The sequence below is a fragment of the Balaenoptera musculus genome, chromosome 14, assembly GCF_009873245.2.
Source record: "Balaenoptera musculus isolate JJ_BM4_2016_0621 chromosome 14, mBalMus1.pri.v3, whole genome shotgun sequence".
Lineage (NCBI taxonomy): Eukaryota > Metazoa > Chordata > Mammalia > Artiodactyla > Balaenopteridae > Balaenoptera > Balaenoptera musculus.
The window spans coordinates 15,336,225-15,598,369 of record NC_045798.1 but is presented as its reverse complement, the minus strand read 5'-3'; the positions used below and the strand labels follow the sequence as shown (position 1 = coordinate 15,598,369).

At 51.1% G+C, this 262,145-nt stretch overlaps 9 protein-coding genes across 19 annotated transcripts; 5 read left to right on the top strand and 4 right to left on the bottom strand.

Annotated features, from left to right (window-relative positions):
* Nucleotides 1-13,311: 13,311 nt before the first annotated feature.
* SLC8B1 (solute carrier family 8 member B1) lies at nucleotides 13,312-43,924 on the top strand. Of its 3 annotated transcripts, none has more exons than XM_036823988.1 (17): nucleotides 13,312-13,466; nucleotides 13,860-14,014; nucleotides 14,959-15,196; nucleotides 24,290-24,442; nucleotides 24,532-24,584; nucleotides 24,734-24,791; nucleotides 24,924-25,029; nucleotides 25,111-25,278; nucleotides 26,248-26,346; nucleotides 29,086-29,145; nucleotides 29,372-29,502; nucleotides 31,001-31,142; nucleotides 36,386-36,507; nucleotides 38,037-38,190; nucleotides 38,976-39,056; nucleotides 40,212-40,276; nucleotides 42,802-43,924. In XM_036823988.1, exons 3-17 carry the CDS (start codon nucleotides 15,041-15,043, stop codon nucleotides 42,997-42,999), a joined length of 1,746 nt encoding a protein of 581 aa, XP_036679883.1. In that variant the 5' UTR covers nucleotides 13,312-13,466; nucleotides 13,860-14,014; nucleotides 14,959-15,040; the 3' UTR covers nucleotides 43,000-43,924. The 3 variants fall into 3 exon arrangements, with proteins under 3 accessions (XP_036679883.1, XP_036679881.1, XP_036679882.1); XM_036823986.1 differs by having other exon boundaries at nucleotides 26,248-26,355; XM_036823987.1 differs by lacking the exon at nucleotides 13,860-14,014 and having other exon boundaries at nucleotides 26,248-26,355.
* Nucleotides 43,925-46,719: 2,795 nt separating this feature from the next.
* TPCN1 (two pore segment channel 1) lies at nucleotides 46,720-108,871 on the bottom strand. Of its 2 annotated transcripts, none has more exons than XM_036823083.1 (28): nucleotides 108,692-108,871; nucleotides 105,676-105,912; nucleotides 77,226-77,353; nucleotides 71,569-71,745; nucleotides 71,061-71,174; nucleotides 70,104-70,234; nucleotides 69,163-69,251; nucleotides 67,381-67,415; nucleotides 66,785-66,843; nucleotides 66,439-66,538; nucleotides 64,309-64,425; nucleotides 63,962-64,086; nucleotides 63,016-63,064; nucleotides 62,424-62,487; nucleotides 61,340-61,384; nucleotides 58,899-58,955; nucleotides 58,767-58,820; nucleotides 57,533-57,605; nucleotides 55,170-55,277; nucleotides 54,056-54,127; nucleotides 53,420-53,509; nucleotides 51,919-52,034; nucleotides 51,126-51,172; nucleotides 50,500-50,568; nucleotides 50,216-50,300; nucleotides 48,892-49,031; nucleotides 48,617-48,697; nucleotides 46,720-46,906 (listed from the first exon to the last, which is right to left on the bottom strand). In XM_036823083.1, the coding sequence occupies exons 2-28, from the start codon at nucleotides 105,785-105,787 to the stop codon at nucleotides 46,787-46,789; spliced, it is 2,457 nt and encodes an 818-aa protein (XP_036678978.1). In that variant the 5' UTR covers nucleotides 105,788-105,912; nucleotides 108,692-108,871; the 3' UTR covers nucleotides 46,720-46,786. The 2 variants fall into 2 exon arrangements, with proteins under 2 accessions (XP_036678978.1, XP_036678979.1); XM_036823084.1 differs by having other exon boundaries at nucleotides 46,787-46,906; nucleotides 105,676-105,909; nucleotides 108,692-108,856.
* A 385-nt stretch (nucleotides 108,872-109,256) lies between these two features.
* Nucleotides 109,257-124,425, top strand: LOC118906676 (dynein regulatory complex protein 10-like). The gene is made up of 2 exons (XM_036874221.1): nucleotides 109,257-109,321; nucleotides 123,920-124,425. The coding sequence occupies exon 2, from the start codon at nucleotides 124,013-124,015 to the stop codon at nucleotides 124,415-124,417; it is 405 nt and encodes a 134-aa protein (XP_036730116.1). The 5' UTR covers nucleotides 109,257-109,321; nucleotides 123,920-124,012; the 3' UTR covers nucleotides 124,418-124,425.
* A 19-nt stretch (nucleotides 124,426-124,444) lies between these two features.
* IQCD (IQ motif containing D) lies at nucleotides 124,445-131,957 on the top strand. Its single transcript, XM_036823400.1, has 4 exons — nucleotides 124,445-124,760; nucleotides 127,702-128,240; nucleotides 129,913-129,984; nucleotides 131,331-131,957. Exons 1-4 carry the CDS (start codon nucleotides 124,445-124,447, stop codon nucleotides 131,661-131,663), a joined length of 1,260 nt encoding a protein of 419 aa, XP_036679295.1. The 3' UTR covers nucleotides 131,664-131,957.
* Nucleotides 131,958-133,527: 1,570 nt separating this feature from the next.
* RITA1 (RBPJ interacting and tubulin associated 1) lies at nucleotides 133,528-138,752 on the bottom strand. Of its 5 annotated transcripts, none has more exons than XM_036874966.1 (4): nucleotides 138,226-138,691; nucleotides 137,911-137,989; nucleotides 137,130-137,495; nucleotides 133,528-134,597 (listed from the first exon to the last, which is right to left on the bottom strand). In XM_036874966.1, exons 3-4 carry the CDS (start codon nucleotides 137,438-137,440, stop codon nucleotides 134,090-134,092), a joined length of 819 nt encoding a protein of 272 aa, XP_036730861.1. In that variant the 5' UTR covers nucleotides 137,441-137,495; nucleotides 137,911-137,989; nucleotides 138,226-138,691; the 3' UTR covers nucleotides 133,528-134,089. The 5 variants fall into 5 exon arrangements, 4 of the variants coding, with proteins under 4 accessions (XP_036730861.1, XP_036730862.1, XP_036730860.1 ...); XM_036874967.1 differs by lacking the exon at nucleotides 138,226-138,691 and adding an exon at nucleotides 138,734-138,752 and having other exon boundaries at nucleotides 133,535-134,597; XM_036874965.1 differs by having other exon boundaries at nucleotides 133,535-134,597; nucleotides 137,911-138,052.
* DDX54 (DEAD-box helicase 54) lies at nucleotides 138,742-159,168 on the top strand. The gene is made up of 20 exons (XM_036874963.1): nucleotides 138,742-138,950; nucleotides 141,610-141,739; nucleotides 144,673-144,743; nucleotides 145,345-145,533; nucleotides 145,654-145,703; nucleotides 146,820-146,861; nucleotides 146,987-147,082; nucleotides 147,768-147,889; nucleotides 147,999-148,060; nucleotides 148,139-148,270; nucleotides 149,434-149,644; nucleotides 151,806-151,940; nucleotides 152,755-152,985; nucleotides 153,072-153,145; nucleotides 153,747-153,950; nucleotides 155,079-155,221; nucleotides 155,310-155,423; nucleotides 155,999-156,103; nucleotides 156,392-156,504; nucleotides 158,559-159,168. Exons 1-20 carry the CDS (start codon nucleotides 138,777-138,779, stop codon nucleotides 158,789-158,791), a joined length of 2,631 nt encoding a protein of 876 aa, XP_036730858.1. The 5' UTR covers nucleotides 138,742-138,776; the 3' UTR covers nucleotides 158,792-159,168.
* Nucleotides 159,169-160,095: 927 nt separating this feature from the next.
* On the bottom strand, nucleotides 160,096-169,265 carry CFAP73 (cilia and flagella associated protein 73). The gene is made up of 7 exons (XM_036823621.1): nucleotides 169,210-169,265; nucleotides 167,544-167,652; nucleotides 166,522-166,626; nucleotides 165,992-166,192; nucleotides 165,251-165,472; nucleotides 164,806-164,964; nucleotides 160,096-160,486 (listed from the first exon to the last, which is right to left on the bottom strand). Exons 1-7 carry the CDS (start codon nucleotides 169,263-169,265, stop codon nucleotides 160,409-160,411), a joined length of 930 nt encoding a protein of 309 aa, XP_036679516.1. The 3' UTR covers nucleotides 160,096-160,408.
* RASAL1 (RAS protein activator like 1) lies at nucleotides 167,569-211,124 on the top strand. Of its 4 annotated transcripts, XM_036823616.1 has the most exons (22): nucleotides 167,569-167,673; nucleotides 181,190-181,401; nucleotides 185,539-185,595; nucleotides 188,147-188,260; nucleotides 188,419-188,480; nucleotides 192,828-192,957; nucleotides 195,035-195,116; nucleotides 195,260-195,391; nucleotides 197,177-197,265; nucleotides 197,515-197,632; nucleotides 197,766-197,919; nucleotides 198,298-198,362; nucleotides 198,633-198,745; nucleotides 200,813-201,005; nucleotides 203,912-204,049; nucleotides 204,610-204,754; nucleotides 205,963-206,135; nucleotides 207,272-207,409; nucleotides 207,497-207,632; nucleotides 208,365-208,485; nucleotides 209,454-209,530; nucleotides 209,787-211,124. In XM_036823616.1, exons 2-22 carry the CDS (start codon nucleotides 181,256-181,258, stop codon nucleotides 209,924-209,926), a joined length of 2,523 nt encoding a protein of 840 aa, XP_036679511.1. In that variant the 5' UTR covers nucleotides 167,569-167,673; nucleotides 181,190-181,255; the 3' UTR covers nucleotides 209,927-211,124. The 4 variants fall into 4 exon arrangements, with proteins under 4 accessions (XP_036679511.1, XP_036679512.1, XP_036679513.1 ...); XM_036823617.1 differs by lacking the exon at nucleotides 188,147-188,260; XM_036823618.1 differs by lacking the exons at nucleotides 188,147-188,260; nucleotides 188,419-188,480; nucleotides 192,828-192,957.
* A 146-nt stretch (nucleotides 211,125-211,270) lies between these two features.
* On the bottom strand, nucleotides 211,271-249,397 carry DTX1 (deltex E3 ubiquitin ligase 1). Its single transcript, XM_036823620.1, has 10 exons — nucleotides 249,192-249,397; nucleotides 247,729-248,711; nucleotides 230,346-231,024; nucleotides 215,707-215,768; nucleotides 215,172-215,333; nucleotides 214,807-214,868; nucleotides 214,011-214,169; nucleotides 213,755-213,916; nucleotides 213,575-213,664; nucleotides 211,271-212,878 (listed from the first exon to the last, which is right to left on the bottom strand). The coding sequence occupies exons 2-10, from the start codon at nucleotides 247,985-247,987 to the stop codon at nucleotides 212,654-212,656; spliced, it is 1,860 nt and encodes a 619-aa protein (XP_036679515.1). The 5' UTR covers nucleotides 247,988-248,711; nucleotides 249,192-249,397; the 3' UTR covers nucleotides 211,271-212,653.
* Nucleotides 249,398-262,145: the final 12,748 nt, after the last annotated feature.

The following is a 262,145-nucleotide window of genomic DNA, read 5'->3' as shown; positions in this document are numbered from 1 at the left end:
GAAATGCTGTGGCCTCAGGTGAGAATGAAAGAATGACCAAGTTCCCATCTACTCAGGCTACAACTAATGACCAGACCCCTCTAGACACCTGAACTTGCCCTAGATCCATAGATAGGAAAACTATAAGACACCACCCCACCCTCCCGGGGCTTATGATGTACTTTACCAGGACCGAGAACACATAACCCCGAATCCCCTTATAGAACAATGAAGGGCAATTTACAACCATGTGCTAAGCGATTTTGTATACAGTGGACCGAAGACCAGTTCAGGATAAGTGAGCAACTTAAAGCTCACCCCAGAGGCACCAAGGGACCATTTTCAGTCTTCTCAGCATTCCAGTAGATATTTAAGTTCATTAAGAGCAAAGATAAGGAAAAGTTTCAGCGATCAAGAAACATGTGGTCATGGGTCATCGTTGAAAGTACCTAGGGCACCAACCCATTTTTTTTTTCCAGAAAATTGGCAACTAACAACAATGAATAGGAAATAAACCCAGCCTTTCTTGTACAAACTTTATTTCAGGATAAACAAACGGCCATGACTGATAAGGAAACAAAAATTTTAACAGAAATATTCTACTTAATATGTGTTGAAAGGACAACAACTTAGAAACATCAATTTTGCAGCCTCTGATGAAATAGGTGATTTAAGCAGAGATTGTCAATGGATGAAACCATTAGATGAAGTGCTGATGGGGAACTCTATGATAGATGCAGGAGAGACTGTCACCTCCCAAATCTACAGTTTAATTATAGCATCAGTAGGAGAGGGACAGCCAGACACGGTGTGCCAGCTGGTGTGAGGCCCATGGAGCACACAGCCCTATCCAGTAAGTAGTTTTGCCAAATTAAAAAAAAAAAATGTTGTAAGAGACAAAAGGAATTGAGTTAGCAAACTCTAGGGAAAATGTATAAGCCAGACAGACTTCATAGGAAGAGAACAGCAAAGTCAGGAGAAACGAGGACAAGAAATGTGGAAGGGTGTTGTGCGTTTTTTACAACCACAAAAGGGGCCCATGTTCCACTGCTGGTTACCCTGGCAACGAGGTCACTTCCATCGAAGGAAGTAAGCAATGATTGGAAGCAGGGCTACACATGGAGACTGGTCAATGGCCCAGGAGGAGTTTGGGAAGAGTCTGGGCAGCAGATCACAAATGAGGCCACCAATGGGGAGAATTTGTGGATAAAAGGATTCTCTGGAGACTGCATCCTGGAGGGTATTGGCTGCTGTGACCTGAGGCTTCTCCAGCTGTGTTTGGTCAAATCTGAGTGGGTAAAATGTTATCACTCTTTGGTTCTATTTCTTCTCATCAGTGCACGGGATGAACCTCAGCAAGGAAAAGGTGAAGAAAGTTCTTTTTCTCTCGCTCTCTCTCACGCTTGCTCTCCTGGGGCCACCCTGTGTGAACTGGCCTGGGTCCACTCTGAGTGGGGTGTAGACCTGGAGGGAAGAAGTTGGGGCAGGGAGCAAAATGTGATGATCCCAGTAACTGAACCCAGCTTAACCCAACCCAACCAAGAGGGTTCCATCTGAGCACCAACGGTGCCCATCATGCTCACTGAGGATGAAAATTCTCAAAGAGGTACAGAATCCAAGTTACTTTCCCTTTGTTATAGGGCCAGGCTGGGAACTGCAAAGGAGAACTTCTCATGTTCTGAGGGACAAGGCTCCAGTTGACGGAGCAGGAAGTCATCACCCAGAGAAGGGAGAAGGCTCAGCTGTTGTGCTGGGGGTGCTGGTCAGGAAAAGGGATCCTTCCCCAGGGCTTGACCATGGTGATGCCAGAATAACGGGAGAACAAGATAGCCAGTGGGTGACCCCTATGAGCTCTGACAGCGAGAGGGGAAACTGCCACAAACCACAAGAGACCTGGGAAAGCAAGAAGGGGGTGTGGCAGGTGGAATAATTACCCCCCAAAGATGTCCGCATCCTAATCCCTGGAACCTGTGAGTATGTTACCTTACGTGGCAAAGGGACTTTGAAAATGTGATTAAGGACCTTGAGATGGGGAGATGATCCTGAGTTATTCAGGTGGCTTCAGGTGGGTCCAATCTAATCCCGCGAGCCCTTAAAAGCAGAGAAGCAGTCCCACCTGAAGTCAGAGAGATTCAGCTGAAGGAGAGGCAGGTGAGGGATCTGAGCTGCTGTTGCCGGCTCGGAGGGCCGAGTCAGGGAATGTTCTAGGCTTCTAGGAGCTGACAGCCACAAGGAAACAGGAACCTCCGTCCCGCAGTCACGTGGACCTGGACTCAGCCAACGAGCGGAGTGACCTGTAGGCGGACCCTCCCTAGAGCCTCCAGGTAAGGAACACAGCCCGGCCAGCGCCTTGGTTTCAGCCTTGTGCCGCCCAGAGCAGAGACACCAGCCAGGCGTGCTGGGCCTCTGACCACGGAACTTACGTGGTTTTGAGTCACTAAATGTGTGATCGTTTGTTTCAGCAGCTGCTGCCTCACGGGCAGGTGGCAGTAAGCAGCTCGGGGACTGGGCCCAGAGGGGAGTCGGCCTTGCCGGCTCCGGGACCCGTCACTCCATGCCTGCACAGCCTGTGTCCAGGGAAGGCAGCTCACACGTAAGAGGAAAACTCTTTTCTTCCTCGGTCTTCAGTATTTCTGACACCAGTCCCAGTGCTTCTTTTTTTTTTTTTTGGCTGTGCTGCACGGCTTGTAGGACCCCCAATTCCCCGACCCGGGATCGAAACCCAGGCTCTTGGCAGCAAAAGTGCCCAGTCCCAACCACTGGACCACAGAGAATCCCAATACTTCTGACACCCGATTGGGAGTGGGGGGATTTTCTCACACTGAGCAATTCTCTGACACCAGCTGTGTGTCCCACAACTCGATTCAATCCTGACCCTCTCTACCCGGAGTCTATGTCAGACGCCACGGGTGAGGAGCTCAGTCCCACAGTACGGCCGCCACCTCCACTTTAGGGTCCAGGCCTCCGGTACTTCTAACCAACCAGTTATAAATCGGGGGTTCCCACGACCCCCTCCTCAGGCTCAGGAGTCTTCTAGAATGGCTCCCAGAACCAGAAGAGCAGTTTACTTACTAGATTACCAGTTTATTATAAAAGGCTATAACTGGGGAACAGCTGGTGAGGGCTCTCCTCCTGCCTTGCACGTGGCTGCCTTTTTGGTGTGTCTTCACATGGGGGAGAGAGATGTGGAGGGCAGGGAGAGAGATCTTTACTATCCCTAATTTTCCCCTTATTTCCTCCACCTGCAGTATCAAAGGAAAATGCTGGTTTTCTTCTGTGTGTGTGTGTGTGTGTGTGTGTGTGTGTGTGTATTTTTTTCAGATTATACATTTAATTCAGGCGTATTAGAGAATTTTGAAAAAAATGAAACCCACTTCTAAAAGTCAACCCTGATCCCTACCACCCAGGAAGGATCTCGGTTAACCTTCCATCTGTTTTTCTATGCATCCATACAAATACATGTATATTTACAAAGATGGAATCATCATGCTTATATTATAGAGTGTCTCGCTTTTGCCACTTAGTACGGAATCATGGGTACTTTCTCTTGTCATCCAATGTTCTTTGAAAACACCATAATATTCCATCATATGGATGTCATTGTATCCCATCATATGGATAAGTCATCATGGGGATGTAATTTAGTCATTCTGTTTTGTTGAACATTTTCGAAAAAGATTTTGCCTTTTGAAAAATGGCCACAACACACCTTTCTGTACGTAAACCTGTTTCTTTTTTTTTTAATTGAAGTATAGTTGATGTACAATTTTATATAAGTTATAGGTGTATAATATAGAAAAATGTTGGTATTCTAACAATTCCGTAGCTATTCCTACTTTGAGCGTGTCCGCCCGTGGGCATCGGGCAGCTTCCCACTCATAGTCAGTGTGCCAGGTCCACCACGTGCAACTCATCTTTTCCTCTACTCCTAAACTCTTTGCAGCCGTGCTCTTGCTGCCATCTTGCGGTCTTCGAGAGAATTAAACTAGCCTGTGCAGAAAGCAGGAAAAGCCCTAGAAAAAGGTTAGGGTTGCTTAAAGCCACTGTGGTGCAATCGCAGGAGGTTCATTTTGAGGCATGATCCATGCAATAAAGCATCTTCCAGCAAGCTCTTATTTCCACATACTGTTCGTTAACTGCTCACTGATAGAGAAGGAAAAGCAGGCCAAAGGCTCTGAAACAACTTTTGTCTGTTAATTCGGCTTCCCCCAAGCCTAGGGACACTGGATAGATTCTACTGAAGTAATCTGTGGTATTTCTGAAATCATTCTACGCTGTGTCTATTAGAGAAAGGAGTCTTTCCCATCGACCTCAGATTTGACCATTAGGGATTCAAATCTTTGAGTTCTGCAGGCATTCCCACTTTTAAGAATCCCCTATTAAAATGGTAATCAGGACATCCTAAAAAAAATAAATGGAGTTGTGTTCACGAATTGGGAGATTTAAGATTGTTAAGATAACAATACTACCCAAAGGGATATACAGATTACAGATTCAGTGCAATCCCTATCAAAATCCCAACGGTATTTTTTTTTTTTTTTTTTTTTTTTTTTTTTTACAGAAATGGGAAAACTCATCCTGGAATTCATAAGGGGTTTCAAGGGACCTAGATTTCAAAACTAGTACAAAGTGACTGTAATCAAAACAGAGTAGTATTTGCAGAAGAATAGACATATAGACCAATAGAATAGAATTGAGAGCCCAGAAATAAAGCCTTACATTTACGGTCAATTGATTTTCAACAAGGGTGCCAAGATCGTTCAATGAAGAAAAATGTTCTCTTCAACAAAGGGTGCTGAGAAAACTAGATATCCACATGAAAGAATGAAGTTGGACCCCGTCCTTATACCATACACAAAAATTAACTCAAAGTGGATCAAGGACCTAAATTTTAAGAGCTAAAACTATAAAACTGTTAGAAGAAAGCCTAGAGGAAAATTTGCATGACCTTGGATTTGGCAATGGTTTCTTTTATTTATTTATTTATTTATTTTTGGTTGCATTGGGTCTCCGTTGCTGCGCGCGGGCTTTCTCTAGTTGCGGCGAGTGGGGCTACTCTTCGTTGCAGTGCGTGGGCTTCTCATTGCAGTGGCTTCTCTTGTTGTGGAGCATGGGCTCTAGGCACGCAGGCTTCAGTAGTTGTGGTGCGTGGGCTCAGTAGTTGTGGCTCTAGAGCACAGGTTCAGTAGTTGTGGCACATGGGCTTAGTTGCTCCGAGGTATGTGGGATCTTCCCGGACCAGGGCTCGAACCCGTGTCTCCTGCATTGGCAGGTGGATTCTTAACCACTGCGCCACCAGGGAAGTCCCTGTTGGGGACTTCAATGGTTTCTTAAATATGACCCCAAAAGCACAGGTAACAAAAGAAAAAGATGAATTGGACTTCATTAGATTAAAAACTTTTGTGCCTCAAAGGACAGCATCAAGAGAGTAAAAAGACAACCCACACGATGGGAGAAAATATTTGCAAATAATACATCTAATAAGGATTTAAAATCCAGAATATATAAAGAACTCCTACAACTCAACCACAAAAATACAAAAACCCAATTAAAAGGTGGGCAAGGGACTTGAATAGACATTTCTCTAAAGAAGATATACAAATGGCCAATAAGTACATGAAAAGATGCTCAACATCATTAGTCATTAGAGAAATGCAAATCAAAATCACGAGGAAATACCGCTTCACGTCAATTAGGATGGCTATAATTTTAAAAAGAAAAAAGAATATAACAGTTGGAGAGGATGTGAAGAAATTGGAACTCATGTACATTGCTGGTGGGATCATAATAGGTGTTATGCCTATTTATATGCCTGTAAGTATATCCATTTGTCTACCCATATGTTTCTCTATATATGTCTATATCCCTGTGTCTATTCATATGTCAATGTCTGCATCTACATCTTTAAGCAATGGTAGGTTAGATCGATCACACTCTGGTTGCCCACAGCTGGTTTCTGTCGTTTCTAACTTCGGATAGAGTTAAGGTTAGAATCAAAGAGAAGGGAGGGCATTCCCAGCAGTGGGTATAGCCTCTACAAGGCTGATTCTGGGGCAGGGAGTAAACCGGCTTGGCTGGATCCGATGACAAGCCCCATCTTCAGCTTTCTCCCTGCCCCGAACCTGGCTCAGAGCTCGGCACCTGCAGAGTGTGCGCTTGTGGACTTGCTGTGAACGGAGGATGAGAGTGGGAGGTAGTTCGGAAGAGTAGGTTGAAGGTAGATGGTGGGCAGTGAGCTTTGGGAGCCACGGAGGGCCATGGATGGTTTTTGAGCTGGGGAGTGAAGGGCATGAGAAAGGCAGGGTTTGGGGGAGATGGGCCAAGATGTGGTAAGTGGTCACAGTCATGATGGGGGAGGCAGGCTGGGCTGCTCTGACACGTCCTGGCTGTTGTGGTCTTGGAAAAACATAAAGGAGGCCAGTGAAGGAGGCCAGTGAAGAGAGTTGCTTGAGATAATGAGATGTCCTTGATTTGCCCCAAAGTAACTTTCTAAAGCTTTGAGGGTGCCCTTCCACCACTCCCCATACCCTTGGTGAGCTGGACCAGAGTGGGCACGCTAGTTCCCTTCCCACCTCTGGAAAGGAACACTCCCTTGGCATTAGTAACCATCATTGTCAATCATAACCTGTGAACACTTTCTATTACGGAATCCTCACAGCTACCCAAGAAGTCCCCACTATTTCTACCCGCATTTTACAGGTGGGGAAACTGAGGTACAAGCAGGTGAAGTGATTTGCCCAGGTCACACAACCAGGAAATGTCAAAACGGGGATTTGAACTCAGTTCCGCAGCACTGTGGACGCTGCCCATTGTGGCCACCACCAGAGGGCACACTCCACCAATTCCAAACTATTTTCCCAATTATGATAACATTTCTCGCCGTCCTCAGAAAGGTAGTGCAGAGACAGATTTGGGCCTTTGTCCCCACTCCAACCCTCATTCCCCGGGGATCCTTGGCCAAACTGATGTGCCATTCTGTGCCTCAGTTTATTCATCTCTATAAAGGGGCCAAGAACAGGACCTACCACCTCATAGGGCTGCCAGGAGATTAAATAAGACCCTTGCACAGCACCTGAAACAACACTCAGTTAACGTTACTTTTTAGCATTAATGCCTTCTAAGCACGCTGTGCTTGTCTAAAGCCGCTCCATGGAGAATTCTGGGTGGCACTTCCCATTGGCATTTGGTCCATGTCCTCACTGTGGACTGACCCACTGGAAGCAAGGGCAGTCACATTCCTCATTAGCCAGACTGGAGGGGTAATAGCTTGGAGCATGGAGTTGGGGGTTCAGGCAGACTTGGGTTCAAATCCCAGCTCCATCATTTGCTGGCTGTGTGATCTTGGGGAAGTGACCTCACCTCTCTGAGCCCCAGTAAAAAGGGGATAATAATCGTTTGCATCATTTGGGCTTGTTGAGAGGATTGTGTGCAGTGCCAGGCACTACAGAAGCCAGGAAGACATGGGAGCTTGCATGGATCCCCCGGCAAAGGGGCAGACCTTACATACTCAGGATCCTGGCCTGTGCTCTCCGCTCCCCCCACCCCACGAGGGCCCCTGTCTAGAGGCTACCCTGTTCCAGCCAGTTTTTGAGGTTCCCATCATTCAAGAGAATGGGGCTCCCGGGCAGAGAGTACCCAGGCCCTACTCAGGGATGGCCCAGTCAGCAAGAAGCAGGTCCTTCTGCTGTGACAGCATTGTCCCAGTGCACAGCCTTTGATCCCCTCTAAGGGTCATATGACCCCCTGTGGCTATTGCTGACAAAGCACCCCAGGTGTGCTGCACGTGACCACCGAGCAATTCCATGTTCCGGTAGACTTGACCCCTGATAACGACACCTGACATCCACTTGCTGGGCACATGACTTGCGTTTTCCCCTTAAATCTTTCTCCTTAAATCAACAACCCTAAGACAGCCAGGAAACAATTAACCACATTTTAAATACAGAAAACTGGAGTCCAGGAAGAGAGATAACTTTCCCCAGGAACAAACTCAAGTGAGCAGGGGACATGGATCTCGCTGATCCAAAGACCTAATTCTTATCTGCTGCCTATGGGGGCCCCCAAATGGGAAATGCTGTAATGTTCAGAGTCCTACCAAAACTGACTTAATTTTGCTAATGGCACAATGGCAACGGCCCCATAGAAAACTACTCAAAGAATGTGAGCCGACAGTTCACGGAGAAGAAAATGCAAATAGTTACTAAGCCGATGGAAACTTGTCAGCTTTGCCAACAGGGAAAAATACAAATCAAAGCGATGATGAGAAAGTATTTTTTACCCATTGTGTTGGTAAGAAGTAACCCAATTGTTAAAAAATCAGTGCTGGTCAATCCCACTACGGGGCATATACCCTGAGAAAACCATAATTCAAAAAGAGTCATGTACCACAATGTTCATTGCAGCACTATTTACAATAGTCAGGACATGGAAGCAACCTAAGTGTTCATCGACAGATGAATGGATATAGAAGATGTGGCACATAGATACAATGGAATATTACTCAGCCATAAAAAGAAACGAAATTGAGTTATTTGTAGTGAGGTGGATGGACCTAGAGTCTGTCATACAGAGTGAAGGAAGTCAGAAAGAGAAAAACAAATACCGAATGCTAACACATATGTATGGAATCTAAAAAAGAAAAACGGTTCTGACGAACCTAGGGGCAGGACAGGAATAAAGATGCAGACGTAGAGAATGGACTTGAGGACAACAGCACAGGGAGATCAGCTTGGTGCTTTGTGACCACCTAGAGGGGTGGGATAGGGAGGGTAGAAGGGAGACGCAAGAGGGAGGAGATATGGGGATATACGTATAGCTGACTCACTTTGTTATACAGCAGAAACTAACACAACATTGTAAAGCACTTATACCCCAATAAAGATGTTAAAAAAAAAAAAAAATCAGTGCTGGTGAGAAAGCAGGGAAACGGATACTCCCTGATAGGACATTGCTGGTGGGAATGTGGCTTGCTACAGCTTCTTAAGGAAGGGATCTGCTACAGCTGTTGACACTTAAAATATGCATGCCTGTTGATCTGCCTTCCACTTTCAGGATTCTGTCCTACAGAAATAAAAGCATCTGCACCAAAGGTAAATGTCTTCAAGGATGTGTATGGAGCATTGTTTGCAAGGGGCAAAACCCAGAAACACAGCAAGTACCCACCTACGTGGGAGTGTTTGCAAAGTTATGGCACCTTCCCTCATCCCACAGAATATCAAGCAACTATCATAATGAATGATTTTAGACTTAAATGTACCAGCATGAGAAGATCCCATGAAGCATTATTAATTTTTAAAAATGCAAGTTACAGAACAACATCAACGATGTGAGCCTACTTTTTACAAAAGTGAAATGAAATCCAAGTTAGAATTCTTGTATGTGTGTATTTGCACACACCTGCTCTTAACTTTAGTTATCTGAGTGAGGGCAGGGGCAGGGTGAGCGTGCGGTGGGTCCTTAGAAGCGGGTAGAGGGCAGAGTTAATTTCATTATTTTATTGATTTTCAGACTTTAACAAACTTTTCTTTCTGTCCTTCCAATAAGAAAGGAAAGACACACTTGTGACAAATAAATGATATTATGTATAAAGATGCACACTTGTGACTCCTTTTGCTCCAATCCCACTCCCGGGTTTATAACTGTGAAGGTCAGTGTTATGTGTCAACTTGGCTGGGCTACAGTCCCCAGTTATTCAATAAGCACTAAGCTAGGGACTTCCCTGGTGGCGCAGTGGTTAAGGATCCGCCTGCCAATGCAGGGGACACGGGTTCGAGCCCTGGTCAGGGAAGATCCCACATGCGGAATAACTAAGCCCGTGTGCCACAACTACTGAGCCTGTGCTCTAGAGCCCGCAAGCCACAACAAGAGAAGGCACCGCAAGGGGAAGCCCGTGTAACCGCAATGAAGAGTAGCCCCTGCTCGCCACAACTAGAGAAAGCCCGCGTGCACCAACGAAGACCCAATGCAGCCATAAATAAATAAATAAATAAATAAATTTATTTTAAAAAAAAAAGCACTAAGCTAGGTGTTGCTGTGAAGGGATTTTGTAGATGTGATTAAAGTCCATAATCAGTTGACTTTACGTAAGGGAGACTATTCTAGATCATCTGGGTGGGCCTGATCCAGTTGGTTGAAAGGCCTTATATGCAGAGCTGAGTCTTCCTGGAAGAAGCAGTTCTGCCTGTGGATGGATGGTGCCCCCGAGTTTCCAACCAGCCCATCCTGTGAATTTCAGACTTGCCTAGCCAGCCTCCACAGTCCATAAATCCATTCCTTGCGATAGACCTCTTAACGTGGGTCTCCTACTGGGGTTGTTTCTCTGGTTGAACAGTGACCGACACAATGCCCTAGAAAAATTATTTTACAAGTGCACCAGAAGATGTGTAAAAAGATGCCATCGGTAGCAAAAACCCTGGTAACAACACACATATATCCATCAACAGAAAAATGGATAGATAAACGTCGATGCAGTCATGCTATGAACTGTTCATTACACAGCACGGAAAATGCACAAACTGCCACCACATAGATGACAGGGTTGAAGCTCACGAACAGGATGGTCCAAGAAAGAAGCAAGTCACATAAAAATATATAAAGCACTATTTGATTTATATAAACTTTTTTTTTTTTAATTTTTGTCTGCGTTGGGTCTTCGTTGCTGCGTGGGGGCTTTCCCTAATTGTGGCGAGCAAGGGCTACTCTTCGTTGCAGTGCACGGGCTTCTCATTGCGGTGGCTTCTCTTGCTGTGGCTCGCGGGCTCTAGAGCGCAGGCTTGGTAGTTGTGGCACACGGGCTTAGTTGCTCCCCGGCATGTGGGATCTTCCCAGGCCAGGGACTGAACCCGTGTCCCCTATATTGGCAGGCAGATTCTTAACCACTGCGCCACCAGGGAAGCCCTGATTTATATAAACTTCAAAGACAGGCAAAACAAAAGTCATTGCTTAGGAATACTTATATCGTGGTAAAACTGTATAAATAAGTATATAAAATCTATATAGAGTATATATACTATATAATCTATAGTATATGTAATATATAATATATATCATAGATTATAACATTTTATATATTATACATTATAATGTATTTATTATGTGTATTATATATAAATACTATCTTATAGAGGATACATTATATACATTATATGTGTGAATATATATGTATATAAAACAAAGTCATACACTTATAGTGATGGAGTGATTTACACAGTCAGTAGGTTGATGGTGATTTCAGGGACCCCTAAGGTACTGATAGCTCTGTTTTTTAACCTGAATGGAGGGCATTTGTTTGTTCATTTTATTATTTTTAAGTTGTAAAGAAAAAATGTTGCCTGTCATTCCAGTTCTACAAGGATCAAGTCATCAGCTGCTATAGCTGCCCTCCTCCAGTATACCCTGAGGGGAATTCAGGATGGAGAAAAACAGGAGGAAGTATTCTGTGTTTTGGATATATGGCCTCTAGATGGTCAACATGCATATCTAGGGAAGGATTTCAATGACCCCAGATTCTTGCATCTTCCCATCCATAGAAAAGCACTAAAATCATTAACTTGAGATGTCTGCTTTTCTGTGATGAGCAGTAATCTTTTACCGAGATGTATGCTTGACTATATGTATTTCCCAGCCAAAAAATTTATATATATACTGGCTTCTCCCTGACCTCTTTGGAGCAGTTCCTCTGAGCTATCTGAGATGCTGTCTCTCTGACTATAGTCCTCAGTAAGGTCCCAATAAAACCAAGGCTCAACTGTTGTGCATTTTTTTCAGTTGACACCACCCAGGCCGTGGGCCTTCTGAATAGGGGGGCTGAATGTCAGACAGATCCGGCCTTACCTCTGAGTGATGCAGGGCGCTCAGCCCATGGTGGTGAAGGGGACTCACTTGGGGTCACATAGACCTAGGTGCAAATCTTTGCCACTTCCTGGTGGGTGTCCTGGGGACAGGTCGTTTCATCTCCTTGAACCTCGATTTCCCTTCTCTGTGAAATGGGGATCTCGGTAGCCCTCACCCCACAGGGCTATTAAATGGGACAAGCACGTGGACGCTCACTGTAATCTACACGGCTATATTCTGTAATAATCACTATAATCTGTACGCCAAGATTCCAAAGATATCGTGCTCTGGACCACAGTGTTGGTGGTCACCACAGAGACCACAGGTGTCCTCTCTAGGGTGGGGAACTAGAGTGCTCGGAAGGTAAGGAAGGCGGGGGCTGGCAGGGAGGAGGGTGGAAGGCCACACAGAGGTGGTAGCATTTGAGCTGGGCCTGGCACATGAGTAATAAGCGTTTGTCAGGTAGAAAAAGGAAGGGCTGGCATCCCAGGCAAGGGGCTCAGAAGGAGCAGCGGTGTGGCCGTGTGTAAGTCCCCCGCTTCCGGGGCTAGAGTGGGAGGGGGTGGAGGTGGGGATAAAAGATGAAGTCGGAAAGGTGCGCTAGGACTGGACGCTGAAGGGCCTCGATCGCCCTTCAGAGGGCTCAGAGTTGGGCCTCGGTGCTGAAGGTGATGAGGAAGCAGGACGGACTTTGAGAGAGGGAGGTGGTGGGATTAGATGCGTGCCAACTGTGGAGGTGGGGGCGGGGCTGCTGGAGGAGGAGGAGCGTGACCTCAGCCTCAACATCCCCAGTGCCAGCCTCGGTGCCCTCCCCCACCCCAACAGAAGGAAAGACGGAGACGGCCAGAACTTCCCCCGGAGGCTAGGAAACTGGGGAGGGGGAGCTATATCCGTCAGGGCGAGTAGATCGACTAACTCTCCTGTTTTGACCTATTTGCCATCTTCTTCTTTTTTTCTTTTTCAGCCCCACTGCGCGGCTTGCGGGACCGTAATTCCCCAAGCAGGGATCGAACCCGTGCCCCCTGCAGTGGAAGCGCGGAGTCCTAACCACTGGACCGCCGGGGAATTCCCTGCCATAGTCTTCTTTTAAAAGCCACCCTGCTAGAGGGAAATGCTGAACCCAGTTAGGAGATCTCTCAAACGGAGGGAGCACAGCCAGAGTTTTTGTGTGTTAGGCGGAGCGTTCCCTGCCTGGGAGCTTCTCAAATACTTCTTATCACCACTGATTACCAGAAGCATTTTGACGCCATCTCACCCACCCGTCCCTCGGGAATAGAACCCTCTAGTTTCACCCTACAATGTACCTCTCCGGCCTCCTACTGTTTATACCCACCAGGTTTCACCTCAGCTTCTGCTTTAGCGGCGAAAACAGAACCGACAGACCTCGAGGGAGCCTGTGCCTTTAAGGGAAGAGGCGGGGCGAGCCCTTGGGGCGTGTCCTCTGGGCGGGGTTGTATAAGAGGCGAGGCCGGCGCGGGGCTAGCCGGGGCCGAGCGGTTGGATCAGACTTGGACGCTGCCGCAGGCGGGAACCTCGGGCTCTCGGCGTCAGGAGCAGAAGTTCCGGCGGCTCGGGCCGGCGGGCAGGGACTGGAAAGGCCGCGAAGCCCGGCGGGGTCGAGGTGCGGAGTTTGCAGGTCCGAGGCTCCTCGCAAGGTAAGAGGAACCTCCCCTCCCGCCTGGGCGCCGCGGGAGGACTGGCGCCCGGAGTTCAGCTTCTCAACATCCGCCTGGATTGGGAAACGGAGCACATTGACGTTCCCGCGGTCTGGAACCTAGAAAGTGCAGCCGCAAAAGTGATTGCAGCCCCAATTTCCTGCCCCTGCCCCTTCCTGTCAGGTGTGCAGATCTGAGCTTCTGAACGCCTGACCTCGGACAGGCGCACGTGAAGCGCTCCGTAAATGCTCCCTTGTGAATGAGTGCGAGAAATCGGCGGCCAATAAAGAGGAGACAAGTGCTGATCCTCAAGTTGGGAACACCTGAGGCGCGAGCCCTTATTAAGCCCTTACCGTGTGCTCTGATGCGCCAGCATTTGTGTTCATTTTACAGATGAGGAATCAGAGGCTCAGAGACATGAAGTGACCTCCCCAAGGCCGCACAGCTCGTTAGTGGCTGAGACTGTATTTCAGACCTGGAGTGTCGGGTTCCAAGTCAGTGCCAAGCGCAGTTACAGAGAACAGCAGGAGGGAAGAGCCTGTCAACAGGTGAGGAAAGAGTGCTGAGACAGGCCCTTCTGCCCCCTTTTCTTCCCCCAGAGCCGCCGCCTCCCCCTCCTGCCCCTGCCAGGACATTGAGCAAAGATTTACCAAAAAACGTTGGTAAATCTGGGCTTTGTTGTTTTCTGGGCTTTTCTTTTCTTTTTCTTTTTTTTTTAATTAATTAATTAACTTATTTTGGCTGTGTTGGGTCTTCGTTTCTGTGCGAGGGCTTTCTTTAGTTGCGGCGAGCGGGGGCCACTCTTCATCGCGGTGCGCGGGCCTCTCACTATCGCGGCCTCTCTTGTTGCGGAGCACAGGCTCCAGACGCGCAGGCTCAGTAGTTGCGGCTCACGGGCCTAGTTGCTCCGCGGCATGTGGCTTCCTCCCAGACGAGGGCTCGAACCCGTGTGTCCTGCATTGGCAGGCAGACTCTCAACCACTGCGCCACCCGGGAAGCCCCTGGGCTTTGCTTTTCTTGAAGGCAAAACAAAATATGGTCAACTACAACATGTGGAAGAGCCAAAGAAGAAAATTAGTGTGCCGGGGACTTTTATTTTTCTTTCCAGTTTAATTTCTTTGGAAGAAAAACAAAGCTGCTTTTTCCCTGGTGTTGAGGGAAAAAGTCAGATGCTAAAGTCCAGCCCAGCTCTGCAGCTAACAGGCTGTGTGACTTTGAGCAATTCACTTCCTCCTGGGCCTTGATTTCCCCATCAGAGGAGTTATTAGCCTAGGTTTCCATGGAAACACTACTGGGGGTCCAGGAAGAAGGGCTATCTAATCTGCATGCTAAATGAGTCAGGCCCATCCGGAATGTGGGCTTCTACCTGGGCTTTCCTTTGGTGTGGGGAGGAGGAGGGGCAGTTCTTCAGCTGAAAAAGTTTTCAGGCCCCTCCTGTTGGGTCCTGCAGTCTTCAGTGACACTGTCCCTCTTTCTCACCCCTACCCTACAGGCCACTAGAGGTGCCAGCTGTTTGGAACTGAAACACTACAGAAGGGGAAGCGGAGAGTGAGGGCTAGGCCCCTTGGGGGCTGATGGCCAGAGGACCGCTGGATCTGTACTGGGTGCTGCGCTGGCTCTGTGTGCTGCTGATGGTGGAGACAGTGTCGGGGGCCGGGGGCCCATCTGCAGGGACCCGCATTAGCTCCCAGTTTCCAGCCTCGGGTGTGAACCAGAGCCCCGTGGTAGACGTGAGTATCCAGGCAAGAAACTGGCATCAGGTGTGGGTGTATTCATCCAATCAAGTATTTATTGAGCATCTACTGTGTAGCAGGCACTGAGCTAAACCTTGGGATATGCCACGGCACGTATACTGTAGACCAAAATCCCTGCCCTCATGGAGCCAGCATTCTCTTAGGAGGATGGATAAAGAAGTACACATGTAAATTTCAGGTGGTAAGGTGCTACATGCTCAGCAGTTAATAGGATAAAGTGATATTGGGGGGTGGGGGTGGGGGCTGTGAGGGAGAAGGAGTATTTCCAACTGTTTCAGCTTGGGGGATCACAGGTGGCCTCTGTGAGGAAGGGACCTTTGAGCCAAGCCCTGAATGGAGAAAGGAAGCCACTTATACAGACATCAGAAGGAAGAACATTCCAGGTGGCGAGAAAGGCACGTGCAAAGGCCCTGAAGCAGGGACAAACTTAGTCGGTTTCTGGAGCTGTGAGGAGTCCAGAGTGGCTGGAACAGGGTGAGTGAGGGGGAGAGTGTTAAGGATGGGGATGGAGATGTAGTGGTGGTCAGATTACAAAAGGCCTTATAGGCTGAGGCTAGGAGGTGGGATTTGTTTTATGACAGTGGGGACCCAGTGGAAGGTTTTAAGCAGGGGGATGTCAAGATCTGATTTATTTCTTCAAGGGCTGTCTCTGGCTTCTCTGGGGAGAGTGGATTGAGAGGGTTGAGGGTGACAGTGGGGAGACCAGTGGGAAGGCTCCTGCAGCTCGCCAGGTGATGGTGGTAGTGGGAGATAGGAAAGAAGTGGTGGGATTTGGAGGAAGTATTGGAGGCACAACAATCAGGGTATGCTGATGGCTTAGATGGAGGGGCATGGTGGTGGAAGAAAGAGAGGCGTCAAGGATGGCTCCAGATTTCTGCCCTTAACAGTGGGGGGGTGGAGGAGGATGGTAGTGCCACTGACTTGTATGCACAGAGGGAGAAGCAGTGGGGATGCTTGGTGAGAGCAAGGAGGCTTCCTCCCGAGGCAGGGAGGTTTGGGCCGTTGAGACAGGCCAAACGGAACTTGCATCATTCTGTTCTGATGTGTGTAAGGGGAAGAGAGGTCACAGTGGATCCAGAGTGAAAATCTGAAGGCAGGAGACTGCTCAAGATGACCCCCTGCTGCACGGGGCTGGAGTTCTCTCCTTGTATTCTCTTCGGTGAGAGAACAAACAAGTAACAAACTCCTTCCCACTTGAACTGACAGCTGAGAGTGCTTAGCGCCCACACCAACTTTCTGGGGCTGCAGAGTACCTTCATGCCCATCGTTCGAGGCAGACAGACAGGTAATTATGCCTATTTTACAGATGGGCAAGTGATTTGTGGTTACTGTGGTTATAAAATTGACTGCTGCCTCTTGGGGGCAGGAAAACGGGAGTTAACTGTGGCTTGTGTCAGATAATCTCTGAGTTATTGAGCACTTAGGCCAGCAATGTGCCTAGCTCATCAAGTCCTGTACCCAAACCCCTGAGATGAGTATGATTATCTCTGTGCTATAGGTGAGGACGCTGAGGTTCAGGGAGGGGAAGTTGGCCACGAGGGAAGTAGCAGAGCCAGGATGTGAACTCGTGGCTGCCTCATGCTGAATCCAGACCCTTCCCCTCTGGTTCACTTGCCTCCCAGGACTGACACAGGTGGCTGCCTTCCTGGAAGTCCCGCCAGCCTCTGGCCAGCTACTGTCTGGCCAGCTTGCAGGCTGGGAAAGGCCACCCACTCCTCACCTAGGTCCTTTTGCATACTCATTCGTTCAACAAATATTTATTGAGCACCTATTACGTGCCAGGAGCGGTGCCACATGTGGGGGTAATTCAGGGAGCAGATAAGCTTGGTTCCTGCCCTCATGGAGCTTATACTGTAGTGGGGGACACAGATGAGAAACAAGTCAACAGGTGAATCCACAGGATTTCACTGGGTGATGAGGAGAACAAAACAGGGTGGGATGTGATGGAGTGAGATGGAGCTGGGTAGCCGCTTTGCCTCGGGCTGTCAGGGAAGGCTTCTCCGAGGACAGAGACCTGAAGCTTTGCAAAGATCTGGGGGAACAGCAAGTGCAAAGGCCCTGAGGCAAGAGCAGAATGACGTGTCACAAACAAACTTTGAGAGGCCTCTGCAACAGTGAGCTAGGGGGTGAGGGGTGAGAGAGGAGACAGGAGAGGTAATGGAGGCCAGATCGCCTGGGGCTGTGTGGACCACTGTGCAAAGTTGGCCCGTTCCTAGGGGTAAGACGGGAGCCATGGTAGGATTTAGAACACAGGAGGGACGTGATCTGATTTCAGTTTTTACAAGGATCCCATTGGCTGCTGTGGGAGAATCAACTGTAAGGGTGGAGGCGGAGAGCAGGCTGGCAAAGCGACCCGGTGAGATGGTAGTAGCAGCTTTGGGAAGGGGTCCAAATTAAGATTTTTGGAAGGGAAGTAGAAGACAAGGTTCTGCTGGGCCACCCAATGCCCCATGCCCTAAGCCTGGGCTGGCCCGAGTGTGGCCTCAGAGGGCCAGGGACAGGTTTGGCGTCAGACCACCAGGGCCCAGTGGTTCCAGGGCACTCCTTTCGGGAAAGAGGAGGGTCTGGAAAAAAATCTCCACTTAGGACAGATCTGACCGAGGCTGGACATTTAGGGCTGACCCTTGTGGGGTGGAGGTGCCCAAGCTAACAGGTGCAGGGAGCTCTTTATCTCTAGTCTCAATTTTCCCCTCTGGAAAAAAGAGTAATCAAAGCTCATTATACTGAGCACTGACTGTGTACCAGGCACTGTTCTAAGCACATGGATTAACTCATTTAATCCTTCATTTCAGGAGTCGGCAAACTTCAGCCCACAGGTCAAGTCAGGTCCACTGCTGGGTTTCGTAGTCCAGGAGCTGAGAATGGGTTTTATATCTTCAAATGGTTGAAAAAATTTTTTAAAAGAACACTATTAAGTGACACATGAAAACTGTGTGAAATTTGAACCTCAGTGTCCATAAGTCCAGTCTTATTGGAATACAGTCATGCTGTTTATTATTGCATGTGATACTTTCACATGACAAAGCAGAGTGGAATGGTTTCAACAGAGACCGTCTGGCCTGCAGAGGGGAAAATATTTAGCCTTTTATAGAAAGAGTTTGCCGACCCCTGCCTCATTTTATAAAGGAGGGAACTGGGGCACAGAGAAGTTACGTGAGTTGTCCAAAGTCACGCAGCTGTGAGTAGGGAAGCAGAATTTGAACCCAGGCTGCATGGTTCCAGAGCCCTGTCCTCATAAGCACTGTACCACCCAGCCTTGCTGAGCAGTTGTCACAAGGCCATGGGGCCTTTGGGAAATGGCAGTGTTCATTTTCTGCTCTTGGGTTGGTGTCCTGGTGAGAGTCCTGTGATTTTTCCACCCCTTTGAAAACTTGCCCTATTGGGGTCCAGCTGCAGGGTTGGGAAAATAGGAGGAGGTGTAGCTACAGGACGTAGGAGAGTGGAGTTGTAGCCCCAGGTCACATCTACAGTGCCTCTTTGGGGGGCTGATCAGATGGGGTTAAGAACGTGAGAAGTCTTTGAGAGTACTTTAGTGTCTGCAGTTAACTGACTCTAGATGAGTGTTTGAGTTTCCTGTTGCTGCTGTAACAAATTATTACAAACGTAGTGGCTTAAAACAGCACACATTTGTTATCTGGAGGTCAAAAGCCCAAAATGGGTTTCACTGGACTAAAATCAAGGTGTGGGCAGGACCGTGTTCCTTCTGGAGGCTCCAGGGGAAAGTCCATTGCCTTGCCTTTTCCAGCTTCTAGAAGCTTCTTGCATTCCTTCCTTAGTTTGTGGCCCCTTCCTTCATCTTCAAAGCCACAAGCCTAGCATCTCTCTCAGTCTCTCTCTCTGTCTCTCTCTCTCTGACTCTCTGACCTATGCTTCCATCACATCTCTTTCTGTGACTCCAACACTCCCACCTCCCTCTTAAAAAAACCCTTGTGATTACATTTAAAGGCCCCCAGATAATTCTGGACAATCCCCCCACCTCAAGACCCTCAATTTAATCACCCCTGCCAGAGTCCCTTTTGCCATGTAAGGTCGCATATTCACAGACTCTGAGGATTAGGACCTGGACATCTTTGGGGACCACTATTCAGCCAGGGAGGATGAACCAGGAGCTTGTGACTCCACATGTCCCTCCCAGCCCCCTCGTCCCCCAAGCCATCCCCGTACTGCCCATGCACCTGCACAAGGAGGTGCCATTGGCTGCAAGTAGGGAAAACCTGAGCCTTTTTTTTTTTTTAATCCTACTATAGTTTAATTAATGGTATTGTACCAATGTTAATTTCTTAGTTTTTAAAAATATTATTATTTATTTATTTTTGGCTGCATTGGGTCTTCGTTGCTGCGCGGGCTTTCTCTAGTTGCGGCGAGCGGGGGCTACTCTTCGTTGCAGTGCGCGGGCTTCTCATTGTGGTGGCTTCTCTTGTTGCAGAGCACAGGCTCTAGGCACGCAGGCTTCAGTAGTTATGGCACACGGGCTCAGTAGTTGTGGCTCGCAGGCTCTAGAGCACAGGCTCAGTAGTTGTGGCTCGCGGGCTCTAGAGCTCAGTAGTTGTGGCACACGGGCCTAGTTGCTCTGCAGCATGTGGGATCTTCCCGCACCAAGGCTCAAACCTGTGTCCCCTGCATTGGCAGGCGGATTCTTAACCACTGCACCACCAGGGAAGCCCCCAAGCCTTTCTTGTTGGGCCCCAACTAACAAAATGGAAACGATTTAAAATTGTCCCCTTAATATTGGAGTTGTTTAATTGTTTGACTTCTTAATGGAGCCACCGTGGACTTTGATAGTGTGCGTTCTGATATTCAGTAATAAAGGGAGTGTAGAGAAGCACTTAACAAAACATATGTGGCACCAAGATGCCAGTGGCCAGAGTGGGTTTGATGAACACCGCTCTGTAGGTGAGGAGAAACAAGGCCAGACCCCTTAACGGGGCTGTGAAGGTCACCCAGCCAGATGGTGGCAAAGCTGGGTCTCGACCCAGGGCTGCTTCCTCTCAGCTGACCCTGTCTCCATACCAGTCTTACTGGTATGGATTGAAAACTAACGGCCCACGGGCTCGGCTAGCTGCTGTGGTTTTGGTTTTGGTTTGGATTCAGTTTTTTTTGGGCAGTGTGGGGAGGGGTTTTCTTTCATTTTGTAACTTGGATGCCTTTCAGCAGGGCATGCACCCTCCAGCTCACCACCATTGCCAGCAGCCGCGGTGTGGTTTTAGACATTTATATAATCTGCCTGGCCCCGAAGGCATTGAGTTTGCAACCCTTTCCTGTCCAGCCTGGCCCTTGAAACTTGTTCACAGAGGGGAAAATATTTGACCCTCTCTGGATTCCCTGGGTGTCCTTAGTGATTCAGGGAAGAGGATGAGAAGGGAATGAGATGATCTGAAAAGTCACCCACCCCAGACTCAGAGCAATGCTGCTTTAACTCTGCCACCCCTGGGCAGAGCTGGGTTCAGGTCCTGATGGGCTTTGAGGGAGGGGATGGCCAGCTTGGGGCGCGGGGGCAGGTAGGCTGCAGAGAAATGCAATTCTGGAGGCCAGATTTGGGGGACCCGCCTTGCTGACTCACTCTGCTGTCAGGGAGATGGAGACGAGCTGGGCTGGGAGCATCTCCCTGCATCCTCCCTGGCTGACCCTGAAGACCAGGAGGTGGGGAAGAAGCCAGGAAGAGGAGGCTGCCCTTGCCCAGTTGAGCTGTTTCCCCAAGAGCTTCAGCTAGTAACTTTCAGGCAGAGCTGAGTTTGAAACCAGCTAGCAGTGGTAGGCTGTGTGCCCTGGGGCAAGTCACTTTGCCTCTCTGTACCTCGGTTTTCTCATCTGTGAAGTGGAAACAATTGTACCAACCTCCTAGGTCTGTTTTGAAGACTGAGTTGGGGTCCAGCACAATGTGTGGCAAAACAATTATGAGGCCATACTGTGTGCAAGACTTTGGTGGGAGAGACAGACATTAAAACAAGTCTGTGATCCTACAAATAACTGGGGATTTCAAAACACGAGAAGTGCTTTGTAAAAGAAGACCGAGGGTGATGGGAGCTTATAACTGGAGGATCTGCCCTACGCTGGGGGGTGATCAGGGAAGGCTTCCTGGAAGAAGCGTCTAAGAATTGGAGGATGAAAGAGTGGTGTTCTTTTGAGGGAGGTGTACCAGGCAGAAGGAACAGTGCATGAAATAGGTACGGTGGGTCAGTGTGGCGTCTGTAGAGAGCCAGTAAGCAAGGGATGAGGAGATGACCTGAGGGCTCAGGGACAAGAAATCTCATCTCCAGTTTGGCATTGGTGGGAGTTCAGAGAAGGCTTGTGGAGGGGGTGGAACTATGATTTGACAGAGCTTTTTTAAAAAAAAAAAAAAAATTATAATACAGTATACATAACCTAAGATTCACCATCTTAACCATTTTTAAGTGTACAGTTCAGTGGCATTAAAAACATTTACACTGTGCAACCATCACCACCATCCACCTCCAGAACTTTCTCATCTTGCAAAACTGAAACTCTCCTTATTAAACAACTCCCCATTTCCCCCTCCCCCGAGCCCCTGGCAGCCACCATTCTGCTTTCTGTCTCTATGAGTTTGACTATCCAGTTACCTCACATAAGTAGAATTACATATACAGCATTTGTTTTTTGCAACTGGCTTATTTCACGTAGCATGATGTCTTCAAGTCTCATCCATGTTGTGGCCTGCGTCAGGATTTTCTTCCCTTTTAAGGCTGAATAACATTCCATCGTGTGGATATGCCACGTTTTTCTTATCCATTCATCCACTGATGGACGCTTGGGTTGCTTCTAAACCTTTTGACTACTGTGACTCACGCTGCCACGAATATGGGTGTGCAAATGTCTTTTTGAGACCTGACTTTCAATTCTTTTTGACATATACCCAGAAGAAGATTTGCTGGATCATATGGTAATTCTGGGTTTTTTTCCAGTTTTATTGAGATACAGTTGACCTACAGCACTGTATATAAGTTTAAGGTGTACAGCATAATGATTTGACTTAACATATATTGTGAAATGATGCCATCATCTCATAGAGATAGAAAAGAAAGGTTTTTTTTTTTTTTCCTTGTGATGAGAACTCTTAGGAAATACTTTAACAACTTCATGTATACCATACAGCCAGTGGTTATGTTAAACTATAATTATCACCTTGTACATTACATCCCTGGTACTGGTTATTGTATTTTTAATTTTGGGGGGGAACTGCCATGCTGTTTTCCACAGCAGCTGCACCATTTTTACACCCGCAACAGTTGCACAAGGGTTCCAATTTCTCCCCATCCTCCCTAACACTAGTTATTTTCTGGTTTTGTTCATTTGGTTTGTGTAGTAGCCATCCTAATGGGTGTGAGGTGGTATTGACAAAGCTTTTGAACATAAAGTTTGAGAAGGGGGAGCTTCTAGGCAATGCCTAAGCAAATGCATAACCTCACAAAGGCCTAATATCCATTATATAAAGAGCTTCTATAAATCAATAAGAAGAAGCAAACAATTGAAAAAACTAGCAGTTTAAAGAAGGAATACAAATGGCCATTAACACACGAAAAGAGCACTTCACCGTCCTCTGGGACTTGCAGCTTAACAACAGGGAGATTCCTACTACATTGGCTGGAACCAGACGTATGGCAGCCATCCTAACCCTAACCCGGTAGGGGTGCAAGTGTAAACTCCTTTCCCATTGCTGGTGGGAGTGTGTCTAAGTAGAGCTTTAGGGAGGGTCTTTTGGCAAAATCCATCAAATGTTTAAGATGTTTCTCCCTCTGCAACAGACACTATCAGGGCCCTGCCCATATCCTTTGGACGCTACCATTTTGGTGGGCTTCTGTGGACTTCGAGTTCCCAGCATCTTTTTTCAGAACCACCCATAAGCATGGTAGGCCAGAAGTGCTGGGGACCTAGCACCTCCCTCCCTGGCAGTGCTCACCTGATGACTGATAGGAGTTGGTGTATAAATACCCCAGCTCCCTTGCCCTTGGGATTACCAGCCCATGGTGGGAACGATCTCAACCAGCCTTCACTGGTTGCATTTCCGTCCCTGAGTGAGTCTCTTCTCCCTCTTGGTGCTTGTGTTCTATACACCTCCCAAATATTCTGCTTACTTAGACATCCTTGTCTCTGGGTCGCTTCTGGAGGAACTCAGACTGGGTTACTCTCTGACTCAGCACTTTCACTTCTAGAATTCTCTCTGACAGAATAGTCTCACATGTACTCAGAGTCATGTGCAAGAGAGTTGATTTTGGTAATAATGAAAAAGTAGACACACTCAACTGCCCATCAGTAGGGAAACGTTACCTCTACTGTGTATCATCCATGATGTGAAATCCTAAGACTCTACAGTGGCGGTGGGGGGGGGGGGGGGGCGCGAGGGTGGTAATGGTTAAGGACAGGGATTCTAGAGCCTCAAACTGCCTGGGTTCCAACCCTGTCTCTACCACTGAGTGGGCCCTGGGGTATTGTCTTAGTCTCCTTATCTGTATAATGGGCTGGATAATAGTACCTTCCTCATAAGATCATAGTGCAGATTAATTGAGGTACATTTTAAGCTCTTAGCACTGTACCTGGCATATAGAAATCCCTCAGAACGTTTTGACTTTTATCATCCTCTTCATCATTATGTGCATCAATATATCAATACATGGCACATACGTGAAGTGGTAAAAGTTAAGTTGCAGAAACGAGCTTCAGGATAGACTCATTTCTATGAAATAAACTGTATACTAGGATGTATATACAAATAATCATTAAACTGAGAAATGTCTGTAAGGGTCTGCTTCAAACTGATCATGGTAGGACATCTGGAGAGAGGCAGGATTATGGAGGGCAGGGATGAGAAGGGAGAATTTAGAAATCTTTATGTATTGTTTCTTTTTGTTTCGTTTTAAATACACCTATTCAGGACTTACTTGGGTTAGTTTCAAACACAAGTTTATTTTTAAAAATTAAAGTGTGCGGCTGGCACCTGGAGGCCCTTGGAGGCTTAGAGACCAGGATGAAGGAGGTTATCTTCACTGCTTAGGTGGGGCTGGTCCAGTCAACCACAGGGTGTCGGGCCCTGATGTCCCGCCTCCCTTCCCACAGTGTCGAGAAGTGTGTGGCCTGAATGCCTCTAACCGCTGTGACTTCGTCCGCTCCAACCCTGACTGCCGCAGTGAAGGGGGCTACCTGGACTACCTCAAAGGCGTCTTCTGCCACTTCCCACCCGACCTCCTCCCTCTGGCCGTCACTCTCTACGTGAGGCCCCGCTCCGGGGAGCTGGTGAGAGGGGCTGGTGGCCCCGGCGGGACTTAATGCTCTTTTCCCTCTCCGGCCCCACAACCCAGGCTCTTTGGCTGCTCTACCTGTTTCTGATTCTGGGAGTTACAGCGGCAAAGTTGTGAGTTTGGCCTTGGGCTCATATCCACCTTATGGATAGGAAAATGGAATCCCAGGAGGTTGACATTGGGGTGACCCTGGGCTTGGGGGAAGGATGGGGGCAGGAGCCACTCATTGTGGAAACACTCACTGTTTGCCTTTTCTCCATAGTTTCTGCCCTAACTTGTCAGCCATTTCGACCACACTCAAGCTTTCCCACAATGTGGCAGTATCCTTTGTCCCGGAGGGGTGGAGGGCAGTTAGGGCGGGTGGCTGGGAGACAGGTTGGCAGCTCATGGCCAGGAAAGGCCTGGGCAGGCTGGAGCCCCTGCACTGAGGCCCCTTGACACGCTTCCCCCATGGCGTCACCTTCCTGGCGTTTGGGAACGGGGCACCGGATATCTTCAGCGCCCTGGTGGCCTTCTCAGATCCGCGCACAGCCGGCCTGGCCTTTGGGGCGCTGTTTGGTACGAGAGGCCCCGGCTAGGGTGGGGTGGGGCAGCAGGAGGGGGCGCAGGGTAGACCAAGCTTGGCATCCTCTCCTCCAGGCGCGGGCGTGCTGGTTACCACCGTGGTGGCCGGTGGCATCGCCATCCTGCACCCCTTCACGGTGGCCTCGAGGCCCTTCCTCAGGGACATCATTTTCTACATGGGGGCCGTGTTCCTGATCTTCACCGCACTCTACCGCGGCCGGGTCACGCTGGCATGGGCCCTGGGTGAGCAGCCACAGGACCAGGGCGGGGTCATCCCAGGGCTGATGGGTGGGAGGCGCGGGGGGACGGGAGGGAGTGGTCAGCAGGGCACAGATTCGCCTTTGGTTCCAAATGTTGGAAACCCTACTCAAGATGGCTTGAGTGAAAACAGGGGACTCGTGGTTCAGATAACCAAAGAGGGCAGGGCAGAGTCGGGGTGATGTTCTGAATTTTCACAATTTCAAATTTTAACAAGCAGTACAGCCAGCATGCTGATTGTGGCCGTCAGGGTCCCGGCAGCATATCCATTGCATCCAGATGGTTCAAATGACATGAATGGCAGGACAATTTACAGAGGGTTAAGGAAGCCAACAAGGGGTGCTGAGATGCAGAGACACCAGGGACCAGCAACAGTGGGAGCCCCTGAAGGGGCAGAGAATGGGGGGCCAGGAGCCTGCTGGGGGTTACAGGCCCAGACCTGGGACCACCCAACATGAGTGACAGTTACGGAGGGTCACAGTCCCTGCCAGAGACAGGGCACCACAGCAGGGAGGGAGCCCGGAAGAAGTGCCCCAGACCCTCCCCTACTGCCTTCTGTTTTGCTGTCAGGGCCGCATGGGTGGGCCCAGGGCAGCCAGAGTTCAAGGGATGCAGTCTGCAGGGCTCAGCCTCCCAGGCCACAGAGCAGGACACCGACCCTTCGCACTTGAATTGTGTCCTAGAGGCCACTGTCTATACCAGGCGTTACACCCACCGTTGACTGCCAGATCGGTGGTGGGGAGGCAGGGGGTGGAGTTGGTAGGAAGGGAAGATGGGCCAAGGAGGGCAGGGGAGGGGGCGGGGCTCCAGGAAATGGCCATTTGCCTACTGGTGCTGGGCTGGACTTACACAGATAGCCACCGCCACCAGACGCCAGTGACAGAACTGGCAGCTCTTGTTCTCTGGGCCCTGTGGCCAGGATGCCACTTGGTGACAGCATGCCCTTGTCTGCAGGTTACCTGGGCTTCTACGTGTTCTACGTGGTCACTGTGGTTCTCTGCACCTGGATCTACCAATGGCAGCAGAGGAGATCCTTGGTCTACTCCATGCCAGGTACTCCAGGTGAGGTCTGAATGGAGCCCCCAAGGGAGGACCAGTGGGCCTGGCGCCCTCCTTGCCCTTCACTGCTGCCTTGTGTCTCTTGAGGCCTTTGCCAGTGCCCATCTCCTACTTTTTCTGCTCATTCTACCAGGGTCCCACCTCTGCGCTTTTGCTTGTGCTGGTGAAGCCTCCTCATCACCTGCTTGTCCAAGTTCACTAGTTCTTCATGCTGCTGCCTGTTGCCGGGGCACATCTTCCTAAGAGCTGTCACCGCTCGCGTCCAGGAATGCGCCCCCTACTGTCGGGGTAAAATCCAGATGCTTCCATATACGCAAATACTTGCACACACATATCTGCAAACACACACATCCACAAATACATATACAACATGCACATACACCACATATACATATATAAATACACATGCACAAACACATACACAACCCACACATATATACAAATACGTGCATAGCACACACTCACATATACAATATATATACATACATGCTACATACATGTACACAAGTACATGCACAACACACATACATACTCAAATACATGTACCACACACATGCAAATACATGCGCACACATATCCACAAACACACACATCTACACCACAAATACATATACTATACAAATATACACACACAAATACACATACATACAAATACATATATGGCATACACAACACACATAAATACACATGCACAAATACATATACACATAGTCCACACATGTACACAAGTTCATATATAAACATGCACACACATATACAAAGACAACACACATATACAAACATATACACAGCACATACATACAACACACAAATACAAAATACATACACATATATACAATTTATTGAGTAAATTATCAATAATTGTCAATAATTATTAAATTATCAAATTCATTCTTTTCAGTAAGACTGTAAGGTAGGACCTATTGTATGATCGTCTTTTTGCGTGAGGAAACAGACTCAGGGAAGTCGAATTCTTCCCAGGCCATAGGTACTGGAGAGAGGCAGAGCCAGGACTTGACCCTGGTTCCCCAGACCCCAAAAGCCATCCCCCTACCCACAATGCTAGAGACCACAACTGGGAACCTACAGACCACCTCTTCTGTACAGAAGTGTTGTTTTTTTGTGGTGTGACCAGTGTGTTCTTTTAAAAAATATTAGGCCAAGATTTAAAATGAAAAGATTTTGTTTTAATTTTTTAAATATTTATTTATTTATTTATTTTATTTTGGCTGTGCTGGCTCTTGGATGCGGCATGCGGGCTTCTTAGCTGCGGCATGCGAACTCTTAGTTGCGGCACGCAAACTCTTAGTTGCAGCATGCGAACTCTTAGTTGCGGCATGCGGGATCTAGTTCCCAGACCAGGGATCGAACCTGGGGCCCCTGCATTGGGAGCGTGGAGTCTTAACCACTGGACCACCAGGGAAGTCCCTAAAATGAAAAGACTTGATATAAATTGTGACTTCTCTTGAAACATGAGACCATCTGGTCCTCCATCCCTGCCTGGCACAATGACTAGAGCTGAATGGGGCTTCCCCCTTAGGACAAGGTGTGGGTCCCCAGTTTGCCCCAGTCCCCACCACTCTCTGTCGTCAGCCCCAACACGTGGAGGTGGGTTGGTTGCAGACCTGATTGGAAAACCAGAATTCCGCCACCCAGCCTGTTTCACTTGGTCCCATGACGTGCTTGGTCCCTTTCAGCGTGTGAGCCTGAGAACCTTGCACTTGATCTGCTGCCATTTGTGCTGGGCCTCAGCTTTCTTCTCCAGACTCATTTCATACCCCAAACTCCATGCCCCAGCTGTGCAGGGCTACCTCCGCGTCCCTGAACACGCTATGCTCCATCTGGCTGTCTCTGGGCCTTTGCGTGTGCTGTCCCCTCTCCCTGGTGTGCCCTTCTTCTGAAAGACTTAAGGACTCAGCCTGGAGGGAGCTCTGCAGAGACCCCCAGGTGTCTCTTCTGGGCTTGTACAGCTTCCAGACTCTCCCCAGCACAGCCTTTATCTCTCCATTCTGTTATTAATTTGCTTGTATTTCCGTCTATTGGACTGTGAGCTTCCAGAGGGCCAGAGTCTATCTCATTACCTCTCAAATCCCTGGGGCCCTGACACAGGTGCTGGTGACTCCTCCTACAGGAAGTCTACCATGATTTTTCCTCTTCTCCCCTCTTTTATCAACTGAGCCTTCAGAGTTCAGCACATATTACCCTGTGCTGTCTTTTAAACCCATCATAGGCCTCCAGACTGGAACAGAAGGGGAAAAGAGGCCTGGAGAAGGGCCCAAAGTCACACAGAGGCAGAATCAGGACTAGCACTCCTCACTTGAGAAAGGCCATTTTCCTTTTAGGAAGCCCTTCTTTACAGGGCTCAGTCCTCTAATCATTCCCAAGGACTCCCGAGAAAAGTTTCAACTGGAAAAGAAACATATGATGGGTTCCAAATTCTGAAAGGTACAAAATTGACGTCAGTAGATGTTTCAATGATGTCTTCAAACACCCTTATTAAATTTAGCATTATGGCTGCATCATTAGATTTGAAACTGTTTTGTGAGTTAGACTTCCTCAATCTGTAAGAATTCCTGAGTGTGCAGGGTGATTGCTGAGAAATCCAAAATACAGAGGGCCTGGACACTTGCACCCTGAAAACTGTCCTGTCCCAGAGATGCTCTACCCTAGAACAGTGGTGGGAGGGTCTGGGCGCCCCAGCTGGCTCATGGGAAACTCCCCTCTCTCCTACAGAGATACTCTCAGGTTCCGAGGAGGATCAGGTGTCTTCTAATACCAACAGCTATGACTACGGTGAGTCCAGTGCCCTGTGCCTGGCTGGGATGGAGAGGTGGGGAGATGGGGCCATCCAGGTCCCACCTCGGCTAAGCTCTGGGCCGGGTTTGCCTGCACCCTGGCCAGGCCCTGGGCTTTTCCTTCTTCCCAGTGGTGGGGGGGACTGGTGGGAGGGGGAGGGAAGAGGGTTTCCCGGAGGCTGAGCCAGCCATGGACAGCTGCCCTTCCCACCTTGCACCCCCAGGTGAGGAGTACCGGCCGCTGCTCTTCTACCAGGAGACCACGGCTCAGATCCTGTTGCAGGCCCTCAACCCCCTGGATTACAGGAAGTGGAGGACAAAGTCGGTGTACTGGAGGGTCCTCAAGGTGTTCAAGGTAAGGGGGGACTCTGAGCCAGGCTCCTGGCTTCATGACAGCACAGGACAGTGGCCCCTCAACCTTCTCCAGAGCAATGAGGGGAGGGTCGGGCTCTGCTGAGGACTTGATGGGGAAATAGATGAGCTGGGACTTGATGGGGAAACTGAGTCATGGAGCATAGCTAGGGCTCTGCCCCCCATGGAGGAATGAGAGCATCTTCTCAGGGACAGAGAGAGAGGAGATGGGGACCCCTCCTGACCAGGTGAGGGCAGGGAACTGGGACGGGGAGGGAGTGGGTCATAGTGAGTCCAAATGAGGCCGAGACTGCTCTCCTCTGATCCCCACTGCTTCCCTGAGCTAAATGTCTCCTGAGGTCTCGATGTGGGCAGGGGTATCCGGGCTGGTTTACGTGAGGCACAACTGCAGCTGCCTTCCACCACCCAGACCAAAAAAGTCAGGGGTCTCACCTCACAGCCCTCTAACGTGGATACCTCTTAGGCCTTCTCAGACCCAGGGGGTAGATAATGAACTATATTTATACCCCACAGTGGCTCTAGCTACATCATGACCTTGGGCAAGTCACTTCATCTCTCTGAGCTGCAGTTTTTTCTCCACTGAAAAATGGGGATAATGACAGTACCTTTCTTCTGGAGTGGTTGTATTAGTAAGTTATTGCTGCAGCAGTGCTGTGTAACAAACAACCCCCCAACATCTCATTAACTTATGATGACAATATTTATTCTTGTTCAAGAGCCTATAAGTCATCTAGGGTGCCTCTGGTTGGTGGTTCAGGTCTGCCCCCCCATCTCATTCTGGGGCCAGTGGGAGTGTGCTCTTTTCTTGGCAGAAGAGACCAAGGCAAACTCTCCAAGCACGTTTTATGCCTCTGTTCACATCACATTCACCAACAGCCCATTGGCCAAAGCAAGTGACATGGCCAAGTTCAACATCAGTGGGACAGGGAAATATGTTCTGCAGACTCTAGTCATTTGACAAAGTGTGGGAATGTTTAATTCTGTTACAGGAAGGGACTGAAGAGTTGGGAACCGTATCCAGCCTACTACAGTGATTGTGACAATTTAATGAACTAATATATGTAAAGGGCTGGCTCTGGTGCTTAGCGTATAGTAAGCACTCCGTAAGTGTTGTCAGTGGTTTAGTTACTGGCTAAAAACACAAGGTGTGGGGTTAGTCAGAGCTGCCCCTCTATCCTGGTTTCATATACCCTTCTGTGTGGCTTTGGCAAAGTTTCTTAACCTCTCTGAGCCTCAGTTTCTTTATCTGAAAGGTAGGAAAATTAGACTTCCTATTCACAGCGTTGTCAGGATTAGCAGTTGGGGCGCTGTACTAGCCCTCGGTGTGTGGCAACGTGTTACAGCAGCAGTAGGAGGCTAATCCAGGCACTTGGGGGCCTGCACACAGTGGGTGCTCTATTAGCAACAGCCTTGTTCTTGAGTAACTGAGCTGAGGGTGGGGCAGCCGAGCACAGGCCTCCCTGGCTTCCCACACTTGGCAGCTACCCGTGGAGTTCCTGCTGCTCCTCACCGTCCCCGTCATGGACCCCGACAAGGAGGATGGGAACTGGAAACGGCCCCTCAACTGCCTGCACCTGGTCATCAGCCCCCTGTTCTTGGTCCTGACCCTGCAGTCGGGGGCCTGTGAGTATCCCCTCCCCCAGGCCAGCCCACCTCCCTCTTCCCCATATTCCCGAGTTTTCTTCTCAGCCACACCAGGGGACCCTGGGCCAGAGGGGCAATCCTGGACATACAGCCGGTGTTTAATGTGTGCTTGTGCCATGAAGGACACCAGCCTCCTGCAGTCACTTGGTCCAGGCCCGCTGGCTCCAGATGGAGGCTAGACACCGGTGGCCCTCGGACCAAGTCCAGCCCTCTGGCTCATTCCCTTGCCTTACACAGTTTGCAGATTTCACGTCAAAATCCAGGGCTGGGCTTCTCAAGAAGGTCTGGGCCACATTCCTAAAAGCAAAATTGGCTGGAGCTGAGCAGAGGGGCACCCCCTGCCCCCCCACAATGCGGGTGCCCACTGACTGATTCCTCACAGGCCCCTCCATTGCCTACTGTGGGTGACCTGGGTGGGTTACTTCACTCATTTGTGTGACCTGGCTGGTCCCCACTGGCATTGAGTCTTCCCCCGCCTGCCCCAGGCTTTCCTTTTCTGACCTGCTCTGGCTAAAGCAATGCCCAGTCTTGTCGGGTGTCTTCTAACTCCTGCTACCTAGGTTCTTCCCGTTGTCTGACCTTAGTATCTCATGCTGCGCATTCCTCTCTCTGTCATCTGGGCTCCTGCCCCTCAACCCAGGGGCATCTCCTGGAGTGGAGGTAGGGCTCTGGTAGCAAATGCATAGCTGGCTGTGGCTTTTTTGCTAAAGTGTGTCTGGATGAAAAGGCTGCCAGATTCTCTGTGTTTCGCCTCCATTTTATGGGAGGACACAGGCACTGAGGGAAGGAGCGTCCATCAGGACACAGTGTGGACCCAGAGCGGGGAAGGGCGCCCCTCACCTGCATCAGTAGGAAACTGGCATCATTTCCAATACATTTAAGGTATTTAAATTTGTTACAGTGAGAGAATTGATGAAGGAATCCGTTTCCTGAGATGTGATTCTATGATATGTAGTGTCTTGTCCACCTGCCCCAACACCATCTAGTGGTAGCTGGTCCAGGCTAATGCATTTGTGACCCCGCTTCTGGGCCGAGCACTGGATAGAACCCCCAGACTGTGGGAGTAGCGCAGTTATGCATGATGTACATAGCAGTTTATGGTAAAAATGGGTCATTTTAATACTGACACAGTACTCAATAATCTTGTAAATGTCCCATAAAAAAATGTCAGGGAACAGTTCAAGTAGAATTTCAGCTTTGGGTGCTGATGGCGGAGCTGAAGCTTCTTCCCTGAATCTTAGGGAGATGTGTTGTTCTTCTTTTCTGGTTTACAAGACCTGGGTAATGAAATATACTACAAAGACTCTTCATTTTAGGAGATTATTTTCAATGATGCCGATTACTGGTATAAATACTAGACTTAGAAAGAAGTATAAAATAGATGCTAGCTTTCCAATGATGTTGAAGGGGTGTTCTACAGGTTGTCCTCCAATTCATGTTAGTGTTAATAGGTCTGCTACTAGTACTCAGTACAGACACTGGCTAAGAGGTCGGAATGTTATGCTTCGTTGCTTGGATATGTGGAGTATTGGGATAAATGCTAGGATTAAGATTGAAATGACTAGGGCTGGAACTCCTCCTAATTTGTTGGGGATTGATCGTAAGATTGCCTATGCGAATAGGAAATACCATCTGGTTTAACGTGTGGTGGTGTGTTGAGGGGGTTTGCTGGGGTCTCCTAGTAAGTTGGGTGAAAATAAAACGAATATTAGTAATGCTAGAACTAGTAGTAAGGCAGCTAAGATGTCTCTAATTGTACAGTAGGGGTGAAATGGAATTTTATCTATGTCGGATGAAATTCCTGTGGGATTATTAGGTCCTGTTTCGGGAAGGAATGGTAGGTGGACAGCTGCTAGTGCTGTGATGATAAATGGGAGGATGAAATGGAAGGCGAAGAATCGTGAAAGAGTTGCTTTATCTACGGAGAAGCCGCCTCATTCATTCGACAAGTTTTGTCAAATGTATGGGATCGCTGAAAGAAGGTTGGTAATGACTGCCCTTCCTCAGAATGATCTTTGTCCTCATGGTAATGCATAGCCTATGAATGCAGTGGCTATAACTGTGAGTAGCAGAATAATTCCAATATTTCATGTTTCTAGGAAAGTGTAGGACCCATAATATGGGCCATGTCCTACGTGAATAAGTAGGCAAATAAAGAATATGGACGCTCCATTTGCATGTATATACCGAATGAGTCATCCATAATTTACGTCTCGGCAGATGTGTGTTACTGATGAGAAAGCGGTTACTGTGTCTGATGTATAGTGTATTGCTAGGAACAAGCCTGTCAGGATTTGTAAAATTAAACAAATACCTAGTAGAGAAACAAAATTTTATCATGATGAAATGTTTGATGGGGCTGGTAGATCAATAAGTGTGTTGATAATTTTTATTAATGGGTGTGATTTTCATATGTTGGTCATTAGTGTTCTTGTAGTTGAATAACAACGATGATTTTTCATGTCCTTGGACATGGTTAGATTCCTTGTAAGAATAATGATAACATACATTAATTTTGAGTACTATTTTTGTAATTAGTTTTGTGGGGTTTTCTTCAAAACCTTCACCTATTTATGGAGGACTTGGGTTGATTGTGGGTGGTGGTGTTGGTTTTGGAATTGTGTTGAATTTTGGTGGTTTGTTTTTAGGTTTAATGGTATTTTCGATTTATCTAGGGGGAATACTGGTAGTATTTGGTTATACAATGGCTGTGGCTACTGACCCTGAAGTTTGGGTTTCTTTTTTTTTTTTTTTAACTATTTTTATTTATTTATTTTTTTAAATAAATTTATTTATTTATGGCTGCGTTGGGTCTTGGTGTGCGTGGGCTTTCTCTAGTTGTGGCAAGCGGGGTCTACTTTTCGTTGCAGTGCGCGGGCTTCTCACTGAGGTGGCTTCTCTTGCTGCGGAGCACGGGCTCTAGGCGCGCGGGCTTCAGTAGTTGTGGCACGTGGATTTCAGTAGCTGTGGCTCACGGGCTCTAGAGCGCAGGCTCAGTAGTTGTGACTCACGGACTTACTTGCTCTGAGGCATGTGGGATCTTCCCAGACCAGGGCTTGAGCCCGTGTACCCTGCATTGGCAGGCGGATTCTTAACCACTGCGCCACCAGGGAAGTCCCGAAGTTTGGGTTTCTAATAAGACTGTTTTAGGAATATTTCTCTCAGGACTGATTGTAGAATTTTCAACAGTGCTGTAAGTTTTAAAAGACGAAGAGGTGGAAGTTTATTTAAGTTCAATGGGCTAGGAGATTGGGTTATTTATGACACAGGTGATTCTGGCTTTTTTTAACGAGGAAGCCATAGGAATTTCAGCGTTATATAGTTATGGTACTTGATTGGTAATTGTTACTGGTTGATTACTGCTTATTGGTGTTGTGGTTATTATGGAGTTTGCTCGTGGTAGTTAAATAAAACTATGCTTAGAGTAAGGGTAATGAGGAATGATAGGAAATATAGTTTGATTAGACCTTTTTGGTCTGAAACTAGTGTAGAGAATTTAATTGAATAACGGAAGTGGTGTTTGGTAAAACTCTTTCTAGTCAGATTAAGTCTAGGAGAGAAGATGCTGATTTTTGGCTTGTTGATAGATTTAAGTAGGGTGGTAGGCAGTGTATGATAGTGGGAAAATACCCTACAAGGTTGGAGAATTTGAAGGTGCTTGAGGGGTAATTAAATTTTAAGTTTTGTGTAGTAAGATTAATTTCACGTGCTAAAGTTAAAGCCTAGGACAGTCACTGTGAGGGCAGTTAATTTTAGGTAGAACAGTATGGTTATTAGGGGAACTGAATGTTGCTGGAGATAATAAATCCGGCAAAAATGCTTCCAGTTAATAAGCATTTAATAGAATTAATCAGGAGCGGGTTACTTTCATTGATTAAAGTTAAGGCGGAGAAGTGAGGGTAGAGATAGAGAGCCCTGCCTGGGGGGTGCCGTGTCCACCAGCCAAGTCTCCCAATTTCACTGCCAACCTCCATCCTCCCTCTCTAGGCCACCCCCAGAGCCATCTTTCTAAAGTGCCACTTTTCACATGTTGTGGTCACTCCTCCACTCTAAGACCTCCATGGCTCCCCCATGCCTCTTGGAAAAAGCCTGTGTCCTCCAACTATCATTCAAGGCCTCTGAGACCCTGAGCCAGCCACCTTCTCCAGGCCTTTTTCTGCTATTGATGACACTAACTTGCTCAATTCCTTCCCACCCATCTCTTCCCTCTTCCTGTAGAACCCTTGTGCCCCTCTCTGCTTATGACTCAGCTCACATCCTCAGCACGCCAAGAAGTCCTTCCTGACTACGCCATGCCCCAGCCACCTCCTGAAATTCCTCTAACACAGGACTGGGAAATACAGAGAAAGGACCTCTCACCCAGGCGTCAGGTTCCAAAGCCAGCTCTATAAGTAAAAGTCACATCCGTCAAAATTACCCCCTGAAAATCTCCCACAGTGTATTGTGCACACAATTTTATATATTCAGCCCCCTCGTGTAATCCTTATGCCCACTGCTGTTTGCGAGCCCATGAGCTAGACTAAAGAACAAAAGGAAAGTCTTGTTACATGTGCCTGGGCAGTTTAACCATCCATTGCCTTTGAGACTAGTGGTGAAAGGATGGTATGTGGAGAATTCTAGAGTGTTCTGCCTGCCTGCAGGGTTTCCTCCCTTTGGTGTTTTTATATGAAGCCTCTGGAACCTTCGTAACTTTATAATGGATTGGTTTGTGGAGTAGACTTCTCAAGAGAGCCAGAATCAGTGAGTAAGGTTGTATTTGACTGTACAGTTCATCTCATGGAGCGATGCCCATCCATTGGTAATGCCTGGCTGGAGGGTGCTGTCTTGAAGCTCAGTTGGACCAAAGCATCATGGTTGATTAGTGATGTCTGCCATGGGCACGGGAAAGGATAGTGGTGGTGAGTAGTCTTAGCCATTCCCATCCTAGTTCCACAACAAAAGGCTGGAGAGTCTGTTTTTCATGTGTTTGTCTTTTCTTTCCAATGTGAGTAGCTTGCGGGCAGGGGCTGTGTCTTTAATTTCTCTGTCTCCCTGAAGTGTCTAGGACAGGGCTGGGCACATAGGAGGTATCTACCCTATATCCAAACAATCGAATTTTATCTGTGCATTTTATCCATGGGTCTCCCCTCCACAGCATCTCAGTCATTCTTAGGGGGCTTCCAGGAGGAGGCGCCAAGTTGAAGCCACGGAGAGTACCAGTTCCCTTTCTCGTCCCTCTGCAGATGGCGTCTATGAGATAGGTGGCCTCTTTCCCGTCTGGGCCGTAGTGGTGATCGCAGGCACAGCCTTGGCTGCAGTGACCTTTTTTGCCACATCCAACAGCGAGCCCCCCAGGCTTCACTGGGTAAGAAACCTAGGCTCTCCAAGCCGGGAGAGGGGACACTGAGGTCTCCTGGGCAGATGTTCTGGGACAATTTGGCCGCTAATCACTTTCCACCATGACAGGTCTTTAAAGCCACTTTTAAGGAGTTTTGTGCCTGTTCAGGGTCCACTTCTTTTGGTAACAGCTTTATTTTATTGAGCTGTAATTCACACACCATACAAGTCACCCGTTTGAGGTATACAACTTAATGGTGTTCATTATATTCACAGAGTTGTGCAACCATCACCACAATTTGAGAGCATCTTCATCACCCCAAAAAGAAACCCTGTACCCAGTAGCAGGCGCTCCCCATCCTCCCCACCATCCCCTGGCCACCACGAATCTGCTTTCTGCCTCTCTAGATTTTCCTGTTCTATATATTTCACATACATGGAATCATACAATATGTGGTCTTTTATGACTGCCCTCTTTCCCTTAGCAAAATGTTTTCAAGGTTTATCCATGTTGTAGCATGTGTCAGTACTTCATTCCTTTTCATGGTTGAATACTATTTGATTATACAGATATAGCATATTTTGTTTATCGATTCATCCATTAATGGACCCTGGGTTGTTTTTCTACTTTTTAGATATTATGAATAATGCTGCCATGACCATTGGTTTAAAATTTTTTCTGTAGAAATAATCCTTTCATTTCTCTTGGGTGTATTCCTGGGTCAAATGTGAACTGTATGTTTACCTTTTTAAAGACCTACCAGACTCTTTTCCACCATCCTAACTAGGAAGCACCTGGGTTCCTAACGATCACATTCCAGTGATGGAGTTGTTTGGTCTTTGGGGGTGTTTTTTCCCCATTCTCTCACCTCTGCAGGATGTTAAAAAATTTTTAGGTCGTTTGTCCAGAGACCTTTTCCTCAAAAGTTTACTTAATTTTTTTTTTTTTTTTTTTTTACTAATTATTGCTTTTAACAATTCTAGTTTTTATTTTCAGAAACTCTGAATGGATGTACCAGCCCAAAGGAAGTTGAATTTTCAGCCAATTGGTTATTTAGAGAAATGGTCTTAGGCAGTGTTTCTTACTAGTCTTTGAGGTACTGACACATGTTCCAAGGTGGATGCACCTTGAAAACATGATGCTGAGTGAAAGAGGCCAGTCACGGAGGACCAGGTATTGTGTGAGGCCATTTCTATGACATGTCTAGAATAAGCGAATCCAGAGAGACTGAAAATAGAGGAGTGATTGCCAGGGGCTGCGAGGAAGGTTGGGTGGGCTGGGGAGTGACTGGTCATGGGTATGGAGTTTCTTTTTCTGGTGAAGAGGTGGCATTTGGTCCATAGACTAGAAATCTGATGAAAGCTATGATGAACTCCTTTTTGACAAAATGGTAATATTGATCTAGCGTTTTATTGAGCACTTAATATATGCCAGGCTCTAACTGCTTTGCATCTACTAACTCATTTTATGCTCATGAGAACCTCATGGAGTAGGTGCTGTTATTGTCCCATTTTATAGCTGAGGAACTAAGGCTGTGTCCCTGTTCCCTCCCCCAGCTCTTTGCTTTCCTGGGCTTCCTGACCAGCGCCCTGTGGATCAATGCAGCTGCCACGGAGGTGGTGAACATCTTACGGTCCCTGGGTGTGGTCTTCCGGCTGAGCAACACCGTCCTGGGGCTCACGCTGCTGGCCTGGGGGAACAGCATTGGAGGTGACTTGGGGCCGGGTGGGCTTCTAGAATGAGCACAGCCACCTCACTGCTTTTTGCTCCTCCAGACAGAATTGCATGTGGGCAGGGGCGTCCAGGGCATCTGCCCTCAGCACGTGCTCAGTGCCTGTCATTTTGGAGTGACCATCATTGGGCATCCGGGTGGGATGGCCCAGACTGTACCTGAGCCGGGAGGCTCTGTAGAAGCCCCCAGCCTCTTCCCCACTCTCTGATGCATGGGCACTCAATGGCTCCCCAGACTTCAGGCAGGACATGGAGCTCATTGCAGCCAACCAGGTGGAATGTGTCCATGGGTGTGCGACATGGCTAGGCATTCACTCATACATACAGATATCCTTCTCTAGCTAGAGCTGCCAAGTACGGTTGGTCAGGTTGTGCACTGCCCAAGAGCATCCTGACAAGGGATCAGGGGGCCCAAAGTCTAGCTCTCCTTCCACTCACCTTTTTGGGCCCCTTTTCCTAATTTGCACCGAGGTACTGTGTGTGCTAGCAGCAGATGGGACATGGGTGAAAGATTGGTGGTGGCATGTCACACCCTCAGAGTTGCCCCTGGTGGAAAAGAGGCAGGTAGAAGGAATTAAGGAGGGAATTGTGTCTTACGGGACGATGTGGCCTCCCATAGCACCCAGCCAGCTAGTGCCAGAGCCAGGCAGACCTTCATCAGGGTTTGTTGAGTGAATGACTGTGGGTAGAATGAAGGAGTGAATGAACAAGAAGGGCCAGGGGAAGCCTTGCACAACTCAAGGCCTTCTCGTGTTTCCACACAGATGTCTTCTCAGATTTCACGCTGGCCCGCCAGGGCTACCCGCGGATGGCGTTCTCGGCCTGTTTTGGTGGCATCATCTTCAGTATCCTTTCTGGGGCTGCCCTTCCCTCAGTGCTGGGAGCCAAGGGTGTGCTCCGTGGCCCCCAACCCCACCCCACCCCGGATTGGCTTTCACTGGAACACGTGGGGCAGGTGATGCGGCTGCTTAAGCTCAGCTTTTTCATCTGTAAAAATGGGGATATTGAGAGGACTGATCTCATAGGTTGTTATAAGGATTGAATGAGGTGACAGAAGTGCTTTGCACCTGGCAAACAGCAGTGATGGCAGATATTCGTCTTGTTAGGGCAGAGGTATTATTAGTAGGTGCCCACACACTAAGCTTGTGGAAGACCCCTCCCTCTTGCTTACAGACGTCATGGTCTGTAGATGTCAGGGTTGGCAAACTTTTTCTTAAAGGGCCAGAGAGTACATATTTTAGATTCTGTGGACCATAGGATCTCTTTTGCAACTCTTCAACTCTGCTGTTGTAATGTGAAAACAGCCATGGGCAATACATAAACAAATGGGCGTGACTGGGTCCCAATATAACTTCATTAATAAAAGCAGGCCTTGAGCCAGATTGTCCTGCAGGCTTTAATTTGCCACCCCTTGGTCTATATAGAAAAGGCAGGGTCAGGCCGCCTGGGGCTGTGAAAAAGACAGGGCTTTGAATGTGGACAGTCTTGGGTGCCGGTTTCAGCGCTGCCGCATGCCAGCGGTGTAACCTGTGTGCAGCATGCCTCCTGCTGTCTCTCACTCCCAGGTGCTCACTGTGACCCGCTCCTGGCTTTAGGGCTGTGGCTTCTCCTGACCACAGCCCTAAAGCCAGGTTGGGGTGGGAAGGACGGAGCCCTTGCTGGAGCAGCGTCCCCTGAACAACCCCTAGGGGTGGCCCCGAGACATGCTCCGTCCCCAGTCTCCCCAATGGACCATGGGTGGTCACTTCACCTCGCTTCCCATTTCTCCATCTTACCAGGTACCAAGCGTTTCTGTCACCTCCTGCGATCCTTACAGACTGAGGCAAAATGTGCACTGGAGACTCTCTTAGAGGCGCTAAAACTGGATAAGGTCTCCTCAGATAGGGTGGCTTTTGGGGGGAGGGGGGAACACAGCCAGAGATCAGAAAGAAAGCCAGTGGGCCGTGTGGTTGGGGTTATGGGGCGTTATGTTCTGGCAAACTTCCTGAGCTGGGCTGCAGATGTCCTGGTGGGCGTGGGGCTGGGCTGCCTGCTGCAGATCTCCAGGGGCCACGTGGAGGTGGAGGTGAGTGGCCAGATGCTTCTGCGGGGGCCTCCTCGTAAAGCTCTCTTCTCCTCCTCCCCTCTCCCCCCTCCTCCCCCCCTCTCCCCCCTCCTCCCCCCCTCTCCCCCCTCCTCCCTCGCCCTCCTTCTCCCCCTCCCTTTTTCTCCCCCTCTTCCCGGTCCTCCTCTTCCCCCTCCCTCCTCTGGACCGGAGACCATTCACATCTCAGTAGATGACACTTACTGGGGAGAGGACTTGTCTACATTTGCGACGTGTCTGATTTGTAGAATACCTTAAAAACATTTTGCATATAGGGTTAAAAAAGGTATTCCTTGCAAGGTCACAGAGTAATTAAGATGTAGCTTTGAGGGAAAGGGGCAGGAAGGCCCAGGATTGGGGTCTTGGTCTCATCACTGAAGTCTCTTGCTATGTGACTTTGAATGAATCAGGACTCTGAGGATCTTTGAGCCTCAGTTTCCTCACCTGTGAAATGGGGTTGATGCCTCCCCTACCACCACCACCACAAGCTTCCTGGATAAGCAGACATGAGGTAAGGGCCAGGCTGAACACCTTATCCCACCACTGCCTGGAGGGAACAGGCTGGGGTGAGAGAGAATGTTGGCAACAGCCCAGAAAGGGGGGATCTCCATAGATTTGGAGAAGTTCTGAAATGCACTGAGCAGCAGAGTTTCTTTGGGTTCAAGGGCACCCAGGAATTTCCTGGGAACGTGTGAGACCTCCTGACCCAGGCATTCCAGGGGCTGGGGGCTGGAAACCTGCATTTTAAACATGCTCCCTGGGGACCGATGAAGGTTTGGACACTTGAGAAACAGGTTTCCAACAAAGTTGAAAACTCAAAACACTACTTCAGGGCAGGTAACCAAATCGTGTGGGTGACTCAGGTGGGCCTCCTGTGGCCAGATAATCCAGCTTTTCTAGAGAAGAAATTGAGATTCCTAAGTGAAGTTTTCTCTTTGGAAATGTTGCACAGGGCCAGCAGCACCCTGTGCAAGGCAGAGTCAACCCAGATTCGGGCCCCAGCTTTGCATTCCCAAGGACTTGGATTCAGAGGCCAAACCAGAGAAGGATGGAGACGGGGAGCGGATGTGGCCCAGGGGATGGTTTTAAGGCTAATCGCGTGGAAGCACTTGGAATGTGCAGCTGAATGATGGCGTCGTTAATGGGAACAAAGTCGCCCACCTCTTTCTCCAAGAGGCAGCTAGTTCTTGAACAGACTCTTGCGGCTGACTTGTAATTAACTGGCAGCAGGGCCGGCCTTTCACAGTGGCCACGCCCATAAGCAAATAGCTACTTACCGCTTGAAAAGTTTGCTTTTCTAAGGGGTAAACACCCTGTGTCTGCAAATTTTGTTTATACTCTTCACGGGTTTAATAGGTTCCTTTCATTCTCGATTTTCAGGCGGCTCCTGATACTGAGGCTTTAGGGCTTGGCCCCCTGAGAGCCCTACTTCTTTTCTCTGGCTCCTTGTGGAATGTGTGTGGGGGGGTGGTATGTCTGTCTGTCTGCATTCCACTGCCTTTGTTTGTGCTCCTGCTTTTAATTGCATAAGACATAGGGCATCATGAGAGGTCATCATAGAAGGATGTCCATGGCGTATTGTTGGCTGAAAAACAGGTTGCTCTTAAACACGTACCTATTGTATGGTCCCATTTGTGGTTTCAGAATGGATGGACAGGCCTGTATGTGCACACGTGTACCCACACATCTGTGTGTACATGTATCATTGTATGGAGAGACAGGGTAGGGTATGAGCTTGGACTTCGCAAATCTGAGTACTGCTATCTCTGCCTCAAAAGCAAAGGAATTGATAAATGACTGACCCGGGGACAGGATGCCGAAAGAGTTTGCATAGAATCATGACTCAAACCCCTAGCTCTTTCGATTCCACATACTGTGATCTCTAATTCAACACAAATGTTTTCCCCCCCACGCTTAAAGATCGTGAAATGAAAATACAGGTGCTATAGTTGTTGAAAAAAGTCCCCATATAAGCGGACCCATGCAGTTCAAACCAGTGTTGTTCAAGGGTCGGCTGTACTCAGTTTCCTCACTGTGGATTGGTCCTAACGGTCTCCTTATGTGATGGGGAGATAGAAGACTAAGGTGGGTGTAATATACCTAGCATAGCACCTAGGGTTAAGTCTTCCATATATGTTAGATAGATGCTAACTAAATCTGAAAGGGAGAGAAGTAGGAAGAGGACAATTTCCTTTTATTCTGTGTTGCTGGAGAATTTTTCAACTACTGCATGTAATATATATATGTATACATATATATGCATATTTTTATATATACATACATATCTACATATACATATATATAAAACCTATATGAATTAGTTTCCTAGGGCTGCCATAACAAATTACTGCATACCAGGTGGCTTAAAAACATTGAACTTCAAGGTGCGGGGTGCCGTCCCACTGGGCAGGCCGAAAGTCCCTCCGTGGCCCCTAAGGAGGGGCCCTCAAACCTCAGTTTGACTGTCGGCTGCAGTGACCCAGCCTCTCTCCCCGTGTTCCCTGCAGCTGGAGCCGGATGGACTGTTGGTGTGGGTCTTGGCTGGCACCCTAGGCCTCAGCCTCGTCTGTTCCCTGGTCTCGGTCCCACTGCAATGCTTCCAGCTGAACAGAGTTTACGGCTGCTGCCTGCTCCTCTTGTACTTGACCTTCCTCCTGGTGGCCCTGCTCACTGAATTTGGAGTGATTCACTTGAAAACTGTGTGAGTGAAGCTGTGTCGGGGTCCGCCTGGTGGTCGGGGGTGTCACTGCAGGCGGTGAGACCGAGGATGAAGTGCCTTCGTTAGAACCCGCTCAGGCGAGTGTGGCCGAGGCAGAGACCATGAACGGGGCGTGGGCTCGTGGGGCTGTGCGCTCTGCCGAAGCTCCCCAGTCGCCGCTGTGTGCAGTAAGGACAGCTAAACCTTGTTTCTGGGACTGCGGAGGCTGGGCTTCCCTGTGGACAGAGTTCCAGGCAGCAGGTAGAAGACTTCCTTGCGTTATCTACAGAGCCTCTTGAAAGTTGGGGTCTGGGGCGAAGGGGATGCCTGGGTGCCTTCCAGGCTGGAGACAGTTGTGGAGGCCCAGGCCCCTCCCCATAGTCACCCCCTGTTGCCTTCCCGCTGCTTCTCTCAGGGCTGCCAAACCCGGGTTTAGGGAGTCAGGGTGACTTGGACCTGGCAGGTAGAACAGCTTGTGCGCTGTGGGCCTCGGGCCGACGCGGGCTGAGTTCTAGAGCTGCGCTGTCCAACAGAAATAGAATGTGAGACACGTACCTAATTCTGAATCTTCTAGTCGCCACATTAATAAAACCAAAAGAAAAAGGTGAAATTAATGATAATATGTATCACTCCAAAATAGCAGCCAGTGGCACTGGCCCATTAGTGGCTGCCATATTGGACGGCACAGCTCTAGACTCTGCCTCTAGAACTGTCTGCTGGCTTCAGAGGTTTCCCCAGCTGCAAAACAGGAGTCAGTTTGACTGTGCCCTGTGCCTACCTCAGGGGGAGCCCTGGGCTGGGGTTCCTTTGCCTGCGAGCTTCTGGGAGGGTGATGACCGCTCCCGGGCGCCTTCCTGCTGTCAGCCAGTGACCTGCCTTTTCAATAAGCAGCTCTTCCATTTGCTCAATGCCTTATGCCGGCAGTAAAGGGACTCAGCTGTCTTTTTTTCCAATGAAAAAATTATTAAATATTTCAAGTATACAGAAAATAACATACACCCAGCTGTTACTAGTTCTTCTTAACCTGGGTCAGGTTGACAAGTGGTCGGTTCCAGGGCCGAAGGCTCTTGGGCCTGACGGATCTGGACTTTGTGGCACGTCTAGGGGTGGGGCTGAGGTAGGGTCAGGAACGGGCAGGGGTGGGTCCTCTCCCTGTTCCCCACGATCTCAGAAGCCACCGAATGGTGCCTGGTGGAAGTCACGAGGCAGCAGCCACGTGTACAAAGCAGAGGCTCTTTTATTAATATGGCAGAAATCCGGAGACGCGGTGGGTTTCCTAGGTAACAAATCGCCATTGTACAAAAACCTTACAGCGTCGCTCCCTCTGTCTGTACAAAATGATTGTCACGTGGTGTGGAGTAAGGCTGGGTTGGGGGAGGGAAGCATGGAGGAGGGGCCAGATGGTGTGCCCCCCAAAGCGGGGCAGGGGCACAGGGCCATCACAGACACTGACAGGTGGCGTGACCCGGACCCAGTTGGCGCATCTCACCTTGGTGTTGTTCAGCAGACGTGGGAGGTGAGAGGGCATCTGAGCGGGATGTCCTGGGTCCCCAGAGCTCACAGCCCTGGGCGACACCCGCTCCCTGCTTGACAGCCTGTGTGCAAGCTGGAGGGCCAACTTGAGGAGGCCCCCAGTGACGCCGAGGGGGCAGCTGTCCTGAGCCTCAGTCACGAGGGCGCCCACCAGCGGCTGGAGTCCGGTACACCAGCACTGGTGCCCCTTGGCCTTCATCCCGTCCCTGGCTAAAACCAGGGCCTTTCACAGAATGGGGTTGGGAGGCCTGGACTAGATCCCACTCTTCCTGGTACCAGCCTTCACCCTGGGGGCTGGGGGGGGCTGCACTCAGTTTCCCTGGCGCCCCTCCCAGGTTTCAGCCTCCTGGGGGCAGATGCTGAGGTCGGAGGACTCACGCCCTCCTCTGAAAGCTGCCCCTTGACTCCTGCTTCCAGAATGCCCATTTCAATACACAAAAGCTAAAAGGCACCCAAATGTGCAAACAAAGTTCCTTCTCTGGAGAGGGGAAGGGGTTCTGGCCTGGGGCTTGGTGCCGAGCTGCCTCCAATGGCCCGTGGCCCTCCAGAGATAAAGAGGACAATGTCCATCTCCCGATTCCCTTGGGGAATCTCAGTGGTTCTCAGTGATTCGTTGTTTCCCTAAAGGGCTATGCTTTAAAAACAGAAACGTCCACCACTTCTCCCCTAGTGAGGGGCAGAGCTGTGTGGTGCTGGCCGTGGGACCAGCCTGTCCAAGGCCGCAGTCGAGAAGACTTGGCCGTGGAGACGGGGCACCGCACCCCGGGATCAGGCCCTGCCCGGCTGGGAAGAGGATGTGGCGAGGGGGAGTTTGCCCACCCGCCTCCCTAAGTCACGGTGGCAGTGGAGGCAGCTGGAAAGCGGGGGTTGGGGCAGGATGCCCAGCGCGGGCCGCTTCCCCTGCCCCCCCCCCCCCCGCCCCTTTCATCCCTGCTTCTGCCGCCTCTGCCGCCTGCACTGAGATAGGCTCACAGCGCAGGAGAGCTGAGCCGAGGCTCCCTCTGCTCTGACCCCGCTTCTGCCGCTGCCACCACTGCTCACCGGAGCTGCCAACGCCGACAGCCCACTATGGGTTCAAGCCCCGACTGCATCCTGATCTCAGAGAACTCTCCCAAGGTCCCTGGGGAACTCAGGAAACTGACAGGCCACCTGAACCTACTGCCGGGAGTGGAAACCTTGGGGTGAGCCGCGTCCCCAGCCCTACCTCAGTCAAGTCCACGGAGGGCGACTGCTCAAGGTCAGGGGGGAGCTGGCCAAGGAGACCAGCGGGTTGAGCCGCAGGGCAGCCATGCACAGCCTGAGGTGAGCCTCTGTGCTCTCTGTTCCCGTTTCCAGTGAATGCACACACGTGAAGGATCTGCTGTTGTCTTTAGCAGAATCCTGAATTAACCAAAATGTCTTTTTGCTTGAACAGGACGAGCCCAAGGAAAAGGGATTTAAGGAGAAAGCCCATTGCAGGACCTGGTCTGGGGTGGTAGCCATCGGCCTGGCCTCCTGCCTGTCTTCCTCCTCCTCCTGGGCTGTGATTCCAAAGGCCATTTTAGAAGGATTTTCGGCAACAAGGGTTGAAACGAAAAGAAGGGTAGGTGAGAAGGCTCACGGAGCCGGGATACGGCCTCTCTCGCCTCCTGGCACTGGCTGCGATCTGGCCATACGGAATAACCACAGCCCTGGATCACTCGTTCCAGTAGGCGCTGGGTACTGGTCCCCCAAGGGAACACCCAATTTCATTATCATATCTAGAGACATACCAACCCGAGGATGTGGGTTCTTTCCTTCCTAAGTGGTTTTGTCCCTAAAGCAGAACACGGAAACCCCAGGATGTGGGCTGCAGGGCAGGTTAGTGGGGAAGCTAGCTTGTCAGCCTGGGTGGGATTCTGAAAGCAGCATCAGGAAGATGGTGTGGATCTGGCCTAGGGACGCTGGCCCACGTTGAAGGCAAGCCCTGCCGAGATCGGCAGAATCCATTCAAGTGCTCTTGTGAAGGGGCCTTCTGGAACTTTCCATGTTAAGAAGAGCTCCTAGTGGCCTGATCCCCCAAAAATGAAATTGACTTCTGGGCTTAACAGGGCAAGGTGGGTACAAACCAAACCTCATCTTGTCTGCCTGTCTTTTCTTCTTCCTATATATAAATATGTGCATACTTATGAACGTGTGTATATATATAAAACATATCTGTACACACACGTTATTCTGACACATTGCAGTAAAATAATACTATTGTGTTATTGCATAGAAGAGCTGGCTTTCGCAGGCTGGGCTTAGGTGATGGTCTGGGAGCGCTGGCGGCCGCCCGGAGGCTGCTGGGCGGTGGGGACCACGCAGCCGCTGAGCTGCCGGTGCTGCTCCTCCTGCTTCCGGGCGTGCTCCGCATACCACTCCTAAAGCAGAGAGCAGACAGGGCGCTGAGCAGGCCCCAGCCTCACGGGGTCACCCGGGCCGGGCAGTGCTGTGACCCTCCAGCCTCAGCAGCGGAGCCAGGGCTGCCAGCCCACCGTGCCCCGCCCCCCGCCCCCCACCCAGATCTGCTGGGAATTCTGAATGGGACCCTAGATAGAAAAATGACGATGCAATCTTTCCCTTTTTAACTAGAGATTTGCAAACCTCTTTGTCAAGTGTGCCTGGCCCCGTCACCCCTTTCAATGAGGCCCGGGTAGTAATAATCACCCTTCACTTGTGAACATGATCTGTGTGGTTTACAAAGGGATGTGTGCCCCCCACCCCCTCGCCAACCCCCTGTGTTTTCCCTTTTGAGCTGGGTGTCCTCATTTCACATCCAGGAAACCCGAAGCTCAGAAGCTGTATAAAGTTGTATGAAGCTTGAGTGCGTCTCCCAACTCCCCCGTTGCTTTGCCGCCCTCCAAAATAGCTGTGAGAGCATTTTGAAAAAAACCAAATAGCTCACCCGCCTAAGACTATTATCATTATATCATCCGACATTTTCAGGGACAGACGCATTCAGGTAATTGAGGAATTTTAAATATAAACCCTATGTTTTTAAAGAGTCTGAACCACAGAACTTTCAGAGCTTAAAAAATTACAGAGATGATGGCCTAGTTCTGTGCCCCCTCATTCTGCAGAGGGGGAGACTGAGGCCAGGAGTGGACAGCCAGGCAGCGTGTCTAGTGCCGTCCCCTCCTCTGCTTTGTGAGGCAGCGACTGTCCCCCTTTCATAGATGGGGATGGGCTGCGTGACCTGCCCAAGGTCACGGAGCCTGGAATCAAACCCGGGTTTTATGACACCAGAGCTCATGTTGGTTCCTCATCTCTGTGACTCCGAGTGCAGTGATTGGCCAGGTATTCGCCCAGACCCCTTGTGTTGTTACAGATAAGGTGCGAGTCGCTTCAGGGGACTGCAGCCTCCCGGCCTTTTGGGCTCGGACCCTGGTCATCACTGTCCCAGGGAAACAAGGGTTTCCAGCCTGAAAACAGCATAGTCACAGTGGCTGGCGAGGGAGCTGGGAGCCTGGGCCGATGGGTGGCCCGAAGTCCATGGCTCTGTCTGGGCTGCAGAGCGCCAGCCCACAGGGTGCTTCGCAAGCTCTTTCATTTAGCAGCCAATGTGGGAAGACTGGGAGAGTTTGCAAAAAAAAATCTGACTTTTCCCTTCTCTTAAATTAGAAAACAAAAACAATCAAAAACCCCAAGAGAGCCAGGCGCAGCAGGCCCTTGTTCCTATCGGGCAATGTCTGGCTGGATGTGGGAAGGACCATCCTCTTTGAAGAGGCCGGTCCAGGCCAGCTTGCCAGGGCCCCCCATGCTCCCTGCTCTGCCCGGTACGTCTCCCGCTGTACGCGTTTCCTTTGCTGTTCTGGCTCAGAGGAGGAGGATGAGACGAGGTCAGTGACATATGTGGAAGAGTGACAGGGTGGCTGTTGGGGAATGCTTCAAGGGTTCAAGGCTGAGCCCTGAAGCCTGCCCCCACCTGAGCAGTGGTCCACTGGTAGTGGTCCCAACAGATAATCCCATAGCTCCCCACTAAGCTCCCCACACAACTCAAGACGGGGACCAGAGAGCAGCCTCTGCTCAGCAGCGGCGAGGACCACTCCCGGGCAGGAGGATCTGGGCAGCATGGTCAGGGACGCTCCTACCTGAATCTCCTCTTGGTACATCTTTAGGCTCAGATCGCTTTTGGTCCTCGATCTCCGTCCCAGAAACACCAAGGTATTTTGCTAGAGAAGAACAGAGAGGCTGCAGGGACCGGCCCGAGCCAAGGTCCTGGCGCCCGGCCTCACCCCCTCTTCTGGCTTCTGCGACGGTGCCCCCCAAAAGTGTCACCAAAACTTGAGGGGATGGACAGTGGGGGAGGGTTTGCACTAAGCCACAACCCGCTCCCTCTGTGGGACGAGGCCCTGTCGCTCCCCACCTCGTATCTCTCCATCTGGGAGAGGATCTTGAGCAGCTGGGCGATGTCCGAGGCGGCTCCCCATGCCTCCCGGTAGAGCTTCAGGACAGCAATCAGCTCATCTTTGGAGATTTCCTTCTCAAGGGTGATACCGCCATCAACTGCAGGACGGGAGGGCGGCAGGGGGAAGGAGCCTGGGACTCAGAGCCCCCAGTCTGGCTTGGTTTAGCCATCCCCCCTGCTCCCTATGGGGGCCCTAAGGTTCCCTCTCCCAGCAAAACCCTGGATCAGCACGACCACCCCCCCTCCACCATCTGGAACTCATGTCCCTCCCCATCCCCTCCCTTTGCTGGGCTGTCAGGAGCGCTGGTCAGGCCACCAGCTTACAGGGGACAGAGGGTTTCAGGAGGGAGTCTCCAAGCAAAAAGAAAATGATCAGGTAGTCTGAGAGGACAGAGATTTGGAAACAAGTAGTAACAGGGATGTGGCAGTTCTGATGGAGAATCTGGAAAGAATGAAGGATCGTTAGGCAGAAAGCTATGCACTCGGGGAAAAGGGAGGCAAGGGGTCGCAAGCTGCAGAAGGAAGTAGTATTAGGCTCTGTGGTCAACGGTATTTACACCGTTTAAATCAAGAGCCAGAGGACAAACATGTGGTTTAGAAATGTGGAGACGATAACTAAAAAAGGGGGAACAGCTAAGGATGAACAGTCGGGGAGATGAGAAAGGTGGGACAGAGGGCTGCTGGGGTCACAATCAGCCTGTGATTTTTCTTGATCTCTGAGCTGTACTGTTCTGATTTTTCAAATGAGATCACGTGCATTTTTCTGTCATTAAATATTTGAAAAATCAATGCAAATGAGAGATCAAGAAAGCTAAGCCAGGACTTGGGTGGTGGCACAGTGGTTAAGAATCCGCCTGCCAATGCAGGGGACACGGGTTCGAGCCCTGGTCCGGGAAGATCCCACATGCCACGGAGCAACTAAGCCCGTGTGCCACAACTACTGAGCCTGCACTCTAGAGCCCGCGAGCCACAACTACTGAAGCCTGCGTGCCACAACTACTGAAGCCCACGCGCCTGGAGCCCGTGCTCCGCAACAAGAGGAGCCACAGCAATGAGAAGCCCATGCACCCCAACGAAGAGTAGTAGCCCCCGCTCGCCACAACTACAGAAAGCCCGTGCGCAGCAACGAAGACCCAACACAGCCAAAAATAAATAAATAAAATTGAGGGGAAAAAAAAAAGCTAAGCCAGATCAGTAAGCTGAACTGCCAAAAGACTGGACAGACAGACAGACAGATGAGCAGCAAGCAGCAAAAGCCCCTGCTCCAGCCACTTGCACAGACCTTCCGAGTCCCGGTTCTTGCGGCTGTAGTTCATTCGGAAGACGAAGGCTTCGAGGATGAAGGCGACGATGATAGTCATCACCACCTGGCGGGGCACGGAGAGGAGGAGCAGGGAGAGAGAGGAATGAGGGGGGTGTGAGCTGCTGCGGGGCCCCAGAGCCAACAGAGCCCGGTCAGATGTGTCCCCGGCCCCCTCCTCCCTGAGCTGCCGCCCGATGAGCAGGGGCAGCTGGAGGCTTTGAAGATGGAGGAGGGTGAAGGGCAGTCTGTGTCCCTGGACCTACCATGGTCACGATGTAGAAGGTCATGAAGTAGAGGCGGCTCCAGTGGGAGGTCTGCGAGGTGACGCCTTCCTGGAGACAGAGGGAAGCAGGGAGTGAACGAGCTCCTGGGGGGGGGCCGGGTCGCTGTCTACACAGGCTTCTCCATGGCCCCTGCTCTCTACAGACCCTTCCTGATCGGTTGTGGAAGACGAAGGAGGGGGACCTTGCTCCCCTGGGTCTAAAAATTCCTCTGAGCTCCTAAGGCCTGGACACTCCCCCCCAGGACTGATACGGCCAACCTTTGGAAGAGTTTAAGGAATGGCAAAAACCAACCAACCAACCACCCCTGCCACACTGTTTCTTGATTGAAAAGTCTCCCTCACAGTGGTGGGAGCAGGACAGGGACCCAGAGGCTAAGTGGCCTCTCCTGGCTGCTGGGGGATGTGTGGAAAGCAGGGACAAAGGCCACGTCCAGCAAGTGTGGAGGGGGAGGCTCTTGGGATTCAGGCCATACCATGGCGTCCCCGCAGAACCCTGCCCCTGCGGGGGACGGGGAGAGCAATGCACCCCAGGCTGCGTGAGGGGGACAGGAGCTGGCCTCAGAGAATGGTGGAAAGATGCCCCCAGGAGCTGACGGAGGTCCTTACCATGATGATGTACCAGTTGTTGACAACTGTGAGCTCAAACAAGGTCACTGCCAAAGGGAAGGGAGAAACAGAAAGCATCTTGATCAGACCTGCTTTTGCAAAGTGAGTTTCAAGTGGCCTCTCTCCACCTATCCTGGGTACCACGCACTTGTCTGCCGGGCTGGCCTGTGAGCTCCCGAGAGAGCAGCCAAGGCGCTTCCTGAGCGCCCACCCCACAGGGAGTGCTGCCATCTTGGCCGGTCCCCAAAAGGGTGCATCTTTGGTCTCAGCAGCTCGTGATGGACCAGGGGTGGGGATACTGGGGAAAGAGTCCCCGGACCTTCCTTGGTGTAGATGTGGGATGTCGTGAGGGGATCCCTTCCTCTTGAGAAGCTGTGTCTGGCCTCCCGGCCTCTCCATGGAAGCCAGGAGCAGAGCTGTGTGGGCCTGGCCTGGGTGGTGCAGGGCACCGTGGCTGGCTGGTGTGGCCAGGTCCCACCCTGCAACTGTGGAGCTGTGACAAGGGGGCTGGTTCCCTAGCATCGGGCTGTGCGCACCTCCCAGCCAAGCATGAAGCTCTGCTGCTCCCCCGATGCTGAAAAAGTAACAGGAAACAAGCCCTGGGGTCTGGCCTGCACTGCACCCCCAAGGCTGGGCAAACCACAGGCTCCACTGGGGCCAGAGAGGACTCGAGAAAGTATGGCAAACGGCTCGGGACAGGGAGGCCTCGGGCAACTCTGCTCCGCCCCACCTGGGACCTGCGGTGACCAAGGCAGTACCTAGGGCATGGCCCGCCTGGGCTTTCCGCACTCACCAAAGCTGTTCAGGATGTTGTCAAAATTATTGAGATAGTAGTAGCCTTCCTCCACCACGGTCCTGTTGTCCACGGTGTGATTGAGCCAGCGGTAGGCGTCTGCCACTGTGCTCGTACTGGCGGGGGGAGACGGGGGCGGGGACAGAGGGTTGGGCGGGAAGGTCACAAGATAACTGGTCACCTCAACAAAGTACAGAAAGTTTAAGCAAACCAAGGTCTGACTGAGGACCATCTGTCTTGGCCCAGCCTGGTTCCCTGCCCAGCCCCCAGCTCTCTTGCCTGTCTTCCTGTCTCAAGGGGAGTCCCCAGGGTGCTGGTGGGAACACCCAGACTTGCCCCCCATTCCACCTTCACTTGGCATTTCTCTGCCGCCAGCCAGGCCTTCTCGCTCTCAGCGGCCAGAGCCCGGCGCTCCGGGAGGGGAGACAAAGGCAGTGCCTCCTCGGACACCACCCCCAGCCCCCTGCCCCCACCAGTCTGGGATCTGACCTGGAGGCCGCCCTCGAGAAGGGTCCTCTCCTCACCCGGCTTTCCCCAGCACCTGGCTGGAGTGTTCTGTTCTGTTCTAATTGATTGCCCCTGTTCTGAGAGCTTATTTGCTACTTTCCGGCCAACCTCCTATGGCTGATCTGCTATAATTCATGCTGATGTCTTGACAAGTCTGGTCCTTGGGCCCCCAGGGAGCTTGTTCCGAAGGCAGAGTCCTGAGCCTCGGGCCTGTGTCAGACGCGCAGGGTGGGGTCTGGAGTTTGCACTTTTAATCAGCGGCCCTGAGGATTCTCACGTGCCCTAAGGTTTGTGACCCACTGCTACAGGCTCTGGTTCTCAGCTCAGCCTGACACTCAAAACGGCTACCAGTGTCTCTGGGAACTTTCTTTATCAGCGCTTGAAACCGTAAGGACCAATTTTAAGAGAACACTGGATGGAGAATGAATGGCAGAGCACACGGGTTTCATCGTGGTGGCTTAGGAGGAAAGGGAGAGGGAAGGGAGCGATCAAGGGAGGCTGTGTCCCCCGCTCTCTGTCCCTGCCCCAGAGACCTTCCCGTGTGTGTCCATCTCATCCTAACAGGCCACCCCTAGCTGATGTGTCTGCCCAGGTCCCCAGTCACCCCCGGGGAGAAGCAGGAGGAAGCTGTGGGACTCCGGCCTCGGGCCCCAGGCTGCTCCCGGTTCTGGAGCAGCCGCCAGCGCCCAGCCCGAAGAGTAAGCCGATGGAGACCTGGTTGGAGAGTGGCTCGTAGACCCTGCCTGGGGGACAGGGAAACTTGCTCAGACATCCTCACTTCAGAGAGGACCCTCTGCTTCCAGGCCCCCTCCCTTAGCTGCTGCACTGAACTAATAAGCCCTGGGAGCAAAGCAAAGTGATTCTCAGGGCTTCAAAGGGTGCTGTGGCTTGGGGAGGTGGGCCCCTGAGGGATCAGAGGTCAGCGTTCCAGTCCTGGCTGGGCTCCTCCAGAAACGCAGGCTGCCTGGGGCTGGGGGCCCCGCTGCGTACTCACTTGCAGCAGTTGGGGTAGAGGATTCCACAGAAGAATTCCATGCCCACGATGGCGAAGGAGTAGTAAAAGATGAGCAGGGTGAGGCCCAGGCTAGGGAGGAGGGTCAGAAGAGACAGGGTGATCGAGGGCCGGGCAGGAGAGAGCAGCTCGCCCGGCGGCCCTGGCATCCTCAGACCCCTGAGCTGACTGATGGAGACGCATGCCCCTAGCCAGGTGCACCAGCTGGAAAGTGCCTGCAGGGGAGGGGCCTCGGATTCAGGTCTGGGGTAGAAAACGGCTCGAATCAGGACTCTATTACCAGACGCCCCTCTACCAGCGATTCACCCCTTACCTGTGAAGGTAGACTCACAGGTGACCCTTACCTGTGAACATAGACACAGGTGGTAAGTGAGTTGACAGCTCCCTGCCCTCCCTACTAAATATTTCAGACAGGTCAGTGGAGAAAAGTGGAACCAGGGAGACCTGTGGTGGTCAAGGTCTCGGTCTCCTTGAAGAGATCTGACCCTGTCAGGCCCTCGATTTTCGTCCTTTTCGGGACTCCTCCTCCCCCTCCCCCCGAGACCACCCAGCTGCCCACCCCGAGGGGGCACAAGCCTCGCGACGCCTGGCCCTGGGGGCCAAGAGGCAGGGCAGTACCTGGCCATCCGGGGCAGCAGTTCAAACATGGTGTCCAGCACGTTGCGGTAACGCTTCTTCAGTTTAAACAACCTGAGCGAGGGAAGCGGGCCGGGTCACTTACAGGTGCTGGGCGTGGCCGCAGCCCCTAGGTCCACAGCACCAGGTGGGGCACGGCAGGCCCGGGGTCCCTCCACCACCTGAGCACCTACTTTCCCCAGAGCCGCCAGCCGGGCACTCAGCTCGGGCGACTCGCACCCTGGGCAGGGGCAGCGGTGGTGCCGGGACATCGGGGCTGGACGGGCCCTGCCCTGAAGGGAGGCAGGGCACGACTCACGTGAGCGGGCACGGCGGCCGGCTGCCACTCACGGATGAAGCCTGGAGGCTGGGCACGGGGCGAGGCCTTGCCTGGGACGCTGCGGCAACCCCGGGAGGGGAGAAGGCCGCGCCCGCAGAAGAGCCGGCAGTGCGGCAGCTCCTCCAGGTAAGAAAGGGCCGCCCCATCCCTCACCTCCGCCTCTCCTCCTGGGCAGGACAGGAGGGGGCGATGGACGTGAATAGGACCGCAGCTGGATATTCCAGAGGAAAACCAGGCTTCTGAGGACACACAGACACACACAGATCTCTAACTAGTAAGGGACACCGTCCACAGATCTCTACAAATTTGTGCTGGTTGCCTACGGTGGTCCCTGGGGGAAAGCTGAGAGCAAGTGCGGGTTTTTCTTGACAAGGGACTGTGCCAGAAAATCACGGCTGGCTGTGGCAGGGGCTCGAAAGTCCCTCTGGACCCTCAGAGGCCGTGGCTGCCTGGTTGAGGACTCTGAGCACGTGTGTTTCTGTGGCTGCAGCCGACACCAGCACAGGCCAAGTTCACTGGAGCCCTGAGCCACGTTTCTCTTCCACAGTCAGAGGCAACTGGTCCCAGGATGTGAGGAGGTGGGCCATCTGCACACCTGCCCAGGTGGAGACAAGGCCCCCACCATCCCCCTCCCCCCACCCGCACTAGGTGCTCCTGCAGGGGGCGTGCCACCCCCGACACCAGGCCTGTGAGCCTCTCGTCACTCCCCAGACCAGTCCCAAGGCTCTCCCCACCCTCCCCTGCCCACCACTCCCCACCCCAGCCCTGCCCCGTCACCTCAGCAGCTGGAGGGGACGCAGGACCACTATGAAATAAAAGGGCTCCATGTTGAAGGCCAGAGCCAGCAGTCCCAGGAAGGCGAACGCTGTGACGGAGAAGTCGAACCTGGGAGGGAGGAGGAGAAGCTATGGTCTGTTCGGCCCACCCATAGCCTCCCCCACGACGGCCAGTGGCTCCCCAGCCCTGTGCCCAGCACTCCCTTCCAAGGAGCCCGCATGCCAACCACGGCAAAGGCAGCAACAGGCCCCGCAGTGGCCCGCAGCCGGCCAGCTTCCTACCGCTGTTGGGTTTCTGAGGCTGGTGTGGCTGGGCCCCGGTCACAGCACACACCTCAGGGGTCAGACATGCCTAGGGACGTCCCTGGTGGCTCAGTGGTTAAGAATCTGCCTGCCAGGGGACACGGGCTCGAGCCCTGGTCTGGGAAGATCCCACATGCCGCGGAGCAACTAGGCCCGTGAGCCACAATTACTGAGCCTGCGCGTCTGGAGCCTGTGCTCCGCAACAAGAGAGGCCGCGATAGCGAGAGGCCTGCGCACTGCGATGAAGAGTGGCCCCCGCTTGCCGCAACTAGAGAAAGCCCTCGCACAGAAACAAAGACCCAACACAGCCATAAATAAATAAATAAAAAACTACATTCCTTTAAAAAAAAAAAATCCGCCTGCCAATGCAGGGGACACGGGTTCGAGCCCTGGTCTGGGAAGATCCCACATGCCGCGGAGCAACTAAGCCCGTGTGCCACAACTACTGAGCCTGCGCTCTAGAGCCCGTGAGCCACAACTACTGAGCCCACAAGCCACAACTACTGAGCCTGCGTGCCTAGAGCCGGTGCTCTGCAACAAGAGAAGCCACCGCAGTGAGAAGTCCACGCACGGCAATGAAGACCCAACACAACCAAATAATAAATAGATAGATAGATAGATAAATAAATAAGAATCCACCTGCCAATGCAGGGGACATGGATTCGATCCCTGGTCTGGGAAGATCCCACATGCCGCGGAGCAACTAAGCCCGTGTGCCACAACTACTGAGCCTACGCTCTAGAGCCCGTGAGCCACAACTCCTGAGCCTGCGCTCTAGAGCCCGTGAGCCACAACTACTGAGCCTGCGTGCCTAGAGCCGGTGCTCCGCAACAAGAGAAGCCACCACAATGAGAAGCCCGTGCACCGCAATGAAGAGTAGCCCCAGCTCGCTACAACTAGAGAAAGCCCAAGCACAGCAACAAAGACCCAACACAGCCAAATAATAAATAAATAAATAGATAGATAGATAAATAAATAAATAAGAATCCGCCTGCCAATGCAGGGGACATGGATTCGATTCCTGGTCTGGGAAGATCCCACACGCCACCGAGCAACTAAGCCTGTGCGCCACAACTACTGAGCCTGCACTCTAGAGCCCGCGAGCCACAACTACTGAGCCTGCGCTCTAGAGCCCGTGAACCACAACTGCTGAGCCCACGTGCCACAACTACTGAAGCCCGTGTACCTAGAGCCTGTGCTCCACAAGAAGAGAAGCCACTGCAATCAGAAGCCCTCGTACAGCAATGAGGAGTAGCCCCTGCTCGCCGCAACTAGAGAAAGCCCGTGCACAGCAGCGAAGACCCGATGCAGCCAAAAATTAATTAATTTAAAAAAAAAAAAAAAGAAAGAAATGCCTAGAAACCCCTCCTGAAGGTCCCACACTGGTCTCATGGCAGACACAGGTTACACCAGTGACCCTGGTGAAGGCACTGAGGGGTGGGGCAGGACCACAGGGGAGTCCCACAGGGAAGCAGGACAGAGAGCCCCTCTCTCCTCCCAGATACACATTAAGGCCCTGCAAACTGCATGACCACACGCTATTGCTCTGCCTGACTCTTCTCTACTTATTAACTTGTTTTTACTCTCACGACCCAAGACCTCGTGAGTGCAGCCTGATTTCGTGGGTGAGTTAACTTTCATGGGCAGTGAGCCACCTCTCAGGGTCTCTGGAACAGGGAGAAGGGCCGCCAGCTCGATGCCGACCAAGCATCAGGACCTGTGGCACTTCCCTCTCTGTGGGTGTCGTGGTTTTCGTGGAGGAGAAAAGAGCTTAGTTGTCAGGGAGGGGTGTGGGGTTAAGTGACTCAGAAGGAGCCAGCTGGCCTAAGGACCCCCAAGAGGCCACGTCCAGGAGAGGGACTGGCGGGGGCGGCCTGAGAGAGTAAGATGACGGCCTGACCCTGGGGAGGCCTGGAGCCACAGGCAGAACCGCTCCAGGAGACAGGGGCCTGACCCAGCCTCGGACCTTCCCTATGAAACTGTGCAGTGGGTGTGGACGGAGAAGACCTGTGGCTTTCATTAGAGTCTCTGACGTGGGTAAGAAACATGCTCTCTACTCACAGATTCCATCCGGAGGACAAGTACTCGACGGGGCCGAGGCCGGCTACTTTCAGGAACAGCTCCACCCCGTAAACTGTGAGCGGGAAGAAGCAGTTAGCAGCGGCCCTGCCACAGCCTCTGCCACCCCTGGCCTGGCTCGTTTCCTCCTCGAGACTCTCCCGAGGTCTGGTCACGTGCCCTCCAGACACCCACGTCACACCCGCACCCCTGAGACAGTGTGGGCTCCAGGGCAGTGCCTGGCCCAGATGCTGGCCAACCGGGGCTGCCCGCTAACAAGAAGCACTCGCTCCCACTCCCTGGGAGTGGCCGCAGGCGTTGCCTGTCCATCCAACAGGTATTTCCTGAGCACTTCTCCCGTGCCAGGCATTGCACTGGGTGCTGGGTGCCCAGCCCTGAACAACACAGAGCTTAGAGTCTAGACTCAGGGGAAAGACAGCAAACTGATATGTTAGACAGGGGGAAGTAGACTGGGGGGAGAGTGTTACATTTGAAAGAAATCAGGGGCCAAGCCGGATATGATCTTGGCCTGCTTGAGGGGCAGAAGGAAGGTTGGTGTCATTGGAACATAATGAAAGAAGGAGCTGAAGAGGGAGCTCTGGAGGGGGCATCAGATCACACAAGAGACACAGTTGGGAATAGATTCCAGGTCTTTCTGACCCCAGAGTTTGTGCACTGAATCACTATGCTACTCTGAACTCCACAGAAAAAGCCAAAGGGCACTGATCAAGGCAGTAAAAGTCATGCTTTTTAAGAACAATGAAAACAATTTAGGGCACAGTATTATTAGTTATGTCTAATGTTTAGACATAAAGGGAGAGGGGTGTCAGGCAGAGCAGTGTGGTGAGGGGATGAGTGCACAGAGGAAACACCTGTGCAGAGGCCCAGAGGTAAGAAAGGGCAGGTGCCCTGGGAAGCGGGATGTGTTCAGGGGGGCTGCAGGTGGGGCACGGGTGGTGGTACTGGCAAGAGATGAAACCTGAGAGGGAGGCTGAAGGGGCCCTGTGTGGCCCCATGACTCACACCCAGCACGGGAACTTGGTCTGGAGGGCAGTGGGCAATCACCAAAAAGTTTGAAACAGGGATGGGGTAGAATCAGACTCAATTTCTGCTCCACCCTCATTATGCTCCCCTGCTTTAGAGAAGAGCCATGAGATCTTAACCCAAAAAGAAGTTCCAGCCAGTGTAACCACTGACAACTGACAAGCACTTGAGCAAAGCCATGTCAGAAACTTACTAGTCAGAAAGACGAGGTAACTCCAGGGCACATGCTTGGAGAAGAAGTTCCCACCTGTAAGAAGAGAGGCAGCAGTTCAAGAGGTGAGCCAGGTGTGCCCACAGAATGGGCCAGTCCCCTAGCCAGGCTCACCTTTCAGCATGAAGGTCTCCACAAGGATCCAGACCCCGTTGACTGCCACCACCAAGTCTGCAACAGACAGGCTCATAATAGAGAAAGCACAGGTGGGTGTGGAAATCTACAGGTCACAGCTGCAGCCCCTGGTTAGTTTCTAGGCAGCTCTGAGATACGCAGAGAGCAGGGCTTATAACAGATAACTTCCTGCTTAATGCTTTTACCATGAGCTAAATCAACCAGTAGTTTCTCTTAGAAAATAGCTACAGATTTCTAAAAATCACCCTCTATGTCACTATAAGGATACCAGTTAAGATGTTTCAGTAAAACCTACAGATTATTCCAAGTTGGCGTAAAAGATGGACCATATACAAAGGGTTTGAGTATTGAAAACATCTGTTTTTCCCTAGAGATATCTGGTTTTTAAATGACTGCAGGAACTAGTTAGCAAAATTGCATATGCGTTTGGCCTTTCACCTAGCAATCCTACTTTTAGGGATCCATCCCAATGAGACATTGGCAAAAACACAAATGACGTACACTGAAAGCTATTCACTGAGGAACTATTTGTGATAGCAAAGAAACTAGAAACAACCTAAACGATCAATAGGAGACTGGATAAATAAACTATGATACGTTCATGAAATGGTGTACTCTCAACTATAAAAAGAAATGAAGAACATCTCTGTATATTAATATGGTGTGGTCTCTAGGATGTACTGTTAACTGAAAAAAAAGGAATGTTGAAAAAAGTGTGTAAATTATGCTAGTTTATTTAAGGCAGGGAAATGTGCATATATGCGTCTACTTATAGCTTTTTAAAAACGGAAGGATAAACTATAACAAAAGTTACCCACTGGGGGAGGTGACAGGATGGAAACAATTCTCCCTTGAGTATACTTTGTTTTGTAGATCTGACTTGGAATCATATACATATTTTACATAATTATAAGGCAAAATTCAATGTAAAAAGTGATCTCTAAAAATATTTTTTCAAATGAAATAAAGAAATGCAGATGGTGACATACCCACATGGAGAAAAACTACTCCAGATGAATTTAAAACAGTCATCTGAATCCCTGGAGTGGTGTTTCTAGCAATTATATTGTTAGGGTTGTGTTGGTATTGTTTTTTAGAGACTATTATGTGTGGACTGTGGGATAAAGCAAGTGAGTGACTGTGTCAGTGTTGTTGGGAACTAGGATTTTAAGCCTGGGAATTTAGACGTGAAAGAATGATGAGGGCTTCCCTGGTGGTGCAGTGGTTAAGAATCCACCTGCCAGTGCAGGGGACACAGGTTCGATCCCTGGCCCGGGAAGATCCCACATGCCGCAGAGCAACTAAGGCCGTGCGCCACAACTACTGAGCCTGCGCTCTAGAGCCCGCGTGCCACAACTACTGAAGCCCGCGTGCCTAGAGCCCGTGCTCCGCAACAAGAGAAGCCACGACAATGAGAAGCCCACGCACTGCAATGAAGAGTAGCCCCCGCTCACCACAACTAGAGGAAGCCCGTGCACAACAACAAAGACCCAACACAGCCAAAAATAAAAACAAATAGATAAATAAATTTTTAAAAAAGAATGATGAAGTTAGGTAAAAACCCTATAGTCCACAATTTGAATTAAGAATATCAGGATAAACTCACAAGATAGTTTATCTTTTAAAAAACCAAAATCCTACCTCTGTCCATGGAAAGTCCTGGAAACAATAACCAACTCCAAGCAATGAGCACCTCTAGCATCTCAGATTGTGGTCTCTAAACACCATTTCCCATTAAATGGAACCAGAACTCCGTAGAAAGAGGGAATTCAATCAAGCCTCTAGATTAGTAGAAACGTCTGCATCTGTGCTGTCCAATTGGTCATCATTAGCCACACATGGTTACTGAGTGCTTGAACTGCGGCTATTGTGACAGGAACTGAATTTTTAAGTTTTAGTTGGTCTAAAGTTAAATAGCCATATGTGGCTGGCGGCCGCCACACTGGACAACACAGCTCTAGCTATAACTTCCAAACTACAGTAAATAAGCAACAGAGGAACATGCAAAATCAAGGCTGGAGGACAAACAATCCTGTTTCTTCAGCTAAATATTGCAAGAGGAAGAAAACGGATTGGGGGAGAAACCTACAGACTAAAACAGACTGAAGTGACATATTAACAAACCACAATCTGTGGTTCTGGAATCTGCTTCCAAAAACTCCAGGTCTACAGAAGGGGTGATGAGCTGGACTGAGGGGATTAGACGGACAAGAAAGACAGGCAATGAGATGATGACGGGTGAAGCTGGGTGACAGGTACGTGGATGCTGTTTACAATCCCTCCACTCTTACACATGCTTGGAATTTTCCACAATAAACAGCCAACATCATGACTGCAGGATTTATCCCTTGCATCTCCACCTTCTGGAGCAGTAAGACTCAGGAGGAAAGGGACCTGGAGCTGTGATATTTCACACTTACACATGAAATACTGGAAGGCCTTGGACTTCACAAGGATATTAATTCCTATTTGAAGAGAAGAAATGTTAACAGTGAAATCTTCATGTACAAGTACACGTTCCCCTACCACAGACATCATGCGTGTAAGCAACCGGGGTGTTTATGCCCAGGGGTGAAAAAGGAAGGGCCTGCTCTCAGAGGGACACCCACGCTTGTGCCCGGACCCCTGGGCAAGACTGCACTGGCAACGTTCCCTCTGGGAAGTGCCTGAGCAACCTGGAGCTGGGACAGAGCAGAACAAAGCTTTGTGGCCACTGCTGAAACTTTAAGCTTGCTCCTGGCCTAGAACCGGCACTGTTTATTTATCCACTTGAGTAACTATCATCCCAATGGAATGGAAAACTCGCTGAAGAATATGGAATAATAACAGCTGTGCTCAAAGTCCTAGCTGTGGGAGAAATAACAAAATAGGACATACCATTTTAACTCTTGCTCATATGGCCCAGACCCCTGTGAGCTAACCATACCCCATGTGGAACTTCCAAAACTGGCATTAAATTCAGGGAAAACTATTAGGCAAATAACACGGGGCACTCCAATTTTAAAATTTTCAATTTTATACAATGCAAGCATTATGTAAGGGATCAGATACACTAGCTATATATCCTGACACTGGAGGAAGGTCAAAATCCATCATTAGGTAAAAAGGCAGATTTCAGAACAGAATATATAATGTAATCCCCACTACTGTTTTTAAAAGGCACAGAAAAATAACCAGAAGGAAACACATCAGAAAATGAACCGTGGTTATCTCTGCGTGGGAGCCTTTCATTTTCTTCTAATTATTTGACTTTGTATCAATTTTCTTCAATAAATAAATATTCCACAAATTTTTTTTGGTTTGGTTTTTATGTTACTGATTTCCTTCCTAATCCAACACTATTTCCCTGCTGGGGTAATCACACTGTCTCTTTTACACACATAGACATTTCGCATGCACACACACACACACACACACACCCTCTGGACATGTTCTTTAAATGCTTATCTGTGGTCACCGGAAACCTCCATTCGTCCCCAGCTGCCATATTCAGGTCAACCTTACCTTTGAAGATGAGGAATGCTGTCCTGGGAAGCTCATCAAACCAGTGCTCTCTATTTCTCTTTGCCTGGCCAAGGAACAGGGCCATAGGAGAGAGGGCGTTAGGACCAGTGACCAGAGCCCAGCCCTGGGGGCATGGATGCAGCTTTCCTTTCCTGCTCTCCTGGCTAACTTGGGAAACCATGAAAACACTCACGGATCTAAAGAACAACAAAGCCAGCCAGTGTTTGCTGAACTCTTCAATGTGCCATGCACTGGCATTGTTTTTATAGAATCCTGAAAATAATGCGGTAGGTAGGGACTCTCATGACCCCCCTTCCCAGGTGAGACAAGCCTTGGAAGGGTTCCGTAACTTGCCTGATGTCACACGGTGACTAATGGGGTCTAACTGAGATTCAGTGCTTTTAGCCAGGACACTGCATTGCAGATGGACAGGCATGCAGGGCCAGGGGCCACCTGTTAGCCCTACAATGCACAACGCCCAGCCGAGAGCTGCGATGTCCCAGCAGGGAGACAGCTGGACGGCCGGGTGCCTCCCGGCCTCATCCCCCTCCCATGGAACCGTCTGCCGGGTCACTCCCTGGAGAGCACCCACCTTCCACTTCAAGGCGGCAACTTCGTAGATGTCTTGAAAGTCCTTCAGGCTGTCACAAGCAACAAGGGCAAAAAAAATCAGAGCACGTTCCCACCGAGCTTCGGTCCTCTCACTCGCTTGCCTATGGTCACCTTCCAGGGGTGGAGCGGGGGAGGCGAGGAGGCGACATCTGCGAGTCCCAGCGCATCAGGGCCCAGGGGACCCGTACCTGCAGGCATTTCATCTCCTCCTTCCTCCAGGGACTATGGATACTTAACCCACTCAGTCTACACAGACCACTGCCGCCTTCCGTCCCCCAGAGAGGCAGCCCCAGATTACCACCATTCTCAGACAGACAGGGACTGGGCCGCCTTTAGCAGAGGACTTAAGAGAACAACCGGGGCAGAGAGTTCAGCCCGAACAGAGCTCGCTCACTCCCGTCTCTACAGCAGGCCTGCTTCATCTCAGATCGAAAAGAAGGGTTTTGGTCATCAGTAGTCAGAAGACCAAGACTGCCCACGGAGAGCTCAGCTCTTTGAGGCCGTGCCAGAGCTGTGAGTGAGACAGAGAGAGAAAGAGAGAGAGAGAGAGAGAGAGAAAGAGAGAGAGAGTGTGTGTGTGTGTGTGTGTGTGTGTTTGTGTGTGTTTCACGTTGCTCTGTGGCTTAGCTCACATGCAACCACCTCGCTCATGGCTCGAGGGTGAGCAGCTGGGCCAGTCCATTCCACGAGCCAATACATTCCTTTTTTTGTCTCAAGTTTAAATTGGATTTGGGTTGGACTTTTGTTACTTGTAAAAAGAATCCTGAGGAATAGGGTCTACATGCGGAAGAATCTCTGAAGAAAACTAAAGTCTCTACGAGCCTCTTTGCCTGCCCACTCCCCACCCCCGGGCTTTTGCAGGCCCCAGCTGCCTCTTGTGAACGCCTCGTCCGGCCACACGGCACCCAACTGGCAGCCGCTCTCACCTGAGCAGAGGCGAGCTGCTCTGATTCAGGGCCTTGAACGTGAGATAGCGCTCCCCGGCGCTCATCCGGGGCTTGTAGAAGCGCATCAGGCCTTCAAACTGCCTGTAGGAGATGCCGGCAGGCCCCTGGGGGGAGAGGGAAGACGGCCCCGTGGAACACAGTGGGGGCAGCCACGCCAGATGCCCAGCATCACATGGGATCCCAGGGCCCCTGTTCTCTTGTTCTCCCAAGGGCGGGACTCCTGGTTTCGGAAGCTGCTGGCCCTCCCACGCTTAGGGGATACCGCGGGGCAAGGGTTGGGGGGCAGGGACCAACCTCCCTCCCTGGCTCAGCCCCTGCCCCGCTACCCGTTGGCTGATGAGCAGGCGGTAGGCGTGCTGGATGGCGGTTCGCTTGTGTAGCAGCAAAGACTTGAACTTGTGTTTCTCGATGTCATTGAAGGTGTCAAACACCACGGCCAGAAGCTGTGAGGGAAGAGCAGAGACCTGGCTCCTGTGCCCGGCAGGGCCTCAAGGAACCAGGGAGTTGTTCTCCAGCCTCCAGAGGGCGCTCTTCCGGCCACCCCAGAGAAAGGGGTTGCAAAGAGCCTCTCGCCTGCCCCAGGTGGTGTAGGAAGTTCATCTCCAAGACTCAGCAGAGGAAGGTCATTCATTGCCACTTGTAAATTTCCCCACTAAAGATTCATGAAGACACTGCTATTACATTTTCCCCAGGTTTTTCTTCTCTCCGCCTGTAGCTCGTCCCTGGCTGGGCAGTTTTATAAGGGGAGAGAAGCAGCGAGGGGAACACACTGGGTTTTTTGCCCAATTCAGCTCCGTGCGATGGCCAGGGAGGCTGTGTCCCCGTCCTGTGCCCTCCCAACCTCAGAGCAGGAAGGAACATCGCTGTGCCGATGCTTCCTCCCCTGTCCCCTTGTTCCTTCTCTTGGTGAGTCTGCGTGGCCCCAGAAAACAGGGGTGTGAGGTGGCCTGCACAAAAGGGCACAAGGTTCTGGAACTTTCTAATTCCAAAGTTAGCAGGTGAACAACACAGTCTGCGTTATCAGAACGCGATGGGAGGGCAGGAGCAGAATTTGGAAGAACACTTTTTGGAAACACTTTCTTTTTCTTTCAAAAATATTTTGAGGGGAACTCTCTTGTCCTTTCCATCCCTTCTAACTGGTCCCCCATATTTCCTTTTAGATAAAGGGAGAGTCAGCAACTTTTTCTGTAAAGGGCCAGAGAGCAAATCTTTTAGGCTCTGCAGGCCACATGGTCTCTGTAGAAACCACTCAACCCTGCGGCTGTAGCATGAAAGCAGCCGTGGACTATGTGCAAATGAATGGGCCAATAAAACTTTATTGACAAAAACAGATGGTGGGCTGGGTTTTGGCCCTGACTGCTGACCCATGCCCTATATTTTCACAGCTCTAAATATCTTTTAAAGCAAATCAATTACACATACACTATTTTTTAGATTCTAAACTAACAACAGTATAAAAGAGCTGTAAGATGTTCAAAGAGATATCTAACATACTTATTTTGGGTTTTGAGGAATTAAAAGAAGAAAATATTTTCCTCCTTAAGACGTCACACTTTTAGGAGATTTCACAAATCTACCCCAGAGAAAGTGTTTTCCGTTTCTATACTGGGCCTGACTGTGGTGACTGGTGTGAGAATGCTCTTCAGAAGTATAAAAATAAATGCAAGACTTGAAAAGGCCTCTTCCTGATAATTCTGGCGTTGATGTGGGCTCAGCACCAGCCTGATGGCCCGGTCTGGGAGGCAATCTGCTGATGGCAGGAACACTCCTGGTGGCCGGCCGAGCCTCTGCAAACACCTCCAAAGTTCCCAGTGTGCATGGGGACTTTATGTTCTCCCTAAAGGAATATGTTCTGTGTTCAATTTCCCAATGGTTCATGATAAACGGGGTGGAAATACACAAGACATTCCCGGCATGTGGCTGCAGTAGGATGGAGTGCCTAAGAGCAGGGCTCTGGAATCAGACCAGCTCACCTGGCCACCCCGAGCTGTGCAGGCGCAGGCGAGTTAGCCTATCAGTCTGATCCTCAGTTTCCTCAACTATAAATTGAGAATAATAATAATAGTTCCAGGGTTTGAGTGTTAAATTATTTAACCCTCATCCATAAAACACTTTGCACAGTGCCTGGCTAAGGCTTAGTAAGTACCAGCTTTTATAGTTATTACATGTTTGCTGTGAGAAGGAGAAGACCCCAGGGTAGCTTTGGTTTACACTCTAGCACTGTCACCAGCGGCGGCGGCAGTGCTAACCCCGGGAGGCTAGTTACCGCTGGTGACCAGCTGAACTTAAGTCCCGACAGGGAATTCCTAGCCACACCACACTTGACTACGGTCTGGGACCTCCTTCCCCAGTGTTCTGCCCTCGGAGGCCGAAAGCTGTCCCTGCCTCATCCCCACAGTGCCCAGCAGAGCGTGGGCTAGGGCTGCTCCAGTGGAGCGCGAGGCAAGGTCACTCACCAGGTTCATGATGAAGTACAGCTCGATGGAGAGGTACACGATGAAGAAGACGCAGGACCAGGGGTTCCGGGAGTAGGAGGGCATCATCACATCTGGGAAACTGTGTTTGCAGAGTGTTACCTGCAGGGCCCGTGTCTGCTGGTCTCCGTCTTCTATAAGGACATCTCTTCTCCTGCCTTCCCGGCCCCCTCCCCCCTCCCCTACTCTAGGCTCACCAGGCCACTCCCATCCCTCACGGGGTCCCAAGAACCTGTCTGGGCCAAGATGTGGAATATTCTTGGCTGAAAAGAGGAGAAGACCCCAGGCACTAGAAGAGGGCAGAAGCCAAAGCAGGGCCCAAACTTACTTGGCGGTGGTCAGAAGGACAAACAGACTGACAATGCTGTTCTCCAGGGTGCTGAAGTACTGAGGGGGAGAGGAGGAGAGAAGGGCACGTGGCCGCCAGGCCCAGGGCACACCCCACCGGGAACAGGCTGCCTGCAGAGCCCTGCCCTCCCTCTCCCTGCCCCGCCCACTCCTTCCTCCCAAGGGATCCCTGAAGGATGGCAGAGGAACAAGCAAACATGGAGTCCAAGGCCTCCTCCCTCCTGAGCTCAATGCTTCCGGCGGCAGCAGACAACTGGCTTTGGGACTTGTCTCCCAGGGAACCACATATGCACAATTAGCTGAGCTCTCCTCCACTGCTCCTCTGCCAAAATGTGCCCGTGTTCCAAATCTGATCCTGGAAACACCCCTCTCAAGGACAGGGCAGGGGTTCCCCCTTGGCATTCAAGGAAGGAGACAGCTCAAATCTGGGTGACGGGGCACTTTCAGGTGCCAGAAGCGATGATGAGAAACCAAGCAGGGCATCCCTTCCTAATACAGCTAGGGGGTCAGTCCAGCCACCTTATCTGAGGGGAAAGGTCTCCCATAAAGGAAGAAACAAACATGTTGATTACTTACGGGGTCTGAAGGATTAGGGGAGAACAAGTAGAAACCTAGAAGAAGGTGGTGGGAAACAGATTGAAAAAAGGGTTAGAGCAGAAGAGTCCCAAACCCAGATGTCAGAAGGACTGGACAAATAAATGTGAACCAGTGCAGTAGGCAGAGGAAAAGCATAGGGAGTGGTGGGGACTGTGGCAGAGCACCAGATAACTGCTGCCATTCAGGAGGGTGACCCAAGTACCATCAAATGTATGATTAAAAAAGGCTGTATAGGGACTTCCCTGGTGGCGCAGTGGGTAAGAGTCCATGCTCCCAATGCAGGGGGCCCGGGTTCGATCCCTGCTCAGGGAACTAGATCCCACATGCATGCCGCAACTAAGGAGCCCGCCTGCCGCAACTAAGACCTGGGGCAACCAAATAAATAAAATTTTAAAAAATAATAAATCTATACAGTTAAAAAAAAAAAAAAAAGGCTGTACGTATAGCACGGTGACAAGAGTTAATGATACCGTATTGTATATTTGAAAGTTGCTAGGAGAGTAGATCTTAAAAGTTCTCATCAGAAGGAAAAGAAATTGTAACTCTGTATAGTGATGTATGTTAACTAACCTTATTACGATGATCATTTTGCAGTATATACATAGCAAAGCATTATATTGTATACCTAAGGCTAATACAGTGCTATATGTCAATTATATGTCGATTTTTTTAAAAAACGGAAGTTTAAAAAAGTTAAAATTTTTAAGGCTGAAAATCTGTATTTTCATGTAAAAAAAATCTAGTTTTAAAATGCTGGCTCAACACTTTCAGACCAAACAAAACTCATCCATAGGCTGGACTTGGAACCCAGACTGCCGGTTTGCGATCTTTGGTTTTGAGAACATGACAGCCAAGCACAACTCCAAAGGGACCCTGTTGTTCCCCTGCAGCCAAATTAACACCATTAATTTTTTCCCTCTCAGAATGAGCTATTCCCCTGAGTCCTTGAAATCCTGAGTGGGAAAGAGAGTAACTCTGCCCTCAGGGGAAGTCAGCCCCCTTGGAACACAAAGGAAATTCTATCGAGAGTGGGGTGGAGGTGAGGTAAGTGGGAGTCAGTGGCTCAGGACAGAGCAGTCACGAGAACCCGGGGGTTTCAGCACTGGTGGGGTCTTAGAGCCAGGGCTCTCTAGTTCCACTGTCTTTGCCATCTGAGTACTGGAGAAGGGACCTTGGGCTACGTCACCATGTTCTAAGACCTCCACTGTCTAAACCTTGTGTCTGAATGTGGGTGTCGCATCAATACTTGATCTTATCTGAAGAGGCAAGGCCTCCTCGGAATTAGAAAGGCCATGACCTTGCTTTTACATCTAGTGAAGCTGAAGTGTGCAGACCCTAGGGTCCTAGGCACACGCTGTAGAGAAACCCTCCCGCGTGTGCGCCAGGAAACGCACGAGAATGTTCACTGCAGTGTGATCTGTGATAGTGAAAAGTGCCCACCAACAGAAGACGTGATAAATAAATTTGGGTATATTCATATATCGGATCACGACACTGGGGTGAAAATGAATGACCTACATCTACGTGCAGCAGCATGAATAAAGGCCGGGGGTACCTCTGGGAGCCGAAGGGAATTGAGATCAGGAAAGGGTACAAAGGTGGCTTCCGTTTTTTTTTTCCGATACTGCATTTCCTGAGTTGGGTGTTTATATCATTTTGAAAACCTTCCTGAATTTCTGAAACTGTCAAAGTACCTTTTTTTCTCAACTGTGACTTTGCTTTTAGCGAGCGCCTGCATCCTGGGGCGCAGGTGAAACTCACCAAGGATGGCGAAAATGATCATGAAGAAGAGGAGCAGCGAGAGGATGTCCATGAAGGGCGGCAGGGACTGGAAAATCTGGCGCAGGTTGCTGGGGAGAAAAACGGGGCCAGGAGGGGTGAGGCGCAGCCGGGCCGGGGCCCAGGGGGTGCTGGCTGGGACTCCTCAGTGGGGTACGTGCCTGTCGAGATGGGGGCCTGGTGCTCCCGACCCCCAGAACACTAAATTCCCTCTCGCCCTGGCTTGTGACATCATGCTTAGTGATTTCCTAGGCCTTCCACGCAGTGGGTGACGGGGAAAGAACCGGGGCAGGTGTAGCACTTACTGAGCCCAAGCAGGCAAGTGCCTGCAAGAGACGGAGACGGCAGGAGAAAGCCAGGTGCATGGCCTCGGGTGACAAGGGATGTGGGAAGACATTTCAGGGCCACCCAGTCCTAGGACATTTGTCTCTGGTTTTCAGGACGGGCACCAAGCGTGAATGGCCAGCCTGCTCTCATCCACAGTACCCCAGCCAAGAGGTTTTCCAGATGGATTCTCAAAACTCAGTTTGACCTTAGGCTAACGGTCTGGTTTGAGTTCGGTACCCCCAGTCCCAGGGGAGGTGTCAGGACAGCCTGCTGAGTCACGTGGACTTTGCTGAGTTCCTGCTTTAGGCTGTGTCTGGGCAGGTACTGTGCTCAGAGAGAGGACCAGCCCCAGAGAAGCACAGGTGAGACAGGAGAGAGCCCTGGACCCAGAGTCAGGAGACCTGAACTTCAGCAGGAAGACCACCTTCCTCTCCGTGTGGGTCGAGTAGCAGAGGGAAGCGAGCGTGACTATGTCCTACCCAAGTGCAGGAGGGGCCTCACTGCTACATCACTCACTGGCTCCTGCTCCACTGGCCCAGAGGTCCAGGCCAGGCCATGATAGCGACTGTCTGAGCAGCTCCACCCCCGGGCCTTACCGCCGGACGCCACCGCAGTACCGACAGTCCACCAGGAAGATGCAGCGCAGCGCCCGGGTCACCCGCACGTGGGACGTCTGCCGTACCAACACCACGATGGCCTCAACGAACTGCACCACCAGCACAGAGGTCTGGGGGTGGAGGGCACAGTGCACCGTCAGCTCCTCTGACCCAGCCCCTCCTGTACACCCTGAACAGAGGGCTGGTTGGATACTGCCCAGCCCGGCCCGGAGTCCGGAGAGACCTTTCCCTCGCCCTTTCTCACCTCCCCCAACATCAAGCGGACCCCAGGGAGAAGCCCTCTGGCTGCTGGCATAGATGTGCAGTCCCAGGAGAATGAGCCCCAAGTCGATGCTCCCAGCAGCCCATCAGATGATACCCGCTGAGCAAAACTGCTATGCCGCAGGCCACATCCACCCACCCTCTGCTTCCAGCTCTCCCCGCTTGCACCGTGAGGGCCCCTGAGGTCTGCAGCACACCCTGACCTCCAATTCCTTGGGCACATTCTCCTGGACAAGCGTGTGGGCTTTTTACACTGCCAAACGCCACTCTGACACATCCCGACTTACGCCTCTCTCTGCCGCAGAGAGAGAAAGCATATAATATGGTCCTGATCGGCGTGGGCGTGGAGGCCACACAGAGCTGGCTTTGAATCCCAACTCACCGGGATTTAGATCCCATTCTCTTCCAACTGGCTGCATGTAGACTAGGAAGAGCACTACACCTCCCGCAAATGTCAAAGTGCCAGTGCTTGGCACGCGCTAAACGCCGAACCACATTCGCTACTGTTCGCATCACTGTGACACCTGGAGCAAGGCTGGAAGCACGGCGAGGACAGGGACCCAAGGTTACACTTCTGGGCGCAGGACTAGACCCATGGGGGACTTGGAATTGAACTGAAGATACAGACTTGAAGTTGACAGGGGAGGAAACGCTGTAGGGAGGTGGGCACAGCACCTTGACCATGGTCCGTCTGTGCCGGATGAAGGTGTGAAGGCCCAGCCACCGCAACTTCATGCAGAGTTCAAACACGACCACCATCAGGGCAAACAGCTCCAGGGTCGCGTGGACCTGCAGCCAAAGGGTGTGAAGGAGACGTGGCTTCCCCAGCGCCTGCCCTCCCCCAGCAGCGAGCACACCTGCCCGCCTTTTCCTCTGAGGTTGGAGACAGCGGGCGGGACTGCTAATCAGGTATGCTGCCCACCTGGGGGCCAAAGCGGGGCTGCGGGTTCTGAGGCAATCCGAAGGCGCCCCTCCCTGGAATTTACAAGGGAGCAGAATCCCAGGGAGACCGGGGAGGTGCCTTCAGTCGGGCGGGGACCCCGGGCAAGACTCGTGAGCCTGCTGCCCCCGGGCCCTCCCTGTTTGAAATCCGTGTGGGGTCTGCCCTTCCAGGACGTTCCCTCTCAGTCTTGAGTTACCCTGCCCCCAGAGAGCCGTGGCTCCCAGCCATCCGGACACTCACGTAAATGCCCAGCCGGAGCGCGGGCACGGCCGGGGCCTCGCACAGGGAGAGCAGCAGCAGGAGCAGGGCCGCGGACAGCTCCATCAGGTAGAAGAGGTGGTTATGAGCAAAGAGGTAGGCCGCCAGCGCTTTGGCATTCTTGGGGTGGGTGAAGAACTTGTCATTATTCTCACCTTCCTGAAAGAGCAAGGATCACGTGGGCGAACGCGCCTGCGCCTGCGGACGATAGGGCGGCCAGGATGCGCGGTGGGCGGGGAGGCGGGAGGGCCCTTGGCAGGTGGGAGGAGATTCAGGCCAGAGTCGGGAGATGATGAAGAATCGAAAGTGTGATCTTCGTAGAACCGCACACCAGTCAAGTCTCACCCTGGCCCGCTGATGGGGCTCCAAAGACTTGCTTCTTCCCAAAACTACTCAGAGGAATCAAAGAATAAAAAATCCAAGAGATCGAAGAGAAGCGGACACATCTGGTCCCCTCTGAGGGCAAATTTTCACTCTCAGGTGTGTCTGCGGGATGTTAAGTGCTTGAGGTCGGGGGGTGGGGTCTGGGGTAAACTAAGAACAGCTGAGTCCTGGCTCCCCCCTCCTCCCTGGGTAACACTGAGAATGTTCCTTCACCTTTACAACCATCAACACTCGTACTCACTCCCCGGGTTCCTGCAAGACACTTAGGACAGCATCTGGCGCACAGGAAGCTCCCCGCCAGAGGTTACCTGTTATTATTATTTTAAGTCATAGTAACACTGAGGGGAAAGTGTGAGGGCACCTTTATCACGCTCCTTCTTTACTCAGCTTTCCCCATCCCACTTCTTAATTTACTCCATTTCCACCTAATTTCCTAACCACTTGATGCCTTCACCCCAACAGTAATGAGACAGCGGCTGACCCCCAGCGAGTGCCCTCCAGGCCCGGCACCATGCTCAGCCCCACCCCCCACCCCCCACCCCCACCCCCGCCCCCACCCCCACCGCTGAGCCCTCGACACTCCTCTCACTCCTGATAATTTCCCTTCCAGGCAGGTGCTTCTATTTCTTCTCATTTGACAGCAATGAGGAAATCCAGGCACAAAGAGCTTCAGTAGCACCTGAGCTCATAGAGCCAGACAGCCTGATTCCAGCGACCCTGCTCTATTCTTGGCCTCCTGCTGATGATGTAGAAAGCAAACGACGGAGCGGACCAGGAACGGTCTGCTTGGGAATACAAGCAGATAACCCTCCCGGTTAGGATCGGCCTTCTGGGGCCCCAGGGTTGGTGGGCACGCGGATAAGTTAGGGAGGTCCCGCCTCTTCCGCTTCATCACCTCGGTACCCCATCCAACAGCCGACACAGAGAGAGTACTTATTGGCTCATGCTTTACAAGCATCACCTTGCCTCAGTGCTTCTCAACTTGGGGCAATATTGACCACCTGCCCTCCCCTGACTCCGCCCCGGCCTGGAGACATGTTTAGTTGTCCCACCTGGGGGGTGCTGCTGGCATCTAGAGGGTAAATTCCAGGGATGCACTAAACCTCCTAAAATGCACAGGACAGCCCCTCACAACAAAGAGTTATCCGGTCCCAAATGTCAATGGTGCTGAGTCGGGAGAATCTCTCATTCACTCCCAGCACAAACACTCAAAACAGAGGCTCTTCCCCTTGGCTCCAATCCCTAGAGGAGGAAAGGGGCAGAGCCAGAAGGGATGCCCAGAGCCCTTCTGAAAGCATTCCGGCTGTCCTGGAATGCAGTCCGACCTTCAACTATTCCAACTATTCGACTCTTCTGAGATGAGGCCACACTCAACCATCCTCATAAACCCTTATTCTGGGGAAGGTGAAACTAACACACGCTCGGTGATTCCTGCAGAGGTTGCAAAGCCAGGCCAATGGGAAGAAGTGTCTCTGGGCCCAGAGGTGGCACATGGTGCCGTGGAAACAGCTCTGGCTGGTGGGCTCCTGTACTAGCCCGAGGTGGCTTCAGCTCGCCAAGCCTGTTTCAGAGAATTGGGAAGGCAAGAGATATTGTCAAGTCCTCAGCTGGCATGGTGCCTGGTGCACACAGTAGGCATTTAATAGGTGTTTGGTAGGACGAAGCACTCCTGCAAGAGATCATTCTCCAGGCCCCTGCCCAGCCCGAGGACTGCCCAGTAGCTGGGAGGCGGGGAGCTCTGACCTTGGCTGTGGTTTGCAGGGGGAACTTCAAGTGAGTCACTTCCCTGAAGCCAGCTACATCCCTATGCTCATTATCAAAAAATAAAGACAAACCACAGACTCAACAGGGCAGGGAACAAACATCCTGGCAGTCACATGGAGGGCAAGCTGGACAAGTCCTGTGATCTGTGCCAGGCTGTGGTTTTTCACCAGCACCGCCATGGCCACAGGGGACACACATGGCCTGGGAAGCTTCTGGTTTGGATTTCTTAAAAAATGCAATTCTTGGGTAATTTCTTCCAACAAGTAGCCAGGGATGAAGGTCTGGCTAGAGGAAACCACTAACATGGGGGACTCGGATCTGACCGCTAGGACTTGAAATTGCCACAGAGGAGATGGAGGATGGGGCCTCCCCTAGCAAGGAGGGAGTGAAATACGACCTGAGTCACTGGATTCTGACCCAGACCCGAAGGAGAACACTGGCCTTGTTTCCTAGCTGCTGATCACGAGCTAGGAAATTCATGATTAGGAAAAATAAGAAGGCAGGCCAGTTGTATGTGACTTCCAGGTCTTTGCTTTCTGCTCCCTGGGGCAGAAGTCCACACAGAAAACTAGGACTGTCTTGGAGGCAACAGGAGCGCCGAGCACACAGCTCCTGAGGGTGAGTTAACAGGTAAAATCTGGGAAGAGAGGCAACCGCAGGCACCAGATAGCCTCAAAGCAGCGAGCGGCCAATTACCCAAGCACACCAGCAACCTGCTTCAGGGGCCGTGCTGCAGCTCCCCTGCGAGCACGAAAACGACCACCAGACACCCGCGAAAGCCATCCTCCAGAAACAGCCATGAACTACCGTCCATGGGGATCCGAGTTTTGCTTTTAGTTTTAATTTTACAAAACGATGCATTTTTTGTAAAATAATTGAAATAATACACAGAATTATAAGGTAGTAAAAATTCCATCAGCCAAAAATAATCACCTTTAAAAAACAATAATAATAATAACCTTTAATATTTAGATAAATAACTTTCCAGATGTGAATGGGTATATGTGCATAGATACAGACACATTATATAAAACTGTATATAATTTATATATAAAAATCATCATATGATACCTTCTGTTCTGTAACCTCTTTTCCCACAAAGACATGGCCCATTTTCAAGTGAATACATGGGGTCAGGTACAGAAATGAGGCAACCACGTAGAGAAGAAAGAACATCATTTGGAGGCTGGATGGACACGGTTTAAATCCAACCTTGGTAATTTACTAGCTGGATGGCTTTGGACTCATTGAGCCCCTAGGAGTCTCAGGTGTATGAACTGGGAGATGATTAAACTGCTTGGTAGGGTTGTTACAAAGATCAGCAAGTACCCAGTTAAACTATATATAATTCGTTTGCGTTTTTGTGGGGGGTTTGTTTTTTTTGCCGTACCACGCAGCATGTGGGATCTTAGTTCCCCAACCAGGGGTTGAACCCGTGGCCCCTGCAGTGGAAGCAGGGAGTCTTAACCACTGGACTGCCAGGGAAGCTCCATTTGCATTACTTTTTAAATTCCACATATAAGTGATATCATATAATATTTGTCTTTCTCTGTCTGACTTACTTCACTTAGTATAATATTCTCTAGGTCCATCCATGCTGCTGCAAATGGCAACATTTCATTCTTTTTTATGTCTGAGTAACATTCTACAGTGTATATATACACCACATCTTAAACCAATTGTCTGCTGACGGGTACTTGGGTTGTTTCCATGTCTTGGCTATTGTAAATAATGCTGCTATGAACATCAGGGTGCATGTATCTTTTCAAATTAGGGTTTTTGTCTTTTCTGGATATATACCCAGGAGTGGGACTGCTGGACCATATCGTAGCTCTATTTTTAGTTCTTTTTGGAAACCTCCACGGTATTTTCCATAGTGGCTGCATCAATTTACATTCCCACCAACAGTGTAGGAGGGTTCCCTTTTCTCCACACCTTCTGCAGCATTTATTATTTGTAGACTTTTTGATGATAGCCATTTTTATTACTAATGTTCTCACCTGCTTAAGGAAAGAAGGAATTACCAAGCAGCTATTCTAATTCCATATTCTGACCCATCCCACCCTCTTGTCTAGCACCTATTCAACTTTGGAGAAGGTGACAGTGCACAGGGGGACCCTGCCACATCAACTGGCATGCCCAAGCTTGCTAAAATTTCCCTAAAACATTTCTATTGCCTTAACCTGAATCAAAATACATTTCTTGAGGAGTACAGCCATAAAATGTGAGAAACACACAGATACCCAAACAACTATCAAATAAGTATCTGAATTTCATTAAATCTTTTTTAAAAATAGCAAAGCAAATACTTACAAGGGAGAGCTGCTTCAAAGAAAAAAAGATTAGGGGAAAAATGAACATTCAAATGAATTTAAGAAAAATTCCATTTCCTCACCCAAATCCTTATTCAATGCACAGCTGAAGCTGAAATCTTATAATGGCAAAAATGGCAAGATTAAGGTAAAAATGCCATAGACAGTCAGACTGGAAGTTAATAGGCAATATCGCCTTTGGAGAGTATTTGATACTATATAACAAGGGCATTAAAAAAGGTTGATTCCTTCTACCCACTGATTCCACTTTTGGGGAGTCTTTCCTAATAAAATAATCCTAGATATTAAAGAGAAAAAGAAATAGCCGTAGGCATAGATTGTCCTCGGATTATAATTTATAATAAGGAAATGCATAATAAGGGTAATACATAATAAGGGAAATATAAAAAGAGAAAATATCCAACCTTATCAGGATAGTTAAGTAAATTAGGACGCACTTACCAGATAGAATTATAAAGACTTTAAAATTTGTTTACAAGAGTTATAACATGAGTAAAAAGCTTATGCCACATGCTAGGGGAAAAAAAAGCAGACTGTACAACTGTAGCTACCACAGGACTTTAAAATTATTTTAGAAGACACATGAAACCTATGTATTATTCTTAAATAATGTTGTCAGCAATTGAGTTAGGTGAATTTTTTTTCACATCGCCTTTGTACCAAAACTTATTGTAATCAGCAGGCATGACTTTTATTAAAAAGTATTCTTTTTCTTTAAAAAAACAAAAACAAAAACCAAGCATGAAATAGCAAACATGAGAGCAGCAGCAAGTTAAACAGGAAGGGAATAAAGATCTCTAGATTCCCCACACTAAGTCAGCAGTATTAAGTAGATAAAAGAATTCCCTCCCGAGAACTGGCCTCTCAATGTGCCTCTGAGAAGAGGGAGAGGGGCAGGGGAGGCCAAGTGGACAGATTTGGGGAACCTTGGGGGCAGGCAGAGCCACAAACTGGGGGTCCCGAGAACAAGCCCGTTCACATCACCCTTCCGTGTGGGCGCAATCGGGTTGGCTCTCCCAGCCTGATCTTAGGAGATGAGAAGCTCACACACGTAGCACTAAGCCAGAACTGAGTTGCTGGGCACCCAACAGAACCCCGGCTATCCTACTCCACCAACAGGGGCCAAGAATGGCCAGGTCCTGACCGGAAGATACTCACCTGGAGGTAGATCGCTGCCTCTTGATAATTCATCTCCCAGTTGTGTCCGGTGAGGCTGGAGGGGGAACTCTCGCCCCCTGAGCTCAGACTGGGGGTGCAGGAGTCGTGGACGGCATATTTGCCTCCATCTGCATTGCAAGAGGAGATTCACTTACAACCCAGGCTTAAGAGAATAAAGACACCATTCACCAGGAGAAAAGGATGGCAGTCACCTCGTATGCTCACACACATATCCTATTAACTGTAAGTCAACGCGCCGTCCCGTGTTCTAATGACAGCAAGAATTAGTATGCCTAGTTAAAAATGTTTTTCTTACATGGATGGACACGAAGGGTATTATGCTTAGTGAAATAAGTCAGACAGAGAAAGACAAATACTGTATGATATCACTTATACGTGGAATCTAAAAAATAAGACAAACTATTGAATATAAACAAAAAAAGCACACTCAGAAATAGAGAACAAACTAGTGGTTACTAGTGGGGAGAGGGAGGGGGGAGGGGCAAGATAGGATAGGGATTAAGAGATACAAACTACTATGTATAAAATAAATAAGCTACAGGGGTATATTGTGCAGCAGAGGAATATTTTATAATAACTATAAGTGAAGCATAACCTTTAAAAATTGTGTATCACTATGTTATACACCTGAAACTTATATAATATTGTACATCAACCATACCTCAATTTTAAAAAGTTTTTCCTTCTCTTGTTAAGTGAAAAAAGCAAGTACAAAAGAAGCACATACTGTATGCTATCTTTTGTGTAAGAAAGGGAGAAAACACAGAGATATCTCCTTAACAAAAGAAACAGGAAGAACAAATTAGAACTCGATGAAATTGATTGCCTACAACGGATGTAGGGAACAGTGTAGAAGTCACTCAGAGGGAGTGATCTTTTTGATTACTTTTGACTTTTGGAAGCGTGTTAATATACTACCTTGTCAAAAAAATAAAAACAATTGGATTTTTTCCCTGGTGCAGTGTCCTCTGTGGCTTTTCCCTGCTGACATCCATGCCCTTTTCTTCCAGTAACACAGCCCCACCTGCTTTTGAAGAACATCCTCTCCCTACCTTCTGTCCATAGTCTTTGGCTCTGGCCAACTCCACCCCTGGCTCCCAGGCAGATGATCCAGTGCAATGAGATCCCCTCATCCCCCCAGGACAGGCACTGGTTCAGGCAGCGGTGCTGACCCAAGCCCAGCCAATGAGGGCTGAACTTGGAACTTTTCCTGGACCAGTTAGAAAGGAGGGGCTCTTTCCCTGTTGCTGCTGGCAGCTGCCTCTGCCACGACCTGGGGAAAACCTGCCCGAGTTACATCCCTGGGATCAAGCTGTGCCCCAAATCTACCTCGTAGCGTTTCTGAAGTCTGAGCCCACAAATATCCTTTTACACTTAAGCCTGTTTGAGTTAGGCTCGTCATAACACTCAGGTGTCTCCACTGACATATGCAATGGCACCGAGAAATGACTCTCAGCTTTTTAAATTTATTGGGAAGAAGAGAATCTAGGATGAGAATTTGGTTCCCCTAACCCACATTCTGAATGACCCACCTATAGGAGGATAAAGAATCAAACATTTGGATAATGAGTCATGCACAGTGGCAGGGAGCAGATGTGTAAAGCTCACAACCAAACAGGAAAGGGGAGGAAACTGGCAGGGTTCAAAGGGCTGTTGGGTCACAACCGGTCCTTCTGACTTTGAACTGCTAAGCAAGGGCAGTCAGGTCTGCCCTCTGCAAAGTTCTTCTCTACCGATTTTTAAATACTTTTACTGAGATATATTTGACACACAATAAACTGCACATATTTAAAGTATTCAATTTGATATGTGTTGACATGCGTACACACTAGTGAAACCATTACTAAATACAATCAAGGTAATGTATCTGTCACCCTTTCAAGCCCTCCTCCCCAACCACCCATCCTCAGGCAACCGCTGATCTGCTTTCTGTCACTATCAGACGAACCTGCATCTCTTAGAATTTTAGGTAAACAGCATCACAGTATGTACTCTTTTTTTGTTTGGTTTCTTTCACTCGGCATAATTATTTTTAAATTCATCCATGTTATGTGGTGTATCAGTAGTCCATTCTGTTTTACTGCTGAGTAGTATTCCATTGCATGGATGTACCACAGTTTATCCATTCACATTTAGACTGTGGCCAGGGTTTCGCTATTTCAAATGAAGCTGCTATGAACATTCATGTACAGGGTATGGTACGGACATAGGCTTTCATTTCTTTGGGGTAAATACCTAGGGCTGAAATAGCTAGATCATACATTTAACTTTTTAAAAAACTACCAAACTGTTTTCCAAAATGATTGTACCATTCTACATTCCCACTAGCAGTGAATGAGAGTTCCAGGTCCTCCACATCCTCACCAACAATTGACATGCTCAGTTTTTTTAGTCAACTGTTCTAAAAGGTTGTGATGGTACTGCATTGTTTTAATTCCAATGCTTTTACTTTGTGCTTCCTTAGTGACTAATAATGTTGAGCATGTTTCCATATCTTTATTTGCCATTTGTACAACTTAACTGAAGTGTCTCCAAAACTTTCTTTTACCTTTTTCTCTTTTTTTCCTTTTTTTGGGGAAGGTTTTTATTTTATTTTTTTAAAAATTTAAAAAAATTATTTATTTATTTATTTATTTATTTATTTATGGCTGTGTTGAGTCTTCGTTGCTGCGTGCAGGCTTTCTCTAGTTGTGGCGAGCAGGGGCTACTCTTCGTTGCGGTGCACAGGCTTCTCATTGCGGTGGCTTCTTGTTGTGGAGCACGGGCTCTAGGCACATGGACTTCAGTAGTTTATCTGCTTATTTATTAGGTTATTTTCTTCTTTTTGAATTTTGAGAGTTTACATAAATATACAAATATTTATCTCAGATTAATATGTCTACTCCAGTTTTGATTATTTCTTTGAATTAGTGATTAGTGTAGCTTTTTCCATTCTTTTAATCTCTTTGTGTCTTTTTTTTTTTTTTGGTTGCACCAGGTCTTAGTTGCAGCAGGTGTGCTCCTTAGTTGTGGCATGCAAACTCTTAGTTGCGGCATGCATGTGGGATCTAGTTCCCTGACCAGGGATAGAACCCAGGCCCCCTGCCTTGGGAGAACGGAGACTTATCCACTGCGCCACCAGAGAGTTCCCTCTTTGTGTCTTTATATTTAAACTTTGTTTCCTGTAGGCAGCATAGAGTTTGGTCTTGCTCCTTTCTCCCAATCTGAAAAACTCTGCCTTTTAATTGGAGTATTTACATTATTTACAATTAAGTAATTACTAATATGATTAGGCTTAAATATATCATCTTGCAATTCATCCCATATTTGTCCCACCTGTTCTTTGTTCTCGTTTTCTGCCATCTTTTGGATGACTGTATATTTTTTTATGGTTCCATTTTATCTCCTTGTTGGCTTATTAGCTACAATGCTTTCTTTTGTTATTCAACAAAACCCCAGGTTGCTCTGGGGTTTATGGTATACATTTTAAATTTATCACGTCTACCTTCAAGAGACCACTTCATGTCTAGTATAAGACTCTTACAGGACTTCCCTGGTGGCGCAGTGGTTTAGATTCCGCCTGCCAATGCACGGGACACAGGTTCAATCCCTGGTCCAGGAAGATCCCACATGCCGCGGGGGAACTAAGCCCGTGTGCCTAGAGCCCGTGCTTCGCGACAAGAGAAGCCACTGTGATGAGAAGCCCGCACACCGCAACGAAGAGTAGCCCCCGCTCGCCACAACTAGAGAAAGCCCGCGCACTGCAACCAAGACCCAACGCAGCCAAAAATAAATAAAGCATTAAAAAAAAAAAAAAAAAAAAGACTCTTACAACAGTATAGTTCTTTTTCTCCCCTCCCAACTTTGTGCGTCTGGAAGCGAAGGGACTTCCAGTTCACAAACCTACTCTGGATTGAGCTCCATCGCTAGCATGTGTAACTAGGACAGTCTTTCTGGAAGGGACTGCACCAATGAAGGATATAAGAAAACTAATGAGTTAACACTACTTGCTCTGTGCTAAGTGCTCCATGCTGATTAACTCACGTAATCCTCACCATCCCATGAGGTACACACTAGCATAAATCCTACTGTACAGAGAGGTTAACAACTTGCCCAAGGTCACACAGCTGCAAAGGGCTGAGCCAGGATTTAACCCCAGGCAGCGCCGCTCCAGAGCAGCTGCATTTAACCACTATGCCATACTCCCACCCTCTAAGAAAGAGAAGTCTGGGGTGAAGGACAGCAGAGAATGGTTTTAAACTAGCGGTAGCAAATACTTATGGATGGCTTATTACGTGTCAAAATCTGTTCTGTGGCAGATTTTTTTTCCCAAAGATAGCCACAGCATTATCCTTCATATTACATGCTCTTCTAGAACCTGCCACCTCCCTACAAAGAGGTAGAGACTATGTCTCCTCCTCTTGAAACCAGGTGAGGCTTTGTGACTGTCTTGACCAACAGAGGATAGAGGAAGTAATGCTTATAACTTCCAAAGCTAAGTCGTAAAAATGCTTCCACCTTTTTCTCTCGGGTCTCTTGCTCTGGGAACGTAGCCACCACGCTGGGAGAGAGGCCCACGGAGGAGCATCAAGGCGACCAGTCCACAGCCCAGCTGAGCTGCCAGGCGGCAGCCAGCACCAACTTGCTGGTCAGTTGAATAAGTCATCTCAAAAACAGACCCCCCAGCCCCAGTCACTGTGTGCAACAGAGAAGCTGCCTCTCCCCCAAGCCCTGCCCAAATTGCAGATTCATGAGCAGAATAAATGACGTTTTTGTCTTAAGGTGCTGTGTTTGGAGGTGGTTCGTTATATAGCGATAGATAACTGATACATACCTGAGTACTTTCTACCAATCAAGCTATTTAATTCTCACAGCAATCCTATGAAGAAGGTAATATTATTATTCCCACTTCAGACTTGAGGAGATTAAGGTGCAGAAGGGTTAAGTACCCTCCTGAGGTCACGGAGCCAGCGAGAAGAAGGGCTTGGATACCAAACTAGGCTGGTTAGCTTCTAATTGGTAGGCTGCATGCCTCTCAAGGATTGGAAACCCGAAAAGGAGGACAAGGTAGCGCCGAAAGGATTAAAAATAGAGCAGCGGTTCCATCCCTCAAATGGAGTAACAGGTAGAAGGCAGGACATCTGGCTGCAGTCAGCCCTTGATCATTCTGGTCCTGCTCTACCAATGCCAACATTCCCCAACTCTGATCCCAGTGCCCATTTCTGAAAGAACTAAGCCCTAGGCAGAGACAGGAGAAGGTCAAACCACCTTCCTCCACCCGCTCACATGCACCAGGGAAGCAGGAGCCAAAACGTGACTCCCAAGTAGGAGAAAGATGCCTGCCGGCATCTGGATGGAGCTGGGAGCTTGTGCGCCTGCGCCTGTCCTCCACGACCTTTGCACAGCACGGCAGGAGCCAGCGCCCGGGACACAGCAGTCCTAGGTCGAATTAATAGCGGTGCTGGTGCGGGGTGGGCAGCGACAGGCTGGCACAGATGGCAGCAGACATTAGTGCCATTTTCCCAGCCCGTGCTAGACATAAGCGTCTGCAGGAGCCCCTGCCTTGGAGACCCCCATGTGAGCCTTCCAAGCCCTTCTTCTCATGTAGGGGTCTCAGGAAATTGATCCAGCTTCTGCCTCCTGCCCGGGCCCATCCTGGTGGGGAGAAGGCACGTGGTCCTCCTCAACTTCTCCCCTTTGCCCCCATCACTTACACCACACACCACTGTGATGGTTGGTGGCGGGGGGGGGGGGGGCGCATGGGAACGCTACAGCATCCCACAGTGCAGGCCAATCCTTGCCACTTCCACCTCATTCACACACTCACACCAATGGCTTTTGCCTGGGAGCAGGTGACCCTTGGTATCTTGAAGGGCCCTGGTTTGGGTGACAGTCTTCTCCCCTGATGCACAAACAACAATTCCATCCAGTCTCTGAAATCCACAAGGACCACTGGGACAGGGAGAGAGACCAGCCTTCCGGCTGCCTTGGGAGGACAGTCCTCATGGCCGGAAGTCTTTGACATCACCTTTTTTCCCCCACCCCTCATGGCCTATAAGTCGCCAGGTCTGGGAGGGTCTCCTCTCTCTAATCCATCTCCACTCCCCACGTTCACTGGAGACTCCTGCCTTTCAGCTAAAAGTCAGCAACAGCCTTCAGGCTGGTTCTCGCCGCCTGGGCCTTTCCCGGCCACCTGACCGCCGGGGAGTCTTGCTGCAGGATGAAGTCGGTAAAGCATAAATCTGATCGTATCCCTCAGCTGCTTAACAATCTTTCAATGGCTCGCCCTTGGGAAAGACTCAGACTCAGCGAGGGTCTTCAGGATCTGGCTCCCGCTGCATCGCTCTCCATTTCCTGTTCCTTCCCGAACTCCTAGCAGACAGGTAGATCTTCAGAGGGCAGCTGGTGACTGCCGAGCACTGGGATGCCGGGGCCCTCACGCAACAGCGAGCATCACAGAGACAAAATGCATGCTCTCTAGTCACAGATCACACCTGGTGGCTGGCAGGTGTGAGGAGACATGCTGTGAGGCTACAAAGGGCAGAACAAGGACTTGGGAGGAGATGTCACAGAACAAGGACTTGGGAGGAGATGTCACAGGACGGGCATTTCCGCCAGATCCCAGGAAGGCTTTTCTAACTACAAGAGCTGCCCCCGGGACTTCCCTGGCGGTCGGTCTGGTGGTTAAGACTTCACCTTCCAATGCAGGGGGTGCGGATTCAATCCCTGGTCGGGGAGCTAAGACCCCACATGCCTCGTGGGCAAAAAAAACCAAAAACATAAAACAGAAGCAATATTGTAACAAATGCAATAAAAACTTTAAAAATGGTCCACATCGAAAACAAAATCTTAAAAAAAAAAGAGCTGCCCCCCAAATGCACTGGGCAGAGGGGGCTTTAACTCTGTCATGTCTGATTTATTAACATTAAGTAAGCACTAAGCTCTGGTGGAGCTGGGTACATATGTACTTGTCATTTTATTCCTCATGTGATCTGTAAGTTAGAAATAATTCTTAATAAAAATATTTTAAAACGAACAATGAATGGCATTGTTCTACTCGCTTGTTTGATGGGCATCCCCAGGGGCGGAGTGCAGCTCCTAGGTGCTGGGGGCGCTGGGTGGGGACTGGAGGTACCTGGGTAGTCCCTGCCCTCTGGGGGCACCTGTCTGCCGAGGCAGCACGTACGCCATCAACACAGGGCCTCAAGAGGAGGCTTCAACAGAGGGAGGTTCCCCCAGCAAGTGGCAAGTTGGACCAGCTGCCTTTGCAATTCACAGCATCTATGAATTTACAGATACATAAAGACGGTGAGGGGGACAGGCAAGGGGGTGCAGATGGCTTTAAAAATGACTCCCAACTCATGAACCACCCATGGGGCCGGCCATGCCACAACTGGTGCAGAGCCCAGCCGCTTGGATGCTGCTGGTTACCAGAAGCCTTCCACCAACACTGCCTCGTTGCACCGAGAGGGTGACAGAGTCTTTTTTAGCACACACGTCCCTCCCCAACCCTAATTAACCTCAGCCCCACAAATCTATGTAGCCCAAACCTCAGCTTCTGCTGAAATAACAAGCACACTTACAGGGCACATTCTGTGTGCCAGGCTATTCTCAGCACCATATATTTATTTATGCATTTATATAAATTTATATATTTCTATAAATTTCATACTCACAATCACCCTATGAGGTAGCGACCATTATTGTGCCCATTTTACAGATGAGGCAATGGAAGCCCAGAGAGATCTGTGAACTTGCCCGGGTCTCACACATTTAGAAGGTCAGCAGGTTCTGTGCTGAGAGTTCCCACGCTAAACCACAGAGCAGGGTTCAGCGTGCTCTATGGGCTATGGGGCTTCCCTGCGTGGACTTGAGTACTTTCTGCTGCTCATCTTAGAAACGATGAGTGTCAGGTCTGGGGTCTTAGAAACGATGATGGTCAGGTCTGGAATGGATCACAGAGACCACTTAATTGAATGCCCGTCCCTTAGAGATGGGAAACTGAGGCCAGGGAGGGGAGGTGTGCCTGTGTAACAGGGCTGATCCATCAGAGAGCCAGCTCTAGCACCCGGGCCTCCTGGCTCCCCGTCTAGAGCTTTCCCCACCACAAACAATGGTCACTCATCCCTCACTAGAGTAGTGTGGACAGTGGTGTGACACCCACTGTCTGCCACTGTGCAATTGCTGGTGCACAGCTGTGACACAAATCAAAGACAGTAAGCCACTGGCCTACTCCTACCCACCTGGGCCAAATCTGCACTTGCTGGGAGAAACAGCGGCCCCCAGGTCTCCAGGTAAAAGTTGATGATGCAACTTTCGGGGCATCCCCTGCACAGGGAGTCCGGACAACAAGGCGGTCTGGAGGGCTCTCACACAGCAGCCCTGGTCCAGCCCCCTCCTGTGATCAGGGACCAGCCCTCACACCAGCGGTTGTCAGAGACCACGTAAGAATCAACATGTTCGGGGCTTCCCTGGTGGCGCAGTGGTTGGGAGTCTGCCTGCCAGTGCAGGGGACACGGGTTCGAGCCCTGGTCTGGGAAGATCCCACATGCCGCGGAGCAACTAGGCCCGTGAGCCACAATTGCTGAGCCTGTGCGTCTGGAGCCTGTGCTCCACAACGAGAGGCCGCGATAGTGAGAGGCCCGCGCACCGCGATGAAGAGTGGCCCCCGCTTGCCGCAACTGGAGAAAGCCCTCGCACAGAAACGAAGACCCAACACAGCCATAAATAAATAAATAAATAAATAAAAATTAAAAAAAAAAAAAGCAACAGTCTTTAAAGATTATCTTTATAAAAAAAAAAAAAAAAAGAATCAACATGTTCGACCTCTGACTTCGGCACCGTACTCGCCCAGAGCAGGGTGGGTGTCTCCAGACGAGCTGGAAAGGCAAGGTCAAGGCGTACCGCAAGGGCCCAGCTGGAGGAGACGGGATGAGCTCACGACGGGGCTGTCGGGGAGCTGGCCCTCCGCTGCCTCGTCCAGGAACATGATGGCTGGCCCTCGCCTCTGCATTTCCGTCTTTCCTGGGAGGCAGCTGGCCCGGAAACGGGAGGGAAGAAGGAGGGAAAAAAAGATACACAGCAGCGCAGGAGGGTGGGAGCGGCAGTCTTCTGGCTCCCACAGCAAACCAGCTTCTCCGCTCGCAGGAGAAGGGCCAGAGGAAGCTGAGCAGGAACATTCTTGGCGACCAGGAAGATCCCATTCGGCGCCTCTGGGGCAAGTCCCCCCCACCCCAACCCCCAAAGAGAAACACTGTGTTCTGCACTTCGGGTGCCCTGGGCAGAGAACTCTCCTGTGAAACCAGCCTGCAGCCTTTTCAGGCCCGCCGACCTTCGCCACTAAAGATTTATGCCTCACCAACCCCTTAACTGCCCTCCCTGCCTCCTGGCAGTCAGCCCAGGGAGGGGAACATAGAGGAGAAGGAACAGAAAGAAACTGCTGAACTGACAGGCACTGGAATACAGAACAACAATAACAACAACAGAAGAACGGCCTCCAAGCAGGAGAGAAGTTCCCCACGCAGAGGACAGGATGACCTGTCGCACAGATGGTAACGCTTCCTCCAAGCTGACGTGACAGGGCCCAGACGCTCCCTGCAACACAGCTGGCTGCTTTGCATGCAGCCTCTGAAACGAGCCCTCCGTGCGCTGGAGCACAGCGTGCAGCCGCATCCTGGTGGCACTGGGTAAACAGAAACAGTTTCCATGTGCCGGCTGTAAAGCGGAGCCAGGGAGGAGAGGGAGAGAACGGGCAGGTGACGAGGGCTTCTGTGACCCTCCCTCCCATCCAGCGAGCGCAGGGTCCACTGGGGCTGGGTAAAATCACTGCGGCCTTCCTCTGGGGCCTGGGCAAGAGGTTGCTTTGGATAAAAGGCATATGAGCTCCTCGTGGGAGGTAGTTCTGATCGGAAAGACTGCAAGGCAGTGACTGTTCTTGGGCAGGTTTATACTGAGGACCCCACCCCATTCAACCCTCCCTCCTTTTCATTCTCTTACACATACACAACCTTATGCATTCACACACACACACACATCCCGCACATCCTCTTCAAGACAAAACGCAGCCCTGAACACCCAAGTTCGCTCCCAGCTGTGCCCCTCCCAGCCCTTGGTTCACGGTCTTGATCCCCAGAGCCTCAGTTTCTCCACCCATTAACCGGGACTGGTGCCAACTGTGCACCTGGGCATCTGAGAAACAAATGCGAATACCCACAAAGCACTTGGAGCCCTCCGGACACCGGTGCCCACCAGAATGACAACGAGCAATCACCCAACCGTTTGCCAGTTGTCGCTGAGAGCCCCACTCCATGGGAAAAAGCTTGAAGGGGAGAGGAAAATAAACCAGAGTGACGCTGATGAGTTTTCCAGGCACGGCGTCGCCGCCCTGCTTCTGTGCCGGCTGGCTCTTTAAAGGCCCCCAGATAAAAATCAGGCAAAAGACACTACACCGAAAGAAAGCAGAGCGCACATTTCCTTCTGCTCGAGACTTCTCTGCTGATGACTGATTGCAAGATGGCCTGGGAGGTAGACCCGTGTCATCAACCCACGTTAGGAAACGCTGTAAACCCAGGCAGAACCCCGGGCAGATAGACTAACCTCCACAAAGGCGAGAGCTGGCGTGCAGCCCTCCCAGTTGAATCGCTGGCCTCAAGCCCAAAACCTGTCCTGCCAAAGGCTTAAGCCAGAGGAGGAAAGGAAAGATGAAAGGCTCACCCAGGCCGGTACTGGGTCAAGCACTGTTCTAGAAGGAGGAGCCCTGGTTTGGAAGTAGCCAGGATAACGCCCTGCGCCACCTCCAACTCTGTTTCTGGCCAGCTGACAGGGACGTAAGTGGCCAAATCCAGAGGGATTCCCTGCAGATACACAAGGCCAGCCATGGAAGGGACTTGAACTGGGTAGAAAGTTGAGAGCAGCAGCTATAAACAGAGGAGATGTACGGAAAGTCAGGAGGGGTGAAGATCAGAAACAACAGACTCTTGGGCGGGGCCCGGAAAATAAGCATCTCTTGGTAATTTAGAGTAGCAACTGCTGTCCCAGGGGCCCACCCTCAAACTGGCCACACAGGGAACTCACACCCTGAGGTTGCAAATGTGACCTTGAGAGCAAGTCTCTAGTCTTAATAAATCATGCAGTTATTTGGGGGAGAAAAGGGGAGGGGAAAGTTTTTAAAAGGCTGACCTTCTAGATACAAACAAATATGGTTTCATTTGAGGAGACATTTACTCAGCACCTACTGTATACCAGGCATTGGGTTCGGTGTTGGATTTGAAAAAGTAAAACCATGAACTTTGCCCTCACGGAGTTCACAATCAGGAGGCAAAAGAAGGGATGTGATTCTGGTGCATTAAAGGCACTTGTGGGCTTCCGTGGTGGCGCAGTGGTTGAGAATCTGCCTGCCAATGCAGGGGACACGGGTTCGAGCCCTGGTCTGGGAAGATCCCACATGCCACGGAGCAACTGGGCCCGTGAGCCACAATTACTGAGCCTGCGCGTCTGGAGCCTGTGCTCCACAACAAGAGAGGCCGCGATGGTGAGAGGCCCGCGCACCGCGATGAAGAGTGGTCCCCACTTGCCGCAACTAGAGAAAGCCCTCACACAGAAACGAAGACTCAACACAGTCATAAATAAATAAATAAAAGAACGTGAATTTCTTTAAAAAAAAAAGGCACTTGTTAGTTACAACAGCCTAGAAAAGGATGTGAGGACAACTACCGTCCACAGGGGCTGGAGGAAAGAGGCAGAGAGGGATTCAGGGGCGATATCCGTGCTGGCTTTGAAAGGATGAGGGATGAAAAGGTGTTCAAAAGGGGGATGGGGATGGGGTGAGGGGTACATTCCAGAAACAGGAAGGTCATGCATAAAGCACAGAGAAGCAAATAGCAGGCGATGTCTGGGAAACTGCAGAGGGTTCGGTAATTCTGAAGCCAGAGGTAAGGCTGATGTGTGGGAATGAGAACAAGAATAACAGCTCACACTCAGTGCTTTACGTTTGTTAATTCTTTTAAGTATAAAAAGCCCCATGAACTAGAGACTATTAATATCTCCAGTTTCCAGACAGGGAAACTAAGGCCCAGAGAGGCTAAGTGATTTGCCCAAGGTCACAGAGCAAGAAAGGGGCCAGGCTGGGGTTTGAGCCCAGCAGCCTGACTCTTTTGTGAGGCAGGAGCAATGGGTGGCCTGTAAGCCATGTTAAGGAGACTGGACTTGAGCTGCTGGGTTTTACCAGCAGAGCAGCTGGACCAGGTGTGCCAATCGGAAATACGCAGGCCAGGAGGGCATTCTCGGTTATACCGTCATCCCATCTACATTCTGCACAGGCAAAAGGGCAAGGTCCTTTCCCTGGAGGAGCCATGGTGAGCTCATGTTTACAGAGCAGTTAACTCGCCAGGAGCCGCTGGGGGTCATCTCCACTGTCTCACTGTCCTGACCACCCTGCACGTGAAGAACCACGTCTCGCCACTGCTACACAACCCACCACCACCCTCTGCCAAGGCACAGAGAGAAGAAGGGGTTTGCCAGATGCTGGCAGATAATTTCTTGGTGAGGCTGGAAATGATTTCCATCTTCTTTAGTCTGTGAATTTCAAGGCTTGACTTGGAATTGTAGTTCCTGCTCCCGGGCCCCTGGGTTTTTTATGAAACAAAAGGCTTTTATTCCCACTAATAACTCATCACAAAGTATTTATTGAGCACCTAACCATGTGCAAAAGGGCATCGGATGCTTTGAGAAAACATTTGTAAACACTACATCCATCTCAAAGGCCTACTTTTCACACACACACACACACACACAGAAAAACATGCAAACTCCACTCTGTTTACCCAGTGAAGAGTGCAGCACCTGTGTGAACATCTGTCCTGTATTCACTTGGAAGCACTGGAGATGCTAATTGTGAAACGTACAGGGATGGGGACGGGAGCAGTACAACAGCAAATGGAGACAAAGGCATTTTTCACTGCACACTGGCGCTCCCTGGGCCTCTGCAGGGGGTCAGCGGATAAGTGGTGCTCAGAGGAACAAGTCTGGCTATGAGACTCGTTCTCCAGGTGGGCTACTGATCAGAGGTCTACGCTAGCCCCTACCTGGGAGCGCCTGGGGGACTGACTGGACCCGGCTCCCATGAACACTGGCCGCAGCCCGGCATCTGGATCTCCTGTGAGCTGGTGGCTATACTCAGAAGAGCAGCAACAAGGGGTGAGATGGCCGGGAGGCACAGGTCCCTTGGGGGAGTGACATGTCAGGAGGAAGTCTACAGGAAGGTTCCCTTTCTGTCGAGTGGGGAAGAGAGCGCAAAAGAGGCATTGTGAATAAAGAAAAATACAATGGAAACCAAAAAGCCATCCTAAAGGGTGGGCAGGAGGTGGGGCTACTTCAGTTGAATTGTCTCTGCAATGCACCTGGATGGTCAAGGAAATTAACATATGGTTCCCCCATTTGCCACCACGGCATCCCTAAGAAAATCCAAAACCCAACTAACATTCCTTAAGAGGAAGAATTTAATAAAAGGAAGGGCAAGCTCAAGTCCTCAACTCAGAGAGTCCTTAGATTATCTACTCAGAGGCTCAAGGAAGGGAGTCATTGCTACTTTGTTGAAAATGAAACCCTGATACTTTACTATTAGTTAGAGTTTCCACTTACTGAGGTGGTACCGGGAGATGTTATATGGAATTTCCCGTTTAATCTTTATGTCAACCCTGAATGGAGATGTTCTTCTCCCCGTTTTACAGATGAAGAAAGTGAAACTCAGGGAGAAACCGAAGCTTAGCTCCTCCTTCAAGTTTGCACAGCTGCTGAGAGATGACACTGGAAATTCGACCCCATCCTTTGCTATAGACCAAGAGACTCTGAAGAAATGTCAGAACACACTACATCATCAGCATGTATGATCACTCGCCCGACACACGCACATTTCTAACAACCTGAGGATTCTCCCAAGCTATCCCCGTCTCCAGACTTGGGAGCCCCTGCCCACCCTGGGACAGTGTCTGAGCTCCAAAAGGAAACAGCACAAAACATGCAGCAAAAGCAAACAGGTCAACTGGCCTGAAGGCTGAGCAGGCTCTGCAGCTGAGAAAGTCTGAGCCCCGTCGAGGTGACCAGACAGGCTCCAGGGTGCACAGTAAAAACTGCCATTCACAACAAAAAGGCAGGCCAGCCAAGTGCGAACAGCCGAGCCGGCAAGAAGAGGGGACCCTGGGGTGCCACAGAGAAAAGGCGTCACGCTTGTCGACGACCACCCACAAGTGAAAGCCAACGCATCCGGCAGCCTGGAGTGGCTCCAAGCCTTTAGCCAGCGCCAAGCACAGTCACTCTGCCCGAGCTGATTTCCAGCAAGAGCTCAAAGAATAAGAAAAAACAAATAAATAAAATCCCAGTCTAACAAAAAGAGAGATTAACAAGAGGGAGAGGTGGCCTACGAGTGGCGGGGTGGTGGAGGGGCGAGCTCAGATGTGAGGGAAGGTGGGACCACACCACCCCGGGCTGACACGGCAATTATGAGACGTGTGGACCCCGGAGAACTCCAAAAGCAGAGACCAAAGACATCCCCAAAGTAGGCTGCTCCTAGGGGAAGCAGGGGCCAGGGCCCGCCCGGACTATTTCTGACCTGATCACACGTGAATGAGTCTCCTGGTCACCCCAGATGGTTCCAGGGGCTGGTTAAGCTGTGACAAAGAGTCACTTGGGACCCTGGGTGTTTTGGGAACCTAGTGACTCACTCCCAGATATGTTACTTCATGGGAGTCTGTTATTAAGTGCCCTGGGTGTGTGCAGAAAAGATGTGGTCTGTGACTCTGCAAAAACTTGTGCTCCCAGAAAGAGGCACATCAGGACCCGAAACAATAGCACCTGCTCAGGCACAAAGCAAACCCTGATTCAGCACATGAGACATTAATCAAATCTGTCACGTGCAGGTGCTAGGGAGCAAGCAGGCCTCCACGCAGTGTGTTCAGAGGATGCGAAGGTGTAGAAGTGCAGCCGCTACCCTAACCGGTTAGGGACGGTTAGGGAAGCCTCCATGGAAACAGAGGACAAGATCTTCAGCTGAAGAAATATGAAGTGGGGATAGATCAGAAACAAGAGACGGCAGCCCACGGGAAGGTTTGGTAGTGAAAGTGGTTCAAATGAAAAAAATGTGAGATTATGTGACTGTTAAATAAAGGAGATGATAGGGGACTTCCCTGGCAGTCCAGCGGTTAAGGCTCCGTGCTCCCAATGCAGGGGGCACGGGTTCGATCCCTGGTCGGGGAACTAAGATCTCGTATGCCGCGTGGCACAGCCAAAAAATAAATAAATAAATGAGATGGTATGAACAGCCCTACGTTTAAGACTTTTGCTTATTGGTTCTGATTTCTGGGAGGCGTAGTGAAAGAATGAAGGCCCATCAGCCAGGGGTATAACTGAGGTGGAATTTCTCATGGCCTGGAAAGTGCTGGGGCCACTGCCACGTGGATGGGGGCCAGGCTGGGAGGGTGGATCAGAGGCCTTGGCATTCAAGGTCTTCATTTTCATTTGATCCAAGAACTTGGCCTAACCCTCACCAAGTGAACGGGTCTGAGTTTATGGTTTCCTTATCTATACTCTGAAGTTAATGAAAGTTTCAAAGCCACTAGAGTTTGCATGGAGAAATGTTCCCTCTGGGCGAGGCCTGAAAACAGAGGTGGCAGGTCTGCGATCCGAGAGCAAGAGGGACCCACAAAGCTGCCTTCCACAGGGGTGTGCTGGGCACACAGCAGCCCACCAACACTGACGATGAACGAGGCCCACTGCTCCACTGTCTGCCTATGCAGGTCACTTCCCTCCCTACCCCTCGACTTGCACATCTGAAAAATGGGGATAAATACTGTTACTTCACAAGGGCTCGTAGGAGCAACCGCTTATGTTAACATTACTGTACACAGTGTTTCCAACTGCAATCAGTTGTAATAGTGCTTACTGCCTCCAATGAGAGAGTAGCAAGAATGGCTCTGGGGAAGACTTCTACTTTAAGGTAACATAAAGGATGCTCTGATTTGTAGCTCCTGGATTAATTGTTGGGCCAGGGTGCAGGGGTGGAGCCCACAGAGCACTCATGGGAGATATTTGCTAGTGTTGTTCCAAATGCAGGCTGAAGTCACCAAACGTTCACCTAGGAGACTCCCTAAACATAACTGAGTCTTCCAGGGAAAAACAAAGCCCCTAAATCATGCCTTTAAAAAAAAAAAAAGATGCTGCTACCGTATCATGCGCTTGCTTGTGCTATAGCTAACATACACAGGGAAAGAGACCTAAAAAAAAAAATATTTTTAGTTTGTCATCCAAACACCCCAGTTGTAATCCAAGATGACAATTCCTCAGTCCACGGAGGGTGGTTATGAGAACAGAATTCAACCCTCCTTTTCTCCACTGAATGGAAATACCAGCCATCCGGGAATTATCATGAAAGAGGATAGAGAGAGTTAGATCTATGCTTCCTGGCTGAGCAGATTGAGAACTTCCTGATCAACTCTCCAGCAGGATGGATTGTTTAGAGGGCTGTGTCAGTGCACTGCAACAAAGCAGAAACTTATCTGCTGGATACACTTAGAAGCCGTGCCTTTTTAAATCGGGAGAATAGGTCCTTTCTGATCCTAAGAGCTTGGCAGCAGAGCATATTCACTCCAATCTCTGCTTTTCTTTCACTAATTACTTTCTCCTTGCCAGATACAGCTCCTGACGTTACTAATCTGAGACACACCCTCCTACACATATATCCCAAGCCAGGCGAACTCACGAAAGGACTCACGGGTTCCATATTGTCCAGATGTTTCCTGAGTGCCTAGGGTGAGGCAAGAACTGCACTGAGCTTCAAGAGACGGAAAGAAAGAGAGAAAGATGCCCAGTCTGGGACTTCCCTGGTGGTGCAGTGGTTAAGAATCCATCTGCCAATGGAGCGGACACCAGTTCGATCCCTGGTCCGGGAAGATCCCACATGCTGCGGAGCAACTAAGCCCGTGCACCACAACTACTGAGCTTGCGCTCTAGAGCGCGTGCTCCCAACAAGAGAAGCCACCACAATGAGAAGCCCACTCACTGCAACTAGAGAAAGCCCATGTGCATCAACAAGGACCCAACACAGCCAAAAATAAATAAAAAATAAAATTAATTAATTTTTTTAAAAAAGAGGCCCAGTCTGACTCCTGCCACTATAGGACATGCTGGGAGTTTCCTCTCCACCCACCTCCCAATCTCCAGAGCAAAATGCCATCCTTATTCAGGACTGACCCACCCCAGGGTCTCTAAGGCAGGTCTCTAAGGTCTATCACGGTGGAGAGAGATGGCCTCCGGAGTTGGAAAGAATTCAGCTGGAAGAAACGTTCTCATCACGTCACTTTCTGGTTATTCCACCAACTCTAAACTGCTGTCTGGGGAATTCCCTGGTGGTCCAGTAGTTAGGACTCGGCGCTTTCACTGCCATGGGCCCGGGTTCGAGCCCTGGTAGGGGAACTAAGATCCCGCAAGCTGCGTGGCACGGCCAAAAATTAAAAAAAAATTCTTTTTAAGAAAAAAATAATAAATAAAATGCTGTCAGCATTCCAGGCTCTCCATAAAATAGGTCTACCTGCTCTGACCACCCCCCCTAATGAAAACGGCTAACATCCCCCCAAGTGCTCCTTCTGCTATAAGCCAGGCAATGTGCCTGTTTGAGGTACGCTGTCTTGGTTCAACCTTGGGACAGCCCTCTAAGGTAGTATTGGTATTAGTTTCCTTTTACGGATGAGGAAACCGAAGCTAAGGGACGTTATGTCAAGCACCCAAGGTCCCACGGCAGCAAATGGCAGGGCTAGACTCAAACTCGTCGTGTGCTCTGAACCACGCCCCAGACCCCATCTGCCCCAGCGCTCTCTCATCTCTGGCCTGCATGGGGAGGCTCGTACCCCCTCTTTCCCTCTGCCCAGGCATTCGGTCCTGTCCCCAGCATCCCCAACTCCCACCTGTGCCTAAAACTCCACCTGGGACTTCCCTGGTGGTGCAGTGGTTGAGAATCCGCCTGCCAATGAAGGGGACATGGGTTTGAGCCCTGGTCCAGGAAGATCCCACATGCCGCGGAGCAGCTAAGCCCGTGCGCCTCAAGCACTGAGCCTGCACTCCAGAGCCCACGAGCCACAACTACTGAGCCCACGTGCCGCAGCTACTGAAGCCCACGTGCCTAGAGCCCGTGCTCCGCAACAAGAGAAGCCACCGCAATAAAAGTCCGCTCAAAGCAACTAGAGAAAGCCCGTGCACAGCAACGAAGACCCCATGTAGCCAAAAAAAAAAAACAAAACTCCACCTGCCCATACGCTGATCTACTCCCTCAGGTGAGCCTTCATCGTCTTTTGTGTTCTCAACTCCTGCCACAGTGCCGTCCTATCAGAATTTACTGCCAGGGCTACAAACTCAAATGCCTGCAGGCACCAGGCAGGTAGCAAATGTGGGAAGCTGGGGTGTGTGAGACGGCAGGTGCTGAGCCCTTGTGCTGTGAACAAGCATAATACCTGCTTAAAATACCATTCAGGCCGAACAAAACAGGTCCCATCATGTGCCTAGGCCACCCCCCTGCCACCTGGTCTTGCCACCCATTTCCAACCACTCTTTGCAGGGCAGCCTGAGTGAATTTGCAGACACTCCCTGAAACGTGACCGTGTCACTCCCCTGCTTAAGGCACTCTGGGACTTCTGCATCACCCCCAGGATGAAGCCCCACTCCTCAGCATGGCCCTGGAGGCGGAGAGACACCCCAAGATCTGGATCCGATCTCTCCTCCCCACCCACCAGTCAAAGCGCCAACCACACGCACCTGTCCACTCCGACTCTTCTACACCTCTGCTCCCCTGCTCCTTTCCCTGAGATGGTCTTTCACTTCCAGCTTCCACTTCCTGCTTCCTGTTCGTCTGCTCTTTAAACACTGAGCACAATCAAGCTTAATCTCTCTAAAGCCTTTCCTGATGTTCTCCCTCCCCAAATCAAGCAGACTGACTCCATCTCCTGCCCCAATATTTCACCTCCTTGGGAAAGCGCTTCCACCTCCCCTGCCCATCCTTACTCTCTCCTCCTCTAAATCCTTCCACGGTTACAATAAAAGCCACAAAAGTAGCACGTCATATACTCGTCTGTCTTATTGCCAACCAGACCATAAATCCTTCACGAGCCATAACTAGATCTGCTACGTTTCTGTGACCTCCGCAACAGCTGTTCTAAGCTCTGAAGAAATCCATGCTGGCCAGTTGAAAAACTCTACTTAGCTTTTCAGTTGACAAGATGACAACGATTCAAGAAAAAAAAAGAATTAGAAGACGACTAGTTATGAAACTATTACTTATTTTTAAACTTCTAATGCCCACTTGAATCTTTATTACACATCTCAAAGTCAAAGCCAAAAAAAAAAAGAGTCCCATGATCAAATAGCTAAGAAAAGAGAAGAGGGACTTCCCTGGTGGTCCAGTGGTAAAGAATCCACCTGCCAATGCAGGGGACGCGGGTTCGATCCCTGGTCAGGGAACTGGGATCCCACATGCCGTGGGGCAACTAAGCCCGCGCGCCACAACTACGGAGCTTGCACGCCTCAACGAGAGAGCCTGCGTGTCGCAACGAAGAGCCCATGTGCCGCAACTAAGACCTGACAAAGCCATGAATAAATAAATAAATAATAAAATAAATCTTTAGAAAAAAAGAGAAGACAGTCGTAAAGTTGGATGCAGGTAAGAAAGAAGGAGCAAAGGGAACTCCCGCAGAGAGAGTATCAGGTGAATTGCAACCCAGAGGAAGCAAGGAATAAACAGAAAGGAAAGATGAAGGGGATCCCGGGAGATGCGCCCACCTGCTCTGTCCTCCCACCTCACCTGCCAGGCCTGGCTCAACCAGGGATCGAACCCGCGCCCCCTGCGGCGGAAGCACGGAGTCTTAACCCGCTGGACCGCCAGGGAAGTCCCGAAATCTGGTCTTTCTTTAGGTGAAGCACGCAGAGGCAGAGACAAGTTCCCCCAGCCAGTTCTGAATCTCATGGAACGGCATCCAAAGGTGAAGAACCTCTCCGAGGCCATGGAGAGCACGTCCGTTGGTTCTGTACTGTTTCCTTCTTTTGAAGGAGTTCGTTCTGAACAGAAAACAAAGGCTGAACAGGTAGGTTCTATGTCGTAAAGTAGCAGCCGCTGACTAGATTTTACTCAGCTGGCTGTTTGAGAAATGTGAAACGGTTGCTGATATCTAAAAGTCAGAAGGCTTCCGATGAAAAGCGTAGGTTTTGATTTTTCTGGAAACACTGGAAAATGTAGTCACAAGCAGCCCGTGAGCCTACATGGTAACGGATGGCCAGAGGGAAGTATCAGCCAGCCCACCAGACAGCACGTGCGCTCCCCAGCGTGTCCCAGGCCCCCCCGGGCCCAGGGCAGCCACGTGCTCAGGCACTTCCTACAAGGTCACTTCGGCTGAACCACAGCCTCACAAGTGCTTTGAGTAGAGAGAGAGCCATACGTTTTTATGAGTAGATAAGTACCTCCAATAAAAAGCAAACACAGCAAAGGGGGTCACCAGTGCAAAAGGCAACCCCAGCACTGATGGCCTGAATCAGTTCTCCTGTCCAGGGATACCCTCCAGGCAAGTGATGATAGGGGGTCACCTGCCCCTGGGAACCAGTGACCTCGGGGGGTGGCCCTCCTCGGCCACCCCAGCTGGCCTTTTGAGTCTCGTGCCCTGCTCCGAGGCTGGTCCTCTTTTGCCCTTCCTTTCCCAAATCTTGACTTCTATGAGTTCCCATTTTCAGCCCAAACTGTCTTGTTCCACCCACCATGATGTAAAATTTAGCCAAATGCCTGTGCATTAGAAAAGGGCGTACACTGAGGAGAAAGCTGCATGAAGTCGTGGCTGTCCTTTGTGGTGTGTTGTTTTTTCACTTGCCCGTCTTTTCTAGTTTCTCAGTGATGACCCGATACCACGTGTACAATGAAATCCCCGTAAGTTTTGCTGTTTTTATAACACGAAAGGGAGTTCCAGGTATGGAGCTCCAATTGAGAATAACATGCCTTGCAGGAAATAAAAGTTTAACTGAAAAAAAAAGAGATGAAGGTAAAGATATCGTAGAAACCAACTTCCTTTTGGAAAAGAAACTCTGGCCTAAAGTTCTACCTCTTTCACAAAGCTTTACTTCCTGGAGTGCAGCACATCAGCTCAGAACCTGAGTTCCCGAATCAGAAGACCTGGGTTCCAATGCTGCGGCCAACACTTCCTGGCTGTGTGACCCTGGGTAAGTTTCAACCTCTCAGAGTGTCAGTTTCCTCTTCCGTCAGATGCAGATGCTGAACCGACCACACAGATCCGCTAGGAGGACCCAATGACTGAGATGGTACATGTAAAGTACTTTCAGACACTGCCTGGCACGTGATAGGGGCTCAATACCCATGAGCCATTATTATTATTATTATTTTTTTTTTTTTTTGACTGCATTGGGTCCTCGTTGCTGCGTGCAGGCTTTCTCTAGTTGTGGCGAGCGGGGGCTACTCTTGGTTGCGGTGCGTGGGCTTCTCATTGTGGTGGCTCTCTTATTGTAGAGCACGGGCTCTAGGCGCCCAGGCTTCAGCAGTTGTGGCTCATGGGCTCTAGAGCGCAGGCTCAGTAGTTGTGGCGCACAGGCTTAGTTGCTCCGCAGCATGTGGGAATCTTCCCGGACCAGGGATCGAACCCATGTCCCCTGCACTGGCAGGTGGATTCTCAACCACTGCACCACCACGGAAGTCCCGAGCCATTATTTTTATTGTGAATGACCTTACTCAGCTTGGACTGATGGGGAGAGAAGGGAGAGTCAGGAAATGTCCAAATCAGGGAAGTCACCCAGCAAAGGGAGTCCTGTGGACTCCCTGAGCATGAAGGTGGGATGGGGGTGGTCTTGGGACCAATGTCCCTCCCGTGGGCTTGATCGCTTGGTGCCTCCTCTGGGTTTCCTTCCAGGGCCACCGTGCTGTGATCCGCAAGGCAGCCCCGGGGGCGGGCACTGCAGCCGGGGGCCATCAGAGCCCTCCCATGTTCCCTCCCCGACTCGGAGGCTGAGAAGTTGAGTGTTCTGCCTCACGGAGCGCTCCTGGAGCAAATGGGAACTTGGACCCCCTAAGGCAATGGGTAAACAGCAGTTCGGCAGCCGCTCCAGCCTGCACCCAGCTGCCACAACTGCCATTTTGACACGGTAGCTTTCGGCGTGCGGAGGGGAGAGATGGCATTTCACGGCAGGGGCCCTGAGGCAACAGACAGGATCCCCCCATGAAGACTCGGAGGGTGGAGGAAGTGAAAGGCTTCAAGTGTGGGTCACGAGGCTGGAACCCAGCAGGCCGGATGCTTGCTCATTTTAACTGGTGCCTCCGCCGGCCTGGTGACACAGGCATTCTGCCTTGGCGAGGCCCTAGGAAAGCCAGGGCACCAACTCCGGCGGAGTCAAATGCCCAAGCTCCCTGGGAAGCTGTGACAGTCTAACTGCTGTTCGGTCTCCAGCTGCCATGCTGCTTTTGCTTCCCAGCTCGGCAGTGACCACCTGCTGTGCCAGGAGTGGGCCAAAAGAGGGTTCAGATCCTGGCCTGGGTTCAGCAGCCCCGCTGAGGCACTATGACCTTCCAGAGAAGAACCTAGTCTCTGGTCATGACGATCACGCCTGTGACTGGGGCTGAGCACTTACCATGGGCATCACACACGTGATCTCACTAAATCCCCACGATAACTCTACTGGAAGATACTATCATGATCCCACCCTACAGACGAGGAGGCTGAGGCTTAGAGACGCTAAGTTCCATACTCAGCTAGGATTGGAAGCCTGCAGCTCGACTCCAGACCCCGAATGCTTAACCATTCCACCACCCAGGGTATTACCAGTGACAAAAGCGACCCAAGTCCTTGGGCTTTATTTATCGTTTGGCAAGTATGCTGGGGAAGCTTGGTCAGAGAGAGAACAACAGACACAGATTTCTGTGATGGAGCACCTACCTTGGGGTTGGTCACCCCTGGGAATACAGCCCCACTGCTCTATCCCAGCTCGTGTTGGCTACATCTGCCCTGAGGCCAACAGCTCTGGCCCACCTTGACCGAGACAGGTGCCAGCTGGCTCTGCCTGCAGGAAAACTCTGGAAAAGGAGCCAGGGTGCCTGCCATGTGTTGGCCCCTGCAAATGGGCAGTGGCCCTCCACCTTGTACTGGATCCCAGGTTAACTCCTGATGATACATTAGGCATCGGGGCAAAGGAGGGAGAGGGGGTCCTCTGCTCTATCACCTTAGGCCTTATCCCTGCATGGCCTGTCACCAGAAAGCCATGAACCACCAGCACCAAGGTAGTGCATGAGACAAAGTGCCCTGCTCAAGCCTCAGCCACCGCCTTGCCCACAATCCTTTTATCACCCAGAAAAGGCCGATAGTACAGGCCCATCTTAGGCAGTTGTTGGGTTTAAAGGCAGTGAGAAGGCAAAAGCTGAGTGTGAACAGAATTCCCCTGGAAAATCCCTCGTATCGCTCACAACATTCAGGCTCTATGGTCTAGAGATGGTCCAGACCGCTGACTGATGCGCAATGCAGACAGCCGGCTATCTCTAAACTGCACTGTCAAACGCCAACCCCACTGACTATTTTCAAGGTTATTCCTAATTCCATGCTTTAAATACCTTTGCTCATACCTGCCTCCTTTATCAACCTGACATCCCTGCCTGTGAGTCATACATTAGCATTTCAGCAGCTACTCTTATAGCCCAGAGATGTCTGAGTCCTGGATAAAATCCATCCTTTCCCATATAAGGAAAAAAAAAATCCAAACCCTCCAGTTTCCTTTAGGGATAATTCCCCAGCGTTGATCATCCCTAGCATAGGGTCAAAGGGCACAGGTGGCACAGCCAGATTCCTGGGGACCGCATCTAAGGAAAGGGCAGGAGTGTTATGGGCTGAATTGTGTCCCCCTAAAATTTCTATGTTGAAGTCCCAACCCCCAGGGCCTCAGAATGTGACTGTATTCAGAGACAGAGCCTTTAAAGAGGTAATTAAGGTAAAATGAGGTCATATGGGTGAGCCCTAATCCAATAGGACTGTTATCTTTATAAGAGATTAGGACACAGACACACAAGCTGAGGACACAGTGAGAAGGCAACTGTCCAAGAGCCAAGGAGAGAGGCCTAAGACAAACCAACCCTGCTGACACCTTGATCTTGGACTTCCAGCCTCCAGAACTGTGAGACAATACATTTCCATTGCTGAAGTACCCCCCCCGCCCCCTTCTGTGGAATTTTGTCATGGCAGCCCGAGCACACTAAGACAGGGAGTGTGTGGTACATAGCCAGAGGAAGGCACCAGTGACAGCTGCTGGGTCAGGGCGGAGGCCCAGGCTCAATCAAGGCACACACCCTCAGAGAGCTGGCTTAGTTCTCAGTGGCGGTCGTGCCCACATAGCTGCCAATTCTGCTGAAGGCCTCTGTCTACATTCTTTTTTCGTTTTTTTAAATTGGAACTTGTATGTTTTATTTATAAAAATGATAACAGAAACTTTCTTACTTTTTAAAGACTATTGTTAAGTACCCTGCATTTAGTTTTCTTTAGAGAAATGCTATTTTTCAAGGATTTTGTTTTTATAAAAACTTTTTTTTCTCTTCCCTTCTGTCTGCATACTGCCAACGCCTTAACACCTCAAGGGTTTCTATCAGCCACAGACCGGGGGGCAAGGATGGCAGCCCCCAGGACAATCAGCTGTGCTGGGAGTGATGAGACTCCAGCCACGGGTGAACAGAGGCAGGAGGGGCTGCCGCCCACCTCTGACGGGGCCCTCAGACAGCCCCTCCCATGAGCTACCAGGCCTCAGAGGCCCAACTAGGTTTATTTGGACCATGACTTGTTGAGTGCCTGCATACAGTAGACAGCAAGCTAGGTGATGCACAGATGAATGAACACCTGGGGCCTTGGAGGTGATCAGATGGTTAAAGAAGTCATTTCCGCACAGTAAGTAGCTGTAATAACAGAAGCCTAGACCAGATACCAAAGCAGAAAAGGGCAGTCAGTAATTAGCCCCATCGGGAATAGGAGGTTCAGTGAAGGTTTCAAAGAGATGGGATTATCAGCAGGATTGTCAAGACAGAACTGAAGCTCATGAGTGAACAAGAGCCTGGGGAAAGCATGCCAGACAGTTACCAGCAAGGCGGAGAGGTTTAAGAATGTACTGGGGATTCAGAGAACTAGAATTGTGGGTTAAAGCAGGAAATGGGACTGGTCAGGCAAGAAGGCACTAGAACACACATATGCTGGCTAAGGAGCTCGGCCGTCATCCTGTAAGGGACAGGAAGGTCCTGGGGTCGGCGAGCTGGGGAAATTACAGGCAGACCTCAGAGATATTGCAGGTCCAGCTCCAGACCACTGCGATCAGATGAATAGCGCAATAAAGTGAGTCACATGAAGTTTTTGGTTTCCCAGTGCATATAAAAGTTATGTCTACACTATACTGTAGTCTATTAAGTGTGCAATAGCATTATGCTAAAAAACAATGCACACACCTTAATGAAAAAATACTTTGTTGCTAAAAAATGCTAACCATGGGACTTCCCTGGTGGCGTAGTGGTTAAGAATCTGCCTGCCAATGCAGGGGACATGGGTTCAAGCCCTGGTCTGGGAAGATCCCACATGCCGCGGAGCAACTAAGCCCGTGCACCACAACTACTGAGCCTGCGCTCTAGAGCCCACGAGCCACAACTACTGAAGCCCACGCACCACAACTACTGAAGCCCGCGCGCGCCTAGAGCGCGTGCTCTGCAACAAGAGAAGCCACCGCAATGAGAAGCCCACACACCGCAATGAAGAGTAGCCCCCGCTCACCGCAACTAGAGAAAGCCCGTACGCAGCAACGAAGACCCAACGCAGCCAAAAGTAAATAAATAAAATAAATAAATTTATAAAAAAAAAAAAAATGCTAACCATCATCTGAGCCTTCAGTGAATCGTAATCTTTTTGCTAGTAGAGGGTTTGAAATATTGCAAGAATTACCAAAATGTGACACCGAGACAGGAAGTGAGCAAATGCTGTTGTGAAAACTGGTGCTGAGAGACTTGTTCGATGCAGGGTTGCCACAAACCTTCGATTTGTAAAAAAACGCAGTATCTGTGAAGTGCAGTAAAACAAGGTACGCCCATACCAGGTCAGATTTGTGTTTTAGACGGACTGCTCAGAGAAGCGGGCAGGGGGGACCTTGGGAAGAAAGTCAATGCCAAAATCCAAGCATGAAATAAGAAAGGCCCATACGGAGGAGATGGAGCAGGCAGGCCTCCTCTGAAATCTCTCCTTTCCTCTAAGAGGCACTACTGTTTTTCCTAGCCAGGCTTGGTGGGTTATAGCCATTAGTTCTTAGAAATTTTAGCAAATATCACAGGAAGAGGATGAGATAGGAAACTGAGGCACTAGTGCACTTCGCAGAAAGCACAGTTTCCCTGGACCCCATCAGTTGTTTATTTTGTTTTTCTTAAACGAACTAAAATGAGCCACCGACTTCGCCAAGAAATGAATGGCCTTACTAGCGGCCTATCCAAGGTTAGTTTTATTGTCTACTTGGCCTATTTCCCTATCATCAAGCACCGTCATCGTTTCAAAACCTGATCTTGACGAAGAACTAGGCTGCTCTTCCCACTTTGATCCTTCAGGAGAGCTGGACAGCCTGTCATCAACTCTGATACTGTGGGAGGACTTAAAAGTGGCACCCACGACAATGATCAGGAGTCCAATTTAGAACCTTGAGCCTGGCTATTTCCAGAATGATCCATACCCTCTGCATGTCAACCACCCTCCCTCCAGTCCATTCCCTCACTGGCGATGGACTTAACCGTTCCCCTCACTAGGGGGTATCCTGCTCTGAAGCTGAGACAATGTCACATTCATTTACATCCCTTTCCCCAAAGCACCTTACATGGTGGCGTTAGAGGGAAGATCAGAGAGACACTGCTGCTTGCTAGCTGTGTGACCTTGGACAAGTTACTTAACCTCTCTGAGGCTTTGCTTCCCCAGTAAATATGGATAATAACAGTAACTCCACCTTGAGGTTATATGATGAAATAATATATGCAAATGCTAAGGACCAGCACTCACACTCATTAAGGGCTTGTGAAGAAGGAAAAGGAGAGGGAGGAGGGGGGGAGGAGGAAAAAGGGAAGAAGAGGAGAGGAAGGAACTTTGGGGTCAGTCCCGGGTTCAAATCTCTGCTCAACCGCTTGCTTGGCTGTGTGACATCAGGCGAGTTCCTTAACCTCTCTGACTCACAGTTTTCTCCTCCGTAAAATAGGGATAATACTGTCTACCTTGCAAAAAGGATCTTAGTTAGGATAACAGGTAAGAAAGAGCCTGACACGTAGCTTGCCAACTCTAGGGTATTTAAGAAGTGGGCCTGAAATCACAGCCACTGATTTCTTGGTCCTGAATGGCACTTAGGGGAAAAATCTGGTCCACTTTCTAACCTTCCTCGATCGCCCAACTCTGCCACTCTGGATGGGTGAACACGCTAAAGCAAAGAGAGGCCAGTTTAGAGGGGGCCAGGCCTCCCACTGCACTCCCATCCACGGGAACAACGCTGTCCTTCGCCGCTTCCAAGGGGAGGCTGTTAAGCTTCCTGCAAGCCAACTGTGTTCTCTCTGGACAAAGGAGATGGGAGAGCCAGGCTTATCTTTCCCTGGACCCGAGCAATAACCCTGGCTCAGCAGTATGGCCTGTGGGTAGAATTTCCATCTGCTAAGGAGACCCTAAAGCACTAGTCCCTGACATCTTAGGACCCTCCGTAAAAGGCAAGTTATTTTAAGCCTCTCTTGGACCCAAGGTCTGAGCAAACGAAGCAAATGGCTTTGGGACAAGAAAGGTTTTTAAGACCTCTCATTCTGCCAGAAACACACTTAAAATCTAAAAAATTTAAAGCTCACAACCTCTCGTGGGTTCACTTTGTGCTGCTGGGTTTTGGTTTAGAGGAAGACGAAGCAAAACCCCAAACCCTCAAATCAATGGATCACGACAAATGCTTGCCCGCTTCCACCCTGTCCTGGGCAGTACAGGGACTGAGTGCCAGTGGGGAGAAGCAGTCAACTCCACTTTCCTGCCAAGGATCAGGCAGACAGAGGCCAATGTTGAAATCTGTTTCTTTTTTTAACAAGGAATGGGGCAGGGAAGCTAGCCAAGGAGAAGGTTTGCCTGAGGTCCCCACCAAGCATCCATGAACAAAACCAGGGTACCACAGGTGCAAGAGAGGAGAGGCGCTGAGGGAAGCAGGGCAGGCTAGTCCCGGAAAGCACCCCTAAATTGAGGGTGCAGGATTAGGACCCCACAGGATTAGTCTCTCAGTAGTTTCTGTGTCAGAACTTGGGAGTCAAACATCGGGTCAGGCATTCAGGTACATGCATCTACCATCAGACCACCAAGCCCACAACTCGCCCCCTGAAACAGAAAAGCTGCACCCCCTCCCCCAGCCCACCCTACCATCTTACTTCTGCTGGGCAGATCCTCTTGGCCCAGGCCGTTGGAGGGAGCCAGCGGGGTGCTGCCACCTTCATCCAAGGTCAGGATGAGGGGAACGTCATCATCTAAACTCACGGCCATGTTCTCCTCTCCTACAGCCCTCAGGATGTGATGTCCAGAGCTTTAAATAGTCTCTGCTTTGAGCTCCAGTTCAAAGCCACTGGCCCAGAGGTTCTTCTCAGAAACTCCTCCATCAGTGGCATCTTCTAGGGTTTGGGGGATTAAAAAAAAAAAGGACAATTATCAAAATACAACCACTACTGATGAAAATGTCTGGAATTAGATAGTGGTGATGGCTGCATAACCTTACAAGTATACTAAAAACCACAGAATGGTACCCTTTAACATGTAAGATGATGGATCTTACAGTAATGTTAATTATATTTCAATAAAAAAGAGTATTGCAGTATAATAGCACTAAAATTCTGTGCAACATTAAATACTGAAAAGTTAAGGGTAATTATGTTTGGAGATTGGGATTATGGCTAATATGTTCCCCCTCTACCCTTCTTAACCCTTGTTTGTGTGTGAGTTTCATAGAGGTTTTAAAGACTTAAAAATATATATATATACAACCATTCAAATAATAGTAGTTAATACTCAGTGAGCGCTTACTATATGCTGGGGCTCTTCTAGCAATTTTTAAGTAAAGCTGATTAAAACTTCGTAATAGGGCTTCCCTGGTGGCGCAGTGGTTGAGAGTCTGCCTGCCAATGCAGGGGACACGGGTTCGAGCCCTGGTCTGGGAAGATCCCACATGCCGCGGAGTAACTGGGCCCGTGAGCCACAGTTACTGAGCCTGCGCATCTGGAGCCTGTGCTCCGCAACAAGAGAGCCCGCGATAGTGAGAGGCCTGCGCACCGCGATGAAGAGTGGCCCCCGCTTGCCACAACTAGAGAAAGCCCTCGCACAGAAATGAAGACCCAACACACAGCCATAAATAAATAAATAAATAAATAAATAAAAAAACCCAAAAGTTTAAAAAAAAAAAACTTCGTAATAGATAAGTAGGATTATTATCCCCCATTACAGAGGGGGGTGCTTAAGGCTCAGAGAAGTTAAGTAACTTACTTGTCCAAGAACCCACAGCTGGAAAGCCAAGCTTTGAACTACACAATCTGACTCCAGACCTGTGCTCCCAGCCACCATACTACAATTCCTCCATGTCCCAGCCCTGGTATTTAGGCAGCACTTAGCTCCAATGACCTATAAAGAGTTAGTGTGCCAGGTCATCTAGATTTGCCCATATCACTCTTATTATTCTCCTAGATTTAGGTATTTGGGGAGGAAGGGGAAGAGACTAGAATATTTTTTTAAGTGATGTCCGGAATCACACAGCAAAAACACTCATTCTGAACTCCCAATTCAAAACGGTCAGAACTAGCCTGTTACAGTTCCTATTTATAAACATTCCCATTTCCGCTGAGGAGGACCAAAAGAAAAGCAAACACTCAGCAGATCTAACAGCAGACCTTTGAACTTGAAAACAGCAGCAGGTTCCTTCCTCAAACTGCCGTATTCTGGTCTCAATCAAGTTTGCCTCCAAACTAACCCACTGAATGGCAACCCATCAATTTACTTCCTTCAGGAATCACCAGGACAATCCAGGGCAGGCCCCTGTGCATCAATATCTTCTTAAAATTAGGCAGTAAAAAGTGAGCACCATTCTTTGCTGCTAAGCCTGTAGTGCTCTGCCCAGCAAACTTCCTGCGAGATTTTTTTTTTAAGTTTCCTCCAGATCTGGGGATTAATTTCACTTTTAAATCTCAGTAGTGGGAAGACAGAAAAGGAAATTCCAAATGAGATGTTACCATTTGGCTGTCTTAAGCATTATATGTTTTATTTTTTTTCTTTTTGGCTTAACTTTTTATCACAGATATTTTCAAACACGCTCAAACGTAGAGAGAATATATAAATGAACTTCCTTGTGTTGATCACTCAGCTTTGACAATTATTAACATCTTGTCATTCTCTCCCATATTTATTTTGAAGGCTGGAGAATCTATTAACTTTCTCAACTCATCAAGAAGAACTTTTTTAATTGTATCATTGTTATCAAAATAGCTACTGGTTTTTATTTTAACTGTATAATATATGACTGGTGCTTGCAATGCATGCATTAGTTCTGTGGCTCTCAGCCGGGGTGATTCCCCCGCCACACACACACATTAGCAATGTATGGAGACATTTCTGATTGTCACAAGTAGGGGGTAATAGTAGGTAGAGGCCAGGGATGCCCGGAAACATCCTACCATACACAGGTGAGACCCACCACAACATAGAAATATGTGGCTCAAAATGTGAATAGTGCTGCTGTTAGGAAATCTTACTTAGCTAATGTCCCCACTTCACAGATGAGGAAACTGAGGCTTAGCAGGGTTAACTTAAACTGCTTCTTGTAAATAAACAGCAGGGAAGTGATAGAGTCCATATTGCAACCCAGGCAGTATGAATTCAGGGACCCTCCCCACTTAACCATTACCCTTCATCTCTTCCCAGAGGGTCCCCTCATCTGAATTCAAACCCATTATTTCACAGAGAGGAAAAAGTGAGGCCCAGAGGAGAGAAGGGACTTGCCCAGGGTCACAGTGCTTCTCCCTCTGCTGAGGAGCCAGAAGGGAAGGGTCACCCCTAGGGACAGGTCCTAGGGAAAGAGGGCAGGCAGGCTCTTGCGGGGTGGGTCGCCTGAGGGCGCCAGGGAGACAAGCAGACGAGGGAGGAGGGTAACGAAGAGGAGTGCGGGCTCCTGCTCCACGTGCTCGTCTTTGCGCCCCTTCTCCCCGCCCCGGGCTTCCCCGGGCGATCCCCACGCTGGGGTCCCCGCGACCAGGGCTGGAGGGAGAGAAAAGCGGCGATGACTTCCCCGCAGCCCCTCTTGGCCCTACCTGCCCGCCTCCCACGTTCCAATGCCCTCATTCCGAGCCCCCTGACCCTTGACCCCTGCCCTCTCCATCAGGCCAACCCTCACACCCCTTGAATTCTTACATGCGCCGCCCCAGCAACCCGGACCGCGCGCCGGGGTCCGCACCGCGCAGCCCAGCCCTCCGGCGCCGCCGCCAAAGCCACGAGCCCGGAGCTGTTGCAGCTGCAGCAGCCGCCGCAACCACCGCCACTTCAGCCGCTGCCACCACGGCAGCTGCGCCAGCTCTCCCATCCACCGCCTACTGTTCCTTCCACCCCACCGGCCCCGCCCCATTTTCCTTCACCGCTGCCTATTGGCTACCTCGGCTGTTATGGTGAGCTCTGATTGGTCAAGTCTTACGTCCTTCCCCAGTTCTTGCCTGCTGCTAATGCAGGACTCCCTGCCTGCCTCCTTGAGAAGGGGCGGGACGAAGAAGCTCCGCCCCTTTCCCTTCCGTTTCTCCCCGCCTTACTCGGTCAGCCCAACCCAGAGGGAGGCCCGAGTCTTCCAATTGGTGGAGGGTTAGAGAGACGGTGCTCCTGATTGGTCAGTCCTCAAGAAGGTGGAACGAACTGGGCAGGATAAGGAATTTAATGGTGAAGAAGAAAGTCAATCAGACACTGAGTCCCGCCTTCTGAGATTGGCCGGTAACCTAGCAACGCAGGCACCTCGGTGGTTACCACGGGTAGAAAAACCTGAAGCCCTCTGAGCAGGTGAATGACTTTGTGGGGAAGGGCTGTGAATGATGAAGAGATGGTGAATGGGGTCTAGCCCTCTATCCTTTGGCTCTCTGAGGAATCAGTAGCCCCCCACCGTGAGCCCGTCCCCGACTCAGGACCCTGCTCTCCAGCCCCTGCCTCAGTTTGGACCTCCCTCTCGACCCCCTGCAAGGACTACTGGGCATCCTCTACTCTGCCCCTCCACTTGTCCACTTCCTCATCCGTAAAACGTGGATGATACTAGTCAAGTGGAGTCGCATCAAAGTTAACTACTTTGAAGTCAAACATAGGTGCTGGGGGTAAGAGTGTAGTTTATAAGTCCACTACCATTTCACCCAACGGCCTATACATCCCAGGGTGAGCATCCAATGAAAGTGAGTGTTTAATTTTTTATTTCATTTTATTTTTTTAATTAATTAATTTATTTTTGGCTGTGTTTGGTCTTCGTTTCAGTGCGAGGGCTTTCTCTAGTTGTGGCAAGCGGGGGCCACTCTTCCTCGCGGTGCGTGGGCCTCTCACTATCGCGGCCTCTCTTGTTGCGGAGCACAGGCTCCAGACGCGCAGGCTCAGTAGTTGTGGCTCACGGGCCTAGTTGCTCCGCGGCATGTGGGATCTTCCCAGACCAGGGCTCGAACCCGTGTCCCCTGCATTAGCAGGCAGATTCTCAACCACTGCGCCACCAGGGAAGTCCCCGAAAGTGAGTGTTTAAATCAGGCAATTTTGATTATACCAATTTTGGCCTTTTGTGCTAACTTTAGAACTTAACTCCCGTCCCCGTCCTTAAAATATAATTTCATTTACATACTTAAGACAAAGGGTTTGTTGTGAGGATTAACTAAGGCAGAAAGTAGAATAGTGGTTGCCAGGGACTGGGGGGATGGGAAAACGGGGAGTTATTATTTAATAGGTACAGAGTTTCAATTTGAGATGATGAAAACGTTCTGGAGGTGGATGGTGGTGACGGTTGCACATAGATGTGAATGTAACAATTTAATGCCACTGAATTTAAACTGGTTACAATGGTAAACTTTGTTATATATATTTTACCACAATAATAATTTTTTTTTTTTTAATTTTTTAAATTTTATTTTATTTATTTTTTTATACAGCAGGTTCTTATTAGTCATCAATTTTATAACACATCAGTGTATACATGTCAATCCCAATTGCCCAATTCACCACACCACCATCCCCACACCCCCGACAATAATAATTTTTAAAAGCAACTATAAAGCTGGACAAAACCATCTAGTGCTATGTTAGCACACTGAAAATCAACCAAAGTCATACAACAAACTGAGAGTTTTTATTCATAAAACCACCAAACTTCAAGTTTGTGCTATACTTACCTGAGACTTCTCTGATTTCCCCACCCCCAGTTCTATGGGCATAATAGTTCAACCAGGGGGGGTAGCCCCCTGAATACCAACAGCTTCACTGTTACTGTCTGATGGGGCTCACTTGGTTTGAAGGAGTGTTGGCTAAAGTGGCAATCTTGGTGGGCAGAGAACAGGGGAGGCCGGCAGCTCTAGCAGTCCAAGGTTGTAATCCTATTTGGCACAAACAATGGACTGAAAGCTTGGAGTTCCTGGGGAGTGAGGCAGCCATAGGGGGCCTGATGAGCTCTGTGTATATCTTGGTTGACTGGAGGTTATGCGCATGTGTAGCAGAGACCAGAGCAGGCCCAAGCCACTTAATCCCTGGCCGTTGGAGCCTGTGTAGATGACTGCGTGCTGCACTTTCCATGGGAGAACAGAAGCCTTACTGGCTCAAAGTTTGAGCACAACCTTGGACCAACTTTTGGCTGAATATTAAACTATGTGGATACAGAGGCGACCCCTAGGAAGCCAGGTTTAAAAATAAAAATATGAAAAAAAAACTAAGCAGAGACATCAGTAGCTACACATTGTGGAGGAGACCGACTTGACAGATTTAGTCCAGGAAGTAAATTACCAAACACCCAAGCAAAACAAGAACAACAATCATTAGGGAGGAAAAAATACCGAGTTGCTACAAAAAAAAAAATCTTCCCTCTAAAATTTCCAGTGTTCAATAAAAGTTGTGAGACGTGTGTAAACGTACTCAGGAAAAAAAAGCAGTCAACAGAAAGTGTCTCTATGTGTCCCTAGATGGTGGCTTTAGCAGACAAAGGCTTCAAAGAAGCTATTATAAATATGTTCAAAGAACTAAAGGAAGCCATGTTTAAATAATTGAAAAAAGGTAGGATAACAATGACCCATCAAATAGAAAATATTTAGTATTCCAGAATAGACTGTGATAAATTAAGATGCACATTATAATCCCTAAGTCAACCACTAAGAAAACAACTCAAAAAAATTTTTTTAAATCAACAGAAGAATCAAAAGAGTAGACTAAAAATATTTATTTAACACAATAAAAGGCATTAAAGAAATAACACAGGAACAAAACAAGACATGAGATGAGACGAATAAAAAAACATAACAAAATGACAGATGTAAATCCAACTATATGAATAATTTAATGTAAATTATTAAATGTAAATGGAAAAAACACTTCAGTCAAAAGGCAGAGCTTGCCAGACTAGATTTAAAAAGTGAGACTGAACTATATGCTGCCTACAAGAGACTCACCTTAGATTCAAAGACACAAAGGAGTTGAAAGTAAAAAATTGGAATCCATGCAAAGAGTAAGCATGAGAGAGCTGGAGAGGCTATATTGCTATCAGAAAAAAATTGATTTTAAGACAAAAAATATTACTAGAACAAAGAGGGACATTTTATATTGATAGGAAGGTCAGTACATCAGGAAGATATAGCTAGACTGACCAAGAAAATAAAAGACACAAATTACCAAAATCAGAACTGCAGAAACTTAAAGAATTATAAGGAATATTATGAACAACTTCATGCCAAAAAAAGACAACTTAGATAAAATGAATGAATTCCTAGAAATACAAATTATTAAAATTGACCCAAGAATAAAGAGAAAATTTGAATAGACCTATAACAAGTAAACAGATTGAATTAGAAATAAATAGTCTTCAGGAATTCCCTGGCGGTCCAGTGGTTAAGACTCAGCGCTTTTACTGCCATGGGCCTGGGTTCGATCCCTGGTCCGGGAACTAAGATCCCACAAGCTGTGCGGCGCGGCCAAAAAAAAAAGAAAAAAAACAAATCTGCCCTCAAAGTAAAGCCCAGTGCTAGATGCCTTCACTGGCGAATTCCAAATAGTTAAAGAAGAAAACAGTGGGAAAGTCAAGAGTGAGAAGGGGTAAGTTCTGAGGTCACTGCTCACGCCTTTTCTGAATATTATAAAGTTGTCAGTAGAAGGCAAAAACCTATCCCACAGTTCCCTTTCCCAGACTTCACCCTCTACCAAGCCTTTTGATTGAAAGAAACAGTAACAGAGGCTGCAGAGTCAGTATCAATATCCTTGCCTCCAGGCTGGATAGGCTGCCCCAGGCATCCCAGCCAGACCTCTGCCCTGGCTCAGGGAGAGGCATCCCTTGGGAACACACTCCAGGCATGGTTAGATGTAAATGCCAGGGCTTTAGCTTGGGATTTTCACTTGATTTACAGTAAAAAAAAAAAAAAAAAATAGGGAATTCCCTGGCAGTCCAGTGGTTAGAGCTCCACACCTCCACACTTTCACTGCAGGGGACACGGGTTCAGTCCCTGGTCAGGGAACTAAGATCCTGCAAGCTGCGTGGCTTGGCCAAAAAAAAAAAAAAAATTGAATTAAAGGGGTGAGTCTTTCCTGCCTACTCAGTTGCTAAGTTCCCCACATGTACGTCCCTTTTTCCCTGGGAGAAAAGAGCTCTGGGCAATGAGGCTGATGCACTACATGATTTATCCCCCAACATATAATCATCATCATCACTCCCCGTTGAAGAGAGCTTTTAACTCTCCAAAGGGCTTTCCTGTCTATTAAACCATCCCTTCTCCACTCAGCTCCCTTTTGATGTGGCTAAGACAGGTGTCGTGTCACCAGGTGCCAAGGAGATAAGGGACTTGCCTAGACTTATTCCAAGAGCCCCTGACAGGAGAGAGTCATGCACCCAGGGCTCCTAAGACCCAACTTGTGAATCTGATCTTGATTCTGTAACTGATAGTGGCTTTAAATGGTGCTGAGGTCAGCTCGTCAGACAGAGCTGGGCTAGGCTTGGGCAAGCCTTCCTTTGAATCTGGATAGAGCCCTGGACTTAGCATGGGGGAGGCCAGGAGTTTTACAGGGAAGCCAGGCCGCTGTGGTCTAGACCAGTGGTTCTCAACCAGGAGCACCCCACCCACACTCCACAGGGACATTTGGCAACGTCTGGAGATATTTCATCTCCAACTGATCAGAGCTAATGGTGGGAGAAGGGTGCTACTGGCATCAAGTGGGTAGAGACCAGGAATGATGCTAAACATCCTACAAACACACAGGACAACCTCCACAGGAGAGAATTATCTGACCCAAAAGACAAGTGCTACACACACACACACACACACACACACACACACACACACACACACACCTTTTCCCTTCAGGCCCTAGTTAGTGGAACTGAAAGCAAAAGGGATTGAAAATCAAGTCCATTTGAAATACAGAGCATCAGGGAAAAGTATCTCTTTGACCTTAGCTCTCAAATAATCGCAGCAGGTTATATCCTATGACCAATCAAATGCCTTTAATATGCGGGCTTTTGAACACAGGTTGTTTTTGTTTTTGTTTTTGTTTTTTTGGCTGCGTTGGGTATTCGTTGCTGCGTACAGTCTTTCTCTAGTTGCGGCGAGCGGGGGCTGCTCTTTGTTGCAGTGTGCGGCCTTCTCATTGCAGTGGCTTCTCTTGTTGCGGAGCATGAGCTCAAGGCACGCAGGCTTCAGTAGTTGTGGCGCATGGGCTTAGTTGCTCCGTTGCTCCGCGGCATGTGGGGTTTTCCCGGACCAGGGATCGAACCCGTGTCTCCTGCACTGGCAGGCGGATTCCTAACCACTGCGCCACCAGGGAAGTCCCTTGGTTTTTTTTAACCACAAGCCAGACAAAGAAATACATTTTCCTCCTTGATCCAGCAGATGCCTGTTTAAATACAAAAGAATACTTACTACATGCAGTGCACTATGATATTTTCTATTCTATTTCATTTATTTTTTTATTTTTATTTTTTTAAATTAATTAATTAATTTATTTATGGCTGTGTTGCGTCTTCGTTTCTGTGCGAGGGCTTTCTCTAGTTGTGGCAAGCGGGGGCCACTCTTCATCGCGGTGCGCGGGCCTCTCACTATCGCGGCCTCTCTTGTTGCGGAGCACAGGCTCCAGACGCACAGGCTCAGTAATTGTGGCTCACGGGCTAGTTGCTCCGCGGCATGTGGGATCTTCCCAGACCAGGGCTCGAACCCGTGTCCCCTGCATTGGCAGGCGGATTCTCAACCACTGCGCCACCAGGGAAGCCCTATTTCATTTATTTTTAATGCTAGTCTCAACGGGCAAATTGATTCCACCACTCACTAAAGGGTCATGGTTTAAAAAACACTCTTCTACAACCTAATCTGTCAGTCAGGAAAAGCCAGTGTTTTGCATTTGCTAAGATTACGATTTAAATACATATATATATTTAAGTGGGGGAAGTTTATTTTAGAAGAATCTAAACTCACTGCTAAGAAATTCTTCCTTCTGTCTGAAACAACCTAAGTGATACTATCCACAGTTGGATATAACCAGAAATAAACACATCGAAAACCACACTGCCAAAAGAGGAATTAAGAACTGTGATGAATTAATTTGTAAGCGGGAAGAGACTGGAAAATGGTGAGCGGTTTAAGGGATCTCTGTCCTCCTCCATTACTAACTGAAAGTCATGAATAATGCAGAAACCTGCAAAATTAAAGACAGAAATAGTAAAAAGGAGTAAAAAATGGATCCATGTTGGCTCTTTATAAACCTTACTGCACAAAAACAAATATATTTTATTTTGAGGAAAAATACATGTTCTATTTTTAAAAGTATTCAAATGTTAATATTAAATTGTATCATTTTGGAAGTCATCCTAAAATCTCAACATGATTGAGTCAGGACTTCATTTCACACTCACAACAGTTTTATCAAGCGTGGGTTCTCTTACTGTCCCCACATTACAGGTGAGGAAGCCGAAGATGCTTAGAGACGTTCATTGACTAGCCTAAAGCCACACAGCAAGGAAGTGGTGATCCCCTAGGATTGAACTTCAAATTTGTCTGACATGGGAACCCACAAACTTAATCACTGTGCAGTAGGCTCATGTTTTCCCGTTCAGCTTCAGAGATGAGAGTCCAGAAGGTCAAGTGAATTTGCCCAGGGCTATAGCCGTGGCCAGTGGCCAGTAGAGAGTTGTTCATTATAACCAGCAGCTTAGAAATCTGTCCCTGGGAGCACATTCCCTCCCAACCTCAGTCACTATTCAGGGTCCTCTGTCTCCAAAGCACAGGATAACGCTGGAGCCTGTGGCCACAGAGCCATCACCACCGATGCAATCCAGTCTGTTAATACCTCCAGTGTTCACTGCTTCAGCTCCAGCCCCGGAACCTTCTGCAAGCCAAATGTCATCCATGAAACATGGGTTCTCAAAAAGGACAAGATAGGATTGGGTAATACTTCAAAAGCGGTGATAGAGGGAATTCCCGGGAGGTCCTGTGGTTAAGACTCCACACTTCCACTGCAGGGGGTGTGGGTTTGATCCCTGGTCCCTGGTCGGGGACCTAAGATCCTGCATGCCGCACAGCGCAGCCAAAAAAAAAAAAAAGTGGTGATAGGAAAAAAAATGCAACTAAACCATGAAAAAGAAAAAACAAACTATATTTAAATCTTTTACCTTAAAATTCCAAGCCCTGTGTCCAGGGATGGGAGACAACCCATATAGGCCAGATCTTGGCCCACCATTTTCACTATTGAAATGTGACACTATTTTCTGGTCCTAATTCAGGACAGAACATATTTTGTGAAATAACATTATCCTATGATGCCAACATCACCCTGTGAGGAAACGGGACTGTTGTTAAAGCTGGGTTTGCCATCTCTCCATTTATTCAATAGTGCTTTCCTGAGCGCCCACTGTAGGATAGTTGCTTGGGAGATAGCAGTCTTCATCATGAATGTCCTGCCCCTTTCCAGCCCCTCACCTTCCCCGCTCTAGACCTGGAAGGCTCAGATAAAGCCTATAGCGTTCTGAAAAAAAGCTAGCTGGGTGGTTCACAGGCCAGTTGGATCTTCCTGAGGCTGAAAGGAAAAATGCTGCTGCTTCGAAGGCAAAACCTCTGCCCATTAACCCAGCAGGTAGGTGGAGGAATCAGAACTAAGCGACCAGGAGTCCCTTAGCCATCAAGGACTTCCCTGAGTCATAAGCAGAACATCAGGATACAGGTGAAAGCACGGAATGTTAGGTCTTGAAGTCGTGGGGTGGGTGAGAATTGTGCCTCTCAGAAACATGGCAGAACTGTCAAAAGCACATGAAATCAGCTAAGCAAATTGTAACATCCACACGTGTTATCAAATTGATGGCCATAAAGTTCATAATATTCCTTTGTTATCATTTTAACATCCATGGGATCAGTAGTGATGGCCCCTCTTTCTTTCCTGATATTAGTACCTTGTCTCTTCTCTCTTTTTCTTAGTGTGTCTTTAACATCTCCCTACCGCTTGCTAATTTTGCTTTTTTAGCAAGACAGAGATCTGGTCTCAGACCCATCTTTCCTGGGTCACAGTATCTAGCTGGAATGAAATAACATCAGGATGTAGACATTGTTATCTTCTGTTTAATGAAAGTGAAACAGATTTTCCAGTTACAGCGAGGTATAAAGTTTCCTTTTTAATGAAAAGTACTTAAAGAGGAACATGAACGTGTATTTAAAGAAAATAATTGAGTTGATAATAGTACAGCTTGGCCTAGAGATTTGGCAGAAATCACAAAGGTGGCATTCCAGCGAGAGAGGTTTGGGCAACACTGAATTAGAACCAGCCGTCATGAAGGCATCTTTCTTGCCCCATCAGTTCTGCTCCGTATCGTGTGGCATCATGCTGTGCAACAATCCCCATGTCATGATCAGGTACGAGGTATGTCTTGGTAATTCGCTGATAATAAAGTTCCAAAGTACGTGAATGATTGACTCCAAAATATAAAAATCAATGAGAGATGATTCAAAGCTTACCCTAAAATAATTTAATCCCTCTCTCTCCCTCACCTGCATTCTGATAAGCTTTTTTTTTTTGGCCACGTGGCTTGTGGGATCTTAGTTCCCCAACCAGGGATCGAACCCAGGCCCATGGCAGTGAAAGTGCCGAGTCTTAACCACTGAACCGCCAGAGAATTCCTGATAAGCTTTCTTAAGTGAGGAGAAAGCAATGGGGTGGCAGCTCTGCGCTGTGAACTGTGTCTAGTCCCAGGGGTACCCATGCGAACGTGACACCAGGAGGAACACTATGAGGCACTAGAAAGAAAGGTGAATCAAGTCTAGCATTTATATTTATAAGTAGTATAATATAATATGAAGTAATGCAATATAATATAACATATTATATATGCACATATAACAACAAATATGCATATTCATGTTTGTAGTTGTTAAATAGATTGAATGCTATGGGAATCGAGTTTTGAACCCATCTCTTCTCTACGCCTCTACTTAACAGGACTCACTGAAACTGAACCAGCAAAGAATTAGTCTACAAATCATGATTCTAATTTTTCCGCCATAGAAGTCAATCTTAAAATCAAGAGGCTGGACAGAATAGTGGTTATGGGATGCAGCCTCCTAAGACAGACTGCCTGGGCTGAAATCCCAGCTCTGTGACTTACTTGCTGTAAACTAGTAGAAACAGCTAACCTCTCTCTGCCTTCCTTTCCTCTTCTGGAAAATGGACGTAATAAAAACACCTACCCCAAGAGGCTGTTGGGAAGAATAAAGGAGTTAATTCGTGTAAAGCATTTAGAACAGTGGTTGGTACATAGTAAGTTCTCAAGAGTTAGTTCGTGTTTTTGTTCGTGTTTTTGTTTTTTGTTTTTTCGGGGCCGCACCGCGTGGCTTGTGGGATCTTAGTTCCCTGACCAGGGATCAAACCCAGGTCCCTGGCAGTGAGTGTGGAGTCCTAAGCACTGTACCGCCAGGGAAGTCCCAAGAATTAGCTAGAATTTAATGGCATTTCTTAAAATGAGATGCTCCCCCCCACACATAAACCTCTCTCTCTCCGTCTCCCTCTCTCCCTCCCTCCCTCTCTCCCTCTCTCCCTCTCTCTCTCTCTCCCTCTCTCTCTCTCCCTCTCTCTCTCTCTCCCTCTCTCTCCCTCTCTCTCCCTCTCCCTCTCTCTCCCTCTCTCTCCCTCTCTCTCTCTCCCTCTCTCTCCCTCTCTCTCCCTCTCCCTCTCTCCCATCCCTCTCCTCTCCCTCCTCTCCTCTCTCATCTCTCTCCTCTCTCTCACTCTCCTCCCTCTCTCTCTCTCCTCTCCTCCTCTCTCCTCTCCTTGTCTCTCACTCCTCGCTCCCTCTCTCCTCCTCCCCGCCTCCCTCCCCTCTCTCTCCTCCTCTCCCTCCCCCCCTCTCCCTCTCTCCCTCTCCTCTCTCTCTCTCTCGCCTCTCTCTCCCTCTCTCCTCTCCTCCTCCCTCTCTCTCTCCCTCTCTCTCTCCCTCTCGCCCTCTCTCTCTCCCCTCTCTCTCTCTCCTCTCCCTCCCTCTCTCCCCCTCCTCTCTCTCCGCTCCCCCTCTCTCTCTCTCCCTCTCCCTCCTCTCCCCCCTCGTCTCTCTCTCTCTCCTCTCTCCTCTCCCTCCCTCCCCTCTCTCTCCCTCCCTCCCCTTGTCTATCTCTCCTCTCTCCCTCCCTCCTCTCCTCCTCTCCCTCCCTCTCCCTCTCCCTCTCTCTCTCTCTCCTTGTCTCTCTCTCCCTCTCTCTCTCTCTCTCTCTCTCTCTCTCTCTCTCTCTCCAATTTGTTTTTTCACACCCTCTGACTTCTCCATGGACCAGTGCTGGATTTGCAGGGTACTTGTAGGCTAGTTGGGTTTTCTTCTCCTTTTTCTCCCCGGGGGAAAATATATAATTTTTTTTTTTCTTCTTCAAAATGTTCCGAGAGGGAAAGTAAAACATCCAACAAGCTTATTTGAGTGAAAACAAGGTATAATTTGCATGATAAAGATATATTTCCATTTATAAAGTTCATCAGCAGAATTAATGACAAAGGGAAGATCCAATTCAAGTCCCCTCTCCATTAACAACCTTGTTTCACTCTTAGGGCAAGAATTTTAAAAGGAGAGGCTTAAGTTGGAAATGATTGAAATATTAAGGTTCGTGGCATTAATGAAGTGATCGTATTAGAATTCAAGGAAAGGAGATTCTCCAGTGATTTTTGTAATCAGAGTCAGATGCATTTCCCCCAATTCCATTTCCACCAGCTTTTTCTTGTTCACCCAAATGAGCTGTCAGGAACTGATGGGCGTCATCATAATCAAAGAAAACAAGTTTGCCCTTTAAAGCAAAGAGGTAATTTGGCTGAAAGCAAATTGGAAACATTTCCTATAACGTTGTATTTGCAGCGGCAATCTCTAAAGAATTTGAGAGGTTTGATTTATGCTTGAGAGCCTTGGGGGACCATGGGGAGAAGTGAGTTCATTAAACACTTTGTTCACATTCATTCTGTGGCCCGTGGGACGGAGATCCTTCATTCCCCGGGGAGGCTGAGGAAGCTCCATGGCTGTCCCTAAAATGTTATTTTCAGGAAAAGCCTTAAGGAACTCACGAGATTGATTGGGGAACAGGAAGCGGGTGGGAATCAAGGAGATGCAAGATAATGCCCTTCTGCCCCAGGCCTCAGCTCCCAGAGGCTTCTGATTTTTTTTTAAAAATAAATTTATTTATTTATTTATTTTTATTTTTGCCTGCGTTGGGTCTTCGTTGCTGCGCGCGGGCTTTCTCTAGTTGCGGCGAGCGGGGGCTACTCTTCATTGCCGTGCGCGGGCTTCTCATTGCGGTGGCTTCTCTTGTTGCGGAGCATGGGCTCCCAGCGCACGGGCTTCAGTAGTTGCGGCATGCGGGCTCAGTAGGTGTGGCTCGCGGGCTTAGTTGCTCCATGGCATGTGGGATCTTCCTGGACCAGGGCTTGAACCTGTGTCCCCTGCATTGGCAGGCAGATTCTTAACCACTACACCACCAGGGAAGCCTGAGGGATCCATTTTTCCTGGCCGAGGAACAAAGCCTCCTTAGCACCTGATCTGGGTGCCTTTCTTCCTGTTCTTTATTACTTCAGGTGTTCCTTGGATTTCCTTACTCTTTGCCTTGCTGAACAGGTGTCTGTTGTGGCTTCATACATTGCTTCCTCCTCCCTTGCATTCATATCTCCATTCCCAAGGTCTTCCTGGAGCCCCCTTGACCTTGTGTTGTCAGTTGCCTAGCATATTTTGTCAGCTACGGTCCTTTGATCGTGAGCAACAGAAACTAACCCTGGCTAAGCAAAATGGTGCAGGAAAAGCTGAAGATCCAGCCCTCAGACAGGACGGCAGCCAAGGAAGTTCTGGGGATCTTGGTAGCAGAATCTTCAGGAACCCATCACTGGCATGAATCAGGTCCTGCCATTTCTCATCCATGAGTCACTCTTCAGGGTTCCTAGGAGGCAGAGACCAGGATTGTTTGATTGGCAGTCCCACCAAGACCACACACAGGGAGAGAGAGGATGAGTTCCTCAAAGGAAAAGTGGGGTGCTGTCACCTGACACAGGGCAAACAGGTCATGGGAAGGCCGAGACATCCTTGCCCACTGTCTACTCCAGTTATGACAGCTATAGCTCTATGAGTTTAAAACTGAAGTCTCTGTCCTCCCTTCTAAACTTCCTCTCCCAGTTTCCCTAGATTCTCAAGGGCCCCACCATTCTCTCCCATCCCCACCCAAGCTCAAAATTGTCCTTCATTCATCAGGTCCTGATGGTTCTTTCTTCAAAACGTTTCTCACATCCACAGACAGAGTATGAAAATCGAAATGGCCCAGGTAACATGTAGTGGTGGCAACAGATCTCTCCCCAAGATGAATATCAGTTTTTTTCAGTGCTGGGAATTCAGTAGTCATCAAAATTGATAAAGCCTCTACCTTCTTTGGAGCTTGCTTTTTAGAGGAGGGGAAAGACAGACCATAAACAAATAAAGAGGTCCATGGAGAGATGTCATATGGTGAAAATTAACCTATGGAAAAAGTAAACAGGGTAAGGGGACTGGGAGGGTGGGGGAGAAGGAGAGGGTTTATATTTTACATTGGGAGTCATTAAAGCATTCACTATGACACTAATATTTGAGCTGAGAAGAAGTGAAGGTAAACTCTACTATACCTTGGACAGGAACTATACCTTGCATCTTTTTTATAACCCCAGGGGCTCAATAAATACCTGAATAGATGACTACAGGGATGATCTTTATTGCAGGAGCAGGAGCAGATGTAAGCAGCCCATTGAAGGAGCTCTTTAATCATCCAAGTGAGCGATATTAAGGGCGTTACTCGGTGGTAGAGAGGCTGCTAGGAAGGAAATGGACTGGGAGCTCTCAAGGAGAGAACACAGATAACTGGGTGGTACGTTGGATGCGGGGGGTAAGGAAGAGTTTAGGTGGCACTCAGGATTCTGGCTTGAGCAGTTAGGGTGGCAGAATTGCTGATCATCAAGACAAGGGATAGGAATGGGCAAGGTGAGGGGTGGGGACATGGTGGGGTCCATCTTCAATATGGTATGTTGATCCAGGGCAGCAGGCGTTCATTAGGTACATCTGGATCTCCAGCTGGACCCAGAGATGCAGACTGGGAAACCGCTGAAGTCCTAGACTTGGGATTTTGTTTTCCCTGGGCTAATAATATTAGTTATTTATTGAGCACTCACAATGTCCAAGATCTGTGCCAGAAATTTCCCATGTGATGATCCCTGCTTAATGACTGAGGAAGCCCAGGCTTTAGGGGGATTACATAACCAGCCCAGGGTCCCACAGCAAGGATCTGAAAGTCAAGTGGAGCTGCTGAAAAGCTAGTACCCTTAGCCATCATGCCGTATATGCAACATCGATTATTGATTTCTGATTGCAACCATAGATTTCTTCTGAAAGTCTTTTACTTTTTTATTTATTTATTTATTTATTTATTTATTTATTTTTTTTCTGGCCACACTGCACGGCATGTGGGATCTTAGTTCTCCCACCAGGGATCGAACCCGTGCCCCCCGCAGTGGAAGCACGGAGTCTTAACCACTGGACTGCCGGGGAAGTCCCTCTGAAAGTCTTTTAAATAAACTTTAAATTTTGTAATAATTATAGATTTACAGAAAAGTTGTAAAGATAGTTCAGAGACTTCCCATGTGCCCTTCATTCAGCTCTCCCTGATGTTAATATCTTACATAACCCTGGTGTGTTTGTCAAAGCTAAGAAATAAACACTGATACGATGCTGTGAACTAAACTATCGACTTTATTTGGATATCACCAGTTTTCCTACTAGTGTCTTTTTTCTGTTCCAGGAGCCACTTCAGTATACAATATTGCATTTAGCAAAACAGCTTTTTATAATATATTTTTAAAAATTGAGGTATAGTTTATTTACAATATTGTGTTAGTTCCAGGTATACAGCAAAGTGATTCAGTTTTATATATACACATATATGTACACAATCTTTTTCAGATTTTTTCCATTATAGGTTATTACAAGATACTGAATATAGTTCCCTGTGCTGTACAGTAAATCCTTGTTGTTTATCTATTTTACATATAGTAACGTGTATCTGTTAATCCCATGCTCCTAATTTATCCCTTCCCCCTCCTTCCCCTGTGATAACCATAAGTTTGTTTTCTATGTCTGAGTCTGTTTCTGTAGCAAAAATTTTTTAAATTGTACTTTGAAGTCATCGTTCATCCCCACCCCCATTTCTTTAATCCATTCTTAAAAGCCAGTGCAAATGCGCTGTGCTGGCCCTCATGCTGTTCGCTCTCAGCACCATTATTTGCTTGTGCCTCTTCTGCTCTGTCTCCAGCTGCTGAGCCCTGCAGGCTGCATTGCCCAGGCTCCGTTGTCGCTGGTTTCCCACTGGATTTGGTCAGTGGGAGGCACTGGTGTTAGATTAGAAGGCTGGACAAAGGGAGAAACCAGATTTCTCCTCTTCTCTCTGCTTTGGGCTGCATTTCCGGCAGTGGCCACAGTTCCACTGGGGCTATAGTGACTCCTGGACAGAAAATGGCTGTGGCTCCAGCTTCCCCTGGGTGGCCCTGATCCCCAAACCCACCACTTCCTCCTTCTTCGTGGTTTCCTGCCATTGACAATAGCTGGGTGGCTTACCCTTACCCTGGTTGGCCTCTCAATTCTTCCATCACCCACGTAACTGATTGCTGTGTTTGAACACCTAGAATGATGTCTGTATTCCTGGTTGGTCCCTGCCTGACACATGTGCCTGAGACCCAGCTCCACACATGGTCCCCTTACCCTTGGGGCCCTGAGCACTGTTACAAAGCTAAAAACGGCTTTCCTTGAGAGGTTCTGTGTAAAAGCTGCAGAGCACGTAAAACAAACTCTCCACGTCAACAGTTTACGGCTGCTGTGGCCACACCAGCCATCCCGATGTCAGCCTGACTCTGCTGACTACCTACTCCTCCCTTTTTCAGGGTTGCCAGAGACAATAAAAGCAGGAAGCCCAGATAGTCTACCAAAGTCTCAATCTCTCAGGGCGTACAAAGGCGAAGAAGACCGCTCATAAAATGGCTTTGGACGTCCTTGCCGTGGCCCCTCTCTACCAAGACCCTGACGTCAACAAAGTAAGGCTGATAGCACAGACGACCAAAAAGTCCACCACCCCGCCAAAACCCATGCCTCCTACCAAGACCAAACTCACCACCATCGAGACCAAGAGGATCATGTCCGTCCTGGACGAGACCATTCACAAGGTGGAGTTGGTGACCCTGCTGTCATACGTGGCATCCAGTTCCAAGAATTCGGAGGGGATGCTGGGGGAGGACATCATGAAAGCAGTGAGAGAGCACGAGGACCTTGCCAGATCCTCCTGGATCGCGTCAATTACCTGCAAGGAGGAAGAGAAGGCAGTTGCAGGAGGAAGAAGAGAGTTCGAGGATGAACCGTGGTTCCGAGACCGTGTCTCTCCATAGAGGTGCAGAAATCCACCTCCCCCCCTTATGCAGCAGATCAAAGGATCCACCAAGAACGTCGTGAGACTGCTGCTCAGTAACCCCAGGCTTGCCAGTCTGTTGCAGGTGCAGACCCTGGGCAGAAGTGCGGAAGCCCAGAGTTTTATTGATAGCCTGGTAGAACTCCGAGGTTTCCTGTTTGAGAAGCTGCTCACTAGTCCCATGGAAGCCAGAGACAAGACTCAGTTCATCCAGGACATCACCAGACGGAATCAGAGGAACCAAGAAATCATCGATACTCTGGAAAATGAATTGGCAGCCTGCATGAGGAACAGGGATGCAGAGGTATCACTGCACAATATTGGTCAAGTTATAGAAGGAGCCCCAGGGAGGAGCCCAAATCTTTTGGCATTTGTTTGTTTTTTTTTTTTTAAAGGAATTCCTTTATTTTTTTTATTATTTATTTATTTATTTATTTATTTTTGGCTGTGTTGGGTCTTTGTTTCTGTGCAAGGGCTTTCTCCAGTTGTGGCAAGCGGGAGCCACTTTTCATCGCGGTGCGCGGGCCTCTCACTATCGCGGCCTCTCTTGTTGCAGAGCACAGGCTCTAGGTGCACGGGCTCAGTAGTTGTGGCTCATGGGCTTAGATGCTCCGCGGCATGTGGGATCTTCCCAGACCAGGGCTCGAACCTGTGTCCCCTGCATTGGCAGGCAGATTCTCAACCACTGTGCCACCAGGGAAGCCTGGCAGTTGGGTTTTTTCCTCAGTGATTTAAATAGCTGTTTTCATTCATTTACTCCATAAATATTGTTTTGAGCACTTACCAGGTGCCAGGTCTTATAAATGATGAGTCCACATGGTCCCAGCCTCATGGAGTTCATGATAGGGAAGGTAGGTCTTAAAGAGCTGATTTAATTACAGTTTTGAGAAGTACAAGGAAGGGTAAGTATAGGGTGCTATAAGAGAGTGTTATAGGAGACCTGAACTTGGAACTCAGGGACGTTGAAGCCAAGACATGAAGAATGAGAGGGAGTGAACCAGGCAAGTGAGGTAGAGAGAGACCTTCCAGGCCAAAGCTGGATAGTAAATACTTAATTTAAGGCTTTGCTGGCAGATGACACAGGGCCTTTGAGGCCTAATCGAGGAATGTGGTCTTTGTCCTGAGGGTAAGGGGCAGGTAGGAGGGGTGGAAGCTCTAGAAGAATTTTTAAGAGGGGAAAGGATAACATTATCCCAACCTAATAATAACCATTTGGGGACACATACTATGTGTTATTCTGTACACACATTTTCGCACTAACAACTAGCAAAGTCCCTGGGAAGTGGCGTATAAGTATAGGTTTGGCTGCTAAAACAGAGACCCCAAATAAGAGTGGCTTAGTCAAGCTGGTGATGTATTTCTGTTTAACAGAGAACTGGCATGGAAGCTCTGCTTCGTAAACTCGTCAGGGGTCCAGGTTCCTTGCTGCTGGCTTCTCTGCTGTCCCCCACATGGGACTTCTAACTGTGGACCCAGAAGGCTGCTCCAGCTTTCCACCGTCATGTCGCCACTGGTCCAGCCAGCAGGAAGGAGGAAAGGGGAGGAGGGGACTTTGTCCTGCCCTTTTGGGACATCACCTAGAAGCAGCATTCATACAGTTCTTAGCTACACCCAGTACTAGAGATGCTGGGAAAGTGGTCTGTAGCTGGGGCCACCTTCCCAGTGAAACGTTCTGCTCTACAGCCTTTCTGGGGAGGACAGGTCCTGGGGGACAGCCAGCCAGCACTGCCACATTTTCATCGCCCTGTGATAGATGAGAGATCAAGGCCACCCTCCCTCCCTGATGCACTAGCTCAGGGGGGTCCCCCCTTCCTTATGTTCTCTCCGACTTTGTCCTGTAAAGCATTCATCAGGGTTTGTTGATGAGTATTTGTGTGATGATTTGATGATATGATTGGGGTCTGGCTCCCCCACAAGAGGACAGGGACCTTGTCTCTCTTGGCCCTCCACTGTGTCCCTAGTGGGCCTGGCACAAAAAAGGGGACAAGGTAATTATCTGCTGAGTAGAGAGATGACAGGCTCCTGGGTGCTCAGGGGAGACCACTCATAGGTTGGAGGGGTGTCACCTAGGGACAGGAAAAGGACTTCCAAGTGGCTTTGCTGGTCTCATTTGGGTAGTGGAAACAGCTTGGGGCTGCCAAGTTGGACAGATCTGGGGTCAAATTCCATTTCTGCCAGGTGGGCAGATTTCATCAGGTCACTGGATCTCAGTGTAAAATGAGAGGATGACACCAGTAAGGCATGTTGAGGGGTCCACAAGAAAAGCTCTGACTGTGAATAGTACTGCCTGCTTCAAACCCAACCCCTGAAGGCTGAAGACTTGCCCACAGGACAGGCTTGCCTCAAACCCCTCCCCACCCCGCCTCCCACTCCCTGAGTACAGGAGGTGAGCTCAGACCCGCTGCGGCCCTGCTGCCAGCTGCCCCCAGCCCGAGGCTGCTGGCCTGAGCCAGCCACAGCACCGGTGTGTTCAGAGGGACACCCTAGCGCTTGTGATCAGCCTTTGGAGTTTATTTACGAAACAGCGGCGCCCCCCAACCCCAATTCCTGTTTTATTTTATTTTATTTTTTTTAAATTTTTATTTATTTATTTATTTATTTTAAACATCTTTATTGGAGTATAATTGCTTTACAATGGTGTGTTAGTTTCTGCTTTATAACAAAGTGAATCAGCTATACATATACATATATCCCCGTATCTCCTCCCTCTTGCATCTCCCTCCCACCCTCCCTATCCCACCCCTCTAGGTGGTCACAAAGCACCGAGCTGATCTCCCTGTGCTATGCGGCTGCTTCCCACTAGCTAGCTATTTTACATTTGGTAGTGTATATATGTCCCTGCCACTCTCGCCCTTCGTCCCAGCTTATCCTTCCCCCTCCCCGTGTCCTCAAGTCCATTCTCTACGTCTGCGTCTTTATTCCTGTCCTGCCCCTAGGTTCTTCAGAACCATTTTTTTTTAGATTCCATATACATGTGTTAGCATACGGTATTTGTGTTTCTCTTCCTGACTGACTTCACTCTGTATGGCAGACTCTAGGTCCATCCTCCTCACGACAACCAATTCCTGTTTTAGAACCGACTGAGGGGCAGGAGCCAAGGCAGGCCCTCAAGGGGAGAGTGGGGGGGGCAATCCCTGCAGTGTGTGTTTAGCTCACACTTTCATGCATCGCACCAAGTGTCCCTGGCAACTAGGCACTCCCCTGCTGTGCCCCGGGCAGGAGCGTCGCGCTGTCGCAGACCTCTCCTCCTGTGACCCCGCTCAGGCGCGCCTGTGCACTTCACTCACGCCGGGAAACAGAGGATGGTGGCCACGAACGTGGGCTCTGGATCAGACAGACCTGGCTTCAAATTCCATCTCAGCTGCGCAACCCCAGCCAGACTCAACCCCACCCTGAGCCTCAATTTCCCGGTCTCTAGGCAGGCTGTCCCCGTCTGTCCTCCGGGGCCAGGGCTGGGATTTGGTGAGGTAGTAGCGCCCCGTCCTGAGGGGGCTGCAGGCACGCCAGCCTCTCCTGCGACGGCTGATGATTGCGGAGGTATCCTGGAGCCTCTCTTCTTCCTGGCCCAGGTGGAGAAGGAGAACTTCGTGATCCAAGAACTGAAAAACCACCTGCACCAGGTGCTCAGGTTCTCAGAGAACAGCCTCCTTCGCACCAAGCAGGAGGCGGAGAGGCGGCAGAAGGCGGACTTCCGGGCCTCGCAGGCCCGGGTGGCCAAGATCCAGCAGGAGATCCTGCTGCTGCGGTCGCAGTTCAACAGCCTGGTCATGGAGAACCGGCAGGCGGAGCAGGCGCTGAGGAAGGTGCCCCGGGGAAGCGGGGCGGTGGGGGCAACGGGGCCCCTGGGGCAGGGGAGGGGGTGAAGGGAGGGCCAGGCGCAGGGCTTGGGGTGGGGAGCAGCTCCCTGGGGAGAAGGGTGCAGGGAAGCCCAGGATGGACGCCGTATCCCTCGGGAGGCGGGAGGGAGCAGCACACGGGCCCAGGGGCTGGGGGCAGAGAGATCAGGTCCTGCTGCACGCCAGCTCTGTGACCTTGGGCAAGTTCCTGAACTCCTCTGAGCCCCACAAGGAGGATGATACCCACCTGTCCTGCAAAGGAAATGAAGGCGCACAGAAACCTCTGGCAAATCTCTTAACTCCTTCCGAGCCTTAGTTTTCACATTTTTAAAATGAAAGTGATTGAGGAGGCCTTAATGAGTTGCTATGAGAATTAGATGGGATGATGGGTAGACAGCTGGTAGCACCTAGTAGGTGCTCAATAAATATCCTTTTTTCATCTGCCTTCTCCATTGTCTCAGCCAGGACCCAGGCCCAGCATGCACGCAGTTTGCTTCCGAATCCCTTTCCTCACAAAGGGCACCCTTTCTAACACTTGTTCTCAGATTTGTTTTTGTTTCACTACACTTTTGAGCATCTGATGGAGGCACTGGCCTCTCCCCCACGAAAAGGCACAGAAGCACATACCCATGGTGGGGGGGGGCAATTCTTGGGTCACAGGCCCCCTGAAGCCAGCCCATCCGTGGTGCCCAAGTTACAAACTCTTGCACTATAGGACTAAGGAGCTGATTTTTTTTTTTTTAATTGAGGTGAAATTCACGTAACACAAAATATAAAAGTTTAAAGTTATTCAGTGGCACTTAGTATATTCACAATGTCATACAACCACAACCTTTATCTAGTTCCAAAATATTTTCATCACCTCCAGATAAAACCCTGTACTCATTAAGTAGCTTCTCCACCCCCCCCCCCACCCCACCCCAGTCCCTGGCAACCACTAATCTACTTTTTGTCTCTATGGATTTGCCTATTCTGGACTCTTCATGTAAATGTAATCATACAATATGTGGTCTTTCGTGTCTGGCTTCTTTCACTTAGCATTGCACTTTCAAGGTTCATCCACGGAGCATTGACCAATACTTCACTCCTTTTTATGGCAGAATAGCATTCCATTGTATGTACAGGAGCTGATCTTTTAAAAACAAAATTAGATCATGTTCCTCCACTGTCTATCTAAATCCACCCAACAGCTTCCACTCTCCCTTACGTTAGAAACCAAACTCCTTCCACTGCTGACACACTCTCTGTGACACAGCTTCTCACTCTGAGCTCAACGGGACCATTCTCCTCCCCGGCCACGCCATTCCAGCCACACTGGCTCAGTTCCTACTCCTTAAACATCACCAGCTTGTTCCCACCTCAGGGCCTTTGCACCTGCTGCTCCCTCTGCCTACAATGTTCTGGAGCCGGACTGCTGGCTTCACATCCAAGCTCCACCACCCATTAGCTCTGTGATCTTGGGCCAAGTGTGTTAGCACATCTGGTCCTCCGTGTCCTCGCCTGTGAAATGGAGAACGTACCTTGTGATGTGGATTCAGGAGGCGAGGCGTGATGCAGGGCCTGCTGATGCAGAGCGGGCTGAGTGCTTTTTATTGTTAATATTAGTCCATCACACAATGACTAATTGAATTTTTTTTAGAAAAAATATAAAGTGGAAACGGAAATTGAGAACTGGATCCAGAAATACGATTTGGAGATGAGCGAAAAGCAGGTATTTGTCTGCCTAAGTCTCTCTCAAGTGTGTTTCCCAAGATCCTCTAGGAATGGGGGTGAGGGGTGGAGTAGAGAAGCCCTAGTATGGTCCATGGTCTATGCCAAGTTCTGGGCCTCTCCAGAGTGGCTTCCCTGCCCCTTCCTTAGGCTCAAGGGTTTGTCTAGCCTGGGGCAGTGAGGGGAGCGGTGGGAAAGGAAGGAGCCAGAAGCTGCGAGCCACTAAGATGTGCTTGACACCAGGCCCAAAGATCTTGGCTCCATCTACTGTCAATATCCCAGACTCCCTGTTCCCTCCTGCTCAGCTCCTGCTAGCAGCCCCCTAAGCCAGGACTCATCCCCATGGGATTCAAGCATTCACCTCCACCACTTCAGTCAGTCACTCAGGAACTTTCTACCGAGTGCTTAGATGTGCCAGGTGCTGGGCTCCAGCGGTCAAGAAAGTCCCCATTGTCACCTGGAGGTTCTACCCTAGTGGCACTTACTCGCTGTGTGACCCTAAGCAAGGGACTTGACCTTTCTGAGCCCGTTTCTGAATGTGATCACATAACAGCCACACTGGAACCATGGTGGAGATTTAACAAGTCACTGTTGCCACAGGTGCTTGTACAGCACAGGATCTGGCCTGGAGGAGGTGCTCAGGGAATAGTAGCCTAAAAACGGGGTGCCCTTAAGCCTCCACCCAGCTCTGTGATAACATCGGTGGCCCACAGCCCCAACTTTGGGGCAGGGAGGCCTGGTGAGCACTGGAAGTGACATCAGCCTCTGAGTGGTCAACGTCACGTGTGCTGTCTGATCCTGAGTGCTCTACGAAGGGGAGACTTTGGAGGCTGTGCTCTTGTTTCTCTGTTCCCAATGAGGGTGGTGGTTTAATGATGGCAGAGACCGAGTCCACTTAGCTCTGTGTTCTCTGGAAGTACTTTTCTTCTGGTAGATGCCTGGTGGGAGGGGGGGATGGACGTTGCATCCATCCCGTCATTTAATCCTGGAAATAGCTCCCACCCCTGCTCCTGGGTTTGGAATTGTCCCCATGTTTCAGATGAGGAAAAATGACAGCTTGAAAGGTGAAGCCCCTCAAGATGCGGCTGAGCTGAGATTGGAAGCCCAGCCTGCCCAGCCCATGAGCCGTGTTCTTTCCTCCTTCCTGAAACTATTTCAGCTGGGTCCCACTGCAAACTCAGATGGACCGCATCAGCTCTCCCATTCTCATCTGGGCCTCAGATGCAGAAAGGCTTAGCGTAGGCGGCATTGCTGGGGTGGAAGCGCCTTCGGGAAGGGTGGGAACAGAAGAGGGTGGCAGGCGGTGCTCTGTGCCTGGAGACCCCTACGCCCTGCCTCTCACCCCAGGATGAGTACGAGGAGCTGGATGTCATCCACAAAGAGGAGAAGCTCCAGCTGGAGGAGCTGAAGAGACGGCATGACGTGCTGGTGGAAGAGTTCTCCCAGATCCAGGCCGAGCAGGAGATCAACGCCAAGAAGAGGCTGGAAGCCGAGCAGGAGATGGTGCACATGGTGCGGGCTGCCACGCTCATCCAGGCCCTGTGGAAGGGCTACCTGGTCCGCTCCATGCTCAGGTCCAAGAAGAGGAAGCGGAGCAAGAGCAAAGTGAAGGAGGAGAAGGGCAAGGGCAAGGGCAAGGGCAAGGGCAAGGAGAAGGGCAAGGGCAAGGGTAAGAAATGAGTCCTTCCCCCAGCCTGCCCAGACCCCTGCCCTCACCATGATCTTACCTCTCACTCGAGAGCCGGCCTGGAAGCCCCTGGGATGTGGAGCCCTGCTCCTGCAATTTTTCAAAATTAAAAACCCTTTTAAACCACAGCCTACAAATAAACTTCACTTTACCCAGGGCCATTGGGTGTGTGTCCATGCTGCAGATGCCGTTTTCACGAGGGGAACACACAGGCTGGGTGTCAGCACGTAACCATTCCTTCGTTTAGCCTCGGTGGGAAGCCGGACCCCGGGCTGCAGCCCCCTCGGTCCCAGCCCAGAAGCTGCCATGACTGCGATGGACACATCACCCACCAGAACAGCTGGGTGTGGGTCACAGCTGCCCACAGGGGAGGGCGGGGCAGGCAGAGAACTCCAGGAGGAAGAGGGAGGGTTTCAGGCTGCACTCTGCCCCTGTTCTGGGTATCAATTTGCCCACAACTTCTCCCTGGTTTAGCACCGTGAAAGCTCAGGGGTCCTGAGGTCATAAACCAGCAACCTCACATTAGCCTTATTCGGGTGTCCAGGTAGTTGAAGAATATATTTTTTAATTCACTACTGGCGTTTTTTTTTTTAAGTCTTTGTTGAATTTGTTACAATATTGCTTGTTTTATGTTTTGGTTCTTTGGCCGTGAGGCATGTGGGGTCTTAGCTCCCTGACCAGGGATCCAACCCACACTCCCTGCACTGGACCACCAGGGAAATCCCCACTGCTGGCATTTACAAAATCAGAGGCTACTGCTTAAAAATGCCTGTTCTGGAAAAATCTCATCATCCAGATAGCCCGGGCCTGCATGTCTTCTAAAGGTGAGCAGGAACGCCCCCTTTAGATGGCAGAGACAGGTGGTCCCAGTCCCCACCACTCCCAACTGTCTTCCAGCCACCGTGGCCTCAGTGTCAGTCACCCCTTATCATCATACTTGGGTGGTTGCTTCCTTTTTTTAGTACAGTTTGGAGGAAAGAGGTATTTGTGGCCAATGTCTACTAAAACATAGGGGGAAGGGATAAAGGCAAATGAGAGCTGAATTTCAAGTAAAACTGAGGAGGGAGGGAACTAATTCTTCGCGAGAGTTTCTAGGAAATTTAAACACCCTACATGTTTAAAATGCTGTTTGTGCCAAGAGCCTGGCTCGCTTGCGTCCCTCACGGCCCACCGGAGCCGTGTAGGCGTCTGAATGTGCGCCCCTGGTCCTAGGCACTGTTGGTCCCTCCCAGACTGTTCCCCAGGAGTGTCTGCTCTTCCCTTCCCCAAAGGTGGAGGCACGGAACCAAAGATGTGGCTTCCAGCTGGCCTCTCTGGAATCCTGGTGCTTCCTGGAGGTGCATCTGGACAAGGAGAGGCCCAAGGCATGGCCTCCACCCAATCCACCAGGATGCTGGGATTCTGGGTGCAGCTCCATCAGAGCAAAGGCTTTGCTGTTCTTCTTGAGGGGCCTGACCCAGGATGGTGCAGGGCAGGAGGCAGGTGGGCCCTGACCACTTACGCTTCCTTCCCGAGTGCTCTCCAGGTGCCATGTGGAACTTTCTGGTCTTCTTGGACCCCTCAATTTAGCAAAGTCCTAGCCACTGTGGTTTTTTTTTTTAAGGTAGGAAATGTATATCATATATATACACACATATGATTTCAAAACAAAACAACTATAGCCCGTATTCTGAGCTCAGGAAGAATCAGCTAACCCCCCAATTAGTGGTATTAGCTAGAAACCAACGGGAGGAGGATTAGTTGCCCACCTGCCACTGTCATGATTGCTATGTTATTTAACTTTGTTATTTAAATCAACTCAGGCCTAACACTGGCCTTTATCCTAAGGAAAAAGAAGTTAGCAAAACTCACGGCTTTGATGAGCTACTGATATATTTAATACATGAAAATAAATACATGACTATTAAAATTTTAAATGTCCACCCACATATCACCTTGTGTTCCCTGCTGGTCCACATACTGTGCCTGGGAAAATTCCTGAGGCGTCCAGACTCAGCTGGAAACTCATCCTGAGCAGGACCTTGGCCTGAAGGGAGGGAGAAGGAACCCTCCGGGTTGGCGATCATACAATTTATTCACACTTGGCGGCGAGACAATGTTGTGGGTGTGATGGAGGGGGTGGGGGGACCCTCCCGAGGGACACCCCTGGGTTGGCACTGATATGCTGTGTGGCTATGACAGAACTTGAGACAGGGATCTCAAGAGGCGGCCCTCATATCCACATCAGCGGCAAAAGCAGGGAGCAACCAGAGGTTGTCAGAAGAAAGGGCGGCACTGCCCACCCTCGCTATGTCTGCCCCCAGGAGTGCTTTGCCAATGCCTGGTGGTCTCCCCAAAGGCCCGCCCACCAGTGCCATCCTCTGAAACTCTGCCCTTTGCTGTGACCCCATGGGCAAACCTGCAGAAAGGATCAAGAAATTCATTTCCAAGGTGGCTTTGGTTTCTGGGTGGCTCCGCCTCGTCGGGGGGTAACTGGCACTGAAACACTGACTGAATGAGCCCTGGGAGTCACCAGGGGGCTCCGGAAGGTCACTCCTGACGGGGAAGGTCTGGGATCTCGAGGCCCATTTGTGCAGGGGGTACTGGTGGGTGGGTGACTTGTGCTGGGGACATTAAGGTGGGTGAGGGAATAGGAACGCTCCCGCCTCGGAGGGCGTGGAGAGTCTAACCCATCCACGGACAACCTCCGGGCGTCTGCCACCACCCCGCGCTCTGTGTTCGAGGGACCAGCTGGGTGAATGGCTCGCACTGGAGTCTCCCTGGGGCGGGGTGAGTGGCTGCCCCTAGGGGTAGCCGGGGGTGTCCAGAAGAGGGCATGGAGCTTTGCAGCATCCCCCTTCGCCATCCACGGGGCCTCCCTGCCGGCGCCCTCAGGTCGGGAGCCGAAGAGCGACTCATCGCAGTAAGAAGGAGTGTGGCCAATCAGTCTGGTAAGGGAAGAGAAACAGTGAGCTGGGGAAATAAACCCTAAAAACCTTGCCCACCCCCACCCCCTGCCAGGCAGCTGCAGCAGCAGAGGGTTGCTTATAGGTCCCAGAAGTCCCTGTCTCCCAGCCTGGCACCCGCAGTGAGGCCACAGCCCTCATGTACCACTACCCCCATCTCTGCTATTTTTCCCCTGCCAAGTATCCAGTCCCCCTGCATCCTGCCCCACCCCACCCCCACTCCCTGGCATGTGCCCCAGGCCAGGCCAGTTTGCATATCCCATCCTCCTGACCACGCTGATTGGCTCAGGAATAACCACATGACCCATTCTGCACAATAAGGGTCTGCCTTAGGACCTTTGCAGAAACTACTAGGAGAGAAATGTTTTTCTTCCACCTAGCCCTGAAGAACTGGCAGGATACAAGGGCTAAATGGCTGGTGGCTATCTCACCTGGGATGTGCAGGGGAAAGCTGCACGAAAACAGAGACAAAATCCCAAGAACGTTTTGAGTCCCTGTTATATGAGCCCCAAATGCCCTTTTTCTGCTGAAGCCAGTTTGGGTAAGTCTTCTGTCACTTGCAACCAAGAGTCCTGATTAATACAACCTTAGTCTTTATAGCCTTCACTTTTTCTCTTAACCCACCACTTTTCCCTTTTTGTAGCGGCCTTGTCAGCCGAACCCTCTCCAGTCATGCGGCCCTTCCAACTATATATTTGAAATTGCACAGCCTAGCACCTGGCATGTAGAGGGTTCTCAGTTTGAACCTCTGTGATCTGGCCTCATCACCAGAGCAGCTTTTAAAATTTTTGCATATTTACTCAGGGCTTTTCATGTGTAGGTCCAGGACTCAGCATGTCACTTGTGTGTCATCTCATTTCTCACAACACCCACAGGAGGGCGATATAATCTCATTTTACAGACAAGAAAACTGAGGCATAGGGAGGGTAAAAAGGAGGGTACACACAAGATTCAAATCCAGCCCCCTGCTCAAGGACCCAAGCTCTTGATCACTCAGTCAGACTTAAGTGCCTTCTAGGCCTCTCACCTTTAACTAGATTCATTCAGCAATTTTTTTTTATTAGTCCCACAAATATTCATGGCATACCTATGAGGTGTCAGGTCCATGGTTTTTGGCCAGGACTAAAAGTGCTTCCATTCCCAAACTGCAAGTCTTTGAAATGTCAACCTTTTGCCGCTTGATTTAGCTGTTCAAAACCATACCTGGTTGATACCTATGTCTGTCTGGTACCAAAGTTGCTGCTCAATAGCGTCTCTAACTCTTATGTACCTTCTAACTTGACATCCTCTGCTTGTCAGCATCCAGCATAAAATTCCATCCTCCAGGAGAGCATAGGGTTGACTGTTATCTCCCTTGTTTTGGACACCATACTTCTGTTAATGCAGCTTACGCTGACACCAGCATTTTCAGCCATGTTGTAGCTGTCAGTGCTGCTAATGTCAACCTGAGCCTGCCTTGTGGTCCACGGCAATTGTCAGGTGGACATGATAATAATGGGGACTTGCTTTTATCTCTGTTGAATTTTATCTCCTTAAATAAACACTATTCCCATTCTCAACTAATATATGTGCCTCTTGGCTCAGAATGGATCCTAAATATGATTGGCTAGTTATTATGGACTGAATTGCATCCTCCCAAAATTCATGCTGAATTTTAAAGAGGTAATTAAGGTTAAATGAGGCCATAAAGGTGAGGCCCTAATCCAATAGTATTTGTGTCCTTATAAGAAGAGGAAGAGGCACCAGGAGTGTACACGCTCACAGAGAAAAGCCCATGGGAGGACCCAGTGAATAGGTGGCCATCTGCAACCCAAGGATAGGTAGGCTTCAGGAGAAACCAACCCTGCTGGCGTCTTGACCTTGGACTTCAAGCCTCCAGAACTGTGAAAAAATAAGTTTCTGTTGTTTAAGCCCCCCAGTCTATGGTATTTTGTTATAACAACCCTGATCGACTAATATACTAGTCTTTCATGTCTTTGTTCAAGACACTGATGACAATAAATAAGATAGAGCCCTCAGCCCTCCCTTCAGGCTGATATTAATCGAAATAATCCAAATAATCTAATTCGAACCTACAATAATAACCACTGGCATTAGATCCTGTTTTTCTAAATTGTTCGTGAAAATGCAGCAAGAACCATTTTCAAAATGACTTGCTGAAGTTCAGAATCATCACATTTATGTCATTTCATGGATCAACCACACTAATAATTTCATGCAAATTGCTGTGTGATCTTGGGCAAATCACCTGACCCCTCTGGGCCTCAGAAGCCCATTCTAAGACATTTGGGGATGGGTATTCCACCGTCACAACCATTATCACTACCATTTAATGAGAGCTTCCTAAGTGTCAGGTTACCGTGCCCAGCACTGTACAAGTCTCATCCCATTTAACCTTCTCAATAATCCCATTAGGTCCCACCTTCCACTGTGAGGAAACTGTGGCTCAGAGAGGTCAAAGTGCTTGCCCAAAGTCACACGGCATGTGAACAGGGCATCTTCCCATCCTGTTACCTGTATTTGTTCTTCTTCCTTGGTGCGAGGGTCAGGGTCTTGTCCCTGGAGGAGGTAGTCTCACAGCTCCCGTTGGCCCCTGAGGCCTGTGACGCCCCTGTACCCACTCCTCTGGTTCTGCTGGCCTTCCTCATCCAGGGTGGGTCAAAGACTGGTGGTGTGGGCTGGGTGCCTGCAGGACTGCCAAACAAAGTCTCATCCACGTATGACGGCCTAACCTTGACCCGGCAGCTGCCCCGGCAGCGGTGCTGAACGTGGAGGGTCTGCATCCCACTGACGGCCAGCTCCACCGGGGTCTTCACGCTGCTCATGGTCCTGGGTGACAGCAGGTGTGCTCTGCCTGCCAGTCCCTGCCTCCAGGTCTCCCTATGAAAAGTGGTCACGGTGGCAACCATCTGTCATCAGCAAAGACTGGCAATCTCTTAAGTCCCCATCCCCAGGGCAAAAAGGTCACGTTCTCCCTCAACCAGTCCTCCTCAAAGGGGAGCTGCCAATCCCAGGGGACATTTCGGAAAATGGACTTTTTTTGAGTTGTTGTAATGACGGGGAGAAGGGTGCTACTGGCAAATATTTAATGAGTAAATATGCATTCCTAGCATACAGTGTGTACTCAGTAGATATTTGTAGAATGCTAAGGGGGTGAAGAATAGATAGGGCCTGTGCCTACTTTAGCACCAACCAGAAAACAAACTATGGTGGCGGGGGGCAGACAGGGCAGGCTCTTATATCCTGTACATATCTATGAGGCAGGAATAATAACCAGCATAGATCCCATGCCTACCTCCTGCAAAGAGCTCTACAAGCATTGTCTCATTTAATCTTCTCAGCAGTCCTGTGAGGTAGCTTCCATTATGTCCATTCTACAGATGACAAAACTGAGGCTTCAAAAGATGAAGTCACAAGTGTAAGTCCCACCTACAAAGCTAAAACAGTGAAAATAGAATTTGAACCCGATAGGAGTCTAGCGCTTGTGTACTTAACCATTCTACTACTGGGGGATTACACCCAGCCCGCCAACTGCCCCACATTCACCGATCCCCAAGTCAATGTCCCGGCTGATGTTCGAGGTGCCCGCATTCTGGAGTTATTTTCCTACCTGAGCATCTTGGCTGGCTGACGTCGGCCGCAACCCACAGCGCCCCCTTCCCCCAGGCCTGGACTCCTTTGCGGGGACGCTTGGGCACCTGTGGCGCGCGGTTCATCCGAGATCTGCAGCTCTGAACCCCAGGAGCACGCGACCCCCGGCAGCTCAGGCCGCCCCCGGCCCCCGCCTGGGGGACCGCGCGGGCAGACTCAACCCGGGAAGCCAAGCCCTAGCGATGTTTGCTCCGCGCGCGCATCAAACAGCAACCCGCGAGCGGTAAGGCGGGGCGGGGCGGCCAGAACCATTCGCTCCCGGGTGGGGGGATTAGGTCACCCTGTTCCGGACGCCCCCGGAGCTCCCCAAAGCCTCGGAGAGGGGTCTCCCGCGCCAATGAGGGGAGTGTGTGTGTGCGTATGTGTGTATGCATGCCAAGCCTCCGGAAGCTCCAGAAGGTGAGGGAACGCAGCCTGGGCCGCGTAAAGGCGCCCCCCCCACGCCCTGCCGCGCCGTTGGTACGTACCCGCAAACTCCGCCCCCTCCCGTTTCCCTGCGCCCCGGCCCGCATGGCTGCCGGAACGCGCCCGGCGGCCGCACCGCGGTCCCGAGCTGCCATGGCCCAGTGGAGGAAGAAGAAGGGGCTCCGGAAGCGCCGGGGCGCGGCCTCTCAGTCCCGCAACAGCGACTCGGAGGACGGCGAGTTTGAGATTCAGGCAGAAGATGACGCCCGGGCCCAGAAGGTAGTAGCGCTGGGCTTGGACATACGTCAGAGCCCGAGTCCCGGCTCCGCGCAGCGTCCCGCGGCCTCAGTTTCCCCAGCTGGGGAGTGGGCACGGCTGAGGGTGGGGAGAGGTCGGCTGGCCGGGGGTCGGGGCAGGACCTCCGCCCTAAGCACGTGTTTCGGTGTCCGACACGCCCAGGGTCCTGACGTCCCGAGCCTCTGTGCTAGGGAGGCTGGGGCCTGAGGGCCTTCCGGCCTTCCGGGCCGGCTCTTGGTCTCGCGCTTCTCGTTGGCTACTTCCTGGCCAGGGGGCGGGTCCCGGTTCCCATTCGTCCAAGGAAAAGTGCGGGTGATGAAGATCAGACTTTGAGAGGGGCATTCTTGGGAGGATGAATTAAGAGAAGACTGCACCTCTTGGCTTGAGACAGTGACGCCCCCAAACCTCTGGGAAACTAATAATAATAAGTTAAACTTGCGTTTGTAGATAGCTTACAGTGTGCTATCCTCCGTGCTAAGAGCTTTACAAGCCTTATCATTTAATCCCCACACCAACCCTGTGAGCTAAGTAGTCACACTCATTTTCCAGAGGAGGAAACAAGCCTGGAGGGGTGAAGGGACTTGACCAAGACCTCACAGCTTGTGAGTGGGAGAGCCAGGATTCAAATCCCGGACTGTATGGTTCCAGGCCCTGTGCTGTTTCCACTACTGAATGCCAACTGTATGCACATGGGGGGTCAGGTATGAGCACCAAGGAGGCAAAAGAGCTGTAGCCCATTATTTCTCACAGCCTTGTGCTTAGCGGGTACCTGGCACAGAAGACTCTGGGTAAGTAGATGAATGAGTGGGGCTTTATATGAAGAGAGAGGTCTACACTCCTGTGAGGCAGGGACCAGATGGGGACCTTATTGCACACCATCCGAGCCTCACACAGTAGGTGCTCTGTAAATATGGACCAAGGCACAGCCCTGTGTTCAAGTTCAACCCAACCTTGTACTGGCTGTGGGACATGGGAGAAGTTGCTTAACCTCTCTGTGCCTCAGTTTCCACATGTGTAGAAAGCTGTTGATTATGTATGCCTCCAAAACTGTGGAAAGGATGAAATGACAGTGTTCACACATTCTACTCTACAGTAAATATTGCTGGGGCACCAGTGTGTTCCAGGCACTTTGTTATCATATGTCTAGAATGGGGGTTGGCAAGCTTTTCCTGTAAAGGACCAGATGGTAAATATTTTGGCTTTGCAGGGCCATATAAGGTCACTGTCTTCTTTGTTTGACTTTTTACAATCTTTTAAAATTTAAAAACCATTCTTAGCTCACAGACTGTACAAGACAGGTGCAGCTCTGACCTAGAGGGTTGATGGGGGACCATAGAGGGTCTCATAGGAAAGAAAATAGACTCTGAAGCCAGGGTTCAAATCCCTTGCTGGCCGTGTGACTTTGGCAGGTCACTTCACCTCTCGTGCTTCAGTTTCCTTCTCTGTAAAAGGGACTAAGTAATAGCACCTACTTCACAGAGTTGTTTTGAGGATTAAGTGGGTTAATTTATTTTTTTAAATTTTTTTATTTTATTTTATTTTGGCTGCATTGGGTCTTTGTTGCTGTGTGCGGGCTTTCTCTAGTTGTGGCGAGTGGTGGCTACTCTTTGTTGCGGTGCGTGGGCTTCTCATTGCGGTGGCTTCTCTTGTTGCGGAGCACGGGCTCCAGGCGTACGGGCTTCAGTAGTTGTGGCTCGTGGGCTCAATAGTTGTGGCTCACGGGCTCTAGAGTGCAGGCTCAGTAGCTGTGGGGCACGGGCTTAGTTGCTCCACGGCATGTGGGATCTTCCCGGACCAGGGCTCAAACCCGTGTCCCCTGCATTGGCAGGCAGGTTCTTAACCACTGTGCCACCAGGGAAGCCCTAAGTGGGTTAATTTATATGAATGCTTAGCACAGCACCTGGCTTATTGTAAGTGCCAGGTAAGTTTTAGCCATTATTATGAATTAGTGCTTTTATAAATGTTATTTCTGAGAAGAAAGGGACAGCGCTGTAGTCCAAGAAGACTCCCCAGAAGCGGTGTCTGAGTTTGATTTAGCTGTGCTAGAACAAGTGGGTGACAGAGACGAGACCAGGAATGAGAGAGACCAGAGCTGGGGAGGGATGATGGATCAGAAAGGGGATTGGGGAGAGGGGAGCTGGGCAGGTTGGAAAGGTCTAGTATCTCACACATAGTAGATGTTTTGATTGGCTCCCTAAAGTTTTGAGGGCTTTGAATGACAGGCCAGGATGATAATTATGATGATACCACCACCTGGGCACAGTTCTAAGCTTTACACGCACCCATTTAGTCTTCACAACGCCCTATGAGGCATACGCTCTTGTCATCCCCATTTTCCCAATGTGGGAACGCAGGCTCTGGGAGACGAAGTCCCTGGTCTGAGGTCTCACGGCTGGAGGTGACAGACTTGGGATTGAAACTGAGGCCGTCTGTCTGCAGAGCCTGCCCTCTGACCCTGTGCCCTGTCCTGGTCCGGTCAAAGGAGAGCCTTTTAGCAGAGAAGTCATGTGATCTGGCAGGCGCGTCACCTTGAATGGGGCAAGGTTGGGGGCGGGCACTGGCAACAGGACTGCCCCCTTACTTGCCCCCAGTGGTCTCACTGTACCTGGAATGATGCTGCCTCTCTGTTGCTCCCTCCCAGCTGGGACCCGGCAGACCCCTACCCACCTTCCCCACCTCGGAATGCACCTCGGACGTGGAGCCGGACACGCGGGAGATGGTTCGAGCCCAGAACAAGAAAAAGAAGAAGTCGGGAGGCTTCCAGTCCATGGGTGGGTGAGCCAGGCATCCGGGGACTTTGTGTGGGGGGAGCAGCGGGGGGGTTATGGCCTCCCGTGCTCTGCTCTGGACCCAACACTGTGATGGGTTTGGGGGGATGGAGGCAGCAGATAGTCTCCAAGCCACTCACGGCCTTCTCGTGGGGGCAACGGGCCTGACACGATGCGAGAGCAGTTAGGGCAGGACTCAGGGCGATGCTGGTGCAGGAACAGGTACAGACGTCCGGGGATTGAGTGGCGTGACAGAGCCACATTTCAGAGCCGAGGGCAAGAGGTGAGATAGTTGGGTGCTGTTGGTACACCTGGCCAGCCGGAAGGAAAGCCGGACTCTTTCTTGGCTCTTTACATATCAGTAGCATCTGGAGCAAAGATTGAAACATCAGGTGAATAGTTGTATAACCTGAAAGGAAAAGAAGCCTAAATGTGACTTGAGCACTGTTTTACTTGACTGTTTTTCTATTTAGACGTGTGTATGCCAAAAAAACACTGTAGACTTAAGTTAAAGTAAACACTGTACCAGGAATATATTTGCAACTATGGGACAAAGGGCTGATAACCCTAATATACAAAGAGCTTTTACAAATCAAGAAGAAAAAGACAGAAAGCCCAATAGAGAACTGGGCAAAGAAAATAGCTCACAAAAGGAATCTAGACAGCTAAATGTGCTAAAATTCATCAAAATCAAAGGGAAAAGCCAAAACAGCTCCATGTGGCTATTTTTGGCCTTTCTGAATCTCTAAGATGAAGGATTGACCAAAAAGCAGCTAAAACCGTGGTGCTTTCCTGTCTCCAGGCCTCCCACTGTCCTCCCATCTCCACAAGCCCAGGTCACATGGAGGCTCCAAAGGCTACCTTCTCCCCCTCCCAGTACCATGTGCTTCAGCTGTCACACCCGTGCCTGCACCCATCACAGGCCCTTGTCACTTAAGACCCTTTTCTTCCTCTTCCTCCTTCCTTCCTCCTTCCTTCCTTCTTCCCTCCCTCCTCCCTCCCTCCTTTCTTTCTTTCTCTCTCTCTCTCTCTCTTCTTTCTTTTTTTTTTTCTTTCTTTTTTTCTCTTTCTCTCTCTCTTTTTCTTTCTTTTTTTCTTTCTTTTTCTCTTTTTCTCTCTCTCTTTCTTTCTCTCTCTTTCTTTCTCTCTCTCTCTCTCTTTCTCTTCTCTCTCTCTCTCTCTCTCTCCTCCCTCCCTCCCTCCTCCCTCCCTTCCTCCTTTTTCTTTTCAACTTTTTTTTCTTTTGGCCATGCTGCACGGCATGTGGGATCTCAGTTCCCTGACCAGGGGTCAAACCTGTGCCCCCTGCAGTGGAAGCACGGAGCCCTAACCACTGGACCGCCAGGGAGTTTCCGACACCCTTTTCTTTTAATTATGAAAAATTTCAAACATATAAAAATTAGAAAACAGTGAGTCTCCACATACCTATCACTGGCTTCAGCAGTTTTAACCACTGGTGTTGTTTTATCCGCACCCTACCCACTCATGACCACCATCCCAGAGGATTCTGAAGCGAATCCCAGGCATCCCCTCCTTCTATGCCCAAATACTTCCCACCTGCCTCCAAGAGATGCAGGACCCTCCTACACCTAAAACAAACCCAGTTCCTCGGTATCATCCAAGGTCCCGTCAGTGTTCAGACCCCCATTGTCTCATGGCATTAAGAGCTTTCAAATCACAGGAATAAAGACGCAGACGTAGAGAATGGACTTGAGGACACGGGGAGGGGGAAGGGTAAGCTGGGACGAAGTGAGAGAGTGGCATGGACTTATATGTACTACCAAATGTAAAATAGATAGCTAGTGGGAAGCAGCCGCATAGCACAGGGAGATCAGCTCGGTGCTTTGTGATCACCTAGAGGGGTGGAATAGGGAGGGTGGGAGGGAGGGAGACGCAAGAGGGAGGAGATATGGGGATATATGTATATGTATAGCTGATTCACTTTGTTATACAGCAGAAACTAACACACCATTGTAAAGCAATTGTACTCCAATAAAGATGTTAAAAAAATTATTAAATAAAATGACACTAAAATTTGAATATTCTAAAAAAAAAAAAAAGATGGGCTTTTTTTTTAATGTAAACTTTTGAATTGAATATAACATACTGACAAAAAATGCACAAATCATAAGTGTCCAGCTCAGTGAATTTTTACGAAGTGAATGCACTTGTGTAACCACTATCCAGATCAAGATAAAGAGCATTTCCAGCACCCCAGAATTTCCCTGGCCCTTCCAGTTACTATTTTCCATCAGATGTAACCACTAGTTCAACTTCTATCACCATAGATTTGTTTTGCCTATATTTGTAACTTTATATAAAATGACTCATTCAGTATGTGATAATTTACGTGTTGCGTGTCTCTTTCAAAATTAGGTTTGTGAAATCTAACCATGTTATTAGCTTTTCCAACTGTTCAATTCATTGATGTATAATATTCATTTATGAACATACCACAATTTATTTCTCAACACAGTGAATGAAAATTCCAGGTGCTAATACCTAAAATTGTGATCTTTTTTCATTTTAGCTACTTTGCTGAGTGCATAGTGGTAGCTCATTGTGGTTTTCATTTGTACTGATAGTTCTCTAGTGACTAATGATGTTGATCACCTTTTCATATACTTATTAGCCATTTATACATCTTCCTTTGTAAAATGCTTATTAAGATGGGTTGTTTTTGGTTTGTTTGGTCCATTAAAATTGTTATGTCAGTGAAAAAAAAAGCTTTCAAATCAGAATCCAAATGTGGTTCATACCCCACAATCAGTAGATTTGTTTTCTAAGTCTCAATTAACCGATCAGCTTTGCTCTGTCACTTTTCTTTTTTCCTTGCTATTTATTTGTGGATGAAACTGTCATTTGTCCTGTGTAGTTTTCTGTCATGTGTCATAGGGGCTCCTCTAGCCCCCTGGCCGTTCCCATGTCTTTCCCAGGCTTGAGCTACCCAGTGTTCAAAGGCATCATGAAGAAGGGCTACAAGGTGCCAACACCCATCCAGAGGAAGGTACGGGGCGGGGAAGCTGATGCGGGTTGGGAGGTGGGGATGGCCAACCTGGCCCTCCTGCCTGGCCTCTTGACCTCCACCCCTTGTCCCATCTGTCATATCTGTCGTCCCCTCTTACTCTGGCCGAAGCCCCACGAGCCTGCCCATTTCACAAGTGGAGAAAGTCGGGCCCGGCAGAGCAGAGGTTCGACCCTGTGCCTCTTTGCCACTTAAGCTGCCCACTGCTGAGTCCCTGCCCGGGCAGCTCGCAGACCCCCCATCATCACCTGGGTCTCATGTTTGTTGTCCTCAGACATTTAGCCAAGAGGGAGATAACGTTTCTCTGGGATCCTGAGGAGGATGACTAGATGGGGAGATAGAGTCTGGCTTAAGCTGAAGAAGGTTGTTCCAGCAGTGGAAAGAGTTGGGGGTAATGGGCTGCTCATCCCCGGAGGTGTGCAAACAGGCTTTAGCAAGAGTGGGATCAGGGCTGGGGGACAGGCCCCATCCCTTTTGCTGAGATGCTCTGGTTTGCCCACTCCCTGCAGACTTGAAGCTCTGGATCACGTGGTGCTTGGGTGCAAGAGCTGACCCCTCCCCTCTCCCGCTCATTCCCCTGCAGACCATCCCAGTGATCCTGGATGGCAAGGATGTGGTAGCCATGGCCCGGACAGGCAGTGGCAAGACGGCCTGCTTCCTCATCCCCATGTTCGAGAGGCTCAAGACCCACATCGCCCAGACCGGGGCCCGCGCCCTCATCCTCTCACCCACCCGAGAGCTGGCCCTGCAGACCATGAAGTTCACCAAGGAGGTATGTCTGGGCGCAGGGACGGCATGGCTGGGCTGAGCTGGGACCGGTCAGCGAGGCCCGAGTGGGCTGAGTCAGCTCCCATCATCGACTCTCAATCTCTCTCTTTTTCTCTCTCCACAGCTGGGCAAGTTCACTGGCCTCAAGACTGCCCTGATACTGGGCGGGGACAAGTAAGAGCCCCCTCGGTGCCCTGTGCAGTGGTCCCCCAAAGCAAACGTGCCCCGTGCCTCCCCATCAGATGGACTGAGCTTGCGCTGCTCATTAATAACAGCAACTTCTCTGCACATTCTTAAAACACCACCAAGGGGAAATATACAGTAAAATACCCAAAGGAATTTCACACACACAACTCAGACACAGGTTCTGATGCTTCTAAAAGAGAGCTGGCAGTGCACTGGGTCACCCAAATGGGTCACTTAGTTGTATATGTTTTAATATGCTTGATTTGGGGCTATTTAAAGTGGAGTGCACACAAATAGAGGATGTTTGTAATAGCTCAAATCTGCAAAATACTATATTTTTCCTGATGTGCTTGCACCATCCTTCTAAGGTAGCAGGCACCACACCTGTTTTACAGATGAGCTAACTGAGGAAGTGATGGGCTCAGAGAGCCGCACCGTGGTCTGGTAGTAGAGCTAAGATTAGAACCCCTCCCCCCCGTCCCACAGTTTCTCCCTCAAAGGGCAGCCCCTTCCTCATTCTTCTCTCAGAATGTCACTGTCACCAGTCACTTTTGATTCTCACTGAGAGTGTTTTGCTTTTCATTGCTCTTTTGCCTACATTATAATTTATTATCTCTATTGTTGTGATTGTCAGAAATACCTCCATAAGCTGGACCTGGCCCAGAATTCTGACTCCTGGTTCCTACAGGTGTCCCAGGGGTGTTTTCAGAGGAGAACTAAAGTTAGGGATGTGTACTCAGACGGTTTGGGAGCAAGGACATAGAGATCCAGGAAACCTGATTCTAGGTGGAGCTGGCAGTTCCATGGTTAGTTGCTAGGTGGCGCTGTGGGTCAAAGGCGGTTTTGCTGCAATACGAACAGAGTGAATGAGATGGGTTCCGTGGCTGTCTATCTTTGGAGAACTTTGTTGTTATCAGTCCTTTTGTATGTTTGAACTTGTAGTTCTTGTCAGGGCAATGCTTTTGCCTAGTAGCTCAGCAATCGTTTTTCCCCAGTTCCGAGCCTGGGGTCAAGGTGTGGGACTCAGCTGAGCATTTGGTGATGGGAAGGGAGAGAGACAAAAGAGACCTGTTCTATCAAGCTAACACCTCTTCTTCTTCCTAGGATGGAAGACCAATTTGCAGCCCTGCACGAAAATCCCGACATGTGAGTTTGTGGATTGGGGGTGATGCTCTGGGGTCCCTTCCCAGATGGCCAGGGTCTGGGGAGTGAGAGGAGGGCTATGCTGGTGCCCTGGCCCTGGGTGACCTGGCCTGCACAACCACTTCCAGAATCATTGCTACCCCTGGGCGCTTGGTGCATGTGGCTGTGGAGATGAACCTAAAGCTGCAGAGCGTGGAATATGTGGTATTTGATGAGGCTGACAGGTAAGGCTGCAGGTGCATCCCCGGGCACTGGTGTCAGGGTTGGCCAGGAGGAAGGGCTCTGCCAGAAGAGACCTATGCAGTCGAGATCAAAGCAGCATTTCCCCAAAGTGGGCCACAGACTGTAGGCAGTGCCAGAGCTGATGGGGCTCCCTGGACCAACAGTTTTTCTTTTGTATTACTTTTAGGAATATTGAAAAGAATAGTAAAACAACGAACACATGATTTGAAAGAGATAAAAAATAGCACAAGGTTGAAAGCACAGACTGGAGCCAGACAGGTGGGATCAAATCCCAGCTCTATGAACTTGGGTAAATCCCTGAGGGTCTGCGGGCCTTGGTGGCCTCAACTACAAAGTGGGGATGAAATAGCATGTACCTCACAGGGGTGCCGTGAGGACTGAAGGGGTTGATGTTTTATAAAGTACTTAGAACCATGCCTGGCCCAGAGTGAGGGCTGCTGTCATTTATTTCAACATGAATTTGTAAGAAACATGACTGAGACCAGACCTAAGATTTCAAGGTCATTATTGCGTAGGATGAGGTTGTTGAATAGAGAAAAAGTGAGCTGAGTTAAGGAAGCACCTGTCCACGTAACAGCAAGTGTGATGGGGGCAAGGGTGACAGGTTTGGAACTCACTGGAATGGAAGCCCCTCTCCTGACCCTGTGCTGCCCTCTGCCCTCCCAGGCTCTTTGAAATGGGGTTCGCAGAGCAGCTGCAGGAAATCATCGGTCGCCTCCCTGGGGGCCACCAGACTGTCCTGTTCTCTGCCACGCTGCCCAAGCTGCTGGTGGAGTTCGCCCGGGCTGGTGAGGGAGCCACAGGAGTGGGGCTGGGGGCTGGGACGCGTGTCAGCGCCTGGGAGGGGCTTGTCCCTCAGCGACTCCCCCTCCCGTCCTCCTCTCTTGCCCACCGCAGGCCTCATGGAGCCCGTGCTCATCCGGCTGGACGTGGACTCCAAACTCAACGAGCAGCTCAAGGTGAGGCTCCACCCGTGCCCCTTCCCGGCCCATGGCCTGGACCCCGTGAGCCAACCGCAGTGACCCTTCTCCCTGCAGACCTCCTTCTTCCTTGTGCGGGAGGATGCGAAGGCTGCTGTGCTGCTCCACCTGCTGCGCAACGTGGTGCGGCCCCAGGACCAGACGGTGGTATTTGTGGCCACCAAGCACCACGCGGAGTACCTCAGTGAGGTGAGCTGCGGGGTGCCCCCACCTGCCCGGGTCCTGGGGCCCAGCACCTACTCCATCGCCACCTCAGAGCTGCGGTTCCATGTTCAGCCACCAGAGGGCAGCGCCAGAGCAGGACTCAGGCCTGGCCAGAGCTCTGTACTTTTTTATTCTTTTAAGTTTTTCTTATAAAAAATTTCAGACATGTAGCAAAGTCAAAAAGTAGCATAGTGAACTCTCAGGTACTCAGTTATCAACTCACATCCAGTCTTGATTCATCTAATATTCCCCGTTCCATCCAGGGTATTTTGAAGTGTATCCCAGCTGTCCTATCATCTTTCTGTAGATATTTAGTGTCCCATGTGTTTCAGTTTTTTAAATTGAGGAATAGCCTGCATGCTGTAATCTGTGTAAAGTGCCCTAATCTTACATGAGCAGCTTGATGAGCTCTACCACACGTGTATATCTGTGACCCTCCTGGGAAGAGGTCCACGAACCCCCAAGGCTGCCAGGGCCCCTCCTGAGTCAATGCGGCCGCCTCGGGTCAACCACACCTGAGTTCTGTTATCTGAGGACACAGTTCGCTGGGTTTCACTTATATGACACACATTTACCGGTGCTTCCTCTGTGTAGCTGCTGGGGTCACTGATGAATAAAACCAAAATAGTAGTTTTTAAAGAGCAGTTAACACTTTCACGGTGCTTCCTGTTTTCCGGGCCCTATTCTCAGCACTGTATGTGTATTGGCTCATTTAATTCTCATAACAAAGCTACAGAAAGGGAACTGTTATTCTCCCTGTTCTACAGACAAGGAAAGTGAAGGCACAGAGAGGTTAGGGAACTTGGGCAAGGTCACAAAGCCTGTTAGAGACAGAGTCAGCATGAGACTTGTGTCTTGGGGTGGCGCTTGCAGCCTCCCTGAGGGAGACCTCTGCACGTGCCATCTTTTCTTGACGTTCAGACAACCCTGCAGAGGTGAGAGGTGATATGAGCCCCATTTATACTGATGAAGACACCAAACCGAGGTCACCCAGCTGAGCTGGGGTTTATACCGAGGGCGCCCGACTCCAGAGCCCGTGGTCTTACTGCCATGTCATGGCGCCCTCTGCCACGGCCCAGCCTCCTCTCCTCTCCCTTGCCCCTCTCCTCCTCACCCCTTTCCCTCCCTCTGGTCTTCACTCTGGGCAGCTGCTGACGACCCAGCGGGTGAGCTGCGCCCACATCTACAGCGCCCTGGACCAGACGGCCCGCAAGATCAACCTGGCCAAGTTCATGCACGGCAAGTGCTCGGCCCTCATCGTGACTGACCTGGCAGCCCGGGGCCTGGACATCCCACTGCTGGACAACGTCATCAACTACAGCTTCCCCGCCAGGGGCAAGCTCTTCTTGCACCGCGTGGGTAAGGAGCCTGTGGCTGCACTGGGCACCGGGGAGTCCCAGCGGGAGCTGAGGGCACAGGGCTCAACTCCTGCCACTGCAGGTGGGGAACTGAGGCCCAGGGAGGGCACCAGTAAATCAGAATCTCTGGGGAACGTGGCCCAGGCCGGAGCTGGTGGGCAGCCCTAGACTCTAAGGAGGTGATGCTTCCACTTTCTGGATTCCCCAGTCTTGTGCTTCTCTTTCCCATCAGGTACTTGATGACACGGCCCCTCCTCCCCACAGTCCTCTCCCTAAAGCTCCATCTTTCTAGCTCCTCTCCTGGGAGCAGCCTTTAAACAGCATCCCGACCCCCCTCTGCCTCCTGCTCCATCCACTGCAGACAGAGTCTCCTGACTCCCGGTCTTGTCCAGTCAGCCTGTCGGGCCCCACCTTCCCCTCAGCCCACCCAGGCCAGCTCACTCCATTTTATTTTTCAGTTATAAAAGTAAGGCCCGCACGTAGTAGGAAAATTTGAAAGTGGAGCAAAGCACCGAGAAGGCAGGAAGTCACCCTCCCCTCACTGGTGATGTGACGGCCACAGGTGCTCACCCAGCACTCCTGGTGGGCCCTGGTCCAAGTGTTCTACTTGCTCTTTTTGTCTTCACAACAACCCTGTGCAGTGGGTACCAGCGGCATCAGCTCCATTTTACAGATGAGGAAACCGAAGCAGGGAGATTAAGAACTGGTCAGGTGTCTCAGACGTAGCAAAGTGGGGCCACTGGCATTCTTTTTTTCAATTGTGGTGAAATATACATAACATACAATTACCATTTTAACCACTTTCAGGTGTAAGTTCAGTGGCATTAAGTACGTTCACACTGATGTGCAACAATCACCCAGCTTCCATCTCTAGAACATTTTCGTCTTAACAAACTGAAACCCTGTACCCGTTAAACTCATTCCCTCTTGCCCCTCCCCCAGCCCCTGGTAACCACCAGTCTACTTTCTTTGTCTTCTTTTAACTCATAAACGCACGTGTCATGTTTATAAATACAAGTAAGTTAAATAAGTGCGTGTGAGAGAAGCATCTGGTGGGCAGGTTCCTTGGAATTGTTCTGCATATGATTGAACATCGTCAAATGAGTAAATTCTGGCTGCCCACGGTGGGCTGCCCGTGGGCAGACCTTCGGGGTGCGAGGGAGGCCTCCACCTGGGTCTCCAGCCTCTTCTCCCTGTTGGCAGTTGCATGCTGTGCCCTCGGTTCCGTTGCTTTGGGAGGGCTGGCCCCGCACATCCCTTGAGGCGTCCTCAGAACCCCCAAAGGGAATTTCTCATGTGCCGCGTGACCAGCAGCGTGAATCGGACTACCGCAAACGAATCTTCCACATGTGGTGACACTTGGTTTCTGCAAGATGCAGAAACAAGCCAAAGTGTAATGCTATTCATGGACTGACTTACCACAAAATTAGAATCACACTGGACATTCTTCTTGCCTCTGTATACATCATGCATGTTTTTCATTCACCATTTAAGCATCATTCTGTAACAGGGGTCAGCAAATTGTTTCTGTAAAGGGCCAGATGGTAAATATTTTAGGCTTTGGAGCCATTTAGTCTCTTACAGATCTCAGCCCTGGGAGCATGAAAGCAGCCACAGGCAATATGTAAATGAAGGAGCACAGCCGTGTGCCAATAAAACTTTATTTACACAGACAGGCTGGTGGGGGGCTGGATTTGGGCAGGGGCCACAGCTTGCAACTCCTTTCCTCAGCTGTGTAATTCCCACCATGTGGTCATCAGCTAATTAACTAACCCTCTGTCCTTAAGTCTTTAAGTGGTTTCCATTTGGGGGCTGTTCCGCGCAGAGCTGGAGTAGGTGATCTGTGGGTGGATCTTTGCACCCTGTGTTATTTCTCTGGGTAAAAACCCCCCAAAGTGGGGATGCTGAAGACTTGTGATACTGATAAAGAGCAGTGTCTTGCCTCTATTCCTGCTAACCTCCCAGAGCACCATGTGGGCTCACGTACTCTCAGGCAGGTAGCCCTGGTGACTGTCACTGCCTTGCCCCCTTTTGTAGGTGGGACACTGCTCAAGGAGGTGGGGCTGTGGCCTGGCTTGCACCTTTAGGGTCTGGCACGTGGGACTCGTGCTGGGCTGTGGGGTCCTTTGCCTTTGCTCACGCTTGACTACCTCCTCCTGCAGGCCGTGTGGCCCGGGCTGGCCGAAGCGGCATGGCCTACTCCTTGGTGGCCCCAGACGAGGTCCCCTACCTGCTGGACCTGCACCTGTTCCTGGGCCGTGCCCTGACCCTCGCCCGTCCCCACGAGGAACTCTCCGGTGAGTGGAGGCTGGGGAGGGGCTGGGGTCCCCCCTGGAGTTCATGGTATGGATGGGGGTTGGAGGTGGGCCAAGCTGTCCTGGCTTGGGAACTTGACCCTAGGGGAAGATCCCTGTTTGTTTGTTTTTTTAAATTTATTTATTTTATTCATTTATTTTTGGCTGCATTGTCTTTGTTGCTGTGCGCGCGGGCTTTCTCTAGTTGTGGCGAGCAGGGGCTACTCTTCGTTGCGGTGCGCGGCCTTCTCATTGCGGTGGCTTCTCTTGTTGCAGAGCACGGGTTCTAGGCGCCCGGGCTTCAGGAGTTGTGGTGCACAGGCTCAGTAGTTGTGGCTCACGTGCTCTGGAGCGCAGGCTCAGTGGTTGTGGCTCACGGGCTTAGTTGCTCCACGGCATGTGGGATCTTCCTGGACCAGGGCTCAAACCCTTGTCCCCTGCATTAGCAGGCGGATTCTTAACCACTGCGCCACCAGGGAAGCCCAAGATCCCTGTATTTTAAAGTCAGTGAAGAGCCAGATAGTAAATATCTTAGGCTCTGCAGGTCACGTGATCCACGGCAGCTCCTCACCCGTGCCCTTGTAGTGCAAAATTAGTCACAGACAACACAGAAATGAGTCGATGGGGCCATGTTCCATAAAACTGTACTTGTAAAAACAGTAGGAGCTGCTCGATAAGTGATGGTTTCTCTTGTGGGGATTATTTTGTGATTCAAGATCCAGAGTGGGGCTGGGGAGGGGAGGTGGGGCCCTGGGCAGGCGGCCGGGCCGGAAGGCCTCAGACCAGGCCTCTGACCGAGCTCCTGGCGGGGAGGCAGGCGCGGGCGGCGGGGACGGCGTGCTGGGCCGGGTGCCGCAGGGCGTGGTGGACGATGAGGACTGCGGTCTGCGGACCAGCCTGGAGGCGTCGCTGGAGCTTCGGGGCCTGGGCCGAGTGGCCGACAACGCCCAGCAGCAGTATGTGCGCTCGCGGCCGGCGCCCTCGCCCGAGTCCATCAAGAGGGCCAAGGAGCTGGACCTCTCGGGCCTGGGCCTGCACCCCCTCTTCAGTGAGTCCCTGCGTCGGGCGGGCGGGGGCTGGCGGCAGGCCCCCTGGAGCCCGCTGCGGCCTCACGTGTCCCTCCCTCCCCGCCAGGCTCGTGCTTCCAGGAGGAGGAGCTACAGCAGCTGCGGCTGGTGGACAGCATCAGGAACTACCGCTCCCGGGCGGTGAGTGCGGGGCCTCGGGGCTCCGGTTGAGCTCCTGACCCCCAGCAGGACCCCAGCAGGGATTTTCTCAACCCGCGGCTCTGGCTGTGTCAGCACCTCTACAGCCACCCCTTGTTCTGGAACCATCCCTGCTGGTCCATAGCAGGTTTCCCACCCCTTCCATACATTTGGGTAGACTGAGGCTCACAGGGAGCAGTGACACACCCTAGGCTGTCAGAGGCCTGAGGAGCTGGCTTTCGATAGCCTCTCCTCTCCTCCTGATTCCCGTCGGGTGCCCCGTCTTGTGCCTCTGGGAGGTGTACCCAAAAGCAGGAAAGGCCTGCCAACCAGCGTCAGGAAAAAGGGGCTGGAGCCTGTTGTGGTTAAGGGCACGGTTTTGGAGCCAATGAACCTGGGTTGAAATCCCAGATCTGGCTTGTCCCAGCTGTGTGACCTTAGGCAGGTTACTCGCCTTCTCTGGGCCTCCCTTTGTAATTGTGAAAAGCAGGTAACTAGTGGAAGGGAATTGGGAGGAATGCTGGAGAGAGCACACCAAGCTGGGGAGGGTAGAGCTGGGGAAGAAGCGGCCAGTGGGTGAAGGCCTTGGGTGTCCCCTCCACAGACCATCTTTGAGATCAACGCTTCCAGCCGGGACCTGAGCAGCCAGGTGATGCGTGCCAAGCGGCAGAAGGATCGCAAATCCATCGCCAGCTTCCGGCAGGAGCGGCAGGAGCGGCAGGAGAGCCTGGCCGTCCCAGCCCCGAGCCTCCCAGCACCACAGGAGGAGCAGCCTGAGAAGGAGGAGGCGGCAGGAGAGAGTGTGGAGGTGCAGGCCCCACCCTGGGGACCCTGGAGTCTGGCCTGGGGTTGCGGAAGCAGTGGGTCAAGTCCCAGCAGCCCATGGGGCTGACCTCAGGGCTTTGAGCAGTCACTGGGGGTGGATGCAGTGATTCCAGTCCCACCTCCGACACTTGTGGAAATCAGTGACCCGGCCTCAGCCTCCCCATCTGCGGAGTGGGGTCATAGTCTCGTCCACCATTCCTTGCCTGAAGCCCTGGGGGCCAGATGTGATTCGGGATTCAGAATCTTTACGGTGGGTCCACTGTGTATGATGTAACACTCTCAGCAGGGTCTGGGGTGTCACGGTCGTCAAATGCATCAGTTTCCACAGTGAGACCCACACCGAGAGGAAGGACAAAGCCTCTTGTCAGCTCAGGTCAGCTTTTGCCACCAAGTGAATCTCAGGAAAGTCCGTTTTCAGAATGCTGTGGACTAGGGCTCTGCAGCCAGGTGACTGCGGTACCCGCTCCCGGGTCCGTGGGCAGGTTCAGGATGGTACGTGGAGGATTCCCACAGGCCTAGGTAGCCCTGGCATTATCATCATCGCCTTGCCTCAGCCTGGGGTCCGGCAGGTGGGAAGGGGCAGAGCCGGGAGTGTTGGCAGCAGTGGGGGCATGACTCAGGCAGGGTCAGGCACTGGGTCTTCATGGCGAAAAGCAGGGCTGGGGGGCCAGAGTGTCCCATTCACCTGGTGGGTAGGGCCCTAGGGCCTGCTCATCTTAATGTTTGATTTGGACAGAGGGTACAGTAGGCAAAAAAATGCACTTGAAAACCCCTGGACTAGTCCACGTCATAGAGAGCAAGTCCAGACCCAGAGAGGGACAGGGCCTTGCCTTGGTCAAATGACCTGGGGGACCAAGCTGGGACTGGAACGTGGTGGGTCTCATCCTAGTTGGCACCCTGCCCTCCCCGACTCCCACCTGTCCTGCCTCTGCTGGTGCTTGAGGCAGGGGTTGTGTGCTGCATGTGCAGATGAGGAAACGGAAGGTCTCAATGGCAACACCAAGCTTTCAAAGTCCCAGCAGCCCCTGACCCTCAACCCTAGCTGGGCTGGTGGGTGGGGAGGCCAGTCCACTCCCGGGGCTACAGGTGACACTGGGCCCCGGTCCACCAGGACCTCTTCACAGAGGTTGTGGGCCGGAAGCGGCAGCAGCCAGGACCCGACCGAGGAGCCAAGAGGCGGAGGGAAGAGGTCCGGCAGCGGGACCAGGCGTTCTACATCCCCTACCGGCCCAAGGACTTTGACAGCGAGCGGGGGTGAGTGGCCGCTGGTCCCGGGTGGGGCAGGCGGGCCTGATGGTCCCCCCTCCCAACCCCATGGTATCTCCCCACCCTCCCTCTGCAGCCTGAGCATCGGTGGGGACGGGGGTGCCTTCGAGCAGCAGGTGGCTGGCGCGGTCTTAGACCTGATGGGGGACGAAGCCCAGAGCCTGACCCGGGGCCAGCAGCAGCTCAAGTGGTGAGTGAGCCAGTGGGCACACCTCTTCCACGCCCACCTGTCTGCCACTTGGTCCCCACAAAAGGTGACCCCCCTCCTATCCTGACTCCCGTTTGATCCCCTAGAGCAGGAATTATGACGCCCACCCTGTCCTGCCCCCACGTGGTCATGCACAACAGGGATCTTGACTCCATCTGTCCTTTTGGGGGGGGCTAGTCTTGCTAGACAGGGGCTCATGACCCAGTTTGCCCATTTGGACTCTGGTTCTGGAGAAGTGATGTGACTCAACCCAGGGTCACAGAGCCAGGAGGTGCAGGTGGGGGTTGGGAACCCCCCAGGGTCCCCTGTCCCTGACCCAGGCCCCCAGGTTGGAGCTAATCCCCTGACCACCACACTGCCTTTTGACCTGGGCTGCCAGGGAGTGGTGAGGAGGGCCAGGGAACGGGCCTTTATGGGACACCTGCTGCCTGCCAGACGCCCGGCACGCTGCTGTCCTTGAATCCTCCCACAACCCAATGAGAGGGTCAGGGGGAAACAGGCCCAGAGGGGAAGCGGGCCACCTCCCTCCACAGCACACCTCCCAACTCTTCCCACAGGGACCGGAAGAAGAAGCGGTTTGTGGGACAGTCGGGACAGGAGGACAAGAAAAAGATCAAGACGGAGAGTGGCCGCTACATCAGCAGCTCCTACAAGAGGGACCTGTATCCTGGAGGGGGGTGGGGGGCAGAGGGGGCGGGGCCGAGTGCCTTCTACATCCACATCTACTGTGGGTGGGGGGTGGGGTCAGGAAGGGGCGGGGTCTGGCTCAACCACCCCAGCTCCTACAGGTGGGGGCTAGAGGGGGGCGGGGTCGAGCGGATTCAGCCACCAAACCCCCTGTAGGTAAGGCCTGTATCCTCTGGGGGGGCGGGGACCCCCGCTCCCAGCCCGCGGTTGTCTAGGGCGTCTCTCCCGGTGCTGCGCGCAGCCTCCTTAACGCAGCCTCCCAGCTACCAAAAGTGGAAACAGAAGCAGAAAATTGATGATCGTGACTCAGAAGAAGAAGGGACATTTGACCGGCGTGGCCCAGAGCGAAGAGGTGGTAAGCGCGGCCGAGGGCAAGGTGAGAGCCGGGGTAGGATCGTCCTTAAAACGCAGGTTGCCAAGTAGTACATTTGGTCATGTTGGGGACTTGGTCCTCTTGATCTGGCCTGGGTCCCTCAGTGGGTGACACGCTAAGGTGGGATTTGAACTCGGCTCTGCTGCAGGAGCTTGTGCTCAGTGACCTCGGCTTGGGCCGGCTGCCCCACGTGCCAGGACCTTGGTCAGCCCCTCAGGGCAGAGGAGTACCTTGGGAGTGGTGACACTCGTGACTTTGAAGGGAGGAGACTGGAGCCTGGGCCCCGTCCCACTGCAGCCCCACCTTTGGGGCCAAGCTTGCTGTCAGAGAGGGGCTCCCGCTTGCTGTCTGGGGCCAGGCTGTGTGCTGGAGCCTCGCCGCACATGACCTGGGGGCGAGAAGACTGAGAATGGCCGGTTTTCAGGCCAGGAAACAAGTCGCAGTGACTGGCCCTGGGTCCCCCGGCTGCCTGCTGCCTCCCCCAGGGCCCCCCGCCAGGGAGTGGGGAGCTTGAACCTGTCCTGGGCCTCTCTCCACTGGGCCCTGGCCCTGCTTGTTTCCCCCGAGCCCGCAGGGCTGCTCACTGCCTCTTCAGCGTCCGAGTCTGTGTCCTTCAGCCTGGGGACGCCGTCTGTCACGGCTCCAGGCGCCCCTCTTCTCTGCCTCACCCAGGGCCTCCTCTGTTCTCTGCTCGTTCCCTCTGTCCTCGTTGACATTTCCTCTCTGACGGTGGATACCTCTTCTGTTTCTCCCTGTTTCTGTCTTGGATTTTCTCCGCCGCATCCTCTCTGTTGTTCTGTAGGTGTCTTTCTCTCCACGTGTCTGTTTCTCTTTCTGCCTCTGACTCTGTGTCCCTGTCCATCTCTGTGTCTCTTTCTTTATCTCTGTTTCTCCCCGTCTGTCTCTGTCTTTCTGTATCTCTCTCCATCTGTCTCTCATTGTTCCTGTTCCTTTCTCTCCACACACACACACACACCCCTCCCCGTCTCTGTCTCTCCTCCTCTCTTTGTCTCTCTGTGGGCGTGTCCCTGCCTCCCCCGGACCCCCTCACCCCTCACTCCTCAGCTCCCGATTTTATCTGGAGTGAAGCCGGCTGCCGCTGTGGGCTTGCTGGACCCGGGGTGGTGAGGGTGGCCTGTGAGCTTCGGGAAAAAGCAGCTGTTCTCCCCCTGTGCTTTGTCCTCACTGGGGGTGGTGGGTCCCTGTCAGGTGGCCTGGCCCCTGTGGAGACATCTGGGGCCGCCTTAACGATCATTTGCGTGGGAGCCCTGCAAGGTCACTGCTGTGGGAGGGGAGGAGCTGGGTGAGGTGGGTGAGTACAGAAGAGGAGGGGCCAGGCCTTAGTGGGGAGCCAGGGGGCGGGGGAGAGACCTGCCCTCCCAGAGACCTGGGAGGTGGCGGGCGGGGCCACCAACCACTGCTGCTGCTGCTGCTGCCGCCGCTTTGCTGGGTGACCTTGGATAAGTCCCGTCCCCTCGCTGGCCTTCTCTGATTTGTCTCCTGCCAGAGGGGGGTTAAGCTACAGCCTGTTTTCATCTAACAAGCCTAGAGCATGTAGTCCATAGAGATAGGGTTTGGAGTCTGTCTGGGTCCCCAGTGCCTGGAATAGAGGAGGCACTGAAAAGCCTTTGTTGAATGATTTATGATTGTAATAGTTACACTTATGAGGCCGTACTGTGGACTAGGCCTTGTTCTGAACCCTGCACACATAGTAACCCATTTACTCCACATTAGGACTTATGAGGTAGGTGCTCTTATTCGTAATTCATCGGAGAGGAAACTGAGGCACAGAGAAGTAAAGTAGTTTGCCCAAGGTCCAAGAGGTCACAGCTGGGACTTGATCCCTGGCAGTTTGGGCTAGAGGGTCCATGCTATTGCCCATTACAGTAGACTACTTAAGCTTTATTAAGCAATTACCATCTGCCACATGTTGGGGCCACAGCAGTGAACACAGAACAAGAGCGGCGGGGACAGGGGAGCATCCCGGAGGCTTCTGGGAGGAGAAGACATTGGGAGTCGACCCAAAGCCTGAACTCCCTGAATCTCCACCCTGGCAGGTGCATCCCAGCCCCGCACCCCTGGTGCCCCCGCAGGCCGCGTGCGCTCAGAGCTCAAGACCAAGCAGCAGATCCTGAAGCAGCGGTGCCGAGCCCAGAAGCTGCGCTTCCTGCAGCGTGGGGGCCTCAAGCAGCTCTCTGCCCGCAACCGGCGCCGCGCCCGGGAGCTGCAGCAGGGCGCCTTCGGCCGGGGCGCCCACTCCAAGAAGGGCAAGATGAGGAAGAGCCTGTAAGGAAGGTGATACAGCCCTGTGGTTCCTCACCTGGTCCAAGTGTGGACATCAGCAATGTTCCCCGTGTACCATTGTGTGCCTGGCCCTGAGCTGGACGCTGGGGGAGCTCCCTGCAGAAGCTGTGGTCTGTGCAAAGGCTATACGGCCACAAAGGGGCAGCAGCTGCCTCTGCCTAAGACGGCACATTTGAGCAGGGTGTTGAAGGGTTCATAGGAGTTTGCCAGCAAGGCCAGGCAAGGGCATGACCTGAGTTGGCAACTCGGCTGTTGCTGCTTCTGTGTGTTCTGGATTCAGGGGTGGTGGCCACATGGGTGTGAGCCCTGAGTGCCTGAGGCCCAATGATGTATTTTTAATGTAATAAACCTTTATTGAGCTCCTCCAGTGGACCAGGAGCATTGAGTTGGAAGGGACAGGCCCGGGTACTAGAATCCCAGCTAGTGTGCGGATGAGCCGAGAGCGTGTGGGCAAGACCCGAGTGGGTTCTGCTGGAATCTCCATTTTGCAGATGAGGAAAGTCAGGCTCAGAGGATGGGTCGTTTGCTGAGATGGGAACGCCCCAAAGCTGGCAGTCGGTCCCCTTCCTCCCACCAGGACGGGCTTGCAGCTGGGACTGGACGGTGGGAGGGAGACAGCACGTAGAGTCTGTGGGCAGAGGGTGCAGTGCGCTCCCCGGCTGTGAAGGAGTTCACACTATCCCCACACACCCAGAGGTCAAAACCTGTCCTGGCCTCTGTCCTGCTTTAAGCCCTGTGCTCCTCAGCCCCTGTTGGGGGTCCTGGGAAGGTCAAGGGCAGCCTCTGGTAGCTGGATTCTCAGAATGGCCATCACTCAGCGCCAGTCCACGATGGAGGAGCCTTTGTGAGCAAGCGCCCCGGGAATGGGTGTCTGCCGTGTGACCCTCTCGCTGGTCCTCCTTTATTTTACTTTACTTACCAAACACTCATCTAGAATTTACCAGAAATTTTGTGCCAGGCCCCATTCCAAGCACCTGACAAACATCAGCTTGTTTAAATGCCCCCAACTGGGGACTTCCCTGGTGGCGCAGTGGTTAAGAATCCGCCTGCCAATGCAGGGGACACGGGTTTGATCCCTGGTCCAGGAAGATCCCACATGCTGCAGAGCAACTGAGCCCGTGTGCCACAACTACTGAGCCTGTGCTCTAGAGCCCATGAGCCACAACTACTGAAGCCCACGTGCCACAACTACTGAAGCTCGTGCACCTAGAGCCCGTGCTCCGCAACAAGAGAAGCCACCACAATGAGAAGCCTGCATACTGCAACGAAGAGTAGCCCCCGCTCGCCACAACTAGAGAAAGCCTGTGCAGCAACAAAGACCCAATGCAGCCAGAAATAAATAAATAAATTTATAAAAAAAAAAAATCCCCCATCTGCCCTGGGTGGGAGGACCAGGTCCCAGGCCACATGGTGGATGTGGGATTGATGCCCCCTATGTAGCCCACATTTATTTAGTATTTGCTGTGTGCCCCTCATGCCCACCCCACTGCAATCTGAGCGGGCACAGCCCTCCCGTCTTTCTGGTGAGAGCCACTCAGCCTGTACCCCGCAGGAATTGTGTACCTCCTGGGGGCCCCTCCCCCACTGCTCACCTGGGTCAGTGTTAGGAGGCGGGGATGGAGGGCTTGGCCTGATGGAGGCCGGCCAGCATGGTGGAGAGGTCCAGGATGAAGAGCTTCACCTGGGGGTTCCGACACAGCCAGAGTCACATCCCAGCCTCTTGGGTGTCTGGTCCCCACCCCCCAAAACCCCAGAGGCTGCAAAGCAGGGGTGGGGGGTAGAGACCCTTATTAGACAGCAATGATGGTGGTTCCCTGGGGCAGTGAACTTGGCCTAAACCATTCTGGTTTTTAAAGCCTCAGTCCAAGCCTCCCAAACAGTTGATTCGCGGGCACCTTCAGTTTTCTAGCTGGCTATCAATCACCTGTATTATAGTTGAATTAGTATTTTCACTTGCATCAATTTTTTATTTTTTTCTTTTAATTGGATCAGTCGTATTCACTGGTGTATGACCTACTCTTATCTTCTCCATTGGGGGCCCTCCTTTATTTTGTTTTAATCTATTTATTGATATAAACTTAATGAACACCCACGGATCCACTGCCAAGACCTAGAACTTGATGGCAAACTTATCCTTGGGCTCTTCCTTCACATTTGTCACCGAAATAAACATCTGACAAGGAAACTCTCTCTCTACCAAAAGTGGAAAGAGATTAAATTACTCCTTGCCATAAGTAGGGGGTAACCGGAAAAATAACAAAATGAAAATGAAACCTGGTTACTCAATTCTGGCAGCTACCATTGCCCACAGAGGGTGTGAGCCCCCAGGCCCTGGAGACCAGGGAGTATTATGGGGGTTAAAGGCATAGTTGCCGCCCCCCCTCCCCACCCCCCTGGCATTGAACCTTTCTCCTTGGTAAGATCAGATGGTTGACTGAAAAAGCACTGGCTTTCCATCACCCTGATACCAAAACCAGAAAAAGATATCACACAAAGAAATTAATAGACCAATATCACTGATGAACATAGATGCAAAAATCTTGAACAAAATACTAGCAGACAGAATCCAACAGCACATTAAAAGGATCATACACCATGATCAAGAGGGATTTATCCCAGGGATGCAAGGATTCTTCAATATACACAAATCAATCAGTGTGATACACCATATTAGCAAATTACGGAATAAAAACCATATGATCCTCTCAATAGATGCAGAAAAAGCTTTTGACAAAATTCAAGACCCATTTATGATAAAAACTCTCCAGAAAATGGGCATAGAGGGAACCTACCTCAACATAATAAAGGCCATATATGACAAACCCACAGCAAGCATTGTACTCAATGGTGAAAAACACAGCATTTCCACTAAGATTAGGAACAAGACAAGGCTGTCCACTCTCAACCACTCTTATTCAACATAGTTTTTGAAGTCCTAGTCACAGCAATCAGAGAAGAGAAAGAAATAAAAGGAATACAAATTGGAAAAGAAGAAGTAAAACTGTCACTGTTTGCCGATGACATGATACTATACATAGAAAATCCTAAAGATGCCACCAGAAAACTACTAGAGCTAATCAATGAATTTGGTAAGGTTGCAGAATACAAAATTAATGCACAGAAATCTCTGGCATTCCCATACACCAACAATGAAAAATTAGAGAAGTTAAGGAAACATTCCCATTTACCATTGCAACAAAAAGAATAAAATACCTAGGAATAAACCTGCCTAAGGAGGTGAAAGACTTGTACTCAGAAAACTATAAAACACTGATGAAAGAAATCAAAGATGACATAAACAGATGGAGAAATACACCGTGTTCTTGGAAGAATCAATATTGTGAAAATGACTATACTGCCCAATGCAATCTACAGATTGAATGCAATCCCTAGCAAACTGCCAATGGCATTCTTCACAGAATTAGAACAAAAAATTTTACAATTCGTATGGAAACACAAAAGACCCCGAATAGCCAAAACAATCTTGAGAAAGGAAAACGGAGTAGGAGGAATCAGGCTCCCTGACTTCAAACTATACCACAAAGCTACAGTAATCAAGACAGTATGGTACTGGCACAAAAACAGAGATATAGATCAACGGTACAGGATAGAACGCCCAGAGATAAATCCACGCACATATGGGCACCTAATTTATGACAAATTACAAGAACATTCAATGAAGAAAAGACAGCCTCTTCAATAAGTGGTGCTGGGAAAACTGGACAGCTACATGTAAAAGAATGAAATTAGAACACTACCTAACATCATACACAAAAATAAACTCCAAATGGATTAAAGACTTAAATGTAAGACCAGACACTATAAAACTCTTAGAGGAAAACATAGGAAAAACACTCTTTGACATAAACCACAGCAAGATCTTGTTTGACCCACCTCCTAGAGTAATGGAAATAAAAACAAAAATAAACAAATGGGACTTAATTAAACTTAAGAGCTTTTGCACAGCAAAGGAAACCATAAACAAGACAAAAATACAACCCACAGAATGGGAGAAAATATTTGCAAATGAAACAATAGACAAAGGATTAATCTCCAAAATATACAAACAGCTCATGGAGCTCAATATCAAAAAAACAAACAATCCAGTTAAAAAATGGGCGGAAGACCTAAATAGACATTTCACCAAAGAAGACATACATGAAAAGATGCTCAACATCACTAATTATTAGAGAAATGCAAATCAAAACTACAATGAGATATCCCCTCACGCCGGTCAGAATAGCCATTATCAAAAAATCTAGAAACAATAAATGCTGGAAAGGGTGTGGTGAAAAGGGAACCCTCCTGCACTGTTGGTGGGAATGTAAATTGATACAGCCACTATGGAAAACAGTATGGAGGTTCCTTAAAAAACTAAAAATAGAACTACCATATGACCCAGCAATCCCACTACTGGGCATATACCCTGAGAAAACCATAATTCAAAAAGAGTCATGTACCACAATGTTCACTGCAGCACTGTTTACAATAGCCAGGACATGGAACCAGCCTAAATGTCCATCAACAGATGACTGGATAAAGAAGATGTGGCACATACATAGAATGGAATATTACTCAGCCATAAAAAGAAACGAAATTGAGTTATTTGTAGTGAGGTGGATGGACCTAGAGTCTGTCATACAGAGTGAAGTAAGTCAGAAAGAGAAAAAGAAATACCATACGCTAATGGATATATATGGAATCTAAAAAAAAAAAATGGTACTGATGAACCTAGTTGCAAGGCAGGAATAAAGAGGTAGACATAGAAAATGGACTTGAGGACATGGGGTGGGAGGGCGAAGCTGGGGCGAAGTGAGAGTAGCATCGACATATACACACTATGGAATGTGAAATAGCTGGCTGATGGGAAGCAGCAGCATAGCACAGGGAAATCGGCTCGGTGCTTTGCGATGACCTAGAGGGGTGGGATAGGGAGGATGGGACGGAGGCTCAAGAGGGAGGGGATATGGGGACATGTGTATGCATATGGCTGATTCACTTTGTTGTGCAACAGAAACTAACACAGTATTGCAATTATACTCCAATTATACTCCAATAAAGCAATTATACTCCAATAAATATTATACTCCAATAAAGCAGTTATACTCCAAAAAAGATCTATTAAAATAAAATAAAATAAAAGGACTGGCTTTTGCCTGTTGCTTCATATCGAGCCTCTGTCCCTCCTAGAGTCGTCTTTTGTACCTTGGGGTACCCGGGCCACACTTGAGAGAACAGTGGTGTACACATGAATCCACACGACTCAGGATGTGGCACAAAGGTAGGCTCCGGGGACCCAGTTCTTGGCATTTGGTTGGAATTCTGGCTGCAGGACAGGAGTGGGGATGGGATGGGGCAAAGGCGAGGGTGTTTCCTCCACTTCTCAAAGGAGCCATGCTTTGGGGACCCACTAGAATCAACAGAAGTGTCCAAAGTCAGAAACCCCCTCCCTCTGTTGTAAACCACGTCACATGTTCTACCACCTTGCAAACCCAAGTGAATAGAAAAGCCGGGCATACTTGGTACACAATGACATTTGTAATGCCATTGTGCAGAAAGAAAAAGCACTGTACAACGCTGCCCTCACGCTCCCCAGGGAAGCCAAGGCCTGACCATGCGGGAGCCAGAGGGTTAGGGACTAATTAAAAGTGAGTCTCCATCTCCTGGTTTCTTATCGATGTCTCGTTTGTGTTTTAGATCCTGAGACAGAAGAACTCTTGGCATAACTGTATTGTACCCATCAGTATATACCCCGGCCTCCTGCACAGTGAGGGCACTGAGACCCAGAGAGGATCCAACTTCCTTCTGACCTCATAGCAGGTGACCAGCAGAGCCAAGACCAACCCAGGGCTCCCGGGCAGGGGGCTAGGCGGCCACGGAGCTAGGAGACTGGGCTCTGATCGCAGAGGGTCATGCTTAACCCAGAGAAGGCGGGATTTCAGGCACCATGATATTCCCAACGGTTAGGGGGCTGGAGGTGACATAAAGAGGGATCCTCACCTGCTCCAGATGCCCCTCGGTGTCCTCGATGTCCAGGGCAGGTGGCCGCCTCTGGTGCTGGCACACTAGCTGGAACAGGTTGAGTGCTGCCATCCTGGTGCGTCCCAGGAGCAGGGTCTTCTCAGCCGCGGTGTTCTGGATCTGAATACACTTGGATTCCTGGAGAACACCCGCCCCCTTCCCCATTAAGGTGTGAGCTGGCCTGAGGAGGGCTGGGGCCACATTCGCGTCCACTTCCCACCAGTCATAGATGCCCCTAGGTGCTATCAGGGAGAGAGGAGTGCTGGACTCGGGTGTCAAGTTCTCATAGGAAGGGCCTCCTGCGCCCTAAAGTTCTTTCCGATGCCTGAAACCTGCCCATGAACGAAGCGTTGCCCCATATGGCACTCCTCCCGGCGGTGGGAGGCTGGGGTCCCTGGCGCCCACCTCCTCCCGGCGGCGGTACCCAGTGCAGCGTGCGCTCCCGCGCCGCCTCCAGTTGCTCCAGCAGTTGCGCTCGCCGCTGGCCCTGCCTCAGCAGCTCGTCCTGCCAGGCGTCCCGCAGCCGCTGCAGCCGCGCGCGCGCCTCCCCCAGCTCCGCGAGCCGCTGGCGCTCCGTGAGCCTCAGCGCCGCCTGCGTGTCGGCCAGGCAGTCGAAGCGCGCCACCAGCTCGGGGACCTCTTGGAACTGGGATGGGGTCGGGAGGGGGACTCACTGGGACTGCAGCCCCCCTGCCCTTCCCCGCCCTACCACCCCCCGCACCTCCTCAGCCCAACTGTGAAATGGGGGCATCACACAGCCCCTGCCCCAGAAGTGTGATTACTCAGGCCCCTCCCCACCTCCACCATCAAGCCTAGCTAAGCTTCACTGCCTGTGATTAATACTAAGTCACTGTTTCATTCAACTAATACTGAGTGTTTGGATTCCCCCTCCCCCCACCTGCCAGTGTGTCCTTGAGTAAGTTATCTTTCTGAGCCTCAGTTGCCCCATCTGTAAAATGGGATTGGCAATAACAAGACTCACTTCACTGGACTTTGGGGAGAATTCAAGAACAAAGCGTGTTCCTGACATACAGTTAGTGCTCAATAAGTGGTGACTCCTGGCATACACTCAGCGCTCCAGTAGTGCACACTTCCAAAGCCGTCCCTGAGGATGCCTGGGGCTGCACGTGGCGCTGAACACCAAAACCTCCTGCAGGGCGCTCACCTCGGGCAGCTGCTCCAGTACTTGCCCCAGCAGGCGCGCGCAGGGCTCGAGGCGCCAAAGCCGGCGCTGAAGCCGCGCGCGCTCCCGCTGCAGCTCCTCCAGCTGAGCCCGAAGCCGCAGCGCCTCCGCCTCCCGGCGGCCGGCCAGTTGCCGCTCCTCCGCCGCCCTCCGCAGTGCGCGGCTGCGCCGGGCCTCGGCATCCTGGGAAGGAGGGATGGAGAGGAGGCGACGACCGCCAGGACTTGGGAGCCTGCGTAGCTTGCCGCATCCACTCCGCCCCAACATTCGCACGCTGAGTCACGGGTTGCAAACAGATGGCCCGCGGGCCAAATCCAGCCAGAATCTCGGATTTTGGTCCCTCACTCCTCTCCCACTCTTTTTAAAATGCTTCAGGCAGTGAGTGTGTATTTCCCACCACTCCCTTTTGTATTGGTAAGCCCACTTTTTAAGTTTATGTGAGCGGTCTGGCTCCTTTAGGATTGTGACTTTGTGACCCTCTGCCCTGCCTCCCCCCAGCAGGCTCCACCTACCTGCAAAAACTTTTCAAAGCGGACAAAGGACCCCTTTAACTCCTGCTCTTTCTGTTCCAATTGTTCCCACCGCTGTTTCAGGGATGCCTTCATAGTCTGGAACACCTGGGGGGTAAGGAGTGGGTGTCCGTGGTGTTTGGGGTTTCAAGTCATCCAGTGCTTTCACATTCACACTTAACCTCGCTCATCCTTTGCCCTTAATCTTTTTTTTTTTTTTGGCTGCGCTTGCGGCATGTGGCATCTTAGTTCCCCGACCAGGGATCAAACGCATGCCCCCTGCAGTGGAAGCGTGGAGTCCTAACCACTGGACCACCAGGGAAGTCCCTTTTGCCCTTAATCTTGTCACTGCACCCTTGCTCAAATCCACCCGTCGCTCCCACCACCCACGATGAAGCCCAAATTCCCTCCTGTAGCCCCTGCGTGTCAGCATTCCTGCTTTTCCTTGGGGCCTCATCTTACCCTCTCTTCTCCGATACTGTCTTCTAGCCTCTTACCCACCTGTGTTTTGTCCTTGCCTTCCTGTCTTTGTATATGCTGCTCCCTCTGCCTGTTTCTCCCTCCTAACCCTGTCCCCCTTTGCTGGATAAGCCGACTTGCCCTTCAGCGTTCCCTAAGACATCACTTCCTCCAGGAAGTCCTCCATGACCACCCCTGTGTAGAGATAGGGGCTTTCTCTGGGCTCCCACAGCCCCTGCTCAGTGCTTCCCCCCTCACAGCCATCACCACCTGGACACTTGTCTGTCCCCTTTTCTAAGCTGTGAGCCCATGAGGGCAGGGATTGTGGTGAGACCTCTAGATCCCAGTGCAGTGCCCTGCATGCAGTAGCTGCTCAATGCACATTTATTTGCACGAACCACTGATCTCATTTGATCCCCATTTGACAGACGAGGAAACCAAGGCTCAGGACGGTGATGATTTGTCTCAGACCTTGTAGTAATAACTTGGCTCCATCACTTTCCCCTCTTTTTTTTTTTAAGGGGGAGTGTCCCAAAAAGTTTCAGGGACTGCACTGAGTGGCTCACCTCCTTCTGGGCCTGAAGGCCCTGGTCCGCATCCACTAGTTCCTGCCTCTTCTCCAAGAGACGCAGCAGTGGCGGTGGGACGTGGTCCACATTCCGCCCCTGGATCTTCCTGGAGGGGTTCAAGGAAGAGGTAAGGGTGAAGGAGGCAAGAGTCAGGGCCCCCTAACTCCCCACTGGTGCCTGACATACCCCCATTAGCCACCTCCTGGCTGTTGAATTTTTCATTCATTCAACAAATTGTCCCGAGCACCTACTCTGTACCAGGCACTGTTCTAGGCACTGGGGATGCAGCCCTGATCAAGACAGACAGATCCCTGCCCTCCAGGAGCTGCCATCCCGCTGGGGGCCACAGAAAAAAGCTAGCAAATAATAATAAATAATGCTAGGACATGGCGGGTGCTAAGATGAAAAATTCAGCAGACTGAAGGAAATCTCTCAATAGGGAGATAGAAAAGTCTCTATGGGGGGGACATCTGAGCAGAAACTTGAAGGGGAAGAGGGAGGGAGCCATGTGGATACCGCAGGGAACAGAGTCTAGGCCGAGGGAATGGCCAATGCCAAACCCCAAGGGAAGGACCTTGGTGTGTAGAAGGAGCTGCCAGGAGGCCAGTGCAGTTGGAGGGGAGGGAGGAACAGAGAGAAGGGAAGTGAGACCAGGGAAGTTGTGAGGGTGAGACTGCGGTGGGCCGTGATGAGGGGAGACTTTGGCCTTGACTCTGAGTGAGGTGGGAGGCATGGGAGGGTTTGGAGCAGAGGAGGGAACCCCCTCTGGCTACTGTGGGGAGCAAGGACAATAGGAGGGGCAGGGCAGCTGCAGGGGACCAGGGACGGGTCACAGGATAATGCGGAGAGGATGGGGCTCTGATCTGGGTGGGTGCAGTAGAGAGGTAAGGAGGGGTCGGTTCTGGATACCACTGGAGAGCAGAGCTGATGGGGTGATGAGAGGGTGAGAAAGGAGTCGAAGGGGAACCTAGATGCTGGAAGGATGTTGCTGATAGTGGGCTGAGTGGGGAGCAGGGAGATCAGCTCTTCGCTAAGGCCAAGTTGAGACTGAGCTGCCTATTGACCTCGCGGGGAGGATCCAGAGGGAGGCTGGGATCTGGAGCCAGGCTGACGGGGGAGAGGAGGGGCTGGACACAGCTCCGCAGGGTCGGCTGTGCAGGGAGCAGAAGGGGTGCACTACCATTCCACTAGGCAAGGGTTTCCCAGCTCTGGTCTAGGGGAAACCCTCCCATTTTACTGATTCTGAGACTGAAGATGGGGCCCCCGGCCACACTGCTGAAACAAGGCAGGCACCGGACAAGCTTCCTCCACCCTTCCTTTAAAATGCAGTTTGCAGTGAGAGGGGGCAAGAGCTCAAAGAGTAATTCCCTCCCACCTTGGATCAAATGATATAATCTCAGCTGGATATCAACTAGGGATGGGGATCAGGAACAGATGAGAGACCTGAGCCATTGACCCAGCTCTGCCCTAACTACCCCTGAGACCTTGTGGAAATTGCCATTTCCTTCGGAGCTTCAGTTTCTTCCTCTATGAAGTGGGGGGCAATAATCCCCCACCAAGAACTGCCCGAGGAAGCCAGAACCCAGGGGTAGGGGGAAGGGAGGGATCGTCCCACCTGCTCCTGCCCTCCTTTCAGCCCTCCCTGCCACTCCACGCCACTCACGTAGACAGTTTCTCTTGCAAGGCCAGTCGGAAATATTTCTCCCAGGGCACAGCCATTCTCCTGGCAATTGCCCCAGGCTTGCTTGCTTTCTGGAGTTTTGCACTAGCCTAGAGGAGGCCCTGGAGGGTTCTGATGGAGGGGTTGCACGCTCAGTATTCCCGGAAGGCAGCCACCCAGCCAGCCTCGGTCGCCCGGGCAACCAACGACACAACATTCCATTGCCTGCCTGAGGCCTGGAGAATCCACCCGGAGAGGGAGAGAGAGGGGGCTGCAGGGAGGGGAACATCTTCTGCCCCTTCTGGAGTAGGCTTGAACTCCCAATCTAAACTGAGGTGCAGCGAACAGGACGTGGGTCTCTTGGCCAAGAATTTGCCCCTCTTGGTGCCCCATGTCTGGTCAAACCTCTTCCTGGATGGGTGGGATGGGGCCTCACTAATGTAGTTGTGTGCTCAGATGTCTGTTCAAATGAGTAATTATTGGGCACCCACTGTTTGCCAGGTCCTTGGGGGGCAGGCATTCACTCCCTGGCAAGGTGCTGAGGTCCTACTATGTTCCAGCCCTTTGATGGTCCACTCCCATTGCTGGGGATGGTGCTACCCTAGCCTTGTCTCACGGAGCCCCCAGCCTCGTTAGGGAGATAAAGCAGAGGGGCCATCAGCACTACCTGGTGGAAACCAACTTGGAAGGGACCCATAATCTGCATTTGGAGGATGGGGGGTAGGGGAGGAGGTGACTAGTTTGCGCAATTACAGTGGGTCAGACACTGCCCTGAGTACTCTACTTACGGTATCTAATTTAATCTTTAAAACAGAACTGCCGGGAGTGGTAATAGGGAAAAGTACCCAGAGTAATATTACAAATACTCATGGGTCCTCCAACTGGAAATAACAAACACGAGCGTCTTGTCCTCTTTGTTTCCAATCGTTTTATTTTTCCGTTTTAAATAATTTGTTTTTTCATGTAAGGAAATGTATTTTCTTTTTGTAGAGTAACACTTTTTAAAAAATTTTTATTGAGGTATAATTGATTTACACTGTTGTGTTAATTTCTTCTGTACAGCAAAGTGATTCAGTTATATATGATTCAGTTATACATATATATGTATTCTTTTTCATACTCTTTTCCATTATGGTTTATCACAGGATATTGAATATAGTTCCCTGTGGTAGGGGAACAAAGTAGGACTTCGTTGTTTATCCATTCTATATATAATAGTTTGCATCTGCTAATCCCAAACTTCCAATCCATCCCTCCCCTACCCCCCTTCCCTTTGGCAACCATAAGTCTGTTCTCTATATCTGTGGGTCTGTTTTTGTTTCGTAGATAAGTTCATTTGTGTCATATTTTAGATTCCACATATATGTGATATCATATGGTATTTGTCTTTCCCTTTCTGACTTACTTCACTTAGTGTGATAATCTCTACGTCCATCCATGTTGCTGCAAATGGCATTATTTCATTCTTTTTTATGGCTGAGTAGTATTCCACTGTATATATGTACACCACATCTTCTTTATCCATTCATCTGCTGATGGACATTTAGGTTGTTTCCATGTCTTGACTATTGTAAATAGTGCTGCTATGAACACTGGAGTGCATGTATCTTTTCAAATTAGAGTTTTGTCCGGATATATGCCCAGGAGTAGAATTGCTGGATCATATGGTAACTCTATTTTTAGTTTTTTGAGGACTCTCCATACTGTTTTCCATAGTGACTGCACCAATTTACGTTCCTACCAACAGTGTAGGAGGGTTCCCTCTTCTCCACACCCTCTCCAGCATTTGTTTGTGGTTTTTTCCATAAATTTATTTTTTTATCTATTTATGTTTGGCTGAATTGGGTCGTCGCTTCTGTGCGTGGGCTTCCTCTAGCTGCAGCGAGCAGGGGCTACTCTTCATTGTGGCGCGCGGGCTTCTCATTGTGGTGGCTTCTCTCGTTGCAGAGCACGGGCTCTAGGCATGCAGACTTCAGTAGTTGTGGCATGCGGGCTCAGTAGTTGTGGCGTACGGGCTCTAGAGCGCAGGCTCAGTAGTTGTGGTGCATGGGCTTCGTTGCTCCTTGGCATGTGGGATCTTCCTGGATCAGGGCTCGAACCCATGTCCCCTGCATTGGCAGGCTGATTCCCAACCATTGTGCCATCAGGGAAGCCTCCAGCATTTGTTACTTGTAGACTTTTTAAATGGCCATTCTGACCAGTGTGAGGGGGTTAGAGTAACACTATTTTAAAAATACTATAGTTACTGTAATGCCTACATCGTTAAAACACCCCCAAGCATTTTGTTAGAGCATATTAAAAAAAAGAAAGATGGAGCTAAAATAATGCACATTTTGTCTTTGAGCATTTTGCATTAAGTTGTACATACTATTTTTCTGCATAAATTGATGCAAAGTTACAAGATTCATGAGCTAAGTTTTCTTGATTTAAAAAATACTGAGGTAGAATTCACATAGAGTAAAATTCAGTTTTTTCCACATGCAGTTCTGTGGGTTTTAGCAAATGCATAAAGTCGTGTAACCATCACAGTTAAGATGCAAAATATTTCCATCACCCCAAAAAGTCCTCATGTCCCTTTGTAATCAACCCTTGTCCCCACCCAGCCCCTGGCAACCACTGACCTGTTCTCTATCCCTATAGATTTGCCTTTTCTAGACCATCATCCATGGAATTTATATACTTTATAGCCTTTCGAGTCTGGCTTCTTTCACTGAGCAATATTCATTTGAGATTCATATTGACGTGTGTATATTGACATGTATTTTTCACTGCTGAGTAGTATTTGATAACATACTATAGTTTATTTATCCTCCACTTGGGTTATTGCTAATTCTGGGCAGTTATAAATATAGCCTGTTTCATGTGCAGTTTTTCTTTGTGAACAGAAGCTTTCATTTCACTTGCATATTTACATATGAGTACGATTGATGGGTCATATAGTAAGTGCATGTTCAACTGTATAAAAAACTGCAAATCTGTTTTTCAAAGTTTTTATATTCACACTAGCAATGCACGAGAGTTCTGATTGCTCCATCTCCTCACCAGCAGTTGGTACTGTCAGTTTTTGTAAAAGTCATTCTAAAAGATGGGTAGCTGTATGGATACGGCTTTTTTTTTTTTTTTTTTGATTTATTTATGGCTGTGTTGGGTCTTCGTTGCATGTGGGCTTTCTCTAGTTGCGGAGAGTGGGGACTACGTCGTTGCAGTGCGCTGGCTTCTCATTGCGGTGGCTTCTCTTTGTTGCAGAGCACAGGCTCTAGGCGCGCCAGCTTCAGTAGTTGTGGCACTCTGGCTCAGTAGTTGTGGTGCGCGGGCTTAGTTGCTCCACGGCATGTGGGATCTTCCCAGACCAGGGCTCAAACCCGTGTCCTCTCCATTGACAGGTGGATTCTTAACCACTGTGCCACCAGGGAAGCCCCAGCTTTTTTATTTACAAATAATTGTAGATTCCTGTGCAGTTTAAGAAATAAAAAGAGAGATTCCATACTGCTTCACCCAGTTTCCCCCAATGGTGACATCTTGCACAGCAACAGTTCAGATCACAACAAGGATATTGACATTGTTACAATCCACCCACCTTATTCAAAATGCTCAGTTTTATAAGCACTCGTGTGTGTGTGTATTTAGTTCTATGCAATTTTACAATTTATTTATTTATTTGGCCACATAGCCGGCTTAATGGGATCTTAGTTCCCTGCCAGGATCCAAACCCAGGCCCCCGGCAGTGGAAAGATCTGAGGTCCTAACCACTGGACCGCCAGGGAATTCCCCTCATTCTATGCAACTTTATCACATGTCCATTTCTATGACCGCCACTGTCCAGATAAGAGCATTCATCATGAGGATGCCTTCAAAGCCAACCTTATATAGCCACACCCATCCCCCTCCCTCCTGCCTTCCTAATCCCTGACAACCATTCATCTGTTCTCCATCTGTATTACTCTGTCATGTCAGGGGTGTTGTATAGTAATTGGAATCATATACTATGTAACCTTCTGAGATTGGCTTTTTTCACTCAGCATCATTCTCTCTCTTTTTTTATGGATGAAGAAATTTTATTTTTTATTTTTAAAAAAATATTTAATTAATTTATTTATTATGTCTGTACCGGGTCTTCATTGTGGCACACGGGATCTTCACTGCAGCATGTGGGATCTTTTAGTTGTGGCATGTGGACTCTTAGTTGCGGCATGCATGTGGGATCTAGTTCCTTGACCAGGGAATGAACCTGGAGCCCTTGCACTGGGGGGCATGGAGTCTTACCCACTGGACCACCAGGGAAGTCCCTCAACATCATTCTCTTGAGATCCATGCTGGTTGTTACAGGTTGTTTTTTTTTTTTTTTTTTTGATTGCTGAGTAGCATTCCATGGGATGGATATACCTCAGTTTGTTTAATCACTCATGTTGGAGGATATTTGGGTTGTTTCCTATCTTTGGCTATTGTGAATAAGGCCACTGTGAAGATTCCTGTCCTGGTTTTTGAGTGAACATAAGTTTTCATTTCTCTGCTATAGAAGCCCAAGAGCGCAATTGCTGGGTCATATGGTAAGTGCCATTTAGGGTTTTTGTTTTTTGGGTTTTTTTAAATTAAGAAACTGCCATATTCTTTTCCAGAATGGCTGTACCATTTTATATTCCCACTAGCAATGTATAAGTGATCCAGTTTTTTTCTACATCCTCACTGCCATCACTACTTTTTTTCTTTTAAAGATTTATTGATTGACTGATTGATTGCTATGTTGGGTCTTCGTTTCTGTGCGAGGACTTTCTCTAGTTGCGGTAAGCGGGGGCCACTCTTCATCGCGGTGTGCGGGCCTCTCACTATCGTGGCCTCTCTTGTTGCGGAGCACAGGCTCCAGACGTGCAGGCTCAGTAGTTGTGGCTCACGGGCCTAGTTGCCCCGCGGCATGTGGGATCTTCCCAGACCAGGGCTCGAACCCGTGTCCCCTGCATTAGCAGGCAGATTCTCAACCACTGCGCCACCAGGGAAGCCCCCATCACTATTTTTTGTTTTAGCCATTCTGATCAGTGTGTAGCATTATCTTTGTGGTTTTACGTTGCATCTCTCTACTGGCTAATGATGATGAACATCTTTTATGTGCTTATTTGCCATCTGTATATCCTTTTCAGCAAAATATCTGTTCGTGTCTGTTGCCTATGTCCTAACTGGATTTTTTTAACTGTTGAGTTTTGAGCCTTCTCTGAATATTCTAGATATATGTCTGGATGTTCCAGATAGCCCTCTGTTGAATATTTTCTCCCAGTCTGTAGCTTGTCTTTTTATTCTCTTCACATGGTCTTTTGCAAAGTTTTAAATTGTGATGAGATCCAATTTGCCACTTTTTCCTTTGTGGATTGTGCTTTTGGTGTCAAGTCTAAGGCGGGTTTTGAACTCAGGCCATCTGGGTGTGGAGTCCACCCTCTTAACCACAACACTCCAGATAGAGTTGAGCCCTTTTTGGATCTTTTCCTCCTTAGACCCATTCCCTTCCTTCCATCCCTAGAGAATACCATCATCTTGAAGCTGGTGTGAATCTTCCCTTCTTAATTTCTCTTCTTTTAGAGGTGGTTTTTTTGACAATGTTTATTGAGCACCTTCTATGTGCCAGGCACTGTGTGAGGATACAGCAGTGGATAAGACAAAACCTGCCTTCATGGGTCTTAGAGGCTAATGGGGAGGCCAGGTGAATCAAATCACCCTGCAAATATGTCATTACATGCTGATAGGATTGCCAGGGGAGGTGCAGAAGTGCAAGAGGGAGTCAGGGAGGTCTCCTTGAGGAAGTGACATGTAAACCCAGACCTGAAGGGTTTGGGGGGGTGAGTAGAGGAGAGGAGGGGTATCCAAGTATTGGGAACAGCATGTGCAAAGGCCCTGAGGCAAGAGGATATGGCCCCTCCTAGAAGAGAACAAAGGTCTGTAGGTAGGTGTGCAGAATTCTAGGATGAGGGTGCAGGTCAGGACTGCACAGGGCCAGGAAGGGCAATACCCGGGCTAGAAGTGACAAACGGAATGGAGGTTCAGGGGGGTTAAGTGACTCCTCCGAGAACACACAGGCTGAGAAGGTGCTGGGCCCTGGGGGTTTGTTTATATAGAGATAACCCATCCCTGCTGTGGAACTGCTCATGGCTTGGAGGGAGGCGAGGAGGTCCCTACACACTGTCTTCAGAAGGCTGGAGCTGTGGCTTTAGCTCTGTGGCCAGTGGATCTACCCCCCCACCCACGCCTCAGCATTCCTCTCTGTTAAATGGGGCATTGCTTTTCCAAATGCTTCCGGGGCTCCCCTGCCAAGCTGGCTGAGGCAGGGCCTCCCCCCTGTCTCTTGTCTCCACGTCCTGGGGATGGGTGGGGTGGAGCTGCTAAGTGACAGCAAGACACAATTTCTCAGCTGGCCTTGCCCTTGGCCACAAAGCCACAAGCTCTGGAAATATCCACTCTCCCCACCCCCCCATTCCCCCAACCCCCAGTCTCACGCTTGGGCAGCTTCCCCCTTCCTACTTCTCCATTCCAAAGCGGGGGCAGGGGAGGGCACTTTGTGGAGTTGGGCTGAGGAAGGAGGAAGCCGGGGTGCAGCCTGCAGACGCACACCTTGTCTTCAGGCTGTGGGAAGCGGAGACTTACAGGCCCTGCTTCCTCGGCAGCCAGCCCGCAAGAGGGGCTTTGGAAATCCTGCCCACTCCTCCCACTGCCGCCTCCTGTCTGTCCCACGTGGCTTCCTGCCCGGAATCGTGCCTGGCACTCACAAACGAGGCTTTGTGTTCCCGAGATAAAGATCACGCTCCTCACCCCCAACCTGGTTCCGGGCTGGTCTGTCTTGCCCCGATCTTGGTGGTCTCAGAAGGGATGGTGCCACTTCCCAGCAGCGGAAACTGACGTCTAGAGATGCACAGGTCTGCGGAGCCAGAGGAGGGGTCTGTCTCCCGCTTTGGGGGTGAAGGTGTAGCGGAGAGGTGGTGAGTTGGCAATGTTAAGGCACCGTGGGGAGAAAGGAAGTAAAAAAGAATATGACCATTGCCACAAGGAGAGAGGCCAGATTCCAGCCCTCGAGGGGAACTGGATTCTATTTAACCCAGAGAGTGTCTTTTGAGTCCTTCTTATGTGCCAACTGGCTGGGAGGCACCGCATGAATCAGACATTGTCCCTGACATTTAGGAGATAAGACAAGCATGTAAATCCCCACAAAACAAGAGAACAAGAGACCAAGGTCACAGAGCGGTGCCAACAGGCGGACAGTGGGGGGGCGGTCATCACCGCCTTCCCCTCGCACCTTCCAGGCTTCCCCGGAGGCTGTGAGCAGAGCTATGAAGCAAGGGCAGCGGGGCTTCAGAGGACAGAGGAAGTACGAATTGTTTTCTGATTATAACTTCTGATTTAAAAAGAAGCACGTGCCATTATGTCAGAGAAAGCCCTCCAGTTCTGTACTTGCTTTATTGTCTACATATCACTTCGTACTTCCCACTGAGAGTCTGTTCCTAGCTGCCCATTACTTTTGTCTGTATCACCCTCCTGAGAGCCCATGAGAGCAGGGCTGGGCTGTGTGTACCTCACTGTATCCCCACTGCCTAGTACATAGTAGGTGCTCAATACACATTTGTTAAGTAAGAAAAGAATTTTATATATAATATGTAAACATTTTATATATATGAAAAGAATAATATAAGAATTTTATATATATATAATACTTTATGGCATCAGTGTCATGCCTATATATGGTTGTATATACTGTGTTTTCCCCACGACTTGCATTTCTTTTTGGCTGCGCCACACTGCTAGCGGGATCTTAGTTCCCAGACCAGGGATCAAACCCATGCCCTCGGCAGTGAAAGCATGGAGACCTAACCACTAAACCACCAGGGAATTCCCTATGACCTGCTTTTTTTTTTTTTAAAGCACTTTTCCTGTCATTAAATAGTCTTCAAGAACATAATACCATTTGCAGCTATATATAGCTGGGACTTCCCTCGTGGTCTAAGACTCTGTGCTCCCAATGCAGGGGGCCTGGGTTCGATCCCCGGTCAGGGAACTAGATCCCGCATGCCGCAACTAAAGATCCTGCATGCCGCAAAGAAGATCCCACGTGCCGCAAGTAAGACCTCGAGCAGCCAAATAAATAAATAAATAACAAATATTGAAAAAAACCCACACAGCTATCTAGTGTTCCATGGCACTGCTCTCACATTATCTGCACTTTATTTCACCCCACCCCTCCTAATCTTTATTTAGATTACAATCTACAATCTTAATTGTATCTGTGGGACTTAAACCAGAAAATAGGTAGATAAAGGAAGGTAAAGGCTTTCCTGGTGGAAGGATAGGGCAAAGGTAGTATCAGGGGGTGGGGTGGGGGGGAATATGAATCAAATCTTAAAGGTGTTGAATTCAGGAATGGGGTCGAGAGGGCCATGCGGCCAGGGAATCCTGGACCCAGTGGTGTGTTGTTAAATTGCCTCTCCAAAAAAAATTGTAGTGTTTATTTGCTGATTTCCATGGTGCAAATTCTCCTACTGTGGTTGATTTCAAGTTCCTGATGCGGCATTGCTGAACACAGGGTTGGAAAGGCATGGGCACAGCCGGCTCTCAGGAACCAGTAGGAGCAGGCTTCAGCACACCCCTGTCAGTGCCCAGGCCTGATCCCCACTCTGGGATGAGGAGCCCTCTCCACTCTGTGTCTGTGAGCCCTCCCTGGGCCCCAGGCCCAGCATCTCAGACGAAGGGGGTGGGACTCGTCCTGGGTAGTGAGGCCCATCGGGGTGCAGGAGCCCAATCTTGAGATCTTGCTATCAGATTTCACAGCTGGGATGCAAACCCCCAGATTCCCCCCAGCTCAGCAACTCGGAGCCGCACTGGCTCCACTGAAGTGTGGCCGCTCCATCCATCCCTGGAATTCAGGGCTGGGCCTGGCGCTCTGCCCCAGCCACAGAGTCCTTAGGACCCAGCCTCAGAGCTCAGTCACCCAGTGCGGCTCAATGTCAGGCACAGTGATGGGATCAGGATGTTCCATTACGGCCATGACACTTACGAGCACTTGCTGTATGCCAGGCTGTGCTGAACGTTTGACGTTTAACTCATCCCATCCTCACACCCAGCCTATGAGGTGGGTGCTAGTTTTATTCCCAATTTACCGATGAGGAAAACTGGGGCACTGAGAGGGTAACTCACTGCCCAAGAGGCATTCCGTTCATACCTGTAGGTGCCAGGATTCAATCCCAGGTTGGCTGAACGCTAAAAACCTCTGCTCTTAAAATCCTCAGCCCAGTATCTCCTCCACTTGGCTTTACAAAGCACCTGCTATGTGCGTCCCATGGGCGGTAGACTATGTACAGAGTTGACAAGAAGATGATAGTGGGTTTGTCTTGAAGAGGCTTAGAGGATGGGGAAGGGGAGGCAGCTAACCATTTCTTGAGCACCTACTATGTGCCAGGAATGATGCCAGGTGCCTTACACAGCCGTCTTGATTAACTCTACAACAATCTCACGAGAAAGGTGAGACCCTTTCCACATGACAGCCCAGGCCTGGGCTCTCAGGAGCCTGCCTTCTTCTTTCCCAAATGGCCTCTAGCAGGTCACAGTCCTCTGGGCCACATTTCCCCCTCTGGTTCCTTGACAGGAGCTGCCCTAGGAGACCTCAAACACTCTTCCAGTTTCAGGTCAAAGCTTCTCAGAACAACAGGAGGTACCCAGGCCATTTGGAAAGTATGGAGACTGTGGCCACAACTCCAGGCAAATTGCAGGGGCAGACGCTGGATATTGGATAGGTGACAGAGCTAGCTCCCTGGAGGCCTGGCTGGCACAGTCCATAGCCTTTGTAACCCCCCTGGGAGCCTGGGGAGGGGGGGTCTGGGAATGTGACTTCCTGCTCAGCTCTGGAAGTTGGGCCAAGATAGCTAGTGGTGGTTTGGCTGGCATCTCAGGTGGCCCTAGGACAAGGCCCCCAGGTTCCATCAAGGGTCCCTGGGGGCTGGATAGCCTATCTGAGGTCTCTTTTTCAGAAGAAAAAGGCTTCGCCACAAGCTCCCACCTAGGTGAGTGGGGGCGGGGAGAGGCAGGACACTTGTCTTGAAGTAGGCAGGTCGCATAACAAGTACCATTTCCCCTCCTGAGGATCTGGGGTACTGATAAGATTATGGGAGGGCTTTAACTACTCCCTTGGGGCTACCACATGCTCTGGAATCAACGCCTCCCGCCCAACACCCCTCATACCCTGGTTGAAGGATGTTTGCAATACTTCTAAGCCTTGGGGCCAGCCCTGCTAGGCCCATTTTCCCAGATGGGGTAACTGAGGCCCAGACTTTGGAAGGACTCACCAGATCGGAGGCCAGCCAGGGAGAGAATTCCAGGGATCTGAATTCCTCACCAGCCTGGCTGGGGTGCTGGGTGGGAAGTCAAGGAGGGAGACGGGGAAGCAGATCACCGGGGCCTGCTCCTGCTGGGCTGGGCAGGGCCCTCTGGAATTGCTGGTCTGGGCGTTGACTCCCGAACTCAATAAGTAGAGCCTTCACATTGGTGCCCAGCCCTGGGCTGACCTGACCGGAATGAGTCCCTTCTGATAACTCTTAGGCAGGTAAACAACAAACTCATGGGGAGAGATAGTGTGTGTGTATCTGTCCTGGGACAGGCCTTTCCGGTCACATTATCACATTTAAAACTCAAAAACTGTGCAAACCTGGAGCTGTGGGAGCAGAGAAAAAGGGGAGAAAACCTCTGCCTGGCATGGGAGGACATCCCGGAAGACTTCCTAGGAGAGGTGATATTTGAGCTATGCCTTGAAGAACAATAATAGTAATAGCAAACACTTTCTGAAAACTTCTTATGTGCCTGTCAGGTGTTCTGAGATCTGCATCTGCTTCCTTCATATCTGTTTTATCTCATCTAATTCTCTCAAAACCCTGTGAGCGAGATACTATAATAACATATGAACCGATGAGAAAACCAAACCAGGGCACAGAGAGGTTAAGAGACTTGCCCAAGACCACACAGCTACCAAGTGGCGGAGTCAGCATTCAAATCCAGAAAGGCAAATCAATGACTGACTGTAAGACCTTCCGAGTGCTATTTAATCCCTCTGAACCTCAGTTTGTGTGTCCATACAAGGTGGGGGGGGAACTAGTACAACAGTAAGTAACGCATAGAATTATTGTGAGGACGAAGGTGAGATAATCCCTGTAAAACGCTTAGAACAGCGCCCGGCACACAGTAAGCGTTCAAACAATTGTAGATGACTTTTATAATCGTTGTGGTGGTGATCTTCAAGCCCTCCCCTCCCCCTCCGGCCGCGGCTTCCTCCCCCGCAGTGCCAGCCAGTGACGCGGGATCTGCCGCACGCACAGTCTGGGTTTAATTGGAAACTAAAAGAGATGGAAGGGTATGTTCGCGGCCCCTCCCTTGACTCTGAAAAGGACCCCCAGGGAGGGTGTGACTCTCTCTAGCGACGCCTCCCGCGATCTCCAATACTGCTCCGAGGTGGGGCAAGGAGATCGGACCAAGAAGGCGGCGCCGGGATGGTAGGCAGGGGAGAGCCGGGGAGGTGTGAACGTGTTTGGAGGCAGGCAGGCAGGGGACATACCTGTGTCTTCTTGAGCCCGGTGCCAACTCACTAGGAACCTGCGGGCCACGCCATCATGCCGTGGGCGGCTCTCCACCTGGCAGTCCCAGTCTCCATGCGCCCGGGCTCCGAGGCCGGTGCGCTCTGGCACGCTTGGCTGGGTGCCGGCAGAGGGCGCGCGAGGGGCCCCCGGCAACTGCGGGTGGGGGGGGCCCCGCGGCGAGGCGGGATTGCGGTGAGGGCCCTGTGCCGCCCCTCACCGCCCCCTGCCCCTCCCCGCCCTGCCCACCCGGAGCGCTAACGAGAGGCAAGGGCTGGCGGTGTCCCCCCGCTCTTCAGCCGGCTCGGCGGGCCAGCTCCTACCTGTAGGAGTCTGGCGGGGGCGCCCCCTCCCCGGACACCTATCCTTTCTCCTCCTTCGGAAAACCTCTCGCTCAGCTACCCGCGTGTCGGACAGGCGGCGCTGGGATCCCGGGACAGGGTGCCAGGCTCGCTGTTGGCGACATGTTAGACGCCCTTCCGCCTGCGGTACATCCTCGGAACCTGGACGCCCTCCTGGCCGGAAAAGTTTGGGGCTGGGCCGCCATGGCCAAGAGCAGCTCCCTGAACGTCCGCGTCGTGGAGGGCCGGGCGCTGCCCGCCCAGGACGTGTGAGTACCCCCGGGGCCAGTCGGGGATGGGGGCGTGCCGGGCATTGGATGGGGCGGGGGTCGCCCATTCCGCATGCCAGGGAAGGTCTGTGAAGTGGGTTGGGGGTTCTTGTCTGAGACCGAGTACTGGGGCAGATCACCTTCATGGGGCGAGAGGCCCCACGCCCATCGCTTCCCTGGTGGGAGGGGACACCAAGACTTAGCAGATGCCCGCACCCGCCCCCAGGAAAGGGGTGGGTCTTTGTTCCTGGGACGTACTAAAGGGGGTCTTCCAGGGCTTCAGCCCTGGGGATTAGAGGGTCGGATTCTGTCAGAGCTGGGGAGGGGGTTTAGGGGTGGGGGGCTCTCTTCTTAGTCCAGGCAGGTGTTGGAGGTGGGGTTTTCTCCAAGCCTGGGTGGGCATCTTTAAGAGATACCCTGGGGAGGAGCCCCAGAGGGCCTGGATCCAGGTGGCCCCAGGATTCCTCTGTGTGCATCTGGTACTGAGATTTGCAGAGTGTCACCAGGTGGCCCACCGGCCAGGCCTGGGGGAAACTGGGGTCCTCTTGACCCAAAACCCTAAGCTCCCCAGCCAGCAGCTCCCCGCCCAATGGGGACCTTCCCTGGATGCTAAGCCACTTGAAGAGCCAACTTCCCCCTGCAGCCCCCCTCCCTAGCCAGGTGTGATGGGGGCTGGAGGACCCTCAGGTTCCCCTCAGTACCAGTCCTCAGCTGTGCTTCCTTCAGGGCTGAGTCAGCAGTTGCCGAATCAGCAGAATGGGGGGAGGGGTCCCCCCTCCTGCCTGGCCTGGAGCCCAGAAGGGGCTCTAAGGGTGTCAGCACCTGAAACAGGTGTGGGATCCTTGGCAGGACATTGGCTGTGTGACCTTGAACCTAGTCCTCTCTGGGTTTGGATTTCCCGTCTGGGCAATGGGAACCCTGGACAGGAGTCTCCAAGCCGCATGCAGCTGAGGGTGGAGAACCTCTTAGCATTTGCCCGCTGGCCAGGGTGAGCAGGAACGTGGATTCTGAGCCTTCGCACAGGCTGGGGCTTAGCTATGCTCTAACTCCCCCAGCTGTGGGCCCCCTGTGAGGAGTATCCTGCCTTTGACTTCATGAACATCCCCCCTCCCCAACCCTGCAGCTATGTCAAGGGGGAAGCTGCATAGAGCAGTTCTAGCACCCCCCATCCTCATCAGCGACCCCCAAAAAACACGCACCTGAGGAAAGCAGAGAGCTCGCTTGCTGTGCAAATGCAGCATCTGGACGAGCCCCCTGATTCCCCCCCCTTATGAGATGCCCTCTCAGAGCACCCGAGAATTAGCGATTCTGGAACTGTCGAGGCAGTGAGGTCAAGAGTGGGGACCTGGCAGCTGCTGGGGGGCTGAGGGGGAGAACCTTCCAGAAACCAGGTTTCCATCTCACGGTGCTCTGGCCCCTCCACCAGTCCTGGGTGAGGGCCATGAGGGAGTGACGGATGTTGTCCTTGGACCCGGACATGGCTCGCGGGGCTCCCTCTGCCTCTGCTGGGGAGGGAGTTGACTCATACCTCGTTCCTGCGTCGCTCTCGGCCACCCCTCCTCCACCAAGTTCCCGGGCCAAGGTGAGCTCTGAGGTGGGCCACGCCCCAGAACCAGGGTAGGGAGGAGAGTGACTAAGCCCCAGTGGGGGATCCAGCCACACTGCCTCAGTTTCCCTGGCTGTTGGTGCCCTTCTTCAGAGGGGCTCCCTCAGAGCGTGTGGGATCTCCATGCCTGTGGGGACTCTTAGATGGGTGTGTCCTCTCTCCTCTCTCCTAAGGGAGAGGGCCCAGATTCTTCCTGAAGCCTCACCAGGTTTGAGGGGGTTTTGGCCTGGCTTGGGAGGAGGCCTCAGCTGATAATTTGAGAGTTATTTCTGTCATTAATAAGAGCAGCTGTATGTCTTTGACGGCTTCCTATGGGCCAGGTCCTGTGCTTAACACTTCCTGTAGTCCTATTAGCATTTCCATTTTACAAATGGGCAAACGGAGGCTCAGAGAGGCAAAGTCACTTGCCCAAGGTCACACAGCTGGGATTTGAACCCTGACTGCCCCATGCCCCAACCAGACTGGGCAGGCAATGGCCGATGGGCCTGCTTTCCCAGGCTTGAGGTGGGGCAGGAGCCGTGGGAGAGGCTAAGGGTCTAGAGAGATTGAGGGTCTGGAAGGGGCAGCCCCCTTCCGCCACTGCTGCCCCTGCCTGATAGGAGCCTGATAAGGCCCTTGTGCGTCAGAGCCCTGGAGCTGACGTGCTTGGCTCCCATGAGGGGCCCAGGGGTCAGGCCGGGTAGACGGCAGGGGGCGTGGCTCCCAGCCCTTTTCTATGGATCCCAGCCCGTCTGCCCCACATCTGCTGCTGGGGAAACTGGGGGATTGGAGCCCACCTAAAAGAAGCTCAGGGAGAGAGGACCCAGAGAGAGAAATGAGATAGAGGGGGTTTCCAGCCATGAGCATCCACGGGGGTGGAGCCCGATGGGAAAACTGAGGCTCCCAGGGTTACTCAGCCCAAAGGGTTTGGGATAGATCAGATGGGAAAACTGAGGCCTGGGGCATTACGCAGAAGGGAGGTCAGAGGTAGAACCCAGAGAGGAGTTCAGAGACACAAGACACCAACCAGCCTGAGGTGTTCAGGGATGGAGAGCAGATGGGGAAATGGAGGCACACCCAGCGGAGGGAACTAGGGCGAGGAGTCCACAGAGGGAGCCGAGGCATGGGGAGGGCTCAGCCAGCAGACGAGGTTGGAGCAGCTCCTGGTGCCAGCGTCCCTCTTCCTGGGAATCCCCGAAGCATTTGTGGATCAGTGACAAACTGAACTGAGAGAGGGTGGCAGAGAGAGGTCGGGGGCTGGGGTGTCAGGGGAGGGGGCCATTTGGGCAAGGGATCGTGAGTTGGGGTGCAGGCATTGGTTAAGAACATGTGTGCTGAGCCCCACAGACCTGGGTTCGAATTCTGGCTCTGCGGTGGTGGGGGGAGACGGGGGTGGGGAGATAAAGCTCCTCCCCCAAGGAAATCAGATTTCCGAAGTTGCAGGGAGCCATGGAGACAGACACTAAACAGAGAGAAATGGAGCAAGATGATTTCACATGCTCAGAGGGATCAGAGATCAATTTTACACTGTCTACTGTTGGAGGATGGTGGTGATCAAGGACCACCTCTCTGAGGTGGTGACTTTTGGGCTGAGGTTTGAATAATAGGACGGAGCCAGCCATGACAAGATCAGGAACAGAGCGGGTGTCTTAGTTAGGTGGAACAGCAAGTGCAAAGGCCCTGAGGCTGGACTGAGCTTAGTGGAAGACAAAGGAAGCCTGTGCAATGGGATGGGGGCGGGGGTGGGGGAAAGAGATGAGGGCCCCTGATGGATAGCTTGGGATGGACCAGTAACTCTTATTATGAAGCGGGGATGGAACTGGCTTTGGTTGGCCTTTGGCTCATGGCTACTCAAGGGGATGCAGCCCATTTCTCCTACTGGTTGAGTTTTGAGGTCTGGGTGCCCTGGTCTGTGCCTGCAGTGAGAGCGGCTGCTGAGGTCCATCCCCGCTGAAGGCTGAGCAGTGGGGAGTCCCCTCCCAGGGAACTCCCAATGGAGAGGGCAATGCTTACCCTGAGGGTGGCATTCAGGCACCTGTGGGGAAAGCTCTGGGGTCGGCCAGGATGCATCACACCATGCATTAGCTTCTTCAGCTCCTCCAGCCGCCCTAGGGGGTATGTGAAAATATTACACCCAACTTACAGAGCAGAGAAACTGAGGCCCACAGAGGGAAGGGGACTTGCCAGGGTTCCACAGTTAGTTACCTTGAGGCCAGGGATGACCCCCCAGCAGAGCATGTGCTCTGAACCACCGCTTCGGGCTTCCTGGGACCGGGACTCCAAATTTTCTGGCTTCATGTCTCCATGTTCTATTTCTTTGGGTGGAAGCCCAGGGCCCATTCAAGGAGGTCCGCAGTGGGTGGGCTGGGCAACCATGACATTGTCTGCTGGTCCCCAGAGGTCTGCCTCCACTGAACTTGCTGTGTGACCCTGGGCAAATCCCCTCCCCTCTCTGGGCCTTAGTTGCCCCCATCTATAAAATGAAGGCAGATTGGGATCCCCACCCAGGGCTGCTCTCTCAAGCCCGCTCCCCAAACCTCCTCCTTCTGCAGGTCTGGGAGCAGTGACCCCTACTGCATAGTGAAAGTGGACGACGAAGTGGTGGCCAGGTGAGGAGGGGAGGGCAAAGGGAGCAGGGCTGGGGGACGGGGCTCCGTGTTGATCTGGGGAGTCCAGGCACAAGAATTCACGCTGAAAAGAGGACCTGGGGGAGGGCAACATTTACCCCAAGCGGGGGACTCGCAGGCCTGATGGTGGGTGCTTTGTGCCCTGGCCATGGGCCCAGACAGAGGGGGCGCCGGCTCCCCTCTGCATCTGCTCCCACCAACTGGCCGACATCTTCCCCCTTCCCCCTTGTCCCGATGATGCCCCTGCTGGCGTCCTGGGGCTGACTCAGTGGCGGCCAGATTGTACCTTCCGCAGTGGCCTCCCCGGGGACGGGCATCTCACGCTTGGCTGGGCTAGCTGGTTCCGGGCCTGCTGGGTGCTGCGCGCACCTGGGTGTGTACGTGTGTGTGCGTGTGTGTGTGTGTGTGGGCGTGCATGTGCGCCCGGCTGGGCCTGCTTGTGAGTGTGTGTCGGGGTGTCGGAGGGCTGGTGTGAATGCCTGCAACCACTGGTGCGTGTCCCTGGGGGTGTGCAGGCTCAGAGGTTCACGTTGTGTACCAGCCTGGGGGGGGGGGTGTATGTGTGTGTGCACACGTGGGCTGCCGTGTACACGCATGTGCGCACCAATGCCTGCTTATTTGGGTACACAGGCGCCACTGTGAACACATGTGAGGACGTGAAGATGTTTGGTGTGTGTGAGCGAGTCTCGGGCCGGGGAGACATCGGGCTGGGCTGTGCTGGGCTGGGCTTGGTTGCCAGCCCTGCAGGCTGAAGGGCAGCTCTCAGCCCCCGCAGGCCTGAAGGGTGTGGGTGGGCCGGCGGCTGAGGCCTCGGTTCCTATGGAGACAGCAGGATTCAGGATCCTCCTGGCACCAGTTCTGGTCCAGATGGGCCGGGAGCTGGGGGCAGGGAGCCCGTGTGGGGGAGGGTAGCCTGCAGCACACCAGCCAACCACCCCCCATCCCATCATTCTCTCTGTGCTTGTGCTGCCCCTTATCACATTCTGTGACACCACCCCCAAACCCACAGACTGATTTTCCGTGTGACCCCAGGCTGTCACTCCCTCTGGGCTCTGAGGAGCCTCTCAGCTCGGGGGCTGGGGAGCCTGAGGGGACTTCCAGCCGGGAAGAGGTCAGGGTAGTGGGAAGAGACTGTTTGGAAAGAAGAGTCTGTCTGATGGTGGGGCCCTGGGCTGTGTGTGTGTGTGTGTGTGTGTGTGTGTGTGTGTGTGTGTGTGTGTGTGTGTGTGTGTGTGTGTGTGTCCATGTTCATATTCTTTGTTGGGGAAGAGTGTGTGGAAGGAAGGAGGAAGGCAGTGGCAGGTGTGCAGACCAAATTTTGCAACCGTAAATTTTGGTGTGTCTTCACCGGGCAAAGTAGGTTCTTTTTTCCCCATTGCGTAAAGGGAAGTGCATCTGCAGGGGTGTTGGGGTGAAGATGTATGTGTGTCTGTTTCTGGGTTTGTCTTGGTCCCTGACCCTCCTGGGGTTCCCCTTGCTTACTGAGTGCTCTGGCCCCTGCTGACTTCATGGTCTCCTGGCCCCTCACACTTCCCTGCCTCCCAACCACCATCTTCTTGTTCCTCAAACTCACCATTCCTGCCGCAGGGCCTTTGCACGTGCTCTTCCAGCCATGTGGAATACTTGTTCTCATCCTTTTTCCCCGCTTTGCCTGACTAGCTCCTGCAGGAAGCCTTTCCTGACCCCTCCTATCCTCACGCCAGTGGGCGCCACTGAGCTAACCAATCACAGAACTTCTCTCACTGTGTCACAAGGGCTCAGGAGGGAGCAGCAGTCTGCTGAGCGAGGCTCTGTGGGGGTGGGGACCTCGGCACCTCTTCCTCTGATTCCCCAGAGCCCCCAAGACTTGGCACATAGGTCAGGGTGAGTGTTTATGGAGTGAATGAATGAATGCATGGATGGAATTGTGTGTCTTGTCAGTTACTGTGTGACAGTACCTGACACACAGTTGCTGTGTGTCAGTGTGATTCTGTGTGTGTATCTCTGCTGCGTATCACCCTATGTATGTGAGTGTGTGTCTGTGGGTCTATGTGTGTCTCCATGTTTGGGCATTTCTTTTGTCTGTGTCTCTGTGTGAACGTTTCTGTTTTCTCTCTGTGTGTCTGCACGTGTCTATATGTAGAAACACACAGATGTGTGTTTCTAGAAATTTTTGAGGATGCATATGTATATCTGCATATGTGTGAATGTGTCGCTTTGTGTCTCTGGCTTCCTTGGTATATCTGTGAATATCTCTGTTTCAGTGTGTATCCCCATGGGAGTGTGCGGGAGGTGTGTGTGTGTGTGTGTGTGTGTGTGTGTGTGTGTTGAGGTCCCTGGGTGTGTGAGGGTCAGGGTTTGTGTGTGTATTTGTGTGTGTCTCCATGCCTGGATTCTTGAGTGTATGAGTGTGTGTGTGTAGCTGTATTTGAGTGTATTTGAGTAGCTCTGGGTGTGTATGTGTCTGGATCCCTGTGTGTGTGTGTTTGTGTCCCCAGGTACCTGCTGCCTGTGTGGCCCAAAGGCCCCCAGCCCCCCGTGTCCCCTTTTGCAGGACAGCCACCATCTGGCGAAGCCTGAGCCCCTTCTGGGGGGAGGAGTACACAGTGCACCTGCCCCTGGATTTCCACCAGCTGGCCTTCTATGTGCTGGACGAGGATACCGTGGGGTGTGTGTGCTGGGGACCCAAGCCTGGGCGTCTGAGGGAAGGCGGGACACCCCGATACACAGTACCCACCCACCCAGCCGTTGACGCCTTGCCTCCACCTCTCCACGGGCGGGGCAGGGGTCCCTAAGTTGGACCCTCATCTGCCTGCCTTTCTGCAGGCACGACGACATCATAGGCAAGATCTCACTGAGCAGGGAGGCCATTGCAGCTGACCCCCGAGGTGGGTGAGGGGCACTGGCCCCCAGCCGGGCAGAGGGCAGAGGGGGTGGCAGTTGTAAGGGCATAGCCAGCAGCACGGGGCAGCACAGAGCCTTCAGGGGAAAATTATTTTGGTTGTTGCTTTTGTTTTTCATTTTAATTTAGTTCGTTTATTGAGCAGTTAGCTTATTTACATAGGTCAATATTCAAAAGGTACAATTAGGAGTGAAACTGTCCCTCTTATCCCAGCTACTCCATTCTTTTTTTTTTTTGGCCGCACTGCATGGCATGCGGGATCTTAGTTCCCCAACCAGGGATCCAGCCCGCGCCCCCTGCAGTGGAAGCGGGGAGTCTTAACCACTGGACTGCCGGGGAAGTCCCCCCCAGCTACTCCATTCTCATCCACAGTGTTGTCAGTTTCTTGTATGTCCTTCTAGGGACATTTTAAACATATGCAAGCAAGTAACAATAGTAATAGCAGCAAACACTTATATAGTGCTTACTGTATGCTGAACACTTTCTAAGTGCTTTACACGTATCAATTCACTTAATTATCGTAATAACCCTAAGAGATAGGTACTCTTGTTATGCCCACTCTATAGGTGAACAAACTGAGGCACAGGGGGTTAAATAACTTGCCCAAGATCACAAAGTTATTAAGTGGGACAGCTGGGATTTGAACCAAGTTGTCTAGTTCCAGAGTCTGTGATCTTAACACTATACTATATATGTTTTTGTTCTCTGCTTATAGGAATGGTAGCCCATTAAACTCATTGGTTCTGTACCCTGTCTTTTCACTTCACCATGTACCTTGGAGATCTTTCCATATTGGTGTCCCCAGAGCTTCCTCATTCTTTGATCTTCGTATGACTTCATGGCACTCCATTGTGTGGATGTGCCATCATTTATTTGGCTTGTTCCCTCTTGATGAACACTTTGGTTCTTGACAGTCTTTTCCTAGTTCAAACAATGCTGCAATGACTAGCCTTGTAGAAACGTGACTGCACACATATATGCAAGTTACATCAATCAGCTTGATAAATTCCTAGAGGTGGATTTGCTGGATCAAAGAGTACCCACATTAGCACATTTGATAGTTATTATAGTAATTAAGTTACCCTCCCTGGAGGAGTTAACAGTTTAACCCATCCTGTACCCTTGCCAACAAATACCAAACTTTTGGATCTTGTATCGGATAGGTAAAAAAAATTGCCTCTTAGTGTGGGTTATTTTGCATTTCTCTATGAGTGAGATTGAAGACCTTTTTATATATTCAAGAGTCACTTTATTTCCTTTTTTGTCTATTGTCTATTCACATTGTATGTGTATTTTTCACCCACTGGGTTGTTGCCTTTTCTTACTGATTTGTAGGAGCCCTTTACATGTGAGGAAAATGAACTTTGTCATATTAGCTGCAAAATGTTTTTCTCCCTTTGTGGCTTATATTTTGACTTTGCTTACAGTTTTTTCCAGAAGAAAATTTGTTTCTTTTTCTGTAGTCAGAAATTTTTTTTTGGCTCTTGATTTTCTGTGATACCTTCTGTGATACCCTAATCTTAGGGTCTCAACCCTAAGATTAAGACAATTTTTTTTTACATGATTCTTTCAAGCAACAATTTGTTCCCATTTTTTTTTTTTTTTTTTTTTTAAGTCTTTCATATATTTGGAACTTACCCAGATACAAAGTATGGGGTAGGGATTAAACTTTACTACTTTTTGTCTAGATGACTACTACTTGTCTTGACGCCATTTACTGAATAATATAATAATATATTTTTTCATGAGTGAGCGTTAGTTGACAGCCTATGTGCCAATCATCATAATCATCGCTCCTATTTAATGAGGGCTTATTATGTGCCAGGCACAATGCTAAGTACTTTATATTTAGTCCTCACAACACCAAATGAAGTGTGCACCAGAATGATCTCAAATTCACAGCTGATGGGAAGTGAGGCTCGGAGAGGTGGGGTGACTTGTCCCTCCTAGAAGTTGCAGAGGTGGGAATTGACACCAGGCTGTGCCTGCCTCCTAAGTCTGTGTTCTTAACCTGTCCACTGAGCTGTCCCCAGTGTGCCTCAAACATCCACCCAAGGGAGTGGAATTAAATTAATGACATATAAGGCTTAACTTCAAGGAACTTATGGACAGATAGAAAAATAAAACACATTTACCCAGAACAGGGAGGAAGAAAAAAACGAAACTGTCATGTGTCTGTGGGTGCCTTTTATTTTTTACAACGACCGCAATATGGGGGTAGAGGTATGTGAGGCATCTCTGGCATGATAGAGGGCAGTGAGGGCTAGTGTGGTCAAGGAAGGCTTCCTGGAGGAAGGGGAATGTGTTGGTTCTTAAAGGTGCTTTGGCAAAGATGCTAAGGCACATCTCCATAGATTCTCTTCTAAGGTCAGGTGTAAGCCAGGCCAGATGGAATACCTGATGGGGGTTGATTGGGGAGGAGGCCAGAGTCTGGACTTTCTTCTGGAGACACTAGGGAGTCATCGATGGTCCCTGAGTAAGACAGTGAAGAGATTGGAGCCATAATATCAGAGGATGCACTGACAGAAGAGATTAGATACATTTTCAGAAGGTTTCTGTGCTGCCGTGTAGATATTGGATCACAGTGGGACAGAAGTAGATGTGGGAGATCAATTAGGTATCTGTTGCAATAATCAAGTGAGAAAAACTGATGGCATCCTGGACTTGGGGGTAGCAGTGGAGCTAGAGAGGTGAGATGCAACTTACACTTCCAGCAGCATGAGGGAACTAGATCATCAGAAGGGCCCTCCTGCCACATAACAGTGAGATCCTGAATTAGATGCAATTCCTAATACACTGTTGGAAGGATGTAAAGAAGGAAAAAACCCTCAGTGTTCCTCCCCCCGCCTCCTGCAAATCGTGAGCTAAAACCTAACAGGGAGCAGTGAGCAACAAGCAAGGGAGTAGGGAAGGATTTCCCTGAAAGTAAATGTCAATATCAAATTCACAGTCAGCAAACAGACTAAATCTTAGGCTAGGGGGAAGGCAGGCAGGTATTACTGAATCTGAGACTTCCCCATTAGATTGAGACCCTTAAAAGGTTCCAGAATAAGCAACCACCACTGCTCTCCAGGGAGAAGCATCTTCATGTTGAATTTCCCACAGAGTGAGCTCCAACAAGCATGACTTCACAATCAAAGAACACTACACACTCAAGGAAGTGTGCCATGCCACCATGAGCGAGAGTCAGCAGAAACAATGGCCATCAGATTTAGACCCATAAAGACTTTAGATTTTGTATTTATGATTATAGAAATTAAAAAAATTCAATAAATAAACTAATCACCAGAAAGGGCCAGCAATAACCAAGATAAATTAAAGCAATACATTAAAAAAATAGACTGACTTGGAAAAGAACCAAATCAAACTTTTAGAGACAAAAAGTACAATTGTTGACATTGAAAACTAAGTGGCTGAGTTCAACAGCAGATCGTTCATTCAGAAAGAAATTATTTAAACCTTAGCCCAGAGAAATGAGAAGGAAAGTATAAAAGAGAAGTTCAAGGCATAGAAAATAACTGAGAAGGTCTAACATTCGTTTAATTGGAGTCCTAGAAGCAGAAAATAGAAAAAGCTGGGGAGAGGAAATGATAGAAAAAATTGACGACCTGGAATTTTCCAAAACTCAAGGAAGGGCATGAGTCCATAAGTAGAAGAAGCACAACCTGGACTAAGCAGGATAAAAAAAAAAAAAAAAATCCTTACCTAGACACATTGTGGGGAAACTGCAGCAAACATCAAAGACATAGTCCTTAAACTTGGAAAAGATAGACCATTCACACAAGATCAATTATTAGGCTGAAATGACTTCCCAATAACTACAATCAAAGCTGGAAGTCAGTGGAACAATATCTCTAAAGTGTTGAGAGAAATGAGAGACAGAGAGGGAGAAGGAGAGAGGGAGAGGTTAAGACTGAGACTAAGATTGACGTGATTGATTGAAGCAGAGAGCCTGAATGAAGGCTCAGAGATAGGAATATCCAAGGTTTTTTTTGAGGGGAGAGTATATTGGGACTAAATGATGCAGGGCTTTATATACCAGGATGAAGAGTGTGATAGTACATGGTTAGGGGCATTGGCCCTAGAACTATACTGCCCGTGTTTAAATCCTAGCTCTGCTGTTTATTAGCTGTGGGATCATGGGCAAAGCTCTTTCCTCGCTGTGCCTCATTTTCCTCATCTGGAAGTAGGGATAATTACAGTACCTAGAACAGAAGGCTAACATGAGAGGTCCAAGACTCAATACCTTTTTAATGTTAATTGAATTTTTAAGTTAATGCAATGTCTAGACCACGGTAGGTGCTTAATGAATGTTAGTGCCTGCGCCCTCCAGGAATTGATAGCTGGATCAACCTGAGCCATGTGGACCCTGATGCAGAGGTGCAGGGTGAGATCTGCCTGGCCGTGCAGATGCTGGAGGATGTGAGGGGCCGTTGTCTTCGCTGTCACGTGCTCCAGGCCAGGTATGGTCATGACGGGGGATTGGATGGGGGGATGGTCTGAGAATGAGCAGAAATCCACTGGGTCCTCCCAGCTGCCTTGAGACCACCTCTGTCCTGTCACACTTCTGGGCTCTCAACCAGGATCCCTGGCAGGCAAACGGTTCAAGCTCACCAGGTTGCAAATTTCTTGGGTTAAAGCACAAGCAAAATCTTTGTTGGGGCCCCAGTGACCAGCAACCAAAGGCCAGATACTCAGGATGACCAGACAGATGAGTGTGGAGGTGTATCAATCAAATTGTAAGTGATAGACAGCCAATTCATACTGGCTTAAGCAGAGTGGCTTGTATGAGTGACATGTAGCTTCAGGCATGGCTGGATCCAGGTGCTCAAACAGTGACATCAGGAATCTATAGACATAGATTCCTTGGATGTCTTTTGTATTAACTTCATCCTCAGACAGTCTCTCCCCAGGTAGGGGCAAAGATGACCCCAGAAGCCCCAGACTGGCATCGTATCAACTTGGCAGCTCCAATGGAAAAAGAACTTCTGTCTTTCACCATTTCCAACCAATATCCTGGGACTAATTCTTATTGACCCAGTCTGGGGTACATGTCTATCACTAAACGAATTACACTGACTGTGATTGGTCAGGCCTGAGTTCCAAGCCCATTCCTGCAGTGGAAGGAGGGATCAACCCACATAAGTCATGTGGGCTGGGAGAGAGGGAGGGGTAGGTCCTGTCCCAAAGAAACATAAGAAAGAAGACGGATGTAGGACCAGTAAAACCCACAGATGAACCTCCAGGGGCACCAGCTCCTGGGATATTCATCTTCCTTCTTGCCTATTTATCCCTCCTCTCTGTTCTCAGCTCCCCCATCACTCTATTTCCTTAAATACTTCCACTCCTCTTTTCCCTCCCATCTCCTATCTTGTTTTCTGAATTTTTTTTCAACACCTTACTCCCTCGACCCTTACTTTTAGGCCAATCCTCGCCCAGGTTGGGCTGGATCTCTATTTCTAGTTTGCTCTGTGACCTTAAAGCCCTTTCTTGCCCTCTCTGTGCCTCTCCTACGACCTCCAGATTTCTGTCCCCAGCTGGGGCTCCCTGGAGTCTGGATGGAGTAGCAGGCAGGCATAGGACAAACAAAAGGACTCCGTATGGGGCAGGGACCCCTCATCTGCTCTGTGCCCATGGCCTCCTCCCCAGCCACAAAGCTGTGCAGGATCCTTGCAAGCAGGAGAGGGACTGATTGCAGTCGCTTAGCAACTGGGCTGGCTCCTAGGAAACCAAAGAAGGCTTTGGGTGCCGAGCAGGGGTGGGAGAGGAGCAGCGGGAGGAAACAAGCAGCCCCTGGGTGTGTGTGTGTGGGAATGTCCCTGGATTTGGGGGACCTTGGGAAGGAGGGGTGGGGGAGGCTGACTGGGGTGAGCCTTTGGGTTGTCATGGCAACCAGACGCAGGGGGTCCCTGCTTCACGCCTTTTCTTCGTCCTAGGCACGGTGTGGGCATGAGTGTTTGTTGAGTGAATGAGTGAGCTGAGCACTTACCACCTGCCGGCTGCTATGCTGAGCCCTTTACACATATTGTCACATTTAACCCTTGGCCCTGTGAGGTTGGTCTGTTATTACACCGATTTTCCAGATGAAGAAACTGAGACTCAGGGAGGTGAAGTGAATTTTCCCAGTGTCACCCAGCCAGTGAATGGGAGAGTCAGGCTTTGAACTCTGGCATCTGGCATCTGGTCTCCCATCCAGGGGCTCCAGGGAAACTGAGGCTCCCTTCCCCCTCCTGAGTGCACCTTCACCTGCTGCTTTGTGATGTTCAACTTGACCTTTCTGTGCCTCAGTTTCCTTCCCTAGAAAATAGAGACATAGTAGCGTGCCCTCGTAGGGTAGCATTAGTCAATAGGAGGATACTGGGTTTGGATGGGCCTGGTGAGGGATGCTCCTCGCTGGATCCCTACAATGGGGTAGTTTGTTGCCTTGGAAACCAGCAGCATTTGAATGGTCTACCCTGAACCCGCTTTCCAAGGTCCAGCTTGGGTCTTGGTCCTCAAGGGTCCTGTGACCCCCCCACCCCTTACTTCATCTGTCCCCAGGGACCTGGCCCCCCGAGACATCTCCGGCACATCTGACCCATTTGCACGTGTGTTTTGGGGCAGCCAGAGCTTGGAGACTTCGGTAAGTGGTGTAGCGGAGCCGGGAGAGTGGGGCATCAGGTGACCTTGGGAAAGCCACTTAACCTCTCTGAACCTCAGTTTTACCATCTGTAAAATGGGGACAGTGGTCCCATTAGCTCTCTCTCTCACTCCCTCCTCTCCCAGACCATCAAGAAGACTCGCTTCCCACACTGGGATGAGGTGCTGGAGCTGCGGGAGATGCCAGGTTCCCCATCCCCGCTGCGGGTGGAGCTCTGGGACTGGGACATGGTTGGCAAGAATGACTTCTTGGGCATGGTGAGCACCCCCCCAACAACCCCCTCCCCTGACACCCTCCATGGCTTCCCACTGCCTCCGAGGGGGAAGGGGGAGATGGGCTGGCATCTTTGGGCTTGCTTGGAAGGGTAGATGTGAAGGCTGCCTCCTCAGGTCCTCTGGCTAGGCCTGGGTGATGGAGTGCCATTGTTCCATTGGTGTAGGAACCTGTCCAAGGTCACAGGGTGGGCGCAGATTCTTACTCTGGGATGAGAGTACCCAGGATGACTGTGTGCTAGCCCTGTGCTAAGTGCTTCTCCAGCATCGCCTCATTTATGTAACCCTGATGGCCACTGTTAAGAGGCTAGGACCATTGTTGTCCCCATTTTACAGATGGGAAAACGAAGGTTCAGAGAGATTAAGTGGCTTTCCCAAGGTCATATGATTAAGAAATGGCAGAGTCAAGATTTGAGTTCAGGTCTCTCTGATTCCAGAATCTAAGTCTAACTCTTACTCCTGGAAGCACTGGGCTCAAGGTCTTTCTCTTGGAACCTCAGTCTCCCCATCTGTAAAATGCGTGTGATTTTTCTTGCCTCTCAGTAGTAGTGGATGAATACTCAGGCCTGACAGTTTTTGGGTTTTTTTGGCTGCACTGCGTAATCAGGGGTTGAACCTGGGCCGCGGCAGTGAAAACACTAAATCCTAACTACTAGGCCACCAGGGAACTCCAAAGGCTGACAGTTTTTAAAAGGAGGCAAGGTTAGAGCAAATAAGAGGAAGACTTGGTTATACACTCCTGGTGGGACTGTAAAATGGTGCAGCGGCTTTGGAAAACGGTCTGGCAGTTCCTCAAATGATTAAAGATAGAGTTACCACATGACCCAGCAGTTCTACTCCTAGGTGTGTACCAAAGAGAAATGAAAACTTATAACCACACCAAAAAGGTTACATTAATGTTCATAGCAGCATTGTTCATAATAGCCAAAAGTAGAAACAGCCCAAATGTCTATCAACAGATGAACAAATAAACAAAATGTAGTATATCCACGCAATGGAATATTATTCAGCCATGAAAAGGAACAAAGTACTGACACATGCTGCAACGTGGATGAATTTTGAAAACACAATGCTAAGTGAAAGAAGTCAGCCCAAAACCTCCCACATCTTATATGATTTAATTTATATGAGATGTCTAATACGAGCAAATCTGTAAAGACGTAAAGTAGATTAGTCCTTGCCAGGGGCTGGGGGATGGGGAGTGATTGCTAATGGGTATAGGCTTTTTTTTGGTGGGGGAACTGATAGAAAATGGACTGAAATTAGTGGTGATGGTCACACAACTCTGTGAATATACTAAAAACCACTGAATTATACGCTTTAAATCAGTGTATTGTATGGGATGTGAATTATATCTCTGTAAAGTTGTTATTTAAAAAGAGAGGGAGGTGGGGCTTGTGGGCATTCTGGACTGTCTTTATTATTTATTTATTTATTTACTTTTGGCCGCGCCACTGGACCGCCAGGGAATTCCCTTTATGCCTTTTGATAGATGCAAGTTTCGTCCCTAAACAGAGCTGAAAATACACTCAGTCCAGACATGCTGTCTCTAGCAGCTGTGTGACCTTGGGCAAGTCACTCCACTTCTCTGAACCTCAGTTTCCTCAACTGTAAATTAAGTGTCCCCTGGAGGCCCTCAGGATACGGTATGGGAGGAGGAGGTAGCCCTTGGCGGGCTTTGCCGCCCCTCCTTGGGTGGGCAGCCCGACCTCTTCTTCCAAGGCTGGGTGGGGCAGAGCTCTGCTGAGGGTCTGTGTGTCCCCCCTACAGGTGGAGTTCCCCCCGCAGGTCCTACAGCAGAACCCGCCCAATGGCTGGTTCCACCTCCTGCCCTTTCCCAGAGTGGAGGAGGATTCTGGGTAAACGTGGGTGCAGAGGGAGGAGGCTGGGCTGGAACCATGTTGGGTACCACCTTCAGCTTGTATTATTACAGTATTTGTACCGGTCGATATCTGTTCACACCTGTTTATACTGGCCACACCTGCCCACACCTGTCTTGTTTTACAAATATCTATGCTCTTTACCTGTACTCACACCTGCCTACCTTGGCTCACCGTGCTGGCCCATACATACTTACGTTCCTTCACCTGTGATCTGGCCCTGGCCAGGGGAAGCCTGGGTGCCCTGCGGCTGAAGGTACGCCTGACCGAGGACCGCGTCCTGCCCTCCCAGTACTACCAGCCACTCAGGGAGTTGCTCATGGAGTCTGTGCTGCGGCCGGCAGAGGTGGGTGCATCACTGCGGGCGGGCAGGGATCTGGATCATGGCCTCCCCTTGCTTCAGGGATGTCTAGCTGGGCTTTTCTGCTTTGGGGTCCCAGGGCCCCAGGCCACCTCTCCCGCCTCCTGTCCTTGTGCAGGAATATGCTGCCAGCCCCCTGGCTGTCCTGGAGGAGCTGACTTCGGGGGACTGCCGCCAGGAGCTTGCCACCAAGCTGGTGAAGCTCTTTCTTGGCCAGGGCCTGGCTGGGCCCTTTCTGGACTATCTCACCCGGCGTGAGGTGGCACGGACCAGTGAGTTGCCTGCATGACCCTCAGGCATCACTCCCCAAGGATGAGTCTGCAGCGCGTCTCTGGGAGAGAAATGGGGGGGCCTCAGGCAGAGGGCAGGGGCTGCTGTGTCTGTATGTGTCGGAGGTGGCACAGGCTGTGCACTCCCAGTCAGCTGGCAGCATGGTCCTGGGTTCAGGCCCTGGTTTTGCTACTCATGAGCTGTGTGACCTTAGGCAGCTCACTTAACCACTCTGGGCCTTTGTACTGTGAACGGAGTTGACGTTGCAAATCTCCTCAATTCCTGAGGCTGGAAGAATCATGACCCCCCACCTTGGGTGGGTGGGGTGAGGTGGATTCAGCCCCCCAAATCCCAGCAAACATTTCCCTCTGTCCTCCCAGCTGACCCCAACACCCTCTTCCGTTCTAACTCCCTGGCATCCAAGTCAATGGAACAGTTTCTGAAGGTGAGTAGGTGAAGCTTCCTCAAGGGAACTCCCTTCCCAGTGCTTACTCGGACCCCAGAGCGTGGCCAGCCTCAGGTGGCACTTGGTGGCTGAGCTGGGGTGCTGGTGGCTGGTGGCTGGCCTAGCCCTGAGTTGCACCCCGACCCCAGCCCTTGGGCAGGCCCCCGCCTCGCTCTGAACCTCCCCCTGCGTGGTCCCCCTGCCCCTCGCTCACGGGCACAGCCTGGCCTCGCCCTCAGCCCCGCCCCGTGTGGTGCCCCCTGCCCCCAGCTCGTGGGCAGGCCCTACCTGCACGAGGTCCTGAGGCCGGTGATTAACCGCGTCTTCGAGGAGAGGAAGTACATGGAGCTGGACCCGTGCAAGATGGACCTGGGCCGCACCAGGTGAGCCGAGCCTGAGGGGTGAACCCTCCACGGCCCCCTTGTCTGCCTGCAGCCTTGGCAGGCCGGGTCTCTGCCGACTGCCCCCCACCCCTCCCTCCAGCACGACTGCTCAGGAGCCCCGCATTCTACGTCAAAGCCTCCCCTGCAAGCGCCCAGCCCCTTAGACAGTGCAGTGGTTATGGGCAGGACTCTGAGACATGAGCTCCCTGGGTCCAAATCCCAGCTCTGCCACACCTGCTGGGCAAGTTACTTAAACCCCCGTGAATATCTACCTGATGGATTGTCATGAGAATTAACTGAGTTATACGCCCAAAGCCCAGCATTAACTAATACTCCATAAGTACTAGTTATTTCTGTGATCGTGGTGGTGGTGGCTGAGGCCCTTGGGGGAGGGCCCTGCGTGGGTCTGCGAGCAGAGGTGGCATCCTGCAGCGCTTGATGACATGGGGTTAGGGAGCAGGGCAGTGACGGGGTCGGGGGAGTCAGTTCATGCCTCCCTGGGCTCCTCCTTTCTTTTTTTGTTTTGGCCGCGCCGTGCAGCATACGGGATCTTAGTTCCCTGACCAGGGATCGAACCCGCACCCCCTGCAGTGGAAGCGCAGAGTCTTAACCACTGGACCGCCAGGGAAGCCCATGGGCTCCTCCTTTCTTTCCAGGACTTTCCTCCTCCAGCCAGGGTGGGCGGGCTTGTTCCTGCCAAGCCATCCGAGCCGGTTGCTGGGCAGTCCATTGGGGGCCATGGTGGAGGCAGGAGAGGGTCTTTCCTTCACTTTGGGCCTTGCCCAGCAAGTGCTGCCCACACCTTCTGACTACCCCGGAGGCAGGTATTAGGATCCCTTTTTACAGATGAGGAAACTGAGGCTCAGAGAGCGGAGGTCACCTGCCTAAGGTTGCACAGTTGGGAAGTTGCAAAGTGGGGATTTGAATCCAGGCCCTGAGCAGAAGGGCAGAGTCCATCTGTGAAACCCCTAGACCAGGGCTTTTCCCAGCACACTTGGCAAGAATGGTGGGAGTCAGTGGGCGCCCGCAGGGAGCAGGAGCATCCAGGAACCTGGGCAGGGAAGAGTTGCAGACAGACTCTGGAACTGGCAGTCTTGAGTTATAATCTCTGTTCTGCCACCTATTTGCAAGGGGAACTCTCTGAGCCTAAGTTTCCTCATCTGTTAAATGGGAACAATCAGCCTACTTAATCTAACATTGGGTTGCCACTAGGATTAAATGATTCAATGCCAGAGACGATTAGTTCAGGGCTTAGCTTGTTGGGTCCAGGGCACAGTGGGGCTGAGAACCCCCAGCCTGGCTTCCATGGAATTCACAATCTGAGGGTAGGCAAGACAGACCCTAAACCTGCATGGGGACAGGAAGGAAGGGAACAAGATCATTGCAGATAGAAAACTGCTATTCCATCGTCCATTCAATGAAACAATTGTTAAGCACCTACTATGTGCCAGGCACTGGGCTGAATGCTGAGTTCGTAGCAGGGAGCAAATGGACACAAATCCCTCTTCTCGGGGGAGACAGATAATAAACTAAAGAAGAAGGTTATTGCAGGCGATCAGTGGAATGGAGGGAGATAAAGTGACGGAGGGTCCTGGGAAGAGCCAGGAGCAGGGGAGGGGCTTGCGATATTCCGTAGGGTGGTCACAGGGACAGCCTCCCAGAGAAGGGGACATGCAATCAAAGACTTGGAGGAGTTGAGGGAGGGAGTCGTGCACAGATCTGCTGGAAGAGTGTTCCAGGCAAGGGGAACAGCAAGTGCAAAGGCCCTGGGGCGGGAGTGTGTGTCTGGCAGGTCCACACTGAAAATGCACTGAACCAGGGTCCGTGATGATGAGCAGTGGGGGAGGGATGGCCTCTTTGAGGAGGTGATTCCCAGCACGGGGATCAGCAGGTACAAAGGCTCCAAGACAGAAATAAGCTCCGTGTGTTTAAGCAGCTGCAGTGGAATGGTAGGAGGGGAGGCCATGGAGATGGGATGGGAAGGTGGGTGCTCTCTGAGCTCAGTGGGAGGGTTCTGAGCAGGCAGATGCCAGGCTCTGAGGCAGAGCCCTCCACTTGCTCCCCCAGGAGAATCTCCTTCAAGGGTGCGCCCTCCGAGGAGCACGTGCGGGAGGTCAGCCTGGGGCTGCTGACGGGCTACCTGGGGCCCATCATGGATGCCATTGTGGGCTCCGTGGGGCGCTGCCCGCCCGCCATCCGCCTCGCCTTCAAGCAGCTGCGCCAGTGCGTGGAGGAGCGCTTTCCCCAGGCAGAGCACGAGGTGGGCCAGGCACTCCCATTGGGCAGATGGGGAGACTGAGGCTGGGGAGGGGCAGTAGCTTGTTCAGGGTCACGGGGAGAGGAAGGGCAGGGGCGGGACAAAACCTGGGCTGCCCACGCTGAAGTGCTGTGTGTCTTGGCAGAAGTGGGGACAGTGTTCTCATAGGATCTGGGACCCAGGGGTGATGATGATGATGATCGTGATGATGATAGTAATAGCAGTTAACACTATATATAGCCCTTTCTAGGAGTCAGACCTTGTTTTACATATTTATTACCTCGTCTAGTCTTCACTTCCATCCTACGAGGCGGGTGCCAGTATTATTCCATTTTACAGAGGAAGAAACTGAGGCCCAGAGAGGTTAAGTTACACAGCTAGGAGGGGGTAGTGATGGGATAGACACCCACCCAGGCAGACTCCTGAATCTGTGCTCATAACCAACAAATAATACAGTCTGGCGCAAAGCAAGTGCTTCTTAAATTCCAGCTATTAGAGAGAGAGAGACAGACAGAGAGACAGAGAGACAGAGATGGCTGGCACAGAGTACTCAGTAGCAGACACCTAAAATAAAGTCTAAAAATAAATCCCTGCACATGTTAGTGCTTTTCTAATACTGATACAAAAGTTGAACTCCAGGTGCTGTAGGGTTCAGGCAGGTGAAGTAAATGAACAGAGCAGTCAAGGTGTCGAGCAGTAGGGAGTGGTAGGGACTGTGGCAAACTGGAGCTCCCACAGCTTGTCTTAAAGGGGCAGATCCAGACAATCAATTATTGCCATGTAGGAATGGGGACCCAATATTGCCAGATCTTCAGAGGTTTTTTGTTTTTTTGTTTTTTAATCCAACAGTCTGGATTTTATGTGTGGAATCTTATTTTTTAAATGTTGGCACTACTTTACCTAACAACAATAACACAACAATAATACTTTGAGCCAATCATTACACGTTTGCAGCTGGACTGGCCTGTGTGTTACCAGTTTGAGACCCCCAGGTTTAATGCTCAGCATGCCTTCCGAGGTGGTCGTCACGGTCCTTGCTTACAAATGACATCGAGTGAGGCTAGGTCTTACACAGCTCTGACATAATAGAAATGCAGACTGGGGTTCGCTTTGCAGAAAGACCTAGGACCCACTAAATGTTGGAGATGTAATGGCCCAACCCCTAGAGCCTGGGTTAAGAGGTCCCGATTTATGCCACACCTCTCCCCACTTACAGATGGGGAAACTGAGGCCCAGAGAGGTGAGGCACCTTGGCCAAGAGTCGTGGACTCAAGGCTAGGCCTCCAGACTCGCAGTGGGAATCTGTTCCTTCTTCCCTCATCCCCGCCTGAGGAGTGAGCTCTGGGCCTCCAAACTGGGACATGGGTGATCTACCCCCCAGCTGCAGGGCTCTTGCCTGGGTTGCCAGTGGAGGTGCTAAGTGGGACACAGCCAAGGCAGGGGGGAAGGGAGGGAAGCGGGAGGCCAGCGCCCCAGACAGCCTGGCCCTTGTGGGAGGAGCCAAGATCAATGACACCCAAGTGTCCCCCAGTTCTCAGCCTCCGCGGTAGGCAGAGGCCACGGGCAGGGAGCAGAGACTTCCTCAGGCCCACGAGGATGGATGGGGTCGCGGGAACCCAAGGGAGCCCCTTTCTTTGCCGCTCTGACACTTGTTCCTCCTTCTCAAGAAAGGAGGAAGTTAATGAGCTGATGTCAAAGGCTAAAATTACCCTGGAACATGGCGGGCTGGGGGGGCAGCCTTGGGGGCGGTTCAGGGTTCCCGATGAGTGGGACCTCCACCCTCACCTCTGGGCAGCTCCAGGTGCCCAGCTCCTGGCAGGGCTCACTGTCAACGCAGAGGTGCCCCCGGGAAGTTGGCACACACCCAGAGAGGGTATTGTCTTATGTGTGAATACAACCCCTAAATAAACACTGCAGCACATTCTCGGGCTAAATATAGCTTGGTGAGTGTGAGGGGTAGGTGGGGAGCCACCTGGGGGGAGCCAGCACCCAGGATAGAGAGACGCCTTCTCCCCAGGTCCCCTCTGCTGGAGCTGGGGGAACCAGCCTTATGTGCATGCAGGTGGACCAGGCCTGGGTCTCACACAGAGGGGCGCCATACTTTACAGTTTGTAGGGGGCAGAGGCTGGGGCTGGGGGATGTGCAAGGGAGCCAGCTGAACTGGGTTCACTACTGAGCCTCAGTTTCTTCATCTGGAAAACAGAGATAATAGTATCTACCCCCATGGGATTGCTTTAGGAGTAAATGTGACAGTTCAGGCTTAGTTTTTGACACTCAGTAGCTAGTGTTGAATGCAGGAGAGTGTGGTGAAGAGCAGAGTTCAAATCCTGCCTGGGTTCAAATCCTGGCTCTGCCACTTATAGCTGTGTGGCCTTGGGCAAGTGACCTTCCCTCTCTGGGTCTCAGTTGCTTCCTCTCAAAAATGGAGATACAGCACCTCCTAGGGTGAATATTAAATAAGCAAATGTATGGAGAAGTATTTGGCCTGTTGCTATTCATTATCAGAAATTGTAGATCTGGGTTTGAATCCTGCCTCTTCTACTCAGCAGCTGTGTGACCTTGGGCAAGTCACTTGACATCTCTGAGCCTCTGGTTCCTCAGCTGTAAAATGGGAATAGTGATGATGCCTCTTTCATAGGGCTGTGCCCTTAGCACAGTGCTTGGCACAAAGCAGACTCTGAGGATGTTTGGCTAAGTCTGATTGTGCAGGATTGGTATTATTACTCCATTTTCCAGGTGGGGAAACTGAGGCCCAGAGAGGAAAAGCCTCGGCAGACCAGGATGGCCTCCTGACCTGTCTCCCATTCTACTTCCCCTTGTACCACCAATCTTTAGTCCATGCTGCCTCAGTTTCCCCAGCTGGGAAGCGGATTTGAGGGACCCCTCTCACCTGCTGCTCCTCTCCGCAGGATGTGAAGAACCTGGCCATAAGTGGCTTTCTCTTCCTGCGATTCTTCGCTCCTGCCATCCTCACCCCGAAGCTGTTTGACCTTCGGGACCAGCACGCAGACCCCCAGACCAGCCGTTCCCTGCTGCTGCTTGCCAAGGTGCCGGCAGTGGAGCCCCCCATCTTGGGTGCCCTTAGCCAGTGAGAAGCAGGGGAGGAACAGAGCGGAGGCCAGACCCGTGGAAGACCCAAATGAGACCCAGAGAAACCTCAGTTTGAAACGGCACCATTAGCTTTCCATCCTGAATGTGAAAGCATTCATTTCTCTTTCTAATTCCCTCTTTGGAACAAAACCCCTACCCTTCCAGGGGGAAAGCGGGAAGCAGGCTAGCAGTCATTTATGCCTTAGTATGAATCAGACCATCCTTTGCAAAGGGGTCACATTCTGAGGTTCTGATGGGCTCGAGTATGCACGATGGGATCAAGCAGTCCTGAATGGGGTTATCTGGGTTCAGGAAGGGACAAAATAAAAGCACTGGGGATACATATCTGTGCACAGAGAGGGACAGATATCGTCTAAAGCAGGTGCTGCTAGGAGTTTTCTCCTTTTGTTGAGCACTGATTTGGGAGCCAGGACTCTGGGGCTCTGTTCTGGGTCTACAGAGGGCCTTCCTCACTGCAGTGACCTTGGCCCTGGCATCCCCTGCTTCTTTGCTCCAGGCTGTGCAGAGCATTGGAAACCTGGGCCAGCAGCTGGGCCAGGGCAAGGAGCTGTGGATGGCGCCCCTACACCCCTTCCTGCTGCAGAGTATTTCGCGTGTGAGAGACTTCCTGGACCAGCTGGTGGATGTGGATGGGAAGGAGGGTGAGTTCCTGTGGCCCTGCCACAGCCAGCTTGTCATTCCACTGGACCCTCGGGACCTGCCCTTCTACCACCCCTCCCCCACCCCTAGCACTGAGACCGTGGACCTGTGGGTCAGCTAGTCAGTCAACTAACATTTCCTGGCACATACCGTGCTAGGTCCCACAGACGAACAGACTCAGGCCCTCCAGACCATTCCAGCCCGTGTGGAGATGTGAGCGGGAATCGTGGCATGGTACTCATGCAATTGACAAATATCTATTAAGTGCCTACTTTGTAATAGACACTGTTCCAGGTGCTGGGGAAACAGCAGTGGACGAGACAGAAGAAACTCCTGCTCTCGTGGAAGTTTTATTCTAGTGGAGACAACAAGCTGTAAACAAGATTAATTACCAAATCACATGTGTTTACGGAGTGATAAGTGCTTAGGAGAAAAAATAAAAGAGGGAAGGGAATATTGGGCTGGGGGTGGCAGGTCATTCTTTTAGAGAGGGTGGCCAGGAATGGCCTCACTAGGGTGATATTAGAATAAAGACCTGAAACAGGACAGAGAGCAAGCCATGAGGATCCTGGGGAAGTGTTCCAGGCTGGGCACAGCATGTGCAAAGGCCCTGAGGTGGGGACAGAGAGTGACAGTGAAGGGGCCAGTGAAGAAGAATGAATGAGAGGGAGTGAAAGAGAGGTGGGGAGGGGCAGATCATGTGGGGTCGCTGGAAGGATTTTGGCTTTCACCTGGAGTGAAATGGAACTACGGGATAGTTTTAAGCAGAGGAGTTGGGGGTGAGTCTATATCACAGTGTGGGGCCCGGGTCATGAGACAGTTGGGTCCAAGTCACAAAGGAGCAACCTGTTGAAATGTGGAGGCCTGGTGGTGGCCTGGTGAGTCCCTGTGTGCTGGGGAGGGCCTGTGTCTGGACCCCCTAAGGGTGGCTAGATCCAGGGCACTCCCTGGACTGACTCCATAAGGCGTGGCTCTCCCTGCTGGCTGCCTGCACATCCCTCAAGTTGGAAAGGGATCGCCAAGGCCAACTTTGGGCCCCCCACTCCCTGCCACCCCCACCCCCCCCTTCCCTATGGAGAAAGTGGAGTCCAAAGTCATCTTCTCCATCCTCCTGCCTCTAGGGGAGCCAAGAATCACGCTCCTCCATGAGGCCCTCGGCAGGTTGAGCCTGGGTGGGAAGGGTTCACAGTCCCCCCTCCCCATTTCCCAGAGCCTGGGGGCCCAGCCAGGGCCCTGGTCCCGCCCTCGGTGACCGTTCGAGAAGGCTACCTGCTCAAGCGCAAGGAAGAGCCCTCCGGCCTGGCCACACGCTTTGCGTTCAAGAAGCGCTACTTCCGGCTCAGCGGGGAGATGCTCTCCTACTCCAGGAATCCTGAGTGGCAGGTGGGGCTCCAGCCCACTGTGGAGGGTTTTCCAGGAGTGGCCTCCCTCACAGAGCTGCCTCTTTGTACCCAGGGAGATGCTGAGGTCCAGGAGGGGACAAGGACTGCCCAAGGCCCCGTGGCAGCTTAGCGAGTCCAGCAAGTCTGAGGCCAGGCTCTGCTCCTATCTTTGGGTCAGTGTGGACACAGGACACGGACAGGCAAACACCTCCACATAGCATCAAACGTTCTTCAGCACGCGCACCTATGGTGGCTGGGACGTATCCTCCCAGATGGGGACACGCACAGGGCATGGACACTGCTTAACCCCACTCAGATGTGCCCACCCAGGTCTCTGCCCACATACCATAGAGACTCACAGAAAATTGGATCTGTTCACCCAGAGGTACATGCCCAGCTGGACGGGCACTCACATCCAGGCATTTGTTCACTCATTCATTCATCCATCAAGCATTTATTCGAGCACCTACTATGTACCACGCAGTGTTCTAGTCACTGGAGATACCACAGTAAACAAGACATAAACTCCCTGCTCTCATGGGGCTGCCATTCAAGTCTAGCACAAACTGAGACACACACTGGATCTACCCATTTCTGTGTCTGCACATCTACAGATCATAATAGCTAACACTGGAGAGGGTGCCCACAACTTATTCTTTCTACTTTATCAGCAGAGTGTAGATTCTAGAGTTCAACTCCCTGGGTTCCAATTCTGGCTCCACCAGCTGAGTGACCTCAGGAGGCTCCTTTAATCCTCTTGTGCCTCAGTTTCCTCATCTATAAATTGGGAGGAATAATAGACCCAGTCTCAGAAATTTGTTGTAATGATGAAATAAGTTGAGAAATGTATCGTGCTTAAACTACATCTCAAGTGCTGTGTCAGGGGTTGCGATGAGGAGGAGGAGGATGAGGATGAAGATGGTGGAAGCTGATGTCCAGAGACGTCACTTAGAGGGTGATGGGCCAGGACTGCAGGACTCATGGAACTGCCAAGTGGACACGCACATAGCACAGATGCACGGGGTGAATGTCCCCACGCCAGGGCACACACCCTCAGGAAAGCTGTCCCTGGGCACAGCCACCCCAGCCCCAGCCCCAGCCCCCGGCCCGCCCGGCAGCGACAGTCCTCTCTCACAGACGCGCTCCTCCATCCCGGTGTCGCACATCCGCGCCGTGGAGCGCGTGGACGAGGGCGCCTTCCAGCTGCCGCACGTGATGCAGGTGGTGACGCAGGACGGCGCGGGAGCGCTGCACACCACCTACCTCCAGTGCAAGGTGAGGCGCCGCGAATATGAGGGAGGAGCGGAGGGAGCCCCTTGGGTCTCACCCCACCTCTGACCGCCCCCCACCAACTCCCTGAAGAACGTGAACGAGCTCAACCAGTGGCTATCGGCCCTACGCAAGGCCAGCGCCCCTAATCCGGACAAGCTGGCCGCCTGCCACCCCGGTGCGTTCCGCAGCGCGCACTGGACCTGCTGCCTCCAGGCCGAGCGCTCAGGTGAGGGGGCGGGGCGGAATCAGGCCCCGCCCTCCACACCTGTCAATCAGAGAGTGTCCCACCTCCGCCTGGGTTGGCGCTGCAACCTTGGGCAAGTTCCTTAACCTCTCTCTTGCTTTAAAGTCTCCGCAAGTGTGAAATGGGGTTGATAATAGTGTCCACCTTGTAGGATTGCTGTGAGGAGTAAATAAGTTGACATATGCAAAGCGATTAGAACACTGCCTGGCACACAGATATCTTTTAAGCGCCCACTAAACTCCAGGCGTCTAGTGGTACACAGACATCAGGCTTGCTCTCAAGGAAAACAAGTGAATAACCAGACCATTGTAATACAGTGTTACAAGTGCCAAGGTGTGGCTTTTGAGACTCCAGAGAACGCCTCTGACCCAGCCCCAGGGTAGGACAGCAAGGAGGGCTTCCTGGAGTAGCTGCTGCTTAAATGTGACCTGAGAAGGATAAGAGTTAAGTAGTGAAGTTGGAGGAAGGAAGAGTGTTTCAGGCAGAGCAAACGTGGGCTGAAGGATTGAGAAAAGTCTGTGGCTGGAGCCTAGAATGTGGGAGGGGGATGGAGAGAAGTGAGACTGTGGCTCTTCTGGGCGAAGGTTGAGGCAGTGGGGCTTGAGGGAAGTAGTAGGTTTGAAGGGTGATTTTAGAGGCAGAAGGGGCAGGGCTTGGCCATGGGGCTTCTGAAAGGGGAATGGGAAGTTAATGATGATGCCGTGTCCCCCTCAGCTGCCGGTTGCAGCCGCACGCACTCAGCCGTCACCCTGGGCGACTGGAGTGACCCGCTGGATCCCGATGCTGAGACCCAAATGGTGTATCGGCAGTTGCTTCTAGGGCGGGACCGGCTCAGGTGGGTCCTCCCCACCACCCAACCCACTTCACTATGACCAGCTGGGGCAGCTACCCACTGTGCCCTCCCCATGTCCACATGTTCTTTCTTTCCATGTGCATCTGATGAGCTTCCGGGGGCCCAGGTTCCAGGGAAGCATCCTCAGGTGGACCCTAATGTGGAACTGGATCTTGGGATTTTTTTTTTTTTTTAATTTTTACTTTTTCGTCATGCTGCGCAGCATGTGGAGTCTTAGTTCCCCGACCAGGGATCGAACCCGCACCCACTGCATTGGAAGCACAGAATCTTAACCACTGGACCGCCAGGGAAGTCCCGTGGATCTTGGGATCTTTTGATACCCAGGACTCCAGAGACACAGGGCACAGAGCTTGGATGTGTCCCTCCACCTTGCTGGCTGGCCTCAGGATCACTGTCATTCAGTGACGGAGATTTGTTCCAACTCATAGTGTGGGTTCTGAAGCTGGCTTGCCTGGGTTCAAATCCTGGACTGGCTACTCACTGGCTGTGTGATCTTGGGCGAGTTGCTTACCTTCTCTACCTCAGTTTCCTCATCTGGAAAATAAGGGTACCAACTGTACATACCTCATGGGGTTGTCCTAAGGAACAAATGAGCTAATACAGGTAAAGCACTTTGTAGGTGCCTGGCCACATAATTAGCTTTCAATAAAGGGTAACAATTATTATTATGCTGTGTGACCTTAGGTAAGTTACATTACTTCTCTGTGTCTCAGTGATCATCTGTATAATGGAGCTAATAGTAAGTACCTACATGTGTTTTGTGCTAATTAAATGAGTTTATACATGTGAAGGGCTTAGAATAGGATCTGACATGCTATAAATGTTTGCTGTGATGATGTTGATGGTTTAGTGGGAACCTGTAATGTCTCCTTCAACCAGCAGAATCTCTGGGTTTGAGAGCAGCATTGGGACTCAGGAACCAGCTTGGTTTTCTCCCTCTTAACTTTCAGGATGAAATTCCTGGAGGATTCCAACCTGGTTACGACTCCCGAGGCAGACACAGAGAAGGGCTCCAGTGCCACGGAAGGTAAGGGGATAAGGAGGTCCCTTTGCCCTCTCTGATACCTCCCACAACTTGCTAGGTACCCCACCCTCTCCTCCCCTCCCACTCTCCTCTTTCCAGTCCACCAGCAGGCCAGAGGGCTGTGTGTATGCGGATCTGGCACATTTTAGGATCTCAGGGCACCAGGCACATATGGAGCCCGAGGAAGCCACTGGATCTGAATTACAGCAGCCTGCCCTGGCCTCGCTGAGCCCCTGTGGCCTCCTTTTCTTTCTCCCAGGGGCCTGTCCTGATGCCCTGGCTCACCAGAGAGAGGCAGCTGCCCATCTGCTGGAGGTGCTCGCAGACCTGGATCAAGCCCACGAGGAGTTCCAGCATCAGGAGCAGCGGAAGGTGGCCCTACGCCCCCTGAGGCCCTGAGGACATGCCAGAGCCAGCCTGGAGGGAGGTGGAAAGAGCCGGTGGGCCCTTCTCAGCGTCCCCTGACCCAGGAGTCTCCTCGTGGCTGTCCGGTACCTCGTTGATGCTGTGGCTTGCAGGCTCCTGGAAATATCCTAATCCCACGTGTCCTAAGCCCAGAACCCAGGCACGGAAACCCTTGGGCAGGGGACCAGCCTTGCACTGAATGGGTCTTACCCTCTGGGTTGAGGCATTCTGGAGTGGATGGAATAAGGAACCTGACCCACTTGTCTCAGCCTGAGGTTTCTGCTTCACAGGACTGGCCTCTAGCCACACTGACATGGCCAGCCCTGAGCTGCTGGCCCTGAGCTGCTGGATACAGCTGTACATGAATCCCAGATGCCCTTGTGGCCTTGTTGCCCCAGATAGGCACTAAACAGGCTCAGCCCTTCCTGTTTTCATGTCTGCCAATCCCTGTAGCCACATTGATCCTCCTGAACCCTGTCCTTGGCCGAATATCCTAACCACAAGCCTCCAGAATCAGATGCCCTCAGGAATAACTGAGGCTGAGAGCCCAGCGTGCGTGACCCAGACCCTTGGGAGACTTTGGACCAGGCTCTTTCCCTCTCTTTGAGCCTCAGTTTACCCTGTATAAAATGAGGAGGGAGTGAGTCTAGATGTGTGGTTTTCAAAATGGGTTCCATGGGGATAGCGTGGGAGCCAGGGAGGGATTTCTCAGACTGTGGTTCAAAGCCCACCCTCAGGTTGTCTGCTAGAAATGCAGATTCCTGGGACCGCCCCCAGATCTCCTGAATCAGAATCTGAGGGAGCGTGAGGGCAGGAATCAGGGTTTTAAACAAGTTCCACAGGTGGTGTGGATGCACATGAGATTTGAGGACCATGGGGCTGGGTGATTTTGTATATTGAGGTGAGATTTTGTTTGAGAATTAATCACAGAAGGTAAAATGTTTGGGAACACCCAACTGGCAGAATTGGGCCTCCAAAGACTCATTTCCAGTTTTGTGTGACTAGAGGGTAGGACAGAAACCTAAGCCTATCTGGCTGGGGGAGTGGGGTGGGGTGGTGGTGACATGGACCACTGCAGGAAAGATGCAGTGCTATCCTGAGGGTGGCCGGAAGGGGTCGCCTGGAGCCGCGGCATCCACCACAGCCTCCTAGCATCCTGGGATGTTGCAGAGACTGACGGGAGACTTGCTGCAGATTCAGGGATACGTCCCCGTCTCTCCCGACAGAACCTGGTCCTCCTCCCTGAGGGCAGTGGCTGGGGCTCTGAGGTTCCAACGAGCCGATCACGGTGTCTCCCAGCTCCTCCATATTTTCCAGGAGGCTCGCAGCTCCCAGCCCAAGTTCCTCATTCCTAGTAATTGTACCGGGGAGCAGCTGTGTGCATTGCCGTGCCCGTGCTTGAGAACAGAGCTTTCACCTGTGCCCTCTTGGGGAGTAGGATTGGGAGGGTCTGCCTCTGCCACCATCACACCCCCTGCCTGCCCCAGGACAAGAGAAGTATGGGGACCCTCCATCTCCAGCTGCCCAAGGCTGACAGGGCAATGGTCCTGGGTCATCATTTTGTTGCAAGCTCCCCCATGGGATGGACCGAAAGCCCCCAGAAACAGAGCCACGCACACCCCTTCTTGACAGGAAAAGACCCAGCTGAGGAGGAGAAAGACCATTTATTTCTCCACCCACAGTGGGACTGGTAGATTTTCAAAAGAGCAATCACTGGCGTCCCTTTAAATCTTGGCTGACTTCCGCCGTGGCAGCCAATCAACAGAGGCAGAGCTGGTGAGTTGCCTGGGCAACAGGCCCCTGGTTGGCCGAGACCATCAGCCACCCCACTGCCCACTCCCAAGGAAAGGGAAATGGACTCTTTGCTGTCCGGTCTGCTTTTTAAACCTGCTGGCCTAAGCCAGGCCTCCTTGTCTCACTCCTGAAGCCAGAAGCTCCAGCCTTTGGATCTTGACATTGGGAGCGATTTGGTGGAGAGAATGGGGTGGGGAGGAAAGGAAAACAGTGCCTTTATCAGGGACAGACATAAGGCCTGGGGATGGCAGGGGAGAAGAAGGAGCTCAGGGTCCCAGAAGGATGAAGAGACACAAGCACAAAATAAGATTCTCCTCGTCTGTCTCCCTGGCCCACCCCTTTGCAAAACTGCTGAATATTCTGGGAGCTTCCACCCTGTGGGCCCACAATTGCCCATCAGTGGGTGGCAGAGATGGGGGGAGGCTGAGGCTCCCAAGTGCCCCCTTTTCTCCCGGAGCCTCACCAGGCCCCCACGTGCTTGACCCGAGTCCTTCTGTTTGCAGACAAGCCTGTACAGATGCGATAGACACAGATGGGAATCCACATGGAGTATCACAGGGGTCTTTCTGTCTCTTCCCCCTCAGTCTGGGGGTAAGTAGAGGCACGTGGGTGTGCGTGCATGTGTTCAACAGGACACGTGTGTTTGTGTGAGGGGGTGGGGCTCTGTCTTTTTGGTAGGGAGGTTGCTGTGGTTTCCGGTACACCCTTGCGACCCTCTCAGGTAGCTAGGGTCGAAGCCGGCTGGCCTGCCATCCTCCCATCATGCCAACTGCTACCAGCCAAATCCCGGGAACGCTTCTGGCTCCTCCTGCAGGTTCCTCCCCAGCCCTGAACCTGGGCCGCCAGGACACACCTGGCAGAGGGAGGCATGTGCTGCATGTGCTGGACCAGGGGCAAAGCAGGAGGGAAGGTGGGCAGCCTTGGGCCTCAGGCCTTGGCCACAGCCTCGGACACACCCTGGGCTGTGAGCTCTGCCAGCACGTTGTCTAGGTAGCTAGCGTCCGGGTAGCCGTGGCCCGTGAGGTTGGATCCAAACTCGGTCTTGTGGTGGATCTCGTTCCACACCACGGTGTCCGACTCGCCCGTGGTGTTGGATGTGCCGATGGTGAAGATAAGTCTCCGCTCCCAGGCGGTGATAAGCAGCCTCAGCACCTGGAGGGCGGGGCAGGCAAGGGTCACAGCCAGCCCCACCCACAGCTTGAGTCCCTCCCTGACCACACTGTGGTTCCCCTGCAGGATTCCCTGTGGCTGCCCAGCGTGGCCACTTCCTTCCCTAGACTGACTCCCACTCTGAGCTCCCCCAGTAAAAGCACTTTCCATGTTATCAGCCTGTTTCTTTGGGGTGAAGGGTCTCAAACTGATGGCCCTCAGCTGTGTTTGGTTTGGACCTCATGCTGTATCAAACAGCCACTTTGTGACTTCATTGGCAATATTCAAAAACCTGGGGATTTCACGTGAAAATCAGAATTTCTGGCTTCTCTTGAAAAACAAAAAGTAAAAGCAGACAGTCTCTAGTGTGGCAGTGAAGAACCTAGACTGCTTGGGTTCAAATCCAGGCTCCACCGTTTACTAGCTGTGTGACCTTGGGCAAGTTACTTGCCCTCTCTGAGGCTTCGTTTCTTTATCTCTACAATGAGGTCAAGACCTTGACTTCAGCGGGCTGGTGAATGAGATGAGGTGTGTGAGGCGACTGGCAGGGCTAGACACACACACACACACACACACACACACTGGGTGGTTATGGTCAGTGCTGGTGCAGGGACTGGGGAGAACGGGGACCACAGGTCCAGCTGATGGTGGCTGGGGGCCCAGCCTGCTCCCACAGCCCCACGCCCTCACGGCACCCACCTTCCGGCCCTTCTCGTTGTTGGGCAGATAGCAGTGGCGCGGGAAGCCTCTTGCAGTGAACTTCTTGCCTGGGTTGGGGTGCTCGGGGCCCTGTGGGAGAGGCAGCAGGGGCTTGAACCACAGACAGCGGCGGTGGCGGTGGCCTCGGGAGGGCTCAAAGCCAGGGGCCTGGGGGCTCACCTGGATGCCTGTGGGGATGTCGTAGACGATGCGGATGGTCTGGGTGTCAGCGAAGCCGGGCAGCGAGTGGGGGATGAGGTGAAACTCCATCTTCCCGGGTGGCTGAGTGCCCGTCTTCTCCCCGTAGATGGCCTTGCAGGTGGGGCACTGCAGGCTGCCGTCCTGGGGTGGGGGAGAGTGGCCGTGAGGTCCCCAGGTGTCCTGGCCCCGCCCGGCCCCCCTGCCTACTCCCCACCCACTGCCCCACCCAGCCCACCTTGTTGCCATTGGAGTACATGGCCACGAGGCACAGCAGGTGGTACATGTGGCCACAGCGGCCCAGGCGGCCCACGAGCTCAGGGCGCACGCCCTTGTGCCGAAGCACGCCCTCGTAGCCGGAGGCCGTGGCCAGCCGCTCCATGCAGATGGTACAGTCCTGGGGGAGGGGGCACAGACGGGAGACTGAGGACTGGGGAGGGCGGGACACCCCTCCCCAGTCAGCGCTGCTCCTGGGCGGGGGCCAGACCCCCTATCCCCCAAGGGCAAGAGACCGCCCCCTCTCTGGTCCCCATCTATCAGAGGGAGAGGACACCCCCAGGTACTGAATTCAGATGCATGCAGAGGAAGAGATGGCTTGCTCACAACCCCCTCCAGACGGATTAAAGGCTTAACTATCAAAAGCAAAACTTAAACACATTTGGTGGAAAATATGGGTAAAAATAAGCTGCAAACGGGAGGGGCTGCTGCGGTGAGAGGCCCACGCACCGAGGCGAGGAGTGGCCCCCGCTCGCTGCGGCTGGAGAGGACCCACGCGTAGCAACGAAGACCCAACGCAGCCAAAAAAAAAAAAAAAAAAAAAAAGCTGCAAAAACTAAGATTGATCAATGTGATTCTGTTAAACGTAGCATTTCTGTTCATCAAAAGACGCTGTAAAGAAAGTGAGAAGGCAAACCCATAAACCGGGAGAAGAGACTGTAACACTAGAACCAGGTGAGGAGGTGAGGGCTGGGCTCTCCATCTCTGGAGGTGAGGCTGCCTGTCCTCCGCACAGGTACCCTCCCCTAGGGGCTCACCTCATCAGGTGGGTTCTTCACCTTCTGCATGTACCTTCGAACCACATCCTCAGGGTTCTTACCTGCAAGGACAGAGTGGGGGTGGGCTTGAGGGTACCCAGAATCTAGTCCTGAGGGCTTGGCTGAGGACAGGGTCAGGGGTCAGAGGGGTGGGGTCAGAAGCTGTACGGGCTGGCAGGAGTCACATGTCAAGGGTTGCTTGAGGTTTGATGTAATCGGAGTTGATGGCGAATGGGGTCAGGGAACCAGAACTGAGATGGGGTCACAAGTCTTTAGACCAAATTGGAATTGAAGGGCCAGAGGGGCTGCGGTCAAGGGTTAGTGGGGTCAAGTTCAGAGGTCAGGATCGGGCGCGGGAGGCATACTCTTCTTGAGGTGCTTCTTCTTGGTCTTGCGGCACACCCCGGGCACGCCTGGCACGGGCTTGACGTCGCTCTTGCTCACGGGCGGTGGGTGCAGGATGGGCTTGGGGGCCCGCGTCAGGCACACGGGCAGCCCCGCAGCGCAGAGCAGGATCCCGGTCATCCCTGGGGGGCGGTGGCGACAGTCAGGGCGCGGGATGCTCATCCAGGCCCCGCCCGCCCTGCTCTCCCAACGTCGCGTGGACCCATGGGGTCTCTCCCCAGACTCCGCCCACCTGGTAAGCCCAGGAATCCTCAGATGGGTGGGTGGGGTGCCCGATGGGCCCCGCCCACTTAGCCCCCACCCAAGGTTGAAGCCAAGTGGAGTCCCTTCTGCGGGCCCCATGGACCCCAGTGTTATGGCCCAAAGGCAGGGGGTGTGTCCTCTTGGCCACGCCCTCCAAGGGGACGAAGCCAAGGGGCCGAAGCCAAGGGGCCGAGAGGCGGGGCTGCCACCTTGTGGGCCCCGCCCTTCTTTCCCGTCCTGGACTGGACTCACCTGCCAGGGCCGGGTGGACTGGCCCCGTGCCATTCAAGTTCTTCACCGGGAGCGCAGGGACCCTGAGGGGAGAAGAGAAGAGGCTGCAGCCCCCCCGCACCAGAAGATCAGGGGACTCTGCTTTGCCTTCTGGCTCTGGCTCGTGGCCGTACTCTGACCCGTTTGTGCCTGTCCCAGTTATCTAGGACGACCACCAGGGAACTCCATTCCTACTCTGACATCCTTCTATTATGGGATGTGGTGTGACCAGGACCTCCGCCCCTGTGATGATGGAATGAACCCCTAGAATTAGTACTGACCCTCCCCTGCTCCACAGCTGGCCTCCTCCCCGGTGAGAGCACTTGGCTCCCAACTGCCCCCTTTCATTGGCCACTGTGCCTGAAACCCAACTATTTGTGATTGAGCCATTCTAGCTGCTCTCAAACTTTGCTATATGGAGCACTGATCCCCATAAAAGGTTCTGGGAAAGAAGGATTTAGGGATCAGTTAGGAAACACTTCACTGTCTCCCACTTGGAAATTCACAACACATATGGGCATATTAAAGGCTCTGATAAGTCCTGCATAAGGAAATATGGTTAGCAATGGTAAATCCAGGTTTCCCAGAGACATTTGATGATGAACATTTCCCCCCTCTGGAATATTTACTGAAGTCAGTTCCTGTGACTAAGGCACTGTCACCTCTTCAAATGAAGAGGCCCTAGGAAAATGTAGCCTGCTTCCCCTCTTTGCCCTTCCCTCCAAAGAGGTCTGGCTTTTGGAATCATCCGGAGCTACTTTCATATTTCAGCTCCACCGTTAAGCAGCTGGATGACACGTGATGCATCATCACACCTCTCATAAACCTGTTTCCCCATCGGTAAAATGGGGATAATATGGCACCTTCCTTACGTTTGCTGTGAAGAGTCAATGAAATTCTACATGTCAAGGGCTGAGCACAATTCCTGGTACCTAATAAAGACTCTAATAGCTTTAACCGTCATCACCACCATCATCACCATCGCTGTGTAATCCTGGCTAATTTCACCTCTCTTGCACCTGAACCCACTAAGTTACGGTGTAACTTCTCTCTCCATCTTGGATAGGAAACCATGAAAGCATTGCAGTGATAAGCTTGGGAGAGTCACTTAACCTCTGTGATCCTCAGTTTTCTTATCTGTAAAATGGGGATGGCAATAATACCTCACCTATAAAATTGTCGGGAGGGCTGAAGGAGAAATCTTGTTGTGATCTGTACAGTGCGCCCGCCTGAGTCTAGACTTCAGGGCTTAGTTTTGTGGATGAACTGGTATCTTCCTGTTGATGGGCATGGAACCCCGGATGGGTAAGTTTTGATGAAGAGAAGGAGTGTAATAAAAGCCACGGGGCAGCCTGAGGGGCTTGGGGATGTGCCAGGAGCAAGTGCAGGAAGGGATGCGGGCAGTGACAGCTGGGGAAGGAGCTGCTGCAGCCCCCTTTGCCTGCCTGCTCAGGTCTGAGCCTGGCCAGTGCTGCCTGGACACCTGCCCCAGCAGGTACAGTCGGCACCAGGAAGCTGGCTGGAAAGTGTCTTTAAGCAAATGGTACGTTTGGCAGGTTTTCATGCTGCTGCAGTGGGTCCAGAAACACACACACACATACCCCTGGGGAATATGGGCTATATATACATGCACACGTATACTTGGGGAACACGCCAAATGCACAAGGACACACACACACACACACACACACACACACACATAGACGGAGAACACTGCTCAAACAGGCACACACTCCTGAAAACATGCCCCCCACGCATGTACACACATGCTCCAGGGAACACACGACAGATACACGCACACAGTCATGCACACACAATCCAGGAAGCCCCCTCCCTGTACGTAGATACAGACACAGGCACACATATACTTCGGGAGCGTGCCACACACGCTTGCATGCAAACACACACACACCAGGCAATACACACCATGCACGCATACATACAAAGGTACACAGAGACACACCTCAGGGAACACACCCCATGAACACACACAGGTTCAGACAGATACACACACCTCTGCATGGAGAACACCATACAAACATGTACACACACACTCCAGGGAACACAGCACACACAGAGATACCCACGTGCGCACACCATGAGGACACTGAATTGGACAGGAGAAGCCAGCTCGTGCACACTTGCCCAGCCCGGCCACAGCCGCCCCTCCCCCAAATTCGGGGTAAAGGCACCTTGGTCCTCACAAGCACCCAACAGTCTGCAACCTGCAAAGGGACCCTGCCACCTGCACGTGGGGACACACAGACACCATGACCCATGCTCCCCAACACTGACAGGTAGACACTCGGCTGGGGGACTTACACTTTACACACACAGTAACACACACACACGCACTGCACACAGCCGTCCACTCTGTGGCTGCCAGCAGCACGGGCTTACACCTGGTCGGCCGGGGCACTCCTCCCAGACCCCTCTGACTGGGGGTGGCAGCATCTGGAGCAGACATCGGGGTCACCAAACACTCTGGTGACCCAGAGTTGCTGAACACAGCTCCTGAGGGAGGTGCAGCGGAGGGCAGGTACCCCTGGGGGCCCCCAGGGGCTGGACAGCTGAGGTGTGGGAGGGGGAAAGATGCTGTGCCTCGGTTTCCCCATCTGTAATGGGGATAGAGTCTTGTGAAGGTTCAATGAGTTAAAACACATAAAGTTTATAGTTTGGTGCAGGGGTGAGAGTGGAGGTGTCCTAATTTTCTCCTTCCAGCAGCCTGCTGGGACCCAAGGGATGGGGGCTGAGTACCCATCTGCCCCTTCCCAGGGTTTGTCATAATCCTCCAGGACCTTCCTTGCAGGGGTATTACCACCCTAATCTCATCCCTTCCCATCCTCTTACAGGAAAGCATGGAGGCACCTCCAGCTTCTCCTCTTCCCGAACTGTCCTTCAAAACACTTCTAGTGTATTATTATTATTATTAGGCATGCAGGATCTTAGTTTCCCGACCAGGGTTTGAACCCATGCCCCCTGCGGTGGAAATGCAGAGTCCTAACCACTGGACCACGAGGGAAGTCCCTAAAACACTTCTAGTGTAGACACACTGTTAAGGTCCTCTACATATCCAGGTCTTCCCATCCCCTTCCTTCCTTCCCATCTACCTCATGAGAAACCATCCTTCCTTCTCTCCAGGGCTATCTGTAAAATGGTGGAAATAAAAGTATTTGGCACGAGTACCACCTCTTCTTGTCGCCTACCTGTGGCAGACATCACTAATCCATCACAGCACTTTCTCAAGCCAAGCAGAATCATCAGCACAGCTCTCTAGGCAGCCTCTACCAATCAGCAAGGACAGTTGGCTACCCCAGGTCTATATAATGCCCAAAGTCTGGTCCAGCTCATGACACTGGTCTTGCTGAGCCTTTGGCCAGGGAGTTAGGCAGGAGGGACCCCAGAAAGGGAATATTTTAGATCTTAGCAGCCCTTCAATCTCTGGCACGCTTTAAAAATCACGGAGCCCTGGGTTACAAAAGACAGTCTTGCTCCTGGGAGGAGGGTTGTGAGTGGGGCGTGATGGTGGGGCTGTTTTTTATTTACGCATCGGCAAGCTGGGGGACAGTCCCCAGGTGGCCCCCAGCCTCTCTCAATCTGCGGGCCCCCTGCGAGAACCCAGGGTAGCTGGGTTCCCACGACGCCAGAGCGTGGGAGCCACCCAGGCCCCTTTTTGATGTGGGATGCACTGTTTCCTCCGAGTCAGTGAGAACATCTTCCTGCCCTGGACAGGAGACTGCTGCCCACAGGCCTCCCGGAAGTGGGGCCGGCCTTCACTCCCTGCTCTGCCCTCTTGGGGCCCTGCCTGGCAAAGGGTCAGAGGAATCCTTCAGGTCTTGAAATCTGCTCTGACCAGAAGCGAGCCCTGGCTGCCCCAGGGCAGGGATGGGTCCCGCTGCCTTGCCCACCCCTGCATCAGATCCTGTTCCTCCGCTGCCCTCAATCCCCTGTGGCTCTTACCTTGCTTAGAGTAAAATCCAACCTCTTTACCATATGCAGTATAGCCAGTACCTACCCCTTGAACTCTGTTTCTCCTGTGCTCACCCCTCACCCACTCCATCCCAGCCTCCCTGGTCTCCCTGCCATTCTGCAAACATACCAGGCACATCCTCACCCCAGGGCCTTTGCACTTGCTGATTCCTCTCCCAGAATGCTCTTCCCCAGATTATCCTCACGCTCTGCTCCCTCACTTAACACAGGTTTCTGCTCAAATGTCACCCTATCAGAGATCTTCCCTTCCACTTTATTCTAGAGAAGCCCTCTGCCTTTGCCCTTACCTTACTTAATGTTTTTTGTCATTGCATTAATCACAGCCTGATATTATAAAGTCTTCAGCATGACCAGGCCCTCCCTGCCTCTGTGACCTCATCTCCTACCCCCTCCATCTCTCTACTCCACACACCTCCGCTCTAAAATGCTGAGCCCTTTCAAGGCCTTTGCACTTGCTGTGCCCTCCGCCTGAAGGCTTTTCCCGCAGATGCTGAGTGGCTCCCTTAGGTCTGCTTCAGCGCTGCCTCGGTAGAGAGACCTTCCTCAGCACCCGCCATCACCGCGAGTACGTGGCACGTAGTAGATTGTCAAGAAACACTTGTTGCATGAAGGAAGGAAGGAAGACTGGATTTTGCGGGGATGTTTCAAGCCGATGACTCACGCTCACGTGCTCGGGTGCAGTCTCCCCGTGCATTTTTTGCACACACTGGAAGTGAGCCTTGAAGCAGCTGCCCCAGAGAAGCCCCTCTGTAACCTTTAGGCCCTTGGAGACTCTGTGCCAACTTTCATTCTAAAGTGAGCACACTAAGTGGGCATGCGTGGGAATAGCATGAGCAAAGCTTCTCTAAGAAGTTCCCAGAAATGCTCCCCATCCAACTCAAGGCAGAGATTCCATGGCAAGGTTTGGGGGAACCCAGACATTTCCTGGAAACTGTCTCAGTGAACGTGCCACACAGAGATGGGCCAGGGGTCAATAATTCCAAGAGCTCGCTATGTCTCAGACTCTGTTGTAGACCTTCCCTCCCTCATCTAATTGTCCCAACAAGTCTGTGATACCCCATTCTACAGAGGCGGAAACTGAGGCCCAGAGAGATGAAGTAACTTGCCAGTAAGTGGTAGAGCCCAAATGTGAGCCCAGGATGTCAGACTCCAGAGTCTGTTTTCTCAGCCACATGACACGAAACCAAGTTCTCTCACCCTGGCTCAGAGACTGAGGCAGGAGGCTGTTATCTGAGGAAAAAAATCTCCCCAGGACAAGTCTGCGAAAGAGGGTTAGGGTGTTTGGCTCCCCTCTCTTTCCTTTGCCACAGAAGAGCAAAGAGAGATGCCTTGTACCTGCCCTGGCTGGGAGGCAATGTTCAAAGGCAGGATGAGATAACTTGGGGAGATTTCCCTAGTTGCTGTTCCTCACACGGTTCCCTGCCCTGTCCTGTCTGCGTACCTTTGTCACACTGTTTCCCCTGCCTGTCCATACTGTCTTTTCCCAATTCACATCTTCCCTTTGAAGACAGGTTCAAAGGTCACTGTCTTCATGAGGCTTTTTCTGATCAACCTCAAGCAAATACATAACCACACCTTCTTTGAATTCCCAGGGGACTGTGTTTATCTTTTTTTTTTTTTTTTGAGGACACATTTCCTGTCTTGCTTCCTAGTTGTAGGGTTCCACTCTTATCTCTTCCACCAGACTGTGAGCTTCTGACCTAGTCCTTTGACCCCAGGATTGAGGATGAAACTCGGTGCAAATGGATACTCAGTTAGCACTGAATGGAGGAGTTGAGCCAATTAAGGAATCGGTCTACCAGTTCTCTGGTCTCTTCAGAGGGGTGCCTGGTGTGCTTAGAAACAGTAGTTCTTAAAAATAGAAGTACCATATGACCCAGCAATCCCACTACTGGGCATATATCCAGAGAAAACCATAATTCAAAAAAACAAGAGAAGCCACCGCAATGAGAAGCCCACGCACTGCAACGAAGAGTAGCCCCCGCTCGCCACAACTAGAGAAAGCCCGCGCGCAGCAACAAAGACCCAATGCAGCCAAAAATAAATAAATAAATAAATAAATAAATAAATAAATTTATTAAAAAAAAACCAAACACATGCACCCCAATGTTCACAGCAGCACTATTTACAATAGCCAGGACATGGAAGCAACCTAAACGTCCATCAACAGAGGAATGGATAAAGAAGATGTGGTACATATATACAATGGATATTACTCAGCCATAAAAAGGAATGAAATTGGGTAATTTGTAGAGATGTGGATGGACCTAGAAAGTGTCATACAGAGTGAAGTAAGTCAGAAAGAGAAAAGCAAATATCGTATAATAATGCATATATGTGGAATCTAGAAAAATGGTATAGATGATCTTATTTGCAAAGCAGAAATAGAGACTCAGATTTAGAGAACAAATGTATGGATACCAAGGGGGAAAGGGGTGGGGTGGGAGGAATTGGGAGACTGGGATTGACACATATACATTATTGATACTATGTATAAAATAGACAACTGATGGGAACATACTGTATAGAACTACCTAGTGCACTGTGGTAACATAAATGGGAGGGAAGTCCAAAAGGGAGGGGATATCTGTATGTGTATGGTTGATTCATTTTGTTGTGCAGTGGAGGCTAACACAACATTGTAAAGCAACCATACTCCAATAAAAGTTAATAAAAAAAAGAAAAAAAGGAAAAGAAAAAGAAACAGTAGTTCTAACACCAAATGTGCCCCCAGAGACAAGGTTGGAGCAGGGATGGCAAATACATGACATGGGTACCATTACTGCCTATCTAGCACCCATGGCAGGCATCACCAATAAATCCCAGCACTCCTTTCCACTAAGCTAAAATGCAACTTCAGAATCCTTGTCAAGAGTGCTCCAGGAAGTCATTTCCATTCAAGCAGAGCCAGCACATGAACTGAAATCTGTTTGTCATTTATCTTGCAAATGATCGGAATGAGGCCCAGAGAGGGGAAGTGGCTTCACGATGGTCAACCAGCTGGTTAGTGGTCCTGGAGTTTCTGAGTCAGAGGCCAGAGCTGAGCCCACCAGGCGGACCTGTGCTCAACATCTGGAGTTGAGCCAGCCTTCTGAGCCCTCTGTGCCCTAGAGGTGGGCCAAAGCCTTTGACCTGGACCCTGGAGCTGGCTCAGGTTTGGGAGGCCCGGAGGGCTTCACGAGTGGATACATTTGCCTGCTCTGGCCACTCCTCTCTGTCCCAAGCAACAAGGGGGTTCAGGACCCCAGAAACGCAGGAAGCCACAACCTAGGCTGGCCTCCCTGTCCTCTCTCTCCTCCATGCCCCTGGCAGGCCCCAGGCATGTCACATTCTCTGATGGTGGTTTCAGGTCCTCTGATTGGCCTCAGGTGCTCTCCAGACACCTGGCACTTACCCCATGGCCCCTTGGGGAGCCTCTGGAGGCTCAGGCCTCAGTCATTTGGGTCCAAGTGGGTGAGGAGGGGACAGAAGTGAGAGCGCCATGTCATGGGGAGAAGGAAGTTGAAGAGCGCATGGGCCCCCCCTCCCCTGTTCCTTGGGCCTACTCCTGTCACCTGCCCCCATTCAGTGCCCACTCGTCCTGTACCTGAACCCCTGACCCCCACAGTCCGGGGTCAGCCAGGTCTGCACCCCCAACCGCTCTGCAGAGCCTGAGGGCTGAGAACATCACGGCAAGCTCCAGGGAGACAGGGTGCCCCACGGGTCCAGCAAAAGCCACAAACCATCAACGGCTGCCGTGGCCTGGTGGCCTGTGGCCTGGCTCGCTTCCCCTTTCCTCGCTCCAGCCATCCCCCCTCCCCCCCTCCCCCGCTGCCTGAACAAGCTGCTGAGCTTCTATGGGCCTCAGTTTCCCCTCTGTCAAATGGGACCTCTCACCCCTGACCCCGTCCACTCCTAGGGGTTCAACGGTACTAAAGTCCCCCTAGAGCGATATTTTGAGGGGTGGCTGTCATTTAGGGCCCAGGTTTATCCAGAGGCCTGGGGGCTCCGTGTCACCCTCCCCTACCCTCCTGGTCTCCCTGCTCCGTCGGCGCGGGGTGGAGCCCAGGCAAGGGAAGGGAGGGGAGGGGAGGGCTGTCGGTTGGTTCCCACGGCGGCCCGGGCAGCAGCCACGTAGACAGAAGTGTGTGGTTTGGCCTCCCAGGGAGCAGGGCAGGAAGTGCTTCAGGTCTGGGGGGCGGGGGGATGGGGCAGTTTGGTGTGACCTTGCGGTGAGGCTCTGGGGGAGCCCAGCGAGAGGAGAGACAGGGTGACAGCCAAGGCACTCCAGCCAGGACAGGAAAAGGGGAGGGTGGGCAGGCCAGGGGCCCCGTGAGGACATGGCGAGGGTGAGACTTTTCATGTTGTGCCTTTCGGGACTTTGTTACTTTTGAAGCATTTAAACGTAATACCCAGGAAAGAGCCGGAGAAACAAAATGTGGATTCTTTAGAACATGAATGTAAAATCACTGCAGGAAATAAAAAGAAGAAGGAAAACACCCAAACACACCCACCACATCAAAGCCCACCTCCCCACCTATTCTCCGTATCCAGATTGAACCTGTGACAACAAAGTCACGCCAGTCTGGCGCCAGCTCCCAACCCCGCTGGCTACCATCCCATGCAGAGCAAAAGCCGAAGTCCTCAGCACAGCCTTCGGGGCCCTGCAGGACTGGCCCCATTTCATCTTTGACCTCTTCTCCCACCCCACATCCCCTGTAGCCTCTCCAGCCACACTGGCCTCCTCGAACATACCAGGCCCACTCCTGCCTCAGGGCCTTTGCACAAGCTGGTCCCTCTGTCTGCGATGCTCTCCCCCTAGTTCTCTGCGTGGCTTGCTTCTCAACCTCCTTCAATCCTTTCTCAAATGTTATATTCTCAGTGAGGCCTTTTCTGAACTCTTTGTTTACAATTATATCCCTCCCACCACCCCCTACACCCCTTCCTTTCTTTATTTTACCTCTGTAATCACTACTACTCTCTACCATATTCTAGAATTTATTTATTTTGTTTATTGTTTGTCTCTCACTAGAATGTGAGCTCCAGGAAGGCAGGGATTGTCTGTTTTGCTCATGGTTGTATCTCCAGGGCTCCAAACAGTGCCTGGCACACAGTAGTTGCTGAACATAAAAAGATTAACTAATTAAAAAGCAGACAAACATAGGCTATAAAGAAGGTAAAAAGAAACAGCAAACTGGGGGAAGATGATAGTTAGAGGGTTAATACCCTTAATGCAGGAGGAGCGCTTGCAAATCAATAAGGAAGCAGTAAAGAGCCCAAGAGAAAGAGAAGCAAAAGAAATAAACAAGTGATTGGTAAAAGAAGGAATCACTGGTGGCCAGTAAACAGGAAGAGGTTCTCAGGCTAAGAACCAGAGGTATGAAAACTCAAATGGCAGGACTTTCCTGCTGGTCCAGTGGTTAAGAATCCGCCTTCCAATGCAGGGGATGCAGGTTCGATCCCTGGTCGGGGAACTAAGATCCCACATGCCGCGGAGCAACTGAGCCCATGCGCCACAACTAGTGAGCCCACGTGCCGCAACTACAGAGCCCATGCGCTCCGGAGCCTGCGCACCACAACTAGAGAGAAGCCCGCGCACCGCAACCAAGAGCCCATGCACCAAAACGGAAGATCCCACATGCTGCAACTAAGACCCGACGCAGCCAAAAATAAATAAGTAAATATTAAAAAAAAAAAACAAAACTCAAATGGCATCTCGATGGCACTGATTAGGTTGGCAACATCGTACTCGTCTGATAGGGATGTACGGGCAGGGGCAGGGGTAAGCCGCCTCTCCCACTGCTAGGGGCAGATTTGAAAATGCGGGCACTCTGATATCTGCCCCCATGTTGGTCTTTGTTGCCAGCCCCACTTCAGAGGTGCAAAAACAGGACAAGAGAGGGCAATGAGCTCCACTGGGGTCACACAGTGAGAGGAGACACAGAAGCTGGGCCCAAACTCAGCCTCTGTGGGTCCATCTACTCCCTGGACTCCACAACACCTTGTGGAATCAGGGCCAGGTCTCTGGGACCCTAGCTGGAAACTTGGAGTGGGCAGCCAGAGGGGTGAGGTACCCCAGTACCGTGGCCGACTGGGGTTTTTAAATCAGAGTTCTAATCGCGTGACCTTGAGCAAGTGCCAGGCTTTCAGAGCCTCAGTTTCCTCATCTGAAAAATGGGGATACTAGGACCTGCCACCTTGGGTTTCTGTGTACATCAAGAGAGGCGATGCATGTAAAAGCCGTGAGATGGAGTCTGGGACATACTGAGCACTCAGTAAACGGAAACAGGCCTGCAGCTGTCCCCCTCCCTCTCCCCTCCACCACGTGGGCTGGAAACTCTGAGTCTGTCCCACAGCTGTGTTCCAAAGTGCTGGATGCTGCCCTCTCAGGTGACAGGGCGGATCTTTCCCACCCCTGTGTGTCTGTCCCCCAGGCCCTGGCTGCCAGCTGGCTTCCCGCCCCGTCACAGGGGGAGTGGAAAAAAACCCTGGCCAGGGGGACACTCTGGCCCCACTGGCTGTGTGGCCTGGGGGCAAGTCAGTGCCCCTCTCTGGACCTCCGTCCTGAGATGAGGATGGGAGGTGAGAAGGATGACAAAGAATGACGTCAGAGTTCACCCCTCCCTTGCACACCGATCACGTGCGGTGATTTGAAACGCATTTGCACGCGCATCAGCTCTGCTGAGTCAGAACGTGTGGATTGGGGTGATTTTAGCACCATTTGGCAGATGGGGAAACTGAGGCCAGGGAGGGGAAGCCATGCACCTCTCTCGGCAGGGGAGAGGGAGGGTGGAGAGAAGGGAGCAGGGGAGGGAGAGAGCTGATGAGAGGGAAAGAAAAAGGCAGGAGAGAAGGAACAAGAGACAGACAGACAGAGACAAGGAGACACAGTCACAGGGAGAAAGAGAGAGACTGAAAGGGAGGCTGAGACTCAGAAAGCTGTAACAGGAAAGTCACAGACACACTGCTGTGGCTTGAATTGTGTTCAACCCAGAACTCATGTGTTGAAGTCCTAACGCCCCCCAAACCCCCGGACACTTTGGAGACAGGATCTCTGAAGAGGTGATCAAGTTATAAACAAGGTCATTAGGCTGGGCCCTAATCAATGTGGCTGGTGTCCTTATAAAGAGGAAATCTGGACACAGAGGTACAGAGGGGAGATGATATGAAGACACAGGGAGAAGGTGCCCATCTGTAAGCCAAAGGAGAGAGGCCTCACAAGAAACCCACCCTACTGACACCTTGATCTCAGACCTCCAGCCTCCAGAGTGCGAGACAATACATTTCTGTTGCTTGGGCCCCCCAGTCTGTGGCACTTTGTTATGGCAGCCCAGGCACAATGACAGACATAAACACAGAGGCAGAGAGACCGTGAGAAGGGCCATGGGGGGCTCTGTGGGGTTTGGGGATCAGGGTGGAGGTGGGGGGCCTGGCTGCCTAGCTCCTCAGAGACCCCATCCCTTTCCCGTCATAGGCTGCACCAGGGCCTCAGTTGCCTTGGCAACGGGAAGCTTCAGTCTGGAGGAACCAGGGTCTGCCATCCCCATGCCTCCTTCCTCCCACTCCCCTCACTCAGCAGGAGACTCCACGTGTCCTGTGCCCACCCCACCCCCCACTCTGAACCAGGGGTATTTTTAGCTGGAGTTCCTTGGAGATGAGGGTTGGGGGGGCCTCCACCCAGGCTTGTCTGGCTGGGGAGGGTCTGTTAGAGGGGCAGGGGTGAGACTGGGCAGGGTCTACATGGCCAGGGAGGGACGAGGGAGCCCCATCAGTCCCCCATGTCCCCTTTCCAGGCCAATGTCTGGTCTCAGAGAGGGTCAGAAACAGCTCCCAGGAAGAGGAGGGGGAGTGATACAGACTGGGTAGGGGGCACATGGCTGGGGAGAGCAGGGTGCTGGCAGGTCAGAGGAGGACATGTTTAATGATCAGCACCCCCAGGGAGAAATCTTTCTTCTCTCCAGAGCCCTCTTGAGCTCAAGCACACTCTATAGCTCCCCACTGCTGGCAGCACCAAGCCCAGGCCCCACCTCAGGCCCTGCAATCTGGCTCTGTACTCCCAACATGGAAAAAATCTCAGCCCCTGCTGTTCCACCTCTATCCCTGCGCAGTCTCCAGAACCTGCTGGATTCATTCTCACCCCTGCCCCTTTGCACTTGCACTGCCCCTGCCTGGGATGCCCTTTTCTGTTCTCACTGGCACCTCACACTCCAAGCCTCCCCACACCTCTAGCCCTTCTCTAAACACGCCGTGTCCTTTAAGCCCCATTGAAGTTGTGCATGCTGTTCCCTCTGTCTGGAACAGCCTTTCTCCAGGTCTGGCTACCTACCTCCTCGGTGGGGTCTGCCTTGACTATCCCGTTCCCTCTCAACCACACCACCCCATCCCACCACCTTCCCCAGCACTTCCCTCTCTCTCCAGCAATTGTGTTCATTTACTCGTTTGCTGACTGTATGTCTGGCAGTTTGGACCCTGTTTGTCTTGTTGGTCTCTGTAAACATGCACCCACAGCACACATTTGGAGAACCGATACTGAGCAATTAAAACTGAGTAATTCCCGGCTTGCCCTAAAACAGTGGCTTTCAAAAGTTTCACCAGTGACTAAGAAATTCATTTCACCTGGCGACCCATTAAACACATGTAGAAATCATGCAAAAGGTTCACGGAACAATTCTTACTGTTGCTATGTATGACACATGCCAATATTTTCTTTTCTATTCGATTCTATTCCATTCCATTCCCAGAAAATTCTGGTTACAACCTTCTGATTTCATAATCCACTAGTGGGTTTCAACAATACAGCCCCGGAGAGAAGGTTCTTGAATTCTTGCTGCAAAGGCCCCTGGGACTTTCCCGCTTCTGCCCCCTCCTGCATCTACTCCAACTTGCTGTTCTACTCTTCTTATTCTGGGGCCCTCCAGCCCTCTCTTTTCATAAGGGAGCCAGAGCCAGGTCGCAATTTACAGGGAGCCACAGTGAATACCTGTCTGTGATCCCCAGATGGGTAAGTCCCTCCCGCAATGCTTCCCCAAGATGTTTTCCCTGACCTCCTCAGGGCTCCTCTCTGTGGGCACTGGGACGGTTGGGCCATAGAGGAATGACCTGGAGGGGAAGGTGGCGAGGAGGGGGAGGGAGGACGAGGCTGGCAGGCGGTGGTTGCTGTAGTCCTTCCCAGGGAAAGTCACAGCTCCCCCGCCCCTCAGACCAGCCCGCCCCCTGGATAACAGTGGTAGTCCCGCTGCCACTGCAGGACTATTGCGATGTAGGTGCTATGATGAGGCACACAGCTTCCATTTGACAGATGATGAAACCGAGGCTCAGTGAAGGGGAGGGACTTGCCTCAGATCTCACAGCTCAGAAGTGGCTGCCAAGAGGGGATCGGAACCCAAGCAGTCAGACTCTCAAAGGTTCAGAAGGGCAGCCTAATTCAGGGTCCCTTCCCTTCCCCAGGCCTCAGTTTCCGTTGGTGAAAGGGGAGACCTGGATACGGTGACCTCAAAGGTTGTCTCCATCCCTGACCTTTGCTGAGGTCAGATCAGCATGGTCGCTCTCCTGGGCCATGCCAGAGGGATAAGAGCAGAGCTGACTTTTGGTGCCCGTTCCTCCTTTTGGGCACCACGACCCACACCCCACCTGCTCTCTTCCCTCTGGTCTATCTCAAGGTCAAGGTCTTAGCTCCTCCCTCTCTCTCCCACCACTTCAGGGCCTGGTCCTCTGCTGAGATCAAATGAACCTGGGCTCCAGGGTGGGGAGCTGACAGCCTCACTGGGTCCCTAACCCGGGGGGGGGCCTGGATGCCTTAATCCAGGGACTTCCAAAACTGGTATGAGCCGGGTTCCCTCCCTCAGTGAAATCCTGCTGGGAAAGCCAGTCCACAAAAGAGATTCCAAAAAGGACTGCTCTGGTTAAAACAAGAGCAGAGAGGCTGGCTCTTGTGTGCCTGACTTCTTAAGCACCACCCTCTCCTGCCACTATCTCGGGTCACCCCAGGAGTCCCTAAAGCCCAGCTTGAAAATCATAGTATTAGCCCCAAGCGATGGTGCTATTTAGATGTGGCCTATAGGGGAAATATTTTGGACAAGGGCCTAATGCTTGCTTGAGCCTCCACATGACATGGGTATGGACTGGGGCAGGGGTGGAAACCCTCTAAAAATTCACAGAGAACACAGCACAGCATCCTGGAACTGGTGTGAATTCCAAACCCTGCTCTCCACCTGGGTGGCCCTCAGCAGGTGCCATACCTCTCCCAGCCTCAGCCTCCCCATCTGTAACAGGGGCATGGTGGAATTTTGGGGTGTGTGTGTGTGTAATAAATGAGGTGGTGTAGATAAAGAGTGTAGTAAATAGTAAACATGGACTGTACACCATTATAGTTGCTGCTATGGACCCATCACTGTGAATTGTGTGATCTGGGAAATGTTACTAACTCTCCCCATGCTTCAGTTTCCTCATTTGTAAACTGGGGATGACGGCGCTCCCTACCTCACAGGGTCCTTGTGCCTGGAGATAAATGAGGGTTAAGGTGCTTAGTTAACGCTTGGCACAAAGCGAATACTTCATAGATGCTAGATATTACTTGTGATTATTATAATTACTGTAATTCTTTGTTCCTAGCCCCAGAGGGCAGCCACCCCTGCGCCCAGGGCCCGGCTTACCCCGGCGGGATGGCGGCGCGCGCGCTCACGCTGGTGGCGCGCTGGGGCCCGGGCCGGTTGAGGTTGTTCTGCCCCGGGGTGGGCGCGCCGCTGGGGGCGCTCGGGCTCCGCGGGGACGCGCCGGGGGGCTGCGCGGGCTCGGCGGGGCCGGCGGCGGGCGCGGCCCAGAGCGCGGCGCCTGCGAAGGTGGCGCTGGGGCGCACGGCGAGCGTGCCCGCTGGTCCTCCGGGCGGCGGCTGGGGCGGCGGGGGCGCGGGGGGCGCCTTGCGGCGCTGCGAAGCCAAGATGGCGTTGGAAGCGGCCCGCGTGCTGTTGACCAGCAGGCACTGCTGGCACGAGCAGGGCTGGCCCGAGCTGGCGCCCACGGGCCACGACTGCGACTTGGGGATGGAGCCGACGGTGAGCGGGTAGGCGAGGTCCAGGCGGCGGCGCAGGCGGCGGCGCCGGCGCGTCTGGCGGTTCATCTGCGACATGCTGTTGAAGTAGATGAGGTAGCAGAAGCCGAGCGACGAGAGGTCGAGCCACGGGTGCTGCTTCTCGTAGGCGTTCTGGATGGTGATGCAGATGTCCATGTCGTAGGCCGTCCACGCGCCGCCGTCGTTCTCCCACTCCCACACGATGCCCTTGCCCGGCGCCGACGACGGGTCGTAGAAGTTGCGCCGCACCGGCCGCATGGTGCCTGTGCTCACAAGGGGGACGGGAGTCAGGACGGAGGGCCGTTAACATCCGCGGCCAGGGGGATCGGGACAGGACGGAGGGGCAGGGGACAACACCGGGGTCAGCACGGGTGGAGGGTCAGTACGGGCAGGGGCGAGCTTGAGGGTCAGCACATGTGGGTTGGGGCGAGAGGAGCGCGGGCCCGGGGAGGGGGGCGTGGAAGGCAAAGAAGCGGGGTGTCAGGACGGGGATGCAAGTCAGCAAGGGGGGCAGGGGACGCAAGCTGCCCCCACCACTCAAGGGTCAACACAGGCACTGAAGCAGTGGCCCATCACAGGCCCTGGGGGAGAAGGGAGAAGGGGGTGTGGGCTGTTTAGACAAGGAGTGGGGTGGGAAGCAGAGTCAGAGCCTGGGGTGGGAGCCGGGATCAACAGAGGCCACGACCGTGCCGACACTGATGGTCCTTCTTTCCTTCATTAGTTCACTCATTCAGTAATCCATTCATCAGTCCATCTATTCATTAATTACTTCAAGCACAAGTTCATTTATGCATTCCTTAATTCTTTCATTCGTGCATTCCTTTATTCATGCCTTGGTTTGTGCATTCATGTATTCCTGAGTTCATTCATTCAATAATTCTCTCATTAGCTCATTCACCCATGCCTGCCATCATTCATGCCTGCACTTACTCTCCTTCAGCAACTTTATCCATGATTTCAGTCATTCCTTCACTTACGACCATCCTATATAAAAATGTGCACCCTTCCACATTCCTCCTTTCCCCTCTCTCCTTCCCTGTTCCATCTGGTATACTTTATATGTTACATATATATCTTCCTTTCTGTCTGTCTCCTCCCACTAGAATGTCACTGCCACAAGGCAAGGACTTCGTTTTATTCACTGCTGTATCCCCAGCGCCTGCACACAGTAGGTGTTCACTAGATATTTGCTGAATGTGTGAATGAATTTGTTAGTTCAGATACTGATCCATTCTGAGTTCGGTTATTTTATTCTTTCACGCCTTTTGCTATCCTTGCATTGGTCCATTCCTTCATCCACTTATTTATTCCTTTTTTCACGCATCTGTTCATTTATCTGTTCCTTCTTTTAGCAAACATGCTGCCTGTCTGCTCTGTGGAGGGCTTCGTGCTGAGCGGTCATTCAAAATGAACATAACCACGTGACAACCCCAGCCAGGTGGGTATTCATGCTCCCATTTTAAAAACAGGGGCCCTGAAGTTTGGCTCCCAACCTCTGCTCCATGCTTCCCAATTCTAGATGCTTCCTGAGAGCAAGGCTCCATGGACACTGGGTTAAAAAGAGATGAACAAGGTCCAGGCTGCCAGACTTCTCAGTGCCTTTAGCCTGCTCTGTGCCTTGGGGCCAGTGTGGAGAGATTCTTTTAGTTCACGTGGCACACTGGCAGGAAGGCTGCACACTTGACTGCTCCTCAACTGTGGGCAAGTCCCTTAAGTCTCCCTAAGTCTCGGTGGCCCCATCTTGAAAATGAAGGTGATGATAATCCATGAGCCACCCCTCCCCTCTCACGCGGGGCTGCTGGGAGGATTTGGTGTGAATGGCCACAGAGCACAGGGTCTGGGTGGGGCACCAGGGCTGGGAGGCAGACAGACCTCATTTCAAGCCCCACCTGCCCAACTTTCCAGCTGTGTGTCTGTGGTCAGGCGACTCAATGGCTCTGAGCCTCAGTTTTATCATCTCGAAAATGGGCACAAGCAGACCTTCCTTATAAGGTTGCTAAAAGGATCCATCAAGACAAATAGTGTCTCTACTCTGATGATTCCAATATCCTCTCCCCTTAGAGCCAGACTTGTGTATCCAGCTGCTCCCTCTGCACCTTCCCATGCAGGTCCAATGGGCTTCCCAAACTCAGCTCTGCCAGAGCAGAGCTGTGATCTTCCTCCACCCCAAACCTGCTCCTCCTGAAGCCTTCCTTGTTTCAGTTACTGGCAGCTCCATCCTTCCTTTTGCTCAAGCCCCAAACCCCCAATCCTTGGACCCATCCCTGACTTCTCATGTCATACCCCACGTCCAATCTATCAGTAAATCCAGTGGTCTCTATCTGCAAATACATCCCATATCTGACCACTTCTCCCTCTCCCCATCGCACCAAATCTACCTGGTCCAAGCCACTGTGTTTCTCTTGCCTGGACTATTGCAGTAGACTCATTACTGGTCACTGCTTCTGTCCTTGCCTTCTGTCGTCTCTTCCCCACACGGCAGCCAGAGGGATCTCATTCAATGCAAGTCAGATCACGTTCTCCTTCGCCTCAAAATTCTCCCATGGTTCCCTGCTTACTTGGAGTCAGAGTCAAAGTCCTGGCCATGACCTACAAAGCACCACATTGTCTATAAAGCCTCTGCAAAGTCCCACGGGTCTATAAAGCCCACCTCTCACTCACTCCCTGGCCCCATTGCTGTTCCTCAAACATCTGAAGCAATTTCCAGCCTCAGGCCCTTTGCATTTGCTGTCCCCTCCCCCTGGAATATGACCTAGCCACTCCCAGACGTTCTCACAGTTTTCTCCCTCCTTTCTTTTAGGTCTCTGTTCAAACATCCCCTCATTGGAAACGCCACCCTTCCATTGCCCTCCATTGCCATCCTCTTCCCTTGCTCTGTCTCTCTTCCTGGCACTCAGTGCTACCTGCATGATACATTCATCTGCAGACTTGCTTTACTCTCTGTCTCCCCCGTACAAGGTCAGGGATCTTGCCTGCTTTACTCCTGGCTCTATCCCCTGTGCCTAGCACAGTGCCTAGCATGCAGTGGGCCCTTCCTACATGGGGAGTGTTTCCACTGTCAACTGGCACAACCCCAGGGTGCCTGGCCCTGGAATCTGCAGCCAGATGGATGAGGACCCATCCTGGTCCATCCTGAGGACCCCCTCCTTCCCCTGCCTTGTTTAAGCTTCTCTCTCCTGGGCACAGACTCTATCTGACCTTCACTTGGGTCCCGACCCAGGGCTGAAACAGCTAGTCCTCTGCTCTCTCCTCTGTTTGAATCCCAAGGTCTATGGGCTATCCCCTGCTCCCTGTCAACCACCCAGACTCCGAGAGCTGGGGAAGTCGAGGCACAGAGCTGTAGCTGTAATGAGAGAAGCGTGGTGGGCGTGGAGTCCCCGGGCTCCTGTAATGTGCCAGTCAATCATATGAAAACTCCCCCCCTCCCAGGCCTCCAGGGCAGCCTCATTCTCCAGTCTGTTTTATCATTTTAATTTAGCGTGCGCATATTGACTTTTTCCTTGACAACGGTGTTCTTCCAGGGCAGGCCTGAGAGGGGATTAGTTAGAGGGAAAATCTGGGATCCTGTTCCCACTCTGCTCCTGAGTTCTGGTCTTCCCCTCTCAGAGCCTCAGTTTCCTCATCTGCAAAATGAGGGCTCGTGACAGGTGATCTTCAGGTCCGATGTGTCCAAAGTACCACCGCTAGCCTCCCAGTTAAGGGTTGAGGTGCTGTGTTACATGGAAGGTGTAACCCCTGAATGGGAAGGCAGGGGGTGGGAACTTGCTATATTTAATCACGTCTGTGTGCCAGGTCTTGAGCTGGGCAGGGCAGGGTCAGGGGCGGGGGGAGGGGCAGAGTGAAGTGGTTGAGAGAAACAGCTCAGAAGTCTCACAGGCCATGTGCCAGTCCTGGCTCCACATTTAGCCTCAGTGTCCTCATCTGTCAAATGGGGGTATTAATACCCACCCCCAAGGAATTACTGTGGGGCAAAGTAAGATAATGCACGTCATAGATGCTTGGCAGAGCGCTTGGCTACAGTAAGTGCTTGAGGAATGTTAGCTAAGATGCTGTTATTATTATATACATTACCCACATTCACCTTTTCCCAGCCCTTGGTCCCTTGGCAAACTCCTATTCACCCAACAAAACCCTCTATGTGCCCACCTCCTCCAGGAAGTGCTTTTCCGTTCTGCTGCTATAGCTAGCACATGCAGCTTTTTACTGCATGTATATCTTTGCACTATCATTAAGTGATTTGTTTTTGTTCTTAATCTCCCTCACTGGTTGATGACTTTCAGGAGGACAAGGACCAGGTCAGATCTATGTTTTTGTTCCCAGCACTAGGCACAAGGCGCAAATGAGGCATCTGCAACTGAAACAGGCAACCTACTTGGCATAGGTCAGGGCTCAGAGGGAGTGGGAAAGAGGAGGGGTTGGTTTTGATAGAGAGGGAGTGCAGACTGGAGCAGAGGCCAAAGTGCACAAGGGGTCCCCGGGGAAGGAGGGACAGGGTTCCAAAGGTCAGCATTGGCCAGCTCTGTAACAAAGGACTCTGGGAGCTCCTCCCAGCCAGCTCAGGGCCAGCCAGCCCAGGCGTCCCTCTCTCCAGGGCTCTATTTAGCAGGTATTGATTTTCCTGCCTGTTTACTGGTAGTTATTAAAGGCTGCGTCCCTGGAGTCCTTTTCAAACGAGATCGGAACCTGGTGAGCTGGAGTAATTAGGGCAGCTGCCGTCCTCCCCGCTGGGCCCTGCACCCTGAAGCGCCCAGCGCTGCCTGCCTGCCTGTCCGTCCACCTCCCAGCTCACGCTGGCCGTGCACCAGGCCGAGGGGGGCCAGCTGGTTCCCTGGTGACCTGCCTGGGCTGCGATCTCGAGATTTCCAAGGGAGCAGCGGCGGAAACACTCTTTTCTCTTCCCCAGTGGCCCTGGCCTAGATTTTCGGCCAGAACAATGGGTCTAAGATGAGGCTGGAGGTTCCTCAGCCTGGGAGATGGGAAGGGCCTCAGACTGGTGGCCTGGATGCACGGCTGGTCTTTCTAACGTGGACCGGCTCTGCTGGGTCCACTCCCCTTCTCTGGCCTCACGGGCACCCAGCTGCGCTGGCCAGCAGGGTCGGTGTCCCCGTGGCAGTTAGGAACCTGTGTCAAGCACGTACTATTTCTGGGCCTGTTTCTGTGTCTGTTTTTGTTCCCTGTCCCCCCTACCCCCTCCTTTGTTTCTTAGGAATGTTTGGTTGAAAAATTCCAATCTTGTTCCAGCTGAACTGAGGGGAAAGGGGCTTTGGCCAAATGTCAGCTGGAGGATTGCAGGAGCTGGGCCCCTGGGGACCGGGTGTGGGGACGGCCGCAGCCACTGCAGCCAGTGACCAGTTCATGCCTGGGGCAGAGACAACCAAAGAGAGATCGAGACACAGGTGGGGGGAGCAAGAGACAGGGAGAGAGGGGACCTCCCTGGCAGTCCAGTGGTTAAGACTTCACCTTCCAATGCAGAGAGCTAAGATCCCACATGCCTCGCAGCCAAAAAAACCAAAACATAAAACAGAAGCAATATTGTAACAAATTCAATAAAGACTTTAAAAAACTGGTCCACATAAAAAAAAAAATCTTAAAAAAAAAAAAGAGGGAGAGAGAGGCACAGAGACAGAGAGAGACACACATGCACAGAGGGCCGAGATCGAAGTGGGAAATGCTAAGGCAGATACAGGAGAGTGGGGGGCAGAGAGACTTAAAGAAACAGAATCCTGGGACTTCCCTGGTGGTCCAGTGGGTAAGACTCCACGCTCCCAGTGCAGGGGGCCCAGGTTCGATCCCTGGTCGGGGAACTAGATCGGGCATGCCGCAACTAAGACCCAGTGCAACCAGAATAAATATATAAATAAATAAATATTAAAAAAAAAGAAACAGAATCCTGAAGCTTAGAGACTGAGACAGTCAGGGACAGTCAGGGAGAACGAGAGAGCTAGGCCAAGAGACGGAGGAGCAGAGAGGGGGGACGGGGGACGGGGGGCGGGGGGGAAGACAACAGCTACAGCAATACCAATAAAGCTAACGTTTACTGAGTCCCCACTATGTGCCAGAGGCTGTGTTCAGCACTTTCCTTGCACTATCTCATTATATCCTCACACGGTTCCTTCTAGGGAGGGACCAGAATTATTCCCGTTTTACAGGAGACAACTGAGGTCCCAGAATAGTGAAATCTTGGGAGGGTTGGGGATAATGCTTCATTCACGGAGCAAAGGAAAGGCCAGGTTAGACTGGTTCTAAGGGGTTTAACTCAGCCAAGTGGTAGCCCAGCCTAGGATACCTCCAGCGACGGGGAACTCACTACCTCAGCTTTGCCCTCAGTTGTTTCACTGTGAGAGGTTTCTGGCTGGAGAACGTGGTCCTGATCTGACCCCTCTGCCTGAAGGTGGGGTGTGTGGGTGTCTCAGCCCCCCAGCTTTTGGCTTTAAGAAAAAGCTGACTCTGTAGAGAGACGGGAAGGTTCTGAGCCCTCCTCTCTGCCCCTCTAGCCTCCAAAGTGTTCCTCCCTGGGCTGAGCCAGTCCCAAGGCCCAGCAACAAACCACTCCCTCTGGGGGTGGCTTCCCGGAGGGAAGTGACCTCAGTTTGGGGGCACCCAGACCCTGACGGGAAGGGGGGCCCGTGGGAGGCAGTCATGGGACATCCTGTCAGGTGGGGGGAGTCCCGCTGCTGGCTGAGGCCTGTGATTGGGGGCTGGGCAGTGGGTTAAGCATGAGTTCAACACCCACTGGAGGCCAGGCCCCAATGGGGTAGTTTCCTGATTCCTCCCCCAACCCAGGAGTCATCATAACCATCATTCTCGCTCAGAGAACACACTTTTGTGGCCCAGGCTCATGTGAACTCATTTAATCCTCACAATGGCCCTGTGAGGTAGGGATATTACCATCCCATTTTATTTTATTTTTTTTGGCCGCGCTGCGGAGCTTGAGGGATCTTAGTTCCCTGACGAGGGATGGAACTTAGGCCCCGGCAGTGAAAGCGCCGAGTCTTAACCACTGGACTGCCAGGGAATTCACCATCCCATTCTAGAGGCAAGGAAATAGAGGCACAGAGCAGGGTAGTAACATGTCCAAGGTTATCTGCAAGGAAGTGGTCCAGCCAGAAGCCATCCCAAGGCCACCCGGCTCCAGGCGTTCCCTTCACTGCTCCACTTGTACTAGCCCATGTTCCAGGGGAGGAAACTGAGGCACGGAGGTTACACAGTGAGTAAGGGACACAGCTGAGGTTCAAACCCAGACTGTTATATGGCCTTCTGGAATAGCGACCCTCTCCCTTAACCCCTCGACTGATTATCTGCGTGGCTGGCCAACTCCCTGACAGCAGTAACAATAGCCATCCTGCTTTATCGAATTCTTCTGTGCCAGCTACCGTGCCAAGGGCTTATGTGCACCCTCCAGTCCTCGCGATAGCCCTAGAGGTTTTGTGCACTATTGTTAGCCCCATTTGGCAGATGGGGAAACTGAGGCTCCTTGGGAGGACTTGGAGGTCCACCTGGGGGTGGTGGCTGGGCTGGGATTCGAACTGCAGTCTGTGGACCCGGGGCACCTCCCTCTCCCTCCCGCCCTGTGATCAATAATCCCGCAGTGTTCTGTTTCCCTCCAAACTCTCCCAGGGGACTTGTCAACAGAGCCACGGCCCATTAGCGGTTTCTGCACATCTGAAGCTGGCCCAGGCTCCCCAGGGTCTGCTGGCAGCTGGGCAGGAGAGGGGAGGGGTTCTCCAGCCCTGCCTGGGGAAGGCTGAGGGGCTGCACGGCGCTCGGAGAGGCTACCACCTTCAAATTGGTTTCAAAAGGCCCTCGCTCTGGAGGCCGCTGGCAGCTGCAAGCTGGCTTTGCCCACTTTATGGGCTGTGTGTGTGGCTTCCCAGTCACCTAGCTTCCAACACACTCGGGTTCAGACCCCCAGGCACGGCAGCAGCAGCTGAGAGATGGAGATGAGAGGGTAGGAAACAGAAGGAGCAGAGAGTCCTCTATCTCCTGGAGCCCTCAGTGGTGTTGGGCAACTGCCCTGATCCTACCAAGCCTCTGCTTCCTCATCTGTGAAATAGACATCCTCTTCCTCCTCCTCATCATGATGGTAAACACTCACAGAGGGTCTACTCTGTGCCAGGTACTGCTCTAAGTGTTTCACATGTTAATTCTTAATCCACATTACACGCTACAGAACAGGTACCATTATTATCATTGCCTTGTACAATTGCCAAAACAGAGAGGTGAAGTGATTTACCCAAATCACACAGCTAAGTTATTAAGCCAGGATTCAAGCCAGCCAGATTTGAACTTCTCCCCCCTTCCACTGCCACCACCCTGGTCCAAGCCACCATGACTGCTTGCCTAGACTACTGCAGCAGCCTCCGTCCTACGTCCCAGTTTCCACCTTTCGCACCCTGGAATGCATTCTCCCAAGGCAGCCAGAGGATCTTTCACAAACTCAAGTCTGACCACATAACTCCTCTGCCCAACACCCATCAATAGCTCCCTAGTGCCCTTACGAATGAATCAGCCTAAGCTCTTTAGCTCATCTTCAAGGCCCATTACAAGCTGTCCGCACAGCCTCACACTCTAACGACACCAAACTTCTAGTTATTCTCTGAACACATCACGCATGGCTATGCCTCTGTGTATTTGCACATGCTGTTCCCTCTGTCTGGAATGTCCTTCAACCCACACCACCCCACTTCCCTCCCTGCCGAGTTCCTACACACTTGTCATGGTTCAGCTCAAGCGCTGTCCTCTTAAAATCTTCTCTGCCATCCTCGGGGAGAGTCACTCCCACCTTGGGACTCACATAGCACCTTGCACCTGCAGTACCGCCATTAAAGCACAGAGCTCACTAAGTGTTGAGGCGTCTCTTCCCTCCAGCTTGGAAGCCTCTCAAAGGCTGGGCTGGCTTTCAGCCACCTTAGCATCCCTCCGTAGCCAGGAGCGCAGGGAAGTAGGTACTTGGAAAATGCTAGCTAAATGAATGAATGAGTGAGTGAATGAATGAATGACCAAATACACACAAGTGAACCTACCAGAGTACTACAAATGACTAGGCTGGAGATTGCAAGTTGAGGGTGAATTTGATTTTGTCTTGGGCGCCACGCTATTTACATCTTGTAAATATAATGACCAGGCATTTAAAAACTGGGGTGGGCTCACTCAAGTCTGGATTTCAAAAATCACCAAATATCCAAAGAGGCAGCCACAAGGGTTGGTCTTCTTGGCAACAGTTAGCAGAAGCTGAGTCACAGTCACTCCATTCATGTTTTCAAGTGTTTACTGAGTGCCTACTGTGTACCAGGCACTAGAGAACAACAGTTGAACACTGTTGCCTTCCCAGCCACTGCACACACTTCTATTGGCTGCCCGGGCCCTGGAAGCATCTGAATTTTCAACCTCTTTCTGGACGGGGAAATTGGAACCCAGAAAGTGAAAGGGGCTTTGTCCAAATCACCTACAACTTAGAGATAGATCTTGACCCCAGGCTCCTTGACTCTTATTTTCACAGCCCCAGCTGACTAAGACCTTGACATGAGTGAACCTTTGTTCCCTAGAAGAGAGGAACCTGGGGAGGGCTCCATAATGTGCAATTTCAGGTGAACCCTACGCTTCGCCTGGCGTGCTCTGCTTGCAGTGGGCAGGAGAGGGGACAAAGGCTCAGTGGCGGCGGGGCCCAGCCTGTCATCGGCAGAAGAGGTGGTTACGCTGCAGCTGCTGGCAGGACTGTCCCGGTCACCAGCGCTGCCTTCTTTGATTGCTTCCTCCTTTGTTCTGCATTTCAGGGCGTTCAGCTCCACGGCCCGGTGCCAGACTCCCTCCCATCGCCCATCACCCACCTGCCACTCCTATTCAGGCAGGTGGAGGTGGCAGCCTGGAGCAGCTCCAGAGGGACGATGGGAGGAGCCCAGAGAGGGACAGGTGCTTGGCCAGGGTGACAGAGCAAGGATGCAGCTACACAGGACCTGGGGGGGACTCAGTCTCCAGCCTGCCTGCTCCTGGAGCCCAAAGATCAGGAACAGCCCCACATCCCGGACCTCCTCGGCGTCTGGCCTCCTGTATCATGCCCATCACCCCTACCAAAATACAAGGGCTTTGAGGGCAGCGATTTGTATCTGTCCTGTTCACTGCTGCATCCCTAGTGCCTAGGACAGTGTCTGGCCCATAGTAGGTGCTCACTAAATTCCTGCTGAATGAATGAACAAATTAATACTGACCACAATCCCATGAGATAGGTCCTGTTGTTAGGCCCATATTACAGAGGAGGAAACTGAGGCCCATGGAGAGAGTGTGGTTTACCCAAAGTCAAAAGCCAGCACCCCGTCACACCCTCACCGCACCCCACAGTCACCAGAGAGCTGCGAAGAAGGGAATCTAGAGCCTGGGCCTCACCAACAAGGCTCCCTGAGGCAGCCAGGTGCAGACCTGGGGCCCCTTGCTCGCAGCTGGTATCAGCCAAGGGCAGCTGGCGGCTGGTGGGGTGCCTTTGTGGACTGGGAGGCCAGGGGGACTCATGGGGGGGCAACTGTCTTGGGACCTGGAGGCTGTGCTGCGGAGTGGCTACCACTGGGTGTGATGCAGGAGTGAGAGGAAGGAGGGAGGCCCAGGGAGACACAGATGTGGGGGGAGGGAGGCGTGGGAGGGCCCTGGGCACCTTCCATACCCTGAAAATACCACACAGAGGAGGGAGCTAGGGATCCCACTGCCCACAGCTTGAATGGGCAGCTCCACTGTGGCCAGTCCTGCCCCCATCACCTCCCCATCCTGGCCCCTCCTCATTACCCTCCCATCACATCCCCCGTCTCCCCCTCTGTAGAACCCCCATGCCTCTCCCTTCACTCCTTATCACCTTCACTACCCTCCATCACAGCCGTTATTACCCTCCCCATCACGGTCCCCTTTATCACACCCGCAACTCCACCCCACCATCAATAGCTCCAGTCATAGGCCCCATCGCCTCCCCGGCCCCTCCCAGCTCCACGGCTCTCATCACCTTCCCTATCACCTCCCCTACTCCAGCCCCACACTTCCGCATCACAGCTTCCATCACCTCCCTCGTCTCTAGGTCAGACCCTAGCTCCCTTGGACCGATGAGGAGGGGTGGGGGTTGGAGAGAGCAGGAAAGGATGGAGAGGGGAGCAGGAGGGGCAGGGTACATGAGAGGAGAGAGAAGAGGCTATGAGGAGGGTTTGACCCAGGATCTCTCACACCCACACCCCACAGGAGTGGTCCAGCCGTGGGGTGGCGCTGTCCAAGGTGCTGGGGCAGCTGGGCCTGGCGCAGGGCGGGCGCTGCAGACCACCTAGATCTGACTCTCTGATCCATCTCTTCCTAGCTTGGGCAGGTGGATCCCCACCCTCTGAGCCTCACCTTTGCTATGCATAACATGGGTCAGGACGGGCCTGCGTCAGCCCCTGCCCAGCCTGCTTCAGCTCTGGCCTCCAAGGGCCCATGATTAATGAGGCTGGTCCTGCAGTGTGACTCTGGGTCCCCTGGGGCCTGGCTGCTAAAGGGTGACAGCTGGCAGCCCAGCCATGCCCGGTGGGACTCAAGAGGCCTCCCTTCCTCTCCTTACCTCTTCCCACTTCTGTCACTGCCTCCGTTTTCCACTCAGGCCTGGGTTTCCTCCAGCCAGAAGTGTTCCTCAAACCATACAGACTCTTGGAGGATTCCTCCTCCAGGAAGTCCTCCCTCTCAGAGGCCCCAGGCACACACTGCCCACATCACTTGGCCAAGGGCAGCCTGTACCTCTCCTATGAGGTGTTTAGATCTTTTTCCTACTTGAATGTGAGTACTATGAGCAAAGTAATATTCTCCATGCTTTTACCTACATTACCTCATTCAGTCCTCACGGTAATAATCCTCTCAGGTAGGGACTATTCTTATTCCCATTTTACAGAGCAGGAATCTGAGGCTCAGAGAGGTTAAGCGGCTTGCCCATGGTCACACAGCCAGCAAGGGGCCAGGCTGGAATTCAGATCTATATCTGAATCCAAGAGTTCAACTTCCATTCCCATGATACGTATTGATATTTGTCTTTGACTTCACTAGACCCTGAAATCAGTTTGGCAGGGGTCTTGTCCTTCTTTCTGAGTTCCTAGGAACCAGCTCAGGGCGTGACACCCACGTACGGACTAGTTGGACCTGCGGCCACCAGTGGACGGACCCCTCCCGGTCCAAATGCACATCATCCTTCTTGCCCCTGGTGTCAGGCCCAGCCTCCTGGGGCCCTCCAGGTTGTCTGCGAGAGGGTCCCAAGGGGTCCTGTAACCGGGTAGCTGGGCCCTGGAGGCCTCTGGGGTTGCACAGGCTGTTCCTGCTTTGGTACACAATCTGGCAACAAGCCAGAGCTCTCAAGGGAGAAGGGGGAGGGGACTCTCTCAGCTGGCTTGTTGAATGTCATCTTATTCTCCACCCTGAGACCTGTCTGAGAGGCCTGGGTTCCAGAAGAGTGATCGACTGTGTGACTTTGGGTAAGTCACTCACCCTCTCTGGGCCTCTGTCTCTCCATCGATACAACGACCTGCCTAGGAGTCTAAATTCTGGTGGTGCCTTCCCCAGTGACGGCTGCTCTTCCCGCTGGGTGGCCCCACCTGGTCTCCAACAGCCTAAGTGTGTCTTTAGACAGGATGTTCCCATAAGGGCACCAGGGCTGAGTGGAGCCCCAGCTACCCAGAGAAGGGATGATGTAGGCTTGAAAGGTGCTGAAACCAGCTGCCACCTGTGACTCCAGCCTGACAGCTTGCCAGGCACAGCTGTGCTTTGAGTTGTGGGGACAGCAGTTGTGGATGGTCCCCAGCCTGGCCTCACCCAGCCTCAGCTGTCCCATCTACAGAATGGGCAGAGGGCTGCCATAAGTGCCCCCAGCAGCAGTGGGAGAAGAGAATGGGCGTCACCAGTCAGTCCGAAAGGTGGCCCTCCCCCTGCCCCCAGCCATGTGAGCTCAGGGAGAAATCTGGAAATTGCCTAGGAATTGGTTAGGTCATATGCCTGTGAAAGGAACACCAGGGTCACAGCATCCCTGCCACTTGGGTTCCAGACCTGCTGGGCTTCAAAGGGAACCTCACCCCCTGTAGAGAGTGATGAAAACAGCCCAGCAGGGGAGAGGTGACGGGGCACCAGCTGAACAAACAGCAGCCCCCATGGGACCAGGCCTGGCCCTTCCCTTGTGGTCCAAGCCTGACATCTGGGCTTTCTTCCACTGGCCGCATGACAGGCATATAGACAGGGCATTTGTGGGTCAAGCAGATTGGTGCTGTGTGCGTGTATGCACACACGTGTGCACCTCGGCACGCGCCACGAAGCGAGTATTTCTGTATAGGCCACACTGGGCATGCCGTGGCACCACTGCTGTCCTACCCCATGGGCAGGTTAAGAACATATTAGGGCAGGGGTTGGTGAACTGCAGCCCACAGGTCAAATCCACCCGCTGCCTGCTTTTGCACAGCTCACGAGCTGAGTGGTTTTTACATTTTCAAATGGTTGGGAAAAAAAAAAGATTTCATGACCCGTGAAAATGATATGAAATTCAAATGTCAGTGGCTGCAACTAGTTTTATCAGAACACAGACACATTCATTCATTTGCATACTGTCTGGCTGCTTTCAAACTACAGCAGGAGAGTTAAGCTATAGCAGCAGTTACAATAGAGACTGTAGGGCCCACAGAGGCTAAACTATTTACTATCTGACCTTATCAGCAAGTCTGCAGCTCCAAAGTCGGGGTGCTGGGGCATGCTGCTACCTCCCACAAAAACTTAAAGTTCAGCTTCAATGAACCTATCAAGAATTTTACAATTAGAAAATCTAGAGAGAGGTTGTGTTCATTTCAGTACATACACGTGAGCTTTGGGTTTTACAACTTTATATTGTTTGTGTGTGTGTGTGTCTGTGTACCACGATCTTCAAGATTTAGGATCTCCGACTCATCTTTCATGCATCTGTAGTGTTCAGCACATGCTAGGCACATGGTGGGTAATTAGTTAAGGTCTGTGGGATAAAATAACATGTGTGGTTCTCTCCATCAACTCAACAGTCCTGCTAGCAAAGCGATACTCTTGCCCATTTCATAGATGTGGAAACTGAGGTCTGGACAGGTGACAACGCCTGCTTGAGGCTCTTTCCTGGACCATTAACTATGAGGACAAGATGTCCTTCCTTGACTTTGTATTGCTCCTGGGAGAAGTGGGCGATCACATTATAACACATCTGGTGGGAGACATCTTGCCCCTCCCTCTAGCAGTTTTCCAGGCATCCTAGGTCCCCTGCCGGCCCCATAGGTTTCCAGGCCTTCCTCCCTTGCTGGGGGGTCTTGGCAGGCTCCCAGGAGCCTGTGGAGGGATGAGTATTTTTTTTTTCCCTTTTCCGGCAAACAGGGGGCAGGTGTGGAGTGAGCAGCTCCCGGAGGGGGCAGTGGGAAGACGACTGAAACTGAACTTCTGGGGGATCCAGCGAGGCTGACCCATAAGAGGGGTGCCATTGAGAGTAAGGGACCTGCTGAAAGGGGGAATGGAGGGAGTTTGGGGAGTTAGGAGCCCAAGTGGGGGTGTGGGGATAGAAAAGGAGTCCCGAACAGGGGTGTGGAGATCAAGGGCAAAGTGGCCAAGTTGGCAACCTCGGGTGGGGCTATCGCTGCTTCTGAGGACCATAAGTCACGCCCTGGAAAATCCGCACCCCCCCCCCCCCCACCGCTAGCTTTGAACCTACAGAATGCAGACCACCGAGCCAAGGAGAAAACACACTCCTGCTGCCACACCCCTGCCCTCCACCAGAGACGGTTCCGGGATAAACCAGAGAGAATGGGGCAGGGGACGCCTAGCAATTCACCATCAGGGACGCTGCCTCTCTGGAAGGATTGGCACCAGGACTCAATGGTGACTTCCTCTACTCTCAGGATAAAATCCAAAGCCCTTTTTCACGGCTGTCCAGTGCTGTATGTCTGGTCCCTGTTCCAGCCTCATCTTGTACCACCTTCCCCTCATCCACTGCACTCCAAACGCAATGGATTTGAACGTACTCTGCTCCTTCCCACCACAGGGCCTTTGCACTGGCTGTTCCCTCTGCTGGGAACAGTGTCTCCCACACTCATTCTTTAGATTTCTATTCAAACCTGACTTCCTCAGATTAGCCTTCTTGACCACTCCTAGACCAAGTTTATTTCATGTTCTCAGACCTGCAACTGATTATCTGTGTGGTTATGTGTTTGCTTGCTTGCGGACTACATTGGAATCTCCAGCATAGGTCCTCCACAAATAGACCTCTACTAAGGACCCTGGCTGTCTTTTTTTTTCTTTTTTCTTTTGGCCGTGCTGCGTGGTTTGCAGGATCTTAGTTCCTTGACCAGGGATCTAACCGGGGCCACGGCAGTGAAAGCGCCAAGTCCTAACCCCTGGACCACCAGGGAATTCCCTGACCTTGGCTGTCTTGCTCCTTGCAGTATTCTAGGGCTTAGCACGGGGTCTGACACACAACAGGAGGTCAGTAAATCGATGATGGCGTGAATGAACGATTGGTACCACCAGTGACTGCTGCCAAAACCTGGTGTTTTAGAACACAGAAGTACTGAAATGTAACATCAACAAACCATCTGTTATGATTTTGCCTGTGTTTCCACACTTGGTGACCACCCTGTAGGCACCAAGCAATGTTCTAGAGCAGAGCTATCCACTAGAACTTTCTTTGGTGATGGTGATGTTCTGGATCTATGCTGTCCAATACAGTAGCCACAAGACACATGCGGCTATTGAGCACTTGAAATGTGGCTAGTGGGACCGAGGAAGTAAATTTTACTTAATTTTAATTAAACGTAAATTTAAATTGCCACATGGGCTTAGTGGCTACCATATTGGACAGCCCAGCTCTAAGAGAGAAGGAAAGTGTCCTACTGTCCCCAAGGTTGCTACATGCAGTTTTGTCATCTAGGGATTCACTGTAATTCCCTCAAACCTCCATCAGCTGGTCCTTGGGGGTGAACATGCCAAGGATTCCTTGGCAGCTTCCATGAGGAAGGACCTCACCATTCCCCACTGCCCACCAAGATTGTCGTAGAGACCACCAGGCAACAATGACTCAGGGAGATCTCCGCAGTGGTGGCAAACAAAAATGCTGAGAGTGGGACCTCCTCATTTTTATCACCATCATCACCTATCACACAGCACCAAGACTGCCACCAACCTCATCCTCTCCATCATTACCATCACACCACTCCCAAGACCACCACCAACACAACCATCAACACCACCACCACAAATTCCACAATCAATACTACCACTGACATCACCACCAACACTATCTTCTCCATCATTACCCCCCCACCATCAACACCACCAACACCCTCACCCCCCCATCATTACAACCACCATCACATCACCCCAACAATACCAATACTTAGAGCCAATATAAGATACCAGTTAAGAGTTTCGGTTCTGGAAATCAATTGGGCTTAAATCCCAGCTTTAAGTTTAAATCACTCAACTTCTGTGAGACTCAGTTTCTTCATCTGTAAAATGGGATGGCTACTACTACCACTACTACCACTAACATAATAGTAAGACTGGCTGTAACAGTTGGAAAAAGTCAAATGAGGAAGTGCATGAAAAGCCTTTTTACTATGATGATTGAGCGCTAATGATCTTCTAGGTTCTTTGCTCAGTGAGCACAATTTTATTGAATCCTCACACAGCTGTGAGAGACATTGACCCATCCATCTTGCAGATGAGGAAACTGAGGCTCAGAGAGGTGATGTAACTTGCCAACAGCCCCACTCCTAATATGAGAGGCTGGATTGGAACCCAGGTCTTCAGCAGGACTTTGCTAGACTGTCCCTTTTGGGGGGAGGGGGTTGGATCAGCAGATTGGCGTTCCGCAGTTCTGTGCTCCCTCTTCAGGGATGCCGGGGGGCATTTCAGCATCCCGCCATGAAAGGTGGTATTGTGGTGGTGATGGTGGTGGTGGGGTGGGGGAGGGTAGCGAGTCCACTGACCTGTGTCCTGGCGAAACTGGTGCATGGACTGCAGGTCGATGATGTAGGGCACCAGCTGGGCGTCCACTTGCCCCAGGACCACGGAACCACGGGCATCCTCCTTGAGCACGTTCTCGATGTGGTGGCACACGGTGGCTGTGTAGGGCCGCCAGCGGCTGTGCTCATTCAGCCACTCCCACACCACCACCCGGGCCACATTCTGCGGTGGGAAGCCCAGCCCGTTCACAGGCATCATCACACCCTGGCCCGGTCGTGACATGGCCGTTGCTGCCTCAGGGGCCAGGACCCTGCTATCACTGGCCCAGCTCCTCCTGGGCCTGGGGGCAGGTGGGGAACTTCCTCTCTCCCCAGGGGGGCAGCAAGGACTCTCCGGCCTCCTTTCTAACTCCCGGCCCTCTCTGAGGCCCAGAGGCCTCAGTTAAAGGAGTGTGGGGTGGTGTTCCAGGCTCCAAGACCCCTTCCCGGCAGAGCCGTCTCAGATAAAGGTGCTGCTCTGGAGAGCAAGTGTCTTTCCTATGATGGGGAAGACGGTGCTCTAGATTCCTTGGTTCCCTCGGCTCCGATAAGGGAGTGAAGCAGCCGCCTCTACTCTAGGTCCCGGCTCTTTCCCGCTGGTCTCCCGTTCTTCCTGGCCGCGCAGGGCCTGTCACCAGGAGGCCCGGCCCCAGCCTGCCGCTCTCAGCAGCGCCCAGCCAGCCCTCTGCGCTCCCCACTGCGTCCCAGACCCTGCGCCTGGCTCCAGTGGGGCTGCTTGCCTTGTCTCAGGTCCGCCCCCCCGACGGCTCCCGCTGAAGGGGGCGTCCCTGGCCCCGTTGTCCCCGATCCACAGCGTCCTGGAAGGCCTGGGTGGCTGAAGAACGCACGGGGGAGGGGTGCGGCGCGTACTCCCTGCCCTCCGGCCGGGGCTGCGGCTCCGGAGCTGGGCTGGGGGACGAGGGGGGCGGGGGCCCGTGGGCACGCCCCACCCCACTCGTGCTCGCGACCTGCCAGGAGACAAGAAGGGGAGAGGGCCCTTTAAGAATAGAGCGCGGCACCCCCTCCCCCCTTCCCGGGAGAGCGATGGGTTGAGAACAATGGGGAACCGATGGGGGGGGCAGCAAGGGGGGCTAAAGGGGGTCGCCTGGTCGCGCTCCCTTGGGGCAGGCCTGAAGGGAGGGCTGGGGCCGGGGGCGCGATTTCCCGAAACTCCTCGCCTGCTGCGCCCCCTCCTCAGCTCCCTGAGCGCTCCCCTCCCCCGGGGCCCGCTCCCGGCGAGGGATGCAGGGTGCGCGGGGATGTGCCAGGATGCGCGGCGCTGCAGGCGCGGCCCGGGGCCCCTCAGGGGTCGCGTCACCGAGGAGGCGAAGCCGGGAGCTGGATCGTCTATGCCTCCCTCCCCGGGGGAACAGCCCTCCCTCCCCAGAGCGCGCGCGGGCCTCCCAGAGGAGCCGGGGGTGGGGTCCCTAAGCACCCCGCGCTCTCACCGCCTCTCCTCTGCTCTGCCTCGTTCTCCGGTTCACGCTTCAGCACCGCCGCCTCCTGGGCTCCCCCCGGAGTGGGAGGGAGCCGCTGTCCCCCCTCCGTGCCCTTTCCCTCCCAGGCCGCGCGCCGGGGCGCTGGGCTTTCCGCACGCTTACAGACTACCCCGCCGACCGACGGACGCGTGAGCCTGCTGCCGGCCGCCGGGATCCCGCGGGTGGGAGGCGGCCTCGGCCGTGCTCAGGGGAGGGAAGGGGGAGGGGGCGGAGAAGGAGGAAGGGGAGGAGACAGATCGCGGCCCTAAGCGCCAGCGGCGCTGACACGCGAGTCCCCGGGCGCCCCATATCCTCGGCTAGGCCCACCTGGGACCCCACGAGGCCTCCTGACCCCAGCAGGGTGCAAGGCATGGAGTGGGGTGTCCACTGGAACGCCTGCTTGAATCTTAGTCATCTTTACATTCCAGTTGCCCAGTCCAGGGCCTGGTACAGAATAGATGCTCAATAAATGCTTGAACGAATGGAATAAGATCCAGAGGTTGTTTAAAGAAAGATCTTAAAGCGTTCTAGGGTAGGCTTCTTTTCTCCTTCCACTATTCTGGGGGAGGGGAGTGAGGTGGGGCTGGCAGAGGGAATTGTAGAATCTGAAGTGTAAGTATGGGACAACTGAGGCCCATAGAGAGTAAGAAATAGGCCCAGGATCACACAGCAGCTTAGAGCAGTGCCCAGACAGCACCCAGCGCTGATTCTCCTACCAGTACCCAATTAGCCAGCCCAGAGCCCACTTCCCCAAGGCAACTAACCTGCTCCAGGTAAGTGGGATGGCAACAACATCTTGCCTCCAGGAGGGTGAGGTGGACCTGGGCCAGGAGGCAGAGACCTTGGAGGAAGGTAAGGGTAGGCCCTCCGTCATCTCATTAAGGGATGCCTGCAAACAACAGGTGCTCGATATATGCTCAGTGAGGGTTAGCTGGATGGAAAAGGAGGCAGGTGGTGGCAGCAGCTCAAGTGTTAATGGGATGACCAGCTCTCCCTCCTCTGGCAGGCTGAATGCAACTGAGAACACACATCATCTTGGAGGGGGATGGACCACCCGGGGCCTGCGGGTGTTTAGATTAGGGAAGATGAAGGATACGTCCGGGAACTCCAGCCTGGGTGGCAGACGGAGGTCAGTGGCCTGTTTGGGAGCCTGTCCAGAGCAGCCCACGCTCCTCTTCCTCTCCAGGGCAGATGGTGATAAACTAGGCAAGGTCAGGGGCAGACTGCTCAGGGGAGCGTTCCCAGAACCGAACTCTGGCTCCCCAGACAGCTGGAGTGATCTTCCCCCGACACTGCGCCCCGGGGCCCCTGCTCTCTCCTGCTGTCCAGTGCTCAAGGGGCTTTTCCAGGTTGGGCATGGCTCTTTGCTTCTGCCTGCTGCAGCCTAAAGACAGAGGCTCTGTATAGAGCCAGCTCTGCAGTGCTACCGCTCCAACAGGATGGCTGAGCTCTGGGATTTTAGCCTGGGGTTCACCGATGGCTTTCCAGGGGTCCACGAGCCCCGTCCTCCCATTACAGGCAAACTTATATGTCTGTGCATTTTTTCTAGAAGGGCTCTGGCTTTCATCAGATTTTTCTCAAAGGAGGCTGTGACCCAGAAGATTTGGAGCTGATGCTGAACAACCTTATTTACAGAAGGGGATCTGGACCTCAGGGTGGAGAAGAAACTGGCTCAAGGTCACATGGAAATTTAGCAGCAAGTTGGAAAGAAGCCGCCAAGACTCCAGACTGTATAATGCTATTTAAGGTCTGACTAAATGTCACCTCCTCCGGGAAACCTTCTCTGAACTCATCCCATCTTCCTCTGTGTTCCTTTGCACATACCTTGATGTGACACCCTATATCACAACTAGCCGCTTCAGTGGAATCTGTCCCTGCTAGAGTGAGACATCCATCAGATCAGAGACTGTGTCTTATTCATCTTTGTGTGGTGTGGCTGGTGTTTATTACATAAGCATTGTCGTTTATTGAGTGCCTATTATGTGCCAAGGCACTTACATAATGCTCGCTCCTCTTCACAGTTGTCCTGCAGGGTAGGTAATATTGTCCTCATTTTACAGGTAGAAAAAAATCTCCTGGAGCTCAAAGGGGTGAGGTGGCTTGCCCAAGTTCCCACAGGGAGTGAGTGGCAGAGCTGGAATTTGAATCCCAAACCCTTTTGCACCACCCACATCACCATACTGCCATGGTGTTTGTTCAGCGACGAATGAATGGCAACCACCTGAGGATCTGGTGCAGCGTGGCCCTAATGGCCCCTCTCAACTGGATTGTGGAGCATCTGGAAGTACAAAGCCCTGCTCCCCAGGCATCCTGGGAGAAAGGGATTCCAAGGAGGGGAAAGGAATTTGGCCTCCAAGGAGCTCACAATCCACTGGGGAGATACTCAGACACCAGTGGAGAAGCCAATAGAAGAAAAGCAATCCATCATGAACTCTTTTTAAAATGTATTGTATGTGTGTATGACATCCCTAGTAGAAGAATCGCAGGATTTTGTCCTCTGTGTGTTTCTGTCTTGCTTCCTTGAGGCCATGATACTAGCTGAGGTCATCAGTACAGTGAGTTGGGAGAAGATGATTCTGCCACTTTTCTAGATCTTTGAGTGACACTTCAAATCCGAGGCTGATCCCACTTATTTAACCTGTGTGTGAGTTTCACAATGACTTTCTTGCTCTGTGATCATCAGTGATTTCAAATTTGCTGATGTAGCCATGCTTCATCATCACAATTAGAAACCAGACGATGACTTTGGAGCCTGACCTAAAGGAACTTGGAGTTTGTCTTTCTTCTCAGCATTGTTGATTCCCTTAAGAGCATTGGCCAGGATGTTCATGTGCACCATTATAGCAGCATGGAAATACGGCAGAAAGAGATGACTCATTTTTTGTTCTCCTATCCATCCATCCGTCCACCCAACCATCCATCCATCCATCCATTCATCTGTACATTCAGCTGTACAAGTACCCTCCCTCCCTCCCTCCCTTTCTCCTACCTACCCATCCCTCCATCCATCTATCCACTCATCTATCTGTCCATCTATCCATCCAAAAAATACCAGACCCAGCCCATGAGCCAGGCACTAGGCTATCTGTGGAGACACAGAGATAACCCAAATAGCATGGTTCTTGCTCTCCTGTTTCTCAGAGTCTAGTGGGAGAGTGAGCTGTGAATCAAAGAATCACATAAAGTACGATTAAAATTTTGCAAAAACCATGAAGAAGTTCAGGATATCATGAGGGCCTCTACCAGGGGTCCCACCAGGTCTAGGGAGTCAGGGAGGGCTTCTCAGAGGAGGTGACATTTCAGCTACTCCCCGAAGGATCCATAGTCTTAATGTGGCTAAGCCAGTGGGAGGAGGAGCAGGAATGTGCGAAGGCCCAGGGGAGGGAAAGAGCTTGGTGTGTTAAAGCAACAGAGAGGAGGCTGGAGTGGCCACTGAGAATGGATCAGGGGTGAGCGTGGGGCAAGTCAAGGTGGGCAGGGCCACCATGCAGAGCCTAGCATGGGTTTGGGATTTTTATCCTGAGAACCATGGGGAGTTACTGAAGGGGATTTAATGCAATCTGAGTTGTGTCTGAAAGAGCCTGACAGTAACTAGACTTTATTGAGCACCTACTGTATGCCCGGTGCTGGGCTAAGTGCCCCAGAAGGAGAAGTGAAGATGTGGGAACCGTTTTCTCTGGGACACAGAACAGGATGGGTGACCATGAAGACCATACCAAGGTCATGTATAATCGGGGCATGGGTCCTGGGAGGCAGATGTCCCCCCTGCCCTCCACCCCGAGGAGCCAAGTGAGTTAAGACTTTTCCGAATTCTTCTCTCCAGCTCCCTACATCCTGGTGCGTGGACCAGCTGTGACCTTTCCTACAGCAGCGGGGGGAAAGTTTAAGTGGGAAATAAGAAACAGAGCAAGAAAGATTGTTTGGGTGTCTTGGGGACTGAAACAGGGCCCCTGGAACTCAGAGCATTCTGCTGAAAACAGGGGACTTCCTCCGGGCTGCAGGATGCAGGTGGGGTGGCGAGTGGTACAAGGTCATTCGCTGCCAGCTGAGAACTGGTGGTGGAATTAGAGAAACCCCAGAATGGTAACATACACAACTGGCCCTGGTGGGCGAGGAGCATCCACAGTCACAGTGGCCAGGGTAGGAGCTGCTCTGATGGCCACATGTCCAGGTTGTGGGGTTGCTGCCAGGTGAACACAGATCCCTGAGCCTCACCCTAAAATTTGGATCCAGCAGGACTTGTGTGGAGCTTGAGTATCTCTGAGTGAGACAAATGGCTTAGAGCTCTGGGCCTCACTCTGTATGCACAGGAGAATCTCCTGGGGAGTGGTTAAAAATTATCCATGTCCCAAGCCCCACCCTCAGGAACTCTGATTTAGTTGGACTGGGGGTCCTGGCATCAGTAGTTTTTGGCCAGTGGTCCTTTCCTGGATTGGGGCGATTGAAACTGAGAGAGGGTTAAATCAGCCCAGGTAATTGGGCCGATAATACATAGTATGAGCTCTCAGCTCTCGTTTTGGGCCATCCGCTTGTTCGTCCAATCAGAAGATGTTTATTGAGCATCTACTATGTGCCACACACTGATCTAGGCACTGGGAATACAATAATGAACAAAAGAGTCAAAAACCTCTGCCCTCCTGGTGCTGACATTCTAGTGGGGTGGAGGGCAGAGATAGACAGTAAACAAAGACATAAGTAAAATACATAGTATATCAGAAAGTGTAAGTGCTGTGGAGAAAAATAAAGCCTTCTTAACATTGCTGGTGGGGATGTGAATTGGTGCTACCATGTTGGAAAACAGTCTGGCTTTATCTCCTAAAGCCAAGCATGTATGTATCCTACGACCCAGCAATTCTACTCCAAAGTATGCACCGTGGAGAAATGCTGGCCCATCTACACCAGGAATTACATGGAAGAATATTAATAGGGGCGCTGTCCAGAAGATTATGGTGAGGGGATTATGATGGGGCAGGGGGAACCATCTGGTTAGATGTAGGTTATTGTCAAGGCTATAGTTTTTGTTTCGAGTGGTGGTTTCACAGGTGTTTATTATATTATTAAATTTAATAATTAAATGCTGATGAGAGTAGGCTATGAATCAAGGGTTATGATTACCCCCTCTTTATTTTTTGTGAACTTGGGTTAAAGAAAAAAGGCAAGCAAGCAGGAGAGGGGCTAGAGCATGCTGCTGGTGGGAGGTGGATTGCAATTTTCTTTCTTTCTTTTTTTTTTGGCATGTGGGATCTTAGTTCCCCAACCAGGGATTGAACCCGTGCCCCTTACAGTGGAGCCCCTTGCAGTGGAAGTGCAGAATCTTAACCACTGGACCGTCAGGGAAGTCCCAGTTTGCAATTTTCAATCAGTTAATCAAGGAAGGTGCCACTGGGGTGACATCTGCGCCAAGACTTGAAGGAGGGGTTAGTGAACCACAGGAGAGATGTAGGGAAGGGTGTCCTAGGCAGAGGGCAAAGCAAGTGCAAACGCCCTGAGGTGGGAGTGTGCTTGGCATGCTCTAGGAATGGCAGCAGGGTCCGTGGGCTGGAGGGAGGGAGTGTGGGCACTTGTCCTGCATGGAAGAGAGAATAAAAGCAGGCTTTGGGGAGGGGAGAGGGAGGATGGTCCAGGGTTCCCCGAAGAGCCCAGATCCTGGATCTGCTCTTCTCAGCAATTTGCTGTTCGATTGTTTTCTTGGATTCCATGAGACACTTCAGTTTCCTTGAGGTAGTTTAACTAACTGGGTTTCTATTACTTGCAACCCAGTGAGTCCTACCTGGTTAAATCACTGACCCTGTCTGGTCCAGAAGACCATGGTGAGGGTTACTCCAGGAGAAGTTTCTCAAGAGATAAGTGCAAACTCGGGAGTAGATGCTGTGCAGTAGAAAACCACCCGGAGATGGGAGGAGACCCAGGCCGGCATCAGATACGGGGCATGGAATGGTAATTACTCCATCCGCTGAGTGCTTTTTAAGCATCAGGGATTTTATTAACTTCTTTCCATCCTCCTGGGTATTAATATAGATTTTACAGATGAGGAGACTGAGACCCAGGGAGGTTATGACATACAAAGTGAGCAGCCGAGTGGGAAAACCCCATGTCTGGTTGACGGTGAAGCCCCTGCACCTGGGATAGGAGGTCTCTGACTCATTTCCGTTGGCGTGTCCCCTCATCTTTGGGTAACTTGGGGGCAGGTGAGTCCTTGTCACTTCTCCCTCTTCTCCAGCCCCTGGGCAATCTGGAGGCCTGCGGGCAGCTAGGCGTGGTGGGCGCACTCCATCCAGGACCCGCTGTGTCTCCAGCACGTAGGGAAGGGACCCAGAGAAAGAACGGGGTTCAGAGTCGGCTGTGGCGGGCATGTGGCTGGGATGCGGTGCAGCTCTGGGGTTTATGCAAAGCTGGTCCATCTGGGGAAGGCGGGGAGCATAGAGGAGCTCTGACTTTCTCCAGGATCCTAGTGCATTTTTTTCCCCCTCTAGAAACCGCCAGTTTCGTCCCGGGGTGGGAAGGGTGGGGAGGGCTGTGAATTGAAATGGAAGCATAGCGCCCCCTGGTGGCCTATTTTGGGTCATTGCTCTAATGCTGGAGGGATTTCCAGGTAATTCATTTTATTTTTGCTGTGGTGAAAACGCGTAACAAAATTTATCATCTTAACCACTTGTAAGCATACAGCTCAGTCGTGTTAAACATATTCAAATTGTTGTTCAACCAATCTTCAGAACGTTTTCATCTCATAAAACTGAAATTCGATACCCATTAAACAACTCCCCATTCCTCCCTCCCCCCAGGCCCTGGCAATCACCGTTTTACTTTGTCTCTATGAATTTGACTGCTCTAGGGACCTCCTATAAATGGCCTCATACAGTATTTGTCTTTCTGTGACTGGCTTATTTCACTTAGCATAATTTCCCCAGGATTCTTTCCCATTGTAGCCTGTGTCAGAATCTCCTTCCTTTTTAAGGCTGAGTAATATTCCACTGTACGTACACACCACATTTTGTTTGCTTCCACCTCTTGGTTATTGTAAATAGTACTGCTATGAACATGCATGTGCAAATATCTGAGATCCAACTTTCAATTCTTTCTAATCTATACCTGGAAGTGGAATTGCTGGATCTTACGTGCTATGGACTGACTTGTGTCTCCTCCTCCTCCCCCAATTCATTTGTTGAAGCCCTAACCCCACAATGTGACTCTATTTGGAGACATGGCTTTTAGGATGTAATTAAGGTTGAACGAGGCCATATTGGGGTCCTGATCTGATAGGACTGGTGGCCTTATAAAAAGAGGAAGAGACGGAGTTCTCTCTCTCTTCTCCCGGTCTTCATTCACACATTGAGGAAAGGCCACATGAGGCCACACGAGAAAGCGGTCCTTTACAAGCCAGGAAGAGAGCTCTCACCAGAACCTCACCAAGCTGGCACCCTGATCTTAGACTTCTGGGCATACATTTCTGTTGTTTAAGCCCCCCAGTCTATGGTATTTTGTTATGGCAGCCTGGACTGACTAATACAATTGGTAAATCTACTTTCAGTTTTTGAGGAACCGCTGTATTGTTTTCCACCGCAGCTGCACCATTTTACACTTCCACCAACAGTGCACAAGGGTTCCAATTTCTCTGCAGCCTCACCAACACTTGTTATTTCCTATTTTGTTGATAGTAACCATCCTCATGGGTGTTGCGGTAATTTTCCTCCTGACCATTCAGTGAAGGCTTACGTGTGCCCAGTACCGGACTAAGTGGGTTCCATGTTTGCCGTCATTTAATCCTCATGTTAGCAAGTGAAAGTGTTAGTATCATCCACATTTACAGATGAGGAAACTGAGGCACAGAGGTTGGAGGGACAAGTAACTAACTTTAATGTCACCAGCCAGTAATATTTACATCAAGGGCTCGAACTTAGTTGTGTGTCTCTCTACAGCCCAGGATCTTGACAGCAATCCCATTAACCTTGGTGATGATGGTGGTGATGAAGACAGCTAGTGGTCACAGAGCATTATGCCTGTGCCAGGCGCTGTCCTCCAATTTTTAACATATATTTTAACCCATTTAAGTTTTATAACAATGCTATGAGATATAATATTATTATCCCCGTTTAACAGATGGTGAAACTGAAGCACAGAAAACTCAAGTTGCATGTTCAAGGTCAGATGGCCACTAAATAGTGGCCGGGATTTGAAGCCAGTGTCCTATTCTGCCTTCCTATGGGCACACATAGCTTCCAGCAAATCCTGTTTATGAAAATCCAAATCCTCCCAAAGTAAAAATGAGGGAGGGAGTATTTGCTGTAATAAAAGCATCACTACCACAACTCTCCCTCCTGGTGTGTATGTGATGCTGTACAGTTTGCAAAGGATTCTCACGGCTCAGAGGGATTAATCCTCATGCCACCTTTGTTGAAAAAGGACTGGTTTTGAGTATGAAAGGGCCCGTGACTGACCTGAGATCATCTCTGGGTTTCTGGGAGCTGGTACTCCAACCCTGGGCTCCCAAGGAAAGCTCAGGCATTTGTATCAAACAAATCAAGTTTGTACCTGGCTCCCTTTTTCTTTTTCTTTTTTGTTTAAATTTTTATTTTAAATTCATTTTGGGGGGCTTCCCTGGTGGCACAGTGGTTAAGAATCTGCCGGCAAATGCAGGGGATACTGGTTCGAGCCCTAGTCCGGGAAGATCCCACATGCTGTGGAGCAACTAAGCCCGTGCGCCACAACTACTGAACCTGCACTCTAGAGCCGGTGAGCCACAACTACTGAAGCCCGCAGGCCTAGAGCCTGTGCTCTGCAAAAAGAGAAGCCACCGCAATAAGAAGCCCGCGCACCGCAACAAAGAGTAGCCCCCGCTCGCCACAACTAGAGGAAGCCCATGCGCAGCAACGAAGACCCAATGCAGCCAAAAATAAATAAATAAATAAAAAGAAAATTATTAAAAAAAAATTCATTTTGGACTTAAAGAGAAGTTGCAAAGAATGCAATGAATTATTGTATATCCTTCACTCAGAGTCTTCAAATATTACCATTTTACCATATTTGCTTTCTTTATCTCTCTCTCTCCAATTGATTGGATGAGGCCCACCCTCATTATGGAAAGTAATCTGCTTTACTCAAAGTCTTCCAATTTAAATGCTAATCACATCTAAAAATACCTTCACAGCAACATCTTGACTGGTGTATAACCAAACATGTGGGCACTATAGCCAGGCCAAGGGAACACATAAAATTACCCATCCCAGCTATCAAGGTTCTTTCATCCTTCTGCTTTTCTGTCCTAGATGTGTTGATATTTCAGCCTTAGCATTGTCACCTCAAGGTTACAAGATGGCTGCTGAACTCCAGAAATCACAATCTCAGACAACAATACTGTCCAGAGCAGTGGCCAGGGAAAAGAAGATTAAAAAGGTCTTTTCTTTGCCCATCTCTCTCTTAATAGACAGTCTGGGAATAGACTGGAAGACAGTCTTCCCAGAATCCCTTAGCAGACTTCTCTCTATGTTTAATTGGCCAGAATAAGGTCACATGTCCACCTCTAGACCAATCACTGGAAAGGGGACACAGGATGCCAGAACTGGCTTAGACCAATCAAGACTCATCCCCTGGGACCAGGTGGATGATTTTGGGTAGCAAGGGAAAATAGAGGAATTACTGCTGCGTAGGCAACCAACAGCGCTGGTGTGTACTCGATGCTCCCTAAATGCTGAGGAGTGAACCAATGGATGAGTTAAACTTGGTAGAGGCAAGAGTCCGATAAAGGAAACCAAGTGTGTAGAGAGTTGGCTTGGGTCTCCTTTGCAGGCTTAGCTTTCATGGCTTGCCCAGTGCCCTTGACGATTAACAGGCTACCTGGGAGACCCTAGCTGGTCAGGTAGACAGGGCAGCCCAGTTGCAGAGGAAGAAGTGGCCACCACCAGCCTTTGTCCTCTCTGATGTGACAATCTGGTTCCGTCCCATGGCCTCCCAGCCTGGGCTCTGGCCAACCCTCTGACACTGGGACAGCCATCTGCTGTTCTAGAAGCTGACTCTGCAGGCGGGACACCATGGAGATTTCCCCAGCAGGGAGTGGGGGTGGAAGGAGAGAGGCAGGAGGAGGAGCTCTCAACCCCAAAGCTAAAAGCCAGTAAGAGAGGTCAAGGGTATCCTGAAATGGGTTGGAAAATTCAATCCTCATTTATAGGATACTTTCCAAGCCTTTTCACATTTATTGTCTTGTTTAAGTATCCCCACAGGCAAGGGAGACAGATATCATTCTTCTCATTATATGGATGAGGCTCTGGAGGTCCAGAAAGTCAAAAAGCCTTGCCCAAGGCCACTATATACATTTCCTATTGCTGCTGTAACAAATGACCACAGACTTAGTGGCTTTAAACAATACAAATTTATTACCTTACAGTTCAGGAGGTCAGAAATCCTAAAGTCAAGGTGTCGGCAGGACTGCGTTCATTCTGAAGGCTTCAAGGGAGAGTCTGTTTCTGTGCCTTTTCCAGCTTCTGAAGGCCACTGCGTTCCTTGGCTTGTGGCCCCTTCCTGCATCTGAATTCAAGGCCAGCAGTGTAGCATCTTCCAATCACACCGCCTTTCCTCACTCTGACCTCCTGCCTCCCTCTTCTAAGGACGCTTGAGATTACATTGGGCCCACCATCTGGATAATCCAGGACAATCTCCTCATGTCAAGATCCTTAACTTAATCACATCTGCAGAGTTCTTTTTGCCATGTGTGGTAACATATTTGTCACTTGTGGGGATCAGGATGTGGATATCTTTGGAAAGACATTATTCAACCAATCGTAGTTACCCAGCCGAGGAGTGACTGAGAAATTCTGAGCCCCTACATTGCTCCTTTGCCCTTCTCCTCAGCAGTTTCACTGTGGCTGCAGTCACTGACAGATCCTGTTTGTGCCTTGCACACCCCAGTGACAGCATTTCAGTGGATCCTGCATGTGCCATTTTTAGGTAAGGAATGAACACATGGGCCCTGGAGTCTGGTTGTCTGAGTTGAAATCCTAGCTTCAACTCTTCCTAGTTGTGTGATGTTGGGCAAGGTACCTTACTTTTTTGTAGCTCTGTTTTCTCATCTGTAAAATGGGAATGATGATAATAGATACCTGTCCCCTAGGTGTGGAGTATAAGGATTAAATGATTTAATGAATGTTGAGTGCTCAGAACAATGTCTGGTTCATAATAACTTCAGTACATGTTAGCTCGCTTTTTTGTTTTTAATTGAAGGCATGACAGCCCATCATTTACTCTCTACCAGTGTGCTTTGCTCTCTTCTAACTTTGGGGTCTGAAGGTGTCAGGGTATTTAATGCCAGCCGCCGCAACAGACAAACCTGGAATCACAGTGGCTAAACACAATAATCTTTAACTTATCACTACTTAGAAATCATGATAGTTATTAGACTGGAGTCTTCATTTCAGCCAATGCCCAAGGGCTGGGCTAATCAATGGGGACCTTGGGGGCTGTAGCTGAGGGTTTTCTATGTCTGTCAGGCTCTCGGGTGGGATTGTAACCCCTGAGGGTGAGGGTCTTTCTCTGGGACTTGGATCATTACAGCCGCAGTGAGTGAGGGTCACCTGGCCCAAGTTGGGGTAGGGGCTGCTACTCAGGTTCAGGGCTCAGCTGGGAGTATTCTGGAGGTTTCTTATCACTCAAGGAGAATCTTTTTGTTTTTGATGACCCATGGCCATTTCAACCTTTTCTCCACTCAGGCTGAGATCCACAATGGTTCACTAGCTTCCAAAGCCAGGTTTACAGGAGTCCATATAGTTAAGAAGTTAAATGCTTAGAATTCAGAGGCAGAGAGGCCCAGGGTAGAATCCCATCATCCTACTCACTTGCTGCAGGCCCTTTCGAGGCTGGAAGGAGACAAGGCACTTATCTCTCAACATCCTTCCCATCCCCCACAAACTACTCCCCCCCAAATCAAGGCCTTTCTCCTCTCAGTGCTACAGCCACCAAACCCACTCCCCTGGCCCCATCCCAACACCACTGTCCTTTTCTCTTATGGTCAATGAAGTGAGCATTTTCCATGTTTAAAGATCATTTTGACATCTTTTTTCATGAATTGTCCGTTCATAGTTTTTGTCTATTTTTCTATCTGTTTTTCACATTTTCCCCTCAAATTTAGAGGGTTATTCATAAATTAGTGAGAATGGCCCTTTATCCATGATACATGTTATAAATATCTTCTCCCAGTTTGTCACTTGTCTTTTGACTTCGCTTATGGTGTTTTCGACATGCAAAAGTTAATGAAAGTTTTATGTAGTCAAATGTACTAATCTTTTATTGCATTTGGATTTTGAGTCATAGTTAGAGGCCTTTTTTTTTTCCCACACACAAGTTATGGAGGAATTCACCCATACATACGCTTCTAGTAATTGCAGTTTCATTTTTTACATCTAGATGCTCATCATTTAGGAGTTTACTTTTTTAAAAAATAAATTTATTTACTGTTATTTATTTATTTTTGGCTGCGTTGGGTCTTCGTTGCTGCGCACGGGCTTTCTCTAGTTGCGGCGAGTGGGGACTATTCTTCGTTGTGATGCGCGGGCTTCTCCTTGCGGTGGCTTCTCTTGTGGAGCACGGGCTCTGTGTGCGTGGGCTTCGGTAGTTGTGGCTCGCAGGCTCTAGAGCACAGGCTCAGCAGTTGTGGCTCACGGGCTTAGTTGCTCCGCGGCACGTGGGATCTTCCCAGACTAGGGCTCGAACCCATGTCCCCTGCATTGGCAGGCGGATTCTTAACCACTGCACCACCTAGGGAAGTCCCAGGAGTTTATTCTTGTGTGTTGTGTGAGGAGTGGATACTGGGTCAAAAGAAAAGAAAAACAGAGAAAGTATTTTTGGGACAACTGGTAAAATTCGAATAAAGACCCTGCATTAGACAATAGTATTAAGTAAATGGTAAATTTCCTGAGTGTTATAATGGTACTGTGGTTA

Coding starts and splice junctions, on each gene's coding strand:
- SLC8B1 (XM_036823987.1), top strand. CDS start 15,041: ATGGCCAGAGGACCGCTGGATCTGTACTGGGTGCTGCGCTGGCTCTGT. Junction 24,792..24,923: donor AGCTTTCCCACAATGTGGCA/GTATCCTTTGTC, acceptor CGCTTCCCCCAT/GGCGTCACCTTCCTGGCGTT. Junction 40,277..42,801: donor GGGGCCACGTGGAGGTGGAG/GTGAGTGGCCAG, acceptor TGTTCCCTGCAG/CTGGAGCCGGATGGACTGTT.
- TPCN1 (XM_036823083.1), bottom strand. CDS start 105,787: ATGGCCGTGAGTTTAGATGATGACGTTCCCCTCATCCTGACCTTGGAT. Junction 66,539..66,784: donor GTCCTTCTGACCACCGCCAA/GTAAGTTTGGGC, acceptor CTGCAAACACAG/TTTCCCAGATGTGATGATGC. Junction 55,278..57,532: donor TTGTCCTCCGGATGGAATCT/GTGAGTAGAGAG, acceptor CCTCCCTCCCAG/GTTCGACTTCTCCGTCACAG.
- LOC118906676 (XM_036874221.1), top strand. CDS start 124,013: ATGGCTTTGGACGTCCTTGCCGTGGCCCCTCTCTACCAAGACCCTGAC.
- IQCD (XM_036823400.1), top strand. CDS start 124,445: ATGCAGCAGATCAAAGGATCCACCAAGAACGTCGTGAGACTGCTGCTC. Junction 128,241..129,912: donor CGGAGCAGGCGCTGAGGAAG/GTGCCCCGGGGA, acceptor AATTTTTTTTAG/AAAAAATATAAAGTGGAAAC. Junction 129,985..131,330: donor TGGAGATGAGCGAAAAGCAG/GTATTTGTCTGC, acceptor CTCTCACCCCAG/GATGAGTACGAGGAGCTGGA.
- RITA1 (XM_036874964.1), bottom strand. Junction 134,598..137,129: donor AGGAAGAAGAACAAATACAG/GTAACAGGATGG, acceptor TTCCCTTACCAG/ACTGATTGGCCACACTCCTT.
- DDX54 (XM_036874963.1), top strand. CDS start 138,777: ATGGCTGCCGGAACGCGCCCGGCGGCCGCACCGCGGTCCCGAGCTGCC. Junction 148,061..148,138: donor AACTCAACGAGCAGCTCAAG/GTGAGGCTCCAC, acceptor TTCTCCCTGCAG/ACCTCCTTCTTCCTTGTGCG. Junction 153,951..155,078: donor CGGCAGGAGAGAGTGTGGAG/GTGCAGGCCCCA, acceptor CCGGTCCACCAG/GACCTCTTCACAGAGGTTGT.
- CFAP73 (XM_036823621.1), bottom strand. CDS start 169,265: ATGGCTGTGCCCTGGGAGAAATATTTCCGACTGGCCTTGCAAGAGAAA. Junction 166,627..167,543: donor GCCTTCAGGCCCAGAAGGAG/GTGAGCCACTCA, acceptor CTTACCCCCCAG/GTGTTCCAGACTATGAAGGC. Junction 164,965..165,250: donor GGGAGCGCACGCTGCACTGG/GTACCGCCGCCG, acceptor GGTGTTCTCCAG/GAATCCAAGTGTATTCAGAT.
- RASAL1 (XM_036823616.1), top strand. CDS start 181,256: ATGTTAGACGCCCTTCCGCCTGCGGTACATCCTCGGAACCTGGACGCC. Junction 185,596..188,146: donor GACGACGAAGTGGTGGCCAG/GTGAGGAGGGGA, acceptor CCCCTTTTGCAG/GACAGCCACCATCTGGCGAA. Junction 198,746..200,812: donor ATGGACCTGGGCCGCACCAG/GTGAGCCGAGCC, acceptor TTGCTCCCCCAG/GAGAATCTCCTTCAAGGGTG.
- DTX1 (XM_036823620.1), bottom strand. CDS start 247,987: ATGTCACGACCGGGCCAGGGTGTGATGATGCCTGTGAACGGGCTGGGC. Junction 213,917..214,010: donor TGTACTCCAATGGCAACAAG/GTGGGCTGGGTG, acceptor CCCCCACCCCAG/GACGGCAGCCTGCAGTGCCC. Junction 212,879..213,574: donor ACAACGAGAAGGGCCGGAAG/GTGGGTGCCGTG, acceptor CCCGCCCTCCAG/GTGCTGAGGCTGCTTATCAC.